The 246,124-nt window shown below is 47.3% G+C and overlaps 2 protein-coding genes across 12 annotated transcripts; both read right to left on the bottom strand.

Moving 5' to 3' along the window:
* Positions 1–6,999: 6,999 nt before the first annotated feature.
* Positions 7,000–117,296, bottom strand: LOC147101865 (uncharacterized). 2 transcript variants are annotated; one of them, XM_085965874.1, is made up of 13 exons: positions 117,171–117,296; positions 84,962–85,125; positions 60,826–61,003; positions 51,730–51,805; positions 45,001–45,122; positions 33,233–33,338; positions 31,856–32,025; positions 31,271–31,477; positions 29,811–30,030; positions 27,201–27,294; positions 18,434–18,579; positions 12,987–13,107; positions 7,000–7,976 (listed from the first exon to the last, which is right to left on the bottom strand). In XM_085965874.1, exons 2-13 carry the CDS (start codon positions 85,119–85,121, stop codon positions 7,459–7,461), a joined length of 2,118 nt encoding a protein of 705 aa, XP_085822000.1. In that variant the 5' UTR covers positions 85,122–85,125; positions 117,171–117,296; the 3' UTR covers positions 7,000–7,458. The 2 variants fall into 2 exon arrangements, with proteins under 2 accessions (XP_085822000.1, XP_085822001.1); XM_085965875.1 differs by lacking the exon at positions 31,271–31,477.
* Positions 117,297–141,714: 24,418 nt separating this feature from the next.
* LOC147101864 (uncharacterized) lies at positions 141,715–199,253 on the bottom strand. Of its 10 annotated transcripts, none has more exons than XM_085965863.1 (15): positions 198,926–199,001; positions 198,447–198,537; positions 190,709–191,078; positions 189,464–189,518; positions 185,923–186,037; positions 181,272–181,319; positions 169,895–169,945; positions 153,456–153,512; positions 149,634–149,684; positions 149,086–149,136; positions 147,033–147,080; positions 144,267–144,331; positions 143,754–143,826; positions 142,229–142,260; positions 141,715–141,897 (listed from the first exon to the last, which is right to left on the bottom strand). In XM_085965863.1, exons 2-15 carry the CDS (start codon positions 198,474–198,476, stop codon positions 141,852–141,854), a joined length of 1,092 nt encoding a protein of 363 aa, XP_085821989.1. In that variant the 5' UTR covers positions 198,477–198,537; positions 198,926–199,001; the 3' UTR covers positions 141,715–141,851. The 10 variants fall into 10 exon arrangements, with proteins under 10 accessions (XP_085821989.1, XP_085821990.1, XP_085821992.1 ...); XM_085965864.1 differs by having other exon boundaries at positions 141,715–141,894; XM_085965866.1 differs by lacking the exons at positions 198,447–198,537; positions 198,926–199,001 and adding an exon at positions 199,102–199,253.
* Between the last annotated feature and the right edge of the window lie 46,871 nt (positions 199,254–246,124).

The following is a 246,124-nucleotide window of genomic DNA, read 5'->3' as shown; positions in this document are numbered from 1 at the left end:
AATCCTGTGCCGTCACGATTGACCAATCCTACAGTACGGTCCCCTGATGGTTGGCCAATCGGTGTGTGTGTGTGGACGGGACTAATCGTTTTCATCTCGGGGATCTGGCAGCCATTGTTTCAGTGCCATGACTTCAGCTTCCAGCTCAAACTACTTTGAAAGTTAGTATCTCTTTTAAAAATAACATAAGATTTACCAAAAACGTTTTATAAGTACTTTCACTTTCATCTTTCAAGGTATTAAGGCCTAGAAATTCAGTTGGCTGCGCCAGCCGTTAACGCCTTAGGAGGAGCAGATCTCGAGCGCTAGGTGCTTAGCGCCCGGGCGCAGCGCGATCTGCGCCTCGCCCCAACTTCAGTAGACATTTAGCGCCGGTGCAAAGTCTTTGCGCGCGCTCAGCTGCGCGCGCAGATCATGACATCATTTCGTCGTGCAACGCCCTTTGTGCGCTCGGAACCGGAACTTCACTCGCGCCGCCCCATTGTGCGCTTGGCGGCCCGAAGGAGGTGGTGGAGGAGGAGGAGGAGGAGGAGGATTGTTTCACAAAGGGACACAGACAGGGCCCCAAAGCCTGGCATTCGATTTAAACCGCCCGGCCCAAAACAGCCCTGGCAAAGCCGGGCTCCCCCCAGCTAGTTAATTATATATTACTGAAGGTCCCCGCCATCATTTTCATTCCTCTCCCTGGCAACTGTCTGAAGCTGAGCCAGACCATTTGCAACCTTGGTATTGTGTTTGACCCCGAGATGAGCTTCTGACCACATATCAGCTCCATCACCAAGATTGCCTACTTCCACCTCTGTAACATCGTCCGACTCCGACCCTGCCTCAGCTCATCTGCTGCTGAAACCCTCATTCATGCCTTTGTTACCTCTAGGCTTGACTAGTCCAATGCTCTCCTGGCCGGCCTCCCATCTTCCACCCTATTTAACTTGTGCTCATCCAAAACTCTGCTACCCGTATCTTAACTCGCACCAAGACCTGTTCACCCATCACCCCTGTGTTTGGTGTCCTACACTGGCTCCCGGTGCGACAGCACCTCAATTTTTAAATCCTCATCCTTGTTTTCAAATCCCTCCATGGCCTTGCCCCTCCCTATCTCTGTAACCTTCACCAGCCCTACAAGCCTCCAATTCTGGCACCTTGCGCATCCCCAATTTGAATCGCTCCACCATTGGTGGCTATGCTTTCAGCTGCCTAGTCCCTAAGCTTTGGAATTCCCTGCCTAAACCTCTCATAGAATCCAAGAAATTCGCCTCCTTTGCACCTCCCATTAGCACCTCCAGGGCACTACCGGCTTTGCGACTGGGCACGGCGAGAGTACCAACGCCCGTGAGATTCCTGTTGAGGTTTGCGGCGGTGGTAACCCCTAGCGCCACGATATCCTGCGCCCGGAGATCGTGACATCATCATGCTGGTGTCAGCCTGAGTGGTCAGCCAGGGAGCCAGGTGGATTCGGGGTTAAGGTGTGTTGTTTTTGGCGGCAGCCAAACAGAATAGCTTTGGTCTTGCCGATGCTGAGTTGAAAGACGTTTCAGCTCATCTTGCTAAGCAGTCAAGACAGCACAGAGGTGGTTGAGGAGTCAAGGATGGTAGAGAGATAGATCTGGGTGTCAAAAGTGGGCATGTGAAAGCTGACCCCATGGGGTCGATTTTGTGGAACCTGTCGGGAAGAAGGCGGGACTTCCCCTTTCGGGTTTTTGACCCGCCTACATCGACGTCTGGCCAATCCGAGTGATTTTCCCTTGATTGACCTTGTTGAGCCCGCCCAGCGGGCTCAGCAAGCCAATTAAGGGCCACCCGGCAACAGGTGACGTCACAGACTGACATTTCATCTGTCAAGATTTCTGACAGATGAAATATCAGTGTCTGACAGCTGTTTGAAGCTGTCAAACACTGACACTCTGATTTCTAAGCTGAGTCCTTCTACGCAGACTCAGTTAGAAATCTCATCAGCACTCAAAGCTGCAGGCTGTCACTTTTCACAGATCGCAGCTGCTCAGCTTTCAGTTCCGGCTGACTGATGCGCTCCCAACGCCTACAGGAAGAAAGGCTGTGAAGGTAAGTAGAGGTAAGTAAAAGTTCTTTACACACTTTAGACACACCAAACACACTTACCTTTGCACTCCTGCACCCAACACTCACCTGAGCGCCGACATCGCGACCCCTCCAACTCCTTCAACCCGACGGCCCGCCTGCTCTAACCTGGCGTGGTTTGGAGCCGTCGGGAAACCCACACGAAACCCTTCAAAATAGGGATTAGGCTAAAAACTGCCTGTTAACTACCTGTTAACAGGCAGTTAATTGGCACTAATCCCTTCCCGCCTGGTTTCGGCAGGTCCCAGTGCGGGGCAGGTACCCGCCGCCCCTGAAACTTACGTGGGGCGGGGTTTTGGGCGGGATGGTGTCGGGACTCCCAAAGTCGGGATTTCCCCCCCCCCCCACACGCCTGAAACCCCGCCCAACGGCTCGGGGAAAATCTAGCCCCATGTCTGTGAATGGTGTCACCAAGGGCAGCATGTAGACAACACTGGGCATGCCCAAGGTGACCACGTTGGGACAGGAGAAAAGCCATTGTAGTGGCTTCACTGGGACAGGTAGTGGAGCCACAATTCTAGACCAGTGCCATGGAGAGACGAGAAACAGTGGCAGAGGGTAGAGCGTTGACTATGTCAATCGTCATGCAGAGGCCGAGAAGAACTCTCCGTGCACCCCCTTCCCTTTGACCCAGCATTGCCAACCATGCCTTCAGCCACCTAGACCCCATGCTATGCGATTCTCCCCCTAAGTCCCTCCACCTCCCTCTCCTTCTTTAAGATCCTCCTTAAAGCCCACCTCTTCAACCAAGCATTTAGTCTCCCCTCCGAATATCTTCTTCTTTGGCTCGGTGTCCATTTTTACTGGACGTCTCTGTGACGCACCTTGAGCCATTTTCTCTACGTTAAAGGTGCTATATAAATGCAGGTTGCTGTTGCTGCAGCAATGGATGAACTTACAAATTACTGAAGGGGATGTGTGTGCAAAGGAAAGAAATTTATTTTCTATAGGGATCCCAAAGCGTTATTTGGCCCACTTGCTGGTATTTTTGGGACTGACTGTCATTCTGCCTTTTAAGATAAAAATATTTCCTTCTGGAAGGATTACAGATATCATAAGTATAAAATAAACACTGCTGTACGGACTTCAGTACAACTTTACAGGATGAAGTTAATATAAATCAAGCTAACAGGATGGCAGTCTGAGAATGTGAACTCGCTTAAAAAAAAACCTCTCAACATAAAAAGGAGGTATCAGTAAAAGTGACCATGAACCTGTCGGATTGTCATAAAAACCCAAGCTGGTTCACTAATGTCCTTTAGGGAAGGAAACTTGCCATTCTTCCCCAGTCTGGCCTATACGTGACTCCAGTGGTTGATGCTTAACTGCCCTCTGAAGTGGCCTAGCAAGCCCCTCAGTTGTATCAAAAAGCGGTTCAAGGAGAAGGCAGCTCACCACCACCTCCTTGAGGGCAACTAGGGATGGGCAATACAGGAAACTTTTTTTTATCCGGCACCGACGGGACCGACGTGGTGCCGGTTCATCAAAAATTCCGGATAACCGAAAGCTATAGTAAAAGATACGGAGAGATGAGAGCTCCGTATAAAGCAACAAACCCTGTTGCTTAGCAACAGGTTCAGAACAATGGCCACAAGTTCCAAGCGTCTCTGTAGCTTAGCAACAGCTGCAGCCACACCCTTGCCCAGCAACAGATCGAGGAAGGCAAGTACAATATGAAATAAAACTTACCTGAACCTACTCCTGAATTTTGCCGGTTAACCGAGATTTCCGGTTATTTAGGTGCCGGTAAATCGAAAGTTTCCTGTAAATGCTGGCCTTGCCAGCGACGCCCACATCCCGAGAATGAATTATTTAAAAATATTCCGTTATAATAGCAAATGGAAAAATGTCAAGTGAACGCATTGAGCTTTCACAATAAGCTGCTGAGATAGGGAGAGAGGAACAGCAGAGACAGACAGACAACAGAGGGAGAAAGACAGATTAACAGCAGAGATATGCAGGCAGCATGAAATCAGAGCAATGAATAAACGGAAGAAGGTCTCCTTACCTGAGGAAGGAAATACCTGCCTTAGAGGGGGTGCAACGAAGGTTCACTAGATTGATTCCTGGGATGAGAAGTCTTTAAAAGACAGCAAAAAATAACGAAAAGATTGATTAAGAAAGGGAAGATAGATTATGAAAGTAAATTAGCAAAAAATATAAAAACAGACAGTAAAAGTTTCTATAGTTATATAAAAAGAAAAAGGGTGGCTAAAGTAAATGTTGGTCCCTTAGAGGATGAGACCGGGAAATTAATGGTGGGAAATATGGAGATGGCAAAAACACTGAACAATTATTTTGTATCAGTCTTTACGGTAGAGGACACTAAGAATATCCCAATACTGGACAAACAGGGGGCTCTAGGGGGGGGAGGAACTAAATACGATTAAAATCACTAAGGAAGTGGTACTTGGTAAAATAATGGGACTCAAGGCGGATAAATCCCCTGGACCTGATGGCTTGCATCCTAGGGTCTTGAGGGAAGTAGCGTTAGGGATTGTGGATGCATTGGTAATAATTTTCCAAAACTCACTGGACTCAGCAAAGGTCCCGGCAGATTGGAAAACTGCTAATGTAACACCCTTATTTAAAAAGGGTAGTAGGCAGAAGGCTGGAAACTATAGACCTGTTAGCCTAACATCTGTGGTTGGTAAAATGTTAGAGTCCATTATTAAGGAGACAGTAATGGGACATTTGGATAAACATAATTTAATAGGCCAAACTCAGCATGGTTTCATGAAGGGGAAGTCATGTTTGACAAATTTGCTGGAGTTCTTTGAGGAAGTAACGTATAGGGTGGATAAAGGGGAACCAGTGGACGTAGTGTATTTAGACTTCCAAAAGGCATTTGACAAGGTGCCACACAAAAGATTATTGCTCAAGATAAAAAATCACGGGATTGGGGGTAATATTCTGACATGGGTGGAGGATTGGCTCTCTAACAGAAAGCAGAGAGTTGGGATAAATGGTTCATTCTCAGATTGGCAACCAGTAACTAGTGGTGTTCCGCAGGGGTCAGTGCTGGGTCCCCAACGCTTTACAATCTATATTAACGATTTGGAGGAGGGGACCGAGTGTAACATATCAAAGTTTGCAGATGATACAAAGATGGGAGGGAAAGTAGTGAGTGAGGAGGACATAAAAAACCTGCAAAGGGACATAGACAGGCTAAGTAAGTGGGCAGAGATTTGGCAGATGGAATACAATACTGGAAAGTGTGAGGTTATGCACTTTGGCAGGAAAAATCATAGAGCAAGTTATTATCTTAATGGCAAGAAACTGGAAAGTACTGTAGTACAAAGGGATCTGGGGGTCCTGGTGCACGAAACTCAAAAAGTTAGTATGCAGGTGCAGCAAGTGATCAAGAAGGCCAATGGAATGTTGGCTTTTATTGCTAGGGGGATAGAATATAAAAACAGGGAGGTATTGCTGCAGTTGTACAAGGTATTGGTGAGACCGCACCTGGAATACTGCATACAGTTTTGGTGTCCATACTTAAGAAAAGACATACTTGCTCTTGAGTCAGTACAAAGAAGGTTCACTCGGTTAATCCCGGGGATGAGGGTGTGGTCATATGAGGAGAGGTTGAGTAGACTCTACTCATTGGAGTTCAGAAGAATGAGAGGCGATCTTATTGAAACATATAAGATTGTGAAAGGGCTTGATCAGGTGGATGTTCCCAATGATGGGTGAAACTAGAACTAGGGGGCATAATCTTAGAATAAGGGGCTGCTCTTTAAAAACTGAGATGAGGAGAAACTTCTTCACTCAGAGGGTGGTAGGTTTGTGGAATTTGCTGCCCCAGAAAGCTGTGGAAGCTACATCATTAAATAAATTTAAAACAGAAATAGATAGTTTCCTAGAAGTAAACGGAATTAAGGGTTACGGGGAGCAGGCAGAAAATTGGACATGAGCCTAGGTTCGGAATGGTCATGGCCCTGTGGGTAGTGGAGTGGGCCCAGGGGCCATGTAGCCTGGTTCTGCTCCTACTGTGTTTTAATTCTGTTAGATTTCAGGAGATGGTTTTATTCCTGTTCCTGGCTGGGGTGGAGATCGCCTTTACAGAAGGTAAGTACTGTAGAAAATATAGGGACAGGGTGATCTCCTGGAAGAATTTCGATCGCCTAGATGGGTCGGAGAGGAATTTCCCAGATTTTTTTCTCCCAAATTGGCCATTGGGTCTTTATCTGGTTTTTCGCCTCTCCCGGGAGATCACATGGGTTCGGGTGGATGCAGAGTGATAGAAGATTTGAGGTTAGGATCAGATCAGCCATGATCTTATTGAATGGTGGAGCAGGCTTGAGGGGCCGATTGGCCCACTCCTGCTCCTATTTCTTATGTTCTTATGTTGTCCTATGAGGAGAGAATGAGTAGAATGGGCCTGTACTCTCTGGAGTTTAGAAGAATGAGAGGTGATTTCATTGAAACGTATAAAATTCTTAGAGGGCTTGACAGGGTAGATGCTGAGAGGCTGTTTCCCTTGGCTGGAGAATCTGGAACTAGGGGGCATAGTCTCAGGATAAGGGGTTGGCCATTTAGGGCTGAGATGAGGAGAAATTTCTTCACTCAGAGGGTTGTGAATCTTTGGAATTCTCTGCCCCAGAGGGCTGTGGAAGCTCAGTCTTTGAGTATATTCAAGACAGAGATCGATAGATTGTTGGACACTAAGGGAATCAAGGGATAGGGGGGTATGGTGGGAAAGTGGAGTTGATGTACAAGTTCAGCCATGATTTAATTAAGTGGCGGAGCAGGCTCAAGGTGCCGTATGGCCTACTCTTGCTCCTATTTCTTATGTTCTTTCCTTTGTAAAACAAAGAGAGCAGTACAAAGCGAAAACATTAAAATAATATAAATTGAATGCTTTGTGGTCATTTTTCTGGCAGACAGTGAGAACACAGCAAAAAAATGACACAGAAAAAGTTTATTTCCATGCAAAAAATCCAGAGAGTAAATACAGGGGAATGTACAGTATTTGGTAGACAGGAGCTCTGGTACGGAAAGCATTGGTACTGGCAGTACATTTCTGGTCCAGTAGGGGTGCTCTTCTGGAGTTGGCGTCAAGGCAAACTGCTGGGACTGTGTAGCCAGACCTTAGTCCAATGTCTGACTGTGCTGCCTCTGACCTGGGAGTACTTGGAGTGGACAATGGATTGCAAAAGTGTTTCATTCTCCAGCATCGACATCCTCCACCTTGATCGGCACAGCAATTCGCCAAAGCGCTCCCAATGTTCCTGAATCATGGGATATCACCGGTATCTCATATGTAAAAGAAAGTCGCCATGTCCTGTACAGGTGAAATTTGAAATATAAAAGTGAAGAAAGAACCAGCTTGCCTTGATAATTTTCCTTGTATCCGTAACGCTAAATTTCAGACTCTCCCTGATCCACCTCTCCAACATGTGGAGACGCTGTTTCAGTGGGAGCTTCTGTATCTTGTTCTTGCACACTCTTGGCAATTACAGTGCCATTCTGGTGATCCTCAGACCTTTCACGATTCCTCGGTTCCAGGATCACAGACATGCTTTCAGTGGCAGCTCCCGAATCTTGCTGTTCGTTCCTTTCAGCAATTGGAAGACTGCTCTGGTCCTCAGAACCTGTCTGTTCCACAATTGGAGACCCCATTTCAGTGGCAGTACTGAGATCTTGCTGTTCATTCCTTTCGGCAATTGGAAGACTGCTCTGGTCCTCAGAGCCTGTCGGTTCCACAATTGGAGGCCCCATTTCAGCGGCAGTACTGAGATCTTGCTGTTCATTCCTTTCGGCAATTGGAAGACTGCTCTGGTCCTCAGAGCCTGTCGGTTCCACAATTGGAGACCCCATTTCAGTGGCAGTACTGAGATCTTGCTTTTCTATCAACTTTGCATTTTGCACCTCATCACCTGGGTGACAGTAAAACAGTATCAAATATTGCAACTTAGTAGAAACACAGGTGAAAGGTCACTCTGCAACTTATTACTCAAGGGATCCTGTCACAAATTGCTCTATTATATACCACTATCTTAGATATAAAGCATTTTTTGGGGAGCTCGGATATCTGAGAGGTCTCTCTTATAGAACAAATAGAATCTTACAGCACAGAAGGAGGCCATTCAGCCCACTGTGCCGGCTCTGTGAAAGAGCTATCCAATTAGTCCCACACCCCAGTTCTGACGAAGGGTCATCGACCTGAAACGTTAACTCTGTTTCTCTCTCCATAGATGCTGCCTGGCCTGCTGAGCATCTCCAGCATTTTCTGTTTTTATTTCAGATTTCCAGCATCCGCAGTGTTTTGCTTTTGTATTAGTCCCACACCCCTGCTCTTTCCCCATAGTCCTGCAATTTTTCCCCTTTAAGTATATATCCAGTTCCCTTTTGCAAGTTACTATTGAACCTGCTTCCACCATCCTTTCAGGCAGTGGATTCCAGTTCATAACAAATCACTCAACACCCCCTTTGTTTCTTTTGCCAATTACCTTAAATCTGTGTCCTCTGGTTACTGACACTCCTGCCAGAGGAAACAGTTTCTTGCTATTTACTCTATCAATTTGAACATCTTTATTAAATCTCCCTTTGACCCTCTCTGCTCTAAGGAGAACAACCCCAGCTTCTCTAGTCTCTCCACATAACTGACGTCCCTCAGCCCTGGCACTATTCTAGTAAATCTCCTCTGCACCCTCCCCAAGGCCTTGACGTCCTTCCTAAAGTGTGGTGCCCAGAATTGGACACAATACTCCAGCTGAGGTTGCTGCCCTCTTACAGGAAAGTTTCCCACACGTGAAGGAGTGAGTACATGATGGACATGTCCTCATGGTGGATATTCTTACCCATAATTCTGAGCACAGATGAAACCTCTATAATAGAGCAATTTCACCAATACTTGAGAGCATGGGTACGAATTACCATCACTTAATCTGTTTGGTACTGGGCTGAGAAACCCAAGTCAATACCCCAGTTAAAATTCTTCCATCATTGTAAAAATTGGCTTTAGGTAATCGACAGCAGGAACTGGGTATCACAAAAACAGTCCTTTTTTTCCCCTAGAAGATAAAAGTGAAGATTATTGGTTGTGGGGAATGTGACACTTTCCATCTTTGGCATCCAGTGGCAACATCAAGCAGTCCCAGATCAAGGAATAGCAAGGGTTATATGCACGCCCAGGGCAGGTACAGCATGGGTTGGATTAAATCTGTCTCTACACTGCCACATGCTAGGTGTAGCAGAGTTAAATACAGAGAAAATCTCTCTCTACATTGTCACGTGAATGTGTCATAACTCCAAAGTCTGAAGAATACAATTCTGGCCTCTTGTGCATCCCTAATTTCCTTTGCCCCACCATTGGCGGTCCTGCCTTCAGCTGTCTAGGCTCTAAGCTCTGGAATTCCCTCCCTAAACCTCTCTACCCTCCTTTAAGATGCTACTTAAAACGTTCTTTGACCAAGCTTTTGGTCACCTGTCCTAACATCTCCTTATGTGGCTCGGTGTCAAATTTCATCTGATAACGCTCCTGACATGAATCAACTGAGCGGCCTGCGGGTGGCGCTGTCCAGTGAGAGTATAAATACTCGGGCATGGGCCCAGCTTGCGCAGGACATTCTTAACAGGAACTAGTGAAGGACACAACTGGACCTCCATGTTGTAAAACAGTTGATTAAAGCTTTGTTTAATGCTTAGACCAAGTGCCTAGTAGTTTTCTTACGTCAGCTCCTGTGAAGTGCTTTGGAACGTTTTACTATGTTAAAGGCGCTATATAAATGCAAGTTGTTGTCGTTGAATACCTCCTATTACTCCAGTGTGACACTCTCACTTCCCACATCAACCATCCTTCTGGCCTCAATGGAACTGACAATTAAATGCTAACTTAGTGCTGAATTAAGGGCAGTTTTGTACAGCAGACTTAAGCCCATTAGAATCTGGGCTGGAATCAAATCTAGGACTCATGTACAAGGGCAGAGTACTATTGTCTCCAGTAAGAATTTAGTCAGCTCCTCTTAGCCTGCATGTCATAAACACTCTGTATGAAAGGCTGATATTTAGAGGTATTTAGTAGACGAGAATCATATATGTATAACTTCAAGTGTAGCCATTGACCAAATAATATTACCCATAATTACTCCTGGGTAACTAAAAAGCTAAGACTTGTTCAAAATGCAGCTGTGAAGGACAGTCAAAAGCAGTTTTGACTTAAGTTTTGATAACAAACAACCACAGACTGCGAGTGAAGGTTAAATTGCTAAAAATATATATTATGATGCGAAGTAGAAATTAGAATTCGCTTAACAAAACTAATTGCAATAATATTTAAAGAATAATTAGTATAAGGACATAAAATGAGAGAGATCGTGGATAAGGTATTTATCTGGTAGATTAAAGTGAGATAGTTTGGATACCTCAAGACTAGTGAAACAGCGCTGATATGGGCCCTGGGTATAAAGGCCTTGTACCAGGGAAGCTAGAAAGGAAAGAGATAAAGTAAATTCCAATGGGGTGAAAAACTATAAACAAAATAACACTGAACATGGCAAAGTTGGTGGAAAAATACTGGAAAGGCGGGATGCTACCTTAGTCTGAGTGACAATGGTATTTTGACCATTAGAACCAATTAAAAAAGTTGATTTTGTTAAAGACCATATATGGACACCGGCCAAACCAACTGTTGATAAGAAAAGGGTTAAAACCTTGATACTCAAAGAACAACTTTACACAGACTTACTGCAAAAACAAAGGAACAGACTTAAGACGACGTCTCCTGTGTCCGAGAGGTTCCAGAGACCAAGGGCTGCGAGCTACTCGTTAAAACTATCGCCTAATGTTAAGTATTAATTACGCTGTAAGCTTAATAAATCTTGATCTATCGCTCAAACATACTGGCTGCTGCCTATTGGTGTCTTATCCAAGAACTCAGAGATCATTAAAATCTTACAACTCCTTAAGTTATAAAACAGTGAGTCCTCCAATTTGCTAAACACATAAAATCCTTGAGAGTTCTCATTTCTCAGGCCCAGTTCCTGCAGTTGTGATTTAGTTGTGCTTCTGCGACATTGGCAATGGTTAGAGAGATCACCTGAAGTGTAGTGCTAACAACTGCATCTATTGCTTTTAAAGGTTAACACTGTTAACTCCGGCTGTTCAGTCTTCCCACCACAGGTTGTGCTGTGGCACAAGCTGTCCAGGTAAATGCATGATTTTGGCCTCTAACAACCAGCTTTGCCAACCCCCCAGGATAGTCCTGGAGTCTCCAAGAATTACAGATTAATCTCCTGGATACTGCTGAGGGCAAAACCTGGGAGAAAAATCATAAGGGCATTAAAACACCTTCCGATTAGGCACTTTGCAGCCTTCCGGACTCAATATCGAGTTCAACAATTTCAGATCATAACCTCGGCCCCTATTACATTTTTACTTATATTTTTTTCCACCCCTTTGTTTTGGGTCTTCCCTTCCCCGCCCCCTTTCCTTTTTTTTTTTCTCTCTCCCACATGGCAGCTGTCTCTCATCCTGCCAGTACACTTCACACCTAATCTGAGCTGTCTTTTGTCTCCACTGTCCTATTACCATCTCGTCTGGTTTTGAATACCTCTTAATGTCTCTTTTACTTCTTTTGTTCTCTCCCAGCCCTGCCTTTCGATCTATTTTATTTCCTTTCCAGTTTTGAAAAAGGGTTTCGACCCGAAACGGCGACTCTAATTTCTCTCCACGGATGTTGCCTGGCCTGCTGAGTTTTTCCAGCATTTTCTGTTGTTATTAAAAAAAAGTGTTCTTTTTCATTTTCTTTGAATGATTTCATTTCTTATTTATTAAAATATCGGAGATGGGGTGGGGGTGGAGTTGGGTGAAAGGCCGTTTGATTGGACGGGGTGGTGGGAAGTCAGAGGTCATGTGATGAAACCTGCAGCAATATGGCCAACTATAGTTGACAATCCTACTTACAACAAGCACAGCTAAAACAAAAAAATAAAAACAGAAAATGCTGGAAACACCCAGCAGGTCAGGCAGCATCTGTGGAGAGAGGACGATAGGTTTAACGTTTCAGGTCGATGACCTTTCGCTAGAACCACTATCCACGTGGATAGAGTCCGAGCCGGAGACAGTTGCTGAGAAAAGACACAGCTGTGAAAGCAGATTTTGGAGAACACGTGATCAAACACAAAGAAGGGGAGTCATAGCCATGAAGGTGAACAGAGACAAATGAGAATCACGCGGCAGAGGGGAGCAGAACGTCTTCAAGGTGTGCAGCCCTGTAGGAGAAGCGGCAGTGAATTAAACAATAATCAATCTAGGCTGACACTCCAGTGCAGTGCTGAGGGAGCGCTGCACTGTCGGAGGTGCCGTCGTTTGGATGAGACGTTAAACCTCGTCTGCCCTTTCAGGTGGATGTAAAAGATCCCATGGCGTTACTTCTAAGAAGAGCAGGGGTCCTGGCCAATATTAATCCCTTGTGGGAGCTTGCTGTGCGCAAATTGGCTGCCGCGTTTCCTACATTACAAGAGTGACTACACTTCAAAAAGTACTTCATTGGCTGTAAAATGCTTTGGGACTTCCGGTGGTCATGAAAGGCGCTACATAAATGCAAGTCTTTCTTTTTTTTTAAAGAGATGTTGGAAATTTGAAAATCGACCCGAAAAGTTACACCTTTCCTTTCGCTCTCCACAGAAGCTGCCTGACTGCTGTACAGTTTCTGTTATTATTTCAGATTTCCAGCATTTGCGGTATTTTGCCTTTTCTTCTCGCAGCTAAAAGACATACCATTTCCTCCCACTAACCATCAGCACGTGCACGGGACAGTCACTAGAATACATGCTGACGGTGGGACACACTACACTAACCGCGCAGACCTTCAGGTCCCAACGTTTGCTCTTTGACGATAAATTTCGTGAATATGTAGAGGTGGGTAAAATCGAGGTGCCGCTTACCTGGCTGCGCAGATACATTCAGCAGGTCGATTATCCCTGCTCCAGTCTCCGCAGCAGTCAACAGTCTGTTATCCGCAGCAGATGATGGCTCGTCCTTTACTTCACTTTTCACATCCTGCAACTGAAAAGAATAGCTCAGGTGGTGAAGAGCTGGGAGTGTAGTCGGGGCCCAATACTCGAACAGAAGCACAGCATTGAACGATGATGGATTAATATTAGTTTGCCAACCTCGACTGGCACAGCGCATTGATTTCAAAAGCTAACGCAAATAGACAGAAGCAGATACACAGTGTTAAAACACACGGTCAGAGGCAGATACTCAGCGTTAATACACACTGACAGGAGCAGATACTCAGTGTTAATACACAGGGTCAGGAGCAGCTACTCAGTGTTAATACACACCGACAGAAGCAGATACTCAGTGTTAATACACAGGGTCAGGAGCAGATACTCAGTGTTAATACACACCGACAGAAGCAGATACTCAGTGTTAATACACACCGACAGGAGCAGATACTCAGTGTTAATACACACCGACAGGAGCAGATACTCAGTATTAATACACAGGGTCAGGAGCAGATACTCAGTGTTAATACACACCGACAGAAGCAGATACTCAGTGTTAATACACACCGACAGGAGCAGATACTCAGTGTTAATACACACCGACAGAATCAGATACTCAGTGTTAATACACAGGGTCAGGAGCAGATACTCAGTGTTAATACACACCGACAGAAGCAGATGCAACAGGCACGATTGCTCACAGTTTTCAATTCCCGCCTTTACCCATTCTCTTCTCATCCGACAGCCACCTGCCCTCGCTTTCCAAACAGGGAGCCACTACATAGTCATCGGCAGCCCCAACTCTGCCTCCTTTCCCTCCCAGGGGTACGGCAGCAGGAGAATGCGCTGGAAAGAAATCCAGCTGGTCACTTTCTAAACTCAGTTTATTTCTGGTGTCAAATTTCTTTTCTCTGCCCACTGAGGTAGTGACGGCAACACTAGGAAATGAGACACTTTCCACTCCAGGCCCGCAGTGTCAGCATCAAGTACACCCACGGTGGCGACAGCAGGGTTAAATTAAGAGGGAAAACTCCTTCTACATTGTCCATCAAGCACTCCCATGTTAAAGGCAGCATGGGTTAGATACCGGGTTGAAGCTGTCTTTACAATATGCCAACAATGCACCTCAGGTTCAGGAGACCCTTTACTACACCTGCATGAGAGCTCAGTTTCCCTACACCACTGTTGTCCAATAGAAATTGCTGATTGGCCACAGGTGTGGCTATGGCGACTAAGTCTAAGTCCTGCTACAACTGTACAAGGTATTGGTGAGACCACACCTTGAGTACTGCGTACAGTTTTGGTCTCCTTATTTAAGGAAGGATATACTTGCATTGGAGGCAGTTCAGAGACGATTCACTAGGTTAATTCCAGAGATGAAGGGGTTTGACTTATGAGGAAAGGTTGGGCCTATACTCATTGGAATTTAGAAGATGAGAGGTGATCTTATTGAAACATATAAGATACTGAGGGGGCTCAACAAGGTAGCTGCAGAGAGGATGTTTCCCCTCGTGGGGAAATCTAGAACTCGGGGGCATAGTTTCAGAATAAAGGGTCGCCCTTTAAGAACTGAGATGAGGAGGAATTTCTGCTCTCAGAGGGTCGTAAATCTGTGGAATTCTTTACCCCAGAGAGCCGTGGAGGCTGGGTCATTGGATATATTTAAAGTGGAGATAGACAGTTTTTTGCAAGATAAGGGAGTGAAAGGTTATGGGGAGCGGGCAGGGAAGTGGCTTTGAGCCCAAGATCAGCCATGATCTTATTGAATGGTGGAGCAGGCTCGAGGGGCCAAGTGGCCTATTCCTGCTCCTACTTCTTGTGTTCTTATGATACTGTTTTAACCACGTGCACTAACTTTAGTAAAACATGCCTTACACACAATACAGGTAAATGTACATCATGTGCAATGTTCCCTCTAAGATACCGCGAGTGTGCCACCGCGCAGCAAATTTAAAGGTACGATGCTCAAAAAAAAGTTTAGAAGGAACATTGATCACGTGTATATTTACTTAACATCTATCACTGTTCAATAACCAAGGAAGTAAAGCACTCACAACGATCAAAACACCCGCGCACCCTCTGCTTTTATCTTAACCATTTTACTACCAAACGCACAAAAAGGTTAAAGTACACAAGTACACGCCATGGGAATATGGAGATCACATGGTCGACGATGGTGCCTATTACTCATTTTTTATTAATTATTCAGAAAATGCAATTAGCCACATTTGGATTCCCAATTAGCCACATGTGGTTAGTAGCTAACGTATTGGGCAACACTGCCCCACACCATCCATCTTTATAGCCTTTCTGAGCAAGATTACCAATGAGTGACAGACGGACCATGCACATGTTTGTACTGTGAACTCATCCCTCGTGACCACTATGAACTGGGTAGAAGTTCCCCCAGTTCCTTTTTGTGACGGAGCTTCACGGTCAGTAGAGAGAGAGGAAACTCCCCCCCACCCCCCCTCACTAGTCTGGACAGCCCTTGGGTCTGAATCTTTCGTGCTTGGTCTGGGACTGGGAGTGGAGAAACATAGAAACATAGAAGATAGGAGCAGGAGTAGGCCATTCGGCCCCTTGAGCCTGCTCCGCCATTCAATGTGATCATGGCTGATCATCCAAATTCAGTACCCGGTCCCCGCTTTCTCCCCATACCCCTTGATCCCTTTAGCCTTAAGAAATATACCTAACTCCTTCTTGAATATCTTTAATGAATTGGCCTCTACTGCCTTCTGTGGTAGAGAATTCCACAGGTTCACCACTCTCTGGGTGAAGAAATTCCTCCTCATCTCAGTCCTAAATGGCTTACCCCTTATCTTTAGACTGTGACCCCTGGTTCTGGACTCCCCTGCCATCGGGAACATCCTTCCTGCATCTAGTCTGTCCAGTCCTGTCAGAATTTTATAAGTTTCAATGAGATCCCCTCTCATTCTTCTAAACTCCAGCGAGTATAAGCCCAATCGACCCAATCTCTCCTCATACGTCATTCCTGCCATCCCAGGTATCAGTCTGGTGAATCTTCGCTGCACTCTCTCCATGGCAAGAGCATCCTTCCAAAACTGCACACAATACTCAAGATGTGGTCTCACCAAGGCCCTGTACAACTGCAGCAAGACATCCTTGTTCCTGTACTCAAACCCTCTCGCTACGAAGGCCAACATACCATTTGCCTTCTTAACCGCCTGCTGCACCTGCATGCTTACCTTCAGCGACTGGTGCACAAGGACACCCAGGTCTCGTTGCACTCCCCCTTCTCCCAATCTATTGCCATTCAGATAATAATCTGCCTTCTTGTTTTTGCCACCAAAGTGGATAACCTCACATTTATCCACGTTATATTGCATCTGCCATGCTTCTGCCCAATCACCCAACCTGTCCAAATCATCCTGGAGTTTCTCGGCATCCTCCTCATAGCACACACGCCCACCCAGCTTTGTGTCGTCTGCAAATTTGGAGATATTACATCTAGTTCCCTTGTCTAGATCATTAATATATATTGTGAATAGCTGGGGTCCAAGGACTGATCCCTGCGGTACCCCACTAGTCACTGCCTGCCACTTGGAAAAAGACCTGTTTATTCCAACTCTTTGCTTTCTGTCTGCCAACCAGTTTTCTATCCAAGTCAATACCTTGCCTCCAATCCCATGTGCCTTAACTTTACACGCTAATCTCTTATGCGGGACCTTATCGAAAGCCTTCTGAAAGTCCAAATATACCACATCCACTGGTTCTCCCTTATCTATTTTACCAGTTACATCCTCAAAAAATTCCAGTAGATTAGTCAAGCACGATTTACCTTTTGTAAATCCATGTTGACTTTGTCCGATCCTGTCACTGTTTTCCAAGTGCTCTGCTATTACATCTTTTATAATGGACTCTAGCATTTTCCCCACTACCGATGTCAGGCTTACCGGTCTGTAATTCCCCGTTTTCTCCCTACCACCTTTTTTGAATAGTGGAGTAACATTAGCTACCCTCCAATCCATGAGTACTGTTCCAGATTCCATTGAATGTTGGAAGATGATCAGCAATGCATCTACTATTTCTAGGGCCACTTCCTTAAGTACCCTAGGATGGGGATTTATCGGCCTTCAGTCCCATCAATTTCCTTAACACCATTTCCTTACAAATACTGATTTCTTTCAGTTCCTCCCCTTCATCAGACTCTATGTTCCCCGACATCTCTGGGAGGTTATTTGTGTCCTCCTTTGTGAAGACAGAACCAAAATATGTATTTAATTGGTCTGCCATTTCTTTGTTCCCCATTATAAATTCCCCTGATTCTGACTGTAAGGGACCTACGCTTGACTTCACCAATCTTTTTCTCTTCACATATCTATATAAAAGCTTTTACAGTCAGTTTTTATGTTCCCTGCAAGCTTACTCTCATATTCTATTTTCCCCTTCTTAATTAATCCCTTTGACCTCCTTTGTTGAATCCTAAACTGCTCCCAATCCTCAGGTTTACTGCTTTTTCTGGCCAAGTTATATGTCCTCTCCTTGGATCTTATGCTATCCCTAATTTCCCTTGTTAGCCACAGTTGAGTCACCTTTTTTGTTTTATTTTTATGCCAAACTGGGATGAACAAATTCTGTAGTTCATCCATGCGGTCTTTGAATCCTTGCCATTGCCTTTCCACCATCAACCCTTTGAGTGACATTCCCCAATCAATCCTACGCAACTCGCGCCTCATACCATCATAGTTTCCTTTATTTAAATTCAGGACCCTAGTCTCTGAGTCAACTACTTCATTCTCCAACTTAATGAAGAGTTCTATCATATTATGATCGCTCTGACCCAAGGGGCCTTGTACAACAAGATTGCTAATTAATCCTTTCTCGTTACATAATACCCAGTCTAAGATGGCCTGATCTCTGGTTGGTTCCTCGACATATTGGTCTAGGAAACCATCCCGTAAACACTCAAGGAATTCCTCCTCCACAGTATTGTTACTAATTTGGTTAGCCCAATCTATATGCAGATTAAAGTCACCCATGATGACTGCTGTGCTCTTATTGCACGCTTCTCTAATTTCCTGTTTAATGCCATCCCCAACCTCCGCATTACTGTTTGGAGGTCTATATACCACTCCCACTAACGTTTTCTGCCCCTTGGTATTTCTCAGTTCTACCCATACAGATTCCACATCATCAGAGCTAATATCCTTCCTTACAATTGTGTTAATCCCTTCTTTAACCAGCAATGCTACCCCACCTCCCTTTCCTTTTTGCCTATCTTTCCTGAATATCGAATACCCCTGGATGTTGAGTTCCCAGCCTTGGCCACCCTGGAGTCATGTTTCCGTAATCCCAATCAAATCATATTCGTTTACCTCTATTTGTGCAGCTAATTCATCCACCTTGTTAGAACTCACCGGTATAACGACAACGTGCTGTACGCAGTCACACAAGTCTGGACAGTGAGTTGAAAAGATCTGGAAGTCGCTTCCCAAGGGTTCAGAACATGGTTGGGTACATTCACTTTCGACAGAAGCGTTCGGAGAAGGTAGGCACACAGACTCTACACACACAATATAAAGCCTTTAAACAATGGATTTATTACTGCACGTTACAAATGCAATGCACTGAAGCATGTTTATAATGGATTATCAACGACCTGAAATGTTGGGCTCGATTTTAATAGCCCTTTGGAGGCGGGTCAGCTGCGAAAAATCGGAAAAAATGGCTTCAGACACCCAACCCCCCCTCCATCCCGCCCCCACGCGATTTTCGTCAGTGTCGATTCAGCGAAACTGACCCGACTTCAACCGGTGGGACAGGCAGTTAAGAGCCTGTTAACTGCCTTGATAATCCTATTTTGACAGAGGTTTCCCATTTTCCTGCCTCTGGCTCCTGTTTCCCGTTTTGTCAGAAACAGTCCAGCTGCAAGGAGACGAGTTGGTGGAGGACATGATCTGTAGTTATTATTGGTGCAGAACTTTAACAGCACTCCTGTAACATTGCTGACATTCAAATGCAACAACTTTGTTGTTGGAGGTTTGGGATAAGATTTTGTAAATCTACTGACCTTGTGACTGGTCAAGCTGACACACATCTGCTGTTTGAACTGATTGGAATAATTTCAGGCCACTTTGAGTGTGCGCTTGCAAGCTTATTGCCTCAACTGAAATCTATAACGGGATGGGAACCATTTACATCCTCTCATCCTGGTCGTCAGATTCGGAGGAAGAGCAGCACGGCTTAGTGCTGCTGGATGAACAAGTGGCTCAGCACAGCCTCCTTGGAGGACGAGGAAGAAGACGAGGAGAAGGATGAGTGGGAGGGCGGGGAGTGACACCTTGCGGGGTCGGATGTGGCCAATCCAGCAGCAGAGGACCACATTGCTGGCCGTCAGGCAAGGGATGCACTCATCCTTGCCAGATTCACGTAAGGTAATGCTTCAACCACAGGTGGCTGGCACATGGAGATGAATATAGGTCCGACATTCTCAAAACCCCAGGCATCATCTGTCCAATAAACGGTGGTTTGCGCTCAGTGTCACCACCATCATCATTCTATATGGAAATCACCCTGAGCCCTCACTCTTGAACTTCCATGTCCCAGAACACAGAGGCCAAACTTTAGGTGATCTCAGCAGATCATTAAACCTTTTTCGACACTAAACCCATGTGTGTCTGCGCACAGACCTCGAGCTCACCTCCTCAGCAATTTGCAGCCAAGCTGCCTTGGTTTGCTGAGGAGACCTCCTCCTTCCGTTTCTAGGGAAGAGGAGCTCCTGACATCCTCTAACTCCCTCAACAAGAGCATGGAGAGAGCCCTCATTGAACCTGGGTGCAGCCTTAGTTTTTGGGGCTGCCATTCCTGCAACTCCCAGCACTTTTAAGAGAAAAAAGCATTAATATTACTAAGCAAATGATTGGAACACACCTGGCATCTTTTTCATTTCATAGTCAGATAATAAAATCATATATCAAAAAATCATGAATCTCTTTCTGGAATAATATGACCAGCAATATAATTCCTTGAATTGTGCTCAGAACAGACGCTGTCAACTCCCCTTTCAAGATAATAAAGCACCAAGCCATCCCAATGACATTTGTATGCAAAGGGGACATGACCCCTGACATGAATCTTGTCATTCATGTGGAAATGACTTATGAAGTAATACTGGGCGGCCTGCTGGTGGCGCTGTCCAGGGAGAGTATAAATACTCGGGCATGGGCCCAGCTTGCTCAGTACATTCTTTAACAGGAACTAGTGAAGGACACAACTAGATCTCCATGTTGAAAAACAGTTGATTAAAGCTTTGTTTAATACTCAGAACAAGTGCCTAGTAGTTTTCTTACATCAGCCCCTTTAAATTTTCAAACAAACAATGCATCATCAGATGTGAGAAACTGACATCCTCCAAGCAATTGTCTGGGGGACCGCACGTCGGCCGTAACCAGGCCAATGAAGCCAAAATCGGAATTGCTGGGAGGAGGCAGCTGGGTGCGGGTCTGAAAGCTGCCGAGCAGCGGGCCCGCCCTCAACCCGCCTCCGTTATTAAAATCGAGCTCACAGATGCTGCCTGACCTGTCGGAGTGTTCCCAGCATTTTCTGCTTATATTTTACACCCGAGTCTCCCTTTTCAGCTTTTGCCGACTTTCATCCTAAAAGCCGGCAGGTTTGACAACCGTGTAATTCTCGGAATGCCACAACCCCCTCCCCCCGCCCCCCACACCCCCTCCCCCCGTTCAATAAGATCTTCGACCTCAACTACACTTTCCTGCCCGATCCCCAATCCCTCGATTCCCCTAGAGTCCAAAAATCTATCGATCTCAGCCTTGAATATACTCAACGATTCAGCATCCACAGCCCTTTGGGGCAGAGAATTCCAAAGATTCACAACCCTCTGAGTAAAGAAATTCCTCCTCATCTCAGTCTTAAATGACCGACTCCTTATCCTGAGACTGTGACCCCTGGTTCTAGACTCACCAGCCAGGGGAAACAACCTCTCAGCATCTACCCTTTGAATCCCCCTCAGAATCAATGAGATCACCTCTCATTCTTCTAAACTCCAGAGAGTATCGGCCCAATCTACTCAATCTCTCCACATAGGACAACCCTCTCATCCCAGGAATCAATCTAGTGAACCTTCATTGCACCGCCTCTCAGGCAAGTATATCCTTCCTTAGATAAGGAGATCAAAACTGTGCACAGTACTCCAGGTGTGATCTCATCAAAGCCCTGTACAATTGTAGCAAGTCTTCCTTACTCTTCTACTCCAACCCTCTTGTAATAAAGGACAACATGCCATTTGCATTCCTAATTACTTGCTGTACCTTCATGCTAACTTTCTGTGTTTCCTGTACAAGGACACCTAAATCTCTCTGAACACCAATGATGTAATAAAACTCACTACGCACTTGGTTTGAGTATAAAGCAAGGCTTTAATCAACTTGTTTCAGAACATGGAGGTCTAGTTGTACTTCACTAGTTCCTTGTCTTACAAAATGTCCCTGGAAAGCTGGGCCCGCGCCCGAGTATTTATACTCCTTGGACGGCGCCACCAGCTGGCCGTCCAGCGTTATTTCATGAGTAGTTTCTTGATGATGATGAGATTTATAACATACTTCCTGCCTAAAAGATTTGGAAGTCCGACGACTTCCTCTTAGCGGATTAGGCGGACCACGAATAGCCGCAGTCTTTTAGATTTTTGTTTATGGCTAGAAGGCACGTCTCCCCGGACCATGTCTTGGTCCCTGGGCCGCTTGATCCGTACCGGTGGATCAGCAGGGCCCATGTTGCTCTGATCGACCCGAGGGAGGCTGGGGAGATCGTGACTCCGGGTGCGGGTCCCCACAGGCGCAGAACTGGCTTCATCCTGTTGGATAGCCGGGGATTGACCGGCATCCTGGCCTCGGGTGGCCATCCCACGGGGAGTGCTCGGCTCCCCGAGTGGATCCAGTGGGGCAGCTGGCAGATCTCTCAATGTCCCAGGTAGGGCGTCATCTTCGGGGGAGCGCAGAGTGTCGCCATCATCCCCGTGGGTCCCTCTATTAGTTGGGTCCGTGGAACCGGCCGGACAGGGAGCCAGGTCCTGGAGCGAAACGGTGGACTCCCGGCCATCAGGGTACCGCACGTGCGCGTACGTGGGGTTGACGTCCGTGAGTTCTACCTCGTCGACGAGAGGATCGTTTTTAGACGATCGGACGAATCTTCGGAGCAGCACGGGGCCGGGAGCTGCCAACCACGACGGTAGAGACGTCCCATGGGTGGAGCGACGCTGGAAGCGGAGGTGTGGCATTGGTAGACATAGAAAGGAGAGACCTGATGGAATGCAACACGTCAGGGAGCGTAGTTTCCCACTGCTGGTCTGGTAGGTTGCGTGACCTCAGCGCAAGACGAACAGCATTCCAAATGATAGCGTTGTACCTCTCAACCTGTCCATTACCGATGGGATGGTACGGTGTCGTTTTACTTGTGGTGATTCCCCATTGGGAGAGATAACTTTTGAGTTCGCTTGACATGAAGGAGAGACCCCGATCAGAGTGGATGAAATTGGCCATACTGCAAAGGGAAAAGACTTGATCAAGGCATTTGATCACGGTGGAAGTAAGCATATTGGGACAGGGGAAAGCAAAGGGAAAGCGTGAATATTCATCCACCATAGTCAGTAAGTAGGTGTTTCGTGTTGAGGAAGGCAATGGCCCTTTAAAGTCAATGCTGAGTCACTGCATAGGCTGCATAGCGTGTATGAGCGAGCCAGCCGATGGACGGAAGAATTGCAATTTTAATTCCGCACAAATTCTACAGGAGGAGCACGTTCTTTTCACATCTTCCATAGAAAATGGGAGATTTTTAGATCGCACAAAGTGCACCATACGGGTAACGCCAGGATGGCATAAGTCAGTATGAAAATCCGTAAGAGTCGAAGTTGACATGGAAGAGCAGAATGCACGCGTGAGGGTATCCGGGGCCACATTCTCTTTGCCGGGTCGATAAGGTATGGTGTATCCAAAGGCGGCCAATTCCATCCTCCAGAGTTGTATTTTGTTATTCTTGATCTTAGTGAGTTTCCGCTTATCCAGCATAAAGGCCACGGAGCGCTGATCGGTTATAAGTGTGAAATGGCGACGAGCGAGAAAATGACTCCATTTACGTACCGCTTCGATGATGGCCATAGCCTCCTTCTCGACAGGAGGATAATGGAGCTCGCTACCCTGCAAAGTTCTGGACAGAAATGCAATGGGTCGACCACCTTGATTCAAGGTAGCAGAGATCGCCACATCCGATGCATCGCACTCGACCACGAAAGGAAGATTTTCATCAATGGAGCGAAGCGTGGCTTTTTCCAGTTGTCGCTTGAGGAGGTTGAAAGCTGAAATAGCCATTGCCTCCAATGGAAATGACTTTGCGTGAAGCAGGGGCTGGATCTTGTCGGGGAAGTGGGGTATCCATTTCGCATAATAGGCGAACATGTCGAGTGCCTGACGAAGAGAGCCGAGATTCATAGGGGGAGGGAGCTCCTGAAGCGGACAAAGTCGCTCCGGATCCGGTTTGATGACACCGTTGCCCACCCAGTAGCCAAGGATGTTGACTGATGGTACAGATTTCACAGATTTGGACTCATTTAAGGTTAAGTTGCGACAACGGAGAACGTCAAAAATTTTTTGGAGGTTGGCATCATGCTCCTTCTGGTCATGACCAGCAATGGTGATATTATCCAGATATGGAAAAGTGTCTGTTAAGTTCTCCTGTTTGACTAGGCTATCCATTGCCTGTTGAAAGACGGCCACACCATTGATGACCCCAAATGGAAGGCGACAAAACTGGTAAAGCCGACCATTGGCCTCAAAGGCTGTATACTTTTTGTCGGCATCCTTTAACAGTACTTGATGATATGCGCTCTTTAAATCAAAAGTTGAAAATACCTTGTAGTTGGCAAGGTTATTGATCATGTCATCGATGCGTGGTAGTGGGTAGGCATCCAGGTCGGTATACTGGTTAATAGTTTGCGAGTAATCGATGCAAAGACGTTTCTTGTGTTGCTTCAGAGGATTTTTAACAACGACGACTTGAGCCCGCCAGGAAGATGAACATGGCTCAATGATACAGTCAGCTAGAAGGCGAGAGATTTCTGTCTCAATAAAGGATCGATCATCTTGGCTGAAACGTCGTGATTTAGTGACTATGGGCTTACATCGGGGGGAAAGATTGGCAAACAAGGAGGGCTTGTCGAGCGAAGCCACCGAAAGAGCACAAAAGGGTACTTTGGAAATAGTAAGCTCCGGCTTTGACCCTCCAAACTCGAAAGTGAGTCTTTTGTGTTGTTTCTGGAAATCCTGTCCCAGGAGCACATCACTGCATAGATTCTTGAGCACCCCGAGCCGGGTGGAGAAATAAGTGCGGCCATTGAGAATAAGGTCGACAAGACAAAAGCCGGAAGAATTGGTGGTCAGTGTCGTCAGAGCCATTGCAATTTCCCTGTCCGAGGGGTAAATACGTAGTTTTAACTTACTGACAGCCCGCTCACTAATGAAGCTGTCAGAGCTGCATGAGTCAATTAGTGCACTCAAAATGTGTCCATTTACCGAAACCTTCGTGGCTGCATGGGACAGACTTTGGGGAAAAACAGCTGTGATGGGAGGAGGGGCAGTTTTACCCTTGACAGCTGTAACCTTAGTAATGGTTCTTGAGTGAGGAGCAGTTTTATAGATTGCAGCTGTAACCTTAGTAGTGGCTCTTAGGGGAGGAGCAGTTTTACAGATAGTAGCTGCAAGACTAACAGGAGCTCTCGACCGGTATACCTTAGAAAAGTGGCCTTTCTTACTAACAGCGGCTCTTGACTGTCATACCTTAGAAAAGTGACCTTTCTTGCTGCAATGATTGCAGGTCACGTTACGAGCAGAACAACATTTCCTATAATGAAACGCACCTCCACAGAAGAAACACTTCCTTCCAGATTGCCAAGATGCCACTACGGCGGGGTCGTCATCAGTGTAGGTTTCTAGGGTAGGGTTGTCATCAGCCGGGTTGGAGTTGTCATCTGTGAGGGCTTCCGCCCGAGGCCTATCGAAAGAGTCATTAAAAGTGATAGCAGCAGCCCGTGCACGTGGCGAAAGATAGGTGTCTGCATTCCTCTTTGCTAAGTCCAGAGAACATGCCTGGTCATAGGCAGCCTGTAACTTGAGGGTTTTATTCTCCAACAGATGCTGACGTATGAAGGGAGACGCAACCCATTAATAAAGGAATTACGAATTAACTCCTCCTGGTACTGCTCAGCTGTAACAGCTTTAAGATTACAATCCTTGCTGAGCCTGCGAAGTTTCTGAAGGAATTCGTCAAGTGATTCCCCGGGTTGTTGTCGAGTTGTGGCCAGTAGATGCCGAGCAAAAATTTCATTTGGGGACTTGACATATAGTCGCTGTAATATTAGGATAGCGGAGTCATAGTCTACACAGTCTTCGATATAGTCAAACACATGAGGGGATACATAATTAGCAAGCATTCGTAACTTGTTAGGAACATTCTCACCACACTCCTCAAGGAAGTTGCTAAAGGTACGATACCAGTGTTTCCATACCTTAGCAGCTGTAAGTGAATTCGGGTCCAGGTCGAGACGGGCGGGGCTGAGTAGTTTCTCCATGATTGATCGATTACTTGTCTGAATTCCCTTCTACGGTTCGAGTCGTAGCTGGCTGTTCCCGAATCACCCAAAGCGTGGAGTCGATAACAAGTTGATTAAATTGACGTAATAAAACTCACTAGGCACTTGGTTTGAGTATAAAGCAAGGCTTTAATTAACTTGTTTCAGAACATGGAGGTCTAGTTGTACTTCACAAGTCCCTTGTCTTACAAAATGTCCCTGGAGAGCTGGGCCCACGCCCGAGTATTTATACTCCTTGGACGGCGCCACCAGCTGGCCGTCCAGTGTTATTTCACGAGTAGTTTCTTGATGAATGATGAGATTTATAACAACCAACATTTAATAGTTTCTCACCATTTAAAAAATATTCTGTTTTTCTATTCTTCCTACCAAAGTGAATAGCCTCACATTTTCTCACATTATACTCCATCTGCCACGTTATTGCCCACTCACTTAACCTGTCTATATCCCTTTGCAGGCTCTTTGTGTTCTCCTCACCGCTTACTTTCACACCTAGCTTTCTATCGTCAGCAAACTTAGATACATTGCACTCGGTCCCTTCATCTAAGATTGCAAATAGCTGAGGCCCCAACACTGATCCTTGCGACATCCCACTAGTTACAGCCTGCCAACGTGAAAATGACCTGTTTATCCCTACTCCCTGTTTTCTGTCTATTAACCAATCCTCTATCCATGCTAATATATTACCCCCAACCCCGTGAGCCCTTATCTTGTGTAACAACCTTTTATGTGGCACCTTATCGAATGCCTTTTGGGAATCGAAATATACTACATCCACTGGTTCGCCTTTATCTACCCTGCTAGTTACATCCTCAAAAAACTCTAATAAATTTGTTAAACACGATTTCCCTTTCATAAAGGCATGTTGACTCTGCCTAATCATATTATGATTTTCTAAGTGCCCTGATACCACCTCCTTAATAATGGATTCCAGTATTTTCCCGACAACTATTCTAGCAAATCTCCCCTGCAACCTCTCCAAGGCCTTCACATCCTTCCTAAAGTGCGGTGCCCAGAATTGGACACAATACTCCAGCTGAGGCCTAACCAGTGATTTAGGAAGGTTTAGCAATCTGTGACACGCATGAAGTGAATCCGCGTGGAAAAGGTTTTGTTTAGAGTTTTTGGAACTGTTAATCTTTCTTCTCTGTCTGCCCCCACACCCCACCCAACCCAACCCCCCTGAACCACCCCAACTTCCCCACTCCCACCCCAACCACCCCACCCAAACCACCCCACCCAACCCAAACCCCCACCCACCCCAACTTCCCCACCCCTACCCAAACCACCCCACCCAACCCAACCCCCCCAACTTCCACACTCCCACCCAAACCACCCCACCCAACCCAACCCCCCCACCCCAACTTCCCCACCCCCACCCAAACCCCCACCCCAACTTTCCCACCTCCACCCCAACTACCCCACCCAAACCCCCACCACCCCACCTTCCCCCTACCCACCCCACTTCAAAATTCCTCCCAAACTTTCACCAGGAAATGTAAAGTAAATGGCTAACTGGAAACAAGAACCTTGATCTGTGAATGTCTTGTCTTGGGAGGCAGAAAGATTGTTGCCGATGCACTTCTGCTGCTTTACGGTCTCCTGATCAATGGCCTTCAAATACTGAAAGAAAGGATGGACAATGTTAGGCAATATAGCAAGGGCTTAGGAGATTACCAGACAAAGCGTGCACACCCTGTTGCACTCGCTGACTGACCACTACAGGACCATTCCGTTTCTCCTGCCCCTTGCCAATCTGATGTACTTTTCTAAAATAAAACTCTTTCTCTAATTCTCCTTCTGATTTTTCTCCCCTGCTCTCATGATGCAAGGGCACCTTCCAGCCCCTTGTCAACAGATCGTTCAATGGACAGGGGGAGGGTGGAAAGACAGCTGAACCATTCCAGTCTACACCTAATGCGGTCCCCATCACTTATAGCGGGTGCGTTCCTGCGAACGCAATTTGTCCGCTCTACACAATGACCGGTATAACGTGGAAGCGCTATTACAGGACTCTGCTGTACAGCAAGAATGTTCCTTCTGTGCAGTGACCTTTTGCCCCGCCATTTCCAGCTCCACTCTAACCTGCAGCTTTATTTAAACTGTGGTCAGTCCCTAGTATAAACTGTAACCCCACACCATTTAGAAGGGATTAGAAGGGTTTTAGCACAAGGTAATCGAACATTAACGAGGTGTTATGTACGTAATTGCTTACTTATGTTTGTTCTTGCATTTAGTGCACCTTAACGAGGTGTGAACTAGTGAGTAAGCACAGCTGATTCTGCCCAAAATAAACGGAGTGATTATTTACAATGCATTTTTGACTCTCTGTTCTGAAGAAAGGTCATCGACCTGAAACATTAACTCTGTTTCTCTCTTCACAGCTGATGCCTGACTTGCTGAGTGTTTGCAGAACTTTCTGTTTTTATTTCAGATTTCCATCATCTGCAGTATTTTGCTTTTGCATTGTCCACCAACACCTTGATTTTAAAATTCTCATCCTCATGTTAAAATCCCTCCATGGCCTCACCCCTTCCTATCTGAAACTGGCAGTGTGAGTGCTCCTAACCGCACTGTTGCACTCTGGAGCTGGCTGTCACAATGAATGGATCATATTACACATTGCAAAGTACTTGATTACTCAGGCAGGATCTAATTACACATTCCGGACAAACTGCTGGGTGTGTCTTGTCCTCCAAGAGGGCCAATCAGAAATCTGGTCCGGCCTCCAAGGAGACCAATCAGAACTTTGGTGTTACAGATAGTTATAACCCAAAATAAACAAAGCACTTAAACTATAACCAGCAACATAATGTCGTTAATGCAAATGGATAATGGTTACCGCTTTTTGCCCGATATAATCAACTGGCCATTTTAATCGAGGACGTTTTAAGTGGTGGGGTCTGCACTCATACACATACATGCAACCTCCAGCAGCTGAGCATTCAGAAGCAGGAATGATGGCTGATTTTCTCTTCCCTAACCCAGGGCCGCAGGGGGAATTTTAGCGCCTCTGTCAGCACCCCGGCGGAGATTAACTAACTTAGCACAGACCGGGAATCGAACACGGGTGAAATATAATTCTTTAAAATAATCCCTCATGAACAATGCGCCCGAGGCACCTTGGCAGTGGGTGGGGAACAAACCCTGGTTTGACCCACTGCCCTTCCATCTGGCAGCCATAAGACCATTCCCCCTTCCCTTCTCTGTTCACAGGGGTCTTCCAGAATGGCTGGAAACTAGGGGGGAGCCCAGATATGTCTGGTCCCAGCCTGGCACCCACGTTTCCAGGGTGGCCTGCGTGGTGGCGGGGGAGGGGGAAGTGGAGAAGGGGAGAGTAACTGAGAACGTCGGCATTCCAGTGCTCTGGGCCTCGTTTGGGATCTAGCATATGGTACACTAGGTCAGACCAGGTGCATCAGCCACCCCACCAGTGGGTATGGGGCCCAACTAGGGACCAAGACCAGGACCACCGAAGACGTGGGCGGAATTCTTGTTTTCAATTGCTCCAATGTGGCCTCTCTTGTAAGGGGGCCATGGAGGAGACACCTTCGGCTTTCTCCGGGAATGTGGCGGGTGGGGGGGGGGGGGGGGTTGGTGAGCGGGAGAGGCCTGGCACCTTCTTACCGTGCGACTCTTCGACCAGACTTTCTGGCCTCTTCGGCGGGCACCACTCCAGATGTGCCTGAGCCCACTGGAGGCGTGCAAATTGCAGGACCACCCCCTGCCCTGACAAGCCTCGCCGGGGTCTGCAGTGGAAGTCCGGGGTGGGGTGCATCTCAGCACTTACACGGAGGTGAGCCCTACCCAGCAGATATCCTCCCCCCCACCCCGCTCCCTTCTAAATATTACCTATGCTAGTTGGGGGTCTAGGCCGTGTCATCACTTCGGGCAGATGTTGCTAACCTTGCCTTTGGTGGCGTGCTCCTGCCCACAGTAGAGATGAATGGGTTAATCAGAATCTTTCCTGCACCCAAGGAAAAGACAAGTCCATATCTGAATCTCCTTCCTGCCCCCCCCAGACCCCCACACCTCCCTCTATGTCCAGTCCATTGGCACCTACACTGAAAGGAGGTGAGCTTCTAGACCCAAAGCAAATTTCAACTAGGGCCCAACTTGTTGTGACATCCTTGTCTGACCTTTCCATCCATTCTGTAGGGGCCGCTGTGGCGGGCAGTTGACCGAGTTTGCTGCTGCCTCTCAGTGAAGTGGTGCAGGGTAACTTTCTTGTTGACTGGGACAGGCGTAACGTGAGCTGGGATTTTTCTAGGACCCTGACACACGTAGCCACTGAATGAAGGTTGGCTGTTGGCCATGGCGTGCTGCTGTCTCAGGCCCTGTTGTTCAGCTGCATGGTCACTACAGTGGGTAAAGACACAGAGACTTATTGTACTTACAAAGACAGTTGACAGCAAGAGAACGAGTAAGCGATTTTGCAACCATCTGGTCACGAGTATCTAGGAAGTGACCTACACCCACGTTATCCAGCAACTCCAACCAGCATTTTACTTGGCCCATTATGTTAAGTTCTGATCACAACTGCCAATTGAAGCACTTCACATCAGTGGTAAAAAAAAAGTGACTGAAGTGAGATCTGGGCTGCTGGCATTAAGCACTGGTCAGGTACAGTATTGGTGAGATCCAGAGTAAAGCTCTCTCTACACAAATCCATCAAACACTCCCAAGTCAGGTACAGCACGGGTTAGACCCAGAGTAAGGCTCCCTCTACACTGTCCCATTAAACACTCCCAGGGCAGGTACAGCACGGGTTAGATACAGAGTAAGGCTCCCTCTACACTGGCCCATCAAACACTCCCAGGGCAGGTACAGCACGGGTTAGATACAGAGTAAAGCTCCCTCTACACTGTCCCATCAAACACTCCCAGGGCAGGTACAGCATGGGTTAGATACAGAGTAAAGCTCCCTCTACACTGTCCCATCAAACACTCCCAGGGCAGGTACAGCACAGGTTAGATCCAGAGTAAGGCTCCCTCTGCACTGCCCCATCAAACACTCCCAGGTATAAAGCAGACAGAATGCAGTGAATGAGCGATGGGGACACTGGGACTGAAGCTTCCATTCCATGTACAATAATTAAAGGCATCCGAATGCTTGATCTAAAAGACATTTGGTATTTATTGGATGGCATGTGGTCATGAATGTGCTTTGAACATTTATTGATGGAGTCGCTCCCATAAACACCACTGACTATGACTATCCAATGCTTCCATGTTGTGAGCAACTTTTTGATAATGCTCAAATGGAATCTCTCAATTTTTAACAATCCAGTCATGGGATCTGGGCATTTCTGGCAAGGATGGCATTTATTGCCCAGCCTTAGTTGCCTTGACAACCGAGTGGCTTGCCAGACTTCAGAGGGCAGTTAAGAGTCAATCACGTTGAAGTGGAACTGGAGTCACATATAGGCCAGCCCGGGTAAGGACGGCATGTTTCCTTCCCTAAAGGACATTAGCGATCCAGTTGGGTTTTTACCAATCCGACAGCTTCACGGTCACTTTTACTGATACCAGCATTTTCTAGTTCCAGCTTTTTCTTAACTGAATTCAAATTCAGTGCCAGTGGTGAGGTTTGAACTCACGTTCTCTGAAGTAGAAGTCCAGGTCTCTGAATTACTAATGGAATCCCCGTGTTTGCTGGGAGCACAGGAAGAGTTGGAGATAATGTGCTTTCCCCAGAGTCCCTGCGTTTGACCGCACAACGTGAAGTAAAGTCCCAGGAGCAGGTGAAGGGGTGTGAAAAGCTGCACTGTTGACTTCTTTTGTGTGCGAATACAACATCTCTCGTGCTGTTGACGTAAACACATAGGTTTGGCTTAAAGCACAGGCATTCTTCTGGCACTGCTCTGGTCAACCTGGCCGATTCATCTTGCCAATGCTGTAGGGGGTGGACATTGGCACAGAGCAGATCATCTCATTCAGGCCACCAACTGGCAGGTTTCGAACTGCACTGGATTCAGGAATAAGACGCAAGTTTCTGCTGCAACTTACTGAAAACACAGGTCCCCAATACAGTACAAGTCTCCCGAGGCCTTGTGGGTGAAGTAATTGAAGATTAGAACTCTAAGTGGGTAATATTTCACTCTCTGGGTAATAGTCACTCTCAGTGGGTAATATTTCACTCTCTCAATGTAACGAATGATCCAGGATCACTTTTTGCACATTACCTCTGGTTAAGTTGAGCCAGGAGCCCCTTCTCCATCTCTGGCAGCTGATTTCCATGCTCTTTTCCCATTGGCTGCGTTGTGTCCTTCCACCACCTGAGGCTCTGCTCTTGTCGGGCGAGGAAGGTGTAGGGCTGCCCACCAGTTGGCACTTTTTTTTTTACCTTCTTTCTCTGAGGAGCAGAAAAATGATGGTCGTGTAACCTTCAACTCTCGCCATAGAGACCATCTGCCCAAATTTGAAGGGTTGCGGCCTACTAACTGCGACATTTGAAAGTCCAGCTGTTAACTCAGGATTAGTAGCAGAAATACAAATGCGGGGTGGGGCTGGGTGGGGAGGTTAGAAGATTTTTTTTTTAACATGAAGGATTATTAGGTTGTACCGTAAGGGACTATTGAAGCTGAGTCAATGATGATATTTAAGAGGCAATCAGAAAATAACATTTTGGGATACAGTATATGATTAATCTAAAACATGACGGTCGGTAAGAGGGAGAAAAAAGGTGCAGTCAGTTCTGGGTAAATTGAATTCCAATGGGAGCTATTTAGTGGGGTCAGGTATTGGATTGATTTTTGACAGAGAGGGACAGTCGGGCATGGGGAAGCACAGAAGTAAGTCCTTTTAGGCTTCGCCGTAACAAAGCAAGGGATATCTAGCTTTGCCTCACTGGTAGCACTCTCGTCTTTTGAGTCAGAAGGTTGTGGGTTCAAGTCTCACTCTGGAGAATTGAGCACATAAATCTAGGCTGACACTCCCAGTGCAGTACTGAGGGAGCGCTGCTCTGTCAGAGGTGCCATCTTTCGGATAAGATGTTAAACCGAGGCCCCGTCTGCCCTCTCAAGATCCCATGGCACTATATTGAAGAAGAACAGGGGAGTTATCCCTGGTGTCCTGGGGCCAATATTTATCCCTCAACCAACATCACTAAAACAGATTATCTGGTCATTATCACTTTGCTATTTGTGGGACCTTGCTGTGCGCAAATTGGCCGCCGCCAAAGTTCCCTCTAAGCTGCGCGGCCGCGCAGTAACGTGAAAGGTCCCGCGCAGGCTGCTCACCGGCTTTTACATTGTAAATACCGCACAGGCGCAGAAATTTAAAGGGACCGCGCAGTACAAGAAACAGGCCGCTCAGAACAAAGCGCAGCTCACAGGGGACATTGGCTGCCGCATTTCCCTACCTGGCAACACTTAAAAGAAAACCTACTTCATTGGCTGTAAAGCGCTCTGGGACGTCCCGAGGTTGTGAAAGGCGCTATAGAAATGCAAGTTCTTTAATTAAAAGGCAGCAGATGTGCAGCTACAAACATGCCAGCCGTATTCAAAGCGGCTGATAAACCGCGGAGAGCAACATGCAGCCTATGTTAGGTTGGGGCTCACCATCTGCTGTCTTTGTTTCTGCTCCGCTGACAGTCCAGCAAGCTCATCGTACGGCTGACCCTGGAAGTCGATTTCCTTGAAGGTGACGTACCGTGCGGATGTGTTGCTGTTTAAAACAGTGAAAAAACTTAAGTAAATATCTATATCCATAATATTATTTAAAAGAAACGGTCTTGGAGAGTGCGGTTCTTCTCTGTCACGTCACACTTGCTGTGTCAGAGATTGGTGTCACGTTTCATACTTAACAAAACCTGCCAATAAAGCAAACAACCACTTGAAGCAAACAAATCGCTTTAAATATTCTTTCAAAATCCTTCGGCTGCAACCAATCAAAACAAATCTGAGCAAAAGCGACCAATAAAAATAAAACACAAAAACGGAACCGATCAAATCATTCACAATCATTTTTGAAAGTATTTTTTGTCCAAGGTGTCAGTCGTGGCGCAGTTGGCACGAGTCCCACTCCAGAGGCTCCGGCACATAATCTAGGCTGAGGGAGTGCGGCACTGTCGGAGGTGCCGTCTTTCAGATGAGACGCTAAACCGTGGCCACGTTCGCTCTCTCAGGGGGACGTAAAAGATCCCAGAGCACTATTTCGAAGAAGATCAGGAGAGTTCTCCCCGGTGTCCTGGCCAATATTTATCCCACAGCCAACATCACTAAAACAGATTATCTGGTGATTATCACATTGCTGTTTGTGGGACCTTGCTGTGCAGATTGACTGCCACATTTCCTATATTACAACAATGACTGCACTTCAGAAGTACCTCATTGGCTTTCGAGACATCCTGAGGTCATGAAAAGCACTCCCCCTCAGCACAGCACTAGAGTGTCAGCCCAGATTTCGTGCTCAAGTTCCTTGGAGTGGGGCTTGAATCCACAACCTTCTGACTCAGAGGCAAGAATGTCACCACTATCATAGAATCATAGAATGGTTACAGCACGGAAGAAGGCCATTCGGCCCGTCGAGCCCGTGCCGGCTCTCTGCAGGAGCACTTCAGCTAGTTCCACTCCCCCGCCCTTGCCCCGTAACCCTGCAAATTTCTTTCCTTCAGATACTTACCCAATTCCCTTTTGAAAGCCGTGATTGAATCTTCCACCACCACCCTTTCAGGCAGTGCATTCCAGATCTTAACCACTCGCTGCGTAAAAAAGATTTTTCTTACGTCGCCTTTGGTTCTTCTGCCAATCACCTTAAATCTGCGTCCTCTGGTTCTCGACCCTTCTGCCAATGGGAACAGTTTCTCTCTATCTACTCTGTCCAGACCCCTCATGATTTTGAACACCTCTATCAAATCTCCTCTCAATCTTGTCTGCTCCAAGAAGAACAACCCCAGCTTCTTTAGTCTATCCACATAACTGAAGTCCCTCATCCCTGGAATCATTCTCGTAAATCTTTTCTGCACCCTCTCTAAGGCCTTCACATCCTTCCTAAAGTGCGGTGCCCAGAATTGGACACAGTATTCCAGTTGGGGCCGAACCAGTGTTTTATACAGATTCATCATAATTTCCACACTTTTGTACTCTATACCTCTATTTATGAAGCCCAGGATCCCGTAAGCCTTTTTAACTGCTTTCTCAACCTGCCCTGCCACCTTCAATGATTTGTGCACACATACCCCCAGGTCTCTCTGTTCGTGTGCCCCCTTCAGGATTGTACCATTTAGTTTATATGTCCTCTCCTCAGTCTCTCTACCAAAATGTATCACTTCACACTTTCCTGCATTAAATTTCCCTGCCATGTGTCCGCCCATTCCACCAGCCTGTCTGCCTTCCTGAAGTCTATCACTCTCCTCCTCACTGTTCACTGTACTTCCAAGTTTTGTGTCATCTTCAAATTTTGAAATTGTGCCCTGTACTCCCAAGTCCAAGTCATTAATATATATCAAGAAAAGCAGTGGTCCTAGAACCAACCCCTGGGTAACACCACTGTATACCTTCCTCCAGTCCGATAAACAACCGTTCACCGCTACTCTCTGTTTCCTATCACTTAGCCAATTCCGTATCCATGCTGCCACTGTCCCTTTTATTTCATGGGCTTCAACATTGCTGGCAAGCCTATTGTGTGGCACTTTGTCGAACATCTTTTGGAAATCCATGTACACTATGTCAACTGCATTACCCTCATCAACCCTCTCTGTTACCTCATCAAAGAACTCAATCAAGTTAGTTAAACACGATTTGCCTTTAACAAATCCACACTTGTCCAAGTGACTGTTAATTTTATCCCTGATTACTGTTTCTAAAAGCTTCCCCACTACCGAGGTCAAACTGACTAGCCTGTAGTTGCTGGGTTTATTTTTACACCCTTCTTTGAACAATGGTGTAACATTTGCAATTCTCCAGTCCTCTGGCACCAGTCCCGTATCTATGGAGGATTGGAATATTATGGCCAGTACCTCCGCGATTTCCTCCCTCAATTCCCTCAGCATCCGAGGATGCATCCCATCCGCTCCTGGTGATTGATCTACTTTAAGTACAGCCAGCCTTTCTAATACCTCCTCTTTATCAATTTTTATCCTATCAAGTATCTCCACTATCTCCTCCTTTACTATGTCTTTGGCAGCATCCTCTTCCTTGGTGAAGACAGATACAAAGTATTCATTTAGTACCTTGGCCATACCCTCTGCCTCCACGCATAGGTCTCCTTTTTGGTCCCTAATCGGCCCCACCCCTCCACTTACTACCCTTTTACTATTTATATGCCTATAGAAGACTTTTGGATTACCTTTTATGTTGGCTGCCATTCTATTCTCATACCCTCTCTTTGCCCCTCTTATTTTCTTTTTCACTTCTCCTCTGACCTTTCTCTATATAACCTGATTCTCAGACGTATTTGCAACCTGACATCTGTCATACGCACTCTTTTTCTGTTTCATCATGTTCTCCATCTCTGAGCTAACACCTACGCACACACATACCTACATATATAAAATGTCCCTGGTGGCTCCGTGGATAATTGCACTGTCAAACGTGTAACTGAATGATGGAAACCGGAAGGTCCAGGGTCAATCCAATTTCTGTGCTCACTTAGTAGATTGCATCCATGGAGCAGTCGGTGCTCTACAAGTGGTTTTAAAATCCCAGTGCCTGGAGTAGATTGCGGGGGAAAATAAGACAGGTTTCCTGTGTTGGATCACTGTCTTGTGACGCCGAGTGGAAAGCGTGGATGTATGGACATCCTGATAAGACTTGGCTGTGGTGCCTTCCATTGTTAAATAGCCCACCACCAGTTAAACCTTTGTTGCGGGGGGGGGGGGGGGGGTGGTGGGGGTGGAGAGGAGACGCAACGTAGGCCTGCAACCTCAGGTGTGCACTGAAAGTGAGTTAAGTCTTAAATGCAAAAAATATAGAATGACACTTGACCTTAAGGTGACACATATGCCTGTTCAACGTGTGTTACTTTACAGTGGGAAAGAAAGGGGTCAAAAATCCAGCTGCATTTAAATTGAGAAAAGTTAGAATAATCCAAACGGATTCTCAGTCGGAGAAAGCTCATCAGCAACGACCCTGACCTCCCTTTGTGCATGTTAATCTGACTGCGAATTGCTCCACAGCCTGTGAAACAGGGAAATTCCCAAGACCCTGGCAACAGTTCCCTGATCCTCAAGAACTTAGGAACAGAAGGAGGCCATTCAGCCCCTCGAGCCTGTTCTGGCATTCAACTAGATCATGGCTGATCTGTATCTTAACTCCATTTATTTGCCTTGGTTGCCTAACCCTTAACACCCTTACCCAACAAAAATCTATGAATCTCAGTTTTGAAGTTTTCAATGGACCCCCAGCCTCAACAGCTTTTTGGGGGAGAGAGTTCCAGCTTTCCATAAGAACATAAGAAACAGGAGCAGGAATAGTCCATTCAGCCCCTCGAGCCTGCTCCGCCATTCAATAAGATCATGGCTGATCTTCTACCTCATCTCCGCTTTCCTGCACTATCCCCATATCCCTTGATTCACTTAATATCCAAAAATCTATCGTTCTCTATCTTGAATATACTCAATGACTAAGCCTCTATAGCCCTCTGGTAGAGAATTCCAAAGATTCACCACCCTCTGAGTGAAGAAATTTCTCCTCATCTCAGTCCTAAATGGCTGACCCCTTATTCTGAGACTGTGACCTCTGGTTTTAGACTCCCCAGCCAGGGCAAACATCCTCCCTGCATCTACCCTGTCAAGCCCTGTAAGAATTTTGTATGTTTCAAAGAGATCACCTCTCATTCTTCTAAACTCCAGAGAATATAGGCGTAGTCTACTCAATCTCTCTTCATAGGACAATCCCCTCATCCCAGGTACCAGTCTGGTGAACCTTTGTTGCACTCCTTCTATGGCAAGTATATCCTTCCTTAGGTAAGGAGACCAAAACTGTACACACTACTCCAGGTGTGGTCTCACCAGGGCCCTATATAATTGCAGTAAGACACCTTTACTCTTATACTCAAATCCTCTTGTAATAAAGGCCAACATACCATTTGCTTTCTTAATTGCTTGCTGTACCTGCAAGTTAACTTTCAGTGATTCGTGTACAAGGATACCCAGGTCCCTCTGAACTCCAACATTTCCCAATCTCTCATCATTTAAAAAATACTCTGCTTTTCTATTTTTCCTACTGTGATATCCGAGTGGTAAGGTCCGAAACTGAGATAAGCGAGATCTTAAGGAACAAAACCCAACTGTTTAATTATACGGTGTAGCAGAGAAACATCTCTTACAGGCTGCAAGCAAAACACAGTATTTCTAACTGCACGATGCAAGATGGAGGATTCACCTCTGAGTCATACCCATAATGCAATGCCACATTACCTTAATAACTGGTGTACCAGGACATTGACTACATGACCCATTACCTTAAACACTGGTGAATGTGATACCTTAATCTTTGGCTCCATCTGGTGGATAACTTAAACATTACATCCCAGATTACTATATCCCCCCCTCTTAAGTTTACATTAATTTCTTAACAACATTCTTAAAAAGTCCCATAAGGAAACTCCTTTAACGATAGTCCATACTGAATGAATCTAGCAGGTCGTTATCAATCTCTCTGGCGGCTTGTGAGTCCTTGGTGAGCGTCTTACAGTCAAGTCCCTGCTTGGTTGTGGTAGAGCCACCTGCTGCTCCTGAGCAGTACTCAGAGTATCTGACTCTGCTACGATGGTTTCCTCTTGACGAAGGGGTCCAGGTGGAACTGGCTCTGTTCGTGGTGGTGGTACCACCGATGCATTTGGATAACTGGGGGCCAACTTGTCCTCCGACATCTCCTCTGGAACCTCCATTTCGATTTCCCCTTGTCTGGTCAGTATCTGATCTACATGTCTACATACTACCTGACCAGTTCCCACCATGACCGTATATGATACTGGACCGGTCATTGAGTCTATGATGCCAGGAATCCATTTTGGACCATAACTGAAATTCCTGGTAAGGACCGCATCTCCTTCTCCAAAACTGCAGCTCTTTGTCCTTCTGTCATGGTTCTCCTTTTGTTTGATTTGTTGGTTTTCCACCTTCCTTTTTAGATCTGGGTGAACCAGGTCAAGAGTGGAGCGTAGTTGATGTCCTAAAAACAGCTCAGCAGGAGAGAGTCCTGTGGTAGATTGAGGTGTTATTCTGTAGCTGAACAGAACTCGTGACACCTTGGTTGCCAAACTCCCTTCCGCACTTTTTTTCATCATCTCCTTAAATGTTTGTACGGCTCTCTCCGCAAGTCCATTTGAAGACGGATGATATGGAGCTGAGGTCACGTGCACTATGCCATTGTTTCTCATGAACTCTTTTGTTTCTGTACTCACAAAACACGTGGCATTGTCACTTACTATGATCTCCGGTAGCCCTTGATTACTAAAACTCCTACGCAGGCAGTCTATAGTAACAGTAGATGAAGCAGAATTTACAGGATAAACATCCATCCATTTGGAATGGGCATCAATGATTATGAGGAACATCTTTCCCATGAATGGACCCGCATAATCTACATGTAATCTTCTCCATGGTTTATCCGGCCACTCCCAAGGGTGGAGAGGAGCCGCTGCTGGTGCCTTCCTGTGTACTTGACAAGTGCTGCATGTCTTGACTAGATTTTCTATCTCCTCATCTAGCTTTGGCCACCACAAGTAACTCCTTGCCAAGGCTTTCATACGAGAAACTCCAGGATGACACTGATGTAGTTGCCCTAGGATAGACTGTCGTGCTGGCTGTGTAATAATCACTCGTGCTCCCCACAACACGCAACCATCCTGCACACTCAGCTCTGTCTTCCTGACACTGTAAGGTGTGAAATCAGTCCCTTCTGGATGCTGTGGCCAATCCCTCATCACATATTCTCGGACTCTAGACAGTACTGGATCTTTAATAACAACAGAAAATGCTGGAAAAACTCAGCAGGTCAGGCAACATCCGTGGAGAGAAATTTGAGTTGACGTTTCGGGTCGGACCCTTCTTCAAAACTGGAAAAAGAAACTAGATCGAAGGCAGGGCTGCGATCGGACAAAAGAATAAAAGAAACAAAAGAAGTAAAAGAGATTAGAAGCTAGACGAGATGGTAATAGGCTACTGGATCTTTACCGGTCCAAGTCCTTACTTGTTCAGCGGTCACAATTGCCGTGTCCATGTCCTCCAACATCAAAACTCTGTCCTCTGGAGCTGTACGGATAGGGGTGCCTGGTAGTGGAAGACGGCTCAAGGCATCTGCGTTCCCATGGTACTTGCCCGCCTTGTAAACGATGACATATTCATATGCCCTTAACATCACTGCCCACCTCTGGATCCGTGGTGACACCATCTGTGGTACTGCTTTCATTTCATTAAAAAGAGATAGAAGAGGTTTATGTCCGGTGAATATGGTGAATTTCCTGCCATATATGTACTTGTGAAACCTCTGTAACCCAAACATTACTGCTAACCCCTCTTTATCTAACTGGGAATAGTTTTTTTCCGCTGGTGTCAGAGTTCGAGACATAAACCTTATTGGTCTTTCTGTTCCATCTTCCAAGCTGTGTGAAAGAACCGCCCCCACCCCGTAAGGTGAAGCACCACAAGAGAGAATGATGTCTTTCTCTGCATTGTAGTGAACCAGCACCTCCGAGGACAGCATCAGTTTCTTGGACTGTTCAAATGAAACCCTCTGTTCCTCTTTCCACTGCGTCTCCTTGCGCAGAAGTTTGTGAAGAGGTGCTAACACTGTTGCCAAGTTTGGTAAAAATCTGTTATAATAGTTTAGCAGTCCCAGGTAAGCTTTTAACTCAGTCACATTGGTAGGAGCTGGGGCCTCCTGCAGTGCTTGTACCTTCTCCTTGATTGGATAGAGCCCGGTGGCATCCACTCTGTGTCCCAGGAACACGGCCTCATTCCCCAGGAAAGTGCACTTACTCCTCTTGAGCTGTAACCCAGCCTTATCCAATCTTTGTAGTACCTCTCTCAGAGTGCTCAGATGCTCCTGGTCGGTTCTTCCCGTCACCAGAATGTCATCCAGATAGATTGAAACATGTGGGATCCCTTGCAGTACACCCTCGATAGTCCTCTGGAAAATAGCTGGACTAGATGAGACACCAAATGGTAAGCGGTTATAGGTAAACAAACCCTTGTGTGTATTTATGGTTACATACTTCTTGGATTCCTCATCTAGTGTAATCTGCAAGTATGCATGACTCATATCCAGCTTCGTGAATTTCTTCCCTCCAGCCAGGTTTGCAAAGAGATCCTCTGTTTTGGGAATAGGATACTGTTCTAGTTTAGACACCCTATTTACTGTCAATTTATAATCTCCACAGAGTCTTACCGAATTGTCCGGTTTTAAAACAGGTACAATAGGAGCTGCCCATTCTGAACATTTCACGGGTTCCAGAATGTTCTCTCTGAAAAGACAGTCAAGCTCAGCCTCTACCTTCGGTTTCATGGCATACGGCACAGGTCGTTGTTTAAAAAACCTTGGCATTGCCTCCTTGTCTACATAAATCTTAGCTGGGGGGCCATTAAATGTGCCAAGTTCTTCCTTGAACACGTTCTCATGTTCAATCAACACTTCTTGCAAAGACAATTGTTTGCCTCCCTCTATTTGATTTATTGCTCCCCAATCTAATTTAAGTTCTTGTATCCAGCCCCGACCTAACAAGTTTGGTCCAGAACCCGATACTACAACTACAGGTAGCTGTTCCACGGTGTCCCTGTGTTGCACAGTTACAGTAGCTGTACTCAATGTCGCCACTCTTTCACCGGTATATGTTTTAAGCTGCATAGAGCAAGACTTTAACTCTGGAACTTTTGCACGGTTCCACAATTTTGAGTACTCCTCGCTGTTCATTATAGTTATGCCGCATCCGGTATCCACTTCAAAGTTGACCGTAGAGTCATTTATTGTCAGTTGCAAAGTGATAGGATCCACTTTTGGAATGTTCTCTACCATACTATGCATTATGAACATGTCGTCTTCTTTCTCAGCTTCTCTGCTGATGTGATGTGCTCCCTGTTTTTTCACTTCTCTTTCTAGGTTTTGCTTTTCTCCCCCTTTTGGTTTGTATTCCTCCACGGTTGCTTTTGCCCCGCATGCACGTTTTATATGTCCTTTTTTCCCACACTTGTGGCACTTTTCCTCCAGGAACCTGCATTCCCTCACCAGGTGATCGGCAGTGCATCTATAACATGCCTTTACATGCCCCCGTTATGGTTTCTGATGCATATTTAACTTGTGCACAACAACTTGACCTGCAACTTGCTTCATAGTAGCCCAGTCGGAACCTTGTATTTCTTTTACATCTCGGTCCGCTGTCTCTATGGCTTGAGCAAGTTCCAATGCTTTTTCATACGTATGCCCAGTCTCGGACAATAATCTCCTCTACATTCAATCATCCATTATCCCGCAAACTAGCCTATCTCTCAGCATGTCTTTCAGGTTGTTCCCGTAATTGCAATCGTGTGCCAATTTTCTCAACACCGCTACATAGTCCAATACAGTCTCTCCCGGTTTTCTGTTCCATGAATTAAATTTGAAATGCTGTACAATCTCACTCGGTCTGGGATTGAATTGGTCCGTCAGCAAGGCCACTAAGTTAGCAAATGTTATGTCTCCAGGCTTTTCAGGACTGCATAAGTTTCTCATTAAACTATACGTCTGACTTCCCACGGAAGTGAGCAAAATAGCTCTCCTTTTTCCGACATCATCTATATCATTTGCTTCAAAGAAATGCATCAGCACCTCGCAGTACTCATCCCAGGTCTGAGTCTGAACATCAAAAGCAGAGATCTTTCCTACCATAGCAGCCATGATCAGTTGATCCTCATCGCCAATATGTGATATCCGAGTGGTAAGGTCCGAAACTGAGTTAAGTGAGATCTTAAGGAACAAAACCCAACTGTTTAATTGTACGGTGTAGCAGAGAAACATCTCTTACAGGCTGCAAGCAAAACACAGTATTTCTAAATGCACGATGCAAGATGGAGGATTCACCCTGAATCATACCCATAATGCAATGCCACATTACCTTACTAACTGGTGTACCAGGACATTGACTACATGACCCATTACCTTAAACACTGGTGAATGTGATACCTTAATCTTTGGCTCCATCTGGTGGATAACTTAAACATTACATCCCAGATTACTATCCCTGCAAAGTGGATAACTTATATTTCTCCACATTATATTCCATATGCCATGTTCTTGCCCACTCACTTAGCCTGGCTATATCCCCTTGAAGCCTCTTTGCATCCTCCTCACAACTTACATTCCCACCCAGCTTTGTATCATCAGCAAACTTGGATATATTACATTTGGTCCCCTCATCCAAATCATTGATATAGATTGTGAATAGCTGAGGCCCAAGCACTGATCCTTGTGGTACCCCACTAGTTACAGCCTGCCAACCCGAAAATGACGCGTTTATTCCTACTCTCTGTTTTCTGTCCGTTAACCAATCCTCAATCCATGCTAGTATATTACCCCCCAATCCCATGAGCCCTAATTTTGTTTAATAACCTCTTGTGTGGCACCTTATCAAATGCCTTCTAAAAATCCAAATTCACCACATCCACTGGTTCCCCCTTGTCTATTCTGCTAGTTACAACCTCAAAAAGTTCTAACAGATTTGTTAAACATGATTTCCCTTTCATAAATCTGTGTTGACTCTGCCCAATCCTATTATTATTTTCTAAGTGCCCTGTTACCACGTCCTTAATAGATTCTAGCATTTTCCCTACTATTGATGTCAGGCTAACTGGTCTGTAGTTCCCCGTTTTCCCTCTCCCTCCTTTCTTAAATAGCGGGGTTACATTTGCTACCTTCCAATCCGCGTGAACCGTTCTAGAATCTATGGAATTTTGGAAGATGACAACCAATGCATCCTCTATCTCTATAGCTATCTCTTTTAAAACCCTAGGATGTAGGCCATCAGGCCCAGGGGATTTATTGGCTTTTAGTCCCATTTATTTCTCCAGTACTATTTTTTTTACTAATACTAATTTCTTTCAGTTCCTCATTCTCGCTAGACCCTTGGTTCTCCACTAGTTCCGGGAGGTTTTTTGCGTCTTCTTCCGTGAAGACAGACACAAAGGGGGAGAAATTGGGTGGAGCCGCAAACGGGCCGCCAAGCTCGCCTGGGCGCCGGATTTAGCGCAGCGTTTGGAGCAGCAGCGACCGCCGGAAATTCAGCTTGAGCGCCCCAAGAGGGACACGGGGCGAGGCTCGAGGTGCTCCGCGTCCCTCTTAGGGCGCTGAAACTGAATATCGCAGCGCAACGTGCCGCAGCACCACACGCTGCAGCACGGCGCGCTGCGGTACTGCAGGCCTTCCTCCCATTCTTAAGGGGGAGGGGCCTGCACCAGCGCGATGAGCGATCGCGAGTGCCGGCAAAAGAGCCCGGCACCGAGGAGAAGTGCCGGGCTCTCGGAAAACAGCCGGCAATGCCGCGGGGGGCGATCAGGAGGCCGGGGACGGAGGTGCTGGCAGGCGGCCGCCGGAAAAAATGGGTGCCCCGCACCTCCACCTTAATTTGCGCCACTGCCTCCACAGGAAGGCCCCGTGAACCGGGCGCCATTTGCGAACGGCGCTACAGAGGCGGTCGCTGCCAAATATCGAGATCGGGGCGGTAGCGGGGCGCTGCGCACACCGATGACGTCGTCGGAGGCGGCGCAGCGCAACAGGTTAACGCCGCCATTAGCGCCCCAGCTAAATATCGCGGGAGGCGCGGCCAGTGGCGCTAAAGCCACTGAGTGCCCTCTTTAGGCGCTAACTGGTGGCGCAGCCCACCGAATTTCTAGGCCAAAGTATTTGTTTAATTTCTCTGCCATTTCCTAATTCTCCATTATAATTTCTCCTGTCTCAGCCTGTAAGGGACCCACATTTACTTTCACTAATCGTTTCCTTTTTACATACCTATAGAAGCTTTTGTGTGAAGAAGTGCTTCCTGATATCACCCCTGAACGGCCTGGCTCTAATTTTAAGGTTTTGCTCCTTTGTTCTGAACTCCCCCCACCAGGGGAAATGGTTTCTCTCTATCTCCCCTATCAGATCCGTCAATCATCTTAAACACCCCAATTAGATCACCCCTTAATCTTCTATGCTCAAGGGAATAAAAGCCTAGTCTATGCAGCCTGTCCTACTAATTTAACCCTTTTAGCCCCGTTATAATTCGACCAGCTTGCTAGGTGGCAGGATGGGGAAGACAAAAGGTTTCCTGGCCGGCAGAACCGAAGAATCCTCTCGCGATTCCATGGTTGCCCCTCTATGTCGACTTGCGTGTCTAATTTACTGTGAAACCGAGCTTTGGCATTCATTCTTACGATTGTACGTGTTTTTTCTGCCAATTCCTCTTGTTCTGAGGGTTTGGGACCCAGATTAACATGGCCTTCTCCAGGTACTGGTCACAGGATGCAGGATGTTGCGTTACATCCATTACGTCAACCTGCAAACATAGAGTTTACACTGTTACTGGGGCCTGGCATCAGGATTACACAAGCCAAAAAAAAAAACCCCGCCCCTGTTCTATGAGCAAATACTTGATTTTATTTCAAAAGCAAAATACTGCGGATGTTGGAAATCTGAAATAAAAATAGAAAATGCTGGAAATACTCAGCAGGTCAGGCAGCACCAATGGGGAGAAAAACAGAGTTAACGTTTCAGGTCAATGACCTTTCGTCAGAACTGGAAAAAGTTAGAGATGTAGCAGGTTTTAAGCAATTACAAAGGCAGGGAAAGGGGGGAGGGGAGGAAAGAACAAAAGGGAAGGCCTGTGATAGGCTGGAAGGCAGGAGAGATTAAATGACTAAAGGGATAATGGTGCAAGGCAAAAGGAGATGGTAATGGGACAAGTAAAGAAACAAAAGATGGGTCTAGAGGAGGTGAAAATGGGTCAAGCAGAATCATCAACAGCTGCCGTCCGAAAAAATGGGGGCAGTGGTCGTGGTCTGAAATTGTTGAATTCGATGTTGAGTCCAGGAGGCTGTAAAGTGCCTAATTGAAAGATGAGGTGGTGTTTCTCGAGCTTACGTTGAGCTTCATTGGAACAGTGTAGGAGGCCGAGGGCAGAGAGGTCAGAGTACTGGGGTGAAGAATTAAAATGACAGGCGACCGGTAACCCGGGGTCAAGTTTGCGGATTGAACGGAGGTGTTCCGGAAAGCGATCACCCAGTCTGCATTTGGGCTCCCCAATGTAGATGAGACTGCATCATGAGCAGCGAATACAATGTATTAAATTGCAAGATGTACAAGTAAATCGCTGTTTCACCTGGAAGGAGTGTTTGGGGCCCTGGACAGTGGGAAGGGAGGAGGTACTACTACTACTTTCGTATGACGGGAAAAACTTATAATGGGATGTCTAGTTTGTCTATCCATCCGATGGCCTCCTGAGATGCCGAGTGGAGAAATGAGGTGCCTCCTGCAGCAGATCTCAGTGGGCAGGTTGATGTGACGTGTTCCATGGTCTGGGACTCATGGCCACAGACGCACTTCGGGTCATCCCTCATCTTCCACTGGTGGAGCAGGTGGCCGCATCGTCCGTGCCCTGCGCGGATTCGGGTTGAGCGCCGTCCACTGTCTTCGAGGGAGGTCGAAGACAAGGACCTCTGCTGTTAGGTGTTGGTTCTTTATGCGGCATGTGTCCCATGATTCCGTCCATCTGGATAGTGGGTCGATAACAGCTGCATGAATATTGGCTGCTGTTTCTCAGAATGGCCGGCGCAATTTTAAGGGCTTTTGTGGTGGATTTTTCAAGTCTTCGTGAAGAGGAAGGTCGATGTTGCTCATGTTTTTTTTGCATCACACGGAGCACGGTGGCGTCGCGGCGAATGGCGGGTGGGGCAATGTGGGATAACACTGAGAGCCACTCAGTTGGAGTGGACTTGAGTGTCCCTGACACCGTCCTCATGGTGGTGTTTAGCTCCATGTCCATGGTCTTTGTGTGGCGGCTGCAGGACCATGAGGTAGAGCAGGATTCTGCAGCACAGTAGACTCGGGCCACTGTTGCGGTGCGAAGTGTTCTGGCTGTGCTGCTCCGTGACGTTGCAGCAAGATTCCGGACCAAGTTCACCCTGGTTTTTACTTTTTGGCCGGTGACGTGAGCAAACTACTAGGCACTTGGTCTAAGCGTTAAACAAAGCTTTAATTAACTGTTTTTCAACATGGAGATCTAGTTGTGTCCTTCACTAGTTCCTGTTAAAGAATGTCCTGAGCAAGCTGGGCCCATGCCCGAGTATTTATACTCTCCCTGGACAGCGCCACCAGCAGGCCACCCTGCACTATTTCATAAGTCATTTCCACATGAATGACAAGATTCATGTCAGCCGGTGTTGGTGAGATGAGGCCGATGGGCGAGAGTCCTGTCCAGGGTGACGCCCAGGTATTTTGGGTGAGGTTCATGGGTAAGTCGCCTTCCGCAGAAGGAAACGTTGAGTTCTTTCCTGGCGGTGTTGTTGTTCAGATGGAACGACAACGAAACACTCTTCTCTGGACTGGGGGTGGAAGCTCCAAGTCCAGATGTAACGTTACAGTAGGTCCAGGTCACTTGTGAGCGTCCTATTTGCTTCCTCTAGCGTTGATGTCTGCATCAGCAGTGCTACGCCATCGGCATACGCGAACTTCCGGGGTTTGGTGCCAGGCATGTCCGCCGTGTAGATGTTGAAAAAGGCCAGTGCGAGCACCGACCCCTGTGGCAGAGCGTCCGTGTTCAGCTGGTCTCGTCACCAAGATACAGAACTTGTGGTTGCTCGTCAGGGTGTTGATAAGCCTGAGATTCTTGCGGTAGTGGATGATTATTGAAAGCTTTAGTAGCAGGCCTTCGGGCCAGACAGGGTCGTAAGCCAACGACAAGTCTATGAAGGCAGCTCCGGTCTTCAGCTGCTTCTGGAACCCTGCCTCAACGTTGGCAGTGAGCGCAAGGACCCGGTCAGAGCAGCTGCTTCCCTCTCTGAAGCCCGCCTGCTCGTGTGGGAGGGCGGCTTCTAAAGCCGGTTTTATCCGGTTAAGGATGATCCGTTCGACCACCTGGTAGGCCATAGACAGAAGGGCGATAGGCCGGTAGGTTTTTGGGATCGTTGGCTGGTTTTCCTGGCTTTAGGATATTAACGGCTTTGGAATGGCACCAGACTTCCAGGATTATCCCAGTGCCAAGGATGTTGGAGGCGAGTTTGGCAAGCCACATCCGTCCGTTTGGGGCCTGGTTCCTGAGGAATTCTGGGTAGATGCCATCGATCCCGGCAGCCTTCCCAGACTTGGTGGCCGTCGGCGTTGCGTCCACCTCTTCGGCGGTGAAGGCCGTCGTGGAGGTGGTGTGCGGAGCGGCACTTTACAGAGAGAGCTTAAGCAGCTTTTTTCACTCTGCGTTTGTTTCTGGTGGTGGTGGTTGCCTTCGAGTTGGTTAGGAGGCAGGCCGCAGTGGCATCTGCACTGACCTTTGGCACCTCACGTGGGGTTAGTGAGGCAGAGCCAAGCCGGCGGAGCAGACTCCAGGGTTTCCCGCTGGAGTGTGAGAAATCCAGGTGGTTTCTCCCCATCGCGCTAATCTACCTTCATCTGGGGAATCCATGAGCGCTGTTGCTGTATCCAGGTCTTGAGTGACATTGAACTCTGCCAGCAGTTTCTCGCTCTCCTGGGACCAGCGTGGCCCGTATTCTTTCCTGTAGCCTTGCGGGATGCTTCTGGTGGCCCCCCACTTTCAGCAGTCGAGCAAAGCGGTCGCAGTTGTTTGGGGACGGCGGTATTCTCTGGATTGTGTCCTGGACAATACTCCTGAAAGTGGGTTGTGAAGCTTTACGGAAGTTCCATCTTGGTTTCGGGACTGAGACGACTATCGGCACCTCGATCGCTGCATGTACGATGCCGGGTTGGTATTATGAGCAGGGTCTTCCAGGAGCAGGTGAGCGGCTGGCTGGCTGTCCTTCGCCATCACCAGTTGTGAAACAGAGGTCCAGTGAGTATGCCTTCCACCAGCGGGCAGAGAAAAAGGTGCCTGGCTGTTTGGCTTTGAAGACGAGATGGATATCGGAGGCCAGCACCCAGGCTTCTCGTTGTTCGCCCACTCGGTCTACTTTTTGGTAGCCCCACATGTAGTGGTGGCTGTTGAAATCGCCGATGTAGATGACTAGGTGGTTAGCGTTTGGTAGGGCGATGGTTGGCCATGTCTCCGTTGGCGACTTGTAGACGTTCACGATGGTCAGCTTGCCCACTCCGAGAATGGTGAGCTGTCTTCTGGCGGGGTTTCTTCAGCTTCAGTAACTAGGTTGACCCGGACGTATGTGGCCATACCGTATTTCACGTGGTATCGGCACGCTACCATGTGGAATCCATGTATCTGTATCCGATATGGGTTGATTCAGGTAGATGGGTTTCTTGGAGGGCAAGAATGTCGATCATTTGCATTCGAAGTTCCATTGACAAGAGCTCACTCTTCACTCTAGATAGGCCTTCAAAGTTGAGTTGATAAATGTGGAGTGCTGGGCCGATTATCTTGGTTGGTTATTCCTGAAAGGGAACTTTGGTTGACATGTTCGAAGCTTTCAAGCTTTTCAGACCGGGCGGTCGCTTTGGCGCATCCGGTCATCATCTTGATGACACTAGCTGGAACTAGCACACACAGGGAGACTACGTGTAGGTTGTCATCGATCATCAGAAGGGAGGAGGTAAAAGGGCAGGTGCTGCGTCTCTTGCGCTTGCAATGAGAAGGTGCCATGGAAAGGGGAGGGAGTGTTGGGGGTGATTGAAGAGTGGACCAGGGTGTAGCAGAGGGAACGGTTCCTTCGGAATGCTGAAAGGGGAGAAGGTGTGTTTGGTGGTGGGATCACGCTGGAGGTAGCGGATATGGCGGAGGATGATCTGTTGAATGTGGAGGCTGGTGGGGTGAAAGGTGAGGACAAGGGGAACTCTATCGTGGTTCTGGGAGGGAGGGGAAGGGGTGAGAGCAGAGGTGTGGGAAATGGGACGGACACGGTCAAGGGCCGTGTCAACCACAGTAGAGGGGAATCCTCGGTTGAGGAAAAAGGCAGACATGTCGGAAGCACTGGTATGGAAAGTGACATCATAAGAACAGGTGCGCAGAGACAGAGAAACTGGGAGAATGGAATAGATTCCTTATAGGAAGCAGGGTGGGAGAAAGAGTAAACAAGGTAGCTGTGGGAGTCAAATCAAAATCAAATCAACTTTTATTGTCATTGTTAGTGCACAAGTGCAGTACAACGAAATGTAGGCTTGCGGCTCCTGAGAGTGTACATTTAGATTAAGACATTTAAACATTCAACATACATTTGGCTTGTAATACATTAACATAAACATAACCATAATAAAGTGCATTGGCAGATGTGCAGGCTTTAGAGTTTATTTGTGGAGTTCAGTAGGATGACAGCACTGGGAAAGAAGCTGTTCCTAAATCTGGTCGTACGGGTGCGAATGCATCTGTAGCGTCTCCCAGATGGCAGGAGGGCGAACAGACTGTGGCTGGGGTGGGTAGGGTCTTTGATGATGGACTGTGACCTCCGTAAACAGTGGGCTTATAGTAGATATTGGCCGATAGCTTATCCCCAGAAGTGGAGATAAAGAAGTTGAGGAAGGGAAGAGTCGGAGATGGAACATGTGAAGGTGAGCGAAGGGTGGAAATTGGAAGCAAAGTTGATGAAATTGTCTAGTTCAGGGCGAGAGCAGGAAACGGCACCGATGCAGTCATCAATCTACCGGAAAAAGAGGTGAGGGAGGCATAACTAGGACCATATGGGTTCCCATAGCAACACCTTTTATTTGGAGGAAGTGAGTGGAGTCAAAGGAGAAGTTGTTCAATGTGAGAACAAATTCAGCCAGGCGGAGGAGGGTGGTGGTGGATGGGGACTGGTTGGGCCTCCGTTCAAGGAAGAAGTGGAGGGCACTTATCTGGTGCTATGACACATTACTGCACTGACCTGCAGAGTGACAGGACGCGGGTTTGTGTCAACAACGTCATTCTTGGTGAAGCTGCCGATCAAACAGCCAGCGAGTGAAGGATGGAAGGTGCGTGGCTGAAGACAAGATTCCAAGCCTCCTGTGCATTTCCCCGTAACTAGTTACAGAGCAGGTCATCTGTGGATGATCTGGTCATTACCACATTGCCGTTTGTCGAACCCGGTTGTGCACAAATTAGCTGCCGCGTTTCCTACGTTACAACAGTGGCGGCACTTCAGAAAAGTAACTTCATTGGCTGTGAAGTGCTTTGGGACGTCCTGAGGTTGTGAAAAGCATGATAGAAATGCAAGTCTTCTCTTTCTTTATGTTGCAACTGGCAGGTAATAGTGCGTGTGCCCCCTGATCCCTGATCGTTGGCGGTGGGGGTGGGGGGTTAAGGGGGGAGAGGTGAAGAACATTAAAAAGAAAATAGAAATAAACGCACCAAAGAAAAAAATCCAGGGAGTAAACAAACTGGGTCAGAGCTCAGGCGGACAGCAGCTAATTCACAGTGCCCCGGGCTGGCTGCACTGGGACCCAGTGCGATACCCTGACTACGTCTGGAGTCTTCAGGGATCAAAGACTAATCTCCAGGTCAACTGCTGCGAGCAACCCAGGAGAAAAATCATTGGGGGGGGGGGGGGGCGATAAAATAAAAATAGTATTTAAAGAAATAAATGTCTTTGATCTCTTTTGTTTACTAGTTATAAAAATATTGGACATGGGAAAGAATGCTGTTTGACTGAGAGTCAAGAATCTTCCAAACGGGTAATAAAGTGTCTATTCACTTTCCAATTGGCGTAGGAAGGCGGAACACCATGAGGATGGGCAGGTCAGGTGGCCAATGGAGTGTGGGGGCGGGTGCAGGCTGGAGGCCGTGTAACGCAATCTCCAGAAATATATCCAACCAGAGTTGGGAACCATACACCGACACGAGGGGGTGGTCCTTCACACCAACCCATGAGAATCCCAGTTAAAGATGGACAACCCCCCACCCACCAAACCCCACCCTACGCACCAAACAATGGCAGAAAAGAGGGGCCCTTGACACACTGTGCATGAACCCCCCCTCCCCCCCCCCCCGCTCCGGCAACGGGACCCTTCACACCAACCTTTTTAACAGCGACAGAGCTGCCCCTGGTTCTGGGGGAACACGAATGACTTCTGGTCAACTGCAAAAAGTCCAAACTGCAACAGCAGGAATCTGATGTTAGCTTCATACAGAGACACACAGTGTAGGCTGAACTGAGAACTAAACGCACCTCGACTGACACTGGCACGAAGAATCCAGTTTGAAACAAGACCTGCTCGAAGCAGAGTTCCAGGATACAGCTTCCAGCCACTGACTGTCCGGGGGACGTTTATTAATTTTCCAGGAATTCTAAACCATATTCAGCTCCTTGGCTCCTTATCAGGGTCATCAGACTATCAGGAAATTAATTGTTTTTCCCTGCACCCATTGTCCCAGTGAGAAGCCCCAACTTCCTTTGCGCTGCTGGACACCGTGCCTTGACCCATTCTTGTGCCTCTTTATATTATAACGGCAGCATCTGCTGCAGCCCTAACTTCAACAGCAATGCTGCAATGTAAAAGAGGGCAGCCTTGAGTTACTGAATGCACAGGTGGTCCTCAGCCATCAAGGAAGGTCTGTGGCCAAAAATTAAAAGTTTGTCACTATCAAGCAACTCTGTATGAGTGCGAGACTGCGTGTATGAGTGAGACTGCGTGTACGTGTGAGACTGCGTGTACGCGTGGGACTGCGTGTACGCGTGGGACTGCGTGTACGCGTGGGACTGCATGTACGCGTGAGACTGCGTGTATGTGGGACTGCGTGTACGCGTGAGACTGTACGCGTGAGACTGCGTGTATGTGTGAGACTGTGTGTATGTGTGAGACTGCGTATGTGTGAGACTGCGTATGTGTGAGACTGTGTGTATGTGTGAGACTGCGTATGTGTGAGACTGCGTATGTGTGAGACTGCGTATGTGTGAGACTGCGTGTATGTATGAGACTGCGTGTATGTGTGAGACTGCGTATGTGTGAGACTGCGTGTATGTATGAGACTGCGTGTATGTGTGAGACTGCGTGTATGTATGAGACTGCGTGTATGTGTGAGACTGCGTATGTGTGGGACTGCGTGTATGTGTGAGACTGCGTGTATGTGTGGGACTGCGTGTATGTGTGAGACTGCGTATGTGTGAGACTGCGTGTATGTATGAGACTGCGTGTATGTGTGAGACTGCGTGTACGCGTGGGACTGCGTGTACGCGTGAGACTGCGTGTATGTGTGGAATTGCATTGAATGTAGGTGTGAGAAACTGGGTAGGTATGATAGACTTTAGTTGTGTGAGACTGTACAGTTGTGTGAGACAGTGTGACTATGCGTATGTGTGAGTGTGAGATTGTGTACTTGTGTGAGGTGGCACATATGTGTGAGGTTCTGTATGTGAGACTATGCATGTGTAGCACCCTTCGCAAGAATTAGCACTGCATGGAACTATACATGATCCCCAATGCAGTGAATGGATCTGTAGGATACACGCATTCATCACTGCAGTTTGTGGAGGTGTGGGATACATGCATTCATCACTGCAGTGAGTGCAGGTATGGGATACATGCACTCATCACTGCAGTTTGTGGAGGTATGGGATACACGCATTCACACTGCAGTGAGTGCAGGTATGGGATACACGCATTCATCACTGCGACGCGAGTGTCTTCAACTCCATCCCACAGCATGCTACCCGCCACCATCTCAGCACAACCCCAGCCCCGCATGAGGTTGAAAAGGCCAGCCGACAACTGAAGAACAACAAGGCCTCAGGAGCAGATGGAATCCCCGCTGAGGCACTAAAGCATGGCGGAGAAGCACTACTGGCACGAATTCATGAAGTCATTTCTCTTATCTGGAAGGAGGAGAGCATGCCAGGGGATCTCAGAGACGCCGTAATTGTGACCATCTTCAAGAAAGGTGACAAGTCCGATTGCGGTAATTACAGAGGAGTTTCTCTGCTGTCTGCCACAGGGAAAGTCATTGCAAGAATCCTCCTCAATCGCCTTCTCCCAGTGGCCAAAGAGCTCCTCCCAGAGTCGCAATGTGGATTCCGCCCACTAAGGGGCACAATGGACATGATCTTCACCGCACGTCAATTACAAGAGAAATGCAGGGAACAGCACCAACCGCTGTACATGGCCTTCTTTGATCTCACAAAGGCCTTCGACACTGTCAACCGTGAGGGATTATGGAGTGTCCTCCTCAAATTCGGCTGCCCTCAAAAGTTTGTCACCATCCTCCACAACGACATGCAAGCCGTGATCCTGACCAACGGTTCCACCACAGACCCAATTCACATAAGAACCGGGGTCAAGCAAGGCTGTGTCATCGCACCAATGCTCTTCTCAATCTTCCTTGCTGTAATGCTCCATCTCACCCTCAGTAAGCTCCGCACTGGAGTGGAGCTAATTTACAGAATAAACGGGAAACTGTTCAACCTCCGTCGCCTCCAGTCCAGATCCAAGGTCGTCCCATCCTCTGTCGTCGAATTACAGTATGCAGACGACGCTTGCGTCTGCGCTCACTCGGAGGTCGAACTCCAAACCATCGTCAACACCTTCACCGAAGCGTATGAGAGCATGGGCCTTACACTAAACATCTGTAAGACAAAGGACCTCTACCAACCTGCCCCCGCCACACAGTACTGCCCCCCAATTATCAAAATCCACGGCAAGGCCTTGGACAACGTGGACCACTTTCCATACCTCGGGAGCCTACTGTCAACAAGGGCAGACGTCAATGACAAAGTCCAACACCGCCTTCAGTGTGCCAGTGCAGCCTTCGGTCGCCTGAGGAAGAGAGTGTTTGAAGACCAGGGCCTCAAACCCGGCACTAAGCTCATGGTCTACAGAACAGCAGTGATACCTGCCCTGCTGTAAGCCTCAGAGACATGGACCATGTACACCAGGCCCCTCAAAGCACTGGAGAGGTACCACCAACGCTGCCTCCGCAAGATCCTGCAAATCCATTGGCAGGATAGGCACACCAACGTCAGTGTTCTTGCTCAGGCCAACATCCCCAGCATCGAAGCTTGGATCACACACAATCAGATCCGAAGGACGGGTCACATTGTCCACATGCCCGATACAAGACTCCCAAAACAAGCGCTCTACTCGGAGTTCCGGCACGGCAAGAGAGCCCCAGGTTGGCAGAGGAAATGCTTCAAGGACACCCTCACAGCCTCCTTGAAAAAGTGTAAAATCCCCACTGACACCTGGGAATCCCTGGCTCAAGACTGCACAAAGTGGAGGAGAAGCATCTGGGAAGGCGCCGAACACCTCGAGTCTCTTCGCCGGGAGCAAGCGGAAGCCAAGCGCAGGCAGCGCAAGGAGCGCACGTCAACCCAAGCACCCCACACACCCGCCCCTTCAACCACCGGCTGCCCCACCTGTGACAGAGACTGTAGGTCCCGCATTGGACTCATCAGTCACCTGAGAACTCATTTTTAATGCGGAAGCAAGTCATCCTCGGTTCCGAGGGACTGCCTAAGAAGAAGGAGAAGGGATACATGTCTTCATCACTGCAGTTTGTGGGATACCCGCATTTATCATTGCAGTTTTTGGAGGTGTGGGATACCCGCATTCATCACTGCAGTGAGTGGAGGTGTGGGATACACACATTCATCACTGTAGTGAGTGGAGGTGTGGGATACACGCATTCATCACTGCAGTGAGTGGAGGTGTGCAATACACGCATTCATCATTGCAGTGAGTGGAGGTGTGGGATACACACATTCATCACTGCAGTGAGTGGAGGTGTGGGATACACACATTCATCACTGCAGTGAGCGGAGGTGTGGGATACACACATTCATCATTGCAGTGAGTGGAGGTGTGGGATACACACATTCATCACTGCAGTGAGTGGAGGTGTGGGATACACGCATTCATCACTGCAGTGAGTGGAGGTGTGGGATACCCGCATTCATCACTGCAGTGAGTGGAGGTGTGGGATATGTATCGATTTGTATGTGGGTTCAATGACGACACATTCATGAAAGAGAATGACTTTTATCTAAAGTATGTTCAACTCAGTTAACAGCATTACAGGAGACACCATCTTAGAGATCCATCTAAAATGAAGCTAAAACTAAACTCAACTGCCTCTCTCACATGCCCTCTGCTGGTCAGGCATAAATAATCAAGCAGGCAAATATGCTGGTAAGGCATCATAATCAAACAGGCAAATAACATCACTATTTGCTGATATCATTACATCTCCCTTTCTTAAAACAAAAGTATTTTACTTTTATCTAACAACATGTTTTCTTTGTATTACTCTGCATTTTAACTGTAACACTTAATGAACTTACATTATCATTATCATTATCAAGGTTTTTTAACCTTGCTTTGTGTGTTCACATGAAATATGTAAATACACTAGAACTTGAAGAGAGAATAAGATAACATTACTTCCTTCTATAACAAGAGTCCTTAAACTTGCTCAATGAGTCTCTCAGGAGGCTTCACGCATCTTGAGGATTTTCTGATTGATTGTCTTTGAATCTGAGTTGTTGCCTCAGATGATGATTTCTCAGCTGTGTGATCAGGTTGTTCAACAGTATCAGTCTTTTGACCTGCTGTGTGATCAGGTTGTTCAACAGTATCAGTCTTTTGACCTGCTGTGTGATCAGGTTGTTCAACAGTATCAGTCTTTTGACCTGCTGTGGCTGGTCCCATGAGAAGATCCCGACGATTTCTTCTCAGAACAGCACCCTCATCTGTCTGAATGGTGTATGATCTTGGTTGAACTTCACTCAGGACAGTTCCCTTCTGAGTCCATATGTTTGTTTTGTCTTTGAACCTTACTTGGTCACCAGTGTGGAGTTCAGGTAGGTTTTGTGTTCCTCTGTCATAGTAGTACTTTTGCTTTTCTTTCTGTTGTTCTTTGAACTTCCTCACTTTCTCCCCCTCTTTTGTTTTCAGGAGGTTCTCCAGAATGGGTAGGTTTGACCTTAGCAGACGTCCCATAAGGAGTTGGGCTGGTGACATACCACACTCGAGCGGCATTGTGCGGTATACAAGCATGCTCTGGTAGAAGTCAGTTCCACTGTCTTTTGCCTTGTACATCAGTCTTTTCACTGTCTGGACCGATTTTTCCACTAGTCCATTGGACTGTGGAAAGTGAGGACTTGACGTTGTGTGGACAAAGTCCCACTCTTTGGCAAAGTGTCGGAAACTTGCATTGTAAAACTGGGGTCCGTTGTCTGTGAAGACCTCGCTTGCCACGCCATGTCTGGAGAATATGGCTTTCATACATGTTATCACAGCATCTGCAGTGGTGGTGTACAGTCTACCAACCTCTGGATACAGGGAGTAATAGTCTGTGGCTACAAGATAGTCCTTCCCTTGACATACGAATAGGTCAGCGCCTACCTTCTGGTAAGGTCTGTCTGGCGCTGGGTGTGGTTTTAGTGGTTCTACCGGATTGCTTGCTCGATATTTCAGGCATATTGTGCAGTTTGACACCTCATTTGTCACATCTTGGTTGATTCGTGGCCAGTACATCACCTCTCGTGCTCTTTTCTTACACTTTTCGATTCCCAGATGTCCTCCATGGATTCTTTTTAGCATCTCTTTTCTCAGACTCTTTGGGATTACTATTTTACTTCCTTTGTAGATGATGTCTTCGACCAGTGATAGTTCCGCCCTGCAGTTCCAGTACTCTGCCATGTCAGGTGAGCAGTCTTGCTTCATGTTGGGCCATCCATCCAAGATGCTTTTCCTCAGTCGTCTCATTGTTTCATCTTTGTTTGTCTCAGTCTTTATGAGCTCCATTTTTGCATCTGCTATGGGCAGTGCACTTGTGATCATGTCCACGTAGGCATTCACTTTTTCATCCATTTTGGTGTTTGCGGGCTCACTTGGGTCAACAGCTCTGGACAACGTGTCTGCTGTATACATCAGCTTATCCGGTGTGTATGCAACATTCAGTGTATAGCGTTGCAGCCTGATCATCATTCTTTGTATTCTAAGTGGACAGCTATTTAGTGGCTTTTGGAATAATGCAATCAAGGGCTTATGGTCAGTCTCTACACTGATTGCTTGTCCTGCCACAAACTGGTGAAATCTTTCACAGGCGTATGTGATGCTGAGCAGCTCCTTTTCTATTTGAGCATATCGCGTCTCCACGTCTGTCATTGAGCGCGATGCATATGCAATAGGTTGCCAGTAGTCATATTTTTGCAGAAGAACGGCACCGAGCCCACTCTGTGATGCATCTGATGATATCTTGATGGGTCTCGCTGGGTCATAAAACCTCAGAACTGGTTCCTCTGTGAGCAGTTTCTTTAGATCGCTCCATGACTTCTCATGCTCATGATTCCATTCCCATTCTATCTTCTTTTCAGTTAGTCGTCTCAGTGGCGCCATCTTTTCTGAGAGGTTGGATATGAATTTACCCATGTAGTTGATCATTCCATTAAACCTCTGCACGTCCTTTTTGCATTGTGGCTTTGGCATATTCTCAATGGCAGACACCTTTCTGGGATCTGGTCAGATGCCCTCACTGCTAAGGATATCTCCCACGAATGTCAGTTCTGTCACCCCGAGCTGGCATTTCTCTCTATTCAGCTTCAGGTTTGTTTTCCTTGTTGCTTCCAGCACTTTTTTCAGTCTCTCGTCATGCTCAGTTCTCGTGGTTCCCCATACTATGATGTCATCCATTGATGTATCAACTCCCTCCAGGTGCTCATGGATAGTTTTGTGATACACTTCAGGAGCTGAGGCAATGCCAAATGGTAACCTTAGGAATCTGTATCTGCAAAATGGACTGTTGAATGTGCACAGTCTTGAACTTGCCTCGTCCAGTTTCATCTGCCAAAATCCTGATGATGCATCTAACTTGCTGAAATACTTTGCATTTGCAAACTGTGACATGATTTCCTCACGTGTAGGAAGCTTGAAGTGCTCTCTCTTGCTCTGTTTAGATCTCTTGGATCCAGGCAAATTCTGAGCTTTCCATTCTTTTTGTCCACAACGACGAGGGAACTCACCCACTCAGTTGGCTCATCTATCTTCTGAATCATGTTCAGGCTTTCCATCCTGTCCAACTCTGCCTTCAGTTGCTTTTGAAGAGCAAACGGAACTTTTCTGCATGGATGTATGACCGTTGGCATACTTTTATCTACTCTGATCGTGTGTTCTCCTGGAAGGCAGCCTAGACCCTTAAATAGGTCATTGTACTCTTTCATGAGTTCATCATAGACTGTCTCTCCTTCGCTTTCCACAACGAGGACTCTCTTTACAAGGTTCAGTCTCTCACAGGCTTTTAAACCTAGTATGGCCTGCACATCCTTTGGCACCACGATGAGTGCTAGCGTGTGCTCTCTGTCCTTGTGTGTCACTTTGACAATGCATCTTCCTTTCACTGGTATATCAGTACCTGAGTATCCTGTCACTTTCACTTTTATTCCATGTATCTTTGGTCTGGGTCTAATTTTCTTAAAATCAGTCTCTGATATCACATTAACTTGTGCTCCAGTATCCAATTTAAATGGAATATGTATATCATTCACTTTTAGTGTCAACATCCAGTCTCTTTTTTCTTTTTTGTTTTCAGACACAACATCTACATAGAACTCCTCTATCTCGCTTTCACCTACTGTATGGACCTTGCTTTGTTGCGCTTGGTTCTTGCAGCAACGGGCATAATGGTTGTTTTTGTTGCAACTATTGCATGTTTTACCATATGCTGGACACTTTCTTGGTGTATGCTGTGTACCGCATCGACTACATGACTTTCGATTGCCCCTTTCATTTTTGTTTGCTGGCCACGCCTCTTTTTTCACATTGGCGCTCTTTTTGTTAAACGGTTTGCGTCCGTTCTTTCTCACTGCATCCACGTTGCAGCTACTGTCACTGAACAGCTCCTTTGCCTGCGACTTCACAGTCTCTGTGGCCCTACACAGTGCTATGGCTTTTCCCAGGTCTAGATTTTGCTCTCTTAGCAGTCTTTCCCTTAGACCATTATCTGGAATACCACACACCAGTCTGTCTTTTATCAGCGAGTCTGTCAGTCCCCCAAATTCACATGTTTTGCTTCGGTTTCTCAGTTCAGTCACATACTGATCAATAGTCTCTCCCATTTTCTGTACACATGTGAAAAATCTGTGCCTCTCAAATGTCACGTTACGTTTATGTATGCAGTAGGCCTCAAACTGTTCCATTATTTTATCCAGCTTCATTTTGTCTCCATCAGCAGCGAATGTGAAGTTATTATACACCTCCAGCGCTTCATCACCCACGACATGTAAGAACACTGACGCTTTCATTTTATCACTTTTCTCGTCAGCTCCGATTGCCGCTAAATACAACTCCAAACGTTGTTTGAACCTCCTCCAATTTTCAGCCACATTACCTGTCAACTGAAGCTTCGCCGGTGGGTGTAAACCTTCCATTTTTTCACTTCGTTAGCTATTCTCCAATGGTAAGTAACGATGTTCTCTTTTGGCTTGCTAATATGTGGAGAGCTGATTTAACTTCAGATTTTTCCTCTTCATCTCTTTCAATCCCGGTTCTGACACCATGTATTGATTTGTATGTGGGTTCAATGACGACACATTCATGAAAGAGAATGACTTTTTATCTAAAGTATGTTCAACTCAGTTAACAGCATTACAGGAGACACCATCTTAGAGATCCATCTAAAATGAAGCTAAAACTAAACTCAACTGCCTCTCTCACATGCCCTCTGCTGGTCAGGCATAAATAATCAAGCAGGCAAATATGCTGGTAAGGCATCATAATCAAACAGGCAAATACCATCACTATTTGCTGATATCATTACAGGATACACACATTCATCACTGCAGTTTGTAGAGGTGTGGGATACACACATTCATCACTGCAGTGAGTGGAGGTATGGGATACACGCATTCATCACTGCAGTGAGTGGAGGTGTGGGATACACGCATTCATCACTGCAGCGAGTGGAGGTGTGGGATACCCGCATTCATCACTGCAGTGAGTGGAGGTATGGGATGCATTTGGGCTTTTCCCCTTCTCTCTGACTCATTCCTACCTCTTTGTTTGTTTAAATTTCAAGATTTAAAAAATACATTTGAAATGTTATATGAATCTTTAGTCTGATTTATGTTTGAATTCTATTCCATCAGTGGCTGGTGACATTTCCCACAATCTCCTTCAGGCCTCACCTGCCTCCCAAGCTGCTCCCCATTGTACCGATGGACTGCGGGCTACCAGGACGGCCTTGACCACAGGGCTGTGAGCTGGCGGTTGTCCTCCATGACGTTGTGACTACATTCGATTCACCGACACGCTGGTCTGCACTCCACTGGGGGAGCTCCAGTATCGTCAGCGATGGCAGCTCACCTGCAAAATAAAAAGAGCAACTCCAGACAGATGAACAATCTCTGAGACAGGGTGCATTCAGGGTCCAGTCAATGCTCCAACTTCTTTTCATAGAATCATACATCACAGTAGGAGGCCTTTCAGCCCTTTGTGCTCTTTGAAAGTGCGATCCAATTAGTCTCACCCCCCCTGCTCTTTCCCCCTAGCCCTGCAAATTTTTCCTTTTCAAGTATTTATCCAATTCCATTTCGAATCTGCTTCCTCCGCTCTTTCAGGGAGTAGATTCCAGATCACAACAACTCGCTGCATTAAAAAAAAATTCCTCGTCTCCCCCTCTGTTTCTTTTGCCAATTCCCTTCAATTTGTGTCCTCTGGTTCCTGACTCTCCTGTCAGTGGAAACAGTTTCTCCCTGTCCACTCTGTCAAAACCCCTCACCTTTCAGTTTTAGAACATCTGGAAAACCAATTGCAATGGCATGAATGCACTGCTCGGACTGTCAGTCACCCCACAGCACCAACCTGCATTTATATAGCGCCTTTAACACAGTAACGTCCTGCGGCACTTCACAGGAAAGTAATCAGACAAAATTTGACACCGAGCCACATAAAGAGATACTAGGACAGTGAGGTAGGTTTAAAGGAGCGTCTTAAAGGAGAAGAGAGAGGTAGAGAGGAAGAGAGCTTTGGGGCGGGAATTCCAGAGCTTAGGGCCTCGGCAGCTGAAGGCAGGGCCGCCAATGGTGGAGCGATGAAAATCGGGGATGCGCAAGAGGCCAGAATGGGAGGTGCGCAGAGATCTCGGCGGGTTGTGTAGGGCTGGAGCAGGTTATACAGCAATGGTTCAATCCATGTTCTGCACAGTTAGCTGAGATGATGGCAGGTGTTGTATCCGTGTGTTAATGGAGACACGGAATGCAGGAGTTGGTTTAACAGGTGTTTACTGAACAAAGTCTGGAGGTGAACTAAAAGATACAAGACACTATACAGGCTTATATACCCGAGTGGTCACTACCGGTATTACAGTACACAGGGGCTCTTAAAGGTACATACACTACAATTCCTCCCCTTTTAGATAATTGGTACATAACATTTTAAGTAATCATTAATTAACATGTTTACAAGAACAATAATCTACACATTTGCTGCAGTTTATCAATTATAAGTCAGTCTCTCTGGAGGCCTCCTGACTCAGTCCGGATAACGCCTCGGTGGTGTAGTAGTTTTCGGTGGTGTAGTAGGTTCTTTTGGCAAGGTCGATTCGGCTTGAATGCCAGTGTCGGGTTCATCTGGTTCTAGCATCACCGGATCGGAGGTAGATACTATGGGTATCTCTGCTTCATCATCAGGTGTATAGAGTTGTGGTGTAGGTTGTCCCTTTTTGGATGACTCTATGATCTGGTCAGCATGGCGCCTTATTATGCTTTCTCCAATGTCCACGGTATACATCAGCGGTCCTAGTCGTGCGCAAATAGTTCCAGGCTGCCGTTTCTCGGTACGGTAGTCCCGGGCCAAAACTTGTTGACCTATCTGGAAGGTTCTAGTTGGCCTTTCATTCATGCCTTGAAATTGCCGGTTCTCTACGTCCCTTCTGATGTTTGGCTTGATCAAATCCAGCCGGCATCTTAGTCTTCTATTGAAAAACATCATGGCGGGAGTTTGGTTTGTAACCACGTGTTGCATTCCTGTACGCAAACAAGAAGTTATCTACCTTATGTTGTAGATTTATGTCTTCATTACCCATGGCCTTTATGGCCTTCTTGAAGGTCTGGACAAACCTTTCAGCTAATCCATTGGTGGCGGGATGGTATGGGGCGGACGTGTAGTGCTTAACCCCATTGTTTTTTAAGAACTTCCTGAATTCTTCGGACACAAATTGCGGTCCATTATCAGAACAGATCTGTTCAGGCAGCCCATTCCTGGCAAATATGGTCCTTAATACTGTGATGGTTTTTTCCGTGGTGGTGGAGGACATCTTTATTACCTCCGGCCACTTGGAGTGTGCATCAACCGCGATTAAGAACATTGAGTCCATAAATGGACCAGCAAAGTCGATATGTACCCTTTGCCATGGAGATGAGGGCCACTCCCATGGATGTAGAGGGGCTTGTGGTGGGGCGTTTTGGACCTTCTGGCATCCTAGACAGCTCTTGGTCATTTCTTCGATGTCTCCATCGATACCTGGCCACCACACAAACGCTCTGGCTAGGTTCTTCATTTTCACTCCACCCAGATGCCCCTCGTGAAGCTCCTTTAGCACTTTATCCTGGAGTTTGGGTGGAATCACCACTCTGGATCCACGCATCAAGGTTCCTCGGCACACTGACAGCTGTTCTCTTCTTTGCGAGAATGCTGGCAACAGTGGTTCGCCATGTGCTGGCCATCCCTTCACCGTTAAATCGTAGACTCGTGAGAGAGTCGGGTCATTTCTCGTTTCCTTTTCAATGGTAGAATTTGTTACTGGTAGACATTCCACTATGGTTGAGTGGAACATCTCCACTGGGTCCACTGTAGGTGCTTCTTCTACCGTTGGCAATGGTAGGCGCGATAAACCGTCAGCATTCCCATGCTGTTTTGATCCTTTGCATTCTATGTCATATTGGTGTGCCCATAGGAAAAGGGACCACCTCTGTAGCCTTTGCGCTGTCATAATGGGAACGCCCTTTTTAGGGTTGAATATGGAGACGAGGGGTTGATGGTCAGTCAACAAGGTAAATTTCTGTCCGTGTAGGTAATGGTTGAATTTCTTCACTCCCCATACCAGGCTGAGTGCTTCCCTGTTGATCTGGGCATAGTTATGCTCAGCTGAGTTCAATGAGCGTGACGCAAAAGCTATCGGCCGCTCCGAGCCATCGGGAATCTATGCGATAATACCGCTCCTATGCCGTAAGGGGATGCATCGCACGCCAGTCTGATTGGCAGTGATGGGTTGTAATGAGCCAACACTTCCTTGGACGTGATCAAGCCTTTGCATTTATGGAAGGCACGTTTACAGTCTTCACTCCATTTCCAAATTACTCCCGTTTGTAGCAGTGCGTTAAGAGGGTGCAGAACAGTTGACAAGTTCGGTAAAAATTTATGATAGTAATTTATCAATCCCAGGAACGACCTTAATTGTGAGACATTTTCAGGTGCTGGGGCTTTTATGACCGCTTCAATTTTTTCAGTTGACTTATGCAACCGTTCTTCATTAATTATATGGCCACAATATGATATTTGTTTCTGGAAAAATTCGCACTTGGGGCGATTTGCTCGTAGGCCCCGTTCTCTCAGCCTAGTGAGCACCTGCTCCAAATTGGCAAGGTGCTCGTTGTCGTTTTCTCCTGTTACAAGGATGTCGTCTATGTGGTGTATGTAACCTGTTCCACCTTAAGAGAACTTAAGCCTGTTCCACCTTAAGAGATGTACTACTTTCTCTGGCTGCTGTATACGTAATACCGGTGGTGACCACCGGTATATAAGCACTGTGTAGCAATATTGTATTTTAGTATAGTCCTGACCTCCAACCAGTAAAGACCTGTTGAACTTTAATCTTGTAGTCTGTGTTAGTAATTACAACTAGAACACACAGACTTAACAGTGGCGACGAGTCCGATTCTTACCCTGCGGCAGTTTATATCCACGGCGGCTTCGTCCACAGAACGGACGTCGAAGAGAGGCTTCCACCCTCATCACCCTGCTGGAAGACACGTCGCGCGGCAGACATCGAGAAACCAGAGTGCAGAAGACATCCTGAACTCGAAGCCTCCATCAGCGGCTGTCAACTATCTTCTTTCTACCTCGGTGGTGGGTAAGCCGGGCAGCGACGCGACCAGAAAGTCGGCCGTGTTGGCTGTACAGACGGGGAGGGAAGACGGAGGAATAAGGGCGGTGAGATCGATCGCGACCGGAGATAAGGGCCGGGCCGCATTCGGGCCGAAAGGCGCAGCGCGGGGACATCGATCGCGGCTGGTGATAAAGGCCGGGCCGCATTCGGGCTAAAAAGGCGCAGCGTCTGGGGCAACTGAAGGCGCGAGAGCCGCGGTGAAGCGGAGACAGCGTCGGGGGACAGGTGAAGACCGCCAAGCGTGGGAAAACCGCCATTTTGTAGGCGGAGGACGAAGACAAGAGCGGGAAGCCGCCATCTTGGATAAAAATAAAAATAAATTAAATTGCAACGATGCCTAAACATGGGAACATTAATACCCTTGATAGCGACATCGAAGATTGGGCCATGTATGTAGAACGCATACAAAATTATTGTAAAGCAAATAAAATCCCAGATGAAGAGAAAGCACTAACATTATTAAACTTAATGGGTGCAAAGACATACGGGCAATTGAAACACCTTTTATCACCAGATGAACCGGCGGATAAGACGTTCGAGGAGATTGTTACTGTCCTGAAAAATCATCTAAACCCCACGCCGCTGATGCTAGCGGAACGATTTAAATTTTACAGCAGAAGGCAACTGAAGGATGAAAGCAATGCTGAATATGTAATGGAATTGCGTAAGCTAGCAAAGTACTGTCAGTTTGGAACGAGACTGACAGAGGCGCTACGAGATAAATTTGTGTGTGGTTTATTAAAAGAAGATACACAAAAGCGACTGCTCGAGGAGAATGAGCTGACGCTTGAGAAAGCGGTCACTATGGCAGCAGCACACGAAGCCGCAGCGAGAGGCACAGCAGTAATGCAGCTACGGTCACCGGAACTCAGTACAAATAAATTGGGTTTGAGTACTGTAAAATGTTATCGTTGTGGAAAGACAACGCACGATCAGAACCAGTGTTGGTTTAAAAACCAAGAATGCAGAACGTGTGGCAGGCTTGGCCACATAGCTAAAGTATGCCGGTCAGGAAAGAAGACCAGCAACAAAAAGTCACCGCAAGGAAAATACATAAAGGTACACAAGGTGACAAAGAACAGTTCGACCGAACAGAAGTCAGATTCAGACGCTAGCAGTAATGAACTGGGTAGCTTAAGAGTACACAACGTTGGTAAGGATGCAGATCTCCAGACAATTTGGGTCACCCTTCAGATAGCAGGAGTCCAAGTAAAGATGGAATTGGACACTGGATCGGCATTGACGGTCATGAATAAGAAAGATTACAAAAGGTTATTCCAACATATTCCCCTACGGGATACGGAGATTATATTGAAAACATACACGGGGCAAAGAGTGTACCCCATCGGAAAGATAGAGGTAAAAGTGGTCCACAAGGGCGAAGAAAGCCAAGTAATGGACTTATATGTGCTACCTGAAGGAGGTCCACCACTACTGGGACGGGAGTGGATTAGGAAAATGAATATGGACTGGCACTCCTTGAAGGCACTAACGGTAGATTCCGGGGAAACAGATGTCAAACCTAAACGATTGTCCAAAATATTGGATGATGCTAAAGAGGTGTTCCAGCAGGGACTGGGAACACTGAGAGGAATTACGGCAAACATCAAGATTGATGAACATGCACACCCAAATTTTTTTAAAGCCAGACCGGTACCCTATGCAATACGACCTACTGTAGAAGCGGAACTGGAAGCGCTAGAACGTTCAGGTGTACTGTCTAAGGTAGATTGGAGTGAGTGGGCTACGCCCATTGTTCCCGTTATGAAACGTCCTTCGAGCAACAAGCCAGGAGAACCAGGGAAGGTTCGCATCTGTGGAGATTTCAAAATCACCGTTAATCCGGTGCTTCACATGGTGCAGTATCCGCTTCCGCGGATTGAGGATATTTTTGCTTCGTTGTCTGGCGGGAAACACTTCACCAAGATAGACCTGGCGCAGGCGTACTTGCAGATGGAGGTTGAAGAAGAGTCACGCCAATACCTCACGATCAACACGCATCGAGGTTTGTACCGGTACAATAGGCTGGTTTTTGGAGTGGCATCGGCTCCAGCAATTTGGCAGAGGGCCATGGAGCAGGTATTACAGGGAATTCCAGGCACACAATGTTACCTGGATGATATTCTGATTACAGGTGATGGTGATGAAGAGCACCTCGCAAACTTGGAACTGGTGCTCAACAGACTGAAAGAGTATGGACTTAGAGTTAATCGGCAGAAATGTGAGTTCTTCCAGAAGCGGATCTCGTACTGTGGTCATGTCATTGACCGGGAGGGGCTTCATAAGTCTCCTGACAAGATAGAGGCAGTTGTAAAGGCTCCCGCTCCGGATAATGTCTCTCAGTTGAGGTCGTTTCTAGGATTGATTAACTATTACCATAAATTTCTACTGAATCTATCCACGGTACTGCACCCGCTAAACGCTCTTTTACAGAAGGGGGTACCATGGGAATGGAGCGAAAACTGTAAGAAGGCATTTCGCAAGAGCAAAGAATTGATCACCTCAGAGGAAGTGTTGGCTCACTTCAACCCGACACTGCCTATTCGGTTGGCTTGTGATGCTTCTCCATATGGTATTGGGGCAGTACTCTCACACAAGTTGTCAAATGGCACGGAAAGGCCAGTCGCGTTTGCATCCAGATCATTGACCTCCGCTGAGTGCAACTATGCGCAGATCGATAGGGAGGCTCTCAGCCTTGTATGGGGAGTGAAGAAGTTTAATCATTACCTGCAGGGCCAAAAATTCACACTTCTGACAGACCATCAGCCGTTGGTATCCATTTTTAACCCTAAGAAGGGTGTTTCAGTGATGACAGCACAGCGTCTCCAGAGATGGTCCCTTTTCCTAGGGGCACATCAATATCAAATAGAATTCAAAGGTACGAAGCAGCATGGCAATGCTGATGGGCTGTCGCGCCTGCCACTACCTGAAGAAGAAGAAACGACAAAAGTTGACCCTGTTGAGTTATTTCATTCGACCATCATCGAGTGTTTACCAGTCACCAATGCAAGTATTGAAAGAGAAACCAGGAACGACCCGACACTGTCCAGAGTCTACGAGGTGACAGTGAAAGGATGGCCAACATGTGGTGATCCTCTGTTACCGGCATTCTCGGCAAGGCGAGACCAGCTGTCCGTCTGCCATGGTACTTTGATGTACGGGACAAGAGTGATTATTCCTCCCAAGTTAAGGGAAAGAGTTCTAAAAGAACTGCATGAAGGTCATCTGGGGGGAGTTAAGATGAAAAGTCTTGCTAGGGCTTATGTATGGTGGCCGGGTATTGACCAACAGATAGAGGAGTTGACGAAAAGCTGCGCTGGGTGCCAAAAAGTGCAAAATGCACCTCCGATCGCACCACTACACCCATGGGAATGGCCTTCAGCCCCATGGCAACGCGTACATATTGACTTTGCTGGTCCATTCATGGACTCCATGTTCCTAATTGCGGTGGACGCACATTCCAAATGGCCAGAAGTGATCAAGATGAATACCACTACTTCAGAAAAGACAATTGCGGTGTTACGAACAATATTCGCAAGGAACGGATTGCCAGAACAGATCTGTTCGGACAACGGACCACAGTTCGTGTCGGAAGAATTCCAAAAATTCTTAAAGAAGAATGGGGTGAAACATTATACCTCTGCCCCATATCATCCGGCGACAAACGGGTTGGCCGAGAGATTTGTCCAAACATTCAAAAAGGCAATAAAGGCCATGAACGATGATCAGATTCCGCTACAGCACAAGGTGGACAATTTCCTAATGGCGTATCGAAACGCCGCTCATGCAGTGACTAACCAAAGTCCTGCCATGATGTTTTATAACAGGAGGTTGCGGTCCAGGTTGGACTTGTTAAAACCAAATGTGCGGAGGGAAGTGGAAAACAAACAGTTCCGGCATATTAATAACAAGACCACTCGAAGTTTCGACGTAGGACAACCAGTGTTGGCAAGGGGCTATGGAAACGAAAAATGGCAGTCCGGAACAATTCGGGCCAGACAAGGACCTCTGATGTACACAGTAGATATTGGTAACAATGTGATAAGGCGTCATGCGGATCAACTGGTAGAATCGAGAGCAAGGGTCGAACCCATGGTTGCGACAGAGACAACTGTGGAAGACGTTAATGAACCTGAAGCATCTACCTCGGCAGGGAATATACCTGATGATGATAACACCCAATGCATGGGAGACCAACTAGAGGAGTCACCTCAGCAACAGGAATCAGAGACCACTGAAAGGCGTTATCCAAACTGAATCAGAAGGCCTCCTGAGAGACTGAACCTTTGAACTGTTTATACCTGAAGTTATATATGTTATTATGTTATGTTAAATGGGGATATGACTGTTAAGCTAAAAAGGGAGGATTGTAACCTGTTCCACCTTAAGAGAACTTAAGCCTGTTCCACCTTAAGAGATGTACTACTTTCTCTGGCTGCTGTATACGTAATACCGGTGGTGACCACCGGTATATAAGCACTGTGTAGTAATATTGTATTTTAGTATAGTCCTGACCTCCAACCAGTAAAGACCTGTTGAACTTTAATCTTGTAGTCTGTGTTAGTAATTACAACTAGAACACACAGACTTAACAGTCTAGGTAGCATTGAGTCCCCGGAATCCCTTGCAGGACTTGCTCCATAGCTCTTTGCCAGATAGCTGGAGCTGATGCTACTCCGAAAACCAATCGATTGTACTGGTACAGGCCTTTGTGTGTGTTTATCGTGAGATACTTTTTAGAGGCCTCCTCAACCTCCATCTGTAGATATGCCTGTGCTAAGTCAATTTTGGTGAAACGTTTCCCTCCGGATAGTGAGGCGAAAATATCTTCTATCCTCGGAAGAGTATACTGTACCGTGTGAAGGACCGGGTTTACAGTCACCTTGAAGTCCCCACAGATGCGAATTTTTCTCTGTTCTTCAGATTTATCATTATTCAACGTTTTCTTCATGACCGGGACGATGGGTGTCGCCCACTCGCTCCAATCTACCTTGGATAACACGCCTGCCTCTTCCAAATTCTCCAGCTCTGCCTCGACTGCTGGACGAATTGCGTATGGCACCGGCCTTGCCTTAAAAAACTTGGGAATTGCCGCATCTTCCACTTTTATTGAGGCGGTGACGCCTTTCAAGGTTCTAGTTCCTGTTGAAACACTTCTTTGGCGTTGGCCAAGATGTCTTTTAATCGTTCAGGTATGACATCATCATCATTTTTTTTCTTACTGGTCACCGTCAGTGCCTGAATGGAGTGCCAGTCTAAATGTATCTTCCTGATCCATTCATGTCCCAACAGCGGTGGACCACCATCTTGCAGAACGTATAAATACAGCTTCTGTATTTCCTTGCCGTTGTATACAACAGGCACCCTTATTTTCCCTCTGGGGTATACTTTCTGTCCCGTATTTGTCTTCAAGATAATGGATGTGTCTTTCAAAGGTATATGCGGAAATAGCCGCTCGTAATCCCGTCAACTTATGATGGTCAGAGCTGATCCTGTATCTAGCTCCATTTTAACTGGGGACCCCGCTATCGTGAGGGTAACCCAAATGGTCTGGTAATCTTCTTTGGCAATTACATTATGTAATTTGAGACAGCTTAGTCTCTTGTTTCCGGAGTCGCTATCGCTCTTCTGGTCTTCGGAGCTACTGTCCGTCATCATTTGTACCTTTCTGTACTTTTCCTTATTGATTTTTTTTCTGTCAGTGGATTTTTTGTTTCCAAATCGGCATACACGTGCAATGTGTCCCATCTTTCCGCATTGCCTGCATGCTTTGTCCCTGAACCAGCAGTCCCTCTGGTCATGGGTGGATCTGCCGCAGCGATAACATCTCTCGAAACCCCGTGTCATTTCATGGGTGCCAAAGTCCTGTGGCTTTTGCTGTATCTCTGCAGCTCCTCTTGCTGCTGCTTCGTATGATACAGCCACACTGAAAGCCTTGTCCACTGTCAAATCTTTCTCAGAAAGTAGCCTTTTCTGTGTTCCTTCACTTAGGAGACCGCAGACGAATTTGTCTCGTAGAGAATCTGCCAGTCCTGCCCCGAATTGGCAGTGCTTTGACAGCTTTCTTAATTCGGTGAGGTAATCAGCGTTACTTTCATTCTTGTGCTGATTCCTCCTGAAGAATTTGAATCGTTCCGCTATCAGCAGCGGTGTTGGGTTTAAGTGCTCCTGTAGGGTATCAACAATCTCCTTAAAATTCTTGTCCATCGGTTTGGCTGGAGTGATTAAGTTTCGTAACAGCCCGTATGTCCTTGCGCCCATCAGATTTAGAAGTACCGATGCCTTTTTATCATCCTCTACTTCATTCGCTGTGCAATATACCTCCACTCTTTCCACATATGTGGTCCAATCCTCTATATCACTATCGAAAGCAGTAATATTGCCAGTCTTAGGTATCCTGAAAATCAAAAATGGCGCCTCCCGCGCTTTCCTTTCTTCCCTGCCAAGAAAAAAATGGCGCCTCCCGCGCTTTCCCGCCGCTGCCGCTGCTGACAACGCTGTTCTCCGTGGTTTTTATTTACACAGATATTTTTAATAGTTGGAGACTCGTTCCCGCCGGACTCTCTGGGACTTTTCCCTCCCTCTGCTTGGTCCGAACGCTGACCTGCTTTGCAGCGCCGGCTGTCTCCCGAGTGCTCCACCCTCCGTCTCTGTTTGCCTCCGCCTTCCGACTCGCTGCTCAGCCCCACTGCAGAGCCACCCGATCGAGCCCCAGCCCGCCGACCAGGAAGGATTAGTGCAGTACCTGCCACCAGCCCGGCTAGCTGGTGAAACCACAGTTTTGTTTTTTTTTTGTTTTTTTTTCTTCGACCTTCGTCTGAGGAATCGATCTCCTTGAGGTACTGCCGAATTGCAGGTAAGTCCGTTTCCAATTCGTCGCCACTGTTGTATCCGTGTGTTAATGGAGACACAGAATGCACGAGTTGGTTTAACAGGTGTTTACTGAACAAAGTCTGGAGGTGAACTAAAAGATACAAGACACTATACAGACTTATATACCTGAGTGGTCACTACCGGTATTACAGTACACAGGGGCTCTTAAAGGTACATACGCTACAGCAGGTAGCTAGATTCGGTTTCCCTGCAGTAGAGGGAGGGCTTCTGCTCTGACTGCGACCCAGTGACCACACCTGAAAGCCTTTGGATTGGACCAGGTTCAGAGATTATGTAACTCTATCCCACCAATGGGCAGCAGTCCCTTCCTCCCCGCACCCCAGCCAGTTATCTGCCTGAATCAAGAAGGGGACGGAAACCCCAGGCCCGCGTATTGGCCTCTTATTGGACTGTAGAGCGCAGAACTTCCGAGCCCAATCCCAAACCCGTCCACTCCTCGCAATCACACATATGGATTACTCGGCCTTGGGGTCTTTATTGTTTGGTCACCTGCACTAATATCTCCTTATCTGGCTCACTGTCAATTTTTGTTTGATAACAAGTCTAGGGAATAAAGCAGATAAGCTGTGGGCACAGATAGACAAGTGGGAGTATAATATTATAGCTATTACTGAGACATGGCTGAAAGAAGGGCAGGAATGGCAGCTCAACATTCCTGGTTAACAGGGTTTTCAGATGAGATAGAGGGGGATAAAAAAGGAGGGGGTCACAATATTGATTAAAGAATCAATTACAGCTGTGAAGAGGGGGGATTTCTTAGAAGTTTTATCAAATAAGGCCATATGCGTTGAACTGAAAAACAAAAAAGGAGCAATTACACTGCTGGGAGTGCACTACAGACCCCCCCCTCAAACAGTCAGAGGGAGATAGAAGAGCAAATATGGAGGAACATTTCTGAGACGAGCAAAAATAGGGCAGTAATAGTAGGGGATTTCAACTTTCCTAATAGTAACTGGGATAAAATTAGGGTGAAAGGCATAGAGGGAGCAAAATTCTTAAAATGAATTCAGGAGTACTTTTGTAGCCAGTACGCAGCAAGCCCAACAAGAGAGGGGGCGGTTCTGGACCTAGTTTTAGGGAATGAAGCTGGGCAGGTGGAAAGGGTATCAGTGGGAGAGCACGTTGGTGGTAGTGATCATAATTCAGTTAGATTTAAGGTAGTTATGGAAAAGGACAAGGACAGACCAGGAATAAAAGTTCTCAATTAGGGAAAAGCTAATTTTACTAAGCCGAGAGGTGATTTAGCCAAAGTGGACTGGAGACAGAAACTTTAAAGGTAAACCAATGTCAGAGCAGTGGGAGGCATTCAAGGAGGAGATAGTGAGGGTTCAGAGCAAGTATGTTCCCTTAAAGAAAAAGGGTGAGACTAATAAATCTAGAGCTCCTTGGATGTCAAAGGGCATACAGGGTAGGATAAAGAAAAAAAAGAGAAGCTTATGACAGATACCGAGGACTCAATACTGCAGAAAGCCGAGAGGAGTATAGAAAGTGCAGGGCTGAAATCAAAAAGGAAATTAGGAAAGCAAAGAGGGCATGAAACTTTATTGGCAAGTAAATTCAAGGAAAACCCAAAGATGTTTTACAAATACATTAAGAGCAAGAGGATAACTAAAGTAAGAGTAGGGCCTATTAGGGGCCATAAAGGTAACCTGTGTGTGGAAGCAGAAGACATGGGTTTGGTTCTTAATGAATACTTTGCATCTGTTTTCACAAAAGAGAGGGACGATGCAGACATTGCAATCAGAGAGGAAGAGTGCGAAATATTAGATGAAATAAACATAGTGAAAGAGGAAGTATTAAGGGGTTTAGCATCTTTGAAAGTGGATAAATCCCCAGGATCGGATGAAATGTATCCCAGACTGTTAAGAGAAGTAAGAGGGGAAATGGCAGAGGCTCTGACCATCATTTTCCAATCCTCTCTGGCTACAAGTGTGGTGCCAGAGGACTGGAGGACTGCTAATGTGGTACCGTTGTTTAAAAAGGGAGAAAGGGATAGACCGAGTAATTACAGGCCAGGCAGCCTAACCTCGGTGGTGGGAAAATTATTGGAAAAAATTTTGAGGGACAGGATAAATCTTCATTTAGAAAGACACGGATTAATCAGGGACAGTCAGCATGGATTTGTTAAAGGAAGGTCGTGTCTGACTAACTTGATTGAATTTTTTGAGGAGGTAACAAGGAGGGTCGATGAGGGTAGTGCGTTTGATGCAGTCTACATGGATTTTAGCAAGGCTTTTGACAAGGTCCCGCATGGCAGACTGGTCACGAAAGTAAAAGCCCATGGGATCCAAGGCAAAGTGGCAAGTTGGATCCAAAATTGGCTTAGAGGCAGGAAACAAAGGGTACTGGTCGAAGGGTGATTTTGTGACTGGAAGGCTGTTTCCAGTGGGGTTCCACAGGGAGTACTGGGTCCTTTGCTTTTTGTGGTATATATCAATGATTTGGATTTGAATGTAGGAAGTATGATTAAGAAGTTTGCAGATGATACAAAAATTGGCCGTGTGGTTGATAATGAAGAAGAAAGCTGCAGACTGCAAGAAGATATCAATGGACTGGTCTGGTGGGCAGAAGAGTAGCAAATGGAATTCAATCTGGAGAAGTGTGAGGTAATGCATTTGGGGAGGGCTAACAAGGCAAGGGAATACACTATAAATGGTAGGACACTGAGGAGTGCAGAAGATCAGAGGGGGACCTTGGAGTGTGTTGTGTATGTAATATGTGTGCTACTTTGAACCTATGGACAGGACTGCACTACTTGTAGGGCGTAGTGATACGCAGTACCACTCCTGGCCATAGGGGTATAAATAGTACTGTGGGTACTGATCTCCCCTCAGTTCCCGCCTGTGGGCATGAAGTAAAGACCTACGTATAGTCCCTACCTCCAACCAGTAAAGACCTGTTTTATTGTTACTGATTAAGTCTGAGTATTAATTACTTGAACAACTCACAGATTTAACACTGGCGACGAGTCTGATTCGGACCCTGCGGCAGTCACTCCACGGCAGCTTCGTCCACAGCCAGGACGTTGCAGAGAGGTTTCCACCCTCTCCACCCCACTGGAAGACATCCTGACCTCGGAGCCTCCATCGGCGACCGTCAGCTTCTTCTCCAGCTTGGTGGTGGGTAAGCCGTTGTCTGAGCCGGGCAGCGACGCGACAGGCAGTCGACCGCGTTGGCCGCACGAACGGGGCTGGGGGAGCTGGAGGAATAGGGCGCGAGAGCCGCTTCGAGCGGGAGGCGTTTCAACAGAGCGATCGCATCTCCTGATAAGAGCCGAGAGCCGCTTCGCGATCCAGCGATCGCATCCGCTGATAAGGGCCGCACTCGGGCGATCGCGGCGAAGATAAGGGCCGCACTCGGGGGCTGAAGGGAGACGGCGTTGGGGGACGGGTGAAGACCGCCAAGCGCGGGAAAACCGCCATTTTGTGGGCGGAGGACGACGGCAAGAGCGGGAAGCCGCCATCTTGGATAGCAGTAAAAAAAAAAAAATCTGAGAAATTGCAAATCTACAATGCCTAAACACGGGAATATTAGCACCTTTGATAGTGACCTCGAAGATTGGGCCATATATGTTGAAAGAGTAAAAAATTATTGTAAGGCCAATAAAATTCGTGACCAAGATAAAGCTCTAACATTATTAAATTTAATGGGTGCGAAGACATACGGGCAATTGAAACACCTGTTATCACCAGATGAACCGGCGGATAAGACGTTCGATGAGATTGTTACTGTCCTGAAAGATCATCTAAACCCCACGCCGCTGATGCTAGCGGAACGATTTAAATTTTACGACAGAAGGCAGCTACAGCATGAAAGCAATGCTGAATATTTGCTGGAATTGCGTAAATTAGCGAAATATTGCCAGTTAGGAACGGGACTGACAGAGGCACTTCGAGACAAATTTGTGTGTGGTTTATTTAAACAGGATACACAAAAGCGACTGCTCGAGGAGAATGAGCTGACGCTTGAGAAGGCGGTCACTATGGCAGCAGCACATGAAGCCGCAGCGAGAGGCACGGCAGTAATGCAGCTACGGTCACCGGAGCTCAGTGCACACAAATTGGGTGTGAGTTCTGGCAAATGTTATCGTTGTGGAAAGACAACGCATGATCAGAACCAGTGTTGGTTTAAAAACCAAGGATGTAGAACTTGTGGTAGGCTTGGACATATAGCTAGAGTATGCAGGTCAGCGAAGAAGACCAGCAACAAGAAGTCACCGCAAGGAAAATACGCAAAGGTACACAAGGTGACCGAACAGGAGTCCGATTCAGACGCTAGCAGTAATGAACTGGCTAGCTTAAGAGTACTCAACGCTGGTAAGGGTGCAGACCTCCAGACAATTTGGGTCACTCTTCAGATAGAAGGAGTCCAAGTAAAACTGGAATTGGACACTGGATCGGCATTGACGGTCATAAATAAGAAAGATTACGGAAAGTTATTCCAACATATTCCCCTACAGGATACGGGGATTATATTGGAAACATACACGGGGCAAAGAGTGTACCCCATCGGGAAAATAGAGGTTGCAGTGGTCCACAAGGGCGAAGACAGTCAAATAATGGACTTATATGTGATATCTGAAGGAGGTTCTCCACTACTAGGACGGGAGTGGATTAGGAAAATGAATATGGACTGGCATTTCCTACAAACAATAACGAGTGAGAACTCGGTGAAGATAGTCGGCCCAGACTCTGGAACGGATGATGGTAAGCCCAACTCAGGTGCAAAAGACAAAGTTTCAGCACAGAATTCCACTGAGCAACAACAACATAGTTTAACTGTGGATTCTGAGTCTGGCAAGTCTACTGATGTGCCCATTTCTGAGGGACATCGGGCTCGAACTCAACTCCATTTCAAACTACAACAGCAATTAGAACAAATGCTTCGCCGTTTTGAGCAAGAGTTGAATGCAACGAAAGAGTTCTTTGATATAGAGTTGGAGAATCTGGAAAGACAACAGAAGCAGCTGATGGAGAAAATGGAGCAGGAGCACACAAAACGTCTGATGTCAGAGGAGTTAACGGTCAGCCAACTCCTGCATATGCTGAAGGACAGGACTCTGAAATGGGAAAAACTTGAACACGAACTTCAATATTCAAACGAAAGGGGTTCGGAGCTCTCAAAGGTTATTGGAAGAGCTGAGGTGGCAACACAGACTGAGATGACTGCAACAGAGCAGCCCTTGGATGCCAAAAGTACGCTGACTCACGTCAACGTAGAACAACAGACCGCTGAAACAGCTGCTCCGGTAGAGGGATTGAATAGCCCGATCAATCAATCTCCAAAAGAAGTTGAAGGAGTAAAATCTCAAATGAGGTCATTAGTAAACGACTTGCTGAAAGCCCAGAAAAAGCTGGATGAAGAGGTACGCATGAAGAAGTCTCTTCAGGAAAGATGTCTGGACTTGGAACAAAAGCTGGCTAACGCCCAGCTGGGTATGGAGGAAATAGAAGACCCTCTCGCTGGCCTAGATCAGGACGACACCGAATATTACTATGTCCTGTCCTGCCCAACTTGTAACTTCGACTCCCACCATACAGAAATCATGGAGGAGCACCGAAAGTCTACGGAACATCGGGAGAAGGTGGCTCTACTACGGAAAAAGGAGGAAGAGAAGGAGGAACTGCGCATGCAGCTGGCAGCTGACAGTGGAGCCCAGAGAGTCTCCAAGAAGCAGAAAAGGAAAAGTCGAAACAGAAGATGACCCATCTGAACCATTATTACCTCTACCAGATCACACACGTGGTCCCTCCGAACGGAGCCAATTCAGTTCGGAAGTTCAAACTGTTAAATCCATGGAAGGACTATTGAATGAGTCACTCCAGCAACGTGAACCGACTACACCACAGAGATTGAATCTGTGAACTGTTTTCCGCAGAGACTGAATCTGTGATCTGTTTTGACACGAAGTTATCTATGTATCTATGTTATTCTGTTATGTAAACCTGAAGTTATATATGTATATATGTTATTACGTTATGTTAAATGGGGAGATGACTGTAAAGCTAGGAAGGGAGGAATGTTGTGTATGTAATATGTGTGCTACTTTGAACCTATGGACAGGACTGCACTACTTGTAGGGCGTAGTGATACGCAGTACCACTCCTGGCCATAGGGGTATAAATAGTACTGTGGGTACTGATCTCCCCTCAGTTCCCGCCTGTGGGCATGAAGTAAAGACCTACGTATAGTCCCTACCTCCAACCAGTAAAGACCTGTTTTATTGTTACTGATTAAGTCTGAGTATTAATTACTTGAACAACTCACAGATTTAACAGAGTGCATGTCCACAGATCCCTGAAGGTAGCAGGACAGGTAGATAAGGTGGTTAAGAAGGCATACGGGATACTTGCCTTTATTAGCCAAGGCATAGAATATAAGAGCAGGGAGGTTATGCTTCAATTGTATAAAACACTAGTTAGGTTGCAGCTAGAATACTGCGTGCAGTTCTGGTCACCACATTACAGGAAGGATGTGATTGCCCTAGAGAAGGTGCAGAGGAAATTTATGAGGATGTTGCCTGGGCTGGGGGATTTTAGCTATGCAGAGAGATTGGATAGGCTGAGGTTGTTTTCTTTGGAACAGAGGAGGCTGAGGGGAGACCTTTTTGAGGTGTATAAAATTATGAGGGGCCTAGATAGAGTGGATAGGAAGGACCTATTTCCCTTAGCAGAAGGGTGAATAACCAGGGGGCATAGATTTAAAGTAATTGGTTGGACGTTCAGAGGGGATTTGAGGAGAACTTTTTTCACCCAATGGGTGGTGGGGGTCTGGAACTCACTGCCTGAAAGGGTGGTAGAGGCAGAAACCCTTATCACATTTAAAAAGTACTTGGATATGCACTTGAAGTGCCGTAACCTCCAGGGCTACGGACCAAGAGCTGGAAAGTGGGATTAGGGTGGATAGCTCTTTGTCGGCCAGCACAGACACGATGGGCCAAATGGCCTCCTCCTGTGCCGTAAATTTCTATGATTCTATAATAACACAGCTTTGTGAAGCGCTTTAAGTCGTTTTGCTAGGTTAAAGGTGCTATATAAATGCAAGCTGTTGTTGTTGGGGGAGGACGGGAGAGGGGAGATCCCCGGCCTCTGCTTGGGGAAGTCCAGCTGAAAAGTGGGTGGAGTTTCAAGCCACCCGGCCTTGGGATGCAGAGGGTCACATGACCGCTGGCAAAACTGCATTTTTATTTCTTTCTGAAGCCAATTTGGAGTCGCCCTCTTGGGCCTGTGCTCGGCAACGCTCCCGGCTGTTAGGACTCTCACACCTGGCTCCCGCTGACCGCTCGTTTCAGATATGGTTGTAGTGGAGCGTGACCACCCCAAGCACCCATCTACCACAAACCCAATGGAACACTGGTGGGACAGAGCTGCAGAGATCGAAGCTTCCCTGGCCAAAGCTGCTAGCATCCACGGCCAGAGTTAGCACCTTCAGGAGAGGAGGATGGGTTAACATTAAACGGCGAGGAATCACGCCTGTGTGTCAGGGCTGCAGTAAGAAATCTTGGGACCCTGGGAAATAACAACATTTGGGGGACAAGGTGTCCAACCCTCCTCCACACAGCCGCCCTCCACCTCGCACACCCGCCCTCCACACTGTTATGTATTGTGTGTTCTCCTCCCACCTGTGGTGGCGCTGTCACAGGAGATAAATGGTTGGGTATTCTCTCGGTTAAGTTTAGCTCTCTTTGTTCGGAACTTTCCAGAACTTCCTTTCCTTCCAATAAAGCAATTCACGTTTGAATCTCTGAGTTCTGAGTCCTAAATTGTGTCTAGGTAGAAAGGTACCGAAACAACAAGTGGCAACGAGGAGCGGATGAATCTGCGTACGTTACGGGTGCAGTGAGTAAACAGAAAATTTAATTTGAAACGTGAGATGGCTACTATATTAGGAAACATCGGTGATTTTGATGAAAATGTGGAGCAATGGAGCGCTTATACAGAACGTTCTGACTATTTTGTATTGGCGAATGCGGTGGCAAATGAAAAGGTCGTGCCTACCTTTTTGAGTGTAATCGGGCCGAAGACATTCAATTTACTTCGCAGCCTCGTGCAACCAGATAAGCCAGGAACTAAAACATATAAGCAACTAGTGGAAATTCTTGGAGCACATTTTTCACCAAAACCTCTGGTTATTGCTGAGAGATTTAGATTTCATAAACGGAATCAAGAGGAGGGGGAATCAGTGACGATGTTTATTGCTGCTTTAAAAAGGTTGTCGGAACACTGCCAGTTCAAGGAGGTGCTGAATGACACCATTAGAGACAGGCTTGTGTGTGGTCTGCAAAATGCAGCCACACAGAAGCGCCTTCTTACTAAGGACAACCTTACTCTTGAAAAGGCCATTGAAGTTAGTGTCTCCATGGAGATGGCGGAAAAGGAGGCTCACCAGTTGAGTTCAACAGGGAGAGTTCACAAGGTGTCGTCTGAGCCTAAAGGTGCGCGGAACGGCACATGTTACCGTTGTGGGAAAACGGGCCATCACGCTAATGACTGCTGGTGTACGGAGCTGGAATGCCAAAATTGTGACAAAAAGGGTCACATTGAACGCGCCTGTAGAGGTAAAAAAAGAACAGAGCTGGGAAGCATGGAAGCAAAATGTCTGTATTTGAACAAGAGAGGAAAAAGAGTGTTCATTCAGTGCAGTATGATGGAACAAGCAAAAAAGAGGGGAGCGACACCTCTGAGGAGGAAGAGGTGCACATACTGATGGTTGCAGGTGATTCAAATGGCTACTGGGTGTCACCACTGGTGGAGGGACAATCAGTGCGGATGGAGGTGGACACAGGCGTGGCTGTGTCCCTTGTTTCAGACACTGTCTATAACAAAATGCTAAAGCATCTTACCCTTCAGCCAACAAACATTGTGCTAAAGACGTATACCGGTGAACCTGTGGCCATGAGAGGCGTCATTGAGGTGACAGTTAAATTGAACGGACAGACTGCAAAACTGCCACTATATGTGGTAAAGGGAAATTACCTATCGCTACTGGGACGTGCATGGCTAGAGAAAATCACGCTGGACTGGCCTGCAGTCCGCATGATGTCAAAAGGAGAGTCAGGTCTGACTGCAGTGTTAAACAAACATGCAGAACTCTTCAATGGGGAACTTGGGAGCATGAAAAAGATCAGCATGAGACTGGACATTAAACCTGACAGCAAGCCGAAGTTTCACAAAGCCCGACCTGTACCCTATGCAATTAGGCCAAAAGTTGAGGCTAACTTGGAGGCCTTAGTCGAGAATGGAGTCCTGGAGCCTGTGAGCGTGAGCAAATGGGCCACACCCATTGTTCCTGTCCTGAAAAAGGATGGATCTGTTCGAATCTGCGGGGATTTTAAAGTGACTATTAACCCGGTGCTGTCTGCGGAACAGTACATAAGAAATAGAAATAGGAGCAGGAGTAGGCCAATCGGCCCCTCGAGCCTGCTTCCCCTCATTGATGATCTTTTTACGGGCCTGGCCGGAGGGCAAAAGTTCAGCAAAATAGACTTATGCCAGGCTTATCTACAAATGCATGTCGATGACAAATCAAAGGAGCTGCTGACAATTGTGACACACAAGGGGCTATACAGGTACTGCCGCCTTCCGTTTGGATTTACGTCGGCCCCTGCTCTATTCCAAAGGGCAATGGATCAGATTTTGAGTGGACTGCCAGGAGTCCAGTGCTACCTGGACGACATCCTTGTCACTGGGACAAATGAGGAGGATCATCTTCTGAACTTGGATGCGACACTACAACGACTGAAAGAGTACGGACTCAGAATTCGTAAAGACAAATGTGAATTCTTTCAGTCTTCAGTTGAGTACCTGGGGCATGTGATTGACGCTACTGGCCTGCATAAGGCGCCGTCAAAGGTCAAGGCGATCGTGGAGGCCCCAGCACCCCAGAATGTGAGCCAGTTACGTTCATTTCTGGGGCTACTTAACTACTATGGGAAGTTTATTCCAGACTTAGCAACATTGCTGAAGCCGTTACATCAGTTGCTATGTCAAGGCAAAACATGGAAATGGACTGAACTGTGCAACGAAGCTTTCGCCCAAGCAAAGAAAGCATTGCTGAAATCGGAGGTCCTGACACACTTCGACCCAAAGCTACCCGTGCAGCTAGCATGTGATGCATCACCATATGGTGTGGGAGCAGTCATATCCCACATCATGCCTTCGGGTGAAGAGAAACCTATCGCCTTCGCATCACGCACCTTGAACAAGGCCGAGAGTAACTATGCGCAGATCGAGCGCGAGGCCTTGGGAATCGTTTTGTTGAATTCGAAAATTTCATCAGTACCTGTATGGGAGAAGGTTCACACTCCTGACGGACCACCGTCCATTGACTTCAATCTTCGGGCCCCACACCGGAATTCCGTCTCTCGCTGCAAGCAGGATGCAAAGGTGGGCTTTACTGTTGTCAGGACACACATACGACATCAAATATCGCAAATCAGACTTGCACGGCAACGCAGACGGTCTCTCGAGGCTACCCTTGCCTATTACTCCCCCAGAGCCTCGTCAGATAGACATCTTCTACTTTAGACAAGTGGAGGGAGCACCTGTCACGGCAGTTCAGGTGCGAAGGTACACCCGTAACGATCCAGTCCTGTCTGAGGTAATGGACAATGTCATTCGAGGGAGAGCTATAGGAGATTCTCCTAGTTTGAAACCTTACGTTTCAAAAAGAAATGAGCTCTCCGTCCAGGCAGGTTGTCTTCTTTGGGGACACCGTGTCATAATTCCGCCACCTCTGAGGGAACCTATACTGCAACAACTTCATACAGGCCACAGTGGGATGGTTCGGATGAAGGAAATGGCAAGAAGCTACTTCTGGTAGCCAGGTCTCGATGGGAATATTGAGGAGAAAGCCAAAACATATTCCCCATGTCAAAGGGTCCGGAATGTTCCACAGCTGGCAACCCTACACCCCTGGGATTGGCCTGCAGAAGTGTGGCAGCGAGTACATGTGGACTTCGCCGGTCCTTTCGAAGAGAAGATGTTTATGGTGGTTGTAGACGCTCGTAGCAAGTGGCCAGAGGTCGCTGTGATGAGGTCTACCACGGCAGAGAAAACAATTGAGAAACTTGGTGAGATGTTCAGCCATTATGGCTCACCGGAACAACTCGTAAGTGATAATGGTCCACAATTTGTATCACAGGAGTTTGCAACCTTCCTGCATGTGAATGGTGTCCAACACATCAGGTCTGCGCCCTATCATCCCTCTACTAACGGCCAGGCAGAAAGGTTCGTGCAAACTTTGAAGCACGCCTTGAAGGCATCGCAAGGTCAGGGCTCAATCCACCAACGTCTGAACAGCTTCCTGTTGTCCTACAGGAACGAGCCGCATGCCACAACCAAAACTTCCCCCGCTTCGCTCATGATGAAGAGGCAGTTGTGGACAAGTTTTGACTTACTCAAACCTCCAAGGGCAGAGCAGGTTGTCCATCGTCAACAACAAGCTCAAGTTGAAAAGAGAGAGAAAAGAACCAAGGAGAGACGGTTTCATCCGGGAGAGCACGTCCTAGCTCGAAACTACAACACTGGACCGAAATGGGTTCCTGCTACGGTGATCGCGCAGACGGGCCCTGTGTCTTACACGGTTGAGACTGCTGAGGACGTCGTCTGGAGAAGACACACAGATCAACTGTTGCTAGGAGCAGAGACAGCCACAGAGGCTCCAACGGCTGGTTGGCCTGAACTGTTTCCGAATGATACCGCAAACCAGCATCCTTTGCCACAGTGCTCTTCTCCAACACAGGAAGTCAAAGAGACTGTTCCACCTGTGCAAACTCCTGACTTTCAACTGACACAGGCACCTTCTCCATCCAGGCCTGTGTCAATGCCTACTGCTGTGGAAGCCAGCGATGACCGCCGGTATCCTGTCAGAGAGCGGCGGCCTCCAAGACGCTTGGATCTGTAGGCTTAGTGACTTACCCACAAGACTGGGGCAGAATAAACCCCAGGGTAAAGTCAGGGTTTGAGGCAGTCTACCTCTACCCTAGGTTAGTTGAGTGTATTGAAAGTAACTTACCTATTGAGGAATAATGTGGACCTTTCATTTAAGAGGGGAGGAAATGTTATGTATTGTGTGTTCTCCTCCCACCTGTGGTGGCGCTGTCACAGGAGATAAATGGTTGGGTATTCTCTCGGCTAAGTTTAGCTCTCTTTGTTCGGAACTTTCCAGAACTTCCTTTCCTTCCAATAAAGCACTTCATGTTTGAATCTCTGAGTTCTGAGTCCTAAATGGTGTCTAGGTAGAAAGGTACCGACACAACACACACCACACAATCCCCGTCCACCCCACACAATCCCCGTCCACCCCACACAATCCACTCTCCGGTACTGTATCTCAACTGATGTTAATCCAGCTCCCTCACACTGTCACTCAGTAACCCCTCTCCCCCAGCGCACTGTGTTACTGACTGTATCTCTACTGATGTTAATCCAGCTCCCTCACACTGTCACTCAGTATCCTCTCCCCCAGCGCCCTGTGTTACTGACTGTCTCTCTACTGATGTTAATCCAGCTCCCTCACACTGTCACTCAGTAACCCCTCTCCACCCAGCACCCTGTGGCACTGACTGTATCTCTACTGATGTTAATCCAGCTCCCTCACACTGTCACTCAGTAACCCTTCCCCCAGCGCCCTGTGTTACTGACTGTATCTCTACTGATGTTAATCCAGCTCCCTCACACTGTCACTCAGTAACCTCTCCCCCTGCGCTCTGTGTTACTGACTGTATCTCTACTGATGTTAATCCAGCTCCCTCACACTGTCACTCAGTAACCCCTCTCCACCCAGCACCCTGTGTCACTGACTGTATCTCTACTGATGTTAATCCAGCTCCTTCACACTGTCACTCAGTAACCCCTCCCCCAGCACCCTGTGTTACTTATTGTATCTCTACTGATGTTAATCCAGCTCCCTCACACTGTCTCTGCGTAACCACTCTCCACCCAGCACCCTGTGTCACTGACTGTATCTCTACTGATGTTAATCCAGCTCCCTCACACTGTCACTCAGTAACCCCTCTACCCCAGCGCCCTGTGTTACTGACTGTATCTCTACTGATGTTAATCCAGCTCCCTCACACTGTCACTCAGTAACCCTCTCCCCCAGCGCCCTGTGTTACTGACTGTATCTCTACTGATGTTAATCCAGCTCCCTCACACTGTCACTCAGTAACCCTCTCCTCCCAGCGCCCTGTGTTACTGACTGTATCTCTACTGATGTTAATCCATTTATGCACCCACCGCACCCCCCACCCCCGATTTTACCTTCGCTTTCCGGGTGTATTTTGGGGATGGACTGTAATTTGATGCGAGGAAGCCCGCGCTCCAGCCGCCTCATGGTTTCCCAGCACAGCGGGTGCTGACAGAGCGCATGATCGCACAGCGTCTCATCCACGGTGTCGAGGACTGGTCGCACAGCCTCCATGGTCCTTGGAGAAAGGTGAAGGTAAACAACAAGTTACTTCAACGCGACGCTTTGCAGAACTGGGGTGGCTGGACCCCACCCGGGATTTATGAAATGGGTGGAGGAGGTCCCTCGTCATCTGTGAGGGCAGATCTAAGTTTCTCTGGCATCAGGTTGCTGTATCTTTTCTGTATATGTTGAGTTACTAGAAAGTTATTCCCGTTGCTCCACGCTAATAAAGAACATTTTCTGCATTCGTAGCACTGTTTTCCTTTTGGAAGTTAGGATGGACAGGCGGAGAATCCCTGAGAGTGTATCAATATTTGCAGGGGGTCCCTGAGAGTGTGTCAATATTCGCAGGGGGTCCCTGAGAGTGTGTCAATATTGGCAGGGGGTCCCCGAGAGTGTGTCAATATTCGCAGGGGGTCCCCGAGAGTGTGTCAATATTCGCAGGGGGTCCCCGAGAGTGTGTCAATATTCGCAGGGGGTCCCCGAGAGTGTGTCAATATTCGCAGGGGGTCCCTGAGAATGTGTCAATATTTGTAGGGGGTCCCCGAGAGTGTGTCAATATTTGCAGGGGGTCCCTGAGAGTGTGTCAATATTGGCAGGGGGTCCCCGAGAGTGTGTCAGTATTTGCAGGGGGTCCCCGAGAGTGTGTCAATATTTGCAGGAGATCCCCGAGAGTGTGTCAATATTAGCAGGGGGTCCCCGAGAGTGTGTCAATATTTGCAGGGGTCCCCGAGAGTGTGTCAATATTGGCAGGGGGTCCCCGAGAGTGTGTCAATATTAGCAGGGTGTCCCCGAGAGTGTGTCAATATTAGCAGGGGGTCCCCGAGAGTGTGTCAATATTTGCAGGGGTCCCCGAGAGTGTGTCAATATTCGCAGGGGGTCCCCGAGAGTGTGTCAATATTTGCAGGAGATCCCCGAGAGTGTGTCAATATTCGCAGGGGGTCCCCGAGAGTGTGTCAATATTTGCAGGGGGTCCCTGAGAGTGTGTCAATATTCGCAGGGGGTCCCCGAGAGTGTGTCAATATTTGCAGGGGGTCCCTGAGAGTGTGTCAATGTTTGCAGGGGGTCCCCGAGAGTGTGTCAATATTTGCAGGGGGTCCCTGAGAGTGTGTCAATATTTGCAGGGGGTCCCTGAAAATGTGTCAATATTTGCAGGAGGTCACAGAATCACAGAATCACAGAAACCCCACAATGCAGATAGAGGCCATTTCGGCCCATCGAGCCTGCACCGACACATATCCCACCCGATCCCCGTAACCCCTACACCAACACATATCCCACCCTATCCCCGTAACCCCACGTATTTAATCCCCCTAACACTAAGGGTCAATTTATCATAGCCAATCAACCTAACCCGCACATCTTTGGACTGTGGGAGGAAACCGGAGCACCCGGAGGAAACCCACGCAAACACAGGGAGAATGTGCAAACTCCACACAGACAGTCGCCCGAGGCTGGATTCGAACCCGGGTCCCTGGCGCTGTGAGGCAACAGTGCTAACCACTATGCCACCGTGCTGCCCGTGTGTCAATATTAGCAGGGGGTCCCTGAGGATGTGTCAATATTTGCAGGGGGTCCCCGAGAGTGTGTCAATATTTGCAGGGGGTCCCTAAGAGTGTGTCAATATTGGCAGGGGGTCCCCGAGAGTGTGTCAATATTTGCAGGGGGTCCCTCGGAGTGTGTCAATATTTGCAGGAGGTCCCTCAAAGTGATCTAAGTTAGATCTTAGAATTAAAAGACTGCAAAAGCAACCAACAGTAAGGGGGCAACATTGGGCTCGGTAGCACCCGTGTTTTGGGGCGTTACGACTTCCCTTTGTGTTCCAAAATGGTGGCCGCGGTGCGCGCGCACACTCCTGACACGGGCAGTGCCGACACCAACTTAGTAAAAGGGTTAGCCCGTGCGCACTTAATGTTCTGCCAGAAGTATGCAGAGCAGACAGATCGTGACTTTTGCACGCTGATTTGACACCAGCGCTGACTTTTTGGAGTGCCATGCTCCAGCCGATGCCCTCTCTTAAGCTCGCACAGCTGAACACGGTCAGCAGCAGGAAGGACCCCCTCGCCAGCGCTACTTAAAGGGATCACCAACTACTTACAGGTTAGTTGCTGGTTGATTTCCTTTGGCTGTTGCTACAATTCTACACGTTTTTGGTGCTCTCCATAGTTGTTTCAAGTGGCAAATGTCTACAGGGAGTGGTGTGGCAGGTGCTGAAGGACTTTTTGCTGACTTCAAGGCTACTGCACAAACCAGTTGCTCCCAGACATGGGTGAACTCGTGGGCCTTCCTCTTGGAATCGAGCATGACTGGGAGAATGAGCAGAGGCCAGGCAGAGCAGGACAATCTGCCGGAAGAGGGTGGAGGAGGAGGGGGAGAAGGGCTCTCAGCAGGACGCCATATCTGCCCAGGGTGTTCAGGGAGCAACTCAGCGAGGAACAATGTTTGAGATCCCCGCGCTTCACTAAGGAGGTCGTCACTGAAATCTGCCAACTGCTGCAGCCACAACTCCAACTTCAGAGCAGGGCGAGGACCGCACTGCCAATGGCTGTGAAGGTGACCGTGGCGATGAACTTTTATGCGTCTGGCTCCTTCGAGGCAGGAGCTGGAGACATTAGCAACATCTCACAGTTTGAAGTGCAGTGCTGCATAAGGGAGGTCACTGAGGCTCTCTATTTATAGAAACATAGAAAATAAGAGCAGGAATAGGCCATTCGGCCCCTCGAGCCTGCTCTGCCATTTAATGAGATCATGGCTGATCATCCAAATTCAGTACCCTGTCCCTGCCTTCTCCCCATATCCCTTGATCCCTTTAGCCTCAAGAAATATATCCAACTCCTTCTTGAATATCTTTAATGAATTGGCCTCAACTGCCCTGTGTGGCAGAGAATTCCACAGGTTCACCACTCTCTGGGTGAAGAAATTCCTCCTCATCTCTGTCCTAAATGGCTTACCCCTTATCCTTAGATTGTGACCCCTGGTTCTGGACTCCCCGCCATCGGGAACATCCTTCCTGCATCTAGTCTGTCTAGTCCTGTTAGAATTTTATAAGTTTCAATGAGATCCCCTCTCATTCTTCTAAACTCTAGTGAATATAAGCTTAATCGATCCAATCTCTCCTCATACGTCATTCCTGCCATCCCAGGTATCAGTCTGGTGAATCTTCGCTGCACTCTCTCCATGGCAAGAACGTCCTTCCTCAGATAAGTCGACCAAAACTGCACACAATACTCAAGGTGTGGTCTCACCAAGGCCCTGTACAACTGCAGCAAGACACCCTTGCTCCTGTACTCGAATCCTCTCGCTATGAAGGCCAGCATACCATTTGCCTTCTTAACCGCCTGCTGCACCTGCATGCTTACCTTCAGTGACTGGTGCACAAGGACACCCAGGTCTCGTTGCACTTCCCCTTTTCTCAATCTATTGCCGTTCAGATAATAATCTGTCTTTCTGTTTTTGCCACCGAAGTGGATATCCTCGCATTTATCAAAGAGAGACAACTTCATTTTATTCCCTCTTGCCAAAGAGAAGGAGGCGGAGTGAGCATGACGGTTTGCAAGGATTGCAGGCTTCCCCATGGTGCAGGGTGCCATTGACTGTACCCATATTGCTTCGCGAGGGCCGCATATCAACTCTGCCATGTACCGGAGCTGAAAGGGATTCCACTCCCTCAATGTGCAGCCGGTGTGTGACCATAGGCAGCGCATCATGCAGGTCAATGCCTGGTGTCCTGGCAGCAGTCATGATGCCTTCATTCTGCGGCAGTCCGCTGTGCCCGCTGCATTTCAGCCACCACAACAAACCAAAGGGTGGCTACGGGGCAACGAGGGTTATCCGCTGACGACATGGCTCATGACTTTGGATTGAAAGCCAGGCACACGTACGCAGCATGCATACAATGAGAGCCACGCTCCCACAAGAAATGTATTAGAGCAGACCACTGGCGTGCTGAAGCAACGATTCCGCTGCCTGGACCTCACAAAGCTGGCGTGCTGCCTGCATTATACTGAACGGGCACGGGGTAATCGCGCATCGTGATCCCCGCGCCTATTTTCAGGGTCTCTCCAATTTAACCCCCCACGTCTGTACAAAGGTTAGCTACTGCCTTCTGCTGTAAATCTGAAATAAAAACAGGAAATACTCAGCAGATCTAATAGATGTAGGCTAATTTACGGCAGGATCAAAATCTGCTTTTGTCAAAGGGATTTGCTCTTCATGGGTTGGGATTAAGGCTCATTATTGAAGGCGGTGTAGAGGGAGCTTTACTCTGTATCTAACCCGTGCTGTTCCTGCCCTGGGAGTGTTTGATGGGACAGTGCAGAGGGAGCTTTACTCTGTATCTAACCCGTGCTGTACCTGCCCTGGGAGTGTTTGATGGGACAGTGTAGAGGGAGCTTTACTCTATATCTAACCCGTGCTGTACCTGCCCTGGGAGTGTTTGATGGGACAGTGTAGAGGGAGCTTTACTCTGTATCTAACCCGTGCTGTACCTGACCTGGGAGTGTTTGATGGGACAGTGTAGAGGGAGCTTTACTCTGTATCTAACCCATGCTGTACCTGCCCTGGGAATGTTTGATGGGACAGTGTACAGGGAGCTTTGCTCTGTATCTAACCTGTGCTGTACCTGCCCTGGGAGTGTTTGATGGGACAGTGTAGAGGGAGCTTTAATCTGTATCAAACCCGTGCTGTACCTGCCCTGGGAGCGTTTGATGGGACAGTGTAGAGGGAGCTTTACTCTGTATCTAACCCGTGCTGTACCTGCCCTGGGAGCGTTTGATGGGACAGTGTAGAGGGAGCTTTACTCTGTATCTAACCCGTGCTGTACCTGCCCTGGGAGTGTTTGATGGGACAGTGTAGAGGGAGCTTCACTCTGTATCTAACCCGTGCTGTACCTGCCCTGGGAGTGTTTCATGGAACAGTGTAGAGGGAGCTTTACTCTGTATCTAACCCGTGCTGTTCCTGCCCTGGGAGTGTTGGATGGGACAGTGTAGAGGGAGCTTTACTCTGCATCTAACCCGTGCTGGACCTGCCCTGGGAGTGTTTGATGGGACAGTGTAGAGGGGAACTTTACTCTGTATCTAACCCGTACTGTACCTGCCCTGGGAGTGTTTGATGGGACAGTGTAGAGGGAACTTTACTCTGTATCTAACCCGTGCTGTTCCTGCCCTGGGAGTGTTGGATGGGACAGTGTAGAGGGAGCTTTACTCTGCATCTAACCCGTGCTGGACCTGCCCTGGGAGCGTTTGATGGGACAGTGTAGAGGGAGCTTTACTCTGTATCTAACCCGTGCTGTACCTGCCCTGGGAGCGTTTGATGGGACAGTGTAGAGGGAGCTTTACTCTGTATCTAACCCGTGCTGTACCTGCCCTGGGAGTGTTTGATGGGACAGTGTAGAGGGAGCTTCACTCTGTATCTAACCCGTGCTGTACCTGCCCTGGGAGTGTTTCATGGAACAGTGTAGAGGGAGCTTTACTCTGTATCTAACCCGTGCTGTTCCTGCCCTGGGAGTGTTGGATGGGACAGTGTAGAGGGAGCTTTACTCTGCATCTAACCCGTGCTGGACCTGCCCTGGGAGTGTTTGATCGGACAGTGTAGAGGGGAACTTTACTCTGTATCTAACCCGTACTGTACCTGCCCTGGGAGTGTTTGATGGGACAGTGTAGAGGGAACTTTACTCTGTATCTAACCCGTGCTGTTCCTGCCCTGGGAGTGTTGGATGGGACAGTGTAGAGGGAGCTTTACTCTGCATCTAACCCGTGCTGGACCTGCCCTGGGAGTGTTTGATGGGACAGTGTAGAGGGGAACTTTACTCTGTATCTAACCCGTACTGTACCTGCCCTGTGAGTGTTTGATGGGACAGTGTAGAGGGAGCTTTACTCTGTATCTAACCGGGGCTGTACCTGCCCTGGGAGTGTTTGATGGGAGAGTGTAGAGGGAGCTTTACTCTGTATCTAACCCATGCTGTACCTGCCCTGGGAGTGTTTGATGGGACAGTGTAGAGGGAGCTTTACTCTGTATCTAACCCGTGCTGTACCTGACCTGGGAGTGTTTGATGGGACAGCGCAGAGGGAGCTTTACTCTGTATCTAACCCATGCTGTACCTGCCCTGGGAATGTTTGATGGGACAGTATAGAGGGAGCTTTACTCTGTATCTAACCTGCGCTGTACCTGCCCTCGGAGTGTTTGATGGGACAGTGTAGAGGGAGCTTTAATCTGTATCAAACCCGTGCTGTACCTGCCCTGGGAGCGTTTGATGGGACAGTGTAGACAGAGCTTTACTCTGTATCTAACTCGTGCTGTACTTGCCCAGGGAGTGTTTGATGGGACAGTGTACAGGGAGATTTACTCTGTATCTAACCCGTGCTGTACCTGCCCTGGGAGTGTTTGATGGGACAGTGTAGAGGGAGCTTTACTCTGTACCTAACCCGTGCTGTACCTGCCCTGGGAGTGTTTGATGGGACAGTGTAGAGGGAGCTTTACTCTGTATCTAACCCGTGCTGTACCTGACCTGGGAGTGTTTGATGGGACAGTGTAGAGGGAGCTTTACTCTATATCTAACCCGTGCTGTACCTGCCCTGGAAGTGTTTGATGGGACAGTGTAGAGGGAGCTTTACTCTGTATCAAACCCGTGCTGTACCTGCCCTGGGAGCGTCTGATGGGACAGTGTAGAGGGAGCTTTACTCTGTATCTAACCCGTGCTGTACCTGCCCCGGGAGCGTTTGATGGGACAGTGTAGAGGGAGCTTTACTCTGTATCTATCCCGTGCTGTACCTGCCCTGGGAATGTTTGATGGGACATGGTAGAGGGAGCTTTACTCTGTATCTAACCGGTGCTGCACCTGCCCTGGGAGTGTTTGATGGGACAGTATAGCGGGAGCTTTACTCTGTATCAAACCCGCGCTGTACCTGCCCTGAGAGTGTTTGATGGGACAGTGTAGAGGGAGCTTTAATCTGTATCAAACCCGTGCTGTACCTGCCCTGGGAGCGTTTGATGGGACAGTGTAGAGGGAGCTTTACTCTGTATCTAACCCGTGCTGTACCTGCCCTGGGAGCGTTTGATGGGACAGTGTAGAGGGAGCTTTACTCTGTATCTAACCCGTGCTGTACCTGCCCTGGGAGCGTTTGATGGGACAGTGTAGAGGGAGCTTTACTCTGTATCTAACCCGTGCTGTACCTGCCCTGGGAGTGTTTGATGGGACAGTGTAGAGGGAGCTTCACTCTGTATCTAACCCGTGCTGTACCTGCCCTGGGAGTGTTTCATGGAACAGTGTAGAGGGAGCTTTACTCTGTATCTAACCCGTGCTGTTCCTGCCCTGGGAGTGTTGGATGGGACAGTGTAGAGGGAGCTTTACTCTGCATCTAACCCGTGCTGGACCTGCCCTGGGAGTGTTTGATGGGACAGTGTAGAGGGGAACTTTACTCTGTATCTAACCCGTACTGTACCTGCCCTGGGAGTGTTTGATGGGACAGTGTAGAGGGAACTTTACTCTGTATCTAACCCGTGCTGTACCTGCCCTGGGAGTGTTTGATGGGACAGTGTAGAGGGAGCTTTACTCTATATCTAACCCGTGCTGTACCTGCCCTGTGAGTGTTTGATGGGACAGTGTAGAGGGAGCTTTACTCTGTATCTAACCGGGGCTGTACCTGCCCTGGGAGTGTTTGATGGGAGAGTGTAGAGGGAGCTTTACTCTGTATCTAACCCATGCTGTACCTGCCCTGGGAGTGTTTGATGGGACAGTGTAGAGGGAGCTTTACTCTGTATCTAACCCGTGCTGTACCTGACCTGGGAGTGTTTGATGGGACAGCGCAGAGGGAGCTTTACTCTGTATCTAACCCATGCTGTACCTGCCCTGGGAATGTTTGATGGGACAGTATAGAGGGAGCTTTACTCTGTATCTAACCTGCGCTGTACCTGCCCTCGGAGTGTTTGATGGGACAGTGTAGAGGGAGCTTTAATCTGTATCAAACCCGTGCTGTACCTGCCCTGGGAGCGTTTGATGGGACAGTGTAGACAGAGCTTTACTCTGTATCTAACTCGTGCTGTACTTGCCCAGGGAGTGTTTGATGGGACAGTGTACAGGGAGATTTACTCTGTATCTAACCCGTGCTGTACCTGCCCTGGGAGTGTTTGATGGGACAGTGTAGAGGGAGCTTTACTCTGTACCTAACCCGTGCTGTACCTGCCCTGGGAGTGTTTGATGGGACAGTGTAGAGGGAGCTTTACTCTGTATCTAACCCGTGCTGTACCTGACCTGGGAGTGTTTGATGGGACAGTGTAGAGGGAGCTTTACTCTATATCTAACCCGTGCTGTACCTGCCCTGGAAGTGTTTGATGGGACAGTGTAGAGGGAGCTTTACTCTGTATCAAACCCGTGCTGTACCTGCCCTGGGAGCGTCTGATGGGACAGTGTAGAGGGAGCTTTACTCTGTATCTAACCCGTGCTGTACCTGCCCCGGGAGCGTTTGATGGGACAGTGTAGAGGGAGCTTTACTCTGTATCTATCCCGTGCTGTAACTGCCCTGGGAATGTTTGATGGGACATGGTAGAGGGAGCTTTACTCTGTATCTAACCGGTGCTGCACCTGCCCTGGGAGTGTTTGATGGGACAGTATAGCGGGAGCTTTACTCTGTATCAAACCCGCGCTGTACCTGCCCTGAGAGTGTTTGATGGGACAGTGTAGAGGGAGCTTTAATCTGTATCAAACCCGTGCTGTACCTGCCCTGGGAGCGTTTGATGGGACAGTGTAGAGGGAGCTTTACTCTGTATCTAACCCGTGCTGTACCTGCCCTGGGAGCGTTTGATGGGACAGTGTAGAGGGAGCTTTACTCTGTATCTAACCCGTGCTGTACCTGCCCTGGGAGTGTTTGATGGGACAGTGTAGAGGGAGCTTCACTCTGTATCTAACCCGTGCTGTACCTGCCCTGGGAGTGTTTCATGGAACAGTGTAGAGGGAGCTTTACTCTGTATCTAACCCGTGCTGTTCCTGCCCTGGGAGTGTTGGATGGGACAGTGTAGAGGGAGCTTTACTCTGCATCTAACCCGTGCTGGACCTGCCCTGGGAGTGTTTGATGGGACAGTGTAGAGGGGAACTTTACTCTGTATCTAACCCGTACTGTACCTGCCTTGGGAGTGTTTGATGGGACAGTGTAGAGGGAACTTTACTCTGTATCTAACCCGTGCTGTTCCTGCCCTGGGAGTGTTGGATGGGACAGTGTAGAGGGAGTTTTACTCTGCATCTAACCCGTGCTGGACCTGCCCTGTGAGTGTTTGATGGGACAGTGTAGAGGGAGCTTTACTCTGTATCTAACCGGGGCTGTACCTGCCCTGGGAGTGTTTGATGGGAGAGTGTAGAGGGAGCTTTACTCTGTATCTAACCCGTGCTGTACCTGCCCTGGGAGTGTTTGATGGGACAGTGTAGAGGGAGCTTTACTCTGTATCTAACCCGTGCTGTACCTGACCTGGGAGTGTTTGATGGGACAGCGCAGAGGGAGCTTTACTCTGTATCTAACCCATGCTGTACCTGCCCTGGGAATGTTTGATGGGACAGTATAGAGGGAGCTTTACTCTGTATCTAACCTGCGCTGTACCTGCCCTCGGAGTGTTTGATGGGACAGTGTAGAGGGAGCTTTAATCTGTATCAAACCCGTGCTGTACCTGCCCTGGGAGCGTTTGATGGGACAGTGTAGACAGAGCTTTACTCTGTATCTAACTCGTGCTGTACTTGCCCAGGGAGTGTTTGATGGGACAGTGTACAGGGAGATTTACTCTGTATCTAACCCGTGCTGTACCTGCCCTGGGAGTGTTTGATGGGACAGTGTAGAGGGAGCTTTACTCTGTACCTAACCCGTGCTGTACCTGCCCTGGGAGTGTTTGATGGGACAGTGTAGAGGGAGCTTTACTCTGTATCTAACCCGTGCTGTACCTGACCTGGGAGTGTTTGATGGGACAGTGTAGAGGGAGCTTTACTCTATATCTAACCCGTGCTGTACCTGCCCTGGAAGTGTTTGATGGGACAGTGTAGAGGGAGCTTTACTCTGTATCAAACCCGTGCTGTACCTGCCCTGGGAGCGTCTGATGGGACAGTGTAGAGGGAGCTTTACTCTGTATCTAACCCGTGCAGTACCTGCCCCGGGAGCGTTTGATGGGACAGTGTAGAGGGAGCTTTACTCTGTATCTATCCCGTGCTGTACCTGCCCTGGGAATGTTTGATGGGACATGGTAGAGGGAGCTTTACTCTGTATCTAACCGGTGCTGCACCTGCCCTGGGAGTGTTTGATGGGACAGTATAGCGGGAGCTTTACTCTGTATCAAACCCGCGCTGTACCTGCCCTGAGAGTGTTTGATGGGACAGTGTAGAGGGAGCTTTAATCTGTATCAAACCCGTGCTGTACCTGCCCTGGGAGTGTTTGATGGGACAGTGTAGAGGGAGCTTTACTCTGTATCTAACCCGTGCTGTACCTGCCCTGGGCGTGTTTGATGGGACAGTGTAGAGGGAGCTTTACTCTGTATCTAACCCATGCTGTACCTGCCCTGGGAGTGTTTGATGGGACAGTGTAGAGGGAGTTTTACTCTGTATCTAACCCATGCTGTACCTGCCCTGGGAATGTTTGATTGGACAGTGTACAGGGTGCTTTGCTCTGTATCTAACCTGTGCTATACCTGCCCTGGGAGTGTTTGATGGGACAGTGTAGAGGGAGCTTCACTCTGTATCTAACCCGTGCTGTACCTGCCCTGGGAGTGTTTCATGGAACAGTGTAGAGGGAGCTTTACTCTGTATCTAACCCGTGCTGTTCCTGCCCTGGGAGTGTTGGATGGGACAGTGTAGAGGGAGCTTCACTCTGTATCTAACCCGTGCTGTACCTGACCTGGGAGTGTTTGATGGGACAGTGTAGAGGGAGCTTTACTCTGTATCTAACCTGTGCTGTACCTGCCCTGGGACTGTTTGATGGGACAGTGTAGAGGGAGCTTTACTCTGTATCTAACCCGTGCTGTACCTGACCTGGGAGTGTTTGATGGGACAGCGTAGAGGGAGCTTTACTCTGTATCTAACCCATGCTGTACCTGCCCTGGGAATGTTTGATGGGACAGTGTACAGGGAGATTTACTCTGTATCTAACCCGTGCTGTACCTGCCCTGGGAGTGTTTGATGGGACAGTGTAGAGGGAGCTTTACTCTGTATCAAACCCGTGCTGTACCTGCCATGGGAGCGTTTGATGGAACAGTGTAGAGGGAGCTTTACTCTGTATCTAACCCGTGCTGTACCTGCCCTGGGAATGTTTGATGGGACAGGGTAGAGGGAGCTTTACTCTGTATCTAACCTGTGCTGTACCTGCCCTGGGAGTGTTTGATGGGACAGTATAGAGGGAGCTTTACTCTGTATCAAACCCGCGCTGTACCTGCCCTGAGAGTGTTTGATGGGACAGTGTAGAGGGAGCTTTAATGTGTATCAAACCCGTGCTGTACCTGCCCTGGGAGCGTTTGATGGGACAGTGCAGAGGGAGCTTTACTCTGTATTTAACCCGTGCTGTACCTGCCCTGTGAGTGTTTGATGGGACAGTGTAGAGGGAGCTTTACTCTGTATCTAACCGGTGCTGTACCTGCCCTGGGAGTGTTTGATGGGAGATTGTAGAGGGAGCTTTACTCTGTATCTAACCCATGCTGTACCTGCCCTGGGAGTGTTTGATGGGACAGTGTAGAGGGAGCTTTACTCTGTATCTGACCCGTGCTGTACCTGACCTGGGAGTGTTTGATGGGACAGCGTAGAGGGAGCTTTACTCTGTATCTAACCCATGCTGTACCTGCCCGGGGAATGTTTGATGGGACAGTGTAGAGGGAGCTTTACCCTATATCTAACCTGTGCTGTACCTGCCCTGGGAGTGTTGATGGGACAGTATAGAGGGAGCTTTACTCTGTATCTAACCTGCGCTGTACCTGCCCTGGGAGTGTTTGATGGGACAGTGTAGAGGGAGCTTTAATCTGTATCAAACCCGTGCTGTACCTGCCCTGGGAGCGTTTGATGGGACAGTGTAGACGGAGCTTTACTCTGTATCTAACTCGTGCTGTACTTGCCCAGGGAGTGTTTGATGGGACAGTGTACAGGGAGATTTACTCTGTATCTAACCCGTGCTGTACCTGCCCTGGGAGTGTTTGATGGGACAGTGTAGAGGGAGCTTTACTCTGTATCTAACCCGTGCTGCACCTGACCTGGGAGTGTTTGATGGAACAGCGTAGAGGGAGCTTTACTCTGTATCTAACCCATGCTGTACCTGCCCTGGGAATGTTTGATGGGACAGTGTACAGGGAGCTTTGCTCTGTATCTAACCTGTGCTGTACCTGCCCTGGGAGTGTTTGATGGGACAGTGTAGAGGGAGCTTTACTCTATATCTAACCCGTGCTGTAGCTGCCCTGTGAGTGTTTGATGGGACAGTGTAGAGGGAGCTTTACTCTGTATCTAACCGGGGCTGTACCTGCCCTGGGAGTGTTTGATGCGACAGTGTAGAGGGAGCTTTACTCTATATCTAACCCGTGCTGTACCTGCCCTGTGAGTGTTTGATGGGACAGTGTAGAGGGAGCTTTACTCTGTATCTAACCGGGGCTGTACCTGCCCTGGGAGTGTTTGATGGGAGAGTGTAGAGGGAGCTTTACTCTGTATCTAACCCATGCTGTACCTGCCCTGGGAGTGTTTGATGGGACAGTGTAGAGGGAGCTTTACTCTGTATCTAACCCGTGCTGTACCTGACCTGGGAATGTTTGATGGGACAGCGCAGAGGGAGCTTTACTCTGTATCTAACCCATGCTGTACCTGCCCTGGGAATGTTTGATGGGACAGTATAGAGGGAGCTTTACTCTGTATCTAACCTGCGCTGTACCTGCCCTCGGAGTGTTTGATGGGACAGTGTAGAGGGAGCTTTAATCTGTATCAAACCCGTGCTGTACCTGCCCTGGGAGCGTTTGATGGGACAGTGTAGACAGAGCTTTACTCTGTATCTAACTCGTGCTGTACTTGCCCAGGGAGTGTTTGATGGGACAGTGTACAGGGAGATTTACTCTGTATCTAACCCGTGCTGTACCTGCCCTGGGAGTGTTTGATGGGACAGTGTAGAGGGAGCTTTACTCTGTACCTAACCCGTGCTGTACCTGCCCTGGGAGTGTTTGATGGGACAGTGTAGAGGGAGCTTTACTCTGTATCTAACCTGTGCTGTACCTGACCTGGGAGTGTTTGATGGGACAGTGTAGAGGGAGCTTTACTCTATATCTAACCCGTGCTGTACCTGCCCTGGAAGTGTTTGATGGGACAGTGTAGAGGGAGCTTTACTCTGTATCAAACCCGTGCTGTACCTGCCCTGGGAGCGTCTGATGGGACAGTGTAGAGGGAGCTTTACTCTGTATCTAACCCGTGCTGTACCTGCCCCGGGAGCGTTTGATGGGACAGTGTAGAGGGAGCTTTACTCTGTATCTATCCCGTGCTGTACCTGCCCTGGGAATGTTTGATGGGACATGGTAGAGGGAGCTTTACTCTGTATCTAACCGGTGCTGCACCTGCCCTGGGAGTGTTTGATGGGACAGTATAGCGGGAGCTTTACTCTGTATCAAACCCGCGCTGTACCTGCCCTGAGAGTGTTTGATGGGACAGCGTAGAGGGAGCTTTAATCTGTATCAAACCCGTGCTGTACCTGCCCTGGGAGTGTTTGATGGGACAGTGTAGAGGGAGCTTTACTCTGTATCTAACCCGTGCTGTACCTGCCCTGGTCGTGTTTGATGGGACAGTGTAGAGGGAGCTTTACTCTGTATCTAACCCATGCTGTACCTGCCCTGGGAGTGTTTGATGGGACAGTGTAGAGGGAGTTTTACTCTGTATCTAACCCATGCTGTACCTGCCCTGGGAATGTTTGATTGGACAGTGTACAGGGTGCTTTGCTCTGTATCTAACCTGTGCTATACCTGCCCTGGGAGTGTTTGATGGGACAGTATAGAGGGAGCTTTACTCTGTATCTAACCCGCGTTGTACCTGCCCTGGGAGTGTTTGATGGGACAGTGTAGAGGGAGCTTTACTCTGTATCAAACCCGTGCTGTACCTGCCCTGGGAGCGTTTGATGGGACAGTGTAGAGGGAGCTTCACTCTGTATCTAACCCGTGCTGTACCTGCCCTGGGAGTGTTTCATGGAACAGTGTAGAGGGAGCTTTACTCTGTATCTAACCCGTGCTGTTCCTGCCCTGGGAGTGTTGGATGGGACAGTGTAGAGGGAGCTTCACTCTGTATCTAACCCGTGCTGTACCTGACCTGGGAGTGTTTGATGGGACAGTGTAGAGGGAGCTTTACTCTGTATCTAACCTGTGCTGTACCTGCCCTGGGACTGTTTGATGGGACAGTGTAGAGGGAGCTTTACTCTGTATCTAACCCGTGCTGTACCTGACCTGGGAGTGTTTGATGGGACAGCGTAGAGGGAGCTTTACTCTGTATCTAACCCATGCTGTACCTGCCCTGGGAATGTTTGATGGGACAGTGTACAGGGAGATTTACTCTGTATCTAACCCGTGCTGTACCTGCCCTGGGAGTGTTTGATGGGCAGTGTAGAGGGAGCTTTACTCTGTATCAAACCCGTGCTGTACCTGCCATGGGAGCGTTTGATGGAACAGTGTAGAGGGAGCTTTACTCTGTATCTAACCCGTGCTGTACCTGCCCTGGGAATGTTTGATAGGACAGGGTAGAGGGAGCTTTACTCTGTATCTAACCTGTGCTGTACCTGCCCTGGGAGTGTTTGATGGGACAGTATAGAGGGAGCTTTACTCTGTATCAAACCCGCGCTGTACCTGCCCTGAGAGTGTTTGATGGGACAGTGTAGAGGGAGCTTTAATGTGTATCAAACCCGTGCTGTACCTGCCCTGGGAGCGTTTGATGGGACAGTACAGAGGGAGCTTTACTCTGTATTTAACCCGTGCTGTACCTGCCCTGTGAGTGTTTGATGGGACAGTGTAGAGGGAGCTTTACTCTGTATCTAACCGGTGCTGTACCTGCCCTGGGAGTGTTTGATGGGAGATTGTAGAGGGAGCTTTACTCTGTATCTAACCCATGCTGTACCTGCCCTGGGAGTGTTTGATGGGACAGTGTAGAGGGAGCTTTACTCTGTATCTGACCCGTGCTGTACCTGACCTGGGAGTGTTTGATGGGACAGCGTAGAGGGAGCTTTACTCTGTATCTAACCCATGCTGTACCTGCCCGGGGAATGTTTGATGGGACAGTGTAGAGGGAGCTTTACCCTATATCTAACCTGTGCTGTACCTGCCCTGGGAGTGTTGATGGGACAGTATAGAGGGAGCTTTACTCTGTATCTAACCTGCGCTGTACCTGCCCTGGGAGTGTTTGATGGGACAGTGTAGAGGGAGCTTTAATCTGTATCAAACCCGTGCTGTACCTGCCCTGGGAGCGTTTGATGGGACAGTGTAGACGGAGCTTTACTCTGTATCTAACTCGTGCTGTACTTGCCCAGGGAGTGTTTGATGGGACAGTGTACAGGGAGATTTACTCTGTATCTAACCCGTGCTGTACCTGCCCTGGGAGTGTTTGATGGGACAGTGTAGAGGGAGCTTTACTCTGTATCTAACCCGTGCTGCACCTGACCTGGGAGTGTTTGATGGAACAGCGTAGAGGGAGCTTTACTCTGTATCTAACCCATGCTGTACCTGCCCTGGGAATGTTTGATGGGACAGTGTACAGGGAGCTTTGCTCTGTATCTAACCTGTGCTGTACCTGCCCTGGGAGTGTTTGATGGGACAGTGTAGAGGGAGCTTTACTCTATATCTAACCCGTGCTGTACCTGCCCTGTGAGTGTTTGATGGGACAGTGTAGAGGGAGCTTTACTCTGTATCTAACCGGGGCTGTACCTGCCCTGGGAGTGTTTGATGCGACAGTGTAGAGGGAGCTTTACTCTATATCTAACCCGTGCTGTACCTGCCCTGTGAGTGTTTGATGGGACAGTGTAGAGGGAGCTTTACTCTGTATCTAACCGGGGCTGTACCTGCCCTGGGAGTGTTTGATGGGAGAGTGTAGAGGGAGCTTTACTCTGTATCTAACCCATGCTGTACCTGCCCTGGGAGTGTTTGATGGGACAGTGTAGAGGGAGCTTTACTCTGTATCTAACCCGTGCTGTACCTGACCTGGGAGTGTTTGATGGGACAGCGCAGAGGGAGCTTTACTCTGTATCTAACCCATGCTGTACCTGCCCTGGGAATGTTTGATGGGACAGTATAGAGGGAGCTTTACTCTGTATCTAACCTGCGCTGTACCTGCCCTCGGAGTGTTTGATGGGACAGTGTAGAGGGAGCTTTAATCTGTATCAAACCCGTGCTGTACCTGCCCTGGGAGCGTTTGATGGGACAGTGTAGACAGAGCTTTACTCTGTATCTAACTCGTGCTGTACTTGCCCAGGGAGTGTTTGATGGGACAGTGTACAGGGAGATTTACTCTGTATCTAACCCGTGCTGTACCTGCCGTGGGAGTGTTTGATGGGACAGTGTAGAGGGAGCTTTACTCTGTACCTAACCCGTGCTGTACCTGCCCTGGGAGTGTTTGATGGGACAGTGTAGAGGGAGCTTTACTCTGTATCTAACCCGTGCTGTACCTGACCTGGGAGTGTTTGATGGGACAGTGTAGAGGGAGCTTTACTCTATATCTAACCCGTGCTGTACCTGCCCTGGAAGTGTTTGATGGGACAGTGTAGAGGGAGCTTTACTCTGTATCAAACCCGTGCTGTACCTGCCCTGGGAGCGTCTGATGGGACAGTGTAGAGGGAGCTTTACTCTGTATCTAACCCGTGCTGTACCTGCCCCGGGAGCGTTTGATGGGACAGTGTAGAGGGAGCTTTACTCTGTATCTATCCCGTGCTGTACCTGCCCTGGGAATGTTTGATGGGACATGGTAGAGGGAGCTTTACTCTGTATCTAACCGGTGCTGCACCTGCCCTGGGAGTGTTTGATGGGACAGTATAGCGGGAGCTTTACTCTGTATCAAACCCGCGCTGTACCTGCCCTGAGAGTGTTTGATGGGACAGTGTAGAGGGAGCTTTAATCTGTATCAAACCCGTGCTGTACCTGCCCTGGGAGTGTTTGATGGGACAGTGTAGAGGGAGCTTTACTCTGTATCTAACCCGTGCTGTACCTGCCCTGGGCGTGTTTGATGGGACAGTGTAGAGGGAGCTTTACTCTGTATCTAACCCATGCTGTACCTGCCCTGGGAGTGTTTGATGGGACAGTGTAGAGGGAGTTTTACTCTGTATCTAACCCATGCTGTACCTGCCCTGGGAATGTTTGATTGGACAGTGTACAGGGTGCTTTGCTCTGTATCTAACCTGTGCTATACCTGCCCTGGGAGTGTTTGATGGGACAGTATAGAGGGAGCTTTACTCTGTATCTAACCCGCGTTGTACCTGCCCTGGGAGTGTTTGATGGGACAGTGTAGAGGGAGCTTTACTCTGTATCAAACCCGTGCTGTACCTGCCCTGGGAGCGTTTGATGGGACAGTGTAGAGGGAGCTTCACTCTGTATCTAACCCGTGCTGTACCTGCCCTGGGAGTGTTTCATGGAACAGTGTAGAGGGAGCTTTACTCTGTATCTAACCCGTGCTGTTCCTGCCCTGGGAGTGTTGGATGGGACAGTGTAGAGGGAGCTTCACTCTGTATCTAACCCGTGCTGTACCTGACCTGGGAGTGTTTGATGGGACAGTGTAGAGGGAGCTTTACTCTGTATCTAACCTGTGCTGTACCTGCCCTGGGACTGTTTGATGGGACAGTGTAGAGGGAGCTTTACTCTGTATCTAACCCGTGCTGTACCTGACCTGGGAGTGTTTGATGGGACAGCGTAGAGGGAGCTTTACTCTGTATCTAACCCATGCTGTACCTGCCCTGGGAATGTTTGATGGGACAGTGTACAGGGAGATTTACTCTGTATCTAACCCGTGCTGTACCTGCCCTGGGAGTGTTTGATGGGACAGTGTAGAGGGAGCTTTACTCTGTATCAAACCCGTGCTGTACCTGCCATGGGAGCGTTTGATGGAACAGTGTAGAGGGAGCTTTACTCTGTATCTAACCCGTGCTGTACCTGCCCTGGGAATGTTTGATGGGACAGGGTAGAGGGAGCTTTACTCTGTATCTAACCTGTGCTGTACCTGCCCTGGGAGTGTTTGATGGGACAGTATAGAGGGAGCTTTACTCTGTATCAAACCCGCGCTGTACCTGCCCTGAGAGTGTTTGATGGGACAGTGTAGAGGGAGCTTTAATGTGTATCAAACCCGTGCTGTACCTGCCCTGGGAGCGTTTGATGGGACAGTGCAGAGGGAGCTTTACTCTGTATTTAACCCGTGCTGTACCTGCCCTGTGAGTGTTTGATGGGACAGTGTAGAGGGAGCTTTACTCTGTATCTAACCCATGCTGTACCTGCCCTGGGAGTGTTTGATGGGACAGTGTAGAGGGAGCTTTACTCTGTATCTGACCCATGCTGTACCTGACCTGGGAGTGTTTGATGGGACAGCGTAGAGGGAGCTTTACTCTGTATCTAACCCATGCTGTACCTGCCCGGGGAATGTTTGATGGGACAGTGTAGAGGGAGCTTTACCCTATATCTAACCTGTGCTGTACCTGCCCTGGGAGTGTTGATGGGACAGTATAGAGGGAGCTTTACTCTGTATCTAACCTGCGCTGTACCTGCCCTGGGAGTGTTTGATGGGACAGTGTAGAGGGAGCTTTAATCTGTATCAAACCCGTGCTGTACCTGCCCTGGGAGCGTTTGATGGGACAGTGTAGACGGAGCTTTACTCTGTATCTAACTCGTGCTGTACTTGCCCAGGGAGTGTTTGATGGGACAGTGTACAGGGAGATTTACTCTGTATCTAACCCGTGCTGTACCTGCCCTGGGAGTGTTTGATGGGACAGTGTAGAGGGAGCTTTACTCTGTATCTAACCCGTGCTGCACCTGACCTGGGAGTGTTTGATGGAACAGCGTAGAGGGAGCTTTACTCTGTATCTAACCCATGCTGTACCTGCCCTGGGAATGTTTGATGGGACAGTGTACAGGGAGCTTTGCTCTGTATCTAACCTGTGCTGTACCTGCCCTGGGAGTGTTTGATGGGACAGTATAGAGGGAGCTTTACTCTGTATCTAACCCGCGCTGTACCTGCCCTGGGAGTGTTTGATGGGACAGTGTAGAGGGAGCTTTACTCTGTATCAAACCCGTGCTGTACCTGCCCTGGGAGCGTTTGATGGGACAGTGTAGAGGGAGCTTTACTCTGTATCTAACCCGTGCTGTACCCGCCCTGGGAGCGTTTGATGGGACAGTGTAGAGGGAGCTTTACTCTGTATCTAACCCGTGCTGTACCTGCCCTGGGAGTGTTTGATGGGACAGTGTAGAGGGAGCTTCACTCTGTATCTAACCCGTGCTGTACCTGCCCTGGGAGTGTTTCATGGAACAGTGTAGAGGGAGCTTTACTCTGTATCTAACCCGTGCTGTTCCTGCCCTGGGAGTGTTGGATGGGACAGTGTAGAGGGAGATTCACTCTGTACCTAACCCGTGCTGTGCCTGACCTGGGAGTGTTTGATGGGACAGTGTAGAGGGAGCTTTACTCTGTATCTAACCTGTGCTGTACCTGCCCTGGGAGTGTTTGATGGGACAGTGTAGAGGAAGCTTTACTCTGTATCTAACCCGTGCTGTACCTGCCCTGGGAGTGTTTGATGGGACAGTGTAGAGGGAGATTTACTCTGTATCTTACCCGTGCTGTACCTGCCCTGGGAGTGTTTGATGGGACAGTGTAGAGGGAGCTTTACTCTGTATCTAACCCGTGCTGGACCTGCCCTGGGAGTGTTTGATGGGACAGTGTAGAGGGGAACTTTACTCTGTATCTAACCCGTACTGTACCTGCCCTGGGAGTGTTTGATGGGACAGTGTAGAGGGAGCTTTACTCTGTATCAAACCCGTGCTGTACCTGCCCTGGGAGCGTTTGATGGAACAGTGTAGAGGGAGCTTTACTCTGTATCTAACCGGTGCTGTACCTGCCCTGGGAGTGTTTGATGGGACAGTATAGCGGGAGCTTTACTCTGTATCAAACCCGCGCTGTACCTGCCCTGAGAGTGTTTGATGGGACAGTGTAGAGGGAGCTTTAATCTGTATCAAACCCGTGCTGTACCTGCCCTGGGAGCGTTTGATGGGACAGTGTAGAGGGAGCTGTACTCTGTATCTAACCCGTGCTGTACCTGCCCTGGGAGTGTTTGATGGGACAGTGTAGAGGGAGCTTTACTCTGTATCTAACCCGTGCTGTACCTGCCCTGGGAGTGTTTGATGGGACAGTGTAGAGGGAGCTTTACTCTATATGTAACCCGTGCTGTACCAGCCCTGGAAGTGTTTGATGCGACAGTGTAGAGGGAGCTTTACTCTGTATCTAACCTGTGCTGTACCTGCCCTGGGACTGTTTGATGGGACAGTGTAGAGGGAGCTTTACTCTGTATCAAACCCGTGCTGTACCTGCCATGGGAGCGTTTGATGGGACAGTGTAGAGGGAGCTTTACTCTGTATCTAACCCGTGCTGTACCTGCCCTGGGAGCGTTTGATGGGACAGTGTAGAGGGATCTTTACTCTATATCTAACCCGTGCTGTGCCTGCCCTGGGAGTGTTTGATGGGACAGTGTAGAGGGAGCTTTACTCTATATCTAACCCGTGCTGTACCTGCCCTGTGAGTGTTTGATGGGACAGTGTAGAGGGAGCTTTACTCTGTAACTAACCGGTGCTGTACCTGCCCTGGGAGTGTTTGATGGGAGAGTGTAGAGGGAGCTTTACTCTGTATCTGACCCGTGCTGTACCTGACCTGGGAGTGTTTGATGGGACAGCGTAGAGGGAGCTTTACTCTGTATCTAACCAATGCTGTACCTGCCCGGGTAATGTTTGATGGGACAGTGTAGAGGGAGCTTTACCCTATATCTAACCTGTGCTGTACCTGCCCTGGGAGTGTTGATGGGACAGTATAGAGGGAGCTTTACTCTGTATCTAACCTGCGCTGTACCTGCCCTGGGAGTATTTGATGGGACAGTGTAGAGGGAGCTTTAATCTGTATCTAACCCATGCTGTACCTGCCCTGGGAGTGTTTGATGGGACAGTGTAGAGGGAGCTTTAATCTGTATCAAACCCGTGCTGTACCTGCCCTGGGAGCGTTTGATGGGACAGTGTAGACGGAGCTTTACTCTGTATCTAACTCGTGCTGTACTTGCCCAGGGAGTGTTTGATGGGACTGTACAGGGAGATTTACTCTGTATCTAACCCGTGCTGTACCTGCCCTGGGAGCGTTCGATGGGACAGTGTAGACGGAGCTTTACTCTGTATCTAACCCGTGCTGTACTTGCCCAGGGAGTGTTTGATGGGACAGTGTACAGGGACATTTACTCTGTATCTAACCCGTGCTGTACCTGACCTGGGAGTGTTTGATGGGACAGTGTAGAGGGAGCTTTACTCTGTATCAAACCCGTGCTGTACCTGCCCTGGGAGCGTTTGATGGGACAGTGTAGAGGGAGCTTTACTCTGTATCTAACCCGTGCTGTACCTGCCCTGGGAGTGTTACATGGGACAGTGTAGAGGGAGCTTTACTCTGTATCTAACCCGCGCTGTACCTGCCCTGGGAGTGTTTGATGGGACAGTGTAGAGGGAGCTTTAATCTGTATCAAACCTGTGCTGTACCTGCCCTGGGAGCGTTTGATGGGACAGTGTAGACGGAGCTTTGCTCTTTATCTAACCCGTGCTGTACTTGCCCAGGGAGTGTTTGATGGGACAGTGTACAGGGAGATTTACTCTGTATCTAACCCGTGCTGTACCTGCCCTGGGAGTGTTTGATGGGACAGTGTAGAGGGAGCTTTACTCTGTATCTAACCCCTGCTGTTCCTGCCCTGGGAGTGTTTGATGGGACAGTGTAGAGGGAGCTTCACTCTGTATCTATCTCATGCTGTACCTGCCCTGGGAGTGTTTAATGGGACAGTGTAGAGGGAGCTTTACTCTGTATCAAACCCGTGCTGGACCTGCCCTGGGAGCGTTTGATGGGACAGTGTCGAGGGAGCTTTACTCTGTATCTAATCCGTGCTGTACCTCCCCTGGGAGCGTTTGATGGGACAGTGTAGAGGGAGCTTTACTCTGTATCTAACCCGTGCTGTACCTGCCCTGGGAGTGCTTGATGGGACAGTGTAGAGGGAGCTTCACTCTGTATCTAACCCGTGCTGTCCCTGCCCTGGGAGTGTTTCATGGGACAGTGTAGAGGGAGCTTTACTCTCTATCGAACCCGTGCTGTTCCTGCCCTGGGAGTGTTTGATGGGACAGTGCAGAGGGAGCTTCACTCTTTATCTATCTCATGCTGTACCTGCCCTGGGAGTGTTTAATGGGACAGTGTAGAGGGAGCTTTACTCTGTATCTAACCCCGTGCTGTCCCTGCCCTGGGAATGTTTGATGGGACAGTGTAGAGGGAACTTTACTCTGTATCTAACCCGTGCTGTACCTGCCCTGGGAGTGTTTGATGGGACATTGTTGAGGGAGCTTTACTCTGTATCTAACCCGTGCTGTACCTGCCCTGGGAATGTTTGATGGGACAGTGTAGAGGGAGCTTTACTCTGTATCTAACCCGTGCTGTACCTGACCTGGGAGTGTTTGATGGGACAGTGCAGAGGGAGCTTTACTCTATATCTAACCCGTGCTGTACCTGCCCTGCGAGTGTTTGATGGGACAGTGTAGAGGGGAACTTTACTCTGTATCTAACCCGTGCTGTACCTGCCCTGGGAGTGTTTGATGGGACAGTGTAGAGGGAGCTTTACTCTGTATCTAACCCGTGCTGTACCTGCCCTGGGAGCGTTTGATGGGACAGTGTAGAGGGAACATTACTTTGTATCTAACGCGTGCTGTACCTGACCTGGGAGTGTTTGATGGGACAGCGTAGAGGGAGCTTTACTCTGTATCTAACCCATGCTGTACCTGCCCTGGGAATGTTTGATGGGACAGCGTAGAGGGCGCTTTACTCTGTATCTAACCTATGCTGTACCTGCCCTGGGAGTGTTTGATGGGACAGTATAGAGGGAGCTTTACTCTGTATCTAACCCGCGCTGTACCTGCCCTGGGAGCGTTTGATGGGACAGTGTAGAGGGAGCTTTACTCTGATCTAACCCGTGCTGTACCTGCCCTGGGAGTGTTTGATGGGACAGTGTAGAGGGAGCTTTACTCTGTATCTAACCCATGCTCTACCTGCCCTGGGAGCGTTTGATGGGACAGTGTAGAGGGAGCTTTACTCTGTATCTAACTCGTGCTGTACCTGCCCTGGGAGCGTTTGATGGGACAGTGTAGAGGGAGCTTTACTCTGTATCTAACCCGTGCTGTACCTGCCCTGGGAGTGTTTAATGGGGCAGTGTAGAGGGAGCTTTACTCTGTATGTGACCCGTGCTGTACCTGCCCTGGGAGTGTTTGATGGGGCAGTGTAGAGGGAGCTTTACTCTGTATCTGACCCGTGCTGTACCTGCCCTGGGAGTCTTTGATGGGGCAGTGTAGAGGGAGCTTTACTCTGTATCTAACCCGTGCTGTACCTGCCCTGGGAGCGTTTGATGGGACAGTGTAGAGGGAGCTTTACTCTGCATCTAACCCGTGCTGTACCTGCCCTGGGAGCGTTTGATGGGACAGTGTCGAGGGAGCTTTACTCTGTATCTAACCCGTGCTGTACCTGCCCTGGGAGTGTTTGATGGGGCAGTGTAGAGGGAGCTTTACTCTGTATGTGACCCGTGCTGTACCTGCCCTGGGAGTGTTTGATGGGGCAGTGTAGAGGGAGCTTTACTCTGTATCTGACCCGTGCTGTACCTGCCCTGGGAGTCTTTGGTGGGGCAGTGTAGAGGGAGCTTTACTCTGTATCTAACCCGTGCTGTACCTGCCCTGGGAGTGTTTGATGGGGCAGTGTAGAGGGAGCTTTACTCTGTATCAAACCCGTGCTGTTCCTGCCCTGGGAGTGTTTGATGGGACAGTGTAGAGGGAGCTTCACTCTGTATCTAACCCGTGCTGTACCTGCCCTGGGAGTGTTTAATGGGACAGTGTAGAGGGAGCTTTACTCTGTATCTAACCCGCGCTGTACCTGCCCTGGGAGTGTTTGATGGGACAGTGTAGAGGGAGCTTTACTCTGTGTCTAACCCACGCTGTACCTGCCCTGGGAGTGTTTGATGGGACAGTGTAGAGGGAGCTTTACTCTGTATCTAACCCGTGCTGTACCTGCCCTGGGAGCGTTTGATGGGACAGTGTCGAGGGAGCTTTACTCTGTATCTTACCCGTGCTGTACCTGCCCTGGGAGTGTTTGATGGGGCAGTGTAGAGGGAGCTTTACTCTGTATCTAACCTGTGCTGTACCTGCCCTGGGCGTGTTTGATGGGACAGTATAGAGGGAGCTTTACTCTGTATCTAACCCGTACTGTACCTGCCCTGGGAGTGTTTGATGGGATAGTGTAGAGGGAGCTTTACTCTGTATCTAACCCGTGCTGTACCTGCCCTGGGAGTGTTTGATGGGATAGTGTAGAGTGAGCTTTACTCTGTATCTTCCCTGTGGTGTACTTGACCTGGGAGTGTTTGATGGGACAGTGTAGAGGGAGCTTTACTCTGTATCTAACCCGCGCTGTACCTGCCCTGGGAGTGTTTGATGGGACAGTGTAGAGGGAGCTTCACTCTGTATCTTACCCTTGCTGTACTTGACCTGGGAGTGTTTGATGGGACAGTGTAGAGGGAGCTTTACTCTATATCTAACCTGTGCTGTACCTGCCCTGGGAGTGTTTGGTAGCAAGACTAGATGTGACCAATGGAAATTGGTTACCCGATCACCAACGTGTACATTCCTCAGCTGAAGGAGCAGAAAAATTCACCTGAAATGAAATCTTTAATAAAATAGGATTTTCTTGGTTCAGTTATTGCATTTGTGCCTTTCATGTTATTGGAAAGGGAGTCATGTGCAGAACTTGGAACTCAATTTAAATAAAGTACATAATGTAGAGTTGAAATATAAAGATTGATGAAGGCAGTGTGTGTTCCAGTGCTAAAAGTGAATTAAATTGAAAGCACAATCGACACACTGGTGGATAATGCCAAATACAAAAAGACTTGCATTTATATAGTGCCTATAGAGCCAATGACATCAGGTGTTGCCACTGAGCCACAGCTGATACTGTCTGTAACCCCTCAGTTCTGTAGCTAGGATGTAGGTAGTGAGTTAGAAGAGACTTGGAGCACACAATGAATCTCAGTGTACAGGTAAGAAAAAACAAATCGTGTTGTCTACATAAGGCCCTGGGCATAGATCCCACATATTAACTGTTGTGGCGGCTGGGCATCTGGACCTCACTGGGCCTGTGTAGAGAGATAAGAACATAAGGAGGTCCAGGGTGAGTATGGGCCATTCACCATGTCAAGCCCACTCATCCAGTAACCTCCTCCTACCCTACAAGCCTCTGAGATATCCGCGCTCCTCCAATTCTAGCCTCTTGTGCATCCCTAATTTTAATCGCTCCACCATTGCCTTCAGCTGTCTAGGCCCTAAACTCTGGAATAACCTCCCTAAATCTCTCAACCTCCCTCTCCTCCTTTAAGATGCTCCTTAAAACTGACCTCTTTGACCAAGCATTTGGTCACCTGTCCTAATATCGCCTTATCAGGCTCGGTGCCAAGTTTTGTTTGATAACGCTCCTGTGAAGCGCCTTGGGACATTTTATTACGTTAAAGGCGCTATATAAATGCAAGTTGTTGTTGTTGATTATTCTGTCATGAACTTTCCCCTCAACACCACCACACTTTGATCCTCTATGTTAAGGAGCATTAAGTTTCTTCCCTTACCTCCCTTGGGGAAAACAATCAAGCAATGCTACTAATATTGCTCTAACCATCAATTTTCCTGCTCAACGGATATCTTTGAGTAGGATCACCTGCATAAATCCATTGTCTCTGTGGAACACAAGCTCTGGAGACATGTGGACAGATGGGCAAAGTCATAGAATCATACACCACAGAAGGGAGCCATTCGGCCCACTGTGCCTACAGCTGGTTCTTTGAAAGAGCTATCCAATTTGTCTCACTCCCATGCTCTTTCCCCTATAGTATGTATAGGGGATTTAATAATTAGGGGGATAGCATCCTCTGTAGCCATGATTGAGAATCCCGAAGCGTGCGTTGCCTACCTGTTGCCAGCGTAAGGAATATCTCGATGTGGCTGGAAAGGAATTTGGAAAGGGAAGGGGAAGATCCAGTTGTCGTGGACATGTCAGGACCAATGACATAGGGAAGAAAAGGGAGGAGGTCCTGCTGAGGGAGTATCAGGAGTTAGGACCTAGATTAAAAAGCAGGACCTCAAGGATTATTACCTGAGCCACCTGCTGATTGACATAGGGACAAACAGATCAGGAAGGTGAACACGTGGCTATAGGAGTGGTGTGGGAAGGAGGGGCTCCATTTCATGGGACACTGGCACCAGTACTGGGAAAGGAGGGAGCTGTACTGTTGGGAACAGGCTACACCTGAACTGGGCTGGGACCCAAGTCCAAGCAGAAAGGATAATTGGGTTGGTAAAAAGGACTGTAAACTAATCAGTTGTGTCAGCTGTGGTTCAGCTGGTAGCACACTCGCCTCTGAGTCAGAAGGTTGTGGGTTCATAGTCCCACTCCAGGGACTTGAGCACATAAAGCTAGGCTGACACTCCAGTGCAGTGCTGAGGGATTACCGCATTGTCGGAGGTACCGTCTTTAGAATGAGATGTTAAACCGAGGCCCCATCTGCTCTCTCAGATGGATGTAAAAGATCCCACGGCACTATTTCGAAGAAGAGCAGGGAGAGTTATCCCTGGTGTCCTGGGGCCAATATTTATCCCTCAACCAACATAACAAAAACAGATTATCTGGTAATTATCACATTGCTGTTTGTGGGACCTTGCTGTGCACAAATTGGCTGCTGCATTTCCCACATTATAACAGTGACTCCACTTCAAAAGTACTTCATTGGCTGTAAATCGCTTTAAGATGTCCAGTGCTCGTGAAAGGCGCTATATAAATGTAAGTCTTTCTTTAATCAAAGGGGGAGGGTTCAGTCAGACACAATAGTGAAAATGATAGCTTAAAGATTTTTTAAAAAGGGATCAGAGCGGAGTTCAGGTCACAATCAATGATATCAATACTCCAGGTGAAGGGAATACTAACGTTGTTACAGCAGGAATGACAAATAAGAAACGTGTGAAGTTAAACGGTGCGAGAAAGACAGCATCAGGGCAGAAGGACAGCTTAGGGTCTCTTGCCCAAATAAAAGTTTTATACACTAACACATGGAGTATAAGAAATAAATTGAATGAATTAGAGGCTCAAATACAGCTTAGAGGGTATGACATGGTGGCCATTACTGAGACATGGCTGCAAGCTGGTCATGATTGGGAGTTAAATATTCCAGGTTATAAGGTCTTTAGAAAGAATAGGGAAACTGGAAGAGGAGGAGGGGTAGCCTTATTGATTACAACATTAGTAAGAGAGGATATAGGTAAGGGAAAGCAATCAGCGGAGACTCTGTGGTTAGAATTGAAGAATAGGAAAGGACTTAAAACTGCAATGGGAGTTGTCTACAGACCTCCTGATAGCAGCAATGCATTCATTCAGAGATTAGAAAAAGCAAAGTTGTTTTAATGGGAGACTTTAATTTGATTGGGAAGAGCAGAGCAGCTCATCAGAAAGGTAATGAATTTCTTGAGTACATTCAAGATACAGGAAACTTTCTGGTATCCGGCACCGATGGGACCGGCGTGTTGCCGGTTTATCAAAAATTCCGGATGACTGAGCGGGTTATCTACCCAGGCTATTTTTAACAAAGAAAAATTTAAAAATCAGGAAATGTGCAATATACAGTAATTGGGTACTCACCTACAGAATGTTGTGTTAAATGGATGGTGGAAGATGCTTGATTAAGTACAGTACTGCCAGTTGAGGGTAATCCATAACTCTTTAATTACTTAACAGTAAAACAAATCTTATAAACGACTTAACAGTAAAACAAAACTTATAAACAACTGTACAGTACAGTATAAAGTACTGTACGGTGGTTGACTGTACACTTATTCCAAGCCAACTGGTTCATCAGGAATATCCATGCCAGCTGGGTCATCAGGATCATGCACTTCAACAGATTCTTCAGGCACTTCCACTGCTTCAACTCTTTTGGAAGCTTTCCTAAACATGTCTCGGATGTCTGCTTGCTTAGTGGACTCTTGCCTTCTTTGTAGAAAGGTGGAATGCAGAATATGGAGGTGCATAACTTCTTGGGCAGAATAGCAAGAATGGCTTTCAGCAAATTTAAGTAATGAAACAAAATCTTCTGCAGCTTTAGCCCAAGAAATCTTGTTCTCTTCAGAAATCTCATCCTCTTCACTTTCCATCTCACTTTCCTTTTCTTTCTTTGGATTCAAAACATTCTCCATTATTTCATCATCACTTAGCATATGCACAACAGCAACTTCTCTATCTGCATTAACCCACTGCTCAATATCACGTTCACTGAGGTGACGTAGAGGGTTTGCTGGGCCTACATTTTTCACCATGCCAGCCATTTCCATTACTGCAGTCCTCCGCGGACGAAGATTGAACCCACGAAATTCCTCCTCTGAAGAAGAACCTTCAGCAAACATTACAGAAGGCCACAATTTGCGCCAGGCTTGTCTCAAAGTGTGACTTTCACCAATTTCCAGGAACATGCAACATTAAAGATGGCATCTTTAAGATTGTATTCCTTCTGAAATGCGTGAATACCTGTATTGTCATCTTGGCTTATCAGTTTACGTAGGAAGTCTTTCTTGTAACGACACTTGAGATTTTGGATAACGCCCTGGTCCATGGGTTGTATGAGAGAAGTTACATTTGGTGGCAAATAAATGGTGAAAATATTTCCCGAAACCAACTCGGATTCATGCGGATGGGCTCTACAATTATCAAGCAATAAAATGCATTTGCTATCTTCAGGTTTCCCTATTCTATGGAAATGTTCCCTCACAGATGGAACAAAAATATGATGGAACCAATTTGAAAAGATTTCCTTATCCATCCAAGCATTTCTTTGAGCTTTGTACTCAACAGGTAAGTGCCACACATTCTTAAATGCACTGGGATTTTTATACTTCCCAATGACGAGAAGTTTAACCCGGTGTGATCCAGCAGCGTTTGCACATGTTAGCACGGTTACACGATCTTTATTTTTCTTGTAACCTGAAGCATTAGCCTCACTAGCCCCAGCAAGTGTTGATTCTGGCAAAAACCTCCAAAATAAGCCAGTTTCATCGGCATTATATATCTGTGCTGGTGACAAATTATGTTGCTGCACAATCCGATTGAAATAATCGCAGTATTCTTCTGCGGCGTCGTGATCAGCTGATTTCTTCTCCCCGGAAATATCGAGTCGTCGTATCCCGTGCCGTACCTTGAAGCACATTAGCCATCCATCAGAGAAAGCACACTTGTCAGTGAGCTCCATCTTTGCGTAGAAATCCTTCGCTTTTTCGATTAGCATGGGTCTGGAAATCGGAACACCCTCTGAACGCTTAAGAGAAAACCACTCATAAAGCACGGTATCCAGCTCTTCAAGCTTAGGCTTACGAAGCGTACGCCGTTTCTCTACACCCTTAGATGTCTCCGAGCTTGAATAAAACTTGAGCAGCTTATCCTTCTGCGATTTGATGTCGTAGATTGTTGACGAACAGATTTTGAATTCATTCATAATGTTGATACGCTTCTCTCCCCTTTCTAGTCGTTGGCATATATCGATTTTCTGTTTAAAAGTTCACACCACTCTCTTCCTTTTGGTTGGACCAACTTTTGGGATTTCCATAATGCGATCCAATGAGTACCAGCAGCGTGGGAGACACACAGTACTGTACCCCCGAAAAATGGCAGATCAGAAGGGACTACCGGCAGCGTGGGAGAGTCAGACTCCTGATGCAGGGTTTCTGAGGTGTTCCGACTTCCGATAGCGCCAAGAGGCCAAGTAGTGGCAGTTTGGAGAACTACCCCCACTGACTAACTCAGCCACTGTTGGAGACTCGGACTCGGACTCGGCAACATTGCCGGTTATTGAGGTGTTGTTTTCGGAGCGAGAATTTTGCCAGTTAATAGAGCATTCCGGATATTTAGGTGCTGTTTAAACGAAAGTTTCCTGTAGTTTTCTGGAGCAACAAGAGGGCAGGCTGTACTAGATTTAGTAATGAGCAATGAGCCAGACTTAGTTAATAATCTAAAGTAAGGGAACATTTATCTAACAGTGATCATAACATGATCGAATTCTATGTCAGGAATGTAACACAGTTATTAAGATTTTAGATTTTGGCGAGGCTAACTTTAACAGGATGAGACAAGTGTCAGCTATGGTTCAGTGGGTAGCACTCTTGCCTCAGAGTCAGAAGGTTGTGGGTTCAAGTCCCACTCCAAAGACTAGAACACAACATTTTAGGCTGACACTCCAGTGCTGAGGGAGTGCTGCACTGTCGGAGGTGCCGCCTTTCGGACGAGACGTTAAACCGAAGCCCCGTCTGCTCTCTCAGACGTAAAAGATCCCATGACACTAATTCGAAGAAGAACAGGGGAGTTCTCCCCAGTGTCCTGGGCAATATTTATCCCTCAACCAACATCACTAAAACAGATTGGGGGAGAAATTCAGTATCGCCCCGTTTGGGGCACGATTATCGGCCGGGCGCAAAGTTTAGCGCCTGGCGCTAATTATCGCCTCCGACAGCAAACTTGGCTTTTATCACCCCTGGAGGTGATTGGAGCGCTAAATCAGGCGCTACACACCTCTCTTATGGCGCTAAGGCCGAGAAGCGAGGCGCTACCTCACAGCGCTGGCGAAGCTCATGTGATTTCAGTCAGCAATGGAACACAGACACACTGGCACCATCCAGTTCTTAAAGGGGAGTTCTGACGAATGGTCATCGACCTGAAACGTTAAAATTGTTTCTCTCTTCACAGATGCTGCTTGACCTGCTGAGTTTCTCCTGCATTTTCTGTTTTTATTTTAAAGGGGAGGATTGATCTTGCTCTCCATCCACATCCTGTTCATTGCAGCCTTGAATCTCGGCCTGAATCTCGGCCTGGAGAGACCTGTACATCAAATCTGCTGGAAAGAACAATGGAGAGGCCCAGGGAAAGAGCTCAGAGTGCAGCCCCCACAGTCTCTTCTAAATCGATACAAGGAAGGGCAAATCAAAACCAACCTGCAAAGTGCTGCTCAGCACCCAAAACTCCTTCACACAGCGTTGAATCTCTCCAGAGGTCTCTCTCTCTCAGAATACGTGGTGCAAAAATGTCACCGACAAAAAAATGCAGGAACTGGTCGCCTTTAAATAGCGCTCCCCTAGTCCCTTTCTGACAGCAGAACACTCCCCTCAACCTGTCGTTGCTAGCGGCAGGTGGTAAGGCAGGGGGCGCCACTCAATTTCTGGGCTGGGGCGCTAACAGGGCGTTGCGCACTCGACTGATGTCAAGATCTGCGTGCGCAGGAGATCGGGCGGTATTGTTTAGCGCCACCGCAATATGTCCGGTCAATTTCGCGAGAGGCGCAGATATCGCCGCGCCCGGGTGCTAGTTGCTTTGCGCCCCACTTAGCGCCCTCTTAAGGCACTAACGGGTGGCGCTACCAACTGAATTTTTCCCCCATTATCTGGTCATTATCACATTGCTGTTCCTGGGAGCTTTCTGTAGGCAAATACTACAGTTCCTACAGTACAACAGTGACTACACTTCAAAAGTAGTTCATTGGCTGTAAAGCGCTTTGGGATGTCCGAAGGTGGCGGAAGGCGCTATATAAATGCAAGTCTTTCTATTTGTGGGTGTGGCAGAAAAGCTGTTTCTGAGGAATATTCGCTCCCAGTGTTTAATTGTAACAGAAAACTCACAATCTCCAAAGGGGGAAAGGCACATTGAAATTGCAGGGAGCAGCTTGTGAGGGAAGACAAATAACTCAGTGTTTGTTTGTTAAATAAAACCTACTGCACAACCAACCAACCGACTGAATGAAATGGGTTTACCTGGCACACTGCTCGGTCACCTGGGAGAACTGTGTCCGTCACCCGGAGCCGCAGCCATTCTCGGGGAGCCGCGCCTGTGTACAGCTGCTCCGTTGCTCAGCGACACAGGACGCGTTCCTGAGCACGCTCGAGTTCGCCTTCTTCATTGTGGGAGTTCTTCCCTCCACTTAAAGAGACAGAGGGCACCAGAGCCATCAGGGGATCACCTCACTGGGGCACTCGGGCAACCCCTTCACAGTGCATTGCCTCACTGGGGCACTCGGGCAACCCCTTCACAGTGCATTGCCTCACTGGGGCACTAGGGCAACCCCTTCACAGTGCATTGCTTCACTGGGGCACTAGGGCAACCCCTTCACAGTGCATTGCTTCACTGGGGCACTAGGGCAACCCCTTCACAGTGCATTGCCTCACTGGGGCACTAGGGCAACCACTTCACAGTGCATTGCTTCACTGGGGCACTAGGGCAACCCCTTCACAGTGCATTGCTTCACTGGGGCACTAGGGCAACCCCTTCACAGTGCATTGCCTCACTGGGGCACTCGGGCAACCCCTTCACAGTGCATTGCCTCACTGGGGCACTAGGACAACCCCTTCACAGTGCATTGCCTCACTGGGGCACTAGGACAGCCCCTTCACAGTGCATTGCCTCACTGGGGCACAAGAACAACCCCTTCACAGTGCATTGCCTCACTGGGGCACTAGGGCAACCCCTTCACAGTGCATTGCCTCACTGGGGCACTAGGACAACCCCTTCACAGTGCATTGCCTCACTGGGGCACTAGGGCAACCCCTTCACAGTGCATTGCCTCACTGGGGCACTAGGGCAACCCCTTCACAGTGCATTGCCTCACTGGGGCACTAGGACAACCCCTTCACAGTGCATTGCCTCACTGGGGCACTAGGACAACCTCTTCACAGTGCATTGCCTCACTGGGGCACTAGGACAACGCCTTCACAGTGCATTGCCTCACTGGGGCACTAGGACAACCTCTTCACAGTGCATTGCCCCACTGGGGCACTCAGGCAACCCCTTCACAGTTCATTGCCTCACTGGGGCACTCGGGCAACCCCTTCACAGTGCATTGCCTCACTAGGGCACAAGGGCAACCCCTTCACAGTGCATTGCCTCACTGGGGCACTAGGACAACCCCTTCACAGTGCATTGCCTCACTGGGGCACTAGGACAACCTCTTCACAGTGCATTGCCTCACTGGGGCACTAGGACAAACCCTTCACAGTGCATTGCCTCACTGGGGCACTAGGACAACCCCTTCACAGTGCATTGCCTCACTGGGGCACTAGGACAACCCCTTCACAGTGCATTGCCTCACTGAGGCAGTAGGGCAACCCTTTAACAGTGCATTACCGCACTGGGTCACTAGGGCAACCCCTCACCAGTGCATTCTCAACAGAGAACCATCTCACCAGAACATCACTTCAACAGGGAATCATTTCACAAGGGCATCTTCTCACTGGGGCACCTGGTCAACCTCTTACCAGGACATCTTCACTTGGGTATATCCACTTACCATCGAATCAGGGCACCAGATGCTTAACAGGGCATCAGCGCACATTGGCGCATCAACTCATCGGGCCACCAGGATACCATTTGATGATGAGGGCTTCACTTCACCAAGGAATTGAGGCACCAGCTCACCAAGGTATCTCTCATCAGGACATTGAAACATTCCCGGGTGAGAGCATCTAACCCCTCTCATTGGGGTACCATCTCACCAGGGTGTTTTCTCATCAGGGCATTACCCACTTACTGGGCTGCCAGAACAATCTTTTATTTGTACCCTCTCACTAGGACATTGAGGTATTCCCTCACTAGGGAATTGTGCACTCCTCACTGTGCCATCTCTTCACCAGGATATTACTCATTGGGGTGTTGGGGCTTCCCCTTGCTGGATCATTTAGTTATTGGTGCAATTTCTACCGCCTCTGCTCCAGGTTCAGGTGCCCCAGATTTTTCTGCTCTTTCTGAAGCATTTTCCGCTGCATCCATAGTGGCACCAGTGTATTGTCTCACTGAGGCACTGGGGCCACCCCAGTGAGGAGGTTAGTACAGGGATCAGTGAGGGTCAGTACTGAGATCAGTGAGTGAGGAAACCCAGTGCGCGGTCAGTACTGGGAACAGCATACAGTTGTTGTGATCTGGAATGCACTGTCTAAAAGGGTGGTGGAAGCAGATTCAATAGTAACATTAAAAAGAGAATTGTATAAATATTTGAAGGAAAAGATGTGCAGGGCTATGGGAAAAGAGCAGGGGAGTGGGATTAATTGGATAGCTCTACCAAAGATCCTGTTCAGGCACAATGGGCCGAATGGACTCCTTTTGTGCTGTATCATTTTATGATTCTATGACCTGACTAAATAACTCACCATTTCCACTCCTCACTCCCCTCATACAGTCCCCATCTTTGCTGTCTTAAGTCTGATGGCTGCAAACTCAAGCATCAGCTGTTGCATGACTGGTTCAGTCAATCATTGCTTGATCCGGCTTGACCATGTTAAGCAATACCATGTCTTTCTGTAAAAACTTCAGTTCCCTAGGATTGTAGCAGTCGACGCAGACTTCATGGATTTTTAACCCCTATTAAAAACTGGACAGGCTGTTTGGGGGGGGGGGGGTGGGGGAAGCAGTGTAAAACCCACCCAAGCTGGAGATGACTCCATGTGTTCATTAAAACCACAGACAACAGTTTGTGTGTTGGAGGGGTATAAAAAGAGCAGTTTGGATAGCTCTTGCTCTCTCTCTCTCTCCTGCCCTCCACACAATGTAACATCAAGAAGAGCTGAGCCTTGCTCTTCCAACCGAGACGAACGTCGACTAAGGCTGGGACTCGCGTGCCGCAAGGCCGGTACGGAACCAGGTAGCCGAGAAGTACGGGAGGAAGCTGCAAGCAAGATAAAAGGGGCAATCTAGGTGAGCATTGCCAAGCCTACACACCCACAAGATCACTTAGCTGTGTGAGGGGGTGCCTGTATGTTCCTACCAAACCAGAGGGGGTTTAGCGTTGGAAGGGTCCTGTGATAGTTTAGTTCACGGGAGGGTGTTTTTAGGCCATAGTGAGTCAGCATGGCAGGGGCTTGTTGGACAAGTTAGGGTTGTACTGTTTTAAACCGTACTGTTGTGTTCACACCGCTCGTACTGTCTGCGAGTGGAGTGGTTTTTGTTAACCTTAATAAACACTGTACGGGTGAGCCCGAAAACGCTGTCCATGTTCAAATCTGTCCTCAGTAATCCCTATTGTCCAGAACTTGTAGTAAGGGGGTTTGCGTGCTTGCTACAGGCGGGGCGAAACCACTTACAATAATTGGCGATTGCGGCAGGGGCCATAGGAAATTGGCCACCGCAGAAACCGGTTACAGAATTGGTGACCGCGGCAGGACGATCGGTTGTGGATTAGATATGGACAGTTTGGAGGGCAAGAGATTCGGAATGGAGGACAGAATTTCCTCCTACGTGTTTAAAAAGGTTAACGTATCCCAGCAATGGGTGCTGGAGATGTTGCGCTCTGAGAGTCCCCAGGATAGGGCCGCAGAGTGGACAGGGAGCAAGGAGCACAGGAAGTCCAAAGAGAAGGCGATTTGGCTCCTGTGCTTCCAAAAGCAAGTTCAACTGCTCCAGGAGCAGGTTGAAAAGCTCAAAAACGGGCTGAAGGAGTCTGAGGACAAGTCAGACACAAGGGGGATAGTCGGGAGTAGAATAATGGAGGAGTTGCGCCAGGAAAGACGTGCACAGGAAGAGACCTCCTGTAATATGGGGGAATACCTGCGGTGCCAGGTTACGGAGGCCAGGTTAAATGAGCAGGCCTTACGGGAGGAGAATACAAGATTAACAAAGAGAGCTGACGATTTGGAGGGTCAGCTAAGGGATATTAAAATAACTCATAAGGTAGCTAGAAGTAGGGGCTATGAAGACTCTGCTCACGGTCCCTGCAAAGAAAGGATTAAAAAACTGACCCAAGCCTTGTCTGGGGCCAGAGGCATGGTCTGTTTAATGGCACCAGGGGAAACCCGGGTGGAGTGGGACGAGGAGGGTCAGGAAGCAGAGGATAAGGTTCAGGACAGGGAAGTCCCACTGGCACCGGAAGCGCCACCGAGACCAATGTATCCTCTGAGGTAGCAAAAGTACGGTCCACCCACACCAAATGGTGAACCGGGCCCGCTGCAGAGCGATTACGTAGTCCCATTCACCACCTCGCAGTTGCAAGCCATGATAGCAGAGTTGCCCAAACTAAAACAGGATGCGGACCCCTCAGTTCACTTTATGGAGGTCGAGCAGGTAGGGAGGTTCAATGTGTGTAGCGAGGGTGAGAACTTGAGAGTGCAGGGGTTGACTGAGCCAAAGCTAGCAGCCAATGATGCAAGCCCCCAAAGTGCGGACCAAGTGATATACAAGGTCGACGTCACTGGCTTGTTGAAAGAAAGACAGACCCAATAATTGAAGTCAAAACGGTTTATTCGGGCCTGGGGAGAAATTTCTTGTCTCCCTACACAAGACTCAAACTCCAACGAGCCTCTCAAAGTCCACACAGTTATACAAAAATTAAGGCCCTGCCCTAGGGGCGGGGATAAGCTTATCAGCATATACAGAGTTATAGCTAAATTGCAATTATAAAACCATGACAGTTCATCTCCTTGCCGCCCCAATCCCCACATTTCGTTATCAGTTGGTCCCATCACCTCTTGTGACCATGGGGCTCATCTTAATTACTTTACAACCATCCATTTGCCTGTAGTCAGATGGTTTTGCTTGTTAAGTGTTTTCTTAAGATACTGGTCCTTGTTAAGGCATGCAAAACACAGACTTTCAGTCTCGCTTCAGGTCAGCTCTGCAAAGCAAACACATTCTAGTTAGCCCCACTATATTTTGAAGAATGAAACCCTGTTGTGATTTACAATAAATGAATTCTTAGGTGCATATGTGTCGCCCCGCTTGACCAAACACACATCCTCCTCAATCTTCCCATGGGTTGTTCTGCAGTTTAATCTCTCAGCATTTGAAGTCACTTAATCATGTTTAAAACTTAGCTGGGTAAATGCAATATACAGACCTCTATTGTTCAACTCAGAGTATGAATGAACCCATTAACTCCACCTTGTACATTGGTGTTGCAATTGAATCCTGGTTGTCTTGCCCTGTTATACCCAATTTTTTAATATCTTACTTCAGTCCCCCCTTTTGACCTTTTAGACAATTGCTCCAAAACAGGTCAACATGTATTCCCACTTCCTGGTGTCTGCCAGAGCGTGCACTCCCTGGCCTTCTACCAGTTTAGGTTATACATGTGTATATATCCTATCGATTTGGAGGCCGACTTTCCCCCTCCACGCGGTGTGGTGGTCTTTCCTTTACGGTGGGCTTTCCTTTATGGTGCAGCCATTCCCGGGGCCCCTTAGACCCTGCAATAATGGTTTAGGCTTTTCGCTCAGGCCTGTCCCTCATTCCCATGTTGGGTGCGTGATGTGCCAATTCGAGACTGTCGTCACTCACCAATCCTCATTCACCACCCTTCTTCTACCACCCTCCTCCTGCCACCTCCGTCTTATGGTTGGCCGGCCCGGTCCTTAATTACCATGCCCAATTAATCCCTTGTAATTTCAGGGCTTCCTATCACATCTTACACCATTTGCCTTGGAGAGGCGGGGGAGTTTTCCATACTTAACTTCGCTACCTGCCTCTCCTCAGGCTCGACTTCTTTCACTGCACCAATTTTGGCTTTACTCATTCTGGTGCAGAGGCACTGGAGCAGTAAAAATACACAATATATCGTAATAACAATCATGAGGAATATCATTATGCCTTGTATCACTGAGGCGCCCAACGTCCCCGACCATCCTGATCCCCAATTATCAAAATAGGAGGAAGTGGGTGAGTCTCCTCTGATGTTGTACTAATGTCTTTTTGTTGTTTCTTTAAGTCTTCTTCTATTTTATGATAATACTTTAAAATTTCCTTCGTTTCCTGCTGTAATTTCTTCCAAGCTTCCTCTAACTTAGGAATTGCCTTGGGCTCTGGTATGACATAAGTGTCAACCTTTTTATTAAGTCCCATATTATCAAATGACCACGTTTTCATATCTGTGTAGGTATCTTTAGACCAAAACAAAGGTTTGGTTGGGGAATGGGACCAGTCATATCTTGATATTCATATTTCTGTTCAATTGTGGTGACACAACATGTCCCGTTGTTCCTTGGTGCTACCCATGTATCCCCCTTGGGTGTACCTCGAGGGTGCAATTGGTCATTTTTGTCAATCCGCACTCGGATGTGTCTCACTCGGTGTGGGTGTGTGTGCACACCCATGTCCTTCCCTTGTGGTGTCACCCGTCCATTACCACCCCCCTTAAGGTTCCATTCTTCTGTTTATTATCTTCATCCCTTTCCCAAAGTGCCTTGGTAGGGACATCATGATATTTAACCCGACTTTCCCTTTGTACCTCTCCTATATTAATCACGTCATATAGGGGCTGTCCCTCTTCTGGGAGTTGTGGGATGGCCAGTGCAAAACCAATCATCTTAGTCCATGGGGTCAGACAATTGCCTGCCCGGTATACTTGTCCAATTTTACGCCCCTTGCATAGGCTTTTATTTGTGTCAATCCAAGGTTCCAGATCCTCATTAGTAATCCAATCTGGGATCTGTCCATTATTTATTTGCCTCATGTTATGCTGAGCATTCGACAATAGCCATGAGTCATACATGGCACATATTAGTTCCTTATTGGTTTGGCGAGAAGCATTATTAAGTCGATCAATAATTGTATTGATTGTTTCTGCATGGGGGGGTGGGGGGCTACTATCTCTTCCAGCCCCAACAATTGTATTATTGTTTGTTTTCCTGCTAGTGCCAATTGCTGGCTATTTCTGGTAGCTTGTTTTAGTAACTTCTCTATTTTTGCTTGTAATTCTTCTACTCCTTCGTTTACTCCTTCTATGTCCAAGCTATTAACTGTTGCTAACCCGGCCGCATACCCTGCTCCGGCCGTTTCCAATACTCCCCGTTTCTTACATCTTTGTAAGATAGATTTTCCCTGTGGACCCTCTAATTGTTTTACCCACAGGGAGTTCCATGTTTGTTTTGCATCTCAAAGTACTCATATTTATGGCAAGCTTAATAACTCTATGTGCCACACTAAAATACACCTCATCCTGTGTTTTCCTTATTACTAATCCCCCTCGACAATGGCAATACTTATGTTCATCTCTCGGATCAAGGCGAGGACGCTCCACCTCATTCCGGACGTCCAATGTTCCTGTAATTACAAAAAGGGGGCTGGTCGTCACCAGCCAGTTAGAATTATTCTGCTCTTGTCCGTTTTATCAGTTCAAAATGCTGTACATCGGGTTCATTTCTTGTTCCGTGGCTCTGTCCCCAGACATACCTGAAGATGCAAACTATGGCATATAACATTATCATCATACACGGCCCTATCATTGTTATATGTAGTAACTCCCCTTCCCATTCGTCATATCTTCTAGTATACTCCTCACTCTGCTCAAAAGGGCACCATCTCTGGCTTACTCATTGGGCTGGATTTTCCTAAGCCCCTGGAGTCGGGTTGGAGGCGTGCGGGCGATAAAAATCGGCGATCCGGGGGTCCCTACCCCATCCCGCCTCCAACCCGCCTCCATGTCAATTTCATAGGAGTCGGGTTGCCGACAAGTGCTGGAACCCGACTCCCAGAGGCGGGAAGGGATTAAAGGCAATTAAACTGCCTGTTAACAGGTAGTTAACAGGTAGTTTTTTGCCTATTCGCGATTTTTATTGCTGGTTTGTGGGCTTCCCGACAGCTCCAAACCACGAAAAGTTTTCGAGGCGGGACGTGGGTCTGAGGTCTTGGAGGGGTCGAGATGCCCAGTGTTCAGGTGAGTGAGGGGTGCAGGAGTGCAAAGGTAAGTGTTTTGCAAGTGTTTAAAGTGTTTAAATAAGTTTAACTTACTTTTACTTACCTTTACAGGAGTCCTGCATTCCGGTGTCGGGAGTCGGCTGCAAGAACCACAGAAGCTCCGATTTTAAAAAAAAAATCAGCTTCTTGGTTTCTGCAGCAAAATGATTTTAAAGTTATCCTGAGAAAGGACTGAGGCTGAATTAGCAGTTTTTCAGTGCTTGACAGCTTCAAACAGCTGTTAAACACTGATATTTCATCTGCCAAAAGCTTTTGACAGATGAAATGTCAATCTGTGACGTCACCTGTTGCCGGGTGGCCCTTAATTGGCCTGCTGAGCCCACAGGGCGGGCTCAACAAGGTCAATCAGAGGAAAATCCAGTGGGTTGGCCACACCTCCATGGAGGCGGGACAACAAGCCCGAATGTGGGTTCCCACCTCCAACCCGCCCCCGTAGCAAAATCCAGCCCAATTGTCTTTGTTATATATTTTTAACTGAGTCCAGTGCTTCCACCTTCCTTTACCCGTTCCGGACCCATCTATACAAGCGCATGTGTCACTGTTCATTAATACTTCATAAGGTCCTGACCATCTAGGTGCTAGCCCTGGTTTGGCACACAGGGGGTAGCTTTGGCCTCGGACTTAAAGCAGGTCCAAGCCCAGGATCCCGCCCTTAAGGCCGTCCTGGTAAAGAGAGAGAACGGGGAGTCCATAGAAGGTCCGTTCGGGGCAGCGGACATTAGTATCAAAGAGGGGATGCTTTTCAAAGGGGATTGGTGGGTAGTCCCAGTGCAGCACCAAGAGGAGTTCCTCCAGTTGGCCCATGGGGGCCCGGGAGCGGGACACCCAGGGCATGAAACTACCTGGCAAAGGGTAGAGGAGGTAGGGTGGTGGCCCCAGCTCAGGGAGGATGTCCGAGTTTTCTGTGCGCACTGTTTGGTGTGCGCAGCCAATAACCCCGATCCGCAGCGCAGGAAAGCCCCCATAGGACACACCAGGAGGGTAGAGGGGCCGTGGCGGTCCCTGCAGGTCGATTTCATCGGACCACTACTGATGCGCTATCAATTACTCAAAAGACTGAGGTTAAGCGAGTAACTAACAGGCTTTTATTAACAAGAGAATGAAGGTGTGCCTCGAGTGGTCGACCAGTCCAGAATACAGAGGGACTGTGGAGCAGTCACCTTTATACCTGGACTCGTGGGAGGAGTCAGCCAAGGCATGTACAGACATGTACACAGTGGAATACAAACACCCACACAGGCAGGTATAACAGTGGTTTACCACATTCACCCCTTGTTTAAAAATGAGTCCGGCGGGGTGAAGTGTATTAAAAGTTTGTGTATTGGAGTCTCTCCGGAGGTCTTGTCTGCCACTGTGATCGACGTGGCGACGGCAGGGGTAGTGAAGCTTCCGGCGTCGAGTCCCGCGTAGGCTGGGGCACTGGTGTGTAGTCCTCGTGGGTGTCGAGCGGGTCGCGGGGCCCAGGCGTGCCGTCTGCTGGGCTTGGATATTGGATCGTGGGAGGGGGTGGTAGTGGGTAGTGGGTTACTGGGGCCCCCGAGGGTGCGAGGTCTCGTATGGAGACTGTGTCCTCCCGCCCGTCCGGGTACGCAATGTAAGCATACTGGGGGTTGGCGTGGAGGAGGTCGACCCTCTCGACCAGGGGGTCCGTTTTATGGGTCCTCACGTGTCTTCTCAGTAGGACCGGCCCTGGGGACGTCAGCCATGGCGGTAGTGATGTCCCCGATGTGGACTTCCTTGGGAAGACAAACATTTTCTCATGAGGGGTGGCGTTAGTGGCAGTGCAGAGCAGTGACCAAATAGAGTGGAGCGCATCGGGGAGCACATCCTGGCAGCGGGAGGTCGGAAGGCCCCTAGACTTTAAGGCTAGCAGGGCGGCCTTCCAAACTGTCGCATTCTCTCTTTCCACCTGTCCGTTCCCCCGGGGGTTGTAACTGGTGGTCCTGCTTGTGGCAATACCCCTAGCGAGCAGGTACTGGCGGAGTTCGTCGCTCATAAACGATGAGCTCCGGTCGCTATGGATATAGCTGGGGAAACCGAACAGGGTGAAGAGGTCGTTCAGACATTTAATGACCGTGGCACTGGTCATGTCCGGGCAGGGGATGGCGAACAGGAAACGGGAGTACTCATCAATAATGGTGAGGAAGTACACATTGCGGTCGGAGGAGGGGAGAGGCCCTTTAAAATCAACGCTCAGGCGCTCGAAGGGGCGAGTGGCTTTTATCAGGTGAGCCCTGTCTGGTCTATAAAAGTGCGGTTTGCACTCAGCGCAGACTTGGCAGTTCCTGGTCATGGTCCTGACCTCCTCAATGGAGTAAGGCAGGTTGCGGGCCTTGATGAAGTGGAAGAACCTGGTGACCCCCGGGTGGCAGAGGTCATTGTGGAGGGCCCGCAGTCTATCGATCGCGCTGGCGCAGGTGCCACGCGATAGAGCGTCCGGGGGTTCATTGAGCTTCCCGGGCTGGTACAAGATCTCGTAATTGTAGGTGGAAAGTTCGATTCTCCACCTCAAGATCTTGTCGTTTTTGATTTTGCCCCTCTACTTGTTGTTAAACATAAAAGCAACTGAACGCTGGTCAGTGAGCAGGGTAAATTGTTTTCCAGCCGGGTAGTGCCTCCAATGACGCACAGCCTCCACAATAGCCTGGGCCTCCTTCTCAACAGCGGAGTGTCTGGTCTCCGGGCCCTGGAGGGTTCGTGAAAAGAAGGCCGCGGGTCTCCCCGCCTGATTAAGGGTAGCGGCCAGGGCAAAGTCGGATGCATCGCTTTCCACCTGGAAGGGGATGGATTCGTCCACTGCGTGCATGGTGGCTTTGGCAATGTCTTCCTTGATACGGTGGAAGGCTAAGCGGGCCTCTGCCGTCAAGGGAAAAGAGGTGGACTTGTCCGCATAGTAGGGGACCCACTGGGCGTAATAGGAGAAAAACCCTAGGCACCTCTTCAGGGCCTTGAGGCAGTGGGGCAGTGGGAGTTCCATAAAGGGACGCATCCGGTCGGGGTCAGGACCGATGACTCCGTGTTCCACAACACAGCCAAGGATGGCGAGGCGGGTTGTGCGGAATATGCACTTCTCCTTGTTATACGTCAGGTTCAGGAGTTGGGCGGTGCAGAGGAATTTTTCGAGGTTTGCGTCATGGTCCTGCAAGTCATGGCCGCAGATGGTCACATTGTCCAGATATGGGAAAGTGGCCTGCAACGCATTTTGATCGACCATCCGGTCCATCTCCCTTTGGAAGATGGAGACCCCATTGGTGACGCCAAAGGGAACCCTAAGGAAGTGATAGAGGCGGCCGTTTGCCTCAAAGGCAATATACTGGCGGTCTTCAGGGCGGATAGGGAGCTGGTGGTACGCTGATTTCAGGTCAATGGTCGAGAAGACGCGGTACTGCGCGATCTGGTTGACCATATCAGCTATGCGGGGGAGTGGGTAAGCGTCCAGCAGGGTGTAGCGATTTATTGTCTGGCTGTAGTCGATGACCAGGCGCTGCTTCTCGCCGGTCTTAACGACCACAACCTGGGCTCGCCAGGGGCTGGTGCTGCCCTCAATAATCCCCTCCTTCAGGAGCCGCTCCACTTCGGTTTTAATGAAAACCCTGTCCCCGGCACTGTATCGCCTGCTCTTTGTGGCGATGGGCTTACATTCGGGGGTGAGGTTAGCAAACAGTGGGGGGGGCGGGGGGGTGACTCTGAATGTGGAGAGGTTGCACCTGGTGCGCGGCGGGCAATTTGGAAGCTGCTGGCTGCGGACTGTGAGTGGGGGGAGGGATCCACCGTACGCCATCGTAACACTTTTAAGGTGGCACTGAAAATCTAACCCCAGTAGAATGGCAGCGCAGAGGTGGGGCAGGACCAGAAGTTTAAAATTATCGTACACAGTCCCGTCTACTAAGAGTGTCACCACGCAGTAGCCGCCAATGTCCGCCGACTGGGACTCGGAGGCCATAGAAATCCGCTGGTGCGCAGGCAGGACTGGGAGAGAGCAACGCCGCACCATGTTGGGGTGGATGAAGTTCTCCGTGCTCCCAGAGTCAAAAAGGCAGGTTGTTTCGTGACCATTTACCTTAATGTCCATTGTGGACCGGGCCAGTTGGTGCGGTCTCACTTGGTCCAGTGTAACGGAGGCCAGCGTAGGGGTCGGTGTGTCACTGCGGGTATCAGATGAGGCGGTGTTGGGGGCCTGCTGCGTCCCGGCTGGCGTCCAAGATGGCGGCGTCCATGATCCCCATGTGGCTGGAGGCGTCCAAAATGGCTGCTGTTCCGGTGGTTCGCACATGGCTGGGGAGGCCCAAGATGGCGGCCCGCACGGCCCACACGCGGCGCTGCTGGGGTTCGGGGTGGCTTTGGCCCTGCAGACGCTGGCGTAGTGTCCCTTCTTCCCGCAGCCCGAGTAGATCGCATTTTTCGCCAGGCAGCGCACTCTGGGGTGTTTGGCCTGGCCACAGAAGTAGCATTTCTGGCCTTGGGACACTGCTGCGGTAGTTGGGCCATTGCTGGGATGTGGCTGGGGTGGCACGGCGCTATGAGACGGTCCTACCGTGTCCCAGGCTGTCGTTCCCCGCGGCGTCCACGGTGCAGAGGAGTAGGCATCCATGCCCCGGTAGGCTGCATCTAATGATAGTGCGAGTTCAGAGGCCTTGTTGAGGTTGAGGTCACTCTGCTCCAACAGTCGCTGTCGGGTGTAATTGGACCTGTGGCCCGCTACAAAAGCGTCCCGGATAAGTTCCTCTGTGTACACGGCGGCCTTTACATCCTTACAACCACAGGCCCGGCCAAGCACAGACAGTGCCCGAAGGTATTCCTCGGTCGATTCCCCAGGTTGTTGTTTACGACTCCCCAGGAGGTGCCTGGCGTACACCTCGTTCACTGGGCGCGTGTACTGGTCCTTGAGGAGCTTGAGAGCAGCCGTGTACGAGGTCGCATCCTGGATGATCGAGTACACTCGGTGGTTCACTTTGGAGGTCAGGACATCCAGTTTGTCCTCATCCGATTTGACCATTGCAGCGGAGGCGATCAGGAATCTTTCAAAGCACCTAAGCCAGTGAGCAACTTGGTGGATGCGTCCGCCTCCCGATGGTCTAAGTCCAGGCATGCTGGTGTGAGGATCTTCTCCATTATAAAAAAATCTTGTTAATAAAATTGATGCGCTATCAATTACTCAAAAGACTGAGGTTAAGCGAGTAACTAACAGGCTTTTATTAACAAGAGAATGAAGGTGTGCCTCGAGTGGTCGACCAGTCCAGAATACAGAGGGACTGTGGAGCAGTCACCTTTATACCTTGACTCGTGGGAGGAGTCAGCCGAGGCATGTACAGACATGTGCACAGTGGAATACAAACACCCACACAGGCAGGTATAACAGTGCTTTACCACAACTACCCACCACTAAAGCAGGCAACAAGTACTGTTTAGACCTGGTGGACGTATTCTCCAAGTGGGTGGAAGCCTTCCCCTGCCGAGCAGCCACGGCACTAGCAACAGCTAGAATCCTGGTGAGGGAAGTGTTCTCCCGGTGGGGGCTGCCACAGGTCGTGGAGTCCGACCAAGGGAGCCATTTCACGGGGCAGGTGATGCAGGCCACCTTAAAACTCTTGGGAATACAAGGGAAGTGGCATGTGGCTCATAATCCCCAGTCATTGGGGATTGTGGAGCGCATGAACCAGACACTGAAAGAAAGACTGAGGAAGGAGATAAGCCCGTTCCCGCAGAGATGGGACGAGGTCTTGCCTCTAGTCTTAATGGGTGTCCGGGCCAGCCCCTCCAGAAGCACAGGGTACTCCCCACAAGCTGATGACTGGGAGGATTATGCGCACCCCAGCCCATGTGTTGGCGCCGGTCCTCACCGAAGCGCAGGTCAGGGAGGTAAAACGAGACAGGTATGTCCAGAATCTGTATGAGACTTTAAAACAGATTCACTGGCAAGCAGCCAGTAACCTGGGGAGCCAGCACCAGAAAAATCGGCTGCTGTTAGAACCCCAGAGAACCCACGAGTGGGAGGTGGGAGACCAGGTAATGGTCCGTAATTTCGCCCGAGTAGGGGCGTTCGAGCCGCTGTATATAGGGCCGTATAATATCGTGGATAAAGCGAGCCCCATGGTATGTGCAGTAAAACTGCCGAAACACACAAAATGGTTTCATGTAAACCAGTGCAAGTTGTGTGTTGGAGGGGTATAAAAAGAGCAGTTTGGATAGCTCGCTCGCTCTCTCTCTCTCTCCTGCCCTCCACACAACGTAACATCAAGAAGAGCTGAGCCTTGCTCTTCCAACCGAGACGAATGTCGACTAAGGCTGGGACTCGCATGCCGCAAGGCCGGTACGGAACCAGGTAGCCGAGAAGTACGGGAGGAAGCTGCAAGCAAGATAAAAGGGGCAATCTAGGTGAGCATTGCCAAGCCTACACACTCACAAGATCAATTAGCTGTGTAAGGGGGTGCCTGTATGTTCCTACCAAACCAGAGGGGGTTTAGCGGTGGAAGGGTCCTGTGATAGTTTAGTTCACGGGAGGGTATTTTTTTGACCATGGTAAGTCAGCACAGCAGGGGCTTGTTGGACAAGTCAGGGTTGTACTGTTTTAAACTGTACTGTTGTGTTCACACCGCTCGTACTGTATACGAGTGGAGTGGTTTTTGTTGACCTTAATAAACACTGTACGGGTGAGCCCGAAAACGCTGTCCGTGTTCAAATCTGTCCTCAGTAATCCCTATCGTCCAGAACTTGTAGTAAGGGGTTTGCGTGCTCGCTACGGGCGGGGCAAAACCACTTACAATAATTGGCGATTGCGGTCATAGGAAATTGGCCACCGCAAAAACCGGTTACAGGATGATCTAGAGGAAAATGACAACCCACAGCTCCTTTTCACCATGATAAATCACCTCCTCAAACTTCTTTCCCCCTGTCCCATCCACCCTCACCTCCAATACCAAGTGCAAAGAGCTGATGGATGTATCTGTTTGATCCGTGCAATTGTTTCTGCTGCTTTCTCTCCAGCTGCTCCTTAACTCCCCCAGTCTCCGACCTCTCCTACCTCCAATCTTCGTCACTCTGCAGTTTCTTTCCCACATGCCCTCCCATGATATCCTTCTTCTGCTGCCTTGATCTCCTGACTACTCAACCACCCTATCCCTACTGACATAAATAGTTCTTTTGTTCAGACACTGTCCCTCTGCCTTTCAAAGCAGCCAACAGCTCCCTCCAAAAGAAAGCCTACCCTCAACCTATCTGTCGCCAACCTCTCTTAAGGTGCTTGAACGTGACTTAGCCACCCAGCTTTCTGCCCATCTCTGCCAAAACCTCCTGTTCTAGTCCCCACAGCTAGGCTTCTGTCCTTCTCACATAGCACTGAGACAGCTCTGGTCAAAGTCACAAATAACATGTTCTGTGGCTGGTACATTACCACTCCTTGACCGCTCCACAGCATTCCTCTGATGAGGGAATCTATTTCCTTTGATGGGAGAATCAAGAATGAGGGTAAACTATAAAATTAGAACTAGGCCATTTAGGAGGGAAATCAGGAAGCACTTTTTCACCCAAAGGGTAGTAGAAATATGGAATTCTCTCCCCAAGAGGCTGTGGATTCTGGGACAATTGGAGCTTTCATGATTGTGATCGATAGATTTTTGAGGATGTAACTGGTAAAATAGATAAGGGAGAACCAGTGGATGTGGTGTATTTGGACTTTCAGAAGGCTTTTGATAAGGTCCCGCATAAGAGATTAGCTTGTAAAATTAAGGCACATGGGATTGGGGGCAAGGTATTGACTTGGATAGAGAACTGGTTGGCAGATAGAAAGCAAAGAGTTGGAATAAACGGGTCGTTTTCCGAGTGGCAGGCAGTGACTAGTGGGGTACCGCAGGGATCGGTCCTAGGACCCCAGCTGTTCACAATATATATTAATGATCTGGACGAGGGAATTGGATGTAGTATCTCCAAATTTGCAGACAACACAAAACTGGGTGGGAGGGTATGCTGTGAGGAGGATGTCGTGAAACTCCAGTATGATTTGGACAGGTTGGGTGATTGGGCAGAAACATGGCAAATGCACTATAATGTGGATAAATGTGAGGTTATCCACTTTGGTGGCAAAAACAGGAAGGCAGATTATTTGAATGGTAATAGATTGGGAGAAGGGGAAGTGCAAAGAGACCTGGGTGTTCTTGTGCACCAGTCGCTGAAGGTAAGCATGCAGGTGCAGCAGGCGGTTAAGAAGGCAAATGGTATGTTGGCCTTCGTAGCAAGAGGGTTCGAGTACAGGAACAAGGATGTCTTGCTGCCGTTGTACAGGGCCTTGGTGAGACCGCACCTTGAGTAGTGTGTGCAGTTTTGGTCGCCTTATCTGAGGAAGGACGTTCTTGCCATGGAAGGATTGCAGCGAAGATTCACTAGGCTAATACCTGGGATGGCAGGAATGACGTACGAGGAGAGATTGGGTTGATTGGGCTTGTACTCACTGGAGTTTAGAAGATTGAGAGGGGATCTCATCGAAATCTATAAAATTCTGTCAGGCCTGGACAGACTAGATGCAGGAAGGATGTTTCTGATGGCCGGGGAGTCCAGAACTAGGGGTCATAGTCTAAGGATAAGGGGTAAGCCATTTAGGACTCAGATGAGGAGGAATTTCTTCACCCAGAGAGTGGTGAACCTGTGGAATTCTCTACCACAGAAGGCAGTGGAGGCCAATTCATTAAGGAGTTGGATATATTTCTTAAGGCTAAAGGGATCAAGGGGTATGGGGAGAAGGCAGGGACAGGGTACTGAATTTGGATGATCAGCCATGATCTCATTGAATGGCGGAGCAGGCTTGAGGGGCCGAATGGCCTACTCCTGCTCCTATCTTCTATGTTAGGCAAGGGTATCAAGGGAAATGGAGCTAAGGTGGCTAAATGGAATTGAGGTACAGATCAGCCATGATCTGAGTGAAATGCGGAGCAGGTTCGAGGGGCTGAGTGGTCTACTCCTGTTCATATGTTCCTAATATGGTCTACCATGCCATCCATTTCCACCACCTCTTCTATTATCTGGCTCCAGGGGACTGCCCTCAAACAGTTCTTCTACGACCTATCAAAATGCAACCAATGCATCTCTAGAAATGGCTTCTCTTCCTATTCCTGCACCGTCACCTCTGGAGTCCCCCAGGGATCTGTCCTTGGCTCTTCTTCATCCTCATTTACATGCTGCCCCTCAGTGACATCATCCACAGGCATGGAGTCAGCCTCCATGTATATGTTGATGACACCCAGCTCTACTTCTCCACTATTTCCTTTGACCCTACGCTATCAGACTGCATCTCTGATGTTATGTTATGTTATGCAGAATCGTCAAGATGGCGCCCGAGACGGTCCGGCGCTAGCGCGCTCTCCCTGCTTTGGGCGGCCTGCTCTCGCCGCTCGCTCCCACAGCCGGAGCGAGGTGTTCGGCGAGTCGGGCGGAGGCAGCGCAGCGCATCGGGACACTGCAGCAGCCACGTCGACCCGCTAGGGCACGTCGGCCGGCTGCTCCTCAGCGGGAAGGCATTCCTGGGAGGAGGGGAGCCGAGCATGGCGGCCAGAGGCCGGACCGGAAGCGGGAGAAGCAGGCCCGGGCCGTCAGACTGTGGAGCCGGCGACGGTGAGGTGGAGGCCGCGGCGACCGGAGGATGTGTTCAGCGAGTCGGGCGGAGGCAGCGCAGCGCATCGAGCAGCAGCAGCCACGACGACTCGCAGTCCGACTGGGAGGAGGGGAGCCGGGAATGGTGGCCAGAGGGTGAGCGGGAGAAGCAGGCCACCACAGGTGGAGCTGAGCCGGTAACAGTGAGGAGGAGGCCGCGGTGACGAGGAGGACGGAGCGGCTGAGGGACATCATGCTCCCACTGCCACTGGATGCCAAAGAATTAACTTTCTGAACACAGCGCTGTAAAAATAGCTGACGTGTCCCTACGGGGAGTAAGCATTCCATTGTACTTGTACTGGTTACATATGGCAAATAAAAATAAAACTGAATTGATATTAAGTTTAAGATGAGTCAAAATTCACTCCAACTTTCCGCAATTCTTTTTGGCCTGCACCATAAACTCCATTCCTTTACCAGTCTACATCTTCCTTCCTGATCATTTGCTTAGGCTGAACCAGACCATGCAAAACCTTGGCATCCCGTTCAACCCAGAGCTGTTTCAAACCCCTCTCCCCTCCACATCCTACTCAACTCTGCGGCAATGCCCTCGTCCACTCCTAGCCCAGCCACTGTTGAAGCCGCACTTTTCTCACCTCTAGACTCAAGCTCCTCCTTGCTGGCCGCCCATCCTCCATGAACTTCCAGCTTGTCCAAAATTTAGCCATCCATAGCCTGACCCGTAGGAAGTCCTGATTGCCCATCACTCACCCAGTGATCTACATGCTCCCTCAACATAGTAAATTTTAAATCATTTTCCTTCAAATCTCTTTAGTCTCACCCATCCTATCTCTGCAACCTCTTCTGTGCTTATATGCCCTCTCACACCCTTAAATCTCCATTTCCATTAGCTACCAAAGTCCATTACTCAGATTGAACAGTTTCACATTTCTTCTCCCCGGTAACATTTATGTATTTTAACAGGGTGACAAAAACTGAAATGTTCATTTAGGATTAATTTCAGCACTGTAAACTGCCCTCATAGATCAGGTACAGCTAAACGTTACACTTAAATATTTGATTGCTTAGTGTGGGTGAATTCTCAGCCTTTCAAGCACTGTTATGAGAATTAATAGTTCAAAATGCGCATTGTTGGTGAGACTGGTAAGTGATTCACATTGTTGTGCTATATGTTCAGTCCTTGCTTTTTAAATGCGTTTAATTGTTGAGCTCCCTGAACTCAAAATTCACTCATTTTGCTCAGGAGAACACAAAGCCCAGGTGCAGGATTCCTGCACCATCACTTGGAACGGATTGCGGAAAATGACAGTAAACTGACAGGAACCTGCATTTATATAGTAGCTTTCACAACCGTAGGACATCCTAAAGTGGATTACAACCAACTGACTACTGATGAAGTGCAGTCACTGTTTTGTACACAAATGTGGCAGCCAATTTGTACACTAGGTCCCAACAAACAGCAAATGAATCAGTCATCAGATAATCTGTTTTGGTGATGTTGGCTGAGGAAGAATGTTGGCCAGGATACCGGGAGAACTTCTTCTTCAAGGAGCGCCATGGAATCTTTTACATCTTTCTAAATATGGTTCAGCATCTCATCCAAAAGATGGCCCCTCCGACAATGCAGCACTCCCTCAAAATTGCACTGGAGCGTCAGCGTAGATGATGTACTCCAGTCCCCAGTGGGGCTAGATCCCACAACCTATTGACGCAAAGGTGAGAGTGCTACCAACTCAGCCAAGCTGACACAATGGGCAAAGTCAGACCGATGTGATGTGAACACCAACTTGTGGATCTGTCAGTACGTCATTTCATTTTCTGACTCTTCAGTTGCCCTCCACCCTCTCCCCAACTAATGGAAATGATTTGAAAAATGCTGAGCCCCACATTGTTGCCTTTAAATTCTTGTATTTTCCCATTTTTTTCAGCTTTAAAACTATAAATCAAATCGAGGAGAATATACTCTTTGGGACTGTAGTCTTATGTACCCCTCTGTGGTACAGCAAGGAGCAGTATTTGAATCTTGTGATTTAATTGGATAGAACTAGGAACAATGCTTATTACTCATCTTACCCTCTCACCCACTTGGAAATAAGTGTTCCCTACTCCAAGTGTTAGTAGCCTAGCACACGGTCAACATAGTAGCAGTAAAAGGGTTTTATGAAAGGGAAATAGTGTTTGACAAATTTATTACGAGTTTTTTGAGGATGTAACTAGCAGGGTGGATAAAGGGAACCAGTGGATGTAGTATATTTGGATTTCCGAAAGGCATTTGATAAGGTTCCACATAAAAGGTTATTACACAAGATTAAGGCTCATGCGGTTGGGGGTAATATAGTAGCATGGATAGGAGGATTGGTTAATGGACAGAAAACAGAGAGTAGGGATAAACGGATCTTATTCAGGTTGGCAGGCTGTAACTAGTGGGGTGCCGCAAGGACCGGTGTTGGGTTTCAGCTATTTACAATCTATATTAATGACCTAGATGAAGGGACCGAGTGTAATGTATCCAAGTTTGCTGATGATAGAAAGCTAGGTGGGACAGTAAGCTGTGAGGAGAACACAAAGGGGTCGATTTTCATTGACCCGTGGAGTCGGGATTGGAGGCGTGCGGGGGGTTAAAGTCCCGAATTCGGGGGTCCCGACACCATCCCGCCCCCATGTAAGTTTCAAAGGAGGCGGGTACCCGCCCCACACTGGGACCCGCCTCCCTGAGGCGGGAAGGGATTAGTGCCAATTAACTGCCTGTTAACAGGTAGTTAACAGGCAGTTTTTAGCCTAATCCCTATTTTAAAGCTTGAAGTGTGGGATTCCCAATGGCGCCAAACCACGCCAAGTTGGAGGAGTCGGGCTGTCGGGTTGAAGGGCTTGGAGGGTTCGAGATGTCAGTGTTCAGGTGAGTGATGGGTGCATGAGTGCAAAGGTAAATGTGTTTGGTGTGTCTAAAGTGTGTAAAGAAGTTTAAATTGCCTGTACTTACCTTTTCAGCCTTCCTTCCTCTAAGCTTCGGGAGTCCATCATCTAACCGGCACAGAAAGCAGAATGGCTGCGAACTGTCAAAAGTGACAGCCTGCAGCTTTCTGTGCTGGTGAGATTTCTAACTGAGTCTGTGTAGAAGGACTCAGGTTAGAAGTAAGAATGTCAGTGTTTGACAGCTTCAAACAGCTGTGAAACACTGATATTTCATCCGTCAAACGTCTTGACAGATGAAATTTCAGTCTGTGATGTCACCTGTTGCCGGGTGGCCCTTAATTGGCCTGTCAATCAAGTCAAAATCACGTGGGTTGGCTACAACTCGATGGAGGCGGGACTACAACCCCGAAAGTTGTAGTCCCACCTCCTACCCACCTCCTCAATGAAAATCCAGCCCGTAGGATCTGTAATAAGATAACTGTACAGGCATAATTTAAGTCTTTTCATAAATGAATTCCTTGTTTCTCCAGAAGTTGTTTATCTCTCCCAGATATGGAGCAAACTACAGGAAACTGTGTGATATCCGGCACCGACGGGGCCGAGCTGTTGCCGTTCCATCAAAACTGCCGGACAAACCAGCGCTAATGTTGAAGCATACGGAGCTTTTCAGCTCCGTATCTGGCAACAAACACTGTTGCTTAGCAACAGCTTCTAAACAGTCGGCTGTACCTTGGAAGCATCTCTGTAGCTTAGCAACAGCTTCAGAGAGACTTTGCAGAGCCTGACTGTTGGAAAAAAAAGCCACGAGAAGAAAAAAAAACCTCGGGTTAGGTTGATTGGCTATGATAAATTGACTCTTAGTGTTAGGGGGATTAAATACGTGGGGTTACGGGGATAGGGTGGGATATGTGTTGATGTAGGGGTTACGGGGATCGGGTGGGATATGTGTCGGTGCAGGCTCGATGGGCCGAAATGGCCTCTATCTGCACTGTGGGGTTTCTGTGTGATTGTGTGTGTGTGTGAAAACGGCTCCTGATTTTTGCTGGTGGATTGAGCATTCCGGACAATTAACCTCCGGATAAACCAAAGTTTCCTGCATTCTTTATTTCTTATGCTGTCCACAAATTCTCCACCTGGCCAAAGAAATATATTGGGCTGGATTTTGTCATGGGGCGGGCTGGGGTCATGTCATCCGCTTTTCGTGTTATCCACCCGATTCCAAATCGATGTGGGAGATTGATGCGATTTTCACATAATTGGGCAATTGAGTTCCAGCATGTGGGAACCCATGGCCCAATTAGTTTTTCAGTCTGAAACTCGCCTCCAATTATGTCATCATTGCTGCGGCATTTAAGGTCTGCAAGAAAGGTCAATCAAGTCAAAATCGCATGGATTGGCCGCATCTCGAAGGAGGCGGGACTACAACCCCAAAAGTTGTAGTCCCGCCTCCTTCCCGACTTCTGAATGAAAATCACCCCCAAAGAGTCTGCAAAGGGATATAGATAGACGAAGTGAGTGGGCATTAAGGTGGCAGATGGAGTATAATGTAGGGAAATGTGAGGTTATTCACTTTGGTAGGAAGTATAGAAAAACAGAATCGTTTTTAAATGGTGAGAAACTTTCAAATGTTGGTGTTGAGAGAGATTTGGGTGTCCTCATGCAAGAAACACAAAGCTAGCATGCAGGTACAGCAAGCAATAAGGAAGGCAAATGGCATGTTGGCCTTTATTGCAAGTGGTTAGCACTGTTGCCTCACAGCGCCAGGGACCCGGGTTCGAATCCGGCCTCGGGCGACTGTCTGTGTGGAGTTTGCACATTCTCCCCGTGTTTGCGTGGGTTTTCTCCGGGTGCTCCGGTTTCCTCCCACAGTCCAAAGATGTGCAGGTTAGGATGATTGGCTATGATAAATTGACCCTTAGTGTTAGGGGGATTAAATACGTGGGGTTACGGGGATCGGGTGGGATATGTGTCGGTGTAGGGGTTACGGGGATCGGGTGGGATATGTGTCGGTGTAGGGGTTACGGGGATCGGGTGGGATATGTGTCGGTGCAGGCTCGATGGGCCGAAATGGCCTCTATCTGCACTGTGGGGTTTCTGTGATTCTGTGATAAGAGTGAGGAAGTCTTGCTCCAATTGTACAGGGCCTTGGTGAGACCACACCTGGAGTACTGGGCACAGTTCTGGTCTCCTTATCTAAGGAAGGATATACTTGCCTTGGAGGCGGTGTAACAAATGTTCACTAGGCTGATTCCTGGGATGAGAGAGCTGTCCTATGATGAGAGATTGTGTAGAATGGGCCTATACTCTCTGGAGTTTAGAAGAATGAGAGGTGCTCTCATTGAAACATACCAGATTCTGAAGGGGATTGACAGGGTAGATGCTGAGAGGTTGTTTTCCCTGGCTGGAGTGTCTAGAACTAGAGGGCATAGTCTCAGGATAAGGGGTCGGCCATTTAAGACTGAGATGAGGAATAATTTCTTCACTCAGAGGGTTGTGAATCTTTGGAATTCTCTGCCCCAGAGGGCTGTGAATGCTGAGTCTTTGAGTATATTCAAGGCGGAGATCGATAGTTTTTTGGACTCTAGGGAAATCAAGGGATATGGGGATCGGGCGGGAAAGTGGAGTTGAGGTCGATGATCAGCCATGATCTTATTGAATGGCGGCCAGGCTCGAGGGGCCGTATGGCCTACTCCTGCTCTTATTTCTTATGTTCTTAAAAGGGTTGTAGCACTAGTTCCATCATCAGCTAAATAGCACTAGGGAAACTGGGATAACGCTACCATTCACTGGAAGCAAGTCCTCTTTCAAAAGCAGCACAGAACTAGAAGGGACTCAAAAGGTAGATATCACCTGGTAGCTCCTGTGTTGGGGAAGCACGGTGGCATAGTGGTTAGCACTGTTGCCTCAGCTCCAGGGACCCGGGTTCGAATCCGGCCTCGGGTGACTGTCTGTGTGGAGTTTGCACATTCTCCCCGTGTTTGCATGGGTTTCCTCCGGGTGCTCCGGTTTCCTCCCACAGTCCAAAGATGTGCAGGTTAGGTTGATTGGCTATGATAAAATTGACCCTTAGTGTTAGGGGGATTAAATACGTGGGGTTACGGGGATAGGGTGGGATATGTGTTGGTGTAGGGGTTACAGGGATCGGGGGTGGGATATGTGTCGGTGCAGGCTCGATGGGCCGAAATGGCCTCTATCTGCACTGTGAGGTTTCTGTGATAGTCTTATTAAACATTAGGATTCAAATTCTGGAGCAGACCTGGTGCAACTTATTTTCATTCAAGAGGGACCTGGGTAATGCTCCGGTCAAACTTCCACCTCTCTGTGGGATGCATCTGCCGGTGACATACCTGCTGGGTAACTCTGCCAGCACAGTCTCTGAGCCTAATAAATGCTGAGCCATCAATGACCTGTTTTAGATCAGAGGACAAGATTGTACCTTTCCTTAGGTGCCAGAATGTGGTGCCACTGCCCATCTACAGCACAGACAAGACCTGCAAGTGGAGCAGTGCCAGCCACACTATCCTGAACTCCACCACGTTGATGTGCCAGAGGAATAGGGATTGAGATCAGGTTCCTTGGTGGAATGCATAAATGGTCACGGAAGGTCGAGCAATGAAAGGTATAAGAGGCAACATGCATACTCCTGATGGGATCTGTTCCCAGTTTATTCACTGCTTGCTTGCTTCCATGATCCAAGAACATTATTTGCAACTGTTGCAGGTATCAGCCCCAGTGCTTGTACAAGATTAAGTTGCAACCATCATCTGCAATGTATGGTCAGATGAATGGATAGTTGTGAAACAAAAGATAGGCTAGTTGCCTTTTCTTGTTATCCCATTCTCCTCCCAACATTGGCACAATCCATTCCCTAGTCATTTAGCATGTAGCATCCTGGATGGCAGCAATGCCACTATGGTTGACTTTTTAGATGGCATTCTTGAGACATGTGAAAGATAAACCTTCACATGCAATTTCCATCCCTCTACAGCAGACCTGAGCAAGACTGGAGCCAATGTGACAACAATTTAAAACGGGGTTTGAGCCAAAAGCCAACAATGTAGTGTTGTAGAAACTAGTTTGCCCTGGGAGGAGTCAGGAAATGCTAAGACGGAATTATGGAAATAATAATAGCTTTATTCAAGTTAGCTTAAAAGTCAAAACAGAGCAGCTAAACGTATCAACAGGCAAAACAATTTACAACAGATTTTGTGGAACTCCACTTATTATAAAACGGGTCAATTAATTCTGTCTTAACAGATCTCTCTACAGGCATCTCCCACAGCAGCTTGTGCCCTGCTGGAAAACAAAAAAAAAAGCAATCAAAGCACTGAATTCACTGTATATAAGCTCAGATTTCAGTCTTTACTGGTTGTGTGGTAAACTGACACTGTTGTAGCTGGAAATTCCCAACCCTTATTCAAACTGGGATTAAAGAATGCCCAACGCAACATTTAGCACCCGGCGAAATCAATGCCTGAAATTGGGCTCATCTGAGCCAGTGTAGCTGGCACAAGTTACGTTTGGGTGTACTGACTCTTTGTGACATTGGACATTCTAACACTACAGCGCATTAGTGTAGTGCCCGTCACTGTTCACTCTTCATTGTGTACTGCATGCTTCTGATCACCTTTTCTGAGTGACACGTTTGAAGGTATTTGCCTATAACAGAAATAGGAGGGACCAAAACAAATTTATTTAAAAATGCACAAACATTTTAAATTTAAGAACTGTATACATTTGTACAATCCTACTGTTATAAGAACTATATTACAGGAAACTCTCGATTTACCGGCACCTAAATAACCGGAAATCTCTGTTAACCGGCAAAATTCAGGAGTAGGTTCAGGTAAGTTTTACTTCATATTAGTGGCCGTTCCTGGATCTGTGGCCGTGTAACCGGGGTTCCTGCACTTGTTGCTAAGCAACAGGGACGCTTGGTCTGTGGCCGGGCTTCTTGCATCGGTTGCTAAGCAACAGGGAAGCCTGGATTTGTTGCTGTGTACGGAGCTCTCGTACCTTTTAACTATACCTCTCTGTAATCCGGACTTTTTGATAAACCGGCACCACGCCGGTCCCGTCAGTGCCGGGTAAAAAAGAGTTTCCTGTATCTGCAATACAGCAAAAAGAAAAAATAGCTTCCATGTCCTGCTACATGTTAGACTAGAGCAGAGACCACATCACTGAAAACTACCTGGAGAGTACACTATGATCTTAGGCCTAAATTTGTTCTGTGCATACAGGTAAAAGCAAAGAAACCTTCATTGCTTCCATAATTTTGCTGAACTTTCATACTCAAGTGCATAGAGGTAGAGAATGCAATGTACAGGGAACAAACTAAGAGCACTGGGATTGCTGTACATTTAGTATCAACTTTGCTCCACTAAATATTAGCAAAATAAACCTGGTTTTCTGATCTTTCACCAAGAAGAAATATCTATGTGCAAAAATCAACACAGTTCTATAACCGAGGTTTAAGTAGATACAGTAAAGGAGTGCGACAAATGTTCTACATTCACAGAATGACCCTGGCTGAAGTTTCAGTTGACAGCACAGATTAAACTCAACTTCAGAAAGGTGCGTCAAGGCTGTACAAGGCCAGTGCTATGTGCATTTACATGCTCTGTTGAAGATTTCGTTCATGGAATAAAACTTATTTTATTGTAGGACAGAGCAATTTCAGATAACGTTTTTGTTTATGGTTTTTGTAACTTTTTATATTCGACATGCTGCGGCAACAACCAAAATCATCTCAATTTTCCATCTTATCCAAAGTGTGTTCCATAAATTTCATTCCATTCAAATTAAATACCAAAGAACATTCTCATTCCCAGCTGAGGGGGTCAGAAAACCTGCTCCAACGCTTTCATCAGTGAGCAAAGACAAGGACATATTCAAAGAACTTGCCCTTCCTTCCCCACCCTACTCCAGCCTCAAGCACCGCACCTCTGCTCAGCAACTCCCTCTGGGGCTCTCGAGCCCAGGAGTTCATCATACACAGAAAGCACAGGTGCTATACCTGTGACCTACAATCCTCATATCCTGAAATCAGGTCAATTCTAGAAGCCCATACATTAGCCCAAAGGCAGTTTTATTTGTTGAAAATATATCAAAAGGTAACTTTACAAAAATAAATTTTTGCCTTTATTTCTCACCTTCTTCTCCTTCTCATGCTTATTTTTCCTTTTCCTACACAAGAATGGTAGGCACCATATTCTTCGCGTCTCCCTAAAAAGAAATAAAACTGAGCAAGAGAATGGTACAGCTACAAAATGGTAACACTTCAGTCAGTGCATACCTCATTCCTCATCTCAAAATGATCTCCCAAAAACTAGAACTGCAAAAGGATTAGCTAAACATCCCAGAATGTAGGAACGGAGGGACCATATATAAAAGGAGGGAACAACCCAGATCTTCCCACAAGCTACCATTTAATTATGAAACTTTCTCAAATATCGTGATGTGCTCTGCAATGGCTCACTTCCTCTTTTCCCCTCACCAACAATTGTATTTTTTAAGTAGATGGCTGGCCCATGGTCTTTGAAGGAGTTCAGTGCAAGGGCATTGGGCAGTATTGTTCTATTGTGTCCTTTCACGGTGGGTGATGAGTGATGCTATTGCGTTATGCTCACTCATTTACACATCGTACATGAAATTCCAGTACTTACAGTTCAGCACGGTCATCATGGTCATCAAACAGCTCCTCAGAATATTTAACTTCCACATCCAATCCCTAAATGAAAGAGAGTTCATACAGTGTATCTGAAAGATTCAGAATTAGTGTCATTTTTTTCCTTCTCCCCCCGCCCCCCCCAATGCACCATTCGTCAGTAATCTGCTCCTAGGCCTCTGTACACGTCACATGAACCCGCAGAGAGAAGGCATGTGAATAGACCCTTTGCTGTCCTTGGTTTTGGTGGCATGTGGGAGGAGGGCTGCCATCTGTCTGTGACAAAGAGCCAAATGTGTGGGGATCTGCAAGCATAGCTGCATCTTAATGCAGTGTGGTACATCATATAAGTTGGATCAACTCACTGGACTATCAGTTTACATGTGCTGGCCCAGTTCTTGCCCAGGCACAATCAGGCTGCTGGCACTGCACAAACTAATTACAGAGGAGTTTCCCTGCTGTCTGCCACAGGGAAAGTCATCGCAAAAATCCTCCTCAATCGCCTCTCCCAGTGGCCGAAGAGCTCCTCCCAGAGTCGCAATGTGGATTCCGCCCACTAAGGGGCACAATGGACATGATCTTCACCGCACGTCAATTACAAGAGAAATGCAGGGAACAGCACCAACCGCTGTACATGGCCTTCTTTGATCTCACAAAGGCATTCGACACTGTCAACCGTGAGGGATTATGGAGTGTCCTTCTCAAATTCGGCTGCCCTCAAAAGTTTGTCACTATCCTCCGTCTGCTTCACGATGACATGCAAGCCGTGATCCTGACCAACGGTTCCACCACAGACCAAATTCACGTACAAACCGGGGTCAAGCACCAACGCTCTTCTCGATCTTCCTTGCTGCAATGCTCCATCTCACCCTCAGTAAGCTCCCCACTGGAGTGGAGCTAATTTACAGAACAAACAGGAAACTGTTCAACCTCCGTCGTCTCCAGTCCAGATCCAAGGTCACCCCATCCTCTGTCGTCGAATTACAGTATGCAGACGATGCTTGCATCTGCGCTCACTCGGAGGTCGAACTCCAAATCATCGTCAACACCTTCACCGAAGCGTACGAGAGCATGGGCCTTACACTAAACATCCGGAAGACAAAGGTCCTCTACCAACCTGCCCCCGCCACACAGTACTGCCCCCCGATGATCAAAATCCACGACAAGGCCTTGGACAACGTGGACCACTTTCCATACCTCGGGAGCCTACTGTCAACAAGGGCAGACGTCGATGATCAAGTCCAACACCACCTTCAGTGTGCCAGTGCAGCCTTTGGTCGCCTGAGGAAGAGAGTGTTTGAAGACCAGGACCTCAAACCCGGCACTAAGCTCATGGTCTACAGTGATACCCGCCCTGCTGTATGCCTCAGAGACATGGACCATGTACAGCAGGCACCTCAAAGCACTGGAGAGGTACCACCAATGCTGCCTCTGCAAGATCCTGCAAATCCATTGGCAGGATAGGCGCACCAATGTCAGTGTTCTTGCTCAGGTCAACATCCCCAGCATTGAAGCTTTGACCACGCTCGATCAGCTCTGATGGACGGGTCACATTGTCCGCATGCCCGATACGAGACTCCCAAAACAAGCGCTCTACTCGGAGCTCCGGCACGGCAAGAGAGCCCCAGGTGGGCAGAGGAAACGCTTCAAGGACACCCTCAAAGCCTCCTTGAAAAAGTGTAACATCCCCACCGACACCTGGGAATCCCTGGCCCAAGACCACACAAAGTGGAGAAGCATCCGGGAAGGCGCCGAACACCTCGAGTCTCTTCGCCGGGAGCAAGCGGAAGCCAAACGCAGGCAGCGCACGTCAACCCAAGCACCCCACCCACCCACCCCTTCAACCACCGTCTGCCCCACCTGTGACTGAGACTGTAGGTCCCGCATTGGGCTAATCAGTCACCTGCGAACTCATTTTTAATGTGGAATCAAGTCATCCTCGGTTCCGAGGGACTGCCTAAGAAGAAGAAGACTTGCTATGTTAAAAAATAGTCAATCTGATCGCATCTATGACACAACCACACTTCTGACACTGGTTGTGCTGCTTCAAGCACTTCACCCTGTTTCATTGCTCTCGTCTCTTCTTTAAAATCTTCGTCATTTACCAGGCTCCCAAGGGTCACCCCAAGATATCCAGCCTCACCCTCTGAACTGAGTGACATCCTCGGTGATTTCAATCTCTTTTCTCAGCTCCCATACCGTCTTTCCTCTGAATACACGGTGCTCCGTAAACCTCTCCTCCCTATAAAATGACCCCGCCCATATTCATGACCACCCCTCCGACCGTGGTATATCCTGCAGCGACTCTACTCCCATGGTGTGTATATAACAGCGTGCCTTGAGAGTCACTCTTTTGCAAAGTGAGGCATTTGAGGATTAACCAGTGTAAATAACAAGTTGTGGCATGGACATCACAAAACAACTTAGCAGTGACCTTTTATCCCCACCAGTTACATGCTTACAAGCCTACTCAGGTAAGTCAAGTGTTTTGCAGAACAAAGTTAAATCTTACAGGAATAAAGCTACCCTGATATCGGAGTAGCTTTACTACTGTAACATTAGTAACTCGCATTTCCCATCAGTGGCATAGAGTGAGCTAAAAACTTAAGAAACTGGTCCAGGAAGCCTGGAATTCACTGGAGCTACCAGCCCTCCAAGGGTCAAAAAAATTATGCGCCAATTAACATACTTAGTTCTGCATATTTTTGTTGGGTAACTGAATTCACAGGTTATTTGTTGCAAGACCCCAACTTGTAAAATTTACCTGATAGTGCTCTAGAGCAAATGTAGTTTGTTTGTTCTTGTAGTCAATCTGTATAATAGAAAAAAGAGCATTTCACAGTTCAAAATGTTTCTTTGGAATCCCTTTTGATGTCTGGCAGCGTAGATAGAGCTTTAACCTGCAACAGACCTAGATTATAAAGTCAAAATGAACACTTGAAGAGGATGCATACACACAGACATACAGTACTCTGCATACAAAAAAAACACACTGAAGAAAATCTCTTCTGGGAATGACAGGAACCTAGCTGCTCCCTCTAGAAGGTGAAATTAAGTGAGAGAGAACCAGTCCTCATGAGAGGAGCGATTGGGCTAGGACCGTGAGATGAAGGCAGAGTTCCGAGCGTAACTGGAAGCTATGATCACTTAAAAGCATCAGGCAGTGTGTTTGTGCTCCTAAAGGATGGCATTGCACACCACCAGAATGATAGCATCAGTCTGATCTCTCACTCTGCTGAACTCTTGTCCTCAGTGCATTAGCTGCGGGATGATACAGAGTAAAACCCAGGTGTCTTTCCACAGGGAGGGAATATCATTGGGTGAGTCCTTCCTTCTTGGGGGCGTCTTAGGAACTATCTAAAGGGGCGTCAGAGGCACTCTTCATGATGCTGGGAGGAAAGAATTAAAAGGTAAATGGACTCAAGTGTTAAAACATTCTGCCCAGTGGTTGCATCAAGTAGAATATCTACTGTACTGGAGGAACAACTGCACAAAGACTGTAACTGGGCATAGAGAAAACCATTTCCATTTCCAATCATTTTATTTAATCTTACACGGATGACTAGAAAACATAGCACACATATTCCACATTAAAATCGCTGACCTTGTGAAAAGCATGGGCACTAAATATGGATTACAGAAGTTTTTCTTCTATTGAGGGGCACAGATACATCATTGCAACATGCATCATGCAGTGATAGCGTATTTAAGTCAGTAGTTCACAGCAAATTTAATTAATAGAGAAACAGGAAGGTTCACCCAATCTATTCTGCGTCAGGTTATTGCTTAACCTCAGTAACAATGAATTGACTGGTCAATTTTTAAAACAAAATCCACAGTGCTCCATTGGAATAAGTAGGGTTCACCTTATTCTGACATATTCAAGGCATTACTATCACCAATTACCCCACTATCAACATCCTGGGGGTCGTCGTTGACCAGAAGCTGAACTGGACCAGACACATAAATGCTGTGACTTCTACAGCAGGTTAGAGGCTGGGTATTCTGTGGTGAGTGGCTCATCTCCTGACTCCCCAAAATCTCTCCACCACCTACAAGGCACAATTCAGGAGTGTGATGGCATACTCTCCACTTGCCTGGATGGGTGCAGCTGCAACAACACTCAAGAAGCTCGACACCATCTAGGACAAAACAGTCCGGTTGATCAGCACCCTATACATCCACTCCCTCCACCACTGGCACACTGTGGCTGCAGTGTGTACTATCTACAGGAAGCACTGCAGCAACTCGCCAAGGCTTCTTTGACGGTACCTCCCAAACCCACGACCTCTACCACCTGGAAGGACAAGGGCAGCTGGTGCATGGGAACACCATCACCTCCAAGTCACACACCATCCCAACTTGGACATGTATCGCTGATCCTTCATCGTCGCTTGGTCAAAATCCTGGAATTCCCTACCTAACACCACTGTGGGCACACCTTCATTATATGGAAGGTACAAGGCGGCAGCTCACCATCACCTTCTCAAGGGGAACTATGGACAGGCAATAAATGTTGGCCTTTGTAGCGACGCCCATATCCCAAGAATGAAATTTTAAAATTATGCATTGAAATATACTTTACATTTAGAGAGAGTGCATGTACAAATCAAAGAACAATGAGAGACTCCCTACACACTGCAATTATTTCACCACGGCACTGTACACTTAAATTATGGAACTGTTCTGCACTAAGTGCATTAGATTTACTGACCTGACATCATCTTGTTTGCAAACATGTTAACCTGAACTATCTGCTATAATCCTATTGATCTGTCTCTTCCCCGTGAAGTCAAAATATATAGAATTATAGTTACCTCAGCTTTATCCTTCACCACAAGTTTCATTTCTTCCTCTGCACAATAAGACTATATAAATAAAAAAACTTTGGTTAAGAATGAGCTGCTTCTCATTTTATACATTTGTGTGCTCAGGGGTTACAACTCAAAAGAACAAGATAGGCCTGGGCTAGATTTAGGTGCAGTGAGCAAACAGTGTAGCGCAGTGGCAGATTCAAGCTTTATGCAAGGAACGTAACAATTTAAAAGTATTTGCACTAACTGAAGATCAGTTAATTTCCTAGCCCTCCTGTGATGGCACGTGAGTGATGTACTAATAGGAAAGAGAGTGTGCATGGTTGCAAGTATATAATGAATGTATTCGAAGTACTGAACCTCGCTATCCACATTACAATCAGCCATTCAGATCAATTCACACATACACTAGGGACTTAGCCCTGGATCAGTTAACATTTAATTTAAGAAACCTAGGTGAAGGGTCAAAGTTCCCAGAAAGCTGAAAAAAGTAGGAGTGAGGAAGATGTAAATGAAGCCGTATTTAGGTGACACCAAGCATGGATTGTTACCTTCCTCTTAGTTTTAGTTAAGGAATATTCAAATGGCTCCATGCTTCCAATCTGCAAGAGAAGAAATAATTAATAATTTCCCTTTTCAAAATCAGAAAGAGTCCAGTTTGATTTACCGGAAATAGTGGAGAACCAAGGCTCTAGCGAGAATGAGGAACTGAAAGAAATTAGTATTAGTAAAAAAAAGTACTGGAGAAATTAATGGGACTGAAAGCCATTAAATCCCCTGGACCTGGTGGCCTACATCCTAGGGTTTTGAAAGAGGTGGCTATAGAGATAGTGGATGCATTGGTTGTCATATTCCAAAATTCCATAGATTCTAGAACGGTTCCCGCGGATTGGAAGGTGGCAAATGTAACCCCACTATTTAAGAAAGGAGGGAGAGAGAAAATGGGGAACTACAGGCCATTTAGCCTGACATCAGTAGTAGTGAAAATGCTAGAATCTATTATTAAGGACGTGGTAACAGGGCACTTAGAAAAAAATAATAGGATTGGGCAGAGTCAACATGGATTTATGAAAGGGAAATCGTGTTTGACAAATCTGTTAAGAGTTTTTTGAGGTTGTAACTAGCTGATGAGATATGGGGGAACCAGTGAATATAGTGTATTTGGATTTTCAGAAAGCATTTCGAGAAGATGCCACACAAGAGGTTATTAAACAAAATTAGGGCTCATGGGATTGAGGGTACTATACTAGCATGGATTGAGGATTGGTTAACGGACAGAAAACAGAGAGTACAAATAAACGAGTCATTTTCGGGTTGGCAGGCTATAACTAGTGGGGTACCGCAAGGATCAGTGCTTGGGCCCCGCTATTCACAATCTACATCAATGATTTGGATGAGGGGACCAAATGTAATATATCCAAGTTTGCTGATGATACAAAGCTGGGTGGGAATGCAAGTTGTGAGGAGGATGCAAAAAGGCTTCAGGGGATAAAGCCAGGCTAAGTGAGTGGGCAAGAACATGGCAAATGGAATATAATGTGGAGAAATGTGAAGTTATCCACTTTGGTAGGAAAAATAGAAAAGCAGAGTGAAAGACTGGGAAATGTTGGTGTTCAGAGGGATCTGGGTGTCCTTGTACACGAATCACTGAAAGTTAACATGCAGGTACAGCAAGCAATTAGGAAAGCAAATGGTATGTTGGCCTTTATTACAAGAGGATTTGAGTATAAGAGTAAAGACGTCTTACTGCAATTATATAGGGCCCTGGTGAGACCACACCTGGAGTATTGTGTACAGTTATGGTCTCCTTACCTAAGGAAGGATATACTTGCCACAGAGAGAGTGCAACGAAGGTTCAGCAGACTGGTTCAGAGGGGAGTTGAGGAGAACTTTTTTCACCCAGAGGGTGGTGGGGGTCTGGAACGCACTGCCTGAAAGGGTCGTCGTCGTCGTACGTGTCTTCACACTGTTCCCTTTGGGGAACTGTATGAAGTGGTGGAAGGATTTCTGTCCGTGATTAACGCTCCTTCCGTGACCGTAACCATCTTTGTACCAGCCATTAGGGTGGTTAGTCCTATGGCGGGAGGGTTTTACGGGCTTTCACAACCCATACGAGGGGGGGGGGGGGGCCACCCACACCCACAGGGGGGGGGGGCCACCCACACCCACAAGTATCCCGCTGGGTGTCAACCCAGAATTTAGAGCCGGGGCTCCGACTCCACTTGCCGGGACTGTCTGGAGCGGGGTTCGAAACCCTACGCCTTCTGGCCCAGCGGCGGGGATGCTACCGCTACGCCAAAGGCCCACTCCCCTGAAAGGGTGGTAGAGGCAGACATCCTCATCATATTTAAAAAGCACTTTGACAGGTACTTGAAGTGCTGTAACCTACAAGGCTACGGAGGAAAAGCCAGGAAGGTGGATTAGGCTGGATAGCTCGTTTTCGGCAGGCACAGACACGATGGGCCGAATGGCCTCCTTCTGCGCCATAAATATCTATGATTTAAAATGGAACTGAACTCCACTGGTTAAATCAACTTTGTTTGCAACAGATGCTCCACTAACATTTCCAGACGTTTAAATTCTTATGAAGAATTAATTTGATACCTCAGCCATATCCTAATTCTCTATGTCTCTACCCTACTTATTCCTTAATAGATCTAATTAGTCTTAAATTGCTGCCTGCAATATACACAAATGGTTAAAAAATTTAGCTGGATCTCACTTGGTATCTACTGGCCCTTCATTATCCTGAATGCAGCTGGTTCTGCCCAAAAGTACAATTTGTAGGATTTGTTCAATTGACAGTTTTAAAGCTGCAAGCTAAAATGGTTTGGAATAACATTCTATGAGTTCCACTTCATGCACACTCTCTGGCTCCAGTCAAAGCCCAACAACAACCTTGTATCTAAAGCACTTCGCAATAAGTCCACCGTCAAACACTGCTCTCACTGCTCAAGAAGTGTTCTCTAGTACCAGAGAGGTCGACTGCCCTTCAGGCAGACTGAGTGGCTCTGGGGTCAGCAAAGCATCAGCTTGCACACCAAACTCAAAATCCCTCATGCACTTGTGACCTTGGTTCTTCTCCATGATTGTGAAACCTGGTCGTACTACTGCTGCCACATCAGCTTGACAAGTTTTGCCTGCACCATGTCTGATCCATCATGCATTATCAAATGGCAGGACCCCGTTACCAATTGTGTTGATATCAATCTATCCATAATATATAAAAAAATCTTGCATCTGCTCACATTTCCTGTATGTACCAATTGACTTTCTGGTGTCATGTTTTTGTCACTTTTTTGCGTCAACTTTTACGCATGTGGACATTTAGCATATATTTTGCATACATAACCCGTCACGCTGTAATTACACAATGGCCCAGAAATTCGGGTCTCCACAGGTGAGTACGCACGGGGTACTCACCCGTAAGCCCAATGGAAGTGCCGGTTTCGTGCATGCACTGCGCATGCGCGGGAAACTGGCACTTCCGTTCCCCTGAAAGAAGGGGTTAAGAGGTGGAACGCGTGCGCCGGAGAGGCAGCGCGTGCGCATCGAACTTATTTGAGGATGTAGTGATGTTTTGGGGCTTATAGTATTTATAGGTTTGACAGGCCTGTCAAACTTATGAAGCATTCCTTGCTACCATTGGCTCTCCATGGCCCACGTGATCCCAGGGGACGCTTCGAACTAACTGCGCCCCTGGGATACGCAAGCACTGCGCGACGGCAGTTGGAGGAGGCCCAGGATTGGAATACCACGCGGGCCCACAGCTCAATGGCCGGCGTGGTAGGTAAGTGCAGGTCGGAGGCTTGCACCCACGGGAAGCCCCCGACCCGAATTTCTGGGCCCATATGTATCTACTAGTTGGCTTTGTGCCCAGTCTGAAAATGCTCAGAGGCCCTTTCTGAAAAATCTCAGATCCTCCATCCACCATGTTGAAATTCTCTGCAGGATAGTTATAAATTTCAAATTTTAGCCTTTACCCTTTTTTAAACTGTTAATTTTTTTTTTGCCATTTTGTTCCTTTTAAAGACTTTTTCAGCTTCCTGCTTGTTGTCTCACCCTTGAAATAAAAATGTTAAATTGTCATTTTCTCTGCTCCTTCCTTGCGCCACACTTTCCTCCTTCTTCAGCACTGGCTCATGCTCACAGTTGTAGTCCTGGTCAAACTTACGAGGTGCAGAAATTTATCCCACAGATATTTTTAATCACTGAAATAGTCCACAGCCTGCTCTCCTGCAGGGAATTGCAGGCCTTTCCCTGACCTGCGATCTGCTGAATGTAAGTTATTCATTTTCTGTGCAACCATTCAAACCCAGAATGAAATAAAATACAACAGGCACAATAGCTTTTTATTATTGCATTGCATTTACCTGTTCAAGATGATCAGGTTTTGCAGCTACTTCCAGCTTTTGGTATGCTCGACCCATCTGGGAAAAAAAAGTGCATTTTTCCAGAACTGTGATAATTAATACTCATACAAAAATATTTATATTTGATCTTCAGGCTGGACTGTAGAATAAACTCATCAGTAAACAGAGCAGGGCAAACTGATTTCTATTTTGGGAGAAGAGGTTTTGCTTTATATTCATCATTTACCTCCTATACACAAAAACAGACTTTCATACCATCTATATTAGAATGTGTTAACTTCACATTCCTTCTATGAAACCAACTTTTGATGGGGCACTATACCATGATGTACTCTGGTACTTCACCCTTCAAATGTTAGCTTAGTGAGTATTAGTTTGTCTACGGAAGGCATCGTGGCCGAGCCTGAGCTTTACACACATCATTTTAAACAAACCTAGAAATAAAGCATTACAGAGGAAGTGCATCAAGATTTCAGATCACACATAGTAACGACAATCCTCAACTATACTAAGAAAATTATTGTTTCACAACAGAACGTAACATCCTCAGAACAGAAGAAACGATGAACTTGATTGGCAGATGTTTAATACAGCCTGGCTGTGTTTCGCATCATAAAATTTTACGGTGTAGAAGGGGCCCATTTGGTTCAACATGCCTGTGTCGACTCTCTGAAAGAGCTATCCATTTAGTCCCATTCCTTGCCCTTTTCCCATATCTTTTAAAACTTTTCTTTTTCAAATATTTACCCACTTCCTTTTTGAAAGCCATTTTGGATTCTGCTTCCACCACTGTTGTTAGTAGGGCACTCCATGTCCTAACAACCCTCTGCTTAAAAAAATTATCTTAACCTCTCTGTTAGAATATTTTAAAGTGGTTTAAATAATCCAAGTGTCCCAGCGTGCTTTGCTTTAGCATTTTAGCCAGAGAGCGAATGTGGAGAAAAGTGGAAGCTTTTCGTTTGTGTGTGAACAAAACAATCTGGGCCATGAGAATCAGGCCCCGAGATAAGGGGGCAGTTGCTAAGACACCACATACCACAGTAAAAGATAGTACTGAGAAATACCACTAAGGCAGTCAGAACTATGAAGGCCTACAAGGCCACTTGGCCTAACATTTACAGTCCAATAAACAAAGTTTGTAGAACAGAGGTGGAGGCTGAAAAGATTAGAAGTGAGGTAAACACCTCAAGTGGACGTCAGCTTGGTGGAATACTGTTATGCGTAGGTCCAGCCCAAGGTAGCCAAATAATACAAGGGTAGGACCTGTTCCCTCCAGAAGCTAGAGCGCTCTTGGGAACAATCGGAAGTCCTTTCACCATAATGGTGACCCATGAAAGATAACAAATCTGATCAGCTTGAACGGGACTTCGTGGAGGAAACAAGTTGTATTAATTGCTCGCCATCTAATGTAATACTGTAGAACATTTGTATAAAAATAATACTGCTATTAGTCAATGTATATTAAAGCTAGTTGTTTAAAACCACTCGGGCCTAAATCACGCAGAGGTTGTTGTTGCAGGACTAACACTCTTTGTTGTGACCGCAACCAGCGGAAATCCACTAACACTCTTCCTTCAGACTTTTGCTGCTTATTTTAAATTTGAGTCCTCGAGTTACTAACTCACCAAATAGCTTTTCCTCTTTTTCCTTTTTAAAAACCCTTCATAATTTTGACCGCCTCAATCAAGTCTCCTCTTAACCTTCTTTGTTCTAATGGAAGGGGCCCCAGTTTCGCCAAGTGACTGCTCGTAACTAAAGCCCCTCAACTCTACTATCATCTTAATGAATCTCATCTGAATCCTCTCCATCATCCGACATCCTTCCTAAAGTAGGGCGTCCAAAACTGGGCACAATATTCTAAATGCACCCTAACCAAAGGTTTGTATAGGTTTAGCAATACTTTTTTGCTTTTGTTCTGAATGCCCCATCGTTTATAACATCTAGGATCCCATATGGTTATTTTAAAAACACAATTTATTCTACAATTTTTAAAGATTTGTGTAACTGAATCACTGAAGTGTGTCTGCTCCTGTACTCCAGTTATTTTTTGGGTTTGTACACTGAATATACTCTTGGTTTCAGTGTCATTGGTTAGTCATTTAACCAGTCCTCATGTCCTCTATGATCGTGAGTGAACCTTCTGCTGCCCAATAATCAGGTAAACTATAGGGAGACCCAGGGATTGTAACAGAAACTCTAAACTAGCTACTGAAATGTATTACATGCCACCACGTGATTCTCCTCCCTTCCAATGTGGACTGGATACTCACGCTTATGAAATTGGACACTCAAGACTTTGGAACCAACAAATAGTTTTATTTATGAGACCAATAAATGAGCAGTAATCAGTGTAACAGTAAAATATGTATTTCTCTATCCTCAATACATAAAATACTAGCTGGAGTGCCCGGCGGTGCCGAGGCTTTTTCGAGGGCATGTTGTTGTTGGAAGAGAGAGAGAGAGAGAGAGCGACTGGGGGGGGGGGGGGAGGGCGGGGGGGGAGAGGAGGGCGGGGGGGGGGAAGGAAGGGAGGGCGGGGGGGAGGGAAGGGAGGGGGGAGGGAAGGGAGGGCGGGGGAAGGGAGGGCGGGGGAAGGGAGGGCGGGGGGAAGGGCGGGCGGGGGGGGAAGGGCGGGCGGGGGGGGGAAGGGCGGGGGGAAGGGGGGGAAGGGAAGGGGGGCGGGGGGGGAAGCGGGAAGGGGGGGCGGGGGGGGGGGAAGGGGCGGCCCAGGCCGAGAGCCCCGCTCTCCGAGCCCCGCCCCCCCCGGCCGAGAGCCCCGCCCCCCCCCGGCCGAGCCCGATTGCGGCTCTGAGAGACGGCCGGCGGCCGAGCCCCGCCCCCCCCGGCCGAGCCCGAATGCGGCTCTGAGAGACGGCCGGCGGCCGAGCCCCGCCCCCCCCCCCCCCCGCCGAGCGCGGAACAGAGACGCCGCGTCTCACCTGCTCCTGCTGCGCGCGCACCCTGACCCTCGTGGCTGATGCCGTTGCCCTGGGTAACGTGACACGTCGGGGGGTGGGGGGGGGGGTGGTGGTGAGGAGCTTAGCAGAAGCACAATCACCTAGCTCGGGCCTGGCTGGGCAAGAAAGGCGCAGGCTTTGAGGCCTAAGAAAAAAACGGGGAGAGGTAGGAAAAAGAATGTTCAGGTCAGGTTTACAAATGAGTGATTTATTTAAAAACAATTTAATAAATTCAATTTTATTTTGGTGGAAATGTATATTTGAAAAGAAAGACGCAGAAAGCAGGAAAAAGAATGGAAGCAAGATGGCGGCGACTCACCTCGGTTCAGAACGATGACCGCCCACACACGCACCGATTGGCCCGGCCGCACGCGGCAGCAAGCCGCCGTACGATTGGTTGACCTCGAGGTCACTCTGTCGCTAATGAGCGGATAATGAGATGCTAATGAGCGGATTGTTGAAGGTTTTTGGGATACCGCGGGCGCGATTTTAGCCAGGCCGAAACGTAAATACGCTTAAAACCGTCTCGGAAGCATAAGCTTTCTTTGGAGGTAACGCGCGCGTAGGTACGCCCTGTAACTTTCGAGCGCATAGCCCGCCAGACGCACAGGCGATGACAGACAGAATGACAGACAGACAGACAGATGGACCGATTTATATATATAAGATAAATAAAGACAGCACTCACTTTCTTTCTGAACAGACTTTAAACACAAGTTTACTTACTGTAACCGTAATCTAGTCTAACTCCACTGGCACTGACTTTAAAATCACACAGCTATGTAGCTGTTGGCTGTGAGACTCCAAAAACTGTTGAAACTCCTCTCAGGTAAGCAGGCTTTTTCAGAGAAATACAATCCAAACTCCGTTGAAGTACATAGAAACAAAGGTAAAAGCTGGCTGCACCACGATTTAACTTCTCTTTCTAACTAAAGTTGGGAGTCTGTGGGCACGAAAATAGGCTTGGTAGCGCACGTTGTTTGGGCGCTACGCGTGGCGTTCGGGGACCAAAATGTCATCCAATGCGTGTGCGCACTCTTCTGGTGCGAATCGCGCCGGATGCCATCTTGGTGTGGGCATTAGCGCGCATGCAGCTAGTGTCCACCGGAAGTATGCACAGCAGGTAGATCATGGCGTCAATCAGCGAGCAAAGCTGATTTGACGCCAGCAATGCCAGTTTGGAGCTTAATGTTCCAGCTGACACCCTCTCTTAACCTTGCACAGCTGAACATGCGTTAAGCAGCAGGAAGGGCCCCTTGCCAGCACTATTTAAATGGATCATCAACTACTTGCAGGTTAGTTGCTGGTTGATTTCTTCTGACTGTTGCTACGATTCTACAAGTGTTTGGTGCTTTCCATAGTTCTTTCAAGTTGCAAAAGTTTACAGTGAGTGGTGTGGCAGGTGAAAGACTTTTTGCTGACTTCAAGGCTTCTGCATAAACCAGTTGCTCCCAGACATGGGTGCACTAGTAGGCATTCCCCTTGGAATGCAGCATGACTAGGAGAATGAACAGAGGCCACAGAGCAGGAGAAGCTGCTAGAAGAGGGAGGAGGAGGAGGGGGAGAAGGCCTCTCAGTAGGAGGCCATATCCCCCCAGGGTGTTCAGGGAGCAATTCTCCTACCCGAACCTCAGCGAGGAACAATGTGTGAGATGTCTGCACTTCAATAAGGACATCCTCACTGAAATTTGCCACCTGCTGCAGCCACAACTCCAACCTCAGAGCAGGGCAAGAACCGCATTGCCACTGGCTGTGTCAAAGACTGGTGTGGGAGAAATGGGTTTTGCTTCTTGGGACACTGGCATCAGTACTGGGACAAGAGAGAGCTGTTCCGTTGGGACGGACTTCACTTGGCCAGTGCTGGGACTAGAGTCCTGGCGAATCGAATAACTAGGGCTGTAGAGAGGGCTTTAAACTAATTAGTGGGGGGAGGTTTTAAGAGAGCGAAAAATAAAAATGACAGCGGAGAAGGCAATAGAGCAAGGTAGCAGTGGGGGAATTAAAAACCAGAGCGTGTCAGGAAGGGACCGAATGTATAATGGTAAAGTAGTAAAGGGGGTAAAAGCAGGAATAAATTGTCAGAAAACATATTTGAAAGTTCTTTATCTGAATGCACGCAGCATTCGTAGCAAAATAAACGAGTTGACGGTACAAATAACTACACATGGGTATGATCTGGTGGCCATTACGGAAACATGGCTGCAAGATGATCATGACTGGGAACTAAACATACAAGGGTATTTGACAATTAGGAAGGACAGACAGGAAGGAAAGGGAGGTGGGGTTGCTATGTTAATCAAGGATGGAATCACTGCAATAGTCAGAAATGATATTGGGTCAAAGGATCAGGATAGTGAAACAGTTTGGGTGGAGATAAGGAATAATAAGGGGAAAAAGTCACTAGTGGGCGTAGTCTATAGGCCTCCTAACAGTTGCAACTCTGTTGGTCGGAATGTAAATCAGGAAATAGTTGGGGCTTGTAATAAGGGAACAGCTATAATCATGGGGGATTTTAACTTTCATATTGACTGGACTAATCAAATTGGGCATGGCAGCCTTGAGGAAGAGTTCATGGAGTGTATTAGGGATGGGTTCCTTGAGCAGTATGTAACTGAACCAACCAGGGGGCAGGCAATCTTAGATCTGGTCCTGTGTAATGAGACAGGATTAATAAAAAATGTCCTAGTAAAGGATCCCCTTGGAATGAGTGACCATAATATGGTTGAATTCCAAATTCAGTTTGAGGGTGAGAGAGTTGGATCTCAAACCAGCGTACTGAGCTTAAATAAAGGAGACTATGAAGGTATGAGAGTAGAATTGACTAAAGTGGACTGGGAAAACAGATTAAAGTGTAAGACGGTACAAGAGCAGTGGTCTACATTCAAGGAGATATTTCACATCTTTCAAGATAAATATATTCCACTGAGGAAAAAGGGGAGTAAAAGAAAAGACAGCCATCCGTGGCTTAGTAAAGTAATAAAGGATAGTATCCGACTGAAAACAAGGGCATATAAAGTAGCCAAATCTAGTGGGAGGATAGAAGATTGGGAAGCATTTAAAAGCCAGCAAACAATAACTAAAAGATTAATTAAGAAAGGGAAGATAGATTATGAAAGTAAACTAGCAAAAAATATAAAAAGATAGCAAGAGTTTCTACAGCTATATAAAAAGAAAAATGGGTGGCTAAAGTGAACGTTGGTCCCTTAGAGGATGGGACCAGGAAACTAGTGGTGGGGAACATGGAGATGGCAAAGACACTGAACAAATATTTTGTATCAGTCTTTACAGTAGAGGACACTAAAAATATCCCAACACTGGACAAACAGGGGGCAACGGGGGCGGGAGGAGCTAAACACGATTAAAATCACTAAGGAGATGGTACTCGGTAAAATAATGGGACTTAAGGCGGATAAATCCCCCAGACCTGATGGCCTACATCCTAGGGTCTTGAGAGAAGTGGCGGTAGGGATTGTGGATGCATTGGTGATTATTTTCCAAAACTCCCTGGACTCAGGAAAGGTCCCGGCAGATTAGAAAACTGCTAATGTAACACCCTTATTTAAGAAGGGAAGTAGACAAAAAGCCGGAAACTATAGACCAGTTAGCCTAACATCTGTGGTTGGCAAAATGTTGGAGTCCATTATTAAGGAAACAGTAACAGAGCATTTGGATAAACATAATTTAATAGGACAGAGTCAGCATGGTTTTATGAAGGGGAAGTCATGTTTGACAAATTTGCTCGAATTCTTTGAGGATGTAACATACAGGGTGGATAAAGGGGAACCAGTGGATGTAGTGTATTTGGACTTCCAAAAGGCATTTGACAAGGTTCCACACAAAAGATTACTGATCAAGATAAAAAAATCACGGGATTGGGGGTAATATACTGGCATGGATGGAATATTGGCTATCTAACAGAAAACAAAGAGTTGGGTAAATGGTTTGTTCTCGGGCTGGCAATCAGTAACCAGTGGTGTTCCGCAGGGGTCAGTGCTGGGACCCCAACGCTTTACAATCTATATTAACGATTTGGAGGAAGGGACCGAGTGCAACATATCCAAGTTTGCCGACGATACAAAGATGGGAGGGAAAGCAGTGAGTGAGGAGGACATAAAAAACCTGCAAAAGGACATAGACAGGCTAAATGAGTGGGCAGAGATTTGGCAGATGCAATATAATGTTGGAAAGTGTGAGGTTATGCACTTTGGCAGAAAAAATCAAAGAGCAAGTTATTATCTAAATGGAGAGAAACTGCAAAGTGCTACAGTACAAAGGGATCTGGGGGTCCTGGTGCATGAAACATAAAAAGTTAGTATGCAGGTGCAGCAGGTGATCAGGAAGGCCAATGGAATCTTGGCTTTTATTGCGAGGGGGATGGAGTATAAAAACAGGGAAGTCTTGCTGCAGTTATACAGGGTATTGGTGAGGCCACACCTGGAATGCTGCGTGCAGTTTTGGTTTCCATATTTAAGAAAAGATGTACTTGCTCTCGAGGCGGTTCAGAGAAGGTTCACTCGGTTGATTCCGGAGATGAGGGGGTTGACGTATGAGGAAAGGTTGAGTAGGTTGGGACTCTACTCATTGGAGTTCAGAAGAATGAGAGGCGATCTTATCGAAACATATAAGATTGTGAGGGGGCTTGATCGGGTGGGTGCGGTGAGGATGTTTCCACTGATGGGTGAGACTAGAACTAGGGGGCATAATCTTAGAATAAGGGGCTGCCCTTTCAAAACTGAGATGAGGAGAAACTTCTTCACTCAGAGGGTAGTAAATCTATGGAATTTGCTACCCCAGAGAGCTGTGGAAGCTGCAACAGTAAATAAATTTAAAATGGAGATGGACAGTTTCCTAGCAGATAAGGGAATTAGGGGTTACGGGGAGAGAGCAGGGAAGTGGACGTGAGTCTAGATTCAGATCAGCCATGATCCTATTGAATGGCGGAGCAGGCCCGAGGGGCCGTATGGCCTACTCCTGCTCCTACTTCTTATGAGGGTGACCGTAGTAAAGAACTTTTATGCGTCTGGCTCCTTCCAGGCTGGAGCTGGAGATATTTGCAACATCTTCCAGTCTGCCATCCATGGTTGCATAAGGGATGTCACTGAAGCTCTCTGACTACATTTCATTCTCTTTTGCCAGAGACCAGCAGGCGGAGTGAACATGCGACTTTGCTGGGATTGCAGGCTTCCCCATGGTGCAGGGTGCCATTGACTGCACGCACATTGCTTTGCAGGCGGCACATCAACTCTGCCATATACCGGAACCGAAAGAGATTCCACTCCCTCAACGTCCAGCCGTTGTGTGACCATAGGCAGCGAAGCATGCAGGTCCTTGCCTGGTAACTTGGCAGCAATCACGATGCTTTCATTCTGTGGCAGTCTGCTGTGCCAGCTACATTTGAGCTACCATGGCAAATCAAAGGGCGGCTACTGGGCGACAAGGGCTATCTGCTGACGACATGACATATGACTCCGATGTGCAACCCATGCACACGTGTGCAGCATGCATACAATGAAAGCCATGCTGCCACACGAAATGTGATAGAGCAGACCATTGGCGTGCTGAAACAATGGGGTCGATTTTCGTGGAGTCGTCAGGCGGGGTTTCAGGCGTGTGGGGTGGGGGGGAAATCCCGATTTCGGGGGTCCCGACACCATCCCGCCCAAAACCCCGCTCCACGCAACTTTCAGAGGCAGCGGGTACCCGCCCCACACTGGGACCCGCCGACCCCAGGCGGGAAGGGATTAGTGCCAATTAACTGCCTGTTAACAGGTAGTTAACAGGCAGTTTTTAGCCTAATCCCTATTTTGAGGGGTTTCGTGTGGGTTTCCCAACAGCTCTAAACCACGGCAGGTTAGAGCAGGCGGGCCGTCGGGTTGAAGGAGTTGGAGGGGTCGCGATATCGGCGCTCAGGTGAGTGATGGGTGCATGAGTGCAAAGGTAAGTGTGTTTGGTGTGTCTAAAGTGTGTAAAGAACTTTTACTTACCTGTACTTACCTTCACAGCCTTTCTTCCTGTAGCCGTCGGGAGCCCATCACTCAGCCGGAACTGAAAGCTGAACGGCTGCGATCTGTGAAAAGTGACAGCCTTCAGCTTTGAGTGCCGATGTGAGTTATAACTGAGTCTGTGCAGAAGGACTCATGTCAGAACTCAGACTGTCAGTGTTTCACAGCTTGAAACAGCTGTGAAATGCTGCTATTTCATCTGTCAAGAACTCGACAGATGAAATTGCAGTCTGTGACGTCACCTGTTGCCGGGTGGCCCTTAATTGGCCTGCTGAGCCCGCTGGGCGGGCTCAACAAGGTCAATCAAGGGAAAATCGCACGGATTGGCCGGACGTCGATGTAGGCGGGACTAAATCCCAAAAGTTGTAGTCCCGCCTTCTTCCTGACAGCTTCGGGAAAATCAACACCAATGCTTCAGCTACCTGGACCGCTCTGGAGACCTGCAATACTTGGCACAGCGGGTATCAAGATTTGTGGACGTATGCTGCATGCTGCACAACCTCGCCAGCATGAGGGGAAAGACCTTGCCACCAGCTATACGACGAAGAGCTGAGGAGCAGGAGCATGAGGAGGAGACCGCACCTGGAGTATTGTGTACAGATGGAGATGGAGAGTGAAGTATTTGACTCAGAGACTAGGGTCCTGAATTTAAATAAAGAAAACTACGATGGTATGAGGCGCGAGTTGGGTAGGATTGATTGGGGAATGTCACTTAAAGGGTTGACGGTGGATAGGCAATGGCAAACATTCAAAGATCGCATGGATGAACTACAGAATTTGTTCATCCCAGTTTGGCATAAAAATAAAACAAAAAAGGTGACTCAACCGTGGCTAACAAGGGAAATTAGGGATAGCATAAGATCCAAGGAGAGGACATATAAATTGGCCAGAAAAAGCAGTAAACCTGAGGATTGGGAGCAGTTTAGGATTCAACAAAGGAGGACAAAGCGATTAATTAAGAGGGGGAAAATAGAGTATGAGAGTAAGCTTTCAGGGAACATAAAAACTGACTGCAGAAGCTTTTATAGATATGCGAAGAGAAAAAGATTGGTGAAGTCAAGCGTAGGTCCCTTGCAGTCAGAATCAGGGGAATTTATAATGGGGAACAAAGAAATGGCTGACCAACTAAATACATACTTTGGTTCTGTCTTCACAAAGGAGGACACAAATAACCTCCCAGAGATGTCGGGGAACATAGGGTCTGATGAAAGGGAGGAACTGATAGAAATCAGTGTTTGTAGGGAAATGGTGTTAGGGAAATTGACGGGATTGAAGGCCGATAAATCCCCAGGGCCTGATAATCTACATCCTAGGGTACTTAAGGAAGTGGCCCTAGAAATAGTAGATGCATTGCTGGTCATCTTCCAAAATTCGATAGACTCTGGAACAGTACCCATGGATTGGCGGGTAGCTAATGTTACCCCACTATTCAAAAAAGGTGGTAGAGAGAAAACGGAAAAGTAAGCCTGACATCGGTAGTGGGGAAAATGCTAGAGTCCATTATAAAAGATGCAATAGCAGAGCACTTGGAAAACAGTGACCGGATCGGACAAAGTCAACATGGATTTACAAAAGGTAAATTCTGCTTGACTAATCTACTGGAATTTTTTGAGGATGTAACTGGTAAAATAGATAAGGGAGAACCAGTGGATGTGGTGTATTTGGACTTTCAGAAGGCTTTCGATAAGGTCCCGCATAAGAGAATCGCGTGTAAAGTTAAGGCACATGGGATTGGGGGCAAAGTACTGACTTGGATAGAGAGCTGGTTGGCAGACAGAAAGCAAAGAGTTGGAATAAACGGCTCTTTTTCCGAGTGGCAGGCAGTGACTAGTGGGGTACCGCAGGGATCGGTCCTTGGACCCCAGCTATTCACAATATATATAAATGATCTAGACGAAGGAACTAGATGTAATATCTCCAAGTTTGCAGACGACACAAAGCTGGGTGGGCATGTGTGCTGTGAGGAGGATGCCGAGAAACTCCAGTGTGATTTGGACAGGTTGGGTGATTATACTGCATTTGCCATGCATCTGCCCAATGTGGATAAATGCAAGGTTATCCACTTCAGTGGCAAAAACAGGAAGACAGATTATTATCTGAACAGCAATAGATTGGGAAAAGGGGAAGTGCAACGAGACCTGGGTGTCCTTGTGCACCAGTCGCTGAAGGTAAGCATGCAGGTGCAGCAGGCAGTTAAGAAGGCAAATGGTATGTTGGCCTTCGTAGCGAGAGGGTTTTACAGGAACAAGGATGACTTGCTGCAGTTGTACAGGCCCTTGGTGAGACCACATCTTGAGTATTGTGTGCAGTTTTGGTCGCCTTATCTGAGGAAGGATGTTCTTGCCATGGAAGGAGTGCAGCGAAGATTCACCAGACTGATACCTGGGATGGCAGGAATGACGTATGAGGAGAGATTGGGTCGATTGGGCTTGTACTCGCTGGAGTTTAGAAGAATGAGAGGGGATCTCATTGAAACTTATAAAATTCTAACAGGACTAGATGCAGGAAGGATGTTCCCAATGGTTGGGGAATCCAGAACTAGGGGTCACAGTCTAAGGATAAGGGGTAGGCCATTTAGGACAAAGATGAGGAGGAATTTCTTCACCCAGAGAGTGGTGAACCTGTGGAATTCTCTACCAAAGAAGGCAGTAGAGGCCAATTCATTAAATATATTCAAGAAGGAGTTAGATATATTTCTTAAGGCTAAAGGGATCAAGGGATATGGAGAGAAGGCAGGAACAGGGTACTGAGTTTGGATGATCAGCCATGATCTCATTGAATGGCAGAGCAGGCTCGAGGGGCCGAGTGGCCTACTCCTGCTCCTATCTTCTATGTTTCTATTTAGGTCTCCTTACCTAAGGAAGGATATACTTGCCATAGAAGGAGTGCAACGAAGGTTCACCAGACTGGTTCCTGGGATGGGTTGTCCTATGAGGAGAGATTGAGTAGACGAGGCCTATATTCTCTCGAGTTTAGAAAAATGAGAGGTGATCTCATTGAAACATACACAATTCTTATAGGGCTTGACAAGGTAGATGCAGAGAGGATGTTTCACCTGGCCTTGGAGTCTAGAACCAGGGAGTCACAGTCTCAGAATAAGGGGTCAGCCATTTAAGACTGAGATGAGGAGAAATTTCTTCACTCAGAGGGTGGTGAATCTTTGGAATTCTCTACCCCAGAGGGCTATGGAGGCTCAGTCGTTGAGTATATTCAAGACAGAGAGCGATAGATTTTTGAATATTAAGAGAATCAAGGGATATGGGGATAGTGCAGGAAAGTGGAGATGAGGTAGTAGATCAGTCATGATCTTATTGAATGGCGGAGCAGGCTCCAAGGGCCAAATGGCCTACTCCTGCTCCTATTTCTTATATTCTTATGTAGGAGGAGGAAGATGATGAAGAGGAGGAAGAGGAAGGGAGGAGGCAACCTAGATAGCCCTTTTCTGCCCAGGCTGTCCGTGAAAATCTAATTTGAGTGTGATACTAGTAACCACAACCCTAATTTCCCATTCACCAACAGTCCCACACCTTACCTTCCCTCTGTCACTGACCATCACAGTGTCTGCTTGGCCACAAATAAAAGCCACCATAAAATAAACATTCCAAACCAAATTTATAAATGAAATCATGCCATATTGCATACAAAAGTAATCCTTGTGCATTCCCTTAGTGCCTGTCTTCCATGTGCCTTTGCCTGTCCTAGTGTTCCTGTGCAGTGCTACCTCAGTGGCTGCAGCATGGCTGGTGGAAGGCTGCTAACTTTCAGTGGAGGAGACTTCAGATGGCCTTGGAGGACGACCTTGAGCAGCTCTGGGCCTAGAAGGCCCAGCTACACCATCTCAGCGTCGCCGGCAGCAGTCTGGGCTGGCTGGCTGACAAGCAACAGCAAAGACACCAACAGGGTGGTGGGGTGGGATGACGAATGTTATCATCCTGAGAGAAGACAGCAGGTTTATGCTCCATGGAACCACTGCCACTCCCCCGGGGCAGTGCCTCAGCCAACCTAGTAATCTGTTGGAGGACAGATTGCTGGACTGCTGTGACATTCTGCAAGCCCCTCTGCACACTGTAGTCCACAGCCATAATGAGAGCAGTCTGACCTTGCATGACAGCAGTCTGAGCTTCCACTGCAGGACTCAAGACGTTGGATGGCTTCTGCTTGTGCTGCAATGGAAGTTGCGACATCAGTCTTCAGACGCTGCATCATGGCTGGGTCCATAAGTGTGCGAATGGAGTTGGCCACCACTTCCATGCTGGAAAGGATGGGCTGTAAGCTCTGCGCAAAGTTGGTGCTAGACTCCTCCATGCTCCTTGACACTGAACGTGGGCTTTCTGGCAGGCCTGCCAATGCACCAAGCATTTCAGTGTACATACCCATCAGCGTTCTGCTGCAGGCTGCTCCATCGAAGTCCTCATCTGAGTCCTCTGCAGCAGAACCCGTGTGCGATCATGCTTTCTGGCGGCCTGGCACCTACGCTATCCTTGCTCCCTGCTGTGGCTGCAGTGCACTTGTGCCCGGTGTCTCACCAGGTGCATATCCTGCCTCTAATTGAAGATATGCGCAATGTCAGTATCTGAGCTGGTGGCTGTGAATGTGAAATCAAGTGACGGTGCTGTCTTCATCATCACTCCTTTCTTGGTGGTCCTCCACTGCCTGGCCAGGTTGCAACTCCTGGGTATCTGAAAGGTAAAGGCACAAGGGTAAAGTTGTGGTAAGGGGGGTGGGGAGTAAGAGGTGCATGTTTACACCATCTGCAGCTTGTAAACGAGGAGAGATTGTGGGATGAAGGGGAAGTGTGATGAGAGAAGCAGGATTAGGTATAAGGATACCATCATCTTCGATGGTTTTCACCCCGCCCCTGGCCACAGTCTCAGCAATGGCTGTTACAATAATGGCCAGCACTGTCTCCTCCGCGGGGGTTAGGACGTGCAGGCGCGCCTGTCCCCTTTTGGTTAGCTCCTGCTCCCTCCGGTTGTGCACCAGAGAGAGCGAAGTGTGTCAGCGAGCGTTGTGCGATCTGTTTGGCTGATGTGGCTGTCATGGTTGAATAGCTGGCAGTGAGTGCAAGCCGTGAGATGTGGGTGTGAGGCTTGCAGCAGTGCTAAGTATGTGAGAGTGAGGTGAAGCTATGAATGTGAGGTATGAGGCCTGATTGATAAGAGATTGTTGGTAGGTGAGTGATAGGGGTGTGGTGATTTGAGCAGTGGCAGTTGGTAAGATATGGCATTTGACAATGCATTCACTGACCTTGACCACTCACGCGAGGTCATTGAATTTCTTGCGGTACTGTATCCAGGTCCTTGGGGCTTGACTCCTGGCATTGACCTCCACGGCTATCTGCTCCCACTGCCTTTTGACTGTGTCCTGCCCCCCTGTGGATACAGGGCATCTCTCCTCCTTTCCACCTCCTCCACCAAGACCTCCACTGCAGCAACCGAAAACCTTGGAGTCCGCTCTCTCCTATGTTGTGCCATTCCTCACTGATTCCCATGACAGATTCACTTCCTGCATGACTCCCAGCACCTGCTCCAGCCACAATGCACCTCCCCTTTAAGAGGTACAGGCTAGCTTGAATCCATGCAAACTAGCTTTAAGTGGTGCTAGGAAGTTACGATTTTGGGCCCCCTGCTGATGCGTGCAGCCAAAGGACAGTGCGGTTAGTGCCGGCGGCACACAGAAATCATTGGCCCTGAATTTGCGGTCGGAGGCTTCCCGTGGGGAAATGTCTCTGATCCACAAATAAAATGCCCGCGTACTTAGTGGTCCGGAGACTCGTGGTCCTGGGCCTCTCCGGGTACAGGTCCACGTATCCCAGGGGCACAGGTGGTTCGCAAGCGCCCCTGGGATCACATGGGCCGGCCCAACGAATAAAAGGGGCTCCCCATTCATGCTTATGGGGAATCCGTATATATGGAAACCCCATAAGCATGAATGGGAATACCCCAAAAAATACATCTACACATCAAATGATTTTTTTTTAAATCACAGATTTAAAATTAATTAAAATGCCATATAATTAAATATTTAAAACAAACATTTATTTTTTTGAAAAATAAATTTAAATGTTTTAAAGGGGCTAAAAATAAACTTACCTTATACAGGCTTTTTACTGCATAAATGATTGATATGTTTTTTTAAAACTTACGCTGGTGAAAGCAGGCCGTACGCCTGCTTACCAGGTGTAAGAATTTCACAGGCATTCGCTGGGCAAATAGCCCAACTGTCCGCCCGCGGATGCCCTTTTCCCGGGGAAGCATTGGATCCATCAAGGTTTTTGCATGTGCGCTTCACATATCTAAACCCAGAACTTGCGCGGCCCTTACGGGCACGTATGCACCTCGTACGCACCAGTAAGGGCTGCAAATTATGGCCCATTACAATGAGCAGGCAGCACAAAGTTGGTATTTCAATCAATGGGCGTGGGTTAATCACACATCGCGATCCCCACGCCCGTTTTCGCGGGCTATCTAATTTAGCCCCCCCCCATGACAGGTAGGAGTTATTTATGTACAGGAAACTTTGGTTTATCCGGAGGTTAACTGTCCGGAATGCTCGATCCACCGGCAAAATTCAGGAGTCGGTTCAGTAAGTTTTTTTTCCTTTTTGTTGCTTTTTTTTCTCTCCAGTCAGGCTCTGCAAGGTCTAGCTAAAGCTGTTGCTTAGCTACAGAGACGCTTGCAAGCTACGGCCGACTGTTTAGAAGCTGTTGCAGGGTTTGTTGCTAGATACGGAGCTCAAAAGCTCCGTATGTTTTAACATTACCGCTGGTTTGTCCGGCAGTTTTGATGGGATGGAAACAGCTCGGTCCCGTCGGTGCCGGATATCACAGTTTCCTGTAAATAGTAGTTATGTTACTGGCTGATTACTGTTGGCCTTCTCCATTATGGATTTGGCTAAAGATGCAGAAAATTTTAAAGAGCATGGTGAATACCCTCATTTAAAAAAAGCCTGAAGTCAGGAGAGTAAAGCTAGAGTATTTCATGGTTATCCACGGAACCCTACGTTTTTAGGCTTTTTACCCTTAAATGTTCCAGTGTTTCCCCACTCTTCTAGTCTGCCCACGCATGAACCGTCTGCAGGAGAGCTGCTCCCAGGTCTGAATTCAGTGCTACTTTGATCAGCTGCCAGGAGGCTCACAAGAACAGCCTAATGTAACTAAGTTCAAATACTTAACCTCCCGTCAATCTCGCAGTACCTGATGCGACTGATTTCAGCAAACTTGTATCTCAGTGTTTTCAGAACCTGCATATTGGTGCTCTGATAACCTGCACCACTTTGTTAAACTCATGATTAAATTAATTACCTACTTTCCATTATTTCAATATCTGCTATGACCTCAAAATGGGAAAAAACTAGTAGACAGTGTTGAGGTTACTTAAATGAGCAGAACAATCACAACTGACAGCAGGGACAGGAGGGTCAGATTTCTTTAGATGGAAAGAACACAACAATCTACAAAGCATTTTTAGGTTGTATTTACCTGAATGTCATCATGCTTTGTATCAACTCCTGGCACTATCTCATGTTCAGACTACAAAGAAGTACAGAATAATTGATAGTTTAAACCAAAACAATGTAAAATTAAAAATGTTCATGTTGACAGTCGGTTAGGCACTTGTAAGTAGGGCAAAAGCAAAGGTCACTGATGTTTACATTGTTCTACAAATGTTCTCTATAGACTCATTTAAAGAAAGAAAAGTAAATACTGGCACTAATATGACGCCTTTCACGACCTCAGGATGTCCCAAAGCGCTTCACAGCCAATGAAGTATAGACACATACAAGAACTCTTGAAACAGGTCCCAACATGCTGGACTCATTAAATGTTACACAGAAACAGGGCTGGGTTTTAAAGCGCAGACACGCTTGGAAGCGGGGGGGGGGGGGGGCGATAACGCGTGGGAAACTCGGAAGTAATTGCAGCACATCGGTCAGTGGCTTTTTAACTCAGCTACCTCTATCACTTTACTTCCAGGTTTCCCATCTAATTAGCGTTAGCGGGCATGATGACAACGCACACGCCGCGATTTCAACTCCAGTATTTAAAGGGACACTTCAAACATGCAAGTTGATGGAGTTTGGAGTTGTCACGGAGAGCCACAGACCTCTTGCTATGGAGTCGAGACGGGCAAAGGCTGCGCCCACTTCAGCGACACCTCTCTGAATGTGCTATTGGGGGCTGTAAGGACCCAGAGGGAGATACTCATCCCTAGTGACAGGAGGAAGAAGCCAGCAGCTAAGACAAAGGCGGCGTGGTTGGAGATTGCCAAAGTGGTCGGAGATTGCCAAAGTGGTCAGCAGCAGGAGCATGGTGCCACGCTCCTGGATCCCATGCAGGAAGTGACTCAATGACCTAACCAGGGCAGGAAAGGTGAGAGCAATGGCACATTGCCCTACCATCCTGATGTGCGTATCACCCTAACCCCCTCACTCTGCCTTCTCAAGCACTTCACCCCTCACACCAACTTATATTGCAGGTGCACACATCCCTCTCTGTCTATGCACTTACTCACATCCCCATCTATCCATCCACCACTAACACACTCACTCATCTTTATGCAATGACATACTAACCTCATAGTCACCCTCAACAAATGCTCTCCATTACTCTCACTCATAGGTCTCTTCTTTTCCTCCTTGCAGAAGAGAGCAGAGAACAGTCGGAGCACGGAGCCTGGGAGGTGAGGAGCCCGGTATAAAAACCGGAGAGCAGCGAGGCCCGAGAGCAGTCGGAGCACGGAGCCTGGGAGGTGAGGAGCCCGGTATAAAAACCGGAGAGCAGCGAGGCCCGAGAGCAGTCGGAGCACGGGAGGTGAGGAGCCCGGTATAAAAACCGGAGAGCAGCGAGGCCCGAGAGCAGTCGGAGCACGGAGCCTGGGAGGTGAGGAGCCCGGTATAAAAACCGGAGAGCAGCGAGGCCCGAGAGCAGTCGGAGCACGGAGCCTGGGAGGTGAGGAGCCCGGTATAAAAACCGGAGAGCAGCGAGGCCCGAGAGCAGTCGGAGCACGGAGCCTGGGAGGTGAGGAGCCCGGTATAAAAACCGGAGAGCAGCGAGGCCCGAGAGCAGTCGGAGCACGGAGCCTGGGAGGTGAGGAGCCCGGTATAAAAACCGGAGAGCAGCGAGGCCTGAGAGCAGTCGGAGCACGGAGCCTGGGAGGTGAGGAGCCCGGTATAAAAACCGGAGAGCAGCGAGGCCCGAGAGCAGTCGGAGCACGGAGCCTGGGAGGTGAGGAGCCCGGTATAAAAACCGGAGAGCAGCGAGGCATACCAACTCAGCAGCGGGGAGAGAGGTAAAAAGTAATCAGAGTGTGACGTCACCAGGGAGCAGGTAAGTGATTGGTTGGTGAGTATTTCTCTCTTTTCAATACAAGCTTGACTTCTGTGGTGTTAAATTTCTAGGGTCTCTGGTGTAGTGGGGACAGTTGGTAAATAAAGCGCCCTAGAGTATACCTGTAACTGGGGTATTGAATAAATTTTTTAATTAATTAAAGGAGTAAGTCATGGCAGGAGAGTTCAGACCCGTGTTCTGCTCCTCTTGCTCCATGTGGGAAGTCAGGGACGCTGCCAGTGTCCCTGACGACCATGTGTGTGGGAAATGCATCCAGCTGCAGCTACTTGTAGACCACATTGCGGCGCTCGAGCTGCGGGTGGATGAATTTTGGAGCATGCGCGATGCTGAGAGGGTCGTGGATAGCACGTTTAGCGAGTTGTTCACGCCTCAGGGTAGGGCTGCACAGGGGGTGACCATCAGGCGGAGCAACAGAGGCAGGCAGGAAGTGCAGGGAACCCCTGCGGACATCCCCCTTTCAAACAGGTATACCAAGTTGGATACTGTTGAGGGGGATGACTCACCAGGGGAAGGCAGCAGCAGCCAGCTTCCTGGCACCAGGGACGCTTCTGCTGCTCAGGAAGGGAGGAAAAAGAGTGGGAGAGCAATAGTGGTAGGGGATTCTATCGTAAGGGGAACAGATAGGCGTTTCTGTGGCCGCAAACGTGACTCCAGGATGGTTTGTTGCCTCCCTGGGGCCAGGGTCTGGGATGTCACTGAGCGGCTACAGGGCATTCTTAAGGGGGAGGGTGAGCAGGCAGAGGTCGTGGTCCACATTGGGACCAACGACATAAGAAGGAAGGGGGATGAGGTCCTGCATCAAGAATTTAGGGAGCTAGGTAACAGATTAAAGAGCAGGGCCTCGAAGGTTGTAATCTCTGGATTACTCCCAGTGCCACGTGCTAGTTGGCAGTTGGAAAGGTTACCTGTAAACATCTGACATGATTCTCTGACTATATAAGCTGTGTCTTTATGCATTTCTCCACTTCACCTGAAGAAGGAGCAGCGCTCCGAAAGCTTGTGATTTCAAATAAAGCTGTTGGACTATAACCTGGTGTTGTGTGACTTCTTACATTTGTCCACCCCAGTCCAACTCCGGCATCTCCACACCATGGCTACTATCGACACCACAAACTGCCGGCTCAAAGTGGAGAGGATCTCCAAGAAGATCGCGCATATCGACACAGACATCAAGTTTCTACAGAGATGCAAGAAAGCAGACAAGATCCCGAAAGGACTACAGATCACTAACCCACTCAAGTCGACCTACAACACAGACTACGCTGAGAGACTCTGCCGTCGTACCTCTCGCACACTCCTCAACCATCTCGTACACCAGCTCTACAGCAGACGCCGCAACCTCGAAACCGAGATGGAGTCCATGTTCTCAGCCTGTGCTCAGGACGCAGCAGACCAGCTACGAGACACCGCCAAACAAACAAGGCAACGGAGCTATGCTACCTACATGCACACCAAGAACAGGAAGCTTGAGAAACTTGGCATCACCAGCAGCAGCAACCAAGCCTCCCCCGGTACCACGGTTGAAACCACAAGGAAATCCATCGTCAACCTGTCCGACCACACCCTTCAACCAGACGAAATTGAAGTTCTCAGCCGAGGGCTCAATTTCTGCCCCACCACCAAAATGGACCCCATCGGTCTCGCGGCAGACACAGAGGAATTCATCAGGAGAATGAGGCTCCGGGAATTCTTCCACAAATCCCAAGATGTCAGCAGCGAACCCAATGAGACAATCAATGATCCGGAACAGCAGACAGAGGGATCCGCAGTGCAGCAACCGAAGAAGAAAGAGTCAAATTGGACCCCCTCCGGAGGGTCGCTGCCCTAAGCTTGACATGTATGCTCAAGCTGTCAGGAGATGCATCAATGCCAGATTCATCAGCCGCACTCACAAGACAGTCCAGAATGTCACCCGAGCACAACGCAATGCCATCCACGCTCTCAAGACCAACCGCAACATCGTCATCAAACCAGTAGACAAAGGAGGTGCCATCGTCATACAGAACAGAACGGACTATTGCAAAGAAGTATACCGACAACTGGACAACCAGGAACACTACAGACAGTTACCCGCAGATCCGACCAAAGAACACACCCGCCAACTCAACAGACTGATCAAAACCTTCGATCCAGACCTTCAAAGCATCCTACATGCTCTCATCCCACGTACTCCCCGCGTGGGAGACTTCTACTGCCTCCCAAAGATACACAAAGCCAACACACCTGGACGTCCTATCGCATCAGGCAACGGAACCCTGTGTGAGAACCTCTCTGGATATGTCGAGGGCATCCTGAAACCCATCGTACAGGGAACCCCCAGCTTCTGTCGCGACACTACCGACTTCTTACAGAAGCTCAGCACCCACGGACCAGTTGAACCAGGAACACTCCTCGCCACGATGGACGTCTCGGCACTCTACACCAGTATCCCCCACGATGACGGCATCGCTGCGACAGCCTCAGTACTCAACACCAACAACAGCCAATCTCCAGACGCCATCCTACAACTCATCCGCTTCATCCTTGACCACAATGTCTTCACCTTCGACAACCAGTTCTTTACCCAAACACACGGAACAGCCATGGGGACCAAATTCGCACCCCATTACGCAAACATCTTCATGCACAAGTTCGAGCAAGACTTCTTCGCTGCACAGGATCTCCAACCAACGCTATACACCAGATACATCGACGGCATTTTCTTCCTATGGACCCACGGCGAAGAATCACTGAAAAGACTACACGATAACATCAACAAGTTCCATCCCACCATCAAACTCACCATGGACTACTCCTCAGAATCAGTCTCATTCCTGGACACACGAATCTCCATCAAAGACGGACACCTCAGCACTTCACTCTACCGCAAACCCACGGACAACCTCACGATGCTTCACTTCTCCAGCTTCCACCCTAACCACGTTAAAGAAGCCATCCCCTATGGACAAGCCCTGCGAATACACAGGATCTGCTCAGACGAGGAGGAACGCGATGGACACCTACAGAGACTGAAAGACGCCCTTGTAAGAACGGGATATGACGCTCGACTCGTCGATCGACAGTTCCGACGGGCCACAGCGAAAAATCGCATAGACCTCCTCAGAAGACAAACACGGGACACAACCAACAGAGTACCCTTCGTCGTCCAGTACTTCCCCGGAGCGGAGAAACTACGCCATGTTCTTCGCAGCCTTCAACATGTCATCGATAACGACGAACACCTCGCTAAGGCCATCCCCACGCCTCCACTACTCGCTTTCAAACAGCCGCCTAACCTCAAACAGACCATCGTTCGCAGCAAATTACCCAGCTTTCAGGGGAACAGCGACCACGACACCACACAACCCTGCCAGAGCAACCTCTGCAAGACATGCCAGATCATCAACACAGATACCATCATCACACGTGAGGACACCACCCACCAGGTACATGGTACATACTCATGTGACTCAGCCAACGTTGTCTACCTCATACGTTGCAGGAAAGGATGCCCCAGAGCATGGTACATCGGCGAGACCATGCAGACACTGCGACAACGGATGAACGGACACCGCGCAACAATCACCAGGCAGGAGTGTTCCCTCCCAGTCGGGGAACACTTCAGCAGTCAAGGACATTCAGCCTCCGATCTTCGGGTAAGCATTCTCCAAGGTGGCCTTCGAGACACACGACAACGCAAAATCGTCGAGCAGAAACTGATAGCCAAGTTCCGCACCCATGAGGACGGCCTCAACCGAGATCTTGGGTTCATGTCACGCTACATGTAACCCCACCTTAACCCCACCTGATGCAGGGTCATCCAGACTCGAGTCGACATTGGCTTGTTCTCTTTACACAGATGCGGCTGGACCTGCTGTGATTTCCAGCCAAAAAAGATGTTTTTTGTCTGTTTTTTTGTTTTTCATACAGACCCCAGCATCTGCAATATTTGACCCCACCTCATTGTTCTTTGATGTAATGTTTCCCTGACTGACCTGTTTGGACACCATTCACACCTTTGACTGCTGTGATTATCTCTCTGCCGAGGTGTGATAAATGGCAGTTGGAAAGGTTACCTGTAAACATCTGACATGATTCTCTGACTATATAAGCTGTGTCTTTATGCATTTCTCCACTTCACCTGAAGAAGGAGCAGCGCTCCGAAAGCTTGTGATTTCAAATAAAGCTGTTGGACTATAACCTGGTGTTGTGTGACTTCTTACACTAGTAAGTATAGGAATGGGAGGATAGAGCAGATGAATGCGTGGCTAAAGAGTTGGTGTAGGGGGGAGGGTTTTACTTTCCTGGATCACTGGGCCTGCTTCTGGGAAAGTTGGGACTTGTACAAGTCGGACGGGTTGCACCTGAACCAGAGCGGGACAAATATCCTTGTGGGGAGGTTTGCTAGCACTGTTGGGGGGGGGGGTTTAAACTAACTTGGCAGGGGATGGGATACAGAGGGGAGCTGAAATAGGGGGTGATGTGCTGCCAATTATAGAGAAAAAAACAAGTCAGCTTGGTAGACAGGGCAAATATATAAGGGCAAGGCTGGATGGCATCTATTTTAATGCAAGGAGTCTTGCAAATAAGGTGGATGAACTGAAGGTGTTGATAAACACATGGGAGTATGATATTGTTGCTATCACGGAGACATGGTTGAGGGAGGGGCAAGACTGGCAGCTCAATATTTCGGGGTACAGAATCTTCAGGCGAGACAGAGGGGGAGGTATAAGAGGAGGGGGTGTCGCAATATTAATTAAGGAGTCAATTACTGCAGTAAGGAGGGATGATATATTAGCAGGTTCCTCTAATGAGGCCATATGGGTGGAGCTTAAAAACAAAAAGGGGGCAAGCACTTTGCTGGGAGTGTACTATAGGCCTCCAAACAGTCAGGGGGAGATAGAGGAACAGATATGTAGGCAAATCTCAGAGAAATGTGCAAATAATAGGGTAATAATAATGGGGGATTTCAACTTCCCCAATGTTAACTGGGATAGTCAGAGTGTGAAAGGCTCAGAGGGTGTAGAATTCTTAAAGTGCATCCAGGAGAGCTTTTTGAGCCAGCATGTAGAAAGTCCTACAAGAGAGGGGGCGGTACTGGACCTAATTCTAGGGAATGTGGCCGGCCAAGTGGAAAAAGTGCTAGTAGGTGAGCACTTTGGTGATAGTGACCATAATATGGTAAGATTTAAGGTGGTCATGGAAAAGGACAGGGATGGGCCGGAAATAAAGGTTCTAAATTGGGGGACGGCCGATTTTAATAGGATAAGGCAGGATCTGGCCAAAATGGACTGGGATCAGCTACTTGTAGGAAAATCCGCATCGGAGCAATGGGAGGCTTTCAGAAGGGCGATTGAGGTCATACAATGGCAACATGTTCCCGTAAAGGTCAAGGGTGGTTCCAAAAACCACAGGGAACCGTGGATGTCAGGGGATATACGAGAATGGATTAGGAAAAAAAGGAGGGCTTTTGGTAGATACAAAAGGCTAAAGGCAGAGGAAGCCCTAGAGGAGTACAAAAAGTGCAGGGGGATACTTAAAAAAGAAATTAGGAGATCAAGGAGGGGCCATGAAATAACACTGGCGAGCAAAATAAAGGAAAATCCTAAGATGTTTTATAAGTATATTAAGGATAAGAGGATAACTCGGGAAAAAATAGGGCCCATTAGGGACAAAAGTGGCAATCTGTGTGTGGAGCCGGAAGATGTAGGAGGGGTTCTAAATGAATTTTTTGCATCTGTTTTCACTATGGAGAAGGACGATGTAGACATAGAAATAGGGCGGGGGGACTGTGATATGCTCGAACATATTAACATCGAGAGGGAGGAGGTATTGGCGGTTTTAGCTGGCCTAAAAATGGGTAAATCCCCAGGCCCGGATGAAATGTATCCCAGGCTGCTATGTGAGGCAAAGGAAGAGATTGCGGGGGCTCTAACACATATATTCAGGACCTCTCTGGCCACAGGGGATGTGCCAGAGGACTGGAGAACCGCTAATGTAGTACCATTATTCAAGAAGGGTAGTAGGGAAAAACCGGGGAACTACAGGCCAGTGAGCCTAACATCAGTGGTAGGAAAATTATTGGAAAAAATTCTGAGGGACAAAATTTGTCTCCACTTGGAGAGACAAGGATTAATCAGGGATAGTCAACATGGCTTTGTCAAGGGAAGATCATGTCTGACTAATTTGATTGAATTTTTTGAGGGGGTGACTAGGTGTGTGGATGAGGGTAACGCAGTGGATGTGGTATACATGGATTTCAGTAAGGCCTTCGATAAAGTCCCGCACAGGAGACTGGTCAAGAAGGTAAGAGCCCATGGAATCCAGGGTGCCTTGGCACATTGGATACAAAACTGGCTTAGTGGCAGAAGGCAGAGGGTGATGGTCGAAGGTTGTTTTTGTGACTGGAAGCCTGTGGCCAGTGGGGTACCACAGGGATCGGTGCTGGGTCCCTTGCTGTTTGTGGTCTACATTAATGACTTGGATATGAATGTAAAAGGTATGATCAGTAAGTTCGCGGATGATACAAAAATTGGTAGGGTGGTAAATAGCGAGGAGGGTAGCCTCAGTCTGCAGGACGATATAGATGGGTTGGTCAGATGGGCGGAACAGTGGCAAATGGAATTTAACCCGGAAAAGTGCGAGGTGATGCACTTTGGGGGGACTAACAAGGCAAGGGAATACACAATGAATGGAAAGACCCTAGGCAAGACGGAGGGTCAGAGGGATCTGGGTGTGCAAGTACACAGATCCCTGAAGGCGGCGGAACAGGTGGATAAGGTGGTAAAAAAGGCATATGGGATACTTGCCTTCATTAGCCGAGGCATTGAATATAAGAGCAAGGAGGTTATGATGGAGCTGTATAAAACACTGGTTAGGCCACAGCTGGAATACTGTGTGCAGTTCTGGTCGCCACACTACAGGAAGGATGTGATCGCGTTAGAGAGGGTGCAGAGGAGGTTCACCAGGATGTTACCAGGGCTGGAGCGCTTCAGCTATGAAGAGAGACTGGGCAGATTGGGTTTGTTTTCCTTGGAGCAGAGGAGGCTGAGGGGGGACATGATTGAGGTGTACAAAATTATGAGGGGCATAGATAGGATGGATACTGAGGAGCTTTTTCCCTTAGTAGAAGGGTCAATAACTAGGGGGCATAGATTCAAGGTAAAGGGCGGGAGGTTTAGAGGGGATTTGAGAAAGAACTTTTTCACCCAGAGGGTGGTTGGAGTCTGGAACTCACTGCCTGAAAGGGTTGTGGAGGCAGGAACCCTCACAACATTTAAGAAGCATTTGGATGAGCACTTGAAATGCCATAGCATACAAGGCTACGGACCAAATGCTGGAATATGGGATTAGATTAGACAGGGCTTGATGGCCGGCGCGGACACGATGGGCCGAAGGGCCTCTATCCGTGCTGTATAACTCTATGACTCTAACACTTGTGCGTGGCAGAGAACCGGAGGTTGTCCTCCAGGTACAGCATCTGTGTCCAGCTGAGCAGAGCTTGAAGAGTCTTGCGCCCTCCGACGCGGACTCTCCACTGCTGTCCCCGAGTCCACCATCTTCTCTTGCTCACTTGTGAAGTACGATTCATCGTGTGAAAATCCAACTATCTCTCTAACTTCTCCCACGGAAGTACAGGTATCTGAACTAGTGCAGGATTTGTACGCAGGCAGCCTAACATGCTGGTGTGAAATGCGGAAGTCGGCGGGTTGGAGCCGGCTTCCTGACGAGCTCGCATTTTTGCCGGTTTTAATCCTCCACCCGTACCTCCACTTTAAAATTCCTCCCAGTTACGAGGATCTAGCAGCTCACTGTTCAGCATTTACCTCCTTAATGGGCACATTCATTTACCATGTCTGAGAAGTTAATCCAAGAACAAAATATATGAGAATTTTCGGAAGGATTTATTTTACCTTAGTTAAAGCCTACAACTCAACGTGGAAATTTTTCAATCTAGGTTAGGTAATGAGAGATGCAGTTTGATAGACCAAAGTGGATACTGCATCTCAGAAGTCTACAGTTCTCTTCAGAAAGGTCACATAACAGACTGTGTCCACATTATCACACAATCAGACCTCTCATTTCACTTTCTGAAGACAATAATAACCTGAAAGGACAGAAGAGAATGTGGCCACTAAAACATGTATATGCACTGGGGAGCACAGAATAGCAAAAAGACTGACCCTAAGTCTAAAGGGGATGAACTATGAGAAAGGTTAGAGAAGCTCAGTCTCTCGAAACCAGAAAGAAAGGAAACCTCATCATCATGGTATATAAATGATATAGATAAAGTAAACCCAGAATATCACTTCAAATTAGGCTGGGGAACTAGAATCATTGGGCATAAACTTAACTTAGTGAAAAGAACATTTGAAGCCGATTAAAGGAAGAATGTCTTTACTCAAATGTTTGGAATAATCTACCAGGTAGCGTTGAAGAAATCAATGGAACAAAAATCAGACGAGTTCTACAATGGGGGGCGGGGGGGAATTGGAGATCTGCTACGCCAGATTATCACCTAGACAGTGAAGATGAAAAGTATACCCTTACTCTCTTATCTACAACAAGCTTGTTTCATTTCTTCTACAATTTGTTTCATGCAAGTTAATTAACCACTGCAGAACTTAGTAGAGAAGTCACCAGGAGCGCTAGCAAGTAAGTAAAAAGTTATAACCACATTGTGTGACAGTTCACACACCAATGTGGCTTACAGATGCACATTACTGCATTTACTTACACGGGGCTACACAAGCCACGGTCTAAGTGACCAGTCTTACTTTCTACACAGGAAAACATAGAATTTCGAAGCTGGCAAACTGTAAATAAAATTCACATAATTTGTAGAAATTAGTCTTAATAATCTGTGAAGCACTTATCAAGTACATCTCCTTTCTGCTAAATCATGACCAACCTCTTTCTTGGTATCAAAATATTCTGAAAGGGCGATGTTTATTCCTGCCAGTAAGTAAAAAGAATATTCACATAAAACACATTCCTATCTTAAAGCTATTATCTGTAAGTTAGAAAGAGAGAGAATCAGAAGTTAAACAAACTCAATGGTTAATTTACTCAATTGTGGGACAGAGTGATCACTGAGGGGCTGATGGTCTTTTCTCACCATTCTTTCACACATCCATCGATACGGCTTAAACTGGACATTCTCTAACAAATAACTGTGCATCAGCAGTTTTATTTTGACCTGGGCAATAATCTGGATAAGAAAGATCACATCAGATTTTATAAATTCTGCGATCGTAGCAGCTTTAGGTTCCCAAAATCCCAAGGCAGAACGCAAACTTTACTTCTTTCACCCCCGTTCACTTAAACTGAGACTTTCATAGAAATATATTTTATTTTAGATGAAAAATATAGATCAGTTTCCTTGGTGAACTCTATCTTGTTTAAACACCAGCAACGCACTGTAGGTTTTTTTGGTTGAATGATGTATTTAACAGTCTGCCAAGTCTGTTGAATTTGGTCAGACCCAGAGCCAAGAAATATAATAGTTTCAGGCTATGCTAGCACTTACCATGGTCTCCTCCATAACTTCAGCCCCTGTTTTTGTTCTTTGATTCACCTGATAATGCATAGAAACAGCATAATTTAGTAAAACACAGTAACACAACTGACATGAATCAACTGAGCGGCCTGCAGGTGGCGCTGTCCAGGGAGAGTATAAATACTCTGGCACAGGCCCAGCTTGCGCAGGACATTCTTAATAGGAACTAGTGAAGGACACAACTAGACCTCTATGTTGTAAAACAGTTGATTAAAGCTTTGTTTAATGCTTAGACCAAGTGCCTAGTAGTTTTCTTACGTCAATTTAATCAACTAAAACTTGCTCCACGATCTAAGTGATTTTGGGAACAGACGGCTACGACTCTAATGTGTAGAAGGGAACCAGACGTAGTAATCAATCCATCATGGAGAAACTACTCAGACCCGCCCGTCTTGACCTGGACCCGAATTCACCTACAACTGCTAAGGTATGGAATCACTGGTATCGTACCATCAGTCAACATCCTTGGCTACTGGGTGGGCAATGGTGTCATCAAACTGGATCTGGAACGACTTCATCCGCTTCAGGAGCTCCCTCCCCCTACGAATCTCGGCTCTCTTCGTCGGGCCCTCGGCATGTTCGCCTATTGTGCAAAGTGGATACCCCACTTTTCTGACAAGATCCAGCCCCTGCTTCACACGAAGCCATTTCCGTTGGAGGCAGTGGCTATTTCAGCTTTCGACCTCCTCAAGCAGCAACTGGAAAAAGCCACGCTTCGTTCCATCGATGAAAATCTTCCTTTCGTGGTCGAGTGCGATGCATCGGAGGTGGCGATCTCAGCTACCTTGATCAAGGCGGTTGACCCACTGCATTTCTGTCCAGAACTTTGCAGGGTAGCGAGCTCCATTATCCTCCTGTCGAGAAGGAGGCTATGGCCATCGTCGAAGCAGTACGTAAATGGAGTCATTTTCTCACTCGTCGCCATTTCACACTCATAACCGATCAGCGCTCTGTGGCCTTTATGCTGGATAACCGGAAATGCACTAAGGTCAAGAATAACAAAATACAGCTCTGGTGGATGGAATTGGCCGCCTTTGGATACACCATACATTATCGACCCGGCAAAGAGAATGTGGCCCTGGATACCCTCATGCGTGCATTCTGCTCTTCCATGTCAACTTTGACTCTTGCGGATCTTCATACTGACTTATGCCATCCTGGCATTACCCGTACGTTACACTTTGTGCGATCTAAAAATCTCCCATTTTCTACGGAAGACGCGAAAAGAACATGCTCCACTTGTAGAATTTGCGCGGAATTAAAACCGCAATTCTTCCGTCCGTCGGATGGCTCGCTCATACACGCTACACAGCCTATGCAGCAACTCAGCATTGACTTTAAAGGGCCACTGCCTTCCTCAACGCGAAACACCTACTTGCTTACTATGGTGGACGAATATTCACGCTTTCCCTTTGCTTTCCTCTGTCCCAATATGCTTACTTCCACAGTGATCAAATGCCTCGATCAGGTCTTTTCCCTTTGCGGTATGGCCAATTTCATCCACTCTGATCGGGGTCCCTCCTTCATGTCAAGCGAACTCAAAAGTTATCTTTCCCAACGGGGAATCGCCACAAGTAAAACGACACCGTATCATCCTATTGGAAACGGACAGGTTGAGAGATACAACGCTATCATTTGGAACGCTGTTCGTCTTGCACTGAGGTCACACAACCTATCAGACCAGCAGTGGGAAACTATGCTCCCTAACGCGTTGCATTCTATCAGGTCTCTCCTTTCTACATCCACCAATGTTACTCCTCACGAACGATTCTTCGGGTTCCAGCGTCGCTCTACTCATGGGACGTCCCTACCATCATGGTTGGCAGCTCCTGGCCCCGTGCTGCTCCGAACATAAGAAATAGGAGCAGGAGTAGGCCATACGGCCCCTCGGGCCTGCTCCATGGCTGATCTGAATCTAGACTCATGTCCACTTCCCTGCCCTCTCCCCGTAACCCCTAATTCCCTTATCTGCTAGGAAAATGTCTATCTCCATTTTAAATTTATTTAATGTCGCAGCTTCCACAGCTCTCTGGGGTAGCAAATGCCATAGATTTACTACCCTCTGAGTGAAGAAGTTTCTCCTCATCTCAGTTTTGAAAGGGCAGCCCCTTATTCTAAGATTATGCCCCCTAGTTCTAGTCTCACCCATCAGTGGAAACATCCTCCCCGCATCCACCCGATCAAGCCCCCTCACAATCTTATGTGTTTCGATAAGATCGCCTCTCATTCTTCTGAACTCCAATGAGTAGAGTCCCAACCTACTCAACCTTTCCTCATACGTCAGCCCCCTCATCTCTGGAATCAACCGAGTGAACCTTCTCTGAACCGCCTCGAGAGCAAGTACATCTTTTCTTAAATATGGAAACCAAAACTGCACGCAGTATTCCAGGTGTGGCCTCACCAATACCCTGTATAACTGCAGCAAGACTTCCCTGTTTTTATACTCCATCCCCCTTCCTGATCACCTGCTGCACCTGCATACTAACTTTTTGTGTTTCATGCACCAGGACCCCCAGATCCCTTTGTACTGTAGCACTTTGCAGTTTCTCTCCATTTAGATAATAACTTGCTCTTTGATTTTTTCTGCCAAAGTGCATAACCTCACACTTTCCAACATTATATTGCATCTGCCAAATCTCTGCCCACTCACTTAGCCTGTCTATGTCCTTTTGCAGGTTTTTTATGTCCTCCTCACTCACTGCTTTCCCTCCCATCTTTGTATCGTCGGCAAACTTGGATATGTTGCACTCGGTCCCTTCCTCCAAATCGTTAATATAGATTGTAAGGAGTTGGGGTCCCAGCACTGACCCCTGCGGAACACCACTAGTTACTGATTGCCAGCCCGAGAACGAACCATTTATCCCAACTCTGTTTTCTGTTAGATAGCCAATCTTCCACCCATGCCAGTATATTACCCCCAATCCCGTGATTTTTTATCTTGATCAGTAATCTTTTGTGTGGAACCTTGTCAAATGCCTTTTGGAAGTCCAAATACACTACATCCACTGGTTCCCCTTTATCCACCCTGTACGTTATATCCTCAAAGAATTCGAGCAAATTTGTCAAACATGACTTCCCCTTCATAAAACCATGCTGACTCTGTCCTATTAAATTTTGTTTATCCAAATGCTCTGTTAATGTTTCCTTAATAATGGACTCCAACATTTTGCCAACCACAGATGTTAGGCTAACTGGTCTATAGTTTCCAGTTTTTTGTCTACTTCCCTTCTTAAATAAGGGTGTTACATTAGCAGTTTTCCAATCTGCCGGGACCTTTCCCGAGTCCAGGGAGTTCTGGAAAATGATCACCAATGCATCCACAATCCCTACCGCCACTTCTCTCAAGACCCTAGGATGTGGGCCATCAGGTCCGGGGGATTTATCCGCCTTAAGTCCCATTATTTTACCGAGTACCATCTCCTTAGTGATTTTATCGTGTTTAGCTCCCCCCCCATTGCCCCCTGTTTGTCCAGTGTTGGGATATTTTTAGTGTCCTCTACTATAAAGATACTGGGTCAAAGGATCAGGATAGTGAAACAGTTTGGGTGGAGATAAGGAATAATAAGGGGAAAAAGTCACTAGTGGGCGTAGTCTATAGGCCTCCTAACAGTTGCAACTCTGTTGGTCGGAGTATAAATCAGGAAATAGTTAGGGCTTGTAATAAGGGAACAGCTATAATCATGGGGGATTTTAACTTTCATATTGACTGGACTAATCAAATTGGGCATGGCAGCATTGAGGAAGAGTTCATGGAGTGTATTAGGGACGGGTTCCTTGAGCAGTATGTAACTGAACCAACCAGGGGGCAGGCAATCTTAGATCTGGTCCTGTGTAATGAGACAGGATTAATAAAAAATGTCCTAGTAAAGGATCCCCTTGGAATGAGTGACCATAATATGGTTGAATTCCAAATTCAGTTTGAGGGTGAGAGAGTTGGATCTCAAACCAGCGTACTAAGCTTAAATAAAGGAGACTATGAAGGCATGAGAGTAGAATTGACTAAAGTGGACTGGGAAAACAGATTAAAGTGTAAGACAGTACAAGAGCAGTGGTCTACATTCAAGGAGATATTTCATATCTTTCAAGATAAATATATTCCACTGAGGAAAAAGGGGAGTAAAAGAAAAGACAGCCATCCGTGGCTTAGTAAAGTAATAAAGGATAGTATTCGACTGAAAACAAGGGCATATAAAGTAGCCAAATCTAGTGGGAGGATAGAAGATTGGGAAGCATTTAAAAGCCAGCAAACAATAACTAAAAGATTAATTAAGAAAGGGAAGATAGATTATGAAAGTAAACTAGCAAAAAATATAAAAACAGATAGCAAGAGTTTCTACAGCTATATAAAAAGAAAAAGGGTGGCTTTGTTCAGTGTCTTTGCCATCTCCATGTTCCCCACCACTAGTTTCCCGGTCCCATCCTCTAAGGGACCAATGTTCACTTTAGCCACCCTTTTTCTTTGATGAAGGGATCTACAAACATACAAAAATGATGGACAGGAAAAGACCCGCTGGTCCATTAGGCCTGTCCCATACTATCATGGTATACTATAACTGGGAACAGCAGAATAGTGGTTATGTTACTGGACTAATAATCCAGAGGCCTGGACTAATAATCTCACCAGTTTATGGACAGTCACTGTTGGGCTCAGGTAGTCATTTTCCAAAATCAACCCTTCCTTTTCTTCCACCTCAAATTCTTCAAAAGCTTGGTCTTTAATGTTCAATTTTTCAGCTCTAGAAACAGAAGTATTTTCTTTACATATAAATCTCAATTATTCTCAGCATTAACAAATATCCCATAAATTATGGATCAAAGTGCAGTAATATACTGACCAGTCCTGAACGGCCCATTAATTCTCAATTTCAATTTTCTCCCCCACCCGATCACCGCTGAAACCATGCTTGGGTGTGGTTCCACAGGAACCAGCAACCCTTGTCTGGACGCAATACTCCAGATGGACGACTCTTCCTTCTGGAGAATTGTGTTGCATTTTGGGCACGGCACCTTGGAAAGGATATATTGCCCTTGGAAGGGGTGCAGCGCAGAATCACCAGAATGATATCGGGGCTTAGAGGGTTAAATTATGAGGGCAGGTTGCATAAACTTGGCTTGTATACTCTTGAGTATAGAAGATTGAGGGGTGATCTGATTGAGGTGTTTAAAATGTTGAAAGGTTTTGACAAGGTAGATATTGAGAAACTATTTCCTCTGGTGGGGGAATCAAGAACGAGGGGACATAATATTGAAATTAGAGTTAGATCATTTAGGAGTTAAATCAGAAAGCACTTTTTCCACACAAAAGTTAGTGGAAATCTAGAATTCTCTCCCCAAAAGGGTGTGGGTGCTGGGACAATTGGAGCTTTCAAGAGTGAGACAGATAGATTTTTGTTAGGTAAGTGTATCAAGGGATACGGAACTAGTGCAGATAAAGGGAGTTGAGGTGCAGATCAACCATGATCTAATTGAATGGTGGAGCAGCCTCGAGGGGCTTAACGGCCTACTCCTGTTCCTAATGTTCCTACAACAGTAGCAGCCCGCTTGATTGGCACAATATCCACCACCGTCAACATTCACTCCCTCCACCACCGGCGGACTGTGGCTGCAGTGTGTACCATCTACAAGATGCACTGCAGCAACTCGCCAAAGCTCCTTCAACAGCACCTTCCAAACCCGCGACCTCTACCACTTAGAAGGACAAGGGCAGCAGACGCATGGGAACATCACCACCTACAAGTTCCCCTCCAAGCCACACACCATCCTGACTTGGACCTGTATCGCCGTTCCTTCACTGTCGCTGGGCCAAAATCCTGGAACTCCCTTCCTAACAGCGTTGTGGGTGTACCTACACCATATGGACTGCAGCAGTTCAAGAAGGCGGCTCACCACCATCTTCTCAAGGGCAATTAGGGATGGGCACTAAATGCAGGCCTAGCCAGCGACGCCCGCATCCCAACAATGAATAAAAAAAACAACAGTATGTGCCAGCAGGCTATGTGACAATCTGTGTAATCACACCTAAGCTCACTCCTTTCTTCACCCAATGTCCGGGCATGAGGATTTCCAGTAGGGGTCACTTGATAACAATCTGGCGGTTGACTTTTTCCTCTTTAATCCCAGGGATGCTAACTGGAGTGCTTCAACTGCCTTTCCAGCTAACTCAAAATGAGTAGTGAAAGTTGGACCTTTCTATTCAGACTGGCTTAGCAGCAGACCACAAAATGTACTTACCCACTGAGCCATGGGAGGAGTAATTAAAAACACTTCAATTGTTGCACCATAAAGCCAGTGTTTACAGTTTTGCTCTATATGTTAAGCTTTTATTTCTAAGTTACTTACATCTATAGTGAATACATCAAAAAACCTAATGCTCAAATTTCAGTACCACAGGCAAAGTGGATTTTTATGCAGCGACAGTGTCATTATGGCCAAAGCCATTCAACATTAAAGTTGTGATGAAATAGTGAGAAAACCCACACCCAAACATTTGCATAAAGACAACATTATCTCTTCAATGCCCAAGAGAAGAATGCATCCTTCTGATTTACTTCCTCTGGCATTTTACTGTCATCATCTGTACATCTGGCTGATTGTAGAGTAAGACCATCCAGCTCAGCAGCAAACCTGAGGTGAAGAACAGGCAAATAACTTCTACTGCCAACACCACGTTACATGTGGATCCGATCCAATTGTAGAACTGTATATCTGACCAAATAGTGCTGCTTCCTCATTTTGAAAGCAAATGGAAAGTATCACCTGTGTTTTGTTGATAATTAGAAAATGTAAACACATTCTAATTACTAACAAATTCAAGTCACAGTCAGGTCCAGATATATTTCCAGGAACCAATCTCAAAACACCAAATTTAATGTTGCTAGAGATTTCTTAAAAAGTTACAAACCTTGAATGCCAAAACCCTTCCCTTCCCCTCACTGCGGAGGGACTCCAGGAATGTACCAGTGAGCTAGACCCCACATTCGACCCTGTGTGACAAATGTCAGGTTCCCCCCTCCACAGTTCTGCCAGGCTAAACATACACCACCCACCAGCTTAAACATCCACTCCCACCACCATTGGCGTACCATGGCTGCACTGCAGCAAGTTGTCAAGGCTTCTTTGGCAGCACCGCCCAATCATGTGACCTCCACCACTTGGAAGGACAAGGGCAGCTGGTGCATGGGAACACCATCACCTCCAAGTCACACACCATCCCAACTTGCCTGAATGGGTGCAACTGCAACAACACTCAAGAAGCTCGACACATCTAGGACAAAGCAGTCCGCTTGAACGGCACCCTATCCAGCACCTTAAACATCCACTCCCTCCACCACCGGCGCACCGTGGATGCAGTGTGTACTATCTACAGGAAGCACTGCAGCAACTCGCCAAGGCTTCTTTGACAGTACCTCCCAAACCCGTGACCTCTACCACCTGGAAGGACAAGAGCAGCTGGTGCATGGGAACACCATCACCTCCAAGTCACACACTATCCCAACTTGGACATGTATCGCCATTCCTTCATGGTCACTTGATTCAAAATCCTGGAATTCCCTACCTAAAGCATTGTGGGAGTACCTTCACCACATGGACTGCAGCAGTTCAAGAAGGTGGCTCAACACCACCACCTTCTCAAGGGCAACAAGGGGTGGGCGATAAATGCAGGCTTTGCCAGCGATGCCCATATCCTGAGATTGAAAGAAAAAAGAATCTTTGCATGCTGCCAAACCCAGCAGCCTCATCACATTGCTGCCAAACTTGAGGATGCACACTCCAAATCTGTCAAAGCCTGGAATCGTCCCATAGTATTACCTCCCCATGTGCACCTAAACTTCACTCCCCTAACCTATTGCTAGATACCAGTATCAAACTCCAACAGATACATCTTGAACACCATCTTGCTGTGTATTCTCAGTGTTAAAACCATTAAGCGATGAAAATTAAATACATAGGTAAAGGAAAAGAACAAAGGCTGTTCATTTACGGTTTTCAGATTAATGTAGAGTCGTGGAAATAATTCCCAAAGCACCATTTGATAAAAATGACTTTTGACTTATTCATCAGTCCCTATAAATTAGTGACACGTTATAAAACAGCATATTCTCCATCTCACTATGAGCAACTCAACAAGAGATGTGCTAGCATTAAAAACAGTTTCTACTTACTGAGTCCTTTCCTCACCAGAAGCATCTCCGGTTTGAATGGCAATACTTGGAATTCCTGTTAAATACAAGCAATAGTTTAAATTGCACCAGTGACGTGCCAAATCCTGTTTCTTAAAGAGGCTTACAGATTCCCCAGTCATTACGCAAGTTTCAATGTCATTAATTCAATTCAACATACAGAATCGTTAGCATCGATGAGGCTTTTGCATGAAAACTTAAGTCAGAGCAGTCACTTAGGAAGGCTTGTTGCATTATCAGGCAAAGAAAACATACAAAAAAGACATTAAACTGGCAATGGGGTGAAAGTGACAATATCAGGACCTGGTCTACAATGTGCAACGTCCTGTGTAATGCTACAAAACAACATTTCCCAACTTTTACACGTAATGGTTACCAATGGACTTACTTCCTGCCTTCATTGACTAGCTCAAATATTCCTAGATTTTATTTTTGTCAGGTTTTTGAAAAGCAAAGCTAATTTAAGCACATTGAAAGAATACATACATGCCAAACACTGAACAATTCTTTTTACAGAATTTCCAATTATTTTCCTGAAATGGGTTTTTATTTAACACATGAAAGAGACAAGCTTAAGGTAAATTAAATTTTTTTATAAAACTTGGTTCAAAATAAGGCACTTAAATGCAGAATTGGAGTTCCTGTATGGGACAACAAAACAGGCTGGCTAATCCCCTGTGAATGTCAAGTCGAAAACTTCATGCAGTGCTGGCTCCAAGTACAGGAAACTTTGGTTTATCCGGAGGTTAACTGTCCGGAATGCTCGAGCCACCGGCAAAAATCAGGAGCCGTTTCATTAGTTTTTTTTTCTTTTCGTTGCTTTTTTCTCAACAGTCAAGCTCTGCAAGGTCTCGCTGAAGCTGTTGCTAAGCTACAGAGACGCTTGCAAGGTACGGCCGACTGTTTAAAAGCTGTTGCTAAGCAACAGGGTTTGTTGCCAGATACGGCACTCAAAATCTCCGTATGTTTCAACATTAATGCTGGTTTGTCCGGCAGTTTTGATGGGACGGCAACAGCTCGGTCCCGTCGGTGCCGGATAGCACAAAGTTTCCTGTATTTTAAAATGTTACATTAATCAAAACACAGAAGTATATACATGTGTAAATTTGCTTATAATGCACAAACAGTTCTCCAACATAGAGATCTATTTGTGGCACCACTGACAGTGTTCAGATTTTTCTTTTACTCAATATTCCTAAACCCACTCTGTGAGGGACAGAATCTAACCTTCACTGCAAGACTGGGCGACACTATGTACTATAAAGGCTGCAGCGGATTCCGGCCTGCACAGAAGCGATGGGCAGCTCTTGCTGGTTGTGGAGTTCCTTTTGGGATGCAAGAAAATATCTTCCCCGTGCTGATGAAGCAGAACCTCCCACTTTGTAAGCGGTACCATTGGTAAAGATGTAGGGAGTAAGGTCCCAACTGTATCATAATCTGGGGTATCCTTCAATGTCCAATTCGTGGCTTCCAGCAGTGTATCCATGCTTTTACTTTTTCTCAGCATTTTCACAACCCTATTTGGTGATTCACTGTGAAATCTTGCCCACATGGTACTGTGGCTTTTATCAACAGAGGTTGCCATATTGGTAATTTCCTGTTCAGGGAAGAAATGGAACATTATAACAATTTTTACATCACTGACAATATGATGGATTTACAAAAATAAATTAGCACATCTCACGTTCCATTGCTTTGAAAAGAGGTTAAGCTTTACATAAGAATATAAGAAATAAGAGTAGGCCATACAGCCCCTCGAGCCTGCTCCGCCATTTAATAAGATCATGACTGATCATCGACCTCAACTCCACTTTCCTGCCCGATCTCCATATCCCTTGATTCCCCTAGAGTCCAAAAATCTGTCTATCTCAGCCTTGAATCTACTCAAAGACTCAGCATTCACAGCCCTCTAGGGCAGAGAATTCCAAAGATTCACAACCCTCTGAGTGAAGAAATTCCTCCTCATCTCAGTCTTAAATAGCCTACCCCTTATCCTGAGACTATGCCCCCTAGTTCTAGACACTCCAGCCAGGGGAAACAACCTCTCAGCATCTACCGTCAATTCCCTTCAGAATCTTGTATGTTTCAATGAGATCACCTCTCATTCTTCTAAACTCCAGAGAGTATAGGCCCATTCTACACAATACCTCATCATAGGACAGCCCTCTCAACCTAGGAATCAATCTAGTGAACCTTCGTTGCACCGCCTCCAAGACAAGTACATCCTTCCTTAGATAAGGAGACCAAAACTGTGCACAGTACTCCAGGTGTGGTCTCACCAAGGCCCTGTACAATTGTAGCAAGACTTCCTTACTCATACTCCAACCCGCTAGCAATAAAGACCAACATGCCATTTGCCTTCCTTATTGCTTGCTGTACCTGCATGCTAGCTTTCTGTGTTTCTTGCACGAGGACACCCAAAATTCTCTGATGAGAGCAGCATTATGCCAGGTAACATACAATGTTGATGCTAAGGTGAAGCTGTGTCCTTTTATGGCTACAAAGTCTAAATGAGTTTAAGTAAACAATGTTTATTCAAATGCTAATTGCTATAAGGGGTATTTTATATATCCTGTTACCATCAGAACTTAGCCCCTTCACTCTTTTTGTGAAATTGGCATCAATTTCACAGGTTGAACTGGAAGATGAATATTCTCAAAACATCTAGGTATCTGCAGAAAATGCCACTGCCTTCCCCAGCATAAAGATTATGTCCAATTCAGTCACGTCAAGATATTTCACAGTAACTTCAAAGAAATAAAATTGTAAGCGGAATAAACAAGAGGCCTCTATTTCACTGTAGGGAAGCTGAGCAACTCACTTGTCACAATTCAGGGCCAAATAACATCCCTTCTTCCTTCCCTTCCCCCAAATCCACATGTTGCACTGTGCAGGTTTTAAAGCCTCGATATTTCTCCACTGGTACCATTGTTTCAATATCAGAAGATATTTAGTTGGCTGAGAGAAAGTGTTCTTTGATGGCATTCTGTTTTGAAGGCCATCCCGGTTAATTCACCAGTGCTGCAATACAGTGCTAGAGATAGCAAAATACTGCAGATGCTGGAAATCCGAAATAACAACAGAAAATGCTGGAAAAACTCAGCAGGTCAGGCAACATCCGTGGAGAGAAATTTGATTTGACGTTTCGGGTTGAACCCTTCTTCAAAACTGGAAAGAAAATAGATCGAAGGCAGGGCTGCGATCGGACAAAAGAATTAAAAGAAACAAAAGAAGTAAAAGAGACAAAAGGTATTCGAAGCTAGATGAGATGGTAATAGGCTGAGATTAGGTGTGAAGTGTACTGGCAGGGCAAGAGATAGCTGCCAGGTGTGAGAGAGAAAAACAAAAGGAAAGGGGCGGGGGGGGGGGGGGGGAAAAGGAGTGGAAAAATTACAAGAAAAAATGTAATAGGGGCCGAGGTTATGATCTGAAATTGTTGAACTCGATATTGAGTCCGGAAGGCTGCAGAGTGCCTAATCGGAAGATGAGGTGCTGTTCCTCGAGTTTACGTTGAGCTTCCGTGGAACAATACAAGAGGCCAAGGACTGTGAGGTCCGAGTGGGAATGGAACGGTGAATTAAAATGACAGAAGACCAGAAGAGAAACTTCTTTTGTTTCTTTTAATTCTTTTGTCTGATCGCAGCCCTGCCTTCGATCTATTTTCTTTCCAGTTTTGAAGAAGGGTTCGACCCGAAACGTCAACTCAAATTTCTCTCCACAGATGTTGCCTGACCTGCTGAGTTTTTCCAGCATTTTCCAGTGCTAGAGATGGCTGGCTACAATATTCTCAATTAGGAAACACTTGTAAGGTAATTAAACAATGCACAGGAGATACAAATGTGTTAAGGACCTTTGAGACAAAATTCGAGAAGTTTGGTTCAATATTTTCTAATTCACTGACTATTCAGTTCCAAATGATTGAAGTTGTTGTGGAAAATCTTATTAATCAATCATAATAACTTGGTTCAAAAATAAGGCACTTAAAGGCAGAACTGGAGTTCCTGCGTGGAAGGTTCAACATAACAAGCTGGCTAATGAATGGCAAGTCTAAAGCTCTACAGTGCTGGCATCAAGCATTTGAAATATTACATTTATCAACACACAGTATATACATGTGTAAATCTGCATATAATGCACAAACAGTTCTCCAACATAGAGATCTATTTGGGGCACCACTGACAGTGTTCAGATTCAGTGTTCAGATTTGTTTAAACTCAATGTTCCTAAACCCACTGTGAGCGACAGCATTTAATCTGCACAGTGACTGACCAAACACTATGTAAAGTCTGCAGCAACACTGAAGGTTTGATAATACTGTGTAAATAATGGAGTGGTGAATCCCCAGCTTTCTCAGCTCCTTTTTAAAATGTAGCGAAGGTGTTAAGCAAGCGCTTGCACGTTCACACCAACTGCCGGGACAGCAGCACTTGTCCAGTTACTCTTTTAATTTAGTTTCTAAAGAAGTGAGGTTCTCATCATGAACTTTTACAATATATGTACAGTATAAACGTCATACATTGTATTTAGCTAGAAGACTACCAGTAAGGAAACAAACTGTTCAGAGCTTAAAATTGTCAAGCTTCTCTCTCACAAGTAGATTGGCTGAGAGTGAGACCAAAGTAGTTAATTTAGAGCAATCTTGTCGGGCGCAGCTCTAGAGTACAATACTGCATTGAGTTCTGGGCACTGCACCTTAGGAAGGATTTATTGGCCTTGGAGGGGGTGTACTCTTTTGAGCAACCTATAAACAAATAGACTGTATCTAAACTTAAAACATTAAATGAAACTTAACAAATTAAATAAAAATTTGGTTGCTGGGGGTGATGATGCACTCCAGTCCCTGCGGTGCCCACCGGTCGCGGAAGGCCTCGGGCATGCCGGCAGACACCGCGTGCTCCATCTCCAGGGCCACCCGGGCTCGAACGTGGCCGCAGGAGAGAGGCAGGCAGTCGAGCCGAACGACCCCCTCGACCGCCCGCTGCCTGGATCAGTTGATGGCCACGCCCAGCAGCCCTACGAGGAGGTCCCCCGATCTGCCCGCTCCCCTCCGCACCGGGTGACCAAAGATCAGGAGCGTGGGACTGAAGTGCAGCCAAAAATCGAGGAGCAACCCCTTCAAATAATGGAAGAGGGACTGCAATCTCTCTCACTCCGTATAAACATGGAACAGAGACTCCTCCAGGCCGCAGAAAAGGCAGGCGGGCTTGGGAGTCCGTGAACTGACTTAAAACCTTATTGCAGGCCAAGTCTTGGAGGGGGGCTTAGTGCAGATTCACCAGAATGATAACGGGCTAAAAGAGTTAAATTATGAAGACAGGTTGCATAGACTAGCCTGGTAGTCCCATGAGTATAGACGATTAAAGGGTGATCTAATTGAAGTTTTTAAGGTGATTAAAGGAGTTGATAGGGTAGATGGACAGAAACGATTTCCTCTGGTGGGGGAGGTCAGAACAAGGGGCCATACCCTTAAAATGAGAGCTAGGCCATTCTGGGGCGATGTCAGAAAGCACTTCTTTACACAAAGGGTTGTGAAAATCACCCCCAAAAAGCTGTTGAGGCTGGGGTCAATTGGAAATGTCAAAATTGAGCTTTGTTACGAAAGGGTATTAAGGGTTACAGAATCAAGGCGGGTAGACAGAGTTAAGCTACAGATCAGCCATGATCTAACTGAACGGCGGATCAGACTCGAGGGGCTGAATGGCCTACACCTGTTCATATGTTCCTGTCCACAACACAGTAATTAGCAACCTCATTTTACATAGACCAATAGAATGATTTGTTGGAAATGGAAGTGTTGCATTAGTGCAATAAATATGGTCTGTGTGGGGAGGAGTAACACTGCAGGGTGGTTTTATTCCATGTCTAGCCAGTGAGTGCTCAATGCTGATACTTGGGAGGGTGGTATTCTGGTGGGTGCAGAAAGCGATGGAAAACCAGGTACTGATTTGTGTTTTAAAAGCACTGCCCAGGGTTCTGCACTGGGCTTGTTCTGGACGTGCAGGGGACATAGTTTCAAGGTAAGGGGCAGGAGGTTTAGAGGGGATTTGAGGAAAAACTTTTTCACCCAGAGGATGGTTGGAATCTGGAACTCTCTGCCTGAAAAGGTGGTAGAGGCAGGAACCCTCACAACATTCAAGAAGCATTTAGATGAGCACTTGAAACGCCATAGCATACAAGGCTGCGGACCAAGTGCTGGAAAATGGGATTAGAATAGACAGGACTTGATGGCCGGCGCGGACACGCTGGGCCGAAGGGCCTCTTGCTGTGCTGTATAACTCTATGACTATGAATATGTGGCACAAACCTCAAAAAGCTTACAAAAAATATGTAAATTAAGACAGGACCATTGCTGTACAACTGTAAAATCAGGAATTCGGCACCACTCAGCAGGTGCAGAGCCACCAGAAGTGCCTTCTGCTCCTCTTAAAGTTATGTCTGCCAAGGATTGAAAAGTATTTTTAAGGTCTTTAATACTATTTAATTTTCTCTTGTTAAATTTACTTGGGAGCTTTTTTTCTTGCATTTCAGTTTTTCCTTTACTCCCTGTTACCACCTACCCGTCAGGATGTTTCATTATAATGTGCAAGTCCCCACTGGCAAAATGGCCATTCCTCGGAGATTCCTCTTGCCCTGTGAGCTGGACGACGAGGACAATTTCCAGAGGATTCATCAGAGGGATGTCTATCTGGTTGTACCTGAAGTAGGTGTCACCGACCCACTAATAAAGAAAGATGTGCACTTATATAGTGCTTTTCACGACCTCAGGATGTCCCAAAGTGCTTAACAGCCAATGAAGTACTTTTGAAGTGCAGTCACTGCAGTAATGTAGGAAACATGGCACTCAATTTGCACACAGCAGGGTTCCACAAATAGCAATGAAATAAATGACCAGATAATGTTTTTTAGGTGTTGGTTGAGGGTTAAACGTTTTCCAGGACATCGGGAGAAGTCCCCTGCTCTTCTTCATGCCGTGGGATCTTTTACGCCCACCTGAAAGAGCAGACAGGGCCTTGGTTTAACGTCACATCTGAAAGACGGCAATCCGACAGGTGCGGCACTCTCAGTACTACACAAAAGTAGATTAAGTTCTCAAGTCCCTGGAGTGGGGCTTGAACCCACAACCTTCTGACTCAGAGGCAAGAGTGCCATCACTGAGCCACAGCTGATCCAGATAGACTAGTCTACAGATCCCACCAGAGCTCATTAGGCAAGTCATAGGAGACTTGATGAAGGATGCTGTTCTCCAGTTTGAGATTGTACCCTCAAGTTGTCACAACAGAAGAATAATCTCAATCAGAAGAAGCAGTGACACTATGTGCACAACCTGGGTATCAGTAAATGCATATGCACCACACATCTAGGTTGATTTAAATTAACTTCAAGGTGTTATGACCTTGAAAAATGTGAGCATAGCAAGATTTATGATTCGACATTGCATCTGGAAGTTATGCCCTTCTGAGTTATGGGTATGCACGAGCTGCAAAGAGTGAGCTGCAAAGTTGCATAAGGACTTGGCTTTGATGAGAAGTACAAACACCACTTTGTGGGAAGCAAACTTTGGGCCGTCCGAGATACATGGTACTGCTGGATGCTGTTTCCTACCCAAGATTCCTCCCGGCACAGACACGATGGGTTGAACGGCCTCCTTCATTGCCATAAAACTGCTCCCCCCATTCAGTGGCTCTGCAAGTAGTGTTCAGTTTTAAACTGCTTACCAAGAATTATGCCCTCATGTTCTCTGGGGAAGGTGCCCTGAAGTGTCAAAATGAGCAAACCTCCTCCCACCCACTTCATATCCATTTAGCCATCCGGGGGAGAGGGGAGAAGAGATTGGGCGATGATCTTTCATTTGCCCACAGATTCTGTTTCCATACTAGGGTTTCCTTTCACTTCACTTCGTTTATGCCCAACACATTTCCCTTCCCTCCCCAACCTTGGCTAAGGTCAATAAATAGCCAAAATTCATCGCAATTCTACCTCAAGCATGTTCTTTATACCACCAGGATTCTGAGCAGCACACTCAATCAGTCCATCTATAATGGACACCACTATAATAGTCCAATTAATTAGCAAGCAGCAATAACTCAACTCTGCATCACCCAGCATGATGGAATTAAAAGCCATTTTGCATTAAAACAGCTCATGCAAATTTGTGACTGAGTAACTCCTTTAAATAAAGCTTCCTGCTCTTTTGCCACATATGGAGTTGAGCATCTTGGTGCACCGCCCTATAGGGAAGAACCAACAGTGAGGTTCTTGATCGCATTCTGTGAAAAATAGGTTCTTCAGTAGCTTTCAAGAAGAATGGGGATGTTAAAGAAATATTTCAATCTTAGTAGGACTGAAGCATTTGTTAGGATAAATTGTTCGAAGGTAAACATTTAAGAGACACAGGGGTTTGGTAAACCTACCATATGTTATAATAATTTGCCATACAGACCAGTAGGTATCCCTAATTTTGCAAGATCAGGTCTGTCAAAGAGGATGTTTTGCATATGCATTAAGAGTTTAAAAGAAATCATTTTTGGAACTTCATGCAACAAAATTGGTCTGCCCACCTCCGCTATACTGTTAATAGTGTACTGTTATGTACTTTTCTGAATTATATATTGAATTCAGTTTTGTTCAAAATTACCTATTGTTGGGAACACTAGCAAGTGACCAGAGCATGTGGTTTAACATGCCAAGTTAGATCATCCAAATGGCCTTCACTCATTCTATATTATCAGATAGTTAAAAGTATCAGATGTCAGCAAATAGCTGGAATAGTGTTTTTTTTGGCACCTTCAAGTAGCTTATATATAACTGAAACTACTCTATTACTTTCTGGCAAGTATTTATCCACATATAATGTAAGTGATATGCATTTTGATTTAAAAATGCTAGAAATGTTGTCGTGGAGCATCCCTAAAAATAAAGGGTTACACCCAAAACGTTAACTTGTCACGTTAACTTGTCTTTTTACCTTTGCAGATGTTGACTGCATGGTCAGCATTTACTCTTTTTTTGTTTCAGATTTCCAACATCTGCAGTTCTCCCTTTCGTTTTATTCGCCCCTAAAAATTAATTGATCGAGCAAGAGTCTCAATTAAATGTGGCTCAGAGCACGGGCGGATACCACACACTCACTCTCCACCGGTTGACTTATTTGACCTAGTATTTAAATACAGAATGAAATGATAGGGACTGGCGGCCTTACCCCAGAGCGGGCATGGTGCAGCGGTCTCACCCTCAGGGAGTGACACTAACTTTTCATTCCCACACTTCAAAATGATTGAAACACGCGCTCCGGGTCGATAATATTGTTGTTGTTGAACAATTTAAAACGGGGAATGTGTTTTTGTCGCTACAGTAACCCAGGCCCGACAGTCCCTTTCCGAGAGCACCTGCACAGAACATGGCCGCCGCCCTGCTTCCCTCCCTCGTCGCACGGTTCAAACTCACCTCAGCTACCCTCCCAGAGCAGGCGGCTGACCGAGCGACAACCTTGGGAGGAGGGGGGGCGGTTTTTGGCGCCGCTACCCCACCACCGCACTCACCCAACTATCACCTCAGCCGAGGCGCGGCTCCGGGGGGCGTCACGTAATTGGCTTCGCGGGAGGAGTTGGCGGGGGACTCACCTGCAGGCCCGTGACGTCATAAGATTGCCGGGACCGCGCTTCGCGGGGGCCTGCCACGCGGCCCGTGACGTCACAGGAGTGGCCCGGCGGGACCGCGCTTCGCCCGGAGGCCTGCCACGCGGCCCGTGACGTCACATGACCGGCCTGCCGGGACCGCGCCTCGCCTCTGGCGGCTCCAGCTCCCAGGGATCGCGCCTGGCGTGACGTCACGCGCAGCCCTCCCCTCCCCCGTGGCCGTTGGGCGCGGAGCAGAAATGGCGGCAACTGGAGCGGCAGGTCTTTCCCACGAGGCGGGCACTCAGATTTCCAGCTCGATGCTGCTGAATGAAACCATCTTCTCGTTCGCGTTTCAGAGTAATTGTGTTTTTTTTGGGGGGTGCAGGGCGATGTTCAAGTATTTATGTTACAAGGTTTTTATTTTTACATAGTTTAAAATGACCCAGGAAATACTGTGTAACTTTTTTTTATTCCATTATGGGATGTGAGCGTCGCTGGCAACGCCAGCATTTATTGCCCATCCCTTATTGCCCTCGAGAAGGTGGTGGTGAGCCGCCTTCTTGAACTGTTGCTGTCCGTGTGGTGAAGGTGCTCCCACAGTGTTGTTCGGGAGGGAGTTCCAGGATTTTGACCCAGCGACAATGAAGGATCGGCGATATATTTCTAAGTCAGGATGGTGTGTGACTTGGAGGGGAACTTGGAGGTGGTGGTGTTCCCATGCGCCTGCTGCCCTTATCCTAGGTGGAAGAGGTTGCGGGTTTGGGAGGTGCTGCCGAAGAAGCCTTGGCGAGTTGCTGCAGTGCATCTAGTAGATGGTACACACTGCAGCCACGGTGCGCCGGTGGTGGAGGGAGTGAATGTTTAAGGTGGTGGATGGGGTGCCAATCAAGCGGGCTGCTTTGTCCTGTATGGTGTCGAGCTTTTTGAGTGTTGTTGGAGCTGCACTCATCCAGGCAAGTGGAGAGTATTCCATCACACTCCTTACTTGTGCCTTGTAGGTGGTGGAAAGGCTTTGGGGAGTCAGGAGGTGAGACACTCGCCGCAGAATACCTAGACTCTGACCTGCTCTTGTTGCCACAGTATTTATGTGGCTGGTCCAGATGACCCCCAGGATGTTGATGGTGGGGGATTCAGCGATGGTAATGCCGTTTAATGTCAAGGGGCGGTGGTTAGACTCTCGCTTGTTGGAGATAGTCATTGCCTGGCACTTCTGTGGCGCGAATGTTACCTGCCACTTATCGGCCGTCCAGGTCTTGTTGCTTCATGGTGCCTTTCTTAATATTTTCACCGTGTGAGATAGTCAGAAATGACAAAGCTGAAATACTTTAGGGCGCGGTAGCATAGTGTTAAGTATCTGGACGAGGAAATCCAGTAGGCCTGGACTTAATGACCCAAAGGACATGAGTTCAAATCCCACCATGGCAGTTGGGGAATTTAAATTTAATTAATTAATTAAATAAATCTGGAATTAAAAAGCTAATTATCAGTAATGACCATAAAACTACCAGATTGTTGTAAAAACCCATCTGGTTCACTAATGTCCTTTAGGGAAGGAAATCTGCCGCCCTTACCCGGTCTGGCCTATATGTGACTCCAGACCCACAGCAATGTGGTTGACTCTTAACTGCCCTCTGAAATGGCCTCGCAAGCCACTCAGTTACCACACGGACTGCAGTGGTTCAAGAAGATGGCTCACCATCACCTCCTCAAGGGCACTTAGAGATGGGCAATAAAAGCTGGCCTTGTTAGCGACACCCACATCCCAAAGAATGAATCAAAAACTAGAGGGATCCGCACTAGGAAAGGCAAGTACTTAAACTCAAGATATGGTCCTGGTGGTGGTCTCATAGCCGTTATTTCAAATTAATCATATACCCTTCATCAGCAAACCCTGGTTACTAGCCACGCCCTCAGTCAATTAATCACACCGATGTGTTGGGGTAATGTAAACCTTGGAGTGAATCTGCTTGCTGTAATTTATATTGGGTGTTTTTTTGATCATATATAAACCAAGGTGAAATGTAAGGCTTATATTGTTTGAACTGTAAAATCAAAGGAGGCTTTTTGGCCCATTGTGCCTGTGCCAGCTCTTTGAAAGAGCTATACAATTAGTTTCACTCCCATGTTCCTTCCCATAGTCATGCAAATATTTATCAAGTATATATCCATTTTTGTTTTGAAAGTTACTATTGAATCTGCTCCCACCACCCTTTCAGGCAGTGCATTCCAGATCATCATAACTTGCTGCGTAAATAAAATTCTCTTTCTCCTCTGGATTTTTCCCCAATTATCTTAAATCTGTGTGCTCAGACTTTCCTGCCAGTGGAAACTGTTTCTCCTTACTAACTCTATCAAAATCCTTCATAATTTTGATTCCTTTGATGTAGTCTACATGGATTTTAGCAAGGCTTTTGACAAAGTCCCACATAGCAGACCGGTCAGAAAAGTAAAAGCCCATGGGATCTAAAGTGGCAAGTTGGATCCAAAGTTGGCTCAGTGGCAGGAAGGAAAGGGTAATGGTTGACGGGTGTTTTTGTGACTGGAAAGCTGTTTCCAATGGGTTGCTGCAGGGCTCAGTACTAGGTCCCTTGCTTTTTGTGGTATATATCAATGATTTAGACTTCAGTGCAAAAAAAGCATAGATCCTGGCGAATGGGAAAGATACAAAGAACAGCAAAAGGGTCACAAAACAGATAGTAAGAGCTACAAAAAGGGAGTATGAAAAGAAACTTGCAAGGGATATCAAAAACAACACAGACTTTTTACAATTATATTAGGAAAAAGAGGGTAGTCAGGAGCAATGTAGGCCTCTTAAAAACTGACAGTGGTAATATTGTCAATGATAATAAGGAAATGGACATGTCGAATAATTACTTTGCATCAGTATTTACAGTAGAGAAGGGATAGCATGCCAGAAATCCCAAGGAAACTAATATTGAATCAGGGACAGGCACTCAATAAAATTAACGTAAGTAAAATAACAGTAATGAAGAAAATAATGGCACTAGAGAGTGACAAATCCCCAGGACAAATCCCCAGGACCAGATTGTTTCCATCCCAGGGTTTTAAAGGAAGTAGGTGAGCACATTGCGGATGCCCTAACTATAATCTTCCAACGTTCTCTTGATTCAGGAACCGTTCCTTTAGATTTTGGAAAACTGCACATGTCACTTCGCTATTTAAGAATGGCGAGAGAGGGAAACCAGGGAATTATAGACCAGTTAGCCTAACATCTGTTGTTGGGAAATTACTAGAGTCTATAATTACAGATAGGGTGACTGAACACCTTGAAAATTTTCAGTTGATCAGAGAAAGCCAGCATGGATTTGTGAAAGGTAGGACATGCCTGACAAACCTGATTGCATTTTTTGAGGAGGTGACTAAAGTAGTGGACAGGGGAATGTGTATGGATGTTATTTATATGGACTTCCAGAAGGCATTCGATAAAGTCCCACATAAGAGACTGTTAACTAGGATAGAAGCCCATGGAATTGAGGGCAAATTATTGACCTGGTTAGGAAATTGGCTGAGCAGCAGGAGATGGGCAGTAGGGATAATGGGCAGGTACTCAAATTGGCAGGATGTGACTAGTGGTGTCCCGCAGGGATCTGTGTTGGGGCCTTAACTATTCACAGTATTTATTAACGACTTAGATAATGGTGTAGAAAGTCATGTATCCAAATTTGCCGATGACACAAAGATAGACGGCAATGTAGATAAAAGCATAAAATTACAGAGGGATATCGACAGATTAAGTGAATGAGCAAAACTGTGGCAAATGGATTTCACTGTCGGCAAATGTGAGGTCATCCACTTCAGACCTAAAAAGGATAGAACAGGGTCCATTCTAAATGGTGAAAGGCTAAAAACAGTGAGGTCCAAAGAGACTTGGGGTCCAGGTACATCGATCATTAAAATGTTGTGAACAGGTACAGAAAATATTCAATAAGACTAATGGAATGCTGGCCTTTATATCTAGAGGACTAGAATACAAGTGGGTAGCAGCTATACAAAGCCCTGGTTAGACCACACCTGGAGCACTGTGAGCAGTTCTGGGCACCACACCTTAGGAAGGATATATTGGCCTTGGAGGGAGTGCAGTGTTAGTTTACCAGAATGATACCTGGACTTCAAGGGTTAAGTTACGAGGAGAGAATACACAAATTAGGGTTGTATTCCTTAGAACTTAGGTTATGGGGTGATCTGATAGAAGTTTTCAAGATATTAAGGGGAACGGTTAGGGTAAAGAACATAAGAACATAAGAAGTAGGAGTAGGCCATACGGCCCCTCGGGCCTGCTCCGCCATTCAATAGGATCATGGCTGATCCGAATCTAGACTCACGTCCACTTCCCTGCCCTCTCCCCGTAACCCTTAATTCCCTTATCTGCTAGGAAACTGTCTATCTCCATTTTAAATTTATTTAATGTTGCAGCTTCCACAGCGCTCTGGGGTAGCAAATTCCATAGATTTACTACCGTCTGAGTGAAGAAGTTTCTCCTCATCTCAGTTTTGAAAGGGCAGCCCCTTATTCTTAGATTATACCCCCTAGTTCTAGTCTCACCCATCAGTGGAAACATCCTCCCCGCATCCACCCGATCAAGCCCCCTCACAATCTTATATGTTTCGATAAGATCGCCTCTCATTCTTCTGAACTCCAATGAGTAGAGTCCCAACCTACTCAACCTTTCCTCATACGTCAACCCCCTCATCTCCGCAATCAACCGAGTGAACCTTCTCTGAACCGCCTCGAGAGCAAGTATATCTTTTCTTAAATATGGAAACCAAAACTGCACACAGTATTCCAGGTGTGGCCTCACCAATACCCTGTATAACTGCAGCAAGACTTCCCTGTTTTTATACTCCATCCCCCTTGCAGTAAAAGCCAAGCTTCCATTGGCCTTCCTGATCACCTGCTGCACCTGCATACTAACTTTTTGTGTTTCATGCACCAGGACCCCCAGATCCCTTTGTACTGTAGCACTTTGCCATTTCTCTCCATTTAGATAATAACTTGCTCTTTGATTTTTTCTGCCAAAGTGCATAACCTCACACTTTCCAACATTATATTGCATCTGCCAAATCTCTGCCCACTCACTTAGCCTGTCTATGTCCTTTTGCAGGTTTTTTATGTCCTCCTCACTCACTGCTTTCCCTCCCATCTTTGTATCGTCGACAAACTTGGATATGTTGCACGCGGTCCCTTCCTCCAAATCGTTAATATAGATTGTAAAGCGTTGGGGTCCCAGCACTGACCCCTGCGGAACACCACTAGTTACTGATTGCCAGCCTGAGAATGAACCATTTATCCCAACTCTTTGTTTTCTGTTAGATAGCCAATCTTCCACCCATGCCAGTATATTACCCCCAATCCCGTGATTTCTTATCTTGATCAGTAATCTTTTGTGTGGAACCTTGTCAAATGCCTTTTGGAAGTCCAAATACACTACATCCACTGGTTCCCCTTTATCCACCCTGTATGTTACATCCTCAAAGAATTCGAGCAAATTTGTCAAACATGACTTCCTCTTCATAAAACCATGCTGACTCTGTCCTATTAAATTATGTTTATCCAAATGCTCTGTTACTGTTTCCTTAATAATGGACTCCAACATTTTGCCAACCACAGATGTTAGGCTAACTGGTCTATAGTTTCCAGCTTTTTGTCTACTTCCCTTCTTAAATAAGGGTGTTACATTAGCAGTTTTCTAATCTGCCGGGACCTTTCCTGAGTCCAGGGAGTTCTGGAAAATAATTACCAATGCATCCACAATCCCTACCGCCACTTCTCTCAAGACCCTAGGATGTATGCCATCAGGTCCGGGGGATTTATCCGCCTTAAGTCCCATTATTTTACTGAGTACCATCTCCTTAGTGATTTTAATCGTCTTTAGCTCCTCCCCCCCCCCCCCCCCCCATTGCCCCCTGTTTGTCCAGTGTTGGGATATTTTTAGTGTCCTCTACTGTAAAGACTGATACAAAATATTTGTTCAGCGTCTTTGCCATCTCCATGTTCCCCACCAATAGTTTCCCGGTCCCATCCTCTAAGGGACCAACGTTCACTTTAGCCACCCTTTTTCTTTTTTATAGCTGTAGAAACTCTTGCTATCTGTTTTTATATTTTTTGCTAGTTTACTTTCATAATCTATCTTCCCTTTCTTAATTAATCTTTTAGTTATTGTTTGCTGGCTTTTAAATGCTTCCCAATCTTCTATCCTCCCACTAGATTTGGCTACTTTATATGCTGTTGTTTTCAGTCGAATACTATCCTTTATTACTTTACTAAGCCACGGATGGCTGTCTTTTCTTTTACTCCCCTTTTTCCTCAGTGGAATATATTTATCTTGAAAGATGTGAAATATCTCCTTGAATGTAGACCACTGCTCTTGTACCGTCTTACACTTTAATCTGTTTTCCCAGTCCACTTTAGTCAATTCTACTCTCATACCTTCATAGTCTCCTTTATTTAAGCTCAGTATGCTGGTTTGAGATCCAACTCTCTCACCCTCAAACTGAATTTGGAATTCAACCATATTATGGTCACTCATTCCAAGGGGATCCTTTACTAGGACATTTTTTATTAATCCTGTTTTATTACACAGGACCAGATCTAAGATTGCCTGTCCCCTGGTTGGTTCAGTTACATACTGCTCAAGGAACCCGTCCCTAATACACTCTATGAACTCTTCCTCAAGGCTGCCCTGCCCAATTTGATTAGTCCAGTCAATATGAAAGTTAAAATCCCCCATGATTATAGCTGTTCCCTTATTACAAGCCCCAACTATTTCCTGATTTATACTCCGACCAACAGAGTTGCAACTGTTAGGAGGCCTATAGACTACGCCCACTAGTGACTTTTTCCCCTTCTTATTCCTTATCTCCACCTAAACTATTTCACTATCCTGATCCTTTGACCCAATATCATTTCTGACTATTGCAGTGATTCCATCCTTGATTAACATAGCAACCCCACCTCCCTTTCCTTCCTGTCTGTCCTTCCTAATTGTCAAATACCCTTGCATGTTTAGTTCCTAGTCATGATTATCTTGCAGCCATGTTTCCGTAATGGCCACCAGATCATACCCATGTGTAGTTATTTGTACCGTCAACTTGTCAATTTTGTTACGAATGCTGCGTGCATTCAGATAAAGAACTTTCAAATATGTTTTCTGACAATTTATTCCTGCTTTTACCCCTTTTACTACTTTACCTTTATCATTATACATTCTGTCCCTTCCTGACACGCTCTGGTTTTTAATTCCCCCACTGCTACCTTGCTCTATTTCCTTCTCCGCTGTCATTTTTATTTTTCGCTCTCTTAAAACCTCCCCCCCCCACTAATTAGTTTAAAGCCCTGTCTACAGCCCTAGTTATTCGATTCGCCAGGACTCTAGTCCCAGCACTGGTCAAGTGAAGTCCGTTCCAACGGAACAGCTCTCTCCTGTCCCAGTACTGATGCCAGTGTCCCAGGAAGCAAAACCCATTTCTCCCACACCAGGCTTTGAGATAGAAACTATTCCTGCTCGTTGGAGATTCTAGGACTGGGGGCATAGTCTAAAAATTAGAGCCAGACCTTTCAGGAGTGAAATTAGAAACACTTCTACACACAAAGGGTGGTATAAGTTTGGAACGCTCTTCCGCAAACGGTAATTGATGCTAGATCAATTGTTAATTTTAAATCGGAGATTGATAGCTTTTTGTTAACCAAAGATATTAAGGGATGTGGGCCAAAGGCGGGTATGTGGAGTTAGGTCGCAGATCAGCCATGATCTCATTGAATGGCGGAGCAGGCTCGAGGGGCTGAATGACCTACTCCTGTTCCTATGTAGAGGGCGTGATTAAGAAGTTTGCAGACGATACAAAAATTGGCCGTGTGGTTGATAGTGAGCATGAAAGCTATAGACTGCAGGAAGATATCAGTGATCTGGTTAGGTGGGCAGAAAAGTGGCAAATGGAATTCAATCCGGAGAAGTGTGAGGTAATGCACTTGGGGAGGGCTAAAAAGGCAAGGGAATACACAATAAATTGTAGGATACTAAGAAATGTAGAGGAACAGAGGGACCTTGGAGTGCATGTCTACAGATCTTGAAGGTAGCAATATGGTGGTTAAGAAGACATATGGGATACTTTCCTCTATTAGCCGAGGCATAGAATATAAGAGCAGAGAGGTTATGCTTGAACTGTATAAAAGACTAGTTAGCCACACATAGAGTAGTGTGTACAGTTCCGGTCACCACATTACAGGAAAGATGTGATTGCACTAGAGGATACAGAGGAGATTTACGAGGATGTTGCTAGGACTGGAGAATTTTAGCTATGAGGAAAGATTGGATAGGTTGGGGTTGTTTACTTTGGAACAGAGGAGGCTGAGGGGAGACTTGATTGAGGTGTATAAAATTATGAGGGGCCTAGATAGAGTGGATAGGAAGGGCCTATTTCTCTTAGCAGAGAGGTCAATAACCAGGGGGCAGAGATTTAAAGTAATTGGTGGAAGGATTAGAGGGGAGTTGAGGAGAAATTTTTTCACCCAGAGGGTGGCGAGGGTCTGGAACTCGCTGCCTGAAAGGGTGGTAGAGGCAGAGACCCTGATCACATTAAAAAAATACTTGGATATACACTTGAAGTGCTGCAACCTGCAGGGCTACGGACCAAGAGCTGGAAAGTGGGATTAGGCTGGAGAGCTCTTTTTTGGCCCGCACAGACACGATGAGCTGAATGGCCTCCTTCTGTGCCGTAAATTTCTATGATTCTACCCCATTACATCTCACCTTAACCTTCTCTGCTCTGGAGAATAATCACCGCTTCTCTAGTCTCTTCACATAACTGAAGTCCCTCATCCCTGATATCATCCTGGTGGATCTCCTCCGCACCTTCTCCAAGGGCTTTGACATCCTTCCTAAAGTGTAGTGCCCAGAATTGGACACAGTACTCTAGCTGAGGCCTAACCAGTGTTTTATAAAGGTTTAGAAAAATGTCCTTGCTCTTATACTCTATGCCTCTATTTATAAAGCTAAGGACCCCATATGCTTTTTTATCAGCGTTACCAACTGCACTCCACATTTATAGCGCAGGATCATTTCAAACATTCCTCAGTCGTTCTTTTACAAAGTACTCTGCCAAATCCATGACTTCTACATTCTTCTAACCTCGTATCGGCTCTGAGTGCACCCTGTCAACTGGGAATTAATTCTGCGATTAAATAGTTCTTTACGTGCAAAGCCTTTAACAATAAAGGAGGAAAATGTAGGTGGAAAGTACAGAATATGTTTCCAGCAGTATCCTATCTGCCAGATTTTATTTAAAGTGGCATCTTAACTGAGGGCTCTCTTGTCTCTCAATTTTACAGTTCCCTGCTTTATAGTCAAATGTCTGTGCTGTAGGGCAGAGAGATATTGGTGCTCACATTTAACTTGTAAGAAAAACTTTTCCTGTTATCTATAGCGTTAAAATCGTATTGTGAGGTGCGTTTAGAATCTTTCTCCTCTGGTCGTAGTGCCATGACTAAACAAAGCAGAGGAAGATACAGGGCTATGGGGAGAGAGCAGGTTAGTGCGATTAGTTTGGATTTGTGTAGCAAAAAGCTGGCACAGACGTGATGGCCTGCGTGGTGTCCTTCAATGACGTAAACTTTTATGGTCCTTATTGGTATCTTTTGCACTTTTGATTCCTTCACATTTAGTCACAGATATTTGATCATTATCAGGGTAGATAGTGATAAACTATTTCCTCTGGTGGGGAGTCCAGAACACGGGGGCATAACCTTAAAGCATTCTTAAGGGTGATGACAGGAAGCACTTCTTCACACAAAGTGTGGTGGAAATCTGGAACTCTCTTCCCCCAAAAGCTGTTGAGGTTGGAGGTCAATTGAAAATTTCAAAACTGAGATTGATAGATTGATAGTTTTTTGTTGGGTAATGATATTAAGGGTTACGGAACCAAGACGGGTAGATGGAGTTAAGATACAGATCAGCCATGATCTGATTGAATGGTGGAACAGGCTCGAGGGGCTGAATGGCCTCCTCCTGTTCCTATCTTCCTTCCTTCCTATGCAATCAGGATTTCTTTTCTCCATAGGCCTTTAAAAAAATTAACTCTTGGGATGTGGCTAGCGCTCGCAAGGCTGGCATTTGTTTCCCATCCCTAGTTGCCCTTGAGGATTTGGTGGTAGGCCATCTTCTGAACTGCTGTAGTCCGTGTGGTGAAGGTACTCCTACAATGCTGTTAGGTAGCGTTCCAGCAGGGTAGTGATCAGGAAGGGGAACCCAGGTCGATTTTTTTCCTGTCTATCTCTCGCTCCCCCGTCCCCATGCCTCCTCCCGATGCTGAGGGTAATTGTAGTGCACCTGATGTTGCTCCAGCTGAGATCAGCTCACTGAACACAGTTGGAGGATTAACCTATTCGGTATGGCTCAGGGCACCCATTGTATAAACTCACTTTGGTGGCAAAAGCAGGAAGGCAGATTATTATCTGAACGGCAATAGATTGGGAGAAGGGGAAGTGCAACGAGACCCGGGCGTCCTTGTGCACCAGTCGCTGAAGGTAAGCATGCAGGTGCAGCAGGCGGTTAAGAAGGCAAATGGTATGTTGGCCTTCGTAGCGAGAGGGTTTGAGTACAGGAGCAAGGATGTCTTGCTGCAGTTGTACAGGGCCTTGGTGAGACCACACCTTGAGTATTGTGTGCAGTTTTGGTCGCCTTATCTGAGGAAGGATGTTCTTGCCATGGAGGGAGTGCAGCGAAGATTCACCAGGCTGATACCTGGGATGGCAGGAATGACGTATGAGGAGAGATTGTGTCGATTGGGCTTGTACTCGCTGGAGTTTAGAAGAATGAGAGGGGATCTCATTGAAACTTATAAAATTCTAACAGGACTAGACAGACTTGATGCAGGAAGGATGTTCCCGATGGCGGGGGAGTCCAGAACCAGAGGTCTAAAGATAAGGGGTAAGCCATTTAGGACAGAGATGAGGAGGAATTTCTTCACCCAGAGAGTGGTGAACCTGTGGAATTCTCTACCACAGAAGGCAGTTGAGGCCAATTAGGGTTGCAAAGGGGTGGAAAATTTCCGGTAAATTTCCGGAAATTTTCCACGGGAAGTTTAGCTTGGGAATTTTGGGAATTTTGTCCAAAAAAGCACATGCTAGCATAATATTGTTTTTTTTGTATTTCTTTTTTTTCCACAGGTCCTCTCTTAAAATTACTAACAGAGATGGAATCTTAATTATTAAGGAATTTCTTAATCAATATATGCTTATCTTCTTACTTGGCTTGTTTTAATAATTACAAGCTTTGTGTGTGACTGTGAACAAATGTGTCCTGATTGGTTGGATGAGTGGATGAGCGATTAGCTCCCTCTATTTGTAATATTTGCATATCGAATTGTGATTGGCCTGCAGGCATCTGTAAGACTGCTATAGCTTTTTTAAGATCCAGGTTAGGGGTCCTGAGGGAAGTCATTTTGTTTTCTGCTGATGTTGTGATGATGCCGTAAGTAAATCAGACTTTATACCAAATAAACCAGTTACTTGTTGAACTCTGTTGTCCTTCAATTTAAAATATACAAAATAATACACTATTGGTGATGTAGCGTCGTGTGTGTACAGGTCATGCTTCCATCACATGGAGCATCAGCAAAAATGTACTCACCCTGTTGCAATCGTGCTGATCGACCGCAGTTCGACACAGAGATGAATGCCCTTTATTTCTCTGCATAGAACAATGCCACGTTTACCGTCGGATGTGTGGAAGGATTTTACCCCAGGCATTAAAGATGGAAAGACTGTGTACATGTGCAAACACTGTAGAAAGCCATATGTAAAGAATGCCACAAAGATGCAGCAGCATTTATCCAAATGCAACAACTTCACTCAAAGCTCACAGCAGTCAGCCCAGAGTTCCTCTGCTTCCATTCAAGAAGATGATGGTTCTCATTCAGCATCAGGCTCCTTATCATCAGCAACTCCTGGCCCACTTGGAAGGTTCTTTGATACAATGGATAACCATAGCCAGAATAATGCAGATGAGTGCCTTGCTCGAGCTGTATATGCAACAGGCTCACCCCTCATGCTCACAGCCAATGTGTACTGGAAGAGATTTTTCAATGTTATTCGCCCTGCATACTGTCCTCCCACCAGACATGCTTTGTCTACTTATTTGCTGGAGGCTGAGTATAACAGTCCAAGGAAAGCTCAAAGAAACGATAGCGATGGCAGACTGTGTTGCAGTTATCTCAGATGGGTGGTCAAATGTACGAGGGGAGGGCATCATAAACTACATCGTCTCCACTCCTCTCCCAGTGTTCTTCAAGAGCACAGACACGAAGGACAACAGACACACAGGCACATACATTGCTGATGAGCTGAAAGCGGTCATCAACGATCTTGGATCACAAAAGGTCTTTGCAGTAGTTACTGACAATGCTGCGAATATGAAGGCTGCTTGGGCTCAAGTGGAGGAGGTCTACCCTCATATTACGTCTATTGGGTGCGCAGCTCATGGGCTTAACCTGCTCCTCAAGGACATCATGGGTTTGAGAACCATGGAAGCACTGTACAAGAGAGCCAAGCAAGTTGTTAAGTATGTCAGGGCAAAACAGGTAGTTGCAGCAACCTACAACTCCAAGCAAATGACAAAGAACAAGAACACCACACTGAAGCTGCCCAACAACACTAGATGGGGTGGTGTTGTCCTAATGTACAACAGCCTTCTGGAGGGTAAGGAGTCGCTGCAAGAAATGGCAATATCCCAGTCTGGGGATATGGAAACCACCATCAAGAAAATACTGCTGGATGATGTGTTTTGGGAGAGAGTGGTTAGCAGCCTTAAACTACTCTCACCAGTAGCATCTGCAATTGCTCAGATTGAAGGAGATGACGCTGTCTTGTCAGATGTTCTCAGGCTTTTTACTGATTTAAAAGAACAAATCAGCATTGCCCTACCCACATCCCTGCTGCTCAAAGCAGAGGAGAAGGCAATTGTTCAATTCATACAGACGCGTCAAGAATTTTGTGTCAAGCCGATTCATGCTGCAGCATACATGCTGGACCCAAAGCATGTTGGGAGACCAATACTTTCTGGAGAACAGATCAACAGCGCTTACAGTGTGATTTCTACCCTCTCACACCATCTCAATCTGGATGTGGGCAAAGTTCTGGGAAGTCTGGCAAAGTTCTCTACCAAGCAAGGTCTTTGGAATGGGGATGGGATATGGGAATCATGCAAGCATATCAGTGCACATACCTGGTGGAAGGGACTTTGTGCATCTGAGGCCCTGTCACCTATTGCATCGGTGATACTCCAAATCCCACCTTCATCAGCGGCCTCTGAACGAAACTGGTCACTTTTTGGGAATACGCATACAAAGGTGCGCAACAGGCTGACTAACAAGAGAGTGGAGAAACTGGTGGCTATCCGGGCGAACCTACAACTTATTGAGCCAGATACAGAAGTGTCCACCACACAGCTAGACACTGACACAGAGGAGGAAATGGACACGTCAGAGCCAGAGTCAGAGAATCAGGAGGAGCAATGAGGAGTAGAAGACTCAGAAGACTCATGAGTAGAAGACTCAAAGGGACAAAATAAGGACAAATTACAGGCTAAATAAGCTGACGCTCTTTTTATTTTATTTTAGATGGGTCTTTTTTGTGGGGGTTCAATAAAGTTCAAAATTATAACCTAAATAAAGTTTTGAAAGCCTGTTTTTATTTGTATGGAACAGTATGTCTATTTTGACGACAAAGATAATATAAGGGTCAGAGACAAAAACCATCAGGTGCAAAAAAACTCTAAATTCCCGAAAATTCCCATGGAAAGTTTCCTCTTTTAAAAATTCCCAGAATTTTGCAACCCTAAGGCCAATTCATTAAATATATTCAAGAAGGAGTTAGATATATTTCTTAAGGCTAAAGGGATCAAGGGATATGGGGAGAAAGCAGGGACAGGGTACTGAATTTGAATGATCAGCCATGATCTCATTGAATGGCGGAGCAGGCTCGAGGGGCCGAATGGCCTACTCCTGCTCCTATCTTCTATGTTTCACTATACCATCAGGTGAGCCATGGGTGAGCAGCTAACAATGGGATTTTGGATTTTTCCTGAAAAGGAATATTAATCTTTAACACTGTCTGAATATAAACTGTCTTTGTATCATTGTTAGTTGCCTCACCTATTTATAATGGGTTGGCAATGAGTGAAGTCGCGGTTACGTGATAGCTGGTGTAGTTCTGTATTATACATGTCTGCGGGTAGCAGAGTGCCATATCCCATTGTCCCCTGAAGTCACTGCAGACATTGTGGAGCCGTGCTAGGATGATTAGTGCGAGAATGAAGTCAGACCAACTGGAGCATGGAAAATCAGGTCAGTGATCATGATAGTTGATTGAAGGATTCTGCCTTGTGCATGGCTTGCTGGGAGATACAGGACATAAGAGGTTTGCCTTTTGTTTCTCTTAGACCTAGGCAGGGTGATTAACCTTATATTAGTCCCATATTTGAGAATACATGTCTGTAATCCTTTCAACACTGCACTTTTGTCAAATGAACTACCCAATTCCTACAACTGTGTCTTCTACCCACATGAACCTGGGTATGCTGGCATAGTGGTTATGTTACTGGACTAGTAATCCAGAGGCGTTCATATCTCCACACACCAGCTGGGAATTTAAATTCAATTAAATAAATCTGGAATAAAAAGCTAGTATCAGTAATGGTGACCATGAAACTACTGGATTGTCGTAAAAACCCATCTGGTTCACTCATGTCCTTTAGGGAAGGAAATCTGCCGTCCTTACCCGGTCTGACCTATATGTGACTCCAGACCCACAGAACTGCGGTTGACTCTTATATGCCCTCTGAAATGGCCTCGCAAGCCAAGTTGTATTCCACCACCTTCTCATGGGCAATAAATGCTGGCCTTACCAGCAATGCCCACATCCCGTGAATGAATTTTAAAAAAAGGTCACGTTGAAAACATCCAAGAATTTAACTTAAGCCATGGGAATGTCCTGCCAAGGAAAGCAATCCTTTAAGGATGTACAATGTAGGTAGACATTCTGGAGGTGGCTAGCTTTGCCTTTCAGGGGACAGGGAGAAACTTTTAGGTTGATTGCGTTGGATAAAGTTCATAATAGGATAGTTAGATTGTAGGTGATCTGCAGAACAAACAGGCATGATAAGCCAAATTGTATTTTATTATTATGTTAACTCCCCACATGAGCACAACAGCGACGTGCACTCATAAGACTAGGTATTCCAAGTTCTAGCCTGTGGCGAAGTACTTCATCTGCTGTGAGCATATATCAGAAAATTGGGGGAGGGGGATCCCTGCAATTTTCCATCCATTGAAATCATTGGACAGACAATTGCACGCCTGAGGAGAGGCAGCAGTTGACGATGTCAGTGAGTACTAGGCCAAGGAGAGGTGATTGAGCAATCAGTAATTGGTTAAGAGGAGTGGGTTGAGGGACCAGTTGTAGTAGACCTGTAGTGGACCTATTTCCCTTAGCAGAGAGGTCAATAACCAGGGGGCATAGAATTAAAGTAATTAGTAGAAGGATTAGAGGGGAGTTGAGAAATTTTCTCACCCAGAGGGTGGTGGGGGTCTGGAACTCACGGCCTGAAAAGGTGGTAGAGGCAGAAACCCTCATTGCATTTAAAAAGTACTTGGCTATGCACTTGAAGTGCTGTAACCTAAGAGCTACGGACCAAGAGCTGGAAAGTGGGGTTAGGCTGGATAGCTCTTTTTCAGCTGGCACAGACATGATGGGCTGAATGGCCTCCTTCTGTCCCGTAAAATTCTATGGAGTGTTAGCCTGGATTTACCATAAATTTCTATGATGAGGTAGTTGGGTTGCTGCTTATGGAGAGGATGCCTAAATTGTTGAAAAGGGACTTGAGTTTGGGATGGAGACAGAAGAGGAAATAGGTGATAATTGAGTTGGTTGGAATGTAGAAGGGTATGTAGTAGTTAGGTGGTGATGGTGAAAGCCAAGGCCGGAATTTTGCCGGCGCTCGGGACGGGTTTGGAGGCGAGACCTCTGGCAAAATCGCAAAGATTGACCGGGCAGGAAACCTGCTGTCAGCCCGCCTCCAATCAAGTGTCGGGTCCCCGATTTGCACATGGACCCGACACATAGCGGCGGGAAGAGGATTATAGCTACTTAACTGTTGGGCTTCCTGATGTCCGGACACCACGCCAGGTAAGTGTGGTGTGTTGTGAGTCTGCTGTAATGTTTCTGGATTGATGACAGCTGTAGAAGTGGTGGGAAGGATCCAATGGTGCACTGGTGAGTTTCAGAGGTAAGAAAATGTTGGGAAATTCATTTTTAATGCATTTAGACTTTTCTGTAGGTAACACGTTTTGAATTGTATGTCTAGTTCCACCTCATTGGGAGAACATCTCTCACCAGTGGCAGATCGCTTCTGTAACCTCACCTGCAGCTGCCATCTGTTCTAGCCTAAGGAGGGAGTCACTGGAGAGCCTGGGTGCAAGCGCTCACCTTTGTACAGTGATTGTCGGTGTTTGCAGCACCTCAATGCTGTCAAACACAGAAATGAGCTGTCAAAGAAAAATTGTGCGTGGTCCCTTTAAGAAAACCGTCAGATGACGTGTCATCAAATGATATCATCTGACCGGCTTCTTAATTGGCCGGCAAGCCCGTAGGGCGGGCTTAACAGGGCTAATTGACATAAAATCACGTCCGTGGGCTGGATGAAGTTGGGGGTGGGACTGGAACCCAGAAAACCAGCTGACCCGCCCCCAAGCCACATTGATCGAGAAAATCGCGGCCTGTGTGTTTGAGACTGGAAAAGACGACAAGGTGGTGGAATGGGGTGGAGCCAGAGAGATTGGAGGGCTTGATTCCAAAGCAACATGTGCAATGGACACAGACATAGCTTCTTTTTACTTTAGCAGGTCTTAGAAAATCTACACATGACTAGAGAAAATCATCTAGTTGCAGCCTGAAATAGGCATTTCAGAAGTATTTAATTGACTGTAAAGCTCTTTAAGATGCCCTGAGGTTGTGAAAACCGCCATATAAATGCAAGTTCTTCCTTTCTCTTTCTTCACAGGGCCTGCCTAGTGGCTGTAAAGCCCAGGGCCGCTGCAGGGCTGTAGTACTGTGAACCTGCATCCTGATGCTGGCCAGCAACAGCAGAGCAGCTGGTGGTGAGCTACCTGGCCAAGGCCAGATAGCAGGATCATGGACGATAATGTCAGGGCTGTTCAGGTGGCTTCTTCAGTAACTTGCCTACTGTCTGTGGTATGCGGGTATGTCCCAGCAGAGTTGGTTGAAGACTTTAAGTGTGCTGCTTGAAAATTGTGGCAAATTCTTGTGCATGTGATCCTGTCATATCGGGAGGACCTTGTTGCACAGTTCTATTTTATTATAAAATGCACCCCCCCCCCCGCCATGCATCAGAAGATTGTGTGACTACTATCAATTATGGCTCGAGTGGAGCATAAGCGTCGGCATGGACTGGTTGGGCCGGATGGCCTGTTTCTGTGCTGTATATTCTATGTAATTCCAGTAGCTGTTTTAAGCCTTAGTACAACAGTATCCATCTTGTGACCAAGAGGTTGATTGAATGATGACTGGGTGTAATCCTGCAGTTTTACCATGTTATTAATGGATTTGATGACTGGTCTACAGCATGGATGGGATTGAGGATTAGCAATGTGACTATAATGGGGAAAGAACTGTAATGAGTGGCAAATATCAGTTTATTGAACTCTTGTCATATCAAATCAAACTCGGGTCAGTAATATAGCTGGGCACTGACCTTATCCTCATCTGTTATGAATGTCGGTGCTAATTATTAACAAAAACTCGGGTGGTTGAAGTTGCCAAGGCCAAAAAACATACATATTTTAAAATAAAAAATGATTCATATCCTGTCAGATATATAATACTTTAATTTTAAAGTGGGAAGAAACTAGTTGGCATCGATAATATGTTCCATGACTAAACCTCTGCTTTCGGAGCAAAACAAATTTAATTACCGGTTGATTTTGATTGTAAATGTCAGTTGGCAGGGAATGAAAGGGGAAAGGGGCGGGGATACATCACTACAGTTATTTGTGTAAGTGCGTATTCTGACAGATGGGGGGGCTGGGGTGGGGGGGGGGGGCTGGGGTGGGGAGGGGGGTGACAACACACAGTAAATAATGGGGCCATGAGATAAATGTCCTTTATTTCTATATCTTGTGTGTATCAGCCGGGCTACAGTTTGAAGTGCTGTGTGCACCTCCCAAGTTTTACTGGCTTGCTCCCAGGGCCGGAAATGAGCATTTCTTCAAGTCATTCAGGCACTGGAATAAACAGAAGTCCCTAGAAATGTTTATTTTTGTTATTATACCCCCTCCCCAACCCACTTAGTACGTGCCCCAGCCTCCAACCTTACTTGGCGACCCTGGCCTCTTGTTCTGTTCTTGCGCCAGTGACAGGTTCAAGTTTGCACTGGGTGCCCGCCTTCCCTAAAACTAAAAGTACTTGGGTCATGTGAATTGGAAAACAGCACCCATTGATTTCAATGGACGGGAATGTGACTTTCGGATCTGTGCTTGTGGCAGGCGAGACACTTTGCTGTGAGCAAGGGTACTGAAAAATCTACTCTGGCACACATTCTTAACACTCCTGCTGAAATTCAGAAATAGGTTTGTGGGCGATTCCATGCAACATTGCACACTCTTCAGTATTGATTTAAGTAGGAACTACAGGAAACTTTCTGGTATCCGGCACTGACGGGACCGAGCTGGTGCCGTTAGATCAAAACTGCCGTATAAACCAGCGGCAATGTTAAAACATACAGAGCTTTTCAGCTCCGTGTGAATCAACAAACCCTGTTGCTTAGCAACAGCTTCAAAACAGTCGGCTGCAGCTGCAAGCGTCTCTAGCTGAAGCTGTTGCTTAGCTACAGACCTTGCAGAGCCTGACTGGGGGAAAAGAAAAAGCAACGAGAAGTAAAAAAACTTATAGAAAACGGCTCCTAAATTTTGCCGGTAGATAGAGCTTTCCGGACTTTTAACCTCCAGTTAAACAAAAGTTTCCTGTATATTTTGCAAACTACACCACAGGACTACTTGAGCACAGCAGCTCCTTTGAAAGACATGCATGGTGGAAAGTTGAAGTCCCAGGAGACCTTTGTTCTCGCCAAGTAGCCGCACCCCCCAATTTACAGGACCCATTATCTTTCTCGCTTGTCCAGTGTGAAGATACTCACACCAAAGGCCATACGTCAGAAAGACGCAGTTTGGACGCTCATCTCTTTGCTGTAACCTGAGCACACAAACTGCTGGATCCTCTCACTTGACCTCGGCTGGAAATGTTTGAATATTGTTGAATCAGGTAGTGCTGGGAATCGGATTTGTAACAAATAGGCATCAGATCACGGTGACCACTAGGGGTTGCTATTGTCTTAACATTGCTGATTTCAAAGCCATACTGCGGACTGGTCCCATGTGGGGTAATATTACTGCTGATTGGACTATGTTTACTACTGATCATAATCCAATACTTTACAGTAATTACTACTCCACAGGGAATATTTTTAAGAAGGAAGCCAACTTGAGCATTTTTTTAAATATACTTTAGTAGCGATTTTGATTTATTCATTTGTATAAAAGTAAATGAGCAATTCTATCTCTGTACCGCAATTACTTTGGAAATCCGAGACAATGGAAGAAGCACGCCCCCATGTGTTAAGTAAATCTGTTTTTAATAAGTGAGTTAGGATTTTGTTTCACAACCCAATGCCGCAATATAATACACCAGGATCTTTAGCATCATAAGGGCATCTTCATTATTTGAATGATTTTGTAATCATGAGTTTTTGTACAAAATTGTGTTTTGCACCATAATTTTTTTATGGCAAACTGCACTTGACAGTTTAATATACTGTAATTTTCAAATTGAACTTTTTCAGACTTTAAATCAAATCAAATCAAATCAACTTTTATTGTCATTGTTAGTGCACAAGTGCAGTACAACGAAATGTAGGCTTGCGGCTCCCGAGAGTGTACATTTAGATTAAGACATTTAAACATTCAACATACATTTGGCTTGTAATACATTAACATAAACATAACCATAATAAAGTGCATTGGCAGATGTGCAGGCTTTAGAGTTTATTTGTGGAGTTCAGTAGGATGACAGCCCTGGGAAAGAAACTGTTCCTAAATCTGGTCGTACGGGTGCGAATGCATCTGTAGCGTCTCCCAGATGGCAGGAGGGCGAACAGACTGTGGCTGGGGTGGGTAGGGTCTTTGATGATGGACCGTGACCTCCGTAAACAGCGTTTCTGGTATATGTGCTCTATGGTCGGTAGCCGGGTGCCGGTAATGCGTTGGGCAGTTTTGACTACCCGCTGCAGGGCTTTCCGGTCATAGTAGCTACAGCTGCCATACCATACTGTGATACAGTTCGTCAGGATGCTCTCTATTGTGCAGCGGTAAAAGTTAGAGAGGATCAGGGGTGACAGGTTACATCCCTTCAGCCTCCTTAGGAAATATAGGCGCTGCTGGGCCGCCTTCACCAGAGAGGAGGTATTGAGGGACCAGGAGAGGTCTTCCGTGATGTGGACTCCGAGGAACTTAAAACTGTCCACCCTTTCCACCACAGCCCCATTGATGTGGATGGGGGTGTGACTTCCGCCTTTGGACTTCCTGAAGTCCTTCTGATATTTATCTAATGTAAGGCTGAATCCGTACATCACCCAACACAAATCGCCTTTAAAAAGTAAATTATATAGAATTAAAGAATTATTCGGCAATTTATTTAATAATTAATGTGAGACTAAGAAAGATGTCATGGCCATAAATAGTGCAGAGAAGAGATTTGCTAAAGTGATACTGAGGTGAGAGGCTTTAGTTATGAGGGACGAGAGAAGTTGGGGGGGGGGGGTTGAAATTCTGCGAGGGTTCGCCTCCTTCTCTGAAGTAACTTTGACAAAACAGCCTCAGAAAAACAGGGTAACCTTATGCCAGAATTTGCTGAAGTGGGGCATTGTGCGCCGTGCCCCGTTTGTTAGATTTTTTCCCCTCATCCTTCAGCTTGAAATGTTTTTGTGTCGCAAATTGCTGGAAGTGCGAGGTGATAATCGTGTAGTGAGGTGAACGGAGCATTTGGGACCTTGGTGAACAACAGGACAATCTATCTCCTTAACCAATGAGATTTAAGGATTGAGAAAGAAACAGAGCAATGGCGGAGAAGGAAATAGGGTGAATTTGAGTCCAGTTAGGTCCAGAAAGAGAAATAAAAAGAGGGAAAGAAAGATTGGATTAAGAGAGAGAGAAAATGACAGAAAGGGAAAATAAGAAAAAATTTAAACTTTTTTATATTTTAAAAACCCCTAGAAACAATTTACTACCTGCAGGTCTACAATGAGAGTTCACCATTTCAGTTGTTCCCTTTCTGAGTCGGGGAGGTTGAGGGACATTGCAGGAACATAAATTTTATCATTAAAAGGGACCTTGCATTGTTAAGTACCAGCCCTAACTTTCTACGTCAAATTTAATTTGTTTAAACATCGCAAATGCAGCAATTTCTTGAAATGCATGGGGAGGTTGAGGGCGAGCTCCTGTTTTTACAAGATATAAATGGCACATCGTCCAGCACCTTGTGGCGGGGTATCTCTTCCTCGCTTCAAATGCTGGGTTATTTACACACTAATAATAGTATGCGCATTAAACTCGCCGTTATTATCCCAGCAATGCGGGACCATCAACTCACCCACTTTTCATCAGATCGGAGAAATTTAAAATTAGATCTGATAGAGCTCTTCAAAATTATAAAGGGTTTTGATGAAGTGACTAGGAATGAAAAAATTTCCATTGGTCAGTAAAGTCAATAACTAAAGTTCCTTCTGTCATGTTAATTATTTTTGCCTGTTACATATTGGTTAACATTCCAGGGAGCCGATAGAATCCACTCACACTCCTCTTCCTGTTCATCATACTCTCAACCAAGACACAGATGCTTTTTTCTTCCAAGCAATCCACTGTGGTTTAGCATACGGATGATTCATCTGTACAGATATAAAAGTATGATTTTATGAACTTTGACTTTGAACTCTGAAAATTCGATGAGGTTTTGTTTTAATTAAAGATTGCTGCCTAAGACTAGGAATGATGGCCTAGAAATTGGGTATAGCCCCGCTTGGGGCATTAGAATTGGCGCTGCGCAAATTTTATAGCCAGACGCAACTTATCGCCACCTCGCACGATATTGGGTTGCAGCGCCCCTAAAGGTGATTGCGGTGCAGAATCAGGCATTACACGGGACTCCTAAGGCGCTAACCTGGCGGCGCTACTCAATATCGGGGCGGGCGGGCACAGCGTAGGTGCTGTCAATTACCGATGACCACGAGACTTTCAGGCGCCGGCCAGCTCTTAAAGGGGTGGGTCAGTAAGGATCAGCAGCCACACTCTGCGCCTTGTTGGCCTCAAGATCGGCGCTGGGCATTCTGTGGTGTTACAAACTTTGAGAAGATGGAGAGGGTGAGGCAGAGAGCGGAGCGCTTTACCAATGGGGCATTGGATGCTTTGGTAGGCACAGTGGAGCGCCGGCGAGCTGTGCTGTACCCCGACAATGGCAGGAGGCCTAATCAGAAGGAATACCACAGAGCTTGGAGGGAAGTTTCTCAAAAGGTCAGCTCCAACAGCGTGGTGACCAGGAGCCCTGTGCAATGCAGGAAGAAATTCAACGACCTCACTCGGGTCGTTAGGGTGAGTGGTGTTTCGGCAATCTTCTTCATCCCTCCATCTGCACCTGACTTTATGGCCAGAGGGTGCGCGATGCCCCATTGGCCATCTGTCAGCAAGCACCCATGGCCCTTTCTGGGAACACACATGCACATTAAACTCAGGGCATCATGTAAGGGCTAGTCCACCATGGGGGGCATGAGATGACAACTCGGCATGATGTAAGGGCTATTCCACCATGGGGGGCATGAGATGACAACTCAGGGCATCATGTAAGGGCTATTCCACCATGGGGGGCATGAGATGACAGCTCAGGGCATCATGTAAGGGCTATTCCACCATGGGGGGTATGAGATGACAGTTCAGGGCATCATGTTTCATCACTTCCCGTCCTTTCTCCTGCAGGCCAAGCTGGCCAGGAGCCGCAAAGAGCAGTTTTGGACCGGAGGAGGACGTCCTCACCTCCAGACCCTCATAGACCTCGAGGAGAGAGTTCACCAGATTGTTGGAGGCCGGATGACTGGACCTGTTACCACTGGAGCTGCCGACCCCATTGTGCACAGCGATGGTAAGGTCATCACCTTTTTGATCTGTCTCCTTCCACTTGTTCCCCCCACCAGCATGCTTTTCACTCTGGACCCATGTCATAGCATTGCAGCAATCTTGCATCCCTTGCTGCCACCCTGTCCTTTTGCTAAAGCCACTCTTCAACCTCTCTGCTTTCAGATGCTGCATCACCAGCTCGGGAGACGGGCCCTCAAGCTGCCAGTGCCACTGACTCTGGAGGCGACCAGCAGGAGGAAGCCGGAACATCCGTGCCAGCCTCAGGCGAGCCAGCCCATCTGGAGACTGGGGATAGTACTTCCCTGGAGGGGAGCGGGGGGGGGCGGGGTGGCTCTGATGAGGCACCAGTTCCAGGAACCAGCGGGCTGCAGCAACGCAAGGGGGTAGGGAAGCTCGGGGGCCGTCTCCCCGGAGGGCGAGTCAGGCCACGATGATTGCTGCACAGAGCGCGGAAGAGGTGCGGTCCCTCGCTGAAATGAGCGCCCAGGCTCGGCTCGGGCACACTGAGCTGATGGCTGTAGTGGCAAGGATGCCTGACTCCGTCGAGTTACTGGCAAGGAGTGTCCAAGACTTCGGGGCAGCACAGGCAAGGAGTGCGCAGGACTTCGGGGCAGCACAGGCAAGGAGTGCGCAGGACTTTGGGGCAGCACTGGAAAGGACTGTCCACGGCTTCGGGTCAGCCCTGGAAAGGACTGTCCAGGGCTTCACCGAAGCAGTGGAAAGGACTGTCCCGGCCTTCAGCGAAGCACTGGAAAGGACTGTCCAGGGCTTCACCGAAGCACTGGCACCTGCCATGCAAGTGCTGAGTGCTGCCACGCAGTCACTCGCTGGCCTCATGCAGACGCAGATTGAGGCCACGTGAGCACTGACTGCTGCCATCCTCGATGGATCAGGCAGGATTGCCTGGGGCCCTTGCAGCACCACAGCAGGCCGTCAATCTGGACCAGCCGATTGGGGCGCTGCTGCGGTGCTGCCCCGTCAGAGTTCCAGTGTGTCGGCTGACCACGGAGCAGGTGTCCGCTCTCAGGATGTCAGCATTCCTGATGCCACCGCTGGGACGTCTCCACTGCAGCTTCCACCACCTGCAGGACAGACTGCTTCCACCCATGCACAGTTGGAGCAGTCAGCATCCGGGCCCTCCAAGCCCAGAGGTCATCCACGCCGTCCCTCAGGGGCTTCTGCACTTTCGGACACTCAGCAGGCGTCCCCCAGCCTTGATGCAGACACTGGGGTCCAATTACGGAGGAGCTGCGGGGAGGGAAGGGGCTGATCTCGTAAGAGAAGTAGATCACCATCAAGGGGTCAAGAGTAGAGGGAGCTGGTGAGACGTCTTATTTGTAGAATTCAAGGCTGTATACACCTGCTGTGAATGTTAGTAATGTTTTGGGTAGTCTGGCGGGTTTGCGAGACAGTTATGTGTTATTTCGTTAGTTATGCTTTCGGTTGCCATTGCTTTGCCATGTTGGAAGGAAGCACATTTTTGAAAATAAAGAAAAGGTTTTATTTACAATGGCCATCTATACTATTTACAATCATTCTGGCCTTCATAGGCCTTGGGTGACCCGGACGGTTCTCTCCCAATGACACCAAGCATTCCGTCAGAGGGGCCTAGAACCGACCCCTTATGAGCCTCTGACGGACGGCCCTTCCAGTTTCTGGAACCCTCCCATCTTCCTCCTCCTCCTCCTCTGCCTCCTCCTCCGCCTCCTCCTCCTCTGCTGGTTCTTCAAGGTCGGCTGGCATTGGCTGGGTGCGTTGGATGGCGAGGTTGTGGAGCATGCAGCAGACAACGACAACGTGGGCGACTCGCTCCGACGAGTACTGCAGGGCGCCCCCCGAATGGTCGAGACAGCGGAACCGCTGCTTGAGCACACCGATTGTGTGCTGCACAATGTTCCGCGTCGCCTGATGGCTGGCGCTGTACTGCTCCTCTGCTGGGGTGCTGGGTGAACGGAGCGGGGTCATAAGCCAGGGGCACAGAGGATAGCCCTTGTCTCCGAGAAGCCAGCCTCGTGGGTGAGCCGGGGCCTCGAAAAGGTCTGCCACTGAGGTCTGACGCAGGATGAAAGCGTCGTGGCTGCTGCCAGGGTATTGTGCATTGACCGCGAGGATCAGCTGCCGGTGGTCACAGACCAGCTGTACATTGAGGGAGTGGAACCCCTTGCGGTTGCGGAACTCCTCGGGATTCTGTACAGGCGCGCGCAAAGCCACGTGCGTACAGTCAATGGCGCCCTGCACCATGGGGAAGTCAGCTATTGCCGCGAAGCCCTGTGCGCGCTCCCGCTGCTTCTCCGGTGTCAAAGGGAACGAGATGAATTGCCGCCTCCTCTTATATAGGGCATCTGTAACTTGGCGGATGCAGCAATGCACCGCAAACTGGGAAATGTTAGCAATGTCCCCAGTTGCTGCCTGAAACGAGCCGCTGGCAAAGAAATTCAGGGCTACAGTAACCTTTACGGCCACCGACAGAGAGGTCCTGCATCGTATCTTCGGCTGCAAATCGTCCTGAAGCAGGTGGCACAGCTCAGTCACCACCTCCTTGTGGAATCGCAGCCTTCTGACACACTGCTCCTCCGACATGTTGTGGTAGGAGAACTGTTGCCTGAAAACCCTCGCCGCGTAAGGTCTGGTGTGGCGACGTCTGTTGGCCCTCCTCCGTCTGGCCATTCCTGGCCCTCTCTCCCTCCATCTCTGTGCCCTCTCAACATGGTCGACCAGCAGGACGTTCCCCTCCAGAACAGCCCCCATAATAAGAGCGAACAAGGTAAAGGTTGTAATGTCTCACCAGCAGCAAGGTAATGTTCACAGGGCTGACGGTCCTCTGGCACCGCTGGCTGAATGGCAATAAGGCTCTCCCACTGCAGCTCTGCAACTCTCTCAAACCAACCAACAAGTTGCGCTCTCAAAATGGCTGACGCTTTGATAACAGTGCAGTACCCTTTAAAGAGCGCCCCCTTAGCCAGAGAGTGAGCTGTCACTATTAGCGCCAGGTGGAACGGAGGCGGGCGCCACTCAATTTCCGGTCCGGGGTGCCAAAAAGGCGTTGCACACTAAAATGACATCATGATCAGCCTGCGCCCGCGAGCGGGCGCTAAGTTTTTGCACCGGCGCTAAGAGCCCACTCAATATGGGATGAGGCGCCTGGCCGCTAGCTGCTTAGCCCCCCCGCTCCTCGGCCTCTTTAGGCGCTAAGCCCTGGCGCTACCAACCAAATTTCTCCCCCGATATGTTTTTAAAAAAATTATGAAGTGTGGATAAAAGTGGAAAATATAACTTTTAATATAGACAATATTATTGGTACCCACATCATGCTCGTACAAACTGAATGCTAGATTTTATGTATACAGTATTAATATTTTTAAATTATTAACTTCACTGAAGGACCTTGTGCTGAGGTCTAGATGAATGTGCCTTTTATCAATCAGGTTGGAAAGTTACACTCGCATCTCGTGCAGTCCGCCATTGCACTTGGATCTCAGACATTTATTGTGCCGCCCTCATCTGTGGTACCCCTTTTCAGCTGCTTCCTGCCTCTCTCTAGCTGGAATTTTTTGGGGTCCGTGCTGGCACGATTGGAGGCGGGTCAGGTGGGACCCCGCCGTCATCCTGCCCCCATGCACCTTTCCCTCAGGTGCGTTTGCCGGCGCGGCAGCGACCCAAACGGCAGAGGCGGACAAGCTAAGTTAAATCATTATTTGGTACTTGTCAGACCCTTAACAATCTTCTTAACCCTACCTTTCAAATTTCACTGGATGACCACAGGAATCACGCAGCTCGGGAACCACGTCTGTCAACCTGAGGCGGAAGTTGAGTGCCCACTGATCCAGCGGATTAGTGCACAGCGCGGAGGCGTTACCCCCAACACAGGGTATACAGGCAGAGGATGAGCTTCCTCAACATGACGGAGCAGCAGTGCCAAAGGAGGCTCAGGCTATCGTGCCAGGCAGTCGCAGATATTTGCACATTGCTGGAGAAGACCTACAGCCCAGAAGAGCGGGTGGACACGCCTTACCAGTGGCTGTCAAAGTCACCAGTGCCCTCAACTTCTTCACCTCAGGCTCTTTCCAGGGATCTGCAGCAGACATTTGTGGCTTCTCGAAGTTGACCGCCCACAGATGCATCATACTGGTCACCAGCGACTGTGCAGGGACAGACGGTCATCACTATCTGAGGAGGCACCTAGGGCTCTGACTGAGGGGGTGGCAACGGGGGAGAAGTGTGAGCGCTTTGAGAGGAGCCCCCACTTCCATGTCCCCTCTCACCATCATCCCTCTCATGGGCCACCCGCACTTCCCTGCTAGCAAGGAGCTGGAGTGCACCTTGCTGCACAGCAGTGGGGCCATGAGGACCCACGTCTACGTTGACATCCCTTCTAGAGAGGAGGTCTATGAGTGTCTGCCATCTATTCTCCATAGAGATCATGTGCTGCTTTAAGTGGTGCATTAGCTGCTCCATGCAGGTAGCCATCCTATCCATGGAAGAGCCTACAGTCGCCATCGCCTGCGACACGGTGGTGCTCATGTTGGAGATGGACTCCTCCATTCTCTGCACATTTGCAGACATCATGCTCGCAAAACCTGTCAAAGCCCCCTGCACTCCTTGCTGCACCTCCAGGAATGCCCTCTTTCTGGATGGCCTCCGAGGCTCAGCATCTGCATGTAGCTGAGCAGAGCTGGGAGCATCCTGCGCTCTCCGTCGAGGAGTCTCCACCGCTGTCCCTGTCCCCACCATCTGCTCTTGCTCATTGCTCATTGTGAGACACCAGGTGACAACACTACTGAGGTGTGTGTATCTGCGCTGGTGCTGGGTGCACTTATGTCTGGTGACGGTGCGTCCTCAGAGGCTGGAGGCTCCTCTGAGGAGTCGTCTTCCTCTTCCTCCTGGACAGTGGGTGGGGGGTGGGCTCTTGATGGACCTATGGGAGAGTAAAGAGATGAGTTAGATATGTCATAGATATGTCATATGAAGAATGGGTACAGATACCATTATGCACGTGATGACCATTCAGTGGCTGCTGACAGCAGTCCCTATATGAGTGACTGAATTATGCCATTTAGCTGTATGATATGTAATTCTGTCACCAGGTTGCTGAGATCTTCCCCCTCTCTCCATCTCCCACCTCCAACTGCTTGGCGATTCCAGAAACTTCCAAGGCAGCCTCCTCTGCTGTTGTTAAGGTTGCCAATGATGGTGTTCCACCTCCGGTCCTCTCCCTCTCCCTCTTATTGTGGGCTCTCTTTTTCTGCAAGGAGGGACAGAAGAGAAGGTTGGGTGAGAGTGATGGAATGAGTGTGAGGAATGGATGGGTTACCTCTTTAGAGGGAGACTATGATGGAGTGTGGTGCCAAAGCCAAGTGGCCTCCTTATGTGTTGTTAGTTGGTATAATTGCATTAGGATGAGGGTGAGTGTGAGGGGTGGTTAGTCAGATGGGGATGTGATAGTGTAGATAGAGAGAGCGGGATGGGTGGGCATGCAAGGTATGTTGGTGTGAGTAAGGATGTGCAGCAGCAGGGTTGGGAAGGCAGAGTGATGGGGATGTGATGAGAGGTGCAGCAGGATGAAGTTGAGTGTGGCTTTGTACTCACCTTTCCTGATCTAATGAGATAATTGAAATGTTTCCAGCACTGCACCCAGGTCCTCCTGATCACATCCCTGCTGTTTACCTCCTCAGCTATTTGGTGCCAGTTTCTTTTGGTCTCCTGGGGAGGTCTCTTCCGCCCATTAGAAAGGAAGAGGACCTCCCTGCGTGCTCTGACTCCCTCCACAAGCATATGGAGGGAGTCATCGGAGAACCTGGGTGCAGCCCTCTGTCTCAGTACTGTCATATTTGGCACTCTTTCCAGCAGTCCAATTGTGTAGTGTGCTGCCTGCACACTCCTAGATGAACCTTCAAATGCAATGTGGGCATGGCTCCTTTAAATATCCCGGCTGAAAATGCGTCATCCATGACGTCATCAGACCCGCACCATTTAATTGGGCCGGGTAACGAGCAGGGCGGCCTTAACAGGTCCCATTAACGCAAAGTTGATCTGAGGAGCGGCATGGAATCAGGAACGGGGTTGCGACCCGCCACGGCGACCGCCCGCACCCGACCCACCCAGGTACGGAAAACTCCAGCCTTTGTATCCTTCTTTGTTTTTTGAGTTGTGTTTCTGTCCTGGACGGTTTTTACGATGTTGTAAGTAAATGTTTTCTGAAGCTGGTGATTTTCTGTTCATTTTATTTACTAAAATCTGAAGCTGGTGCGCCCTGAAATGTAGCACATGCTATAGTAGGGTTCAGTCAACAAATCTCCCACCAGCATGAAGCTACTGGGGTTTAATTATATATACTGTATCTAATAACATAAAGAAAAAAGAGTGAACTTGCATTTGTATATCACCTTTCTCAACCTCAGGTCTTCCCAAAGCACTTTACAACCAATGAAGTACTTTTGAAGTATAGTCACTGTCGTAATGTAGGAGACGCGGGAGCCAATTTGCACACAGCAAGGCCCCACAAACAGCAATGTGATAATGACCAGGTAATCTGTCTTAATGAGGTTGGTTGTATGTCATAACATAGTACACCATCCTGATATCTTCAGTTGTGTCTATCTAAAGATACATGTGGGATAATGAGCTGGGACAACAGCAAGTGGAGGCGGGGGACGGGGGGTGGTCACGGAGCTGGCCTGCTTAAAACCTATTATCCTAGTCTGCGGTAGCCACTGAGCTAAACAGCAATAGGGCCTGGAACCACAGAGAGTGGCAGGGAGCAGGGTTGCTCTTTAAACCGCTGCGAGACTGGGATGAAGGGATCAAAGCTAAAGCACTAGGGGAGAGAAGAGGGAGTTGGAACATTTGTCACCGGTTTTTTTTGGGGCGGGGGTGAAAGGAAGCGAGTGGAACAGAACAGAGTTGGAGCACAGTGGACGGGCCTCGATGTGAGGGAACAGAGCCAGAGCTGGGAGTTTTGCCAATAACCATGTGCAACTCACCTTGTCCTGCACTTGTATACTCAGTTCATCAAATGGCATCTAGTGCCACTTTTTGCTGGGCTTTTGTGATATTGTAACCAGCGACAAATAAATACTTGCAACTAGATCAAGCGCAGAACATTTATTTCTTTTATTATGCAGTGTATGAATGTTGGCAGCTTGCATTGGCACAGTGACGCCTCTTGATTGCTTGTGGTTTATTCCAGACGTGTAACACCTAATCTACCAGTCCTTCTAAGTGATTCCCTTTTGGACAGAGTAAGGGTTTCGCTGATGGTCTGCTGAGAGTCTGGCCCAATTCGAATGGCTTTAGAGCTCTCTGAGTTACACATTGTTAGCTCCCCTGATTCCAGGGAATCGGGCAGTGCTGTGCTGGTGTCCCATATAGTGTCCAATTGAGATTTTTTTTTAAATTCGCTTTGGGTCATATAGGGCACAGCACTGTGCATAGGAGCCTGAATGGCAACATGGTACAGACAGTGACCCTCTCGATTCTGGGAAAGCCAGCGGTTCTGTAGAATTGCATTGCCCTCTCACACTGCTGGTCAGTGGCAAAAGTGATGAAAGTATTGGCCCCACTGAATAAGGCATCTTTGGCTTTTCGTGAGCAGCAAGCTGGTCAACACTACACATCTCCCTGCGGTAGCCTAGAAAAAGCAAGGGGCATAAAAATTGAGAGCATTGGTCACCGCTGGCCTCATCATTCCCGTGTTCGAGATTGCAGGTACTCTTGGAGCAAAGGACACAGCTCTCTCTACCTTCATGCCTGAGCCTCTGGAGGCAGTGCTGCTCAGTCACTGCCAATTACCTGTGGATATATGATGGGTGGCATAGTGGTGGGAGGGGATAATACGCCTCACAGCGCCAGGGACCCGGGTTCAAATCCGGCCTCGGGTGACTGTCTGTGTGGAGTTTGCACATTCTCCCCGTGTTTGCGTGGGTTTCCTCCGGGTGCTCCGGTTTCCTCCCACAGTCCAAAGATGTGCGGGTTAGGTTGATTGGCCATGATAAAAATTGGCCCTTAGTGTTAGAGGGGATTAAATACGCGGGGTTACGGGGATAGGGCTTGGGTGGGATGGCTGTCGGTGTAGGGACCGGGTGTTAGTGTTTGGATGATCAGCCATGATCTCGTTGAATGGCGGAGCAGGCTCGAAGGGCCGAATGGCCTACTCCTGCTCCTGGTTTCTATGTCTCCGGGGCCACTTGATGTTTCTGGCAGCCCTTCAACGCGACTGCCCATCTTCCTTTCACTGAAAGTAATCCCCACTGCGGTGAATTTTCAAACTGTAAAAACTTGCTGCTATTGCTTTCTTATTCCTGACATGCAAGAGCATGTCTGAGTTCTAATGGCCATTTCACACGGACAAGATCAGTGCATTGCATGTGCCATGTATGAAGATGAAAATCTTGGGGGTTCCACCATCGCAAGCAATAATTCCCAATTTGCATGCAGAATAAGGCTAACGCACAGTATGCTCAAAAGCCCGACAGCAATTTTATGATAAGCTTTGAGCACGGCTTCTACAACCGAACCTACTTGCGGAGAACTTGGATAAAGTGAAACTGCATTCATTAATACTACTCCTAATGCCAGGATTCATAAAAGAAAAGAAAGGATTTGCATTTATATAGCACCTTTTAAGACGCCCCAAAACACTTTACAGCCAAAGTACTTTTGAAGTGTAGTCACTATTGTAATGCATCACAAGAACTTCATGCTGACAGCAGTTCCCAGGCTGCAGACTGGTTAATGCAGATGATTAAACATCTTTACCTCTGAGATCTGGGTTTGAATCCAGCCCAAACTACAGGAAGTTCAATTCTTCTCCCTCTGCTCACTCTCACGTTACAACAGTGACTACACTTCAAAAGTACTTCATTGGCTGTAAAGCGCTTTGGGATGTCCTGAGGTTGTGAAAGGTGCTATATAAATGCAAGTCTTTCTCTCTAAGGGGACAACAAGCTGTCACTAGTGGGCCACATTCTGACATTGATTGGAAATCTTACTGAGGGGAGCAAAGGATGGCTGGTGTGGGCAATGGAAAGTTCACTGGCGCAGGAATGGCTGCTTTCTGAGCTTTGAATTGAGGCAAATTGTTGGGGAGAGCACCAACCTGTGCCATACCTATCCTGCAAGCACACAGTATGGGTGTGAAAAGTGGGAACATGCTCCTTCCCTTAGGCAGTGACAGCTATCACAGAAGAATCACAGAAGCCCCACAGTGCAGATAGAGGCCATTTCGGCCCATCAAGCCTGCACCGACACATATCCCCGTAACCCCACGTATTTAATCCCCCTAACACTAAGGGTCAATTTATCATAGCCAATCAACCTAACCTGCACATCTTTGAGACTGTGGGAGGAAACCGGAGCACCCGGAGAAAACCCACGCAAACACGGGGAGAATGTGCAAACTCCACACAGACAGTCGCCCGAGGCTGGATTCGAACCCGGGTCTCTGGCGCTGTGAGGCAACAGCGCTAACCACTATGCCACCGTGCTATCATATGGATTAGTGCCAGCATTCAACAAGAAATTTAAAAGAAAGGAAGTAGATACCGCGTTAGGATTAAGAAATGAGAATAGAGAACAAAGGGATTGCAGCTTCTACAACAGAACCTACTTGTGGAGAACTTGGATAAAGTGAAACTGCATTAATTAATACTACTCCTAATGCCATGATTCATAAAAGAAAAGAAAGGGTTTGCATTTATATAGTGCCTTTCAAGACATCCCAAAACACTTTACAGCCAAAGTACTTTTGAAGTGTAGTCACTAATGTAATGTAGGAAACGCGGCAGCCAATGTGCACACAGTAAGACCGTCAACCCAAGCACCCCACCCACCCATCTCTTCAACCACCATCTGCCCTACCTGTGACAGAGACTGTAGGTCCCGCATTGGACTAATCAGTCACCTGCGAACTCATTTTTAATGTGGAAGCAAGTCATCCTCGGTTCCGAGGGACTGCCTAAGAGAAGAAGAGTAAGATCCCACAAACAGCAATGTGATACTGACCAGATAATCTGTTTGTGATTTTTGTTGAGGGATAAATATTGGCCAGGACACCGGGGAGAACTCCCCTGCTCTTCTTCGAATAGTGCCATGGGATCTTTTAGTTCCACCTGAGAGAGCAGTTGGGGTCTCGGTTTAACGTTCCATCCGAAAGACAGTGAATCACTCTCTCAGTACTACAGTAGAACATCAGCCCAGATTGTTTGCTCAAGTCTCTGGAGTGGGATAATCTTCTGACTTAGAGGCGAGAGTGCTATCAACTGAGCCACGTCTGACACATGAACTGTGCAAGAGAACGGAATGACACTGGGTACTTATTATGAAATTCCTGTGCAATTGTATTGAAGAGCTGAGTGCTAATTTTGCATTCTTTACTCCATAACAGGAATGTGCCTCAATGGCAAGTCATACCTTCTATCATAAGCCTGTAATCTCTATTAGGGCACTAACTGAATCTCTTAATTGCACTTTTTGAAAGATTTAGCTCCAATTCCGTCACAGGGAACGTCGTGGGACTTCAACCCTCTTTTGTGAGGAATGTGGCCAATTTCAGGTATGACTTGCAAGCTGAAGAAGCGGCAAATGCAGCACCTTCTGTGGATTAGCAAGTCATTGAATCAAAGGTCAGGAATGCAGTGCTGTTCAAGCTGAGCTGACTCAAGAGCTGTCACTGAATGTGAGCTCACTGCTTTCTCCATTGCACCAAGACCATCAGTCAGCATGGTTCAACCAACTGTCTTCTGATACAGTGTGTGAAATGTGCGTGTGGTAAACAGGATCTTAAAAGGGTCCTGCCCTGTCCTGCCAGCACATCATTGGACATGGATGCCTGAATCACTGTACTGGAATCTTTGACATATTCCTTTTTTCTCTCATCTATATACAGTACATCATTGTACTTGTTATTTGATGATATTTGCTAAATGACCACGATTCAATTTAACTGTGGAGCTGACGCAATCTAACAATACATAAATTCCCGGCTTGAAATTGCTTAAGCAGTGCCCCATAGGAGATGACATCTGAAATGGACATTGACGTTAAATTTTTGGAATTTGCCTTGCGTCAATGTGTTTACTCTGGTATTAGCAGAATATGTCAGCAAATTAGAGTATTATCCAAACCATGTCTCAGAATCCATAATGGCAAACTTGCTTTGCAGCTACTACAAACGTACTGATGGCTGACAAAAGCAGCTAATACATGATAATAGACAGTGAAGAGTGTGTTACAAGGGGGGGATGACAGAGCTAGGAGAGTGTTAACTAGGAGTGTATTAAAGGCTGCCAGAAAGCCAGGAGCATTTACCATACATGACAGCAGAGAGCTTGGAAAATATATACTCTAGGATGAACTTGCTCCAAATTCGTAGTAAAAATATAGCTAAACTCTAGATTGGTGCTCCTGGCCAACCATCAGAATCATCAGTAGCCTGATGCTAGATGAAAAACTCCCCTCATATGATAAGGATTATGGAAGTGATGCACTCATAGCAATGGCACATTGAGCCTCACCTTAGAGCGTGTGCAAGAGGCTAAGGGATCCTATTCCAGCACTACCGTTGTGTATGAAAGAAGAACTTCTACCTAGTGCCCATCACTGGATTGTATGACTAGAAGCTCAAGGCCAGCTCGCATTTGCTTCATTTAATGCCATATTTTCTGTGTGAACTGTTCACACAGAACATAGAAAGGGACATTGAACAAGAACAGTTCACACAGAACATAGAAAGGGACATTGAACAAGAACAGTTCACACAGAACATAGAAAGGGACATTGAACAAGAACAGTTCACACAGAACATAGAAAGGGACATTGAACAAGAACAGTTCACACAGAACATAGAAAGGGACATTGAACAAGAACAGTTCACACAGAACATAGAAAGGGACATTGAACAAGAACAGTTCACACAGAACTGTTCTTGTTCAATGTCTCTTTCCCTTTTGTATATTCTGTCAAGCCCTTGATTTAACACAGTCACCTGCTCTCAGGATGCTTAATAGATCTGTACAAAGATTTTTTAACCAGCTACAATTTGTCCCTTCCATTTTTGTGAGACATCATTCTTTCAAAGTAATTTGTTCTGTGAAGTGGCTTGAGAAGTCTTGATGTGATAAGGTGATATATCAATTCAAGTATTTTTTTTAACCTTGGCGTAAGTACAGATATTTACCATTCGTTCATTTCTTTAAGCTTTATGAAGGAAGTTGCCACTAGATGGTGCTCCTCGTTACTGCAATATAAACATTTTAAGGGCTAGAAATTTGGCTCCTTTGCGCCTGCTGTTAGCGCCTCCGGGGGCGCTAATGGGGCGCAAATGGCTTATCGTCCGGGGGGGGGGGGTGAAAAAGCGCCTCCCGAGAAATTCGTAGGGCGTTGCTGTTGCGCTACCCGATAGCGCCGCGCCCCCGCCGGTAGCACCCTGGGCTGTTGCGCCGCTGGCGATGACGTCATCACCGTGCACTGCGACCCCTTAGCGCCCTGCCACGTCCCCTTACCGCCCCGCGTCAGAAATTTGGCTGCGCCCCGTGAGTCTGGCGTGGTGGGCGGTGTCCGCGCCAGCCTCACAGATTGCGAGCCAGGCCGACCTCTGCTCGTGAGGCGGTAAAGGGGAGGTGCAGCTGTGACCCGCGCCACCATTTTCTTTTTCTGGCCGACCTCCAGGTCGGCCCTCCGTGGTGGGCCGTGGCGTGGTCCTGGCCACCATCGCACAGCCCAGCACTGCGTCTCGGCACTGGGCTGCTGCCATGACACCACGCCGCCCTAGTGGCCTAGTTGGAGCCATCGGATGCCCTGCAGAGTGCGCAGCGGCCCTCCCCTTTAACTGCCGATTGTGCCCTCACATCACCTCGATTACCGCCCCACCAGGAAGTTGAGCGCCCGAGATTACGCTCCACTTCCTGTGCGGGGCAGTAGCCGAATTTAACAGCCGAGGCAGTACTTCCGTGCCGGGCGCTAAATTTCCGGCCTTAACTCGGTTACCGCCCCCAAACGGGGCGTAACCGAATTTTGCGCCCATATATATGTTGCTTGTTCCATAGCCATGGTTAGCTTTGTTTGGAATTGTGCAGGTGAATAGACAATGTCTGATGGAAACTAATGAGCTATAATAGCTCCTCACAGTGGTACTTAGATGATTGGATGTTCCCTTGTGATTTTGTTCAGACGCTGTGCCAAGGTAAACCATTCAGATGCTGCAGACCAGTCCAGTCTTGCACGTTTGTCGTTCAGCCTGTATCGTGCACTCACTGCTGAAAGGAAATGTTACAAAGTTCTCAAGGTTTCTGACTCTTATAATTTTCATAAGATAGATATAGATGATGACAGCCATTCGGCCCCACCCTAGCGCATCCATCCAGGAAAAACCTAGTCCGCCCATCACAGCATCAAACTGCTTCTTAAATGATTGAAAGGGACATTCGGATTTACATTTCTATACCTTTACTATCTTTAATCTCCATAATTTTGCCCCTTAGTTGCCTCTATTCAAGGACGAAGAGAATGTTTCTCCAGTCTTTCCTCTTAACTCAGTCTTCTGACACAAAGGATCAGACTTATGTCGCTTCTTTGCACAGACTCCAAGGCTTGAATGTCTCCCCTCTGTCTTGGTGATCAGGAGTGGACAAAACACTCGAGGTATGGTCCGGCCAGAGCACACATTGTGAGGCTCTCAGTGTCATATGAACCTTTGGAGAAAAAACGGGTGAGGAAAGACCCATTGGGCCCATCAGTGTGTACCCTACCCAGTACATGGTTCAACTCCATGCCCCAACTTCCCCAAACACTAGTAATGCTAACATTTGGGGGAGCTATACTTGATTGGTTCTTGGGATCTGTGCTCAGCTACTTTGGGATTGGGCAAGCTTTGTGAGGTGCCAAAGTGACAAGCTGACAATTCAAGATTTCCTCCAGTATTGAGGCAACTTCAAGGTCACAGGACTACAGCTTCCTGGCTTGCATTGCTCCTTCCAGTTTGCACTCAATTTCTGACAAAACAAAAATTCAGGTTATTTAGAGTGAGCTAACTTTTAGCTCTTAAATTGTTATTGCAAACTTTCATTGAGTGATGCAGCGTTCTGTTATCACCCTAGTAAAAGCTGAAGACACTATGGCACAAACATTGGTAGCAAATCAGTAGCTTTAATACTGAAAAGTTATTGCGGCCTGTTGGGAAAGGAATCCATCCCTCTATCCAGAATGATACTAAGCCAGCTACCTCACACTGCCAGGATCAGTAGCTCTTCCTAGCCATTATCCTGTGTTATTTCCTGCAACTCTCCTAGTGTTACGCCTGCTCCCTCGTACTGTCAACCTGATCCCTTATGATGGGATTCTCAGGGCTTTTCAACCTCTGCTTTGCATCAGGTGCACCGACTCCTGTTAAAGGACAACCGTATTCATGCTATAAGTGTTTCGCAAACTTTTTATGTATGAAAGAGAGAAAATCAAGAGCCATGCATCATTTTCATCACAATAACAGCAAACGCAAGTGATGTAATGATTGATTTCAACATCATAGAAACATAGAAGATAGGAGCAGGAGTAGGCCATTCGGCCCCTCGAGCCTGTTCTGCCATTCAATGAGATCATGGCTGATCATCCAAATTCAGTACCCTGTCCCTGCTTTCTCCCCATATTCCTTGATCCCTTTAGCCTTAAGAAATATATCTTAACTCCTTCTTGAATATATTTAATAAGTTGGCCTCAACTGCCTTCTGTGGTAGAGAATTCCACAGGTTCACCACTCTCTGGGTGAAGAAATTCCTCCTCATCTCTGTCCTAAATGGCTTACCCCTTATCTTTAGACTGTGACCCCTGGTTCTGGACTCCCCAGCCATCGGGAACATCCTTCCTGCATCTAGTCTGTCTAGTCCTGTTAGAATTTTATAAGTTTCAATGAGACCCCCTCTCATTCTTCTAAACTCCAGCGAATATAAGCCTAATTGACCCAATTTCTCTTCATACGTCATTCTTGTCATCCCAGGTATCAGTCTGGTGAATCTTCGCTGCACTCCCTCCATGGCAAGAACATCCTTCCTCAGATAAGGCGACCAAAACTGCACACAATACTCAAGGTGTGGTCTCACCAAGGTCCTGTACAACTGCAGCAAGTCATCCTTGCTCCTGTACTCGAATCCTCTCGCTACGAAGGCCAACATACCATTTGCCTTCTTAACCGCCTGCTGCACCTGCATGCTTACCTTCAGCGACTGGTGCACAAGGACACCCAGGTCTCGTTGCACTTCCCCTTTTCCCAGTCTATTGCTGTTCAGATAATAATCTGTCATCTTGTTTTTGCCACCAAAGTGGATAACCTCGCATTTATCCACATTATACTGCATCTGCCATGCATCTGCCCAATCACCCAACCTGTCCAAATCATACTGGAGTTTCTCTGCATCCTCCTCACAGCGCACACGCCCACCCAGCTTTGTGTCGTCTGCAAACTTGGAGATATATCTAGTTCCCTCGTCTAGATCATTAATATATATTGTGAATAGCTGGGGTCCTTGCACCGATCCCTGCGGTACCCCACTAATCACTGCCTGCCACTCGGAAAAAGACCCGTTTATTCCAACTCTTTGCTTCCTGTCTGCCAACCAGTTCTCTATCCAAGTCAGTACCTTACCCCCAATCCCATGTGTTTTAACTTTGCACGCCAATCTCTTATGCGGGACCTTATCGAAAGCCTTCTGAAAGTCCAAATACACCACATCCACTGGTTCTCCCTTATCTATTCTACCTCAACACTCACTACGGTAGATATATATATCCGTAATAAAAATCTTTTAACGGCGTGTACACTTCCTATCCAAAAGTCCCAATTCCTGTTATGATCTTTAGTCATGTTTGTCATCATTCATCATTGTAAAGTGCAATGTTAATTTTACTATGTCAACTGTAATGATGTAGTTGCAGGCTCTGGCCACTAGGTGGTGACGTGGAGCAAATGTCTGAAATCTCAACTCATCATTGGCATGTAAGAAAAATTATTCACTAACTGACCTTAGGCAATACCACAGACAATTTACCTGAGAGTGAGTGAGTGTGTGTGTTTATGTCTATGTGTGTACATAGATCCTAAAATTTATTGAAAAAAAGTTACTTATTTACAACTTTTGGATTTTTTTTGTTTGAAGAGCTCTGCTGGTGAAAAAATCTTTAAATTCAGCTGTACTACCTTCATGAATAAGTACTGACCAAACCCTTTTGATTTGTTTCCCAAGACACTTATCTTCTGGTTTAATCATATTGAAATCTATCATTGTATCACTTAGGCCTGATGTCGCCCTGATGAAAATGATGTATGGCTCTTTTGGTTTTCTACCTTTCTAAGGGTAAAAAGTTTGCAAAACGCTTATAGCATGGATACAGTTGCCCTTTAACAGGAGTCAGCGTACCTGATACATAAGAGAGAATGCAAAGCCCTGTGTACAGCTGAAACTGGCAGTACGAATATGTCAGGTAGCCCTGGGCCATGAGATCAGTATCCTCCCGCAGTATCAACCATTACTCTTATTCTTAAACTATCGGGCCACTAAAGAAGGGCAGTTAATCGAAACCAGGTAACAGAATCAGGATCACGATCATTCCCAGCATGATTCATGGGCCTCCTGCTTACAGCCTGCAGCATTGCCAGCTGCCTTGACATCTATTCCAAACAGCCGCTTTTTAAAACCTTTTATTGTTACTTTTTTTTGGCAATCCTGAGTGGCTTTAGAAGAATAAAGCATTTCATCACAAAATCATATCAATTATTTTTTGAAATCTGTTCCAAAAATCAGCATGAGCAAAATAGACAAGACTGCAAAGCAGAGTGGAACGGTGGATGTTTCATTCTGCCCCCACATCCTGATCTGGATTTTGTTGTAGATGATGCAATTTTTACACCCATTTGGATGCTTTTCATGTAATCCCTGCCTGTGTATGTAAATGAGAATAAACCAAGAAAAGCATGGTGGCAATGAAGTACCTTTTGTATATTTTGCCAAAATCCAGGTAGTCTTTGAATCCACCATTAGCCTGTGAAGTCATTGGAGCGTTTCACAATTTTTCTTAAAATATCAGGTCGCCATTTTGAAATTAGGTAGTAAACCAGGGCAGTCCCAATTCCCAGTGACTGTAAATTTTCCTTCCCATTTCATAAGAAGTAAGAACAGGAGTAGGTCATAAGGCCCCTTGAGTCTGCTCCGCCATTCAATAAGATCATGGCTGATCATCGACTTCAACTCCACTTTCCTGCCCGATCTCCATATCCCTTGATTCCCCTAGAGTCCAAAAATCTATCGATCTCAGCCTTGAATATACTCAAAGACTCAGCATTCACAGCCCTCTGGGGCAGAGAATTCCAAAGATTCACAACCCTCTGAGTGAAGAAATCCTTCCACATCTCAGACCTAAATGGCCTACCCCTTATCCTGAGACTATGCCCCCTAGTTCTAGACACTCCAGCCAGGGGAAACAACCTCTCAGCATCTACCCTGTCAATCTCCTTCAGAATCTTGTATGTTTCAATGAGATCACCTCTCATTCTTCTAAACTCCAGAGAGTATAGGCCCATTCTACACAATACCTCATCATAGGACAGCCCTCTCAACCTAGGAATCAATCTAGTGAATCTTCGTTGCACCGCCTCCAAGGCAAGTATATCTTTCCTTAGTAAGGAGACCAAAACTGTGCACAGTACTCCAGGTGTGGTCTCACCAAGGCCCTGTACAATTGTAGCAAGACTTCCTTACTCTTAAACTCCAACCCCCTTTGTTATAAAGGCCAACATGCCATTTGCCTTCCTTATTGCTTGCTGTACCTGTATGCTAGCTTTCTGTGTTTCTTGCACGAGGACACCCAAATCTCTCTGAACACCAACATTTGAAAGTTTCTCACCATTTAAAAAATATTCTGTTTTTCTATACTTCCTACCAAAATGAATAACCTCACATTTCCCTACATTATACTCCATCTGCCACCTTACTGCCCACTCACTTCGTCTATCTATATCCCTTTGCAGACTCTTTGGCCCCGATTTTCGGCTTGTGTGGGAAATGGTCGGTTTTCCCCGAATGTGGGGTTTCTGACACACATAAAGTGTCAGCCAGCTCCATGCAATTTTCCCTCAATTGGCCAATTAATTCCCAGCATGTGGGAAGCCTTGCTAATTGTCCAATTCGAGTCAGAAATCCCCACAGTATGATGTCATCATTCGTGGTGCTTTCAAGGTCCATAGCAAGCACTGCATCCTCTGAAGGCTTCCAAACGAACCATACAGGATGGCAGAGGAGCCTGCAGCAGCTGTGGCCAGTGCCAGACCCCGAGCTGCCTTCAAATTCGATGAGGCTTCACTGCAGGCATTATTGGATGGGATTAGGGCCCACAGGGAGGTCCTCTTCCCTAGGTCAGGGAGGAAGAGGCCTCCCACTGAGACCAATGCTGCATGGATGCAGGTGTCAGCAGATGCCAACTCACTGGGAGCCACCAGAAGAACCTTGGCATTACATCTCTAACTCCTTCCTTTACTCCCCCACAGTACCATCCAGAGCCCCCGTCCTCACTGTGGAGGAGGAAGAGGCTGTGCAGCCAGACTCCTCAGAGGAAGCTCCAACCTCTGAGGGCACAGCGTCAGCAGAAGTAAGCGCACCCAGCACCAGCGCAGACACTCACACCTCGGGGGGACCTTCGGGACATAGAGTAGTGTTGTCACCTGGTGTTTCACAGCTCACAAGTGAGCCTCAGCAGATTCTGGAGACAGGGACAGCAGTGGAGAGTCCTCGTCGGAGGGCGCAGGACTCTGCCAGCTCAGCACAGCTGCGCTGCATGTCGACCCTCTGCCTCTGGGTCCATCCGCAAGAGAAGAGGTGATGGATCTCCATGCACAGATGCAGGAGTCTCTGGCAGGTTTTGTCTCCAGGGTCGCTGCAAGTGTGGAGCGAATGGAGGAGTCCATAGCGACCATGAGCAGAGCCTTTGTGGAGTCATTGGCGCATGAACGCATCACCATGGAAAGGTTGGCAACCTCCATGGAGGAGATAACTCGCCGGAAAACATGATGAGTGCTCATAAGAGAATGACATCTCTTGAGGAGCGTTGGCCATCTGTTGAACAGAGAAACCAGATCTTCATGGAAGTCCTTCTGAGTAGAACTGCTATTACGTCCGTGAATGATTGAGACACGGACAGCAGGAGTGGAACAAAATAAGTCTTTACTGGTGGAAGTCAATAGTGAAACTAAAAACACAGAGGCTCACTAGCGCCTTCTATACAGGAGTGGTCACCGCCGGTATTACAGTCTGAGACCAGTTATTCTCTTAAAGGTGCATACACAATAATTCCTCCCCTTTTAGATAAACAGTACATAACATTCATTTAACAACTAAATGATAACTAATTACAATCACAATTACGGTTGCTAGATACGTTGGTTAAGTTTAAGCAATTATAAGTTCAGTCTTTGAGGAGGCTTCCTGATTCTGTCTGGATAACGCCTCTTTGGGGTATCAGGTTCTTCTGGCAATGTTGAGTCGAGATCAATGTCGTTGTTTGGTTCATCTGCTTCCAATATCACTGATTCTGCGGTAGCTGCAATTGGTACGTCGATTTCATTGCCAGGTGTATCAGATCGTGGTGTGGAGTTGACGTTTTCCAGTGACTCTAGAATCTGGTCAGCATGGCGTCTTACAATGCTCTCTCCAATGTCCACGTTCTACTGCTTCTTACTTTCTATTCTTTCTGGCCTCGACCTCTGCTCACTTCGCTGTAGGAATGGATCCCAGGAGGTGGTGCAGACTGTAGGTAGGTTCGTATCTGCTCGTCGCCAGTATTACGTCCGTGAATGATTGAGACATGGACAGCAGGAGTGGAACAAAATAAGTCTTTACTGGTGGAAGTCAACAGTGAAACTAAAAACACAGAGGCTCACTAGCGCCTTCTATACAGGGGTGGTCACTGCCGGTATTGCAGTCTGAGACCAGTTATTCTCTTAAAGGTGCATACACAACAACTGCCAGTGCAGAAACGGGTCCCCATGGCCCCCTAAAGCGCAGCAAGGTGCTCTCAAGCCACTTCCAAGCGCTGGCCCCTTCTGGCCTGTGCAGCTTCAAGGTGAGTGAGCAGCAGCCTGGTGCTCCTGTTGCTCACCCTGCTGTTCCTGGTTCTGCTGCTGCCACCTCTGCTACTGGAGATCCTCTAATGACAAGAAGGGAAGGAAAAAAAGGCATCCCATGCTTCTCGTAGACGCCTCCGCTGAGGAAGTGCTGAGTGAGGGTGGCGAGAGGGGCTTCCCAGGAGATCGCATTGGAGAAGTGTGTGCGGCTCCAACCTTCCACAGCTGGGCCTAAGCCTTGAAGAAGTAGCCCCAAACCTGCAACAAGGTCCTTCAACATATAAGTGCTGTCCCTTTAAATCGCAGCTTCTCCGATTAACCTGCAACTGACAGCAAGCAAGCCGGCAAGCTTCACGCCAGGTCTCATGAGCGGGGTTCCCCGCAGGCGTGTTTCACGTGGGGAAAGCCCCAAATTTGCAAGGGCCCCGGAAAATCTACTTCAACAAGGTAATAATTGGTCATTAGTGTTCCGACAACCAGTCCCGCCAGTGGTGGCCAGGACTGAAGCGGGTCGCGGGGAAACGGCGGTCCGAAAGTCAGGACAGGGCGGGGAATCAGGCGGGGGGGGGGGTCGTGACCTGCTTTTTTGGCGATTTTTGGCCCCCGGCCGCCTGAAAAGCCGCCCAACGGCTGGCAGAAAATCGGGGCCTTTGTGTTCTCCTCACAGCTTACTGTCCCACCTAGCTTTGTATCATCAGCAAACTTGGATACATTACACTCGGTCCCTTCATCTAGGTCATTAATATAGATTGTAAATAGCTGAGGCCCCAACACTGATTCTTGCGGCACCCCACTAGTTACAGCCTGCCAACCTGAAAAAAATCTGTTTATCCCTGCTCTCTGTTTTCTGTCTGTTAACCAATCCTCTATCCATGCTGCTATATTACCCCCAACCCCATGAGCCCTAATCTTGTGTAATAACCTTTTATGTGGCACCTTATCGAATGCCTTTTGGAAATCCCAATATACTACATCCACTGGTTCCCCTTTATCTACCCTGCTAGTTACATCCTCAAAAAACTCTTAATAAATTTATCAAACACGATTTCCCTTTCATAAAGCCATGTTGACTCTGCCTAATCCTGTTATGATTTTCTAAATGACTTGATACCACTTCCTTAACAATGGATTCCAGCATTTTCCCGACAACTGATGTCAGGCTAACTGACCTGTAGTTCCCTGTTTTTTCTCTCCCTCCTTTCTTGAATAGCGGTGTTACATTTGCAACCTTCCAATCTGCTGGGACCATTCCAGAATCTAGGGAATTTTGGAAGATCAAAACCAATGCATCCACTACCTCTTCAGCCCCCTCTTTTAGAACCCTAGGATGTCAGGTCCAGGGGATTTGTCGGCTTTTAGTCCCATTAGTTTCTCTAGTACTTTTTCTCTGCTTATATTAATTACGTTAAGTTCCTCACCCTTGGTTTTCCACCATTTTTGGTATGCATTCTGTGTCTTCTAATGTGAAGACAGATACAAAATATTTGTTTAACGTTTCTGCCATTTCCTTATTCCCTGTAATAATTTCTCCTACCTCAGCCTCCAAGGGACCAATGCTTACTTTTGCTACTGTTTTCCTTTTTACATACTTGTAGAAACTCTTATACATAATTTGCTTTTATATTTCTTGCTAGTTTTCTCTCATTCTGTTTTTTCCCTTTTTATCAATTTTTTGGTCAAGTTTTGCTGGTTTCTGAAACTCCCTTGCTATTATTCTTTGCAACATTATAAGTTTCTTCTTTCAATCTAATGCTATCCTTAACTTCTTCAGTTAACCATGCTTGGATCTCTTTTCCAGTGGAGTTTTTGTTTCTCAATGGAATGTATTTCCATTTAGCAAAAGTTTTTTTTCTTGTAAATTACAAGAATCACGGTAGATATGAGTTTGAGTGGCTGCCTGAGAGGAGGATAATGACATTATGTACCTGGCACTGTGCAGTTGGGGATGCTGAGAGGATGTTTCCCCTCGTGGGGGAATCTAGAACTAGGGGGCATAGTTTCAGAATAAGGGGTCGCCCATTTAAAACGGAGGTGAGGAGGAATGTCTTCTCTCAGAGGGTCGTGAACCTTTGGAATTCTCTACCCCAGAGAGCTGTGGAGGCTGAGCCATTGAATATATTCAAGGCGGAGATAGACAGATTTTTGAAAAACAGGGGAGTCAAGGGTTATGGGGAGCGGGCAGGAAAGTGGAGTTGATGCAAAGATCAGATCAGCCATGATCTTATTGAATGGTGAAGCATGGCTCGAGGGGCCGAATGGCCTACTCCTGCCCCTATTTCTTATGTTCTTATGCTGGGAGCGGAGGGACAATGACTTAACCATATTTCCACTGCTTAAGCACTTCATTGATGGTGGCTCCAGATTGGATGCTGTCTGCCTCATGATGTGCTGATTTTTCTTTAAAGAAAGAACTTTCATGAACTCAGGATGTCCCAAAAGGCTTTAAAGCCAATGAAGCACTTTTGAAGTTCAGTCTCTGTTGTAGTGTAGGAAACGTGGCAGCCAATTTGCACACAGCAAGCTCCTACAACTGCAATGAGATAATGACCAGATAATCCGTTGTTGGTAGAACGATACAGTTTGACCATGACAACGGGAGGAACTCCCCTGCTCGTCTTAGAAATAGTGCCATGGGACCTTTTACTTCCACCTGAGAGGGCAAATGCCTCATCCAAAAGATGGCACCTCTGACAGTGCAGCACTCCCTCAGTACGGCACTGAAGTGTCAGTCTAGATTATGTGCTCAGGACTCTGGAGTAGGACTTCTGACTCAAAAGGTCAAAGGTCCTACCACTAACTAAGGTGTCAGCTGTGGCTCAGTTAGTAGCACTCTCGCCTCCCACTCCAGCGACTTTTTCAGGCACTATTTCAAAAAAGAGCTGGGGAATTATTCGTGGTGTCCTGGCCAATATTTATTCCTCAATCAACATCACACAAAAAAACAGATTATCTGGTCATTATCTCATTGCTATTTGTGGGCCCTTGCTGTGCGCAAATTGGCTGCCGCATTTCCTAAATTACAACAATGACAACACATCAAAGTACTTCATTGGCTGTAAAGTGCTTTGGGACGTCCTGAGGTTGTGAAAGACGCTATAGAAATGCAAGTCTTTTTTCAAGGCTGACTCCTTGTTGGGTGCTGTGTTGCTGATCCCACAAACTCTGGCTAGGTCAGCGCTGGCTGCCAAGATACCTGATTAAACTTGTATATAGATTTTTATTGAATGTTATATTTTTGTCATGGATAAATCCACAGCAAGGCCCTTTTCCTGGAGAGTTCCTTACACAGATAAAATCCGACATCCACTAGATGGCATTCGTGCATCGCTGTTTATGTAAAGCTGTGATGCAGGAAAGGATTGTGCCCACCTTTAGGTTTGTCCCGAAGCAGTCTGTTTGCACTGCAGTATTGTGTCCCTTTGGCTAGAGTGATGAAATGGAATAGTGGCCACTATTATGGTTCCTCCTTGGCCCTCTATGGTACAAATTTGCAACCGACCACAGGAACTTGGTGGGGGAGACCTGATTAGTTCCAGGCCAGTGGACCAGGAGCAGGCAGCTTTCCCATTTTATTTTCTTGTGCTAAAGTTCATGGTGGGGAGAAGTCGGAATAGTGCTCGACTTAATCTGCACTGAATGAAGCTATTGGCCTTGTATTCCTATTCAC

Source organism: Somniosus microcephalus, chromosome 23 (assembly GCF_052327205.1).
Source record: "Somniosus microcephalus isolate GS21.2 chromosome 23, FLI_Smic_1.0, whole genome shotgun sequence".
In the NCBI taxonomy this organism is placed as follows: Eukaryota; Metazoa; Chordata; class Chondrichthyes; order Squaliformes; family Somniosidae; genus Somniosus; species Somniosus microcephalus.
Note: the sequence above shows the minus strand (reverse complement) of the source record. Positions and strands in the feature narration are given on the sequence as shown.

Coding starts and splice junctions, on each gene's coding strand:
- LOC147101865 (XM_085965874.1), bottom strand. CDS start 85,121: ATGGAGGCTGTGCGACCAGTCCTCGACACCGTGGATGAGACGCTGTGC. Junction 30,031..31,270: donor GGACTTCTACTTCAGAGAAC/GTGAGTTCAAAC, acceptor TACCCACTGTAG/TGACCATGCAGCTGAACAAC. Junction 27,295..29,810: donor CCTACAGAATGGATGGAAAG/GTCAGACAAGGA, acceptor CCTTTCTTTCAG/TATTTGAAGGCCATTGATCA.
- LOC147101864 (XM_085965863.1), bottom strand. CDS start 198,476: ATGCTGACCATGCAGTCAACATCTGCAAAG. Junction 189,519..190,708: donor CGCCCAGTCTTGCAGTGAAG/GTTAGATTCTGT, acceptor TGTATTTAACAG/GAATTCCAAGTATTGCCATT. Junction 181,320..185,922: donor CAGTGACTGTCCATAAACTG/GTGAGATTATTA, acceptor ATGCATTATCAG/GTGAATCAAAGAACAAAAAC.